The 236,109-nt window shown below is 38.0% G+C and overlaps 6 protein-coding genes and 4 long non-coding RNA genes across 14 annotated transcripts; 5 read left to right on the top strand and 5 right to left on the bottom strand.

The window, feature by feature from the left end:
• Positions 1-33,575: 33,575 nt before the first annotated feature.
• Positions 33,576-41,982, bottom strand: gata6 (GATA binding protein 6). 3 transcript variants are annotated; one of them, XM_082174023.1, is made up of 7 exons: positions 41,859-41,982; positions 40,152-41,061; positions 38,619-38,785; positions 38,037-38,162; positions 37,823-37,910; positions 37,631-37,731; positions 33,576-36,566 (listed from the first exon to the last, which is right to left on the bottom strand). In XM_082174023.1, exons 2-7 carry the CDS (start codon positions 41,005-41,007, stop codon positions 36,399-36,401), a joined length of 1,506 nt encoding a protein of 501 aa, XP_082030149.1. In that variant the 5' UTR covers positions 41,008-41,061; positions 41,859-41,982; the 3' UTR covers positions 33,576-36,398. The 3 variants fall into 3 exon arrangements, with proteins under 3 accessions (XP_082030149.1, XP_082030151.1, XP_082030150.1); XM_082174025.1 differs by lacking the exon at positions 41,859-41,982 and adding an exon at positions 41,479-41,634; XM_082174024.1 differs by lacking the exon at positions 41,859-41,982 and adding an exon at positions 41,350-41,490.
• A 12,639-nt stretch (positions 41,983-54,621) lies between these two features.
• Positions 54,622-56,318, bottom strand: LOC309501897. The gene is made up of 3 exons (XR_014207043.1): positions 56,002-56,318; positions 55,207-55,291; positions 54,622-54,877 (listed from the first exon to the last, which is right to left on the bottom strand). It is a non-coding gene; the product is annotated as an uncharacterized lncRNA (long non-coding RNA).
• A 16,965-nt stretch (positions 56,319-73,283) lies between these two features.
• LOC309501865 lies at positions 73,284-89,291 on the top strand. Its single transcript, XR_014207013.1, has 2 exons — positions 73,284-74,447; positions 86,614-89,291. It is a non-coding gene; the product is annotated as an uncharacterized lncRNA (long non-coding RNA).
• On the bottom strand, positions 76,559-151,309 carry mib1 (MIB E3 ubiquitin protein ligase 1). 3 transcript variants are annotated; one of them, XM_082173946.1, is made up of 22 exons: positions 150,017-151,309; positions 148,846-149,017; positions 140,694-140,823; positions 134,639-134,743; positions 134,003-134,069; positions 132,564-132,768; positions 130,641-130,824; positions 129,111-129,255; positions 127,890-128,023; positions 122,824-122,931; positions 116,680-116,877; positions 114,939-115,090; positions 93,865-93,997; positions 90,731-90,817; positions 90,026-90,184; positions 85,292-85,473; positions 84,932-85,121; positions 84,758-84,836; positions 83,448-83,567; positions 79,940-80,098; positions 79,442-79,542; positions 76,559-78,357 (listed from the first exon to the last, which is right to left on the bottom strand). In XM_082173946.1, exons 1-22 carry the CDS (start codon positions 150,243-150,245, stop codon positions 78,217-78,219), a joined length of 3,180 nt encoding a protein of 1,059 aa, XP_082030072.1. In that variant the 5' UTR covers positions 150,246-151,309; the 3' UTR covers positions 76,559-78,216. The 3 variants fall into 3 exon arrangements, with proteins under 3 accessions (XP_082030072.1, XP_082030073.1, XP_082030074.1); XM_082173947.1 differs by having other exon boundaries at positions 79,940-80,011; positions 150,017-151,308; XM_082173948.1 differs by lacking the exon at positions 79,940-80,098.
• On the top strand, positions 101,288-109,610 carry LOC309501869. The gene is made up of 2 exons (XR_014207017.1): positions 101,288-105,110; positions 105,309-109,610. It is a non-coding gene; the product is annotated as an uncharacterized lncRNA (long non-coding RNA).
• An 8,209-nt stretch (positions 151,310-159,518) lies between the features above and the next one.
• On the top strand, positions 159,519-170,980 carry yme1l1b (YME1-like 1b). Its single transcript, XM_082172574.1, has 18 exons — positions 159,519-159,686; positions 160,932-161,057; positions 161,284-161,464; positions 162,347-162,439; positions 162,547-162,656; positions 163,485-163,635; positions 163,763-163,846; positions 165,202-165,375; positions 165,623-165,775; positions 165,971-166,103; positions 166,189-166,251; positions 166,596-166,708; positions 166,839-166,994; positions 167,088-167,239; positions 167,348-167,474; positions 167,642-167,715; positions 169,445-169,531; positions 169,647-170,980. Exons 1-18 carry the CDS (start codon positions 159,654-159,656, stop codon positions 169,794-169,796), a joined length of 2,160 nt encoding a protein of 719 aa, XP_082028700.1. The 5' UTR covers positions 159,519-159,653; the 3' UTR covers positions 169,797-170,980.
• A 2,662-nt stretch (positions 170,981-173,642) lies between these two features.
• On the bottom strand, positions 173,643-180,252 carry ptchd3b (patched domain containing 3b; the record flags this gene model as incomplete). The annotated part of the gene is made up of 4 exons (XM_082174151.1): positions 173,643-175,252; positions 178,396-178,541; positions 178,647-178,768; positions 179,533-180,252. The coding sequence occupies 4 exons, from the start codon at positions 180,250-180,252 to the stop codon at positions 173,709-173,711; spliced, it is 2,532 nt and encodes an 843-aa protein (XP_082030277.1). The 3' UTR covers positions 173,643-173,708.
• Positions 176,345-177,323, top strand: LOC309501889. The gene is made up of 3 exons (XR_014207036.1): positions 176,345-176,422; positions 176,532-176,626; positions 176,940-177,323. It is a non-coding gene; the product is annotated as an uncharacterized lncRNA (long non-coding RNA).
• Positions 180,253-182,436: 2,184 nt separating the features above from the next.
• rab18b (RAB18B, member RAS oncogene family) lies at positions 182,437-191,561 on the top strand. The gene is made up of 7 exons (XM_082171838.1): positions 182,437-182,594; positions 183,349-183,404; positions 185,709-185,770; positions 185,993-186,065; positions 186,289-186,407; positions 186,674-186,740; positions 190,636-191,561. Exons 1-7 carry the CDS (start codon positions 182,527-182,529, stop codon positions 190,806-190,808), a joined length of 618 nt encoding a protein of 205 aa, XP_082027964.1. The 5' UTR covers positions 182,437-182,526; the 3' UTR covers positions 190,809-191,561.
• Positions 191,562-194,429: 2,868 nt separating this feature from the next.
• mkxb (mohawk homeobox b) lies at positions 194,430-210,537 on the bottom strand. Its single transcript, XM_082171756.1, has 7 exons — positions 210,383-210,537; positions 209,841-210,104; positions 207,859-208,006; positions 204,770-204,923; positions 204,222-204,545; positions 195,464-195,497; positions 194,430-195,376 (listed from the first exon to the last, which is right to left on the bottom strand). Exons 2-7 carry the CDS (start codon positions 210,011-210,013, stop codon positions 195,196-195,198), a joined length of 1,014 nt encoding a protein of 337 aa, XP_082027882.1. The 5' UTR covers positions 210,014-210,104; positions 210,383-210,537; the 3' UTR covers positions 194,430-195,195.
• Positions 210,538-236,109: the final 25,572 nt, after the last annotated feature.

The raw sequence follows: 236,109 nt of genomic DNA, 5'->3' as shown, positions 1-236,109 counted from the left end.
TTGACTACCTCTGGAAGTCGTCAAAAGTGGACAAGCTAAAAATCCCATTTACACCTTTAGTGTCGTCCACTTGTGATTGGATTGATGAAAACACATCTTAAAGGTCCCATTGCATGAACATTTCACTTTATGAGGTTTTTTAACCTTAATATGAGTTTCCCTAGCCTGCCTATGCAGTGGCTAGACGTTTTGATGGGTGTAAACCAAGCCCTGAGTATTTTTGAGAAAATGAAAGCTCAGACGGGCGAATATAGAAATCTTCCCTTTATGACATCATAAGGGGAAAGGTTACCTCCCCTTTCTCTTCTTTGCCCGCAAAGAGAATTTGGCCCGCCCATGAGAATATAAGAATATACGCGAGCACGATATTGTTTTTTCCCCGAGAGACATCATGGCTTGCAAACGAGTGAAGCATGGCAGTTGCTCAGTGTTTGGATGTACAAATTAACACAAAAGTATTTTTTTAGTTCCTTCATCCGAGCCTCCAAAGAACCAGTAGGTTATGTGAATTTCTGATGTGTAATTGTTCAAGTTCAGACAGATAATCTTTCACTCAAAATCATTCAATACTGTTTATGCATCAGTAAATCAAGCCAGTGAGTGACTAAACGTTCAACTTCACATCGTTTCTCTTAGTAGGATGAAAATAATCTTACTTAAACTGTGATTAATATATATACAGAAAGCGATCAAAGAACAACCCCTTTCCAATCGCCCAAGCTGTCAATCACACAGCGCGAGTTTATAGATCTGGACACTTGCCAAAACTCGTTATGAAATCAATGACGCTGTTACGCTGCACAACGAAGCTCTTACTGTACTTACCTCATGTTTGCATTGGTGAAATTATTAGTGAGAGTGCAGAAACTGCGTTGCAATAATAAGATCTTCATTCACGCGATCAACAGGCTGTCGTCTGCTCAATGCTCACCACTGCAACCTTTTATGTGATGGGAATAGATCTAAATACTTAAACTTCTCACGATTCGGTTAATCCCGATAGCTGTAATAGTAAAAACGTATAATAGCGGTAATAGTAAAAGTTTTAGAGATGTATATTTCATATGCAAGCATGTCAGCCAATCACAGCAGTGGGCGTTTACACTGAAGTCTAACAGCAGACACGCCCCTTCAAACAGAGCGTTCAAATCAGAGGCTAAACTTATAACAACTTTTGATCTAAAAAAAACATACTAACATTATAAGGGCACCCCAGGAAACATTCTAAAATAATAAAATCCACGCAATGGGACCTTTAATACCAGGTGTCAACAGGGCTGAAAACGTATTCGACCGGATTGCTTTCGTACTGTAGACGCTTATGTGGTCGAATGCGTTCGAACAGCCTCAAAAGACCGCCTGCTCTCTGCCAACTGACCTAATGCATAACCATTATGGGATTTAAACTTTGTCAGCTGAAGGTCTAAGTTTGGTTTGAAGACAAAAAACATACCAAGCACAATGTTCTCTCACCATTCCTGATTTCTAACACGCACTCACAGCGTTCGCTGTGATCTTGCAGCAGAAATGAAAGCTGATGCTTCCATACGTTTTTCCGTCGTCTTCGGGCGGGTTCATATGTTATTTACACAAGCTTACTTCGTCCATTAGATCGAAATATCGGAAAAAAACAAACATACATTTAACCCGCTCATAGACCCTCCTCTCGAAGAAATCAGGACAGAAGCGGTTGAAAGTAGACAAAAGAGATTAAAACACCGGATGTAAACGGGAATGTGTCTCTCTTGTCTACTTGTGATCCGATCGACCAAAACATATCTTAATACTAGGTGTGAACAGGGCCCTATATGCACTTTTCTCACTGCACAGTATAGCCAATACCTCAATTACTTGTCCATTCCTTCAACTTTTCATATGGTGTCATTTGCTAAAATCATTTATTATAATTTGATAAAAGTTTGGCTTGGTTAGCCTTTAACTCAATTTATCAAAGATCGTTCTTAGGACAGGATGAATATAACAAACTTTTATGAAGCCTATGTGATACTAAGACTTGCGGAGCCATTGAAAAAGCATGTTGTGGCCAATTGCTACACAATAGATGCATGACAGCTGCTTACCTCACTACTTATAATTCTTTCAGCATCCAAAATCCACACTTACTGTTGCCACGGGAGAAGGGAGGGTCTCAGAGCCAAGCTGGGTCTGGACTCTCTCCTCCATCACAGGCTGTACACCACATTTTTACTTCCTTCTCCTCTTTGTGCTAATTATTTAACCATAAAAACTAGCGAATGTGATATGTTTAGATACGGATAATAGATCTGGATAATATGCTGCGCCCCTTTACCGCCCCCACCTCATGGTAATGGTAACGCAGTGTTGCTTCAGCAACATTCTCCAAACATTTGACAAATGACACACAACCCTAAAGTGTTTAGAGTCCACAAGAGTAAACCTACCATTGTTGTTTAACACCATCAACACAGTCATTTATCCTGGGTTACCTTCTCGAAACAGGCAGTGAAAATGTATCTGTAATGAGCAAGAACTCAATGTAATCTGCCCCCAGAGAAGAGAGCAAATCTGCAAAATACAAACATGGGAGGCTAAACAAGCATTGTTGGAAATGTACAGAAGTAACTATACATTTCATTGAGATTCTAATGCAATTATAAGATGATTTTTAAATTGTATATTTATTATGGCTGTCAATCATTCAAAAATGTGAACTAAATTATATGCGAATTAATTCATAAAATGTATCAATCTTATTAATTTATCAAAATTAGCTGGGAAAAGACACCAAATAAACATAGCTTCAGTGGCCCATGATTTCATAACTGCATCTATGATATTTAATCCCAGACAGAAACATGTCATGATTCTGCCTTCTTGTCTTTGATTTTCTCTTGTCTTGCGGCAGAATCATGACAGGCCCATGTTTCATGTGCAGCACATGGCCATTGGTTTGGCCATGTGCTTGCGTTCCCGCCCCCTTGTTACCCTTGTTTAGTCATTGTTTCACCTGTGTCCCTGGTTAGATTATTGCTTTACCTGTGTCACCTGTTCCTGATTAGTTTCTCCCTTTTTAATCCCCTCATGTTTTCTGTCCTGTGTCGGTTCATTGTGAATACTCCTGTGCTATTATTTCATGTGAGTCATTGCAATATAGTTCCTGTGAGTATCCTGTCTTCGTTACGAGTCCTGTGAAGATCCTGTTCGTGTATTTGCTGTTAGTTAGTGTCTAGTCTTCTGTCAAGTTTATAGTCTAGTTAGTATCCTCAGTCTTGTCTTGTTTTACCCCATTGTGGGCTTTATTTTCCCCTTTTTGCCTATAATAAATCGTGTTTAGTGTACTTTGTCTGTGCCTGGGTTCTCCTTCCTCATCATCATAACAAAACATAGTGTCGGCCCAGATCCGGCCCACATCTGGTATGTGTGGAATCCACATGTACCAGATGGCCGGATCTGGGCCGACACTATGTTGCTGTCTGGGATATATGTGACGTTATTGTCTTCTGCTATTTGTAAGCCATTGCTCATTTCACAATTCAAAAGTAGCTGAATTTCCAAAAAAAAAAAAGTATCGCTAAATAAATGCTTATTTTATGTACCTCTTATTTTGGGGGTTTTCCAATTTTTATTTTAGGGAGAGAGTGAAATATCACAGAAAAAAAAGAGAATGGGATACATGGAAGCATGTTCTGATTTTGCCGAGTTAGACGCGTTCCTGGGTCAACATATTTTGTTGATAGTGGAACAACATTCCTGTCTGAAGATTTAATTTATAACCATATCCCTAAACCTAACCCTATATATAACTTATCCATTAAATCAGAGGGAAATGAAGGATGCTGATGTAGAAGCACCTAACCCTGGTTGTAAGCCTAAACTTTACATAAACTTATGTAAACTTCAAATGTGATTGTTTGATTGAACTGTTGTTCCAGGATCAACAAAGATCTTTATCCAGGAACATGTTGGACTAAGTGAAATCAGGTTCTGCCCATGAACCACTCCAGACTCAAACCTGTCTTCCACAAATGCTACTAACCACGAGGCCATGAGTTCAAGTTTTTATAAAAAATAAAATAAAATAAAATATATATATAAATGTATTCAACATATGTAACAAGGACCAGAATAAAACATTTATAGAGCTCCTCTAATATACTTGATGCTTAAGCAGAAAAAGTGGCTGAAGGCTCTGTAATGGTACATATATTTTGTAATTGTGATCCTGGATCACAAAACCAGTCACAAGTCGCACGGCTATATTTGTGGCAATAGCCAACAAAATATTGTGGGGGAAAATTATCGATTTTACTTTTATGCCAAAAATCATTAGGATATTAAGTAAAGATCACTTTCCATGAAAACAGTTTGTAAATTTCCTACCGTAAATATATAAAACATTTATTTATGTGAGTGAATGCAGCACAATCGCGAACATAAATGGACAACTTTAAAGGCGATTTTCTCAATGTTTTGATTTTTTTGCACCATCAGATTCCAGATTTTGTCATATCCTAACAAACCATATATGAATGGAAAGCTTATTTATTCAGCTTTCATATGATGTATAAATCTCAATTTCAGAAAATTTACCCATGTGACTGGTTTTGTGGTCCAGGGTCACATTTGTTCTTTTTACTTTAATGTGACACAACTGCTTTGATTTTGTAATTGTCATTGTGATAAATGGATGCTCTTAAATGACTATTTTCAACAAATGAACCAACTCGTGTTTCATCTCCAGTTTTTATAATGAATTACACGGCTCCTGTGAGAGTGTTCTGTTGAAGTTTACACTACATTAGCAGCACACCAGAAACTCGATTCCCAAAATGTTATGGGAATTTTTCAACTTCTCTCTCTTGAATCTATCAACATGAACACTTTGAAACAAAATCGTTTGGAATAAAACTGACTTTACAATACTAGAGGCCATTATGAAGAGAAAAATTAAAATCAAGAAATGTGCCTCTTTTCCCAAGCCTGTTCAGAGTAGTAAGAAAAAAAAGAAGTACCATAACTTTCCCATAAGTACGCACTAAGGATACTCAACATGCCAAATAATTTACATTGTGCACCAAAGGTTTAAACCCCCAAAAGAAAGCCAAAACAAAATGTTGTAGGAGTCACAAGAAGTAAGAAACAATTGATAAATGGAGCTCTTTGGGTTGATGTGGTTTTCTAATGAAATCAGATAAAGTGGATTTACGTTTTAGGTCAGGACACTGTCATGTCTTACTACTAAATTAAGGTTATTTCTATGTCTTTAGTTTATTTGTGTTTTAGTTTGGTTCTCTTTAGTTCATTAAAAGTGTCTTCATCGTGCATTTTGCTCTTTTTTGGATTGTTTATATATGCTAACCCTTACAGATAGTAAGGTCAGTGTTGGACTGAATATCAACAAAACATACTTTTCCCCTCCCTCACGCTATTATTTAATTACATTAGCTGATATTTAGCTAACAGTGCTATAGCTGCACAAGATAAATCACGACTGATGAACACACTCTGAAATGTGCCTAGAGAAAATCCTGGTTACACTTTATTTTCCACTTTAGACATTCAGTTGACAATAATGACAGAATATAATACATGTCAACGATCTCTCATTAGAGTATTAGCTGAGTATTAGTAGACTTTTTGCGGTAGGATTAGGGTTAGTAGAATAAGTTGACATTTAGTTGCAAAGTTACCCAGACAGCAACATTGGCCCAGATCCGGCCCACATCTAGTACGCGTTGAATCCACATGTACCAGATGTTGCTGTCTGGGATTAAATAAGTTACTAATAGTAAGTAGAATGTCTGTTGGAGGACCATCACAATAAAGAGTTAGCAGAGATTAAGCAGACAGTCTACTAATACTCTAATGACTGGTAGTTGACACATAGTTGCAAAGTTACTTATAGTCAACAGAATGTCTAATGTCTCTCACTCACTCAGAATTAGCACTATTCTGATTTACAACCTTCCACCTCCTACCGTGCCCTGCTCCTGACACCATTATAGTGAGTCTGTCTGGCCTCACACTGCACTGGTTTCTTAGAAAAGGGCAAACATTCTATGCCAGGCTGAAAAAGGCCAGTGTTGACACTAATATCCGCAGCTTAGAAGTGTTCAAATATAGCCTGAACATATTTACCTCACACTTGCTGCACTTTAATGTTTAATCCCTGATTAAGAGTGAGACAACACAGGTAAATAGACTATTGTATTCAAGATTACGTCACATTGAAAGGTGTGAGGGCGTGAGCGTCTGTGAATGTGACCTCTACTGTACACACACAGTCTTGTTAGATGAAGGAGAGTGAGAGGGCATCTACAGGTAAGAGGTCAGCAACAGGTGAAACGCGAGATGTCCGTTTAGCTGCCATGGGAATGAAGGAAATGGAATGGAAAGGGAAGTAACCCTTATTAAGTGGTCATTTCAGCTTGGTATATGGCTTGAAGATGAAAATACTCAAACTTTTTCCTCAACTAAATCAAAGAGAGACTCTTGACTCATGATATACTGCTAAACAAACAAGAAAGCTGATCAAATGGCAACACAACCTAAGTGATACACTAAGGAGTTGTCCAGGCAAGATTCTCTTCCTGGATTTGTAGACACAGGCTTCAACCTGGTGCCATTAGGTATCAAATTCATCATCTTGCCATCAGCTTTTGGCACATATTGATTTAGACATAGTAAAGCTACACAATATCCAAACTGTGTCATGTTCTTTTATGAGAATGCTGAGAAATAATAAATGAGTCATTTTTTTTTTTTTTTTGTGTGTGTATTGCTTGTGTGAATGACTTAGCATTTCTCAGAAGCAAGATCATAGTATTTTGCATATTTTAATAGCAATTAGGCAGAGTTGTGATACTCTTCTAGACAATATTTCATATAAAGATGTACTGTATACTGGCTGTTGAGAATCAGAGCGATTTGGGAATGGATTCGTTTTTTGAATGTGTACTTTTCAAGGAATCATTCGAACCGATATGAATCACTGAGGTCATAATGTGCATCCCAATTCATATACTTGTGCACTACACCATGGTGTTTTGTAGTTTATATACAAAAAAATACATCTGAAAATAAAAAAATAAAAAAGTGCACTTTGCACTGATACACTTAGCTGGAAAAAAACTTGCAGCTTTCCTTATGTTGTGGAGGGGGAGGGGCTATCAGACGATGTTAAATAAAATAACCTTATAAAATTCACACACTTCATGTATGAGTACATGTACAGATAAGTACATATAAGTGCATAGTATATAGTGCGTCATATGGGACACAACTACTGTATAAGTTGAATTTATTGGAGCAGTTCCAGCGGAAATTACTCACTCACTGAATCGGTTGAGTAGTTTCTCCAGACGTCAGATAAGCAGTTCGAACGTTCAAGCAGTTGTGCCCTAACCCTCCCAGCTCTCCCACATTACCATGTCAGGACAGTGAGTCAGCCATGTCCATACTTTGCCAGTTGTATGAAATGAATAGACCTTAGTCAGGTTAGACACAATATTGAATTCAACACATTGAAAATGAAGCTATGAGGCACTTACAGTCTTTACCATAACACACACACTGTATATAGGTCAGCGATCACGTACACAGCCAAAACACCCAGTGTTAAATTTACTCTCCTTAGAGTTTATTTGGCTCCACACTCAAAAGTGTTAAAATGAACTCTAAGGGGCCGTTTACACCTGGCCACTTCATGCGTTTTCTCAGATCGGATAGCTATCTGATCGTGAAAAGACCAGGTGTAAATGCCCTCCGAAACGCATTCGAGACGGATTTGAATCCAATCGCTCAAACCACTTCAGGAGGAGATCTGAGACGCATTCCAGACGAAACTGGACAAGTGTAAACGCATCTGGGTGTTGAAACCACATATGTAAATTGTACTCCTCCCAAAAATGCTAAAAATAAACGTGTGCGAGCGTGTTATAGGCTATATGTAATGTTATAGCCAGATATGACGACGCAACCGGAACACGCATCACCGCAGATGAGAAGCTGAGCATCTATTCATTAAGCCGAGCATCTATTCATTAAGCCAACGTGCAAACTATCGCAAATCAAAGCGAAAGTAAGTCGCAGACGCTTAACACACAATCATCATCATTAAAAGTAAAGAAACGAAATGATCTTACCAGGGCTGTTACTGCTCTCTCTTATTGCGGTCTTTGATTTGAAATTTTAGCTGATGATCAATAAAATGCAGCTCATATCTGTTGCTTTCGGTGGCGTGCACTCCATTAAATCTGCATATAGCGCGGGAACTGAAGATCGGATTTAAATCCGTTTCGCAAAAACACATTTATGTGACCAGGTGTAAATGGAATCGTTTTGATAAATCAGATAGCTATCCGATCTGAGAAAACGCATGAAGTGGCCAGGTGTAAACAGCCCCTAAAGCAGTGTTAACGTTAATGAGATAATTAAGTGATTAATTGAATGATGATTGACCTTTAGTGAAGATATCTGATGCTAATAAACAGAATCACTATGCAACAAATTGGATGCAAGCTGCCATAAAACCCCAAACAAGAACAAGAACAAGAACAAGAACAAGAACAAGAACAAGAACCACAACCACTGAAGGAAAGAGTCATCATTTAGTGTTTGCTTTAGTTGGACTCTTGACCCTTAACTTTGTAGCATTAGATTTTGTCTGACTGCTGTAACCAAGTTATATCAGCCAGACAAGCCAAGAGAAAATGTGATCAGGTGTTGTTGCTTATGTTTTGCAATAATCATCATGTTGTGATCTGAATCAATAAACTCATTTAGAGCCTAATCTCTGAGTTAGATTTACCTTATTGATCACAGCAGGCTTGTGATTCTACAGCATAAGATCTGGGATTTTTAGTTGTTCTGATCAAAAAGGCTTGAATCTCTCTGTCATTTAGACATCAAGAATCAGCATATGAATCTCAACAACATTGACCATCAAAAAGCATGATGCAGTGTATTCTGGGTGCACCAATCAAAACTCATCCATGGCTCCCAGCATGCATTGCAGCATGAATAAATTGTGATCTGAATTGTCTAGTAATTTCTTTTATTCTTACCTTTTTTTTTTCTTTTTTTTATGTGACTTTTTAGTAGCTTGTTTTGTGATGTTCAGAGTTGATTCATTTATCTGAATTTGATGTTTGTCATCGTTGTTGAGATTCATTCTCTGATTCTTAATGTGTGTGTGTCTCTAAAAATAAAGTAGTTGCAAACTTTTGCAGAATTTTATGCTGTAACATCAGGCTGCTGTAATCAATGTAAAATCAACACATCACCCATTTAATCAGAGATTGGGCTCCGAATTATATAAATTAATCAGGTCACTACATGATGATTGTAACTATCAAGCATAATCAACACCTGAACACATTTTCTCTGTGTTTTCTGTGCCATAACAAACATGTTTTATAAACATACGGTTAAAGCAACCAGACAAAATCTAATATTATGAAGTGAAGGGTCAAGCGCCCAACTATAAAGCAAACACGGATCATCATAATGGTGACTCTTTCCTTCAGTGATTCCGCTTATTAATATCAGGTGTCTTCACTAATGATCAATCATCACTCAATTAATCACTTAATTATGTCATTTCCACTAACACTGCTTCAGAGTTCATTTGAACACTCTTGAGTGTGGAGTCAAACTATGAGGAGTGTAACGCCTGGTTCACACCGGAAATCACACGCGGTCCGGCGCCTGCCTGTTCACACCAGACGCGTATTCTTCGCGGAGGTCGACAAGCGCTTCTGCTCAGTTGTTGTTTATTCAGAGCTATTTTTTACATCATGGGTAAGTAAATAACCTCATAAAATGAATACACCATGTTTCTGTAACCAAGAAGTTTGCCAGTTGTATGAAATGAATAGTGCCGCGGCGCTCCGCGTCTGGTGTGAACGACACCATAGGTTAACATGGGCGCCGAAAGGAAGCGGCCTCCGTTCCGCGTCGCTTCTGCGTCCGGTGTGAACCAGGCCTAACCCCTCATTTACACTGCAAACGTCTGCGGTGCATTACGTCTGCGACAAGGTTTTATTCCGTCCTCCACGCGGTGCCAACTCACACCAGGAGCATTTCAGAAGCGGAGCGACTGGATGCGCGAGACCACGTGATTTGCCTGTCCGACGTGGTTTTTCTTGATTTTTTGGGTTTCTACCATACAGTCTATGGTTTCTACCAAGGATATTGGTGTGTAATACGTTTGGGAGTTTGCACAGGGTGTTTATTTTGAATTTGACAATGTTTTTTTTACTTTTATTTTGTATTTCCGGTGCGACTTGGACGCGCGTCCGTCAAAAATAGACTAGGCGCCTATATTTAGCGAAAAGGCGTGGAGAGCCGCTTCTGGGAAGCTTCTGAAACGCGCCGTGTCGCGGCCGGTGTAAACACTTGCATTCACTTGAATGGGCGCGATCAGCTCCGGTAGCCGTGTCGCAGCCGTAATGCGCTGCAGACGTGTGCAGTGTAAATGAGGGGTTAGGCCCCGTTTGCATGAAGGGAAGACGCAGATATTTCCCTGCGGTTTGGCCTCTCATTTACACGAAAAACCCAATTTTTATCACAGAAAACGATTATTTCTAAAAACTCCGGCCAAAGTGGAGATTTCTGATAACGCCGGTTATGTTGCCGTGCCAACTGGGAGAAACGGGGTTTTAGGTTCTCAAACATCACATTATGCGCCAGAAAATGCTTAACGTCATGTGAGCACCCTATGTTTACAGTTTTTTGGCTACTGAACACTGGGGATTTTGTTGCTATTTTTAAAACTGTTTCTATCTACTGAAATCTTTTTCACAAAGACGTTTCATCAACTGAGCAATCAGAAGCTTCTGTTGTTAAACATCAATTCATTAAACACAGTGTAATTCTATCCCTCACATTCTTGTTTTCACTCCTGAGAATAAAAAAAAAAAAATATATATATATATGGTTCTACCCTGAGTAAGGTCTATATTGTTGTCAGTCCTGTATTTCAGTTCGCAGTTTGCCAATTTATGAGAGTGACAACCACATTCTATAGCTGGAATCACACCCGTATATTTTCAGGACATAACCGCATTTCCGTCTAACCTGTTCTGTGTGAGCTAGTTGTTTGTCACATCATACAGTGCACTATACTGTGTTCAAGCCATGTTATAATGACTATAATTACTAGATTACAACTAGATCACATCCTACTCAGACCAGTTCACTTCTGTTGACCTTTGCTATTTTCTATGGCAAAACTATTAATTCCAAAATGAATCTATGTGATAATTTAACCACAGTACATCAAATAACAGTTATTTTTCAAATGCTTTATTGTTGTAGGTTTTTTTTTATATGTGGTTTTGGTATCATAAGTAGAAGATATGAGCTGAATCTTATCTGAAGATTTTAGATCCAGTCACTCGGGTATAAAAGCTGCTGTCGGTTAAGATTTTGTAAAACACGCTTCGACTGGACTCTTGTTGTGTCAGAAATGATAAGACTTTCTAGTTTTACTTTAGCCACATTGCTGTGTTTACAAGTGATAATCATGAATAGAATAGGAGGTTGACTTCCATTGCATGTGCATACAGACAGTAGTTGAGCTGCTATTGTAAGCTACTGTGTAAACAGGGCACTTCGACATTCCAACACTCACACCTGTAAGTAAATGTTGTCAGTCCTGAACATGAATAGTGAAAACAGTCCAATGGAGCGCTGCAGTAGGCCTAGTGACATATTTTTGTAGGCCAATCTGGAAGTTAGCATCATTCTGGTTCAAAACAATCTATTGGCTTTTGGATTATTGCTGAAAATAAGCTCTGTGACCAACAAAAGTTATTAGGCTTGTTTGACTTCATGCAGCTCTGCGCAGACCGATCGGCGGCTGACTTGAAGCAGTGCATGCCAGTTCGAAATTTTGTCCGACTTGATACAGCGCCGACGCCACGTGACTGTGACGTGTGCCATCAAAGTACCGCGAGAGCGATTCGAGAGTAGCCGGAGAGCTCAGCCAGCGCAGCTTCTCAAGAGCGGATGCACTGGGCTGCAGGAGGGCTGATGACGACACAGCTGTCCCACGATTGGCCGGATTCACCGCATGACAACAATCACGTGTGTTTCGTGTTTATTCGAACACCTTTAGTTCCTCTAAAGCTCACAAATCAGTTTTGTGTAACAGTAAATACTCTTTCATGTAGTTGCAATGGTATATTGTGTCATGTTTATCAAATTAAAACTGATTAAAAAACAAAGACTCCACTTCATTGATAGTAGCTTATGTTGAACTTTATTATTGTTCAAACAGACGCTTTATGAAGCAGTACATAAAGTACTGAATGAAAATGTCTCTGAAACATCTGTGTATTATTTGGCAAATACTGCATTTATTTCACTTAGCTGTGGTAAAGTATGCAAACACCACGTGAGCGGTCACTACGGGAACCAGAAAGTGTCCGACTTCACGTCTCCGTTTGCAGCTCCTCCCCGCCTGCACGCGGCTACTCTCGCCGATCGGTTACATCCAGCCGATGTCGAACACACCTATAATTATAACCTACATGTTTTGTTCATCATGATAATCTTTACAAATGAACAAGTCTTTAAAGCCTAAATACAATAGGCAGAAGTAATGATGTTTTATTAACAAAGTTAGTGAGAAGCACGTTCAGATAATCTATCCATTAAGCACAAGGGGAGGCAAGTTATATAGCTGACTCACCTCGGTTCCACGACAGTTTCCCAGCATCCATCCTCCACCCCAACTCCTCACTCTCGAATGTTCCTATCCACGCTCAGGCATACTAAGCTTCCGATGACTCTTTCAGTCTTTATAAAACGTGAAAATATCTTGAGCTTGAGTTAACCACAGACAAAAAAAAAACCACTGACTTCAGAACGTGGAGTGCTAAAATGCTAACTTGTATCTGGATTTTGCCAAAAAGAAATCATCCTTGCAGCACTCTATGATGAGTTCGAGCTCCATGCCAAAATACATGTTGAAGGGGTTCAAATGAGAAGCATTTTACATAATCTCATGTGCATGTGAAGATGTTATTACTGCTCATCGTACCCCAGCATCTTGGGCCACAGAAGAGGAAAGTCCATCGCAGGGGTCACACCAGACACAATCACATTCTGTCAGGGTTCTGTCACTTTGGTTGGTTTATTCTCAATTTGGTTAGGGTTAGGGTCTGACACTCCTTCTGTCTTGTCATGTTGATTGTGCAGGTTCAGAGTTCTCTCGGGCCGTAAGTTCTTCTGTCAACGTGAGTTATGTGTGGTCTAAGCGTGGTGTTCGGATCCCGACACTTCGGTCTAATTTGGTTTCGGTTCTGTGTCGAGGTTCGGGCATACATGCTCCGTGTTTGTGAGTGCATGGGAAGAGCATTCGCTCGTTCTCTGCACTCCAGTCTTGATGATTTTCATTCAATACTTTATGTAGGCCTACTGCTAAATACAGCGTCTGTTTCTACAAGAATAAAGTTCAACATAAGCCTATAGCCATGACACAATATAACATTGCGACTAAATGAAAAGAGATTTTACTGTTTACTGATTTAACTATACACAAATCCGGCGAAACACGGAAGTAAAGCAGCGCCGCCATTACTGCGTGCCTTGCTGCTAAGGAAGTAGCGTTGGTCCCGTAGGCGGCTGTAGCAGATGTAGCTGTACGAATGTACAGATTTACGAATAAATGTTATTTTTATCTATTCATCTTTAATTTTGTACAGTAGCCCTGCTGTATGGCTACAACACTTCCCTCGGTCGACCATGCAGTCACAAACTGAATTCGAGAACTTTGCAGTTTTCTCTGTGTATTGTTACTGACACATTATGGTACGAGTTCACTGCCTGTGAAAACCTCACGACAACTTTTAATGTGATGAGCTCATCTGCGAAGGTATGCAGTATCTGGCCAATCCATCCGGAGCTCATATAATTCTGACCTTCAATCAGTGCCCTGTAGTTTAGGTTCTGAAGCTCGCATGCCAGATGATTAATAAAATAATCTTGAATACCTGTAAGCTGCCAACTCTCACGCCTTCACCGTGAGACACACGCAACTTTTCAGCTTTTCACACGCTCTCACGCCACACATCCATTTTCTCACGCACAGAAAAATCGCGAGGCAGAAAGGACACGGAGACCGACAGACTTTCTGTGTCTATAGACAGCAGATTAGTTATGATATAAAAAAGCTCAGCTCTCAGATTCTGTCAATTTTATTACGAAATTCAAACAATAAATACCGTTTTGGTGTTTGTAAATGTGACGTGACGGATCCCTAGCGGCACGTGAACCGATCATCTCAACTTAATAGTAAATAAACACGAATGAACAATGATAAAATAAACAGTACAACTTACCGAAATGTTTATTCATCATACATAATATCGATCAATCAGTGTTTTTTTTTTTTTTAATTAATGCCCATCTTGTGTACCTAATATTTATCCAAATTAGTCAATATTAAATCAAATCACAAGAATTGAACTGAATTGAAATCCTGAAATTTGTTTCAAGCAATAATAAAAAAACGTAGCTTACCAGAAATTGTACCATATATTATAAACATTGCAACATGTTGTCACTAAACCTAATACAATTCAGTTTAGTTACTAAAATGTTTTGACAATCACAATATTTAAGGCCCAGGATCCGCTTTCATTGAAATGTCATTAGAGGGCACCGGCAAGTGTCACACCGCCGTCACTTCGCAGGCACACAGTAATGGCGGCAGGCAAGATGGCGGCGCCCATACGCTGATTTCACGCAGGCGCCATTTTGAAATCGAAAGTGAGGCTCCGGTGGGAAGAACCCCGGAAGTAAAGATAAACAACAATGCCTTGGATTACCAACCTGAAGCTGCTGCCGCGATTTACAGTTTGGATGTTAATATCCAATATAGGATATGTATATAGTTCATTCCTACTTCTTTTTTTACATTCTGAATTATATATATAAAAAAAAGATTATTTATAAATGAATTTCACTGTATATAGTCTAAAGTATGAAAGAAATGTTTGTACATTTTTAGAATTGACACAACATCATTAAACACAACAATACGCTATCACATTCACGACTCTCCTGTGATTAAAGGCGACACTTCCGGTTTTCTTCCCACCGGAGCCTCGCTTTCGATTTCAAAATATACGGCTGCGTGAAATCAGCGTATAGAGATCGCGGCGGATTTGTGTATAAAAACACTCGTGATCGTTGTCATGCGGTGAATCCGGCCAATCGTGGAACAGCTGTGTCGTCATCAGAGCTCGTGAGCCGCTCCTGAGACTTCTCCGGCTCCTGTCGAAACGCTCTCGCGGTATTTTGATGCCATACGTCACAATCATGTGGCGTCGGCACTGTCTCAAGTCGGACAGAATTTCTAACCGACAAGCACTACTTCAAGTTAGCCACCGATCGGTCTGCCAGGCGCTGCGTCGAGTCGAACAAGCCTCTCCTGTCTATTGTCTTCATCCTGCCCATCTGTTCTGATTATTGGTTAATTTGCCACACCTGTCCTCCCTTGTTACCTGCCTTGTTTGCTCCCTGTGTAATCTTGTGTTTTCAGTCCTGTGCCATTTTGCTGTCTAATGTAACCTGTTGTGTGTTGCCAGTGTGCCTTGCCTGTTCCAGTCCTGCCTTGCCCTGGCCAGCTGTTTTCCCCCATGGGGTAGTTTTTGTTTTTGTTTTATTTATATATATATATATATATATATATATATATATATATATATAAAAAGCCCATTAAGTCAGTCCTCACCTCATCCTTTGACAGATCCACACTCATACTTATGGGGAATTTTTGTCTCTCCAATTCCCTTACAGTAGCCTATCTTTCATGTGTTTGGGTTGTGTGAATAAAATATTATATTCCCCTGGTTTCACAGACAAGGTTTAAGCCTAGTCACAGACTAAAATGCATTATTGAGCTGTTTTAAATAAAAACAACTTGCAATGACTTATCTTCAAATATGTCAGTGCCATTGTTTTGTCTCAAGATACACACCAGTAATGTGTTTTTCTAAGGCACATTTATAAAAGCTACTTAAATGTCCTAATTGAACTAAGGTCTAATCCTGGCTTAATATAAGCATTGTCTTTGAAACCAGGCTATAATATAATGGTTTTTTTGTTGTGTGTTTTTTTTTATTTATTACAGGCATTTTAACAAATTACAGTTAACTACTTTTAATTTTGTCTGATCACAAATAACCATTAACAACAAGTAAAAAAAAACAAAAACAAAAAAAAACAGGAAACTATATTTTAAATACAGCTTTTATTGTAGCCATCTATATTCTATGGTACATTTCAGCTTATTTTAGCTCATTTTCTATGGAGCAGTTTGCAGCTTAGCTAGTTCCATTTTTTGAATAGTTTCATGTCTCCATGGCCTTCACTATGCAATATGACACAATTACAAAGTGAGCACTGTGTTGAGCTATGTAAATATCATATGATGTATTTAAAAGCATTTACCGTCTCAGGTGACGTCCTCCAAACATCATCCTGTTAAACGTCCCCAAATACTCAATGATTAATTGTCCAGAGGTGGGCTCATTTACAAAGCTGACGGGTTGTGTGTAATGTTCCCATGGATATTGTCCTTGCTGGAAAACAATCAGAGGAGGGTGCAAAGATGTACTTTACCCCATCAGCCATGTAAACTTCAGGGACCACACAAAGTGTATTTATACCTCACACATCTTGATATAAACAGCCGTGTTTATTAATTGAGCATCCAGCGAGCATAAACGTCGCTGACTGCCTGGCTTGGGCACCATGTTTCCCTTCAGGTCCTCTTCTCCTGCATACTAACTGAGTGACTGAATGCAGGGCCCAGTTAAGCAGCCCCCGAAGACTATCTCTACTAGGTTATTATCATTATCGCCCTGTCAGCTACGACTCCGGGCGGCTTGCGAGGAATGTGACCGACTGCGCCACAGCCCAAGACCTTCTCACTTGGGTCCTGCACAACCACCTTCAACCCATCCGTCAACCGACCCCCCTGGCCTTTTTGAAAAACAAGTACTCTCTAAGTAGCGAAGAGGTGCCAGGGCTAATTATAAACAAATCATTGATGTTTTAGGGACCTGGGCAGCCTGCAGTAAAAGACTGGAACTGAGCCATGAAGGATGGCTCTGCTGAAGTGTTCTGCTTGAGAGAGTGTTCAATAGACTGTGGAAGGGGACCTCACACGGGGACCGCAGTGCTACAGCAAGAGTGACAGGTGTTTAGGAGCAGAGCCAAACAAAGACAAGAGGATGCATAGTGGAAGGCATGAGAGGTGAGTGTCTTAGCCAGACACAGACACTGAGAAGACTGGTGGGGCTTGATTTCTGATAGAGAGCGAAAACTTTTGAGAGAGTTTAGGTCTACAATGAAAGAAGCAAAAATAGTGAAAATGTAAGAATTAGCTGTGCGTTTCAAAAACGTGATATTACTTGATGTATTTTTTTATGGAAACTGTCAGCTCGGGCTTATTTTTAGAGAGCATTTGATTGGATAACGATTTGTGTAGTGCAAGATGAGTCATCAATGTTAGTGGTCCGTTTTGCCATAAGAGAATTTTAAAGTTGCCATGAAATTAAAATTCACACTCTCCATTTTCTAAATGCATGTTATTGTGAATGATTCATTCGATATGGTTAATTTTTCCAAATTTGTAGTCAATAATTTTATCACTTAAAACTCATTTTGGATCACCAAAATGACAATGTAATTTTCGTTTTAACGAAGACATTTTAATAGCTTGAATGTAACACTACACCGTTGCTTTATTTAGTAAACATGGACTCATGAATATGCAAATTAGCCCCACCTCCACTCACTCAAACCAGTTCAGAGATCCACTCGGTCAACTTTACTGAGGTAAATGCTGCACAATGGTAAAACTCTTTATAATGTCGGACAGATAACAGTTATTAATATGATTAGCCCTTTGCTTGACTATGTTATCAAACCGCTAATAAATTGTTGCTAATGTTGCACCAACCATGTTCCCTTTCACCACCTAAAGTCAGACAGCTGCCTTCTGAAAATCAGTATCCTTAGAAACACTTTGAACAACTCAGATCGTCAGTGGAGAAAGGCATATTGTTCATCATAACATCGTAATATACATCATATACAGAATTCACCCATTGCTAAATGTACACAATTTTCATATCAACACAAAAATATATCGGGATAACCTGGCATCTCTTGAGACTCCTCTGCTTCAGAGCATAGTTATAATGATATGCTAAAGTCAAAAGTACGTTGACGTGATTGGTCAAACCGCGTTTTTGAGACTGTCTTTGGTTCACTGGAGTTTTAACAAGAAAATACTCAGCAATGGTGTTGACTTATGAATTTGCACATGGTTTCTTCATGGTCTTTAAAAAATCATAACGTGATCTTCTAGTAAAAAAACAAACTCCAGTCATTTAGTCAGCTGAAACCCTGCCTCTTTTTTACAATCGACTGCAAACTCGCATTCATATCTACCTCCATCCAATCAACAACCGATGGATTGAACCAAGGTCCCACCCTACATTTTTTCGACAATCTGTTTCACTTGAATGTAGGTCACGTTTCATTGCAACTTTAAATGTGTACCTGTACTAAAAGTTCATTTTGTGAAGACTTTCTTCTTCATATCTAATAGACTACTATAGTGCTTACAAGATGATCCAAGCACAATCTAGTAAAACCCGGAAGGCTATTTTGCATTTGCCATGGACTTCCTCTGTAATGGTGAAAACAACTGTACAATAATATAAAATAAAAAAAAGCAGCTATTCTACAGACCCATTTGAAATTCCAGAAGGAACCCATGGTTTGAATATGTGTGTCCTCCTCCGGGACTTTTTGGACTACAAACAACAGTTCTACAGAATACTTGAGTCACACCATGGACATAGATAATGGTCCTCATTTTTATCCATATAAGTATTTAAAAGTAATGAAATTATGTCTACTTAAAACACCCACTATTTATTTTGGTATCAACTTTATTTAAAAAAAATATTTATTTTTTTCCTTGTGAGTGATGAATCAGAGAAAGAAATGTCCCAGCTTGGGATATGTGGGAGTGGGGAGTTTTGCCGTTAATTCCAAAACAGGCCGACATAAATGCGCATGAGAATCCTTCACTGTGGCGAAATCATCCTCCTGTTTCATGTACGCTATGACTCCCAGTGGAGAGCGAGGAACTAAATGTGAAATGGCTGTTTAGGACAGGGCAGCAAAGCAATGTGTTCTTGTGTTCAAACAGATTTACAATAATGTTTATGTTATGTTGGGCTACTGCACATTTGTGAGTACATGTGTACACGTTTGGATTTTGCTCGTTCAAACATGAACCTGCTAGAGTGAGCTTCATTGTTAAGGGGCTTTATTAAATGGGACAGTTTTAGGAGGACTGTAGCGCCTAATGGTCAGGAAATATAGCAATGTCTATCAGAAGAGAAGCCAGCCCCGACGGCACCCTCCTCTTTAGCTCTCCACAGGAGAAAAAGGTTAAATAAATGTTAGTGGTGTGATAACCCGCCTGTTTTCTGTAGGGGGCAGGCAGCTTACATAGTTGTGATGCAGAGACGCAGTATAACAATGTCCCAGATTTTCCCCACAAGACTGCATACCCACCGCCATCACCGTTTACATTCTGACAGTCATTTTTGTTTTGTATTTCTGAGAATAGAATTTAGATTCATACCTCTGATGATGTAATCTAGAGTTAGATCCCCAATCATGGTGTTTCCAGAAGTACTGTAATTTTCTGCTACATTGAAAAAAATGATTCGTTGAATTTACTCAATTTTTTTATCGTAAGTGGTTGCACACAATTGATTTTAGCTACATTTAAACAAATGCATTAAGTTGAACTTAATACATTTTAGTTTAAATTAAAGGTATAGCGGAGGATGTTTTACTTCCTGGTGGGTAACCTATACTATTGGTCCTCCTAATTGTCAATCATTCTGGTGAATCAATCAAACTTTTCAAAAAGTGGAGAGGGCGGGTCTTATCTAAAATTTGGAAAGATCCTCCGCTATACCTTTAATGCATTTGTTTAAATGTAGCTAAAATCAATTGTGTGCAACCACTTACGATAAAAAAATGGAGTAAATTCAACGAATCATTTTTTTCAGTGTATACTTAAAAGGGTCATAAACTGATTTTTTTTTTCATTATTGTTTTATGTGCACTTATAATGTAAGTATGATTTTTACTCAAACCCTAACCCTAACCCTAATTTAGGAATAAAAAGCATTTTCCTAGCCTGATTTTTGCCCTCTGACTTGAACCAAGCAGCAACCTTCCTCTCTTGAATCCAACACGGAAGTGACTTAAACTGCAATTCATCGACTGGCCGCTAGAGACAGGCTCCAAAAGAGAGTCAATCCCATATACACCCCATGTTAAAATTCCCAACTTTACAGCAGAAAAAAAAACATGTTTACAGCCTGGTACAAAAAGTGGTTTTGGTCTATAGCTAATTTTGCCCTTCATGATAACTGTGAGGGGGGTGACATTTTTTATATCTTAAAATATATTAAGCTTTAAAGTTCTGCATAATTAAGGCCGTGGCCACTTGAGGGACAGGTGGATTGTCGCTGCTGTCACTTCTAGACGTTTGTCTGCTGTGTGTTAGCGCCGTGACGCGCTACCAAGATGGTGACGGCCGCCTCCGCCCACTTTGGGCTTCAAAAGTGCAATTCAGAAACCTACGGGTGATGTCACGGACACTACGTCCATTGTTTCATACAGTCTACGATTTGAATGCTCTGTTGGAAGGGGCGTGTCTGCTGCGAGACTTCACTGCTGTGATTGGCCAACATCTTTGCACACGAAGTATTACATGTGGAACTCTCTCATAAGCTTTTACTACGCTATTACTATTATAGCTATCGAGATTAACTAATTGTGAAAAGTGTAGCATTATATTTAGATCTTCTCCCGTCGCACGAAATGTTTCAGCGATGAGCTTGTAGCCAATGACAAATATGTTGGGTGAGCGCATGAATGCAGTGATCTCGTCCTAGCAACTCGATTTCATCATAACTAACAGTACAAACATAGTAAATAAGAGATTCATTGTGCAGTATAGACCGCTCGTCATTGATTATAGCAGGAGTTTTGTATGCTGTGTGATTGACAGCTCCAGTGATTATAAAGGAAGCGTTCTTTGATTGCTTTCTGTATATAATTTAATCACAATATTTAAATAACAGATTATTTTCACGCTACTAAGAGAAACAATGTGAAGTTGACCGTTTAGTCACTGGCTTGATTTACTGATGCATAACAGTAATAAACCATTTTGAGACAAAGAACATCTGACTGTACACGCAGCAGCTCGAGTTATTACCAGAAGGAAGTATGACCATATTAGCCCAGTTCTGTCAACACTGCATTGGCTCCCTATTTAACATCGTATCAATTTGATAATATTGCTGATTACTTACAAATCACTAAATGGTTTAGCTCCGCAGTACTTGAGCGAGCTCTTAACACATTATAGTCCTACACGTCTACTGTGATCTCAAAATTCCAGCCAGTTGATAACACCTAGAATATCAAAATCGACTGCTGGCGGTAGATCCTTTTCCTATTTAGCACCAAAACTTTGGAACAGTCTTCCTAACATTGTCTGGGAAGCAGACACACTCTGTCAGTTTAAAGCTATACTAAAAACACATCTCTTTGACCTAGCATACACATAACACATTATAGACTTCTATAATTCAATATTAGGCTGCATAGATTAGGTCAGCCGGAACCGGGAACACTTCCCATAAATCCTGATGTACTCGTTACATAATAAGAAGAATGGCGTCTACACTAATATTAGTCTCTCTGTTTATTCGAGGTTTACCGCACTATGCCGGATCCAGGCCGTATCCAGATCTGATGAAGGACCTGCGCCTGGACACGACGACAACGCAGTCCTGAAGTCCTGAAGTCCTGAACTAGTCTCTCCCCTGTGAAGGCCTCCTTCCCTTCCCTTTACCTCTGTACAGATAAAACGTTGTCAAATAATTCCAGTTCACATGGCTACGCGGAAGCGAGAAATAATTCTGTATTATAAATTTTTAAGGCCAGACATGTTGAGGTCAATTTTTAAAGAAAGACTTCATGCCTGCACACATATTCTGTATATTCAAAAGCGCATACTTATAGACTAGTGTTTTCACAGGTTTGCGTTTTTGAAGTCTGCGCAGAGATAACTTTTTTCTCTAAATATTTCAAGGCTTGAACCTTGGAATCTATTTCAAGGTTTGCGTTCTCGAGCCGCCAGGCACTGTTGTTGCGCGGATGAACAGGCCGGAGCGCGTTAAGGGTTTTCTGTTAGAACGGTGTCGTGTTAGCGACTTCATTACTAATGATCTTTGCAACAGAAGTGAATCAATCAATCAAAGCTAACTTTAGCTGAACAATAACTTTATTCTAGAGCTGCTGTAAAGCCAAAACAATCTTTGTTACTTTAATTTCCTATTATCACTGTAAAGCTGGTTTGAAACAATCTATATTGTTAAAAGTGCTATATAAATGAAGCTGACTTGACTGATTATAATGGGTTCTATTTGCTTTTGGCCGGTTTAGACAATTTTTTTTATTTTAAGTCTAGAGATTCTGCTCTCTTTTCACCTCATCTCTCTGACGTACCAGTGGGCGGGGCCAAAGACGTGATGATGTAGAAGTAGGTGTTGAGTCAAGCGGTCTTTTGTCGCACTATTACATCATAATGTGACAAAATCCAAATCTTTTTTTGAGCTTGGTTTTTAAAAAAGGACTAATTTGGAAGTTTTGCGTTTTGCGTTCTTTTAATAGTATAATGACCTCTTACATGTCAAAAGATCAAGGAAAATGTTATTTCTCAATTCATGACCCATTTAAAACCTTTCATATCACAGTTAGCAGTTTACAATTTATGTTACGTGGCTACCTCAAAATATTTTAGTTTGATGTCAATATTAAAGGCATACTGTATGTTATCTTGTGCTCTTTCATTGTTTTTGCAAAAGAATACTAATGCAAATTAATGTAGTTATGAATTTCTTTGCTGTCCTCAACAACAAAGCCTCATATGAATCAATTTGCCGTTATGTGTAACCGTTTTACTGCCACATTAAAAATATAAAAACTACAGTACTCAATCGGACAGGTGCTTTTGGGAGGAAATACTTGAGAAATAGTCTTTATGCCTTCCATGTCGGGGAAGCCAGAGTGTTTATTGAAAGAAGGAAGTCCCTCTTTTTCACTAGAAAGTCCCTCTTAAATCGTCACTCATCTCAAATGCTGAATTTTTATTGGAAGTGTGAGACATTGTGAAAAAGGGAGGAAAAGTAACAGGGAGCATAAGTCAACAATTCTTCTCTACGCTCAGTGAGTAAGTGCAAGTAATGATAATAAACACAACGGTCAGAGATTGATGGTGGATGGCCCTGACCTTGAGCACGTACAGCACGGGCACTGGCCATGCCCACAGCAGGCACGGTTCCCTCCGAAAAAATTCCCACATTACCCTTCATGGCAAAGGAAGAAATGACAGACATCATTTCCCCCACACGATCAAGCACTGTTGATCTCTGCGTTGACACGATTTGATGCAATCTGCTATACTCGGCACAAAGTAATTGAATGTGCTGAAAATTGGGAACTATTTCTAGGTATTTCCTCTCTTTAAAGTTCAGGGCAGATTAGCTTAATTAAGGAGGGGAAAACAGGAAATTTTAAAGTCCTGTGGGTAATTAATAGGCAGCCTTGGCCAAGAGGTCTGCATGGTCACTCTCTGTAAGGATCCAGGAAAAGGCTGTATTTTTGTCCGACATTGTACATTTTGTTGATAAAAAACGACATCTGCACATCTTCAAAACGGAAACATTGCTGAAATACAAAGCACTCTTAATATGCATGCTTGTGTCATAAAATCAAACATTTGAACAAAACAAAAAGAAGAAAAAGATTTGCTGTAAATGTGGGGGGTTACTCTATAGCACACAGGTTGTCTGTTGTCTGTATCTTACTCTAGTCCCTGAAGTGTCTCTCTGAGCTGTATCCTGTCTTACGTCATCCCTGATTTACTCTGGTTTCTTGTCTTGTTATCAGTTTATTATTGGCTCCCGGGGGACTGCTGATAGTTAAGAAGGGCAGTCCCAGAACAACTCACACACAGAGATCACTCTATCACTAGAGCCACAAATAAACCAAAGCTGCTCTTTGTGTAATTGGCAGTGTGATAAATGTGCCTTATGTGTTACAACTTCTTGTTATTCATTTATGTAGATGAGTTTACCATCTCATAAACCAGTTAGGAATAGGGTTGGGTATCGCTTGAATTTTAGCGATACCGATTCTGCTTATCGATTCCCAGTTTCAATTCCAATAAGGTAAAAAAAAAAAAAAGTCAACATTTAGAGATCAAACATATGTAACCTGTGTCTTTTTGCAAAACATTTCTTTGCAGCTGAATACCATTAGCAAAAATCCTCAAATCAAAGAACACAAGAGGAACATTTGCCTGGTTTTAACAAAAAATAGCACAGCAAAAACAACTAGACTAACTAGTATAAATTTCAAACATTATTAAAGACAAGTAAAGATTCATTCATATAAAAAAGAACAAATAAATATATTAGCAATAGCACAAATGCATGACAACTGAACAATTGAAATCAAATGTAAAATATCACTGCATAGATTTAAGTCAAGATCATTGAGTGATTTACTTTTTCTTTTGTACTTTAACATTAATGACACGGGCAGTAGCAGGAATATTAGGCTGCTGTCACTTTAAGAGCTGCACGGATCTAATATACTGTTACACATGCGTTTTCTTTCACAACTGTTTAGGTTCACTTAAGACAAAACCGACTGTTAGAAGTATATTTTGACATAATTTGTGTGTATTTGTCCGTTCAAGAGCAAGAAGATGCTAAAGAGGATGTGCTTTACTTTGGATGTGTGCACAGCACAGAAAACAGAGTGCGAGAGCCGATTTTACTCTTCGCGTCTTCTTGCTCTTGAATGGTTTAAAATCACATTAAAAAAGCACACACAGAAATGGATAAGTGAAATCGAAATGTGCATCTTATCGAATCCATGATTCTTGGACATTTGGAAGCAGTTCTAAAATTGAACTTATTCTCGATACCCAACACTACCCTTATGAAAATTAACTATGGTAAAAAAAAAAAAAAAAGGAAAACAAAAGTTAAACGATGGTAACCACAAATTAACCATGGTTTTGCATAGTTTAACCATGGTATTTGTGGTAAAACATGGTTATACAAATGGTAATCATCCACCAAAGTAAACATGATTACTACACTTTTACTATAATAAAACCATGGTTAATTTTTGAAAGGTTAGTTAGGAACAAGCAGTGATTCACCTAAAAATGAATATAAAAAATCCATAATGAAAGTGAAAGGAATCCAAAACAATATTGGACCCTACTAAAAGATTTAAAAAAAACTGACTGGTTAAAAAGATTCCATGGATTAGATGGAACGATGAATAATGACATATTTTTTTATTTTTGGGTGAACTAGCCCATAAATGCAGAGCAAAATTAAGATATATCTAGTTCATTCATGAAACTCTTGATGGCGTCAGCTGATGGGTCCTTTACATGCAAGCTTCTGGCAATCACATCATTTGCTACATGGCACAAGCTGATTGGCCTCTGCTTACTCTGCAGCCAATGAGATTGCTTGCTAAACATTCAAATAGTCTGGTTCAGTGCTCGCTGTTAGATGGTCGTGCAGCAGCTATCACAGTTCCTCATGAAACCCTCCACCTCCCCAGCTCCACCTGCCTAGATCTGCCACGAATCTGTATGTCTATTTATGCAGAAGCAGCAGATCTTCCATAGCCTGGGAAAACCCAGACAACTTCCGGCAAATTTAGATTTGCTCTGCAAGTAGTCTGGCAAAGAGCTCATTCAAGCCCATTTCTAATCCGTCGAAATCGCGGCACCAATCAGAAACGTTGGGGCGGGCTTTACACGATGATCCAATACACGTTGGGGCGGGCTATACACGTCTATCCAATTGCGCCCAGAGGCATTTGAGCGACGTCCGTTGGTGACGCCCCTTTGGAAATGAGTTATTAATGAAAGCTTTGCCAGACCATAACTCAGTTACTACTGAGAATGGTCTGGTTTTAACCAGGCTAGATCTTCCATCAACATGCTAAAACTATTCAGAGAGGCGAGAGTTGTCATGATTTAACAAACAAAAAATATCATCTTAAAAGGTATAAAGGTTCTTCACCTACACACCATTGATCACTAAAACTAACCTTCAGGTGCTGCTCTGTTTAGTGGAATTAGTTAGAGACTCTTTCATCTACAAAAACAGACAAGATCATATTGAAGAAAAGAAAAACTCACATTGAACATCATGACTGAATGCTATCATTAGTACAGTAGCCAGCATTTAATGATCACACATGAAAAGATGAAATAAATGCAAATTTCAATTGATGAATTCATCTCATTTTCTGCTGCTCTTTCATGGCTTGCATACGACAACAATCCCTTTCCCCTGTTAAGAATGATTAAAATTTGGTTTGTTGACACATAGGTAATTGATTCAAATGGGGCTCCAATGAGTTCAGTGATTGTGTTGTTTTTAAAAGGCTTGAGCTTTGACAGAAATACGCCGGGAAGTATTGCAATTGGCGGCGAGCACAGTTTCCCATAGACCAATGTGTTGAACTCAGCTCCAAGCCTCTTGGATGTGAGATGACTGTTGAGCTAGTGGGAGAGGAGAGAAAGCAGTGACCTCGCAGTGAACTCCTGCAAAAACTTGGATTATGTCTGGCGTATTCGGAGAAAATACTTAAATGAGCTTCATGATTTAGTGGGGCGGCTCACAGACACGGTTCTGAAATAGAGGGAAATAGGTGAAAAGGAAACTGGGAAAATAACAGAAGAGGACCACTATAAGAGAATGCTAACATAGCCGCTAGAATCTGACTGTCAAACTGCTGTACTTTGGCCTGTGTGTGCTTTTTGTAATCTAAAAGTGGTTAAAGACTTCAAAACAAGTCAAAAATTACCGTAATCTATGATTCATGATTCATGTTTACTCTCGGAAATAGATTGACTAGTTTGGCACAATGCAGAGGGGGAAAACGTACCCCTGTTTTCTTTGCAACAGGCAATCTTTAAAGAAACAAGTCAATAAAGTTCCTAAGAACATGATTTCTTTCTGAAGATACTAGAAGATTATTTTGATACCATTTTCAAGCTTAATATATTAATATATATATATATATATATATATATATATATATTGTGGAAATATATAGATTGTAAAATATTTTATATTTGGCAAGTTTTGACCATTTTTTTTTATATGTTTTCATTCAAATATATTTATATTGTCCAAAATAATAATAATAATAAACATTTTGCATTGATTTTACAAATTTAAATTGTGAATGTATTTTCTTGCTGCCTAAAGTATATATATATATATATATATATATATATATATATATATATATATATATATATATTGGGATTTGAAGGTTTAAACAAAATATTCCTGCTATTTGAAAATATATTTCCTTAAGCCATGTGGCTTATAACGTATATTAAGCATGCATTTGACAAATATTTTGGTATTAATTTTCCCATATTGGATGACAAAAGACTAACTGAAAAACCTTAAAGATTCCTAACATTGCTGCCAAATATCTCAATAAACTGTCCAAAATCTAACCATACATATTAAAAATATGAATGAAGCATGGGGGGACTGTGTCACCCTCCAATATTCTCAACAGTTCAGTTGTAAGATGAGCAGTAGTAGCAACTTATCATTTTTGCCTAGAATAAAAATGACCACGGCAGCAGTTTGGGTTTGTCAACAGCAGTTTTTTTTTAACCCCACCCTGCTGAGAAAAAAGAAAAGTACTACAAGAAAAGCTATGTTTTTATTAAAGGAGTGACTTTCTAAAATTAAGAGCTTTTCAGGAAGGTTAGCTGTCCCTCATGGGACAAATTCTATACGCAATTGCCCTCGCAAACAGAGCTTGTGGAAGTGCGAGTGTCATATCCTCCAGATCATTATTGGAGGCCATGCAGGAGTCAGTTGTCAGTTATGACTAATGCACACGTTTCCGCTCTTCAAGACTAAGGACCTGTACTTTTGCCCTTCCCTCATGTTTCACAGTAGTACCTAGCTCTTTCTATGCTAATCCGAATTCCCCTTCCCCTTGACTTCCTCATATTCCTCATTTGGAGAGGAGCAGCAAAAACAAAAACAGAACTAATGCCTCGGCTTCCTGCGCCTTCTTCAAACACTCACTCTTCTGCTTCCATAGTCATGTTTCATCAAGCTTTTTCATTACCAAGAAAATCAGATTTCGTAGGTATAACCAAGGACGTCCAAAGTACACGGAGAAATCTTTAATCTGTTAGCAACAACATTTTAATAGCAGTTGCTCGGCTGGTTTAGGAATCCCCCAGAAGTATGTGACCTGGAGGCCTCCATTTTTACTTCATAGGCACACATTTATGGAAATATGCCATGTGACTGATCATAAATAAAGAATAATATAAGAAATGATAAAATACAGAGAAATATTTTTTTATTGATTTATTGCTTGCAACTTTATTTCAACATCACATTCAAAAGGGGAACATTTGGCAAATACCTTGCACTCTAAAAAATGCTGGGTTGTTTTAACATAATTTTGGGTCAACATTAAAACATCTAAAACAACATTAGACCCCATTACAAAACATCGAGATAAAAATATATTATTTTGTGTAAAAAAGAAGCATCTACAGGTTTAAAATGAAATGAGGGTGAGTAAATGAATCCCTTGAGCCAAGTCAAGTCAAGTCTTTATTCATATAGCGCTTTATTCATTAAGTCTGTTTCAAAGCAGTTTTACAGTGTTAAATAATGATCAATGATTCAAACAGAATTCAATTCTGCTGTAAAGCAGCTCTAGAAAGACAATGTTGTCGTTGTTCAGTTTAAATCAGTTCAATGTTGATTCAGTTCAGTTCAATAACTGTGTAAAGTTCATCAATTATGGAATGAGTTCAATTAATCTATAAAGCAGCTCTGGAGAACAGTGATGTCATCAGTTCTCGTCCAATAGAGCCAGTGCAGTCGAATCAATAATATTGGTGAAAATTGAGTGGCTTAAAGAGGTTCTGTTATGAAATCCCTTTTCATGGCTTCATATGTCACCACATAGAAAATGCGCAACTTCTAATCTTCCAACAGATTCCACTATACTATCATTTCTTTGTAAAGTCAGAAATTTGTTACTCATATTCCTGAGGAAATATCCTCAGGATTTCCTTTTTCAGAATGTCAGGCCTGTTTGTTTAGGGAAAGATCAGTTAGAAATTGGGCTGAATTTAACAAGAAATCCTCAAGGGCTGCGTCAGTGATCCCATCTCTTCCGGAGGCCGTAGAGGCGCAGGCAGTGCCTCGCTGAGATCCGTTGGGTAACTCCCCCTTGGGGAAAACCATTCTTTACCCATTTTCAAACAGCCTCAGGCTCCCAGCTCTTAGTCCTGAGACCTCCTCCATGTTTACTCTGGCACAAGCTGGACTTTCAACTCCACCCCAGAGAGGAGAGGGTGACACTGACCCTTTTACTCACTGTCCAAATACAGAGTTCAGTGCTGGACATCACAGGCTGTGGAACTAAAGCCAAACTCACTGTTGATTTAGAGGGAAGCCTATCACATGTGTGTTTTAGAATGATATTTTGCATACCTGCAGTATAGTGCAATATAAAGTGTAATCGATCATGTCATTTTCAGGTTTGAATTAAATTCAAATTTGGTTCCCCGGGTAACATCTGAAAGGCTCTACAGAAAAAAGACCTATCATAAAACAATTGGACAAACCCATTTTTGCTTACAGCGGCATACACATACAAATATGCATATGTGGAACATATTTTTGGCATATTTATTATATCTCTTTTATTAAAGCTAGTGGATATATTTCTAGGAATTCAGTGGCTTGTCCCAAACGTCACAGACAAAGAAATATTCTGAGCATGTTTGGTATTGTGAAGACCGTGTCCTCAGCCGTGGGTTGAAGTAGAAATATTCTTTGGGATTGATTTATTGAAAGCATTACTGTCGTATTGAATGTACATTTTAGACCAATTTTAGGGTTATGGTTTAATTCAATAATGCACTTTAGACATTTTATTATAAGTAACTTTGCAACTACATGTTAACTTAACTTTCATTAATTTGGAACTAAAGGTACATGTAAGCTAACTTTCTGAATATTAGTAGACTGTTAGGGTTAGAGTTAGTAGAATAAGTTAAAAAGTAGTTGCCAAGTTACTTACAGTCAGTAGATTGTCTGTTGGGGAGCATCAAAATAAAGAGTTAGCAGATATTAAGCAGACAGTCTACTAATACTCTAATGACTGGTAGTTCACATGTTGTTGAAAATTAATGAGAGTTAGTTGACATGTAGTTGCAAAGTTAGTTATAGTTAGTAGAAGAATGTGTAATAGACTATCGAAATAAAGTGTTACCAAATTTATGGAGAAAAAAAAGTCAGCTTTGGTTTGCCAGAACTTTCAGTAAAATATGTGGTTGCAACATTTTAAGTTTTACAGATTAAAATGAAATGGACAGTAATATATGTTGTGGAATTCCTTTTCATGGCCTCATATGTCACCATATAGAAAATGTGCAACTTAGAGTCTGCCAACAGATTCCACTATATTATCATTCCTTCGTAATGTCATAGAAATGTGTTACACATATTCCTGACGATATATATATATATATATTTATTTATTTATTTATTTATATTGATATATTTCACTGAAATAATGAAAATGTACCAAATTACTAAACTCTCGTTTTTACCTTAACCTTTTACCTTTACCTTGGCATATAATATATTGACAACCACTTTAAAAACACAGGTGATGAAGAGAAAGCCACATGATAAATCAAGTTTATCATATGTAAATATTATTATATATATGGTGCACAATGTCATACACAAAAACACAACACACCATCATGGGAAAACACACTAAAATAATGTGATAAACATTAACCCTTAAAGGCATACCTCGGGTCTTAAGTGACCCGGGACATCATTGAAAGCATTACTGTCGTATTGAATGTAAATTTTAGACCACACAGTATTAAAACCTTCCTCCTCATTAATTTTTTTAAAGTTAGACAACAACATTCTTAGTATTCTTCAATCAATTCATTACAAACAATATAACAAAACAATTATACAATTATAAAAGAATGTCTGTTTTCCCATTCATTTTTTGCAAAAGTTGTATAGGGTCACTAATGACCCGAGGTGTGTAATAGTGTAAGTATATTTTATATAAATATAAGTGCAATTCACCTTTATTCCACAAGGAGGTGATGTCTGATACACAATGATGAAGTAACGTAACATAAAACTTTAATAAAAAAATAAACAAACTACAAAACAAAAGTAAAGCGGCAGCCCCTCATGGACGACTGACACACAAACAGAAACAAAACACAACACAACGTAAAGTCCAGGCCTGCATGGTCCTCTCTCATCCTTCACTGTTGTCACTCCTCCTTTTATCCTTCCAGAGCTCCTCCATGAGACTCGAGACCGGTGTGTTGCAGGTGTCGCTCATTGGCACTAACGCCACCGGCCTCGCTCTGTTCCCATGGCTCTCGGCCCCGCCCTGCTTGCCACAGTATGTTTTTACATATAGTTAAAGGCCCCCTTTTAGTATGAATATGTTAGCCTTAAGGTTATCAATAAGCTGATGTGCTCTAAAAAAAAAGACAAAATTCATATTTAGGAGATATAAGCATTCAAAATGTACAGTTCCTCATTTTCGCTTAAATGGATCACGTATTTTTATGACATCACTGCGGACTTCAGCTTCTCATCACATCTTCTGTCCAATCAAACGCTCTCTAGAATCTAAAGCTCCGCCCCTTATGCTATAAATACCACCTGGCCAAAGCGTCCGTTGACACGTCACGGAGCAGTGTGTGTTGGAGATGTGTGTTCGGTTGCTCAAACGCTCGAGTTTTATTCCGTTTTCCAACTGTACGTTGGTTAGGAATGAAATGGCTAGAATTTATTCACACCTCTACTACTGAATCCAACGTATCATCAGCGCTCGGATTCGCTGAAAAGGGGGAGGAGCCATTCAACATGTCCCGCCATAGCTTCCTGTTTCAGTGGAAATTACGTCAACGCATCAAACAAAGCTGCGCGTTCCAAGGCACTTCAGTGGGCCTTTAACATTCTGCCTCAACCAAATAAACAAAGTGTAACCAAATAACCCAGCAAAGTGTCCCAAGCATCATTCCATGAATAAAAAAGCTTTTAAAAATAATATAAATTGTAACACTTTTCACTGAACAATTTCAGTGGTGCACTGTAGACATTTTACTAACTATAAGTAACTTTGCAACTACATGTCAACTAACTCTCATTAGAGTATTAGTAGACTGTCTGCTTAATTAATATCTGCTAACTTTTTTTTTTGATGGTCCGCCAAAAGACAAGTTTCTGACTGTAACTTTGAAACTACATGTCAACTTACTAACCTGAATCCTAACACCTATCCCTAACCTAACAGTCTACTAAAGTCTACTAATACTCTAATGAGAGTCAGTTGACATGTAGTTGCAAAGTTGTGGACCATCGAAATAAAGTGTTACCAATAAACATTACAACAAAACTCTCTGACTTGCTTTCCAGTAAAAAATAATAATAATTAAAAATTCTTAAAACTACATAAATTTACTTAAGAAGTATCATTGCTTATTATATAAGGTTTTCATAGACGGCGCCTCAAATCTATGTTTATTTTGTCTATCTTTTCACTTTAACTTGTTTTACAACAAGTGAAAAAAATCTGCCAGTGCAGAATGATAGACAAAACATACTTGTAGGAGATCCTTGCAGGAGAAAGCGGTGTTGCTTTTTCAGTAAATGTATCTTTTTAGATATTTAAACTGGAAACTTTAGACAAAAACTTGGGGGGAAAGACTCATAAAGAATAGTTTTGTTTTGCAATGCAGTGTTCTGGCACTATGGGTCTCACCTCTGCTGTGACATTTTAAAAAAAACAGTCATATATGCAATTCCACCTTGTACCAACAGAACTGCGCTTGCGTGGAGCGTCTTGGCCAAGATCGCCACTCCCCGCCCTCAATCACAAAGAGAAGAATTTGCTGAAATCCTTCACAGATCCCAGCCCCCCAATAAACCTCATAGCACTATGTCATACACCCAGGGCAGATAACCAGAATGCATCAGGATAAATCTTAATCAACACTGTAACGGTAGGTGACAGGAGAGGGGAGCTGGAATGTAATGTGACGTTAGCGCAGTCTAAGTGAATTCTGTTGGGCTGTGCCAAAGCTGTTATTAATGGTGTGTGTTTCTGAGTTATTGAGCTTTATGTTGTGGCTGGTACTTCTCTCTGAAGCAAAGAGGGCAAACGTAGTTCAAAAGGGCAGCAGGGAGCAACTATTGCTCTGTGGAAATGCTAGTCTGGGCTGGTGTTATAGTGTAGCAATTGACAAACAGATAAAGGAAGAACAACACATGGGAAAAGGAACTCGTTCTAAAAAAACGTACAGTTCTAAAAGAGATTTTATGGGTTTAGACAAAACCAAAATGTGAACAATGCAAAGAAAGATTTCAAACAAATGAGAGGAACATTTATATTGAATGTACTACCAAAAAAAAAGAGACATTTATGACAAAGAAACAATACAACTGGTTCTGGGATTCCTTTCAATGCGTTCTAGCAAAAGAAGCGTTGTGTATCATATGCTAAAACATGCTGTCTGTTTGTTTCACCAGCATCACAAGGAATTACATCAGAGACCTCCAATCTATTGGGGCCGAGACGTCATCAATCGGTCGTAAATCAAAGTCCAACCTTGAGGCAAAGATCAGCACATTCAAATGTCAAAGTTCACATAAACCAATTCTTCATTCGGGCTCTGGTTTAAAGCAATTCTTCAAAATGTTAAACGCACAACTTTATCTGTGATGTTCATGTTGACCCAAATCCATTTTTGATAATGCTTATCATTTACCAATGCAATTAAGGTAATTGTAATGAAACAAAAACAAACGAAATAAATAAACATATTCGTGAAAAGTTACTATTGTTGAAATACAAACTTCAAGTTTTTAATTTGCTTCAGTGTACCAACAAACAAAACAAAAAAAGATCCGTGACCCATGAGCAAACATCTGGCCTATGAGTACAATTGAGTACATGACTCGAAAATCAATGCAAAATAAGCGTTGTTGTTTTTACAATATGGATTAATACTTCATTAAATTAAAACAATTCAAAGAAAAATAAGGGAAGGGAAATACAACCACTTTAGTCATGGCTATTATTTATTGTTCCAGTGTTAATGAACTAATCTGAGAAAAAAAAATTAACAATGACATCCTTCTCAATACTCTGTACACTGGAAAACAGAAGGGAGAGTCAGCCGGTTTAAGAACATTTGACTATTTGCTTTATGACTGGTGATGACAATAAAAAAAGGAAAATCATTTTGATTAAATTTATCAAAACTATGTGGTTCCAGTGGTTCATGTGAAAAACCATTTCAGAACAAATGGAAGGCCTGAACCTCAAAATCTATATATATATTAAAAAAAACAGATAAAACACACCTTTGCAATTTTATCATGCTTTGGATATTTTCAAGACAAAACCAAAACAATAAATCTGTGTTTAACAGACTAATCAGAATAATTTGGAATTAAAAAAAAAAAAAAAATACAACCATGTTAATTAAAATACAATAAACAAACACCTTTTACAAACACACTACATTACAGAAATAAATAATTGTAGAGGTTGTAAAGGTGGCGAATCACAACGATAGCGAAATGTTTCTTGTGTTGTTCACACAGCATCCCTAAAAGCTTGTCCAAAAAATGTCACGGATTCACTCATCATCATGTGAAGAAAGGCTCTTCTGGTTCCCCTTCAATCCCCAATTTCAAAGCCATAAGATGTTTACACGGGCAACTTGTAGTTGGGTAACTGTTTAACAGATCAGAGGCCGTAAATCAAAAGCACTTGAGACTGAACTCTTTCACGAGTGAATTAAACTCATTAATTACTGTCATTGCATTATGCTTGTGCTTCAGATGGAGACTTACAAGAAACCTTCACTACTGGATGATTCTGGCACACATTACTCTCTCTAAAACATTCAATAAATTGTGAAAGCAAGATCCAGATTGAACATTGTCCCTTCATCAGCTAAAGTCGTGACCACAGAGGTGAATCACACTGAAAGGAAAAATAAAATAAACAGAAATATGCCTTGATATTTCACATCAATGCCGTTAGGTAGTCTTATACATCCAAAATCACTGCAGCAAAACCTTATTTGCAGTCTTGTGTTGTAACAAAAAAAAAAAAAAAACACATCAGAAAAGATATCCCGAGTGCCGTTTGTTCAAACAGAGATATATAATGGTCATTTCATTTATGCTTTGCTGATGATTTACGTTCAGATTTCTCCACAGATTTCTTCACACTTCCAAAACAGTTTACACAGTTTGATTAGACCATATTCATTTGATAGCGATCTCTAGGAAAAATGTGTTATCGAACTAAGCAAGGTCTCGTGCGAGTTCCTGCGATCTTTGATACCCTGTGTTAAACCATCACAAATCAGTTCAATCTTATAAGAGCTTCTTTTTTTCTTTTTGTCTCATTTTCTTTTAAAATTCACATAGAAGGTGTGCAGATTTGTGAGCGACGTCCACTGCAACAAACAAAAAATATTTAAAAGGAAGGGCAAGGCTTCAGTCCTACTCTATTTGGCATTATCTTTATTGACAAATATATGCATTATTTGAACAACGGTAGCTTCATAAATATATTGGCATTTGTCAATAAGAACACCTTGACACTTAATCTTCAATTCCAGTTTCAGAAAGATCAACCTTTTCTCTCTCTATCTCTCTCTCTCTCTCTTTCATCAGATCACTACAGTCCAATCAACAACCTTGTCTTTCCAGATGGGTGAAGTATCCGTTGGCATTATGTACAAATCTACTTTTTTTTTTTTTTTTTATGATTTTTGATCCACTTACTCCTCCAAGCAACATTCATGGTGCAGGGTGTGCTCTGAAAGTACCAAAGGCATGTTAAAGACGACTCTCTCTTACTCTCTCTCTCTCTCAAGTGTTGTCCTCATAGATAATCTCCATCATGGACGTCCAGTATTCCACGGGGTGAATCAAAAACTGGAGTATTTGGAACAGATAAGGCCTCTGCTCAAGATCACGAACACAGACCGAAAACAGATGACAACCCCCACACCCTGCCAGATTTTAAGCACAACGCCGAAAGCGATGTTCTAGAGAGCTGAAGGACAGCAAATGGCTCCCGTCCCATAATGCCAGGGTTTAGGCCAAGGCCATGGGGCACCAAGTGTCCCCTCTCACGGAGGTTGCCACGTCAGCTGTGGACGTCAGGCCTACATTCGTGTACAGGCTCTCCTGGCCGGGGTACTTCACCATGGAGCCGGTCGTGCACTGAACATCCACTTGGCCCAGCAGCGTCGAAGAGTTGACCTGGATCAAACCAGTGAATGTTAGCGTGACAAATAAAAGGCAAACTATGTTGTTGCACTCAAATGGTCTATCTGAATAATGCCTTGAAAGCACAAAATGTTGCAAGTTCTATGAGTAATGCAGAGGAATCATTTATCAAACACCAGAATGATAGTCCACTTTAGACATTATGACTCTCATTTATTTGCAATTACATGTCAACTAACTCTCGTTGGAGTATTAGTAGACTGTTAGGTGTTAGGGTTAGTAGAATAAGTTAACATGTAGTTGCAAAGTTACTTATAGTCAGTCGAATGTCTGTTGGGGAGCATCAAAATAAAGTGTTAGCAGATATTAAAGGGTTAAGTCACCCAAAAATGAAAATCATCCCATTATTTACTACTCACCCTCAAGCCATCCTAGGTGTATATGAATTTCTTCTTTCAGCCAAACACAATCAGAGTTATATTAAGAAATATCCTGGCTCTTCCAAGCTTTATAATGGGACTGAATGGTAACTTGGATTTTGAATCCCAGAAAAGCGCATCCATCCATCATAAAAGTAATCCATACGGCTCCAGGGGTTAATAAAGGCCTTCTGAAACGAAGCGATGCATCACTCTTCCACTGGAACTAGACTTGCGTATGACCGTTACCGGAAGCCAGTGATTATAGTTATTAAAAAGTTATAAATATTGATATTTTTCTTACAAAAGCATATTACTTCGCTTCAGAAGGCCTTTACCAAGTTACTATTTACTCCCATTATAAAGCTTGGAAGAGCCAGGATATGTTTTAATATAACTCTGATTGTGTTTGGCTGAAAGAAGAAAATCATATGGCTTGAGGGCGAGTAAATTATGGAACCATTTTCATTTTTGGGTGAACTATCCCTTTAAGCAGAAAGTCTATTAACACTTTAATGACTGCTAGTTGACATGTGAGTTAGCTGAATGTCTAAAGTGGACTAACGAAATAAAGTGTTACCGCAACTTTTATCTGTAAGGTTTGTAACATTTTAATGCTGCATTTTTACAACATAAATGCAGCCTTTGAAAAGGAAAAATAAGGGTGCATGAACTTACGGATGTTACAGGCACCTGCGTCGATGAAGGACTGTTCTTTGTACACTCGTCTGAATTAGAAGACGATGAAGATGTTGGAGTCATTGGAACAGAACTACTTCCTGTGAATTATTTTAACAAGTCAGTTTCTCAGAATCACACATAAATGAAAGCTTTTTTTTTATTATTATTTTTTTTTATCACTTAACATACCAGATGATCCCTTTGTTTTGTTCAAGGTTTTTGGTTTTCTTTTCCTTGTCTGAATGCCTTCTTTCTTCATGGCAAGAGGTCTAGGCACCTAAAAAACACGTGAATCCAGATGGTAAAATACTGATAATAGGCACATGTATGTGGTATCGCGTTTATTTTAATTGTTCCAATTTGTTTTATTTCAATTGTATCCGGAATATCAAGTATAGCCTACCCCATGTAACTTTGTGTAAAGTCCGCATGCGTTGCACACGGGCTCGCCGTCCGCGTTTCTGCGCCACAGTGTCGTCGTGCTCGTCTGGCAGTTTGCGCACGACAGGCCGATCCGCCTTGAAGACGACTGAGACAAAAAGCAATTAACAATGTCATTAATTAATACTAATAAAGATCAAGCCACTCATAGCCTATTTTATTAATCTAAAATGGCAGAATGAAAATGTTGTTATTAATTTCTGCTGCTAATTTAATGTTTCAGAGATTCAATCTATGAGGAATATTTCAATTTTGTTTTTTACTTGTATAATGCAAAGTGAATTTCATTGTAAATGAAAAAGGGCTTCGATTAGACAAATATTAAATATATATGTGTGTATATCATTTAAAAAAACATTTGCACACTGTATTTTTGTAGCCTAAACAATTAACGTGTAATGCCTGCAAACTTGTCAAGCCAATAAAAATAGCGTTTATTATGGGAGTAGACCTGTGAAGATGTTCCCAGATAACCTCTGGCTATTGTTTGAAATAAATAGGCAGGAAATTGAGTGGTTAAGTAGCTCATCGAGACGACGCTCACCATACGCTTCTGAGGTTTAATTAATGGTCGGCTGAGTCCATTCATTTTGCTGTAGAGACCGCAGGCGTTGCAGAGAAAGTGACCCGTGCCGTCGCGTCTCCACAGCGGGGTGGAAATGGAGCCGCAGTTGACGCACTCGCGGCTCTCCATCATGTCGTCCAGCAAATCTAAACACACAGACAGTCGCCCGTCAGTCAACATCACTATTCACCATCAACTTCAATGTGCGCCAAATGAATTGCGCAGACTTGACACATTGCAACAGACTAATAGCATTAATGACATGTGTGACTATTGTTTTTTTCTGTAAGTCTTTTCGGTAACACTTTATTTTACAGTGTCCTTGTTGCATGTTACATGTACTTACCATAGCAAGAACAGTGAATTATGCATAATTATATACAACTAACCCTAAACCAAATCCTAATCCTAACCTAACCCTATAGTAAGTACGTGTAGTTAATTAATATTACTCAGTACTTAAATATATAATTACACTGTAACAATGAAACCTTAAAATAAAGTGTAACCCTATTTTCTCGTTTTAACTGATGTCCAAATGTACACATGCACGAAATCTGGAATAGCCTAAGCACTTTATTTTCAGAGCAGCTTGTTATTACCAGCATATTTTTAGTCTAATTACAATTAATTATATTAACATGTGCACACTTACGCACAGTTATATACGGAATATTAGAAGCTATGGGCTGCAAATTGAGAACTTCGTTAACCATTTTATTTAAAAAAACGTAAATTTCAATGACGTTCTCATTAAAGGTTTCATCAGACTACAGGCTACACAATTATCTACCACTGTTGTTGCATTACGTTGTTATTTGAAACGTTAGAATTAGTAAATTGGTCCATTCCTTTTTTTTCTTTCTTTCTTTTTTCTTTTTTTTTTATATAAATTAGTTATTACATATTTTTGACATGTTCATATCAATTATATATTGACCCTAATATAAATTATGGTCAATATTTAACCCTAAATTGTTTTTATGGTTACCCCTAAAACCCTAACCCTAAAACAAGCCTTATATAAATGATAAGGCTTGGAACTCCCACATAGGAAGTCAGAACAAAAGATTGGAAGGTCTTAATAAAAGTTATTATTTTTTACACACAAGCAGACAATAGCTAAAAGGTTCCACTGGTGTTTCAAACGTTTCTGTAATGATGCAAGTTAAATAAAAATAAAATAAAAAAAAGAGTCCGATTGCTCACCTGTCGCCAAACAAGCTACAGAACGAACTATAGTACTGGCATTATATAAAACAATATTATAGATTTAAATATCACAAATAGCCTATATCGTTAATGTTTTATAAAAAAAAAAAGATTAATAAATGACTGGCGCCATATTAGCTACAATGTGCCTTAACGTTTAAAATAATTAAATAAATAAAATAAAATAAAAATTATTGGATTATTCACAGACTGCCAGAAATGTTACGGAAACATGAATTTTTGAATTTCACAGCCAGAAAGGAATTTTGATATGAATATGAATGAATGGCCATAGCTTACCCCCGTTGGGCCCCCGGATGGACAGCGGCGCGCTTCTTGACTGCAGGGAGTGCAGCATGGAGTTCTCGAAGGGCCCCGCGGGCCACGCCGCCGGTAACTGTGAGAGTTGCGGGGCCACGTAAGGAGGGTACGGGCTTGTGTAAGATCCACTTATTGGTCGTGAAAGGTACTGCTCTCGAGCGTTTACATTCAGAGGGTTAGAGTAGTTGTTATCCCTCGATGTGCCGTTATTCATAGGCGGACTAGGGGAGTAGTGGAAACGGTTGGAGGTATGTGGGCTTCCAGTGCTGTAGGACGGGCTCTCCGGTGCGGACTGTGACCAAACCGAGTGACTGCTTACCGCATGGCTCGGCTGGGAAGAAACCCCTGGTTGTAGATAGGACAAACTCGGTATCATCGTTCCAACGCGAGACGTCGGCACATAAACGGGAGAATTAGGGTTGGAGTGCATGTAACTGGCCGATGGAGAGTCGTTATAACCGGCCTGACTCTGGGCCGCGGCGATGGCCAGTGTCTGATACATGTCGGTAGGGTCCACAATTAAGCCTCCCTTATGCGTCTCCCTTGTGTGTCCACCTGAGATGATGAGTTTGTTGCCCTGGTCTAAATCCGTGAAGAGTGTAACGTCGTCAGAATTGGGCAGGGCGTTGTTGGGATGCCCAAAGTGAACGTAGGAGTGTAGGGGCCTGGCCTCGGGGCGACGGGTTCCCACCGCGTCCAGGTGCGTCGGCGTCGGGGATCTCAGCCGGTCCCTCCGGTCAGTGTTCAGGTAGCTCTGCTCAGCCGGAGACCCTGGGCTGCTGCTGCTGGACACTTCGCGCTTGACCATGGACCAGCTGTTATCACCCAGGTCCATCCAGGATCCCTTTTATATCTCACAGTGTGTGGAAAATGGAGAGGCAAAAGTGCACTGAAAATGAGAACATAAAAACGTTGGATTATAGAACGTAATGGGAAATGGTCTCCAAAAGAAAAGAAAAAGTATATAGATGCTATATCATTGTAATGTCAGAGAATTTAAGAGGAGCTCAAAGCATAAAGTTAATAAACTTATCCAACTGTTAAAGTTCCTCTGAATGTTTATTGGGATTTAGCACTTAAAATATGAATTATGATAAAGGCTATGTTCACTTTTTTTCTTTTACCGCGGAGACAGTTTCACTTCAGAAAGCGCACACTGGTGCAGCTACAAACTTACTCAAATCATTCATGATTATTGTGACATCTTGTAGTATTCTAAAATTAAAAGTTGAGCTGCATGACATGAATGACCGAACACACAACTTCACTAAATTCCAGGAAAACAAACACGCGCGCGCATACACACCCCATACAGGGCTTTACACTGAAGATCTGAATCCATCCGTGTCGCAAATCAGTCCTCCCTCTTGATGAAGCCTCATCATAATTACAAAAAAAAAGAAAAAAAAGATAGGAAACAAAACGTAATATGTCTTTGCAGAAAAGAGATAACCACTTGATAAGACCCACAACAGATAAGAGAGAGAGAGAGAGAGAGAGAGAGAGAGAGAGAGAGAGAGAGAGAGAGAGAGAGAGAGAGAGAGAGAGAGAGAGAGGCAGGGTAAAAATAATCCCCAAAATGATTTAGACTCTCCTCGGCTGGCACCGAACTCAGCACCAAGGCAAGAGCTGGGAAGGAAATTTATAATCAAGACTCGGATAAGGGAAGAAAAAGACACCACTGACCTATTGGTGGTTTGCCATAAGTTGGTGTTCGCGGGATCCAGCGGTTCTGTGGTTGCAGGACTTGGAGAACTATTAGGAATGAAAGTTTTCTGTTCACTCGTGACGATGTTTAAGAGAGGAGGCGCCTCGTGCGCTCCGAGCCTCTGATTGGACTCCAGCTTGAGCAAACACATCTGCTCGATAGGGGTGCTGCGCTTCACTTTACACCTTACTTAGTGTGCATGTCCTTGATATCGAATGGAAAATGCGAGTCTTATAAATCTGACTACATTTTCACAAATGGAAGGGACGTGTTTAATTGCTTTAGCGGACAAGCAAACTATATATTTTTATTAAAAATTTCCCTGAAAGGGTTAGGGTTAGGGTTATTTAAATGTATTCAATTCATAAATTGGACATGAAATATCGGTGTAATTTAAAACAGTTCTTTAAAATACTACTAATAATAAAAAATAATAATAATAATAATTAGCGTAGGCCTATAGGTTACTTCCAAACATATAGCCTTATAATCGCAGTCAGCAGCCAAATGCCTTTTCGATCATTAAAATATTTATTTAAACTTGGTACCAGTTGAATAAAACTTATGTTTTTTTACAATAACTAGTTTGACCAACTAGCAGACGAGGTAATCAGTGTTAGTTTTCTGATTCGCATTAAACCGATTATGTACTGACTTTAATAAGTTAGGATAGCCTAAGTCTTTAAGAGAGAGAGAAAAATAAATAAAATTAAACGCAGTTAACAGACCTAATGAATACTATTTTATAGTTGTATATTTAATTGTGTTTAAATTATTTACTATATACTGTGAGGGAAATCACGCAAACAGAATGATGAAATCACTTTTATTTGTTTTGATGTTGAGCCTTTTCTATGCTATGCAAATTGGGCTCGTTGCTAATTAGTTCATCTAAGACGATGGGGCATCATTTAGGATTGTAAAGGATCCTACACAAACACCCAGCGGGCCATAGGCACTACTGAGTGCTTCACTTTGAACAGATGATAATTCATTCAGGCAGAATATACATTGTATTGTGACCTGATCAGGTATTGCAGGACGCCAATTGGATTAATCATTCTGAAGTCGAGAGGGTCTCTGACTCTTTTGTTGCCCAGTTTATTCGATAACAAACACTGAATTATTTTATTATTTGTAACAAAACTGAGTTAAATACTCATGAATGTATAGTAGCCATATAATTATTTAGGATAGCCTATATAGGCTATTGATATATTATTAACAATAGTTGATATAGTGATACATAATTTTTGAACAGTAATACGCTCAAAAACAAGAACCTGAAGCCATTTTATTGACTCTTCAACAATTAATTTATTTTTTATTTTTTATGTATTTCGGATAGTGTATGTCTTATACGCACAGGTATGATTAGCCTAGTCAATATTATTTAAATAGGCGAAATATTGCTCTCGTCTGCGTAGCCTATATGAAAAAACATGCGCCCGTTCTATAACAACATAAAAACATTTCTGCTTAGTCACTTGCGATTTTAGTGTTTGTCTATGGCTTCCAGACGCTCAGACAGATTCATAAGAGCACGTGTGAATAGATGATCTGCTGTCTGACATGATGTGTGTCTGTCTCCGAATAAACGAGGAATCATCAAAGCAATCGAATCGTCTGATCGACCAAAACGAATTCTTTTCAGGAGGAAAACGAATTTGCAGACATAGAATTGCATCTGTGATCTTTCTTAAGAACTAATCAAACAAATTCCTCTCCCTGCAGCGCTGACAACAAACGTTTTAAAATTGTAAAATAGTATGAACAAATCGCACTAACAAACATTAATAATAAAATTATGGGAATAATAATAATGCTTATTTTTATTAGCTATTAGCTCTTATTTTCAGAAGACACAAAGACGCAAAATCAGGCCTATATTTGCCCTAAATATGTCGGTTAAAATATCATGCACTAAAGTGAACTAAAGCGACAAATCTTTTGCATTTATATGCATGGAATATTGCGAGCATGGGAGAAATACTCTGTATTTCAGTATAGTGCGCGGTTGGCACAAACATTAGGCATATCACAGTTATTATCACTACACTGCTGTTTATTGAATGAAAGCAAATTCAACATCACCGTCAATCGAAATAAACAAGGAAAAAAATCGAAATCACAGCTTTACAATTATTTACGGGAATGAGTGCTTTCCTACAGGCGGCTGTTTATGAAATTTCATATACTAGCCAATTTATGACATTCTAGGCCACTACAAAGAGAGTCTTTATCAGGCTCTCCGCGTACTTTGACCCCACAATGTAAAACCAATTCAACGAACACAATAGAGACACGATGTCTGTGTCAATAGTCTCTATGCTATTAGCGACAATATTTTATTACATTATTTGATTATTATTATTATTATTAGGCATTTGTGTTTTTTTGTAGGTATTGCTTATAAACTTCTTATTTCTCGGGCAAAGCTTTGTATAATTTTCACAGTTGTCATATTTATTTGATAATTACACTTTATTTTAAGGTGTCATTGTTACAGTGTAATTATATATTTAAGTACTGAGTAATATTACATAGGGTTAGGGGTTGGTTGCATGTAATTATGCATAATTTATAGTTATTGTGACAGTGACATGTAACATGTGTGATAAGGTCACTGTAAAATAAAGTGTTACCATAATATACTAATTGAAGTAGTTTGCTTTCTATCTAAAAAACTCGTAATTCAACTGTGCCATCAGATTATCTCCATTTGATTAGACAGCTTTAACACAGTAAAAGAAGCATGTTTGCCATTGGTCAGAGTCATATTAGATATTTGCTCATGGTTCATCAGGTTGTTTCAAACAATGTTTCTAGACCAATCATTGCCAGATTCGTTTGCTTTGTGTTGTACATCACTGAAGTTGTTGCCGGATGAATGATGATGAAGCGATCAAATACTCATTACCAGGTGACATATTGTAAGGCAGGGTGTTGGCCTTTCCCTGCTAGAACACTCATTGTGGACATTAAATCACCACGAAAAGATCATACAAATCTATACCCTTACAGACTTTAAAATATCACCCTCCATTTTTATGTTCTTAAGTATGCTATTTATTAGCTATTAAAAGCGTTCAAGACTGTCAGGCTGACACAGACTAAGAATAAAACCATTTTCTACAGAACGTAACAGTTGTGTTACTTCCTACATTTTGAGTAATTCCCTCTCCTTCCCATTGCATTAAAATTTGACCTATTTGCTTATGGTTTATGACAGATGTTATGTTTTTATGCCTGGCACTGCCTTCTCCAGTTGAACTAAAAGTCAGAGACTCCGGACAGTTCGAGGCATATATGTTGCTGTTTGCAATAGTAGATGATTAAACAAGAAGGTGTAAAAGCAACCTTTGTGTGTGTGTGTGTGTGTGTGTGTGTGTGTGTGTGTGTGTGTGTGTGTGTGTGTGTGTGTGTGTGTGTGTGTGTGTGTGTGTGTGTGTGTGTGTGTGTGTGTGTGTGTGTGTGTGTGAGTTTATATATGGGGGCGTGTGGGAGAGGCCTTGGATAGTAAACGTGTTAACAACCTTCACACAGATCTCTGGTCACACCCTGCTGGAGTCATGCGATTCTCCACTGTGTGACAACTGCATTTCTCTCATTCAGTGGAAATACAGAAGCACTGCAGGGGAAGTTCAAATGAAGAACATTAGCCATCTTTTGACTCATTTGGTCAGTACAGTTGGTGTATAATAAAAGTGGATGTGTAAATAACGAAATAACTTTAAAGTATTATTTACAACACACACACACACACACACACACACACACACACACACACACACACACACACACACACACACACACACACACACACACACACACACACACACACACACACACACACACACACACACACACACACATACTATTTATTTGTTACATACAATACATACACACACACACACACACACACACACACACACACACACACACACACACACACACACACACACATATATATATATATATATCACTTTACAATAAGATTTCATTAATTAACAATTTCATTAATTAACTATTAATTTCAAGATTTACTAATACTTTATTTAAATCAAATGTTGTGTTTGTTAACATTAGTTAATGCACTGTGAACTAACATGAACAAACAATGAACAACTGTATTTTTAATAACTAACATTAACAAAGATTAATAAATACTGAAACAAATCTATTGCTCATTGTCAGTTCACATTAGTTAATACATTAACTAAAAAGGTTGCCACATTATTTTGAGGCCACATTGTATGGAAATATAGTTATTAACAAGGCAAATTTACAGCGCATGGACTCTGAGCTATTAGGCACTCTGTGAGATTCCTCACACTGTCATTTGTTCCTTCCTTTGAAATAGCGAACAAAAAACAAAAACAAAAAATATATATATAATGTTTACAGGCTTTATTGTTTTGTTTTTTCTCTGGCTGGAATCACAGGTAAGAGCTCAGTTATATATAGTGGATACAAACCTGTTTTGCAAATATATGTTAGTGTAGTTCCATCTGTAAGAACAGGACTGTTGGGTGTACACATTAAGACAATGACAATTAACATAAAAAAAATATATAAAAAAAAAATCAAATCCTAACCGTTTACCATGGGCTATTAAGCAGTGAAGAGCCAAGAGCAGTCAAGCACATTAGATGACCTATGAAAGATGAGCTAGGATTACAGATAAGAGTCCCATCATTAGTCATTTCATTCAAGTGTTTAAGAAACTATTAGTGCCGCACATGATAGTTCGAGTCTGTCTATTCTCTATATACACCAGATATAATGATAACTGTGTTCAGGGGTCTGTTCACAAATGAAATTAAAGTGAGAATAGTTATATAAGTTAATCTCTAAAATACTATTACTACTACTAACAATAATGTTAATATGAATAATAATAATGTTCATCAAATATTATTTAGAAAAGTATAGGCGTGATTTACCATAGTATAGTACCATCAAAGCACTAATATAATATAATATAATATAATATAATATAATATAATATAATATAATATAATATAATATAATGGTTTGAATTAGAATTGATGGATGCTAAAAATAATGATAATTTTAATAATAATGTTTATAATTATTATTATTATTATTGTTGTTATTGTTGACATTGTAGATGAATATATGAAGAGTTCAGATGCAAAAGCCTCTAAGTGCCATCTGAGATTTTCTTCTAGAATGATCATTTTTATCAAGCTCGTATATTTAAGTTCAGTAATTTCACTTAAATGACAATTAATAGGTAATCTTCATTGATATTGAAGTGAAATTACTGAACTTAAATATATGAGGTTGATAAAAAATGATCATTGTAGAAGAAAATTTCAGATTAGAGGCTTTTGCATCTGAACTCTTCATATGAATATCACATAATGACAAAAATACAAAGATAATTCATTTTTGATACTGGTTTATTTTGGGGGCATTTACATAAATATCCAAGCTAAGAACCATTACAAACATTGTATTGTATTCGATTTCTAGCTTGTCAAACCTGATCACTTGCCGTGGCTTGACATCAAACTGAGGGGTTCTGGTGCATCTTGCCCTCGTTGTATGAGCAGTACGAGTGAGATGTGATCACACTGTCCAACATTTCAGTGTGTGCTTCACCTTTGAACCCTTCATGAGTTCGGACCTCAGAGTGAAATCAATATTGTTTAGCCACTGTGTGTCTGAATCCACTACTACCACTGCCCTCCAAAAATAAAACGCGATGAAGCTAACGTTCTTTGGGCCATGTTGTTTTTTCCATACACCATCCAATCAGCCTCCATCCTGTCAGGCTGTGCCTGTGTTTTGTCTAGGGGGGAAGGTCAGACTGTGGCTTTCCCTGAATCAGCTGTTTCAGCGCCAGTGGACGCTATCTGCTGTCTATTCTGACTCGTGTTACATCACTCGGACCCCAGATTTGGGCGGCAGAGCATGTGTGTGTGTGTGACTGACTGATATCTCATGGATAGGCAAGGGATCATTGACATTATATTCTAAAATAGTTTCATACTCAGTACAGTTTTTCATGGTATCTCAAAGACAATGAGGTATGACCTCATTATCTTCTCAGACACATCACCTTTAAATTTAAAATAACAGTTAATCCGAGGAGAACATTTCTGGAATCCAAACCCATCCATTTATCTGCATATAATGCACCTACTGGTCTCTCTATTCTATGCAGTCCTGAAAAATGACCATAGAAGTATAATTTTAATGGTCCACCATATTTAAATTCTTCTGAAGCCAAATAATAGCTTGGCGTGATGGAAAGACCTAAATTGAAGTTGTTATGAAATAATCATTCAGAGCAATTTTGCAAACACAAATGTTCTGTTGCCAACATTTTTTTTTTTTTAACTTAAAATAACTATCAGTAGTCAGCCATTGAAATCTTATTATGAACCCACCAAGGAGAGCACACTCCTATTTTTTTTGTGAATAACTACTTCATTTTGTTTTTCATCTAGAGCTATCATAGATGAGCTTGAATAAAGACTTTTATGGTGTTTTTTTTTTTTTTTTGCTTTAAAGTTCTAGTCCCCATTCATTGTAAGTGCATAGAAAAGCACATGGAAGTAATTTAGGTTTGAAACAGTGTTATTATTATTTATATATTATAATACCATGGTCTGTCCGAATACTTGATTCTGATTGGCTGGAAGGTGTGCAATAAACCCGTTTAATGCACAGTTAGTTCCAGATCAGTTTAATCAACGTTCTATATTGATGTACTGTTTTTTTTTTTGAAAACACAAAAAACTGTGTTTTATTTTTATATTTTGAGTTTTCATTTTAAATTTAGTGTAATTTTCAGTAGTATTTTTATTTTATTTCCGGTTAGTAATTTTAGTGCTTCAACTTATTGAGCAAACTTATTTTAGTTAGTTTCCAGGGCAACATTTCTCATTTTTGTCTTTTTATATGGAGGAGTCCCCAGTTTCTAACCTTGGGTCCCTATAGGGGCGTGTTGCTGCCGCAAGATCATCGATGGACACCTCACTCATGGGTTGGGGTGCTGTAATGGACGGACACCCAGCCGAGGGTCTTTGGGAAGCCCCTTGAGGTAAGGAGGACGAGGCAGAGAGCTGTGAGAGAGGGGCGAGGAGCTCTCACGGAGGAGCTAGGGAAGCATAAAAGGAGGAGCGGCGACAGCGAAGGACGAGAGAGGACCAGGCCTGGACAGTTATGTTATGATTTGTTTATGTGTGCGGCAGTCGTCAGTGAGTCATCTTATATTTATATTTTATTTCAGCTTAATTTAAAAAAGATTTGGTTTTAGTTAACGATAATGGCTTTGAGTCCTTTCGCTTTTTGTACTGACAGTACTCTTCACCTCTACATGGAAAAATATGGTCATGCCTCAGACAGTTTTCTTTCCATTTCCATTTCTTTGTCTGGCAAACAAAGCTGTGCACTTTAGTTAAGATAAGATCTCAGTCTGCTCCAATGGAGTGAGGTCCCAAGAAACATAGCCACCATGATATGGCACTGTTTCCTCTTGTCCTTTATAACTGTACAAATTCATCTTGTCCTCATGACCTCCTTGTACACACACACACAACACAAAATCCTGGAATTGCCTACTTACCGTAAGAGCTATGAACTTAAACATGCTCCACTTGTTTGAAGACTCAATACACAGAATAGGGTTGTTGAGTCCAGTTTTTGTGGCATGACCAGGGTTTGTTTAGGCAGAAAATACATATGCATTCTACCTTCTCAATTATATTTTTTATCAGGACATCAAACAGTCAAATAGTGATAATTCTTTCAGAACCAATGCTGTACCAGGCACTCGCTGTTTGCTGATGGAGGGAAATGAGTGAATCTGGATCTGCTCCCTGCTTTGGAAAATGAAAGAGAGAATGAGAGATGTAATACTATCAAAAACCAACGTGTCACTCCCTCTCACTTCTCCCAGACTAATTGGTTTTAAATTTTTGTTCCTTCTGCTCAGTCATGTGCAGCGCTTTTTCAGTCGTATTTCAAAAGTGACCAGGCTGCCAAGCTATTGGGTTTTTGTTGTGTTTGTTTTTGCACAGGGATCCAAGGACTTGAAGAAGCGGAACTTCAGAAAGGGAGTCGTATCTGGCAGATCTGCTGTATGTATAATGCTAACATTGTGAAGTGGTTCTGAGAGGCGTGGGAGATCAGAGTTCTGTGCTGCATGCAGATATACAGCACTTCCATGTAATGTCTCTACAGCACGTATGCAGACTGTTAGAACTGTCATTCTTTTAAACAGGGTGTTTTTTTTAAAGAATCAATACCTTGATTCTAGCACGTACACAGCTTGAGAAAGGGGAGAATGTCAAAGTGAAAAAGAAAAACATTTAAAGGGATAGTTCACCCATGAAGGAAATCATTTACTCACTCTCATGTCTTTCTGAACTTATATGACTGTGGAACACAAAAGGAGAAGTTGAACAGAATGTTCACACTGTTCTTTTTCCACACAATGATCGTATACAGGTATGCTTGTTATATATTTTATAAGATGTCATCATTCAGTGAAAATCTGCCATAGCTCTCGGATCTCAATCATGCACATTTACAAAACTTGGTGCTTGAAGTTATAATGATGACAGAATTTTTGCACTTTCTTTTTAATGAAGAGGTCAAGTGCTCCAAATCACGTACTGCATATGTTAGGCATGCGTTTGGCTGTCTGTTGCTAAGCTTCTAGCCATTGCATTCAAACACAGCATCGTTTCACACTGTACATGTTTGGCACTGCAATGCAGGATTCCTTTACCTGGGATTAGAACAATGATAACCCAGTGTTAAGTGCAATGTATAAAGCCTTAAGGAGTCAGTATTTCTAAGTCAATCAAAACATGTAAACTCACAAAATTGAAGAATGGGTGTGATAAACATGGGAGGCATCAGAATGCAAATAGTATTGTGTTTCGATTCAGGTGTTTCAAAGTTCTGTTCTGTTTAAAGAACTTTGTTGAGAGTTTATTGTCCTTAGAATATTGGGGGAGAAGGGGGTATATAAAACAGTTATGTGTTTAACATATGTTTAGCTACTTTTCTAATCTTACCTCACACTATTTCACCGTTAAAATTGTCTCAGGGGGAATGAGACTATAGGAACGACAGTACCTATGATACCATACTGAGAGGATGTCTGCATCACTGGTTGTGAAAAGTTTGCACAAGCACAAAACTGTGAATACAGGAAGGACTCAACCCGAGAGGACCTGAGATCCTGAGGTTGAGCCCACATTCACACTATAAAACATGATGAATGTGTTCAGAGAGGACCAGCCTGCCCCAGGACAAACATCTCACAAAGACAACCCTCTTGCAAGTGCCTTTGAGGCAGCCACACTTCAAGTAGAATGGGCCCTGACACCTAGAGGCAAAGCGACACTGCAATCCTTATAGTCAATGGAAACCACATCCGCAACCCAGATTTTCATCAAAATCAGATTTATACCACTGGCCTGAGCGGTCTGTAGAAAGGCCTCAGCCATCTACCACTGCGCAAGAAATAGGACACCAGGACATGTTTTCCCACCAAAGCCCCTGCAATCTGGATGTGGAAAGCCAAGATAGTGGGCACATACACCATCAGGGTAGTGGGGTTCAGCCCAGCTGGAAGATGCTCTTGTAGAGACAGTCCTGAACCAGTTAACTGGGTTGAGACGGCGTTGTTCACACCATGATGAGAAATTACACTATTTAAGAGCATACAGCTTTCTTGTTGAGGGAGCCCTAGCAGTGTGAATGGTATCAGTAACTTCAGTTGAGAGACCAGAATCTATGAGCTGGTCCCCCTCAGGGGCCAGACCCACAGTTTCCAGATCTCTGGTCGGGGGTGAAAGACTGTCCCCAGAACCTGGGACAGTAGACGGTCCCTCCAGGTCAGAATCTCCAACGTACAGCCTTCCAGGAGAGATACCAAGTCTGCAAACCATACTCAGACAGGAAAAAACGGGGCTATTAATATCACCCATAACCCCTACTGATGGACCCTCGGCAGAACTCCCAGGAGCAGAATGATTGGGGGAAATGCGTACAGATGCAGCCTTCAGCCCCATCGGCCAAACCTCTCTACCATATGGACTTCACTATTTGAGAATGGAGTCACCAATCACCGGGCCTCAGCCCCTGCCTCAACATGATGTTTGCTCCCATATTAATGTGCCCTGGTGGCCCCTGAGATCTGTGAGAAACTGTCTTGGTGCTAAAAACAATGCCCTCATCTCTAGGCAGTTGATGTTCCAAGAGAAATAAGGGGTGTAACAAGGTATGTTGATAAGGGAAGAAGGAGGCGGGAGCCGGCAAATGTTTAACACTAATGATAAAACGAAAGTAAAAGAGGCAGCCCCTCACGGACGACTGCCGCACACACATAAACAAAACATAAGATAATGTCAAGGCCTGGTCCTCTCTCGTCCTTCACTGTCATCGCTCCTGCTTTTATGCTTCCGTAGCTCCCCCGTGAGATACGAGGCCTGTGCGCCACGCTCTCACGGCTCTCACCCTCATCCTGCTTGCTACATAATATACGATGGCTCCTCCACTACGACGGCCCAGCAGCAAGCTCCCAATTCCCGCGGTTTGCCTGCTCCACCCCATCATGGCGTACAGCAGCAGGCCTGGCCTCCAGAGAACGCTGGCAACTTCTCCGTCCCCTCATGGACGGCAGCCACCCCACCTCGCCCCAGGAGCAGGGCACAAGCTCTCTATCCCACCTGTTCTTCTAATGATCCAGTACCACCACCTCGGGCAGCCACTGGCGGTCACCACTCCTTCTTGCTGCCCGACCTCCTCAGCACCACGATCCCCCTCAGCAGCGAGGGCTCTCCGCCAGCGTGTCCCTCCTTCCTCCTGGGTTTCAGCACCAATGTAACATGGTATGTTGTTATTGGAAGGAACCGGCGAACATTCAAATATAATGACAATTGCCTCTGCATCAGTCTCAATTAATGCGTTTGATTACGCTGAGGCGAGCAGCGTCTATTGAGTTGAGTTTTTTACGTTTTGTTCATTTTATAATTGAAACTGTATTTTATAATATATTGTGTTGTTCATATTTGCCTGTTCAGGCGCAAATGTAGTGTTTTGGTGGCCTCCCCTGAAAGTCCTATAATTCTAATTATCATTAAAATATGAAAAATTAAATGACGGGTAATAATAAATTATGACAGAATTTTTACCAGAGGTCGGACCAAGTCATTGTTTTGCAAGTCACAAGTAAGTCTCGAGACTTTGGATTCAAGTCACGAGTCAAGACAGACAATACCAAGCCAATTGCAAGTCCTCAACTTTAAGCTTCAAGTCTTAAACAAGTCATTAGTGCTCTTGGCCCAAATTAGTGTCTCAGTATTAATTAGTATAGTAAATGTATACTAATATATATATATATATATATATATATATATATATATATATATATATATATATCAGTTCTATAAATATATCTAAATATATATATATATATATAGTACTGTATGTTTTTTAATACTGTAAATGCCTAATCATACCTCTTAAGCTTTCACTCATGACTGCATATCTGTAGGCCTGTATTGCCCTTGGCAGTTCATGAAACACTTTATGGCAATTTAACATTAGAAAATGTCATTTCTGTCATTAATAGCATATAGTAAGTATAATTATAAAGACATAATTAGTGTTTGGTTTAGGAATAAATCAGAGTTTGTAAATGAATCATAAGCTTAAGTGAATGTATTATTTAGTTCACATCCACTGTTTCTTTTGTAAACGATCCAGTGTTTTTAACGAATCAGGACTAATGAATATGCCAAATAATTCACACCAAAACTGTAGTTGATGTCCATTGTCCACAGTAACCAAGTAGCTAACCTGATAAGTTAAATACTGAACCATATAAATTTCAACTAACCTCTGTCTGTGGGGGTTATGCAAATATTCATAAACTTTTTAACTAGATTCACCTCAAAATATCACCTGACATCATCCTTGGCCAATGGCTTGGCTTACTACACCCGACTCAAACACCGGCTTACGCTGAATGTGTTCGAATAACGTCAACACCATGACGAGGCGTCTATGTCCCCTCGAAAGGGAACTAAAGTGGTATGCTGGAATTTGCACTCTGTTTCTGTGAACGGTAAAACTTGCCTTCTTTGATTTGATTGGCCATCTCAGTCATTTTGACATCGACGAACACTGTTAGACCGTTAAAGCAGACCAGCCTTAATTTTTGGCCATTTCTGGCAAATTCTAATTATTGGAGGGGACTTGTCCTCCTCAATGGTTATGGTGGTTACAGCCCTGGCATTTTGAGGTCTTTTCATACACTGAAAAAATATTTTCATTCATCCAATTAAAAAATTTTAGGGTAATGGTTCACATCTATATTTTATAACTTGAGCCAATGAAAAATAAATAACTTGCCCTTACCAATATTTTCTATGTCTATGAAAACTATTTTATATAACTTGGCACAAAGCATATTTTTCTTGTTGAAAAAAATAAATTAATTTAAATTCTATTTTTGATCTAAACAAAAATATATAGATTTAATCAAAACAAAAATTCTCATTTAATAAATATGTATTAGAAATTATTTGTTTTCTCCAATTAAATAGATATTGATTTAATAATACAATTATTTCTCATTTTTAAAAATACAAGTTAATAGAAATTATTTATTTTAAACAAACAAAAAGATATGGATTCAATAAAACATATTTCCCATTAAGAAACATTAATTAATCTTGTCCAAAATCAAATAAAAAAGACACATAATTTTCATTAAATCGATATTTATTAAATTATTATATACATTACTTCCACACATCCACAATTTCGTGTCAGATTTTCAACTTTTTCAACATTTGCGACAGACAGCAAGTCCCTCAGAACCTCTTGACCCTCAAGTATGATTCCAATGTTTGTGGGTATACAGCTTGTGCATCTCTGATGACAAAGATTTCCATGGTTTCTGCTGAAGAGTTTTTTCAGCCTCTTCCTTCTCCAACACCTGGAAAAGAATTTAGGAAGGAGAAAAGAAAAAGAAAAAAAGAATAAGGAATCAATACAGCTTGGGTTTCCCCCCAAAATAGTTTACATAATACTAATACTTCTAACTAATTATAAAATTTACTCCAATTTGTTGTTGACATATAAATATAAGTTGCACAAACTTTCCAGCACATGGGACTCTGATTTTAGCTGAAAGTAATTGTTTCTATATTTGAAATTAGCCTTCAGACTGTTATCAGACATATATCTGAACATAGTCTGATGGCTAATTTTGAAGTGGACAGCCATATCTAGCATTTTCACATCTCTAAAGTAATCTGGCCTTACCAGGAAATCTTTGATGAGGTCCTCCACTGTTTCTCCCATATAAAGGATGAGATATTTCAGTGCTCTTTGTATCGGTGTCAGTATCCTGCATCAAGATAGTACAAATTTGGCATGAGGGTACATTATGGTCAACAAACTTTAGCACAATATACGTTATCAGTTGATATAATAATCATTATAATATATGATTCAATAGTGTGTCAATCCTATTACTAACGCCACGAAAAAATGTCTCCCCCCCCCCCAGTGTCCTCTGGTGGCTGGTAGCTGCTACTACACTTTTTTGAAAACCAACCGACATCAACCGATTGGCGCCAATGCAGCAATACTTCTATGCATACAATCCATAAATAAATTACCATTGTGAGTGTCGACAGTCATACGTGTTAGATAACGTTACCATTAATCACAAGTGAACGTCAGTCCTTTAACATGTAAGTTAACTTTAGCTCCTTAGTTGTTGATCAGGTTTCTACGGTTTTAACCAGAGAACGTCGTTCTTATGACGCTGCATCGAGATAACGTTATGTTCAATGACTAAACGTTCACGTTAATTACCATTGTAAAATCAAAATAAGCCAGGGGTAAACGTATATGTTCCCTTTTGTAATCGGTCAGGAATTGATTAACGTCGACACATTAACGTTAACTTGCCAAGTGTAAACTAAGCTAGCATTTTTAAAACTAACTAAGTTACATAACGATATCTAACAGATAAATTCGGCAGAGCAACATGTCTTGTACAGGCTTCTAAATATACAGCAGCACATTTAAATGGTTGTTTGTTTCACTTACTTCAGTTTATCCGCGATGAAATCTGATTCTCTCTGGAGCAGCAAAGTGATCCACGGAACGTAGAAGAGCGGTTACAGCGGTCAGCTGACTGGTCGTTGTCGTCGAGAAGATTTGTGTTTACTGCCCATGCGCAGTCCTGTGTGTAACCTTGAAATTGTACATTCGTCGAAACAAATATTTCTTATTTGAGCTCTTAATGAAAAATATTTATATTTAACTATGTTTTGAACGAAAAAAATATTATTTGAAAAATAAAACAAATAATGGTAAACTGAATTGAAAGACAAATTATTAATTGGATGAAGTACTGCTTGAAAACCTTTTTACAGTGTATAGCAGTAAAAATATTAATCATTAAACTCCTCTTTAAATATTTTTGTATTGGACAGCAGTGGTGACTTCTTCTGTATGATCTGTATCATGATTGCTGTCAATCAAAGTCCCCTAAGTGCTGAAGAGTTAACAAGGAACCAGCATGATCTGCTCCACCCACCCCATCACTGACCCCCTAGTGCCCTAAACCTCTCTAGCCTCTAAACTCCCTCCATTACTCCCCCTTCTCAGCCTTTGAGGCCTAATTGTTTTGATAGGCTGATGCATAGCAGCAAGACATGGTCGCATTGGAGATTCATGTTTGGAGAGAACAAGAGCACAACAAGATGCAAACCGAATAAGGAGTCTGGAGAGAAGCAGGGGTTCTCTAAACCTCCGATAAAGAGATTTCAAAAACAAGATATGCATTGATAATATAGGAGACAAGGTGTCTCATCTACTTTGTTGTGACCTGCACTGGTCGCGATGATTCAAACTGAGATGCTAAAAAAAAAGATTATACGTCATCTTGGACACTAATCTAATCATGTTTGGATATGATTTAGACTTTTTAAAATAGGATACATTAAAGCACACTAGGCAAATGTCGGATAGGATGACTGTTACTTGTTCAAAAACGCTCAAGGTGTCTAGGCTACTGTCTATCATCATAATATGCTCATGTCAACTTTGTCAACAAGGTTATAAGTTAACATTTATTTGAAAGTGTAAGGACAAATGTAGGATTTTGCTGAGGTTTATTTGCTGAGGTTTATTTTACATAGTCCTGTGGTGATTAATGAATGTCAGTAGTAAAAGTAAATGTGCATGCATAGTAATTATTAATAGAAATGAAAGAAAAATGCTTTTTAAAATAGGTTTAGATGTATTAATTTAGGTCACACAGGACAGGTCAAGCTCTCAAAAGTATTATATTCCAACCCTTAAACTGATGAAAAGATGATGAAAATACTGTTTATACAGACAGTGAAAGAAGGACAAGAAATTATATGTATATGAGAGGGAAAACAGGATTAGGAAATCGAACTAGTCAGAATCGAACTTGCGTCGCCCGCATGAGCACCATAGCTGAATGTGCCAGAGCACGAACTGCTAACCCACAGCTCCAACGTTTAACCGTTCTGATTCTGCATGTGTTTTGGTATAAACCGTTATCTACTTTCATAGTCATGATATCATCTGAACCAAAATAGTCCATGAATAAGAACCCTAATGACCTCAGTGCTTCTCTTTTATCATCAAAGATGGATCACATAATCCTGTTCTCCCTTAGTTGATAGAGCTGAATTGTTCTAAACGGTTGACAAAGGAAAACAGCATTGACCAGCCGTTCTCACCTTGCTCACTTCAAACATCATCTCTATAGGAACAATTGGCCTGCTTGTAGCGAGCAGTAGTTCCGCGTACCTGTGTTTACCTTTGGTCTGCGAGCCAAGCCAACAGTGGAATTCAAAGGGCACGAGCGGTGGAGTGCTCACTCTCTCACTCTCCCTGTTACCATTGTGTAAAGCCCCCCTTTTACAAGACAAAGGGCTCACTGGATGAGCAGATGTAATGCTCACCCCAAGCAACCTGAGAAAACAATGTGTGTTACTGCCATAGTCTTTCAGTGCGTACGTTGAAACCGGTCATGTTTGAAGGACCCTCAAATCAAACACATTAATGAAAATGGAACCAAAAAGCTTAAGTTCTTCACAAAGTATCACCAATGCATCATACTTGGTGAGAGATTTGTACACTAAACTTAAATGTCCTTATGCTAAAATGCGGTCAAATGTATGTTTTTTGCAAGTTAAAACTACGAATTAGCATCAAATTTACAGTTAAAAGCAGAAATCCTAGCATGACACATTAAATATATTTATAATTTATATAATTTAGCTTTTTTTGTTATCAGTGATGCACGTTAGTGTGTTTTCTGTTACATTTAATGGTGTTTAGTTAATGTCTATTAATATTGTTTTGTCTAATTAATATTGTCTATTTCCACTTGTATTGTTATGGTGGTTATCAGTACATTTTAAGGCAAAAGCAGATTTTGCTATATTTAATATATGGTAATAAGTTGTAAAATACTCAGGCACCAATATGCCATCCCATAATACCTGCAATATTTGTCACTATGTGTGTTTTTTTACAGTCAATTTCTGCCAACTAAAGCTACTTTTTTTTATTTATTTTTTTTATAAATTGTATTTAATTTTGTTGCACTGTTATCTGTTGGATGTGAGTTACAGCTAATTATCAACCATAAAAATGTATATTCATTGAAATATGATGAATAAATAATAATTAAATGTATTCTAGTTCTATATAAATGATATCATGTAGTGTAAATAGTATGTTTAAATAATGAATATTCAGGAATGGTATTTAAGATTGTTGAAATTACACCAAGTTAAGGGCATGGACAATAATTATAGTTTAAATTGGCTGCTAAGAACTAAGTAATTTATAATGTTCAAATAAACAAGTTTAAATGTCAACATCACCTGTATGCTTCAGATAAAATGGATTTTAAAATACATACAATGGAGGAATGCATGCCATATCTAGAACCAGAATATTACAAATACTTGGAGGTGAGCTCTTTTGACTTATACCTAGAAACTATACAACACTAGCAATGCGCTGACAACCCATCAAAATTCCCTTTTGCATCTAATATCAAAATGAAATCCAATGGTACATGATATTTTGTAGGACGTGGAGGAAGACACACAGCTGTGAAGAGGCTGCGCCAAGTCAAGGGTTTAAAGGAGTCACAACGGATGCTCTCAAGACATTTGAAATATTCCCTACGGATAAGACAACACCTGTAGAGGACAAGGCCTGGGTCGCCATGCGTCTCTCAAGAACATGAGGTGTCAATCAGTAACGTGGTTATATGGGCTTGTTAATAGTTAACACAGACCCCAGATTTGCGGCCCCTTACAGAGTTAAACTCACACGGACCTGCTGGTGGTGATTGCCGACTGGTCCATCAGAAAACAGAAAATATATATATGCATAAAGGTAAACACATAAACGTCGAGTGAATCTGAGTTTGTTGAGGGCGGGGATGTTTGACGACAACGGATATGGAATTTTCCGACAGGGAGTGGAGATTTTATAGGCATAAATAAGGCTTTTACGAGAATTCGGCTTCAACTGCTGCTCGTTTAGCCAAAAGTTACGGCACTCCTGCAACTATTGTCATCTAAAACTCATTCGTTCGCTCAAAACTCACGCCTCCCTCCCTCGCCAGGGTCAGAGGAACATGATTAAGGACTATCTATCTCCCCCCCGCTCCCCCATAATGGCCTTGTGGCTCCAGGCAGAGGGTGAGGAGCGCCATCCTTGACAGACACCTTCAGTAAGCTCTTTCACCCCCCTACCAACAGCCTCGTGCCCCCCTGCCTGCCTGTCTGTGTGACTCCTGCCTCGGTGCTTTGATAAACACTGCCAGCGGGGCTCAAACATGGGTCAGGATAACCTCCTGATGACCCAAAGGCTCCGTCTCCTGTTGTGACACACACACACACACACACACACACACACACACCGCTGACCAGGTCATCTCTACCTGACGAGCCACTTCACTGTCCTTATCAACGTTCCCAATTCAACAGAGGAGCACTTTAAACATTCCTCTGCGGGGTTGCTAATTGGTGGACGATCCCATTTAACAAGCTTTGGATAGCATTCTGGCAAGGTTCTCTCAAAGTTACGAACACATTTTCTTTCGGTAACATTAAAAGAACTTTCGTTCAAAGTTATATGGTCTTTCATAAAAAAGTTTGTGTTTATGGAACAGTCCTCTGAAACGTTTTGGATAGTCTAATGTTTTTTAAACATTACAACTAGTTTCAGAATGTTCAGAGAACATTCAAACATGATGTTCCCGTAATGTTTTCTCTAACGTTCACATAGCCAATTTTGGCCTGGTTTCACAGACAGTGCTTAGACTAAGCCAAGACTTGGTCTTAGTTCAATTAGGACATTTAAGTAGCTTTTATAAACATGGCTTAGAAAAACATTACTGGTGTGCATCTTGAGACAAAACAACGGCACTGACATATTTTAAGATGCGTCAGTGCAAGTTGCTTTAAGTTCAAACAGTTCATGCAGTTAAGTCTGGGACTAAGCCTTGTCTGCGGAACTGGGCAAAAAAGTAGAAAAAAAGCAGACTCTTTGAACGTTCTTAGAACATACAGAAATAACATTTTTATAACTGTGATCCTCAGAAAAATATGCATAGAACTCATTTTTGTTAGCTGGGATGAATTTTGCTAGCAGTTTATTTGTGGGCTTGATTATAACTATGTATCATTTTAATTCGTTACAGTTTTTAAAGGGATAGTTCGCCAAAAACTGATCAGCTGACTTAACTTTAAAAAGTGAGGAAATCTTAAAATTATTAAGTAAATAAACCATGAGTAATTGAAAAAATTTAGTTACGTGGAAGTGTTAAGTTCACATAACTAAAAAAAAATTCAGTTATTCAACATTTTTTCAATGTGTGGTTCTTCTGTTTCGTCCATTCAACGAATTCCTTGGGGTCCAAAACAATCTTGAACTTAACTGACTTTTCATTGTATGAACGAACACATTTGAAAAAAAAAAAAATTTAAATACCTTTTTATTGTGTTGTATTGTGTGCAGAACAAAGAAAGGCAAGCCATTTTGGAGCGACATGAGTGTGAGGGTGAGGGTGAACTATCCCCCCCAAAAAAGTTGGATTCTGTAAATCTGTAAAATAGCGAGTCTGGATATAATGGCATCAGTATAGAAGTGTCACCTGAATGTAGTGGGACTCAGAACAGCCTATGAACAGAACCCTTAAACTGCAGGAGTGCATCTTGGGAGGGGGAGGGGGAGGGGGGGGGGGGGGGATCTGATGGAGTAACTGTCTTCAGCCATAAATGATTATTGATAACTTAGGCAGCTTTAAATCTCTTTAAACTTACACCGTTCCAAAGTTCATCTTAAAAAACTGAATATGTGTAAATTGACATTGGCAGAACAACGCAACAATTTTGTGAATTGCATAAAGGGGAGAGATAATATTCAAGCCAACAGCAGAACTGTTACAGATTAAACATTAAGCTCTGATTAAATCGTATATTGTGTCTGGAAAACTATGACAAAAGCCTATAAAGTAAAAGTACACAATACATAAACTGTAGAACAGAATCACAAAGCTGCACTCACTTGGACGTGTATCAAATACAGAGTCGGTTCAGTTCAAGCATGACGCACAAGAATGTGCTCAAATACACTTTGATAAAAATGACATAAAAGTGTTCATGAGATTTTGTGGTATATATATAATTAATTAGCTGTACATATTTAAATAATAACAATAAATAAAAAGCTACTAATTCAAGAAATACAGTTCATTTTGAAAGAAGTTGAGGAAAAGTTGAAAGCTGAGGTAAATGAACCTCAGCTCATGTCACACAAAATGCTTAAGAAATGAAATGTAGGCTTATAGATTCACAGCGCTGAAAGTTTCATTGTCTGATCTGAGATGCGGCTTTCCTCAACCTTCAGAAGGGACTGTCTTTATGTCACATTAGGTCCCTATTAGGTCGCATAATCTGCGACCTAATATTAATTATAGATAATCGCATTATCTGAGCAGCAGTTTCATTGTCTTCAGAGGCACACACACACACACACACACACACACACACACACACACACACACACACACACACACACACACACACACACACACACACACACACACACACACACACACACACACACACACACACACACACACACACACACACACAGCCAATGCAGTAGCTTCATTTCCTTATCAGCTATCATGAGCTCAAACACAGTAAGGTCAGGAATTACGGTTACAGTTTCAGCAGTTCGTTCAATTTACATATATCTGCTGTCAAACACATATAATCATTGTTCAACACTAACACGTCACAGCGTTAACACAAACTAGAAAGCAACGCAAGGCTAAATCAATCTAAATATGGTTTCTTTCCTTGTATGGAATAAATTGTGGGTTTCTGAAGGCCAGATTTTTTAAAGTAACAGAAAGGACTGAGCAACAGTGGTAGATGACAGCTGGATTCTCACCCATGTTCCAGTTTTACCAGCAGGCAACAGTGTAACCAGAAACTCTGAGACCAGGTGTTTCATTCCCAGGCTGGGCAATAACCTTGACGTTAGCACAGAGTTTCCTAACCTTCTCATGAATCACCAATGAACTACATTTACCACTACACTCTCCATTAGAAAGAAAGAAATGCTGACTGACAGCAAGAGAAACCAATATCTTGATTTTAAAATTGCATGCAAATTATGTGAAATGAATTACTGTGTAATTCCAGATATTTCATTTAAGTGAAGTCAAGACGCATTTATTTATGTGGCGCTTTATACAATTCACATTGTGTAAAAGCAGCTTCAACAACAGTGTTCATAATGCAAAATTAATCAATTATGAAACCAATTCAATTTCAGCCGTAAAGCAGCTCTACAGAAGACAATAGTGTGATATTATAACTCAAGTCAGTTTAGTGTTGGTTCAGTTCAGATGTTCATCAATGGACCCTTTTCACATTTCCAGGGTTCTCAGAAGCAGAAGTCGACATAATTTGGTAAACTTCTATAATGGGGAATGGAAAATACACTGTAAAAAAAAATTACATCCCCAAGTCAAAAATTTCAAGTGACCGATAACATCTACATTTTTCAATTACGTATTATTTCTCATTGAGCCAATGTTAACAGACTATTGCAACAAGAATTGCACTTGGGCCAATTGAAAAATTTGGATGTTATCGGTCACTTGAAATTTTTGATTTGGGAGGGTTCTAATTTTTTTACAGTGTACAACTAATATAATTTTCACGCTCCCATTTACTCCAACAGCAAAATAAAAGCAAATTGTGCTTTATGACTTTCCAAAAGATTAAAAAAATATTGGTCAAGAAAGATGTCAACTTTGCCATCACTCTGTTAAAAATTAGTTTTCATCCAATAATGTCAGTGCAGCTGGATTGATATTACAGAATATTAATTGTCTTTTAGCATATTTAATTGTTCACTAATAATAAGTAACTATGTATAATTAAAATAAAAAAAATACTTATTATTTATAATTAGTCACAGCTTATAATTTCAACTATGGTAATATAATTAATAAAAAATTAAGTATTAGTTCCTTTAGACTGAAGTGACACAGGCTAAATGTGTTGACCTCAGCTCTACATAATATTATCCCACTTGAAACATTAAGTTGTTAAACTTTTCGAAGATACTCTGTACAAGGTCTCTTTACACAAAAGAGGGTTCAAAAAGAAAACAAAGCGCCTTTAGACGAGAACAAAAACAAGACTGCATCTGTCAGGTGTTGCGCGCCAAACGCCAGCAACCTTGAAGGGAGTCGACCGGAATGCAGGGGCATTATCTCTCGCAGCACAAGTACAACTTAAAGCCAGCTTTTCTTATTTTCTTCTCTCCGAGGGTGAGAGAATGGGTAGAGTAGAAATCAATATTCCAGAGTCCATCCATTTTTTTTTTCCTCTTCTTTTTTGTGGACCTATGTGAAACTTGCAGAGTGACCCCTGACAGAAGTTAATGGCTAACTGCGTTATCTCTCTTTACAGCCCGGGGTTGAACCCCAAATCAATAGATGGTGCACAAATATTCCAGCGCTCAGCATTGTTCATGCTCTCACCACATTTTAGATCGTAGAATTTTGCTATGTTTTGTAATTCTGCAATGAAAATGCTGTAATAAAGTGGTGCAGGGATGACGTAGAAACCTGGGAGAATAATCCGCCTCTGGTTCCCTCGAGATTTTCCTCTTAAAAAATAAGGTCTGTGAAAAACATAATTTGACGATATTTGAACGTGTTGCTCGACAACGTAAATTACACACATTCACAAAATGTTCTTATCTAGTGTTTTCAACCAAAATTTTAACATTTTTATGCGTTTTGGCCATTCATTTACACGTCAACGGCGTTTTGGGGGCCTGAAAACGCAAACTTTTGAAAACGGGGGTTTCAAAATGCAAGCTTTGAAAACGATACGTTATCGTCTCTGTGTAAACTACAAAAATGTGAATTTGTGAAAACAGTGAAGTCATGCGCATGCGTATTACGTGTTCAGTCTATAGTGTTTCTTTACAAAGTGCCATCGCCACCTACTGGCCTGGCATGAATAATACAGTGTTTTAGTCGGTGTCGTGGATCCGTGTGAACGAGGATCATTTTGACAACATTGTCATCTTTACGTGAAAAACACGAAGGAAAAACTTTTTTAGTTTATAGTACATCGTTGTCGTGTAAACTTGCCCTTACTCATACATTGAAAAACCCAATTATAAAATCTCGAGAGAACCAGTAGCGAATTAGACTTCTGGGTTTTGATGTCATCCCTGTAAAACTCAATTAACATTTCACCTATACAAATTTTTTCACTAAATAAAATAACAGGGAAAAGATGATATCTTCGCGAATTAAATCTACGGTGACTGAAACGTGCAAAACAAATCACAATTATGAAAACAAAATAACAAATGCAAAAACAAAAATAACACATTATAAACACAATGGCAACTCTAAAAACGAAATACGTCAGAAAACACATCGACAAGTCAGAAAGGTGGGTATATTTTGCGAACGGAATACTTACCGCTGATTGGACGAGACATCTGTCAATCAAGACAAGCAGAAAGTACAGCAGGCTGCGGCAGTAGGAAGTCGAAAAATGTAGCCTAATTAACAATATTAACTTCTTGTTAATTGAAATGTATAAAATCAATATCACTCGAGCTGATATTCAGGGGGAAAAAGCACTCTTGCTTGTGTGCATACCATAGGCTATAAGATAAATAATAATTAGCATAACTGCATTCTAATAGGCTACATCATGAAGTGAGAGCGTCTCAAGGCGATTTTATTTTCTTCAAAGTGTGTCAAACTCAATAACGTCAGCTTGTACATCGTTAAAACAACAATTATTATCGTAGTAGACGATACATCTCTAATACTTTCACGTGCACATGAGAATCGACTTTCTCGCAGCCTGCTTTCTGCATGTCTTGATTGACAGATGTCTCGTCCAATCAACGCTAAGTATTCCATTCACAAAATATACCTTTTCCGTTTTGTCTGACTTGCTTTTTTTTTTTTTTTGCTATTTCGTTGTGTTTTCTGATTTTGCTATTTTGTTTTCAGGCTTGACATTGTGTTTATAATTTGTTGTTTTGTTTTTTGACTCGTTAGTTTGTTTTATAATTGTGGTTTGTTTTGCACTTCTCGACCATTGTAAAAATCCCTTAAAAATCAAATCATTATGGAAAGACCATCCCAACTAACCCCAAATCCATAAATACCCAAGTCTGCGAGATGCCACAATAGAGTGTTAAAGCATTCGCTACTGCACAGAGCATGTGATGGACGCTAAATATATCTTATTGAGTCACTACTATCAAAGCTTATCACTGACTAAAGTATCGTCTACGTGATTACAGTATGTGCAGGGAGCCAAAAAACGGAGGAGAGTTGAGAGGAAGTTTTGATGAATGACATGCTGTTCGGTGAACAAACAACTATCGTCTCCAATCTAGAAATCAAGTACTTCCACCAGTTTACTACCCAGTCAAAGGTTGAGCTCAAGGAGGTTTTATAGAATTATTAAGTAAGCAATTATGATAACCCAGCGTTTTAAAGATAATAGAACGATAAGATTCTGCAAGAGGAGCATTATCGCTCACCCCCTCGCGTCAGAAGCCAATATGTTGTTCTTTGTTTTGCTTTTGTTTTTCCTTTTTCTTCCATAGAATCAGCGAATGTTATGTCTGCCGGGGGAATTTTGTCTTTATTCATGGCGAGCATCAGAAGCTCATGGGGACCACAGTTGAACTGAGGAAGGGTTAGCATGACCCTGCTAAAGCTAGTGGTATTTTTTATCAAAGCTCATAAACCTTGAATGACTATATATTGATAAAGACTGTTTAAAGTGTCACTGGAACGATAACATTTGCACTGTAAATGTGGCCCGGAGGCTCCAGCCCCAGTCGAGGCCTATTGATAAGCAGACTGGCTCGATTCCGCACGGCATCCCCGGCGACAACACCCAATCCTCGTCCACTCAGTTCAATCTGGGATTCTGCCATTGCTCGGGATTGTGCAAAGGCAATTCCATGGCAAAAAAACAAAACAAAACACTAATACAGTGAAATGCTTTTTTGAGCTTGCACTGAATATTTGTTATAGTACGGTCAAACTAATTATTCAGACACCAGATATCATTTTTGATATTTTTTTACTAGTGGGTGCAGGACACTATAGTTCATTTATGTAAGTGAGGATAGCAAAATAAAGTAAACCGTGACATATTATACCCAAAAATTCTTCATAAAGTGGACTACCAGTAAAATGTATAAACATTTTGGGACCAAAAATTATTCAGAAACTTTGACCTGACCATGTTTTGCTTGTGTTTTTATGTTTAATTGCACAGACTGAACTAAATGAAGCATTGTTTGGTAATTGGTTGATCTATTTGTGTAGTTAAATTGAACAGCTGACATCTATTCCACCTAATTCATTTGAAAGTCTAACAGAAGGATGGCCAAAACCAGTGAAATATCAAATGATTTGATAACTCTGAGTTCTTGTCATATTTGATTACCATAAACTATAGCGAATAAACTGTGATAATGTGAGAAATGTTGAAGGTGTCTGAATACATTTTGGTTTGACTGTATATTGGCACCGATAATTAATAATAATGGTAATGCTTTTAAAGTGTTTGAAAAAATAATAAAATATTTTGTTTGCAGGCAGAGTCGGTTATGGGTGTTGGGAGTGACTCATTTTTGCAAACAAATACTTATGAAAGTCATTTGAAAAATATGCAAATGATTGCGTTGTGTTAATTTGTAAGCTTTTTCGGTCTAGTCATGTTCCATAGAAACAAAGAAGTATGTAACACACTCCCACTGATTTGTGAATGTGCTGGATGAATAAACACTACTTCACCTCGCCTCCCTCACCCACTCACTACTGAATCCAGCAGTTATCTGAGACGGCAAAAATGAAACCTTCAGATGAAATAGGAACAAAAAAGCTTTTACATGAGTTATACCAAATATTTTTACATTCCAGATTTTACTTGCTGAGTTTAACTAAAGCAAGCCTTCTCGAAATACTTTTTGGACAGGTTGATTCAAACTCCTGAAAAAATAAAGATGAGCTAAAAGGGTCATTGTTCCATGTGGTCCTTATCTAAATCATTTTGAACCAAATTCTTGAATACAGATCTTGAAAAAAAGGTAAATGTTATATTTATACAAATAATTATTTTAAAGTAGCGCTGGGCAACGATTAATAGCACCCAAAATAAAAGTTTGTGTTTACATTTGTGTGTGTGTACTGTGTATATATATATATATATATATATATATACACACACACACACACACATACACGCATGTATATATTTAAGAAAAACGTGTTATTTATATATAAAATATTTATATTTATATATAATACAAATATGTATACAGTATATAAATGCAAATATGTATTAAATATATTCATGCATATGTGTGTATTTATATATAGAAAATAATTATACACAGTTACACATTATGTAAACACAAACTTTTATTTTGGATGTGATTAATCGTTGCACAGCACTACTTTAAAGTTATTCATTTAATTACAGTATTACAAGTGAAAAAGAAACGGCACTATTCCTATTTACTAGTAAAATAAGCAAAAGATAAAATATTAACATTATGCTGATATTATTTGGGTCACGTTAGCAAGCACTACTACAGGAAAAATGTGTACAATTTAACAGCGGACATCTATTCCACCTAATTCATTTGACAGTCTAACAGAAGGATGGCCAAAACCAGTGAAATATCAACTGATTGTCATATTTTATTACCATTTTCTAAACTATAGTGAATAAACTGTGATAATGTGAGAAATATTGAAGTGTCTGAATAAATGTTGGTTTGACTGTATATTGTATTTAAATAAGTCATGCACTTTTCAAGTACCTCCTCGTAAATATGGCTGTTTTCAAGGGTTTTCAGGCCTTAAAATTCGAGTACTTAAAGTACTTTAAGCACCTTGTACGAACCCTGTAGTTATTATTAAGATAATACAGCAAGCATTGTATAAAAAAAAAAATATATCAAAATACAATCTCAATGATATACTTCCGTTTGCCTTTTTACCTACAAAACAAAAGACTTGTTTGAGTCTTTTGTTTGGTAGGCCTACGTACTAAAATATGAACAAAACGAGATGTACACCTTCAAAGGAATGTTTAAATTCAAGAGAGCCGTCCTTCCTGGAACTTTGGCACGAGCGCATCTGTCAAAGGTGTTTGTTGTGCATGAGGGTGAACGCGAGGTGCTTGCGAAATGCAGTGAATGAGGAACGCTGGCCAGTTGCACAAACTGCTTAGACTAGTCTTAATACAAGTTTGTTTGGTCAGATTAGTTCTTCAGTTACGCAACTGGCCCTGCAGAGCTACTATAGCTTGTTTATCAGACTATCGTTTAAGTGAGGCCGACGCTTTTGGCCGACCTGTGCATCTACACAACAAATGGCAGAGTCATAGAGCTGAGATGGCGAAGGGAGGAGAAAACATGGCCTCTTTATGACTTTGTGTGGCGTCTGTAGGGTCCGAACTCCAGAGCCCTGTGTCCTACACGCTCTCAGCACTCCCAGAAGAGCCTGTCCAGACCGAGCGGCCTTTGCCCGTGCCTGTCATTAACGCCAGGCCGTAAATATCCCCCGCTGCCATGAGCGAGGTGACGTGTGAGGACCTTCAGACACAAGGATCAATGTCTTCCAGCAGCAGGTGCGGCATCTGAAACGTGTGCTTGACGTAGGTGGATGAGTTTATTGAATGCTGATGTATTCCAAATAAGGATCGTTTTATAAACTTTGGTTTCTCTGTCAGGAATTCAACGCTTTTAAGTGTGCTAAAAAAAAATACATTGTCCTGGATAGTTTGTACATCTTTAGAAAAAAAAATAAACTTTGTCATATTGCTATGGACCTATATTATACATTATTCTAATTTCTATAATATTACAATTTTTACAATGTATAGGCCCGGTTTCACAGACAGGGCTTAGTCTAAGCCAGGATTAGGCCTTAGTTTAATTAGGGCATTTAAGGAGCTTTTATAAACGTACACTGTAAAACAATTCCATTAAATTTACGGTAAAAAAACGTCAGCTGTGGTTGTCAGAAATGAACCGTAAAAAAATACAGTAGCAGCATTTTAGGTTTTACAGACTTGACTTAAATTTACAGTAAAAAACAAACAATCTTAAAATAAACAACCTAGTCCTATATAAGTATTAATATCTGTTTTGTACCATTGTAATACACTGACAGCCACCAATCACAGTGGTGATGAGAGTCACATGATGAATCAAAGCTTATCACAAGCAGCTTTTCCACAAGCTGAGAAAGATAATATTAATATATAGAAGCTACACAAGTGTCATTCACACAAACACTAAACACCATCATGGTAACACACATGAAATTTTTAAAAATGCAATAAACATTCATTTAACAACATTAAATGTAACATAAAACCTTAATGTACATACCTGATTAGAAAAATATTATTGAAGAACATGAAGCCATGAAGTTATTTCAACAAAAATACATCAAATGTTCCCACAGGGAATTGTGAGAATGTAAATTTATGGTTTTTCACTGTAAATTATACAATGACGTTGTTTTGTTCTTTTTTACTTCCAAAACCTGTCAATTTAAATTTAAAGTTAAACGTAAGGTTAGATCTATCACAGTTATTCACCGTATATAGTACAGAAACCTTCTGTTAACCAATTAACAGTTTTCACCGTAGCATTTTACAGTCTTTTACCGTTAAAATCATGATATTGTTTTAGAAAAACACAATACTGGTGGTCATCTTGAGACACTGTCATATTTAAGAAGTTGCTTTCAGTTAAAACAGCTCAAACATGCATTTTAGCCAAAGACCAGCTTAAGCCTTGTCTGTGAAACCGGGGGATAGACTCTTAAAAGTAAAGGTTCCAAAAAGGGGATGCCATAAAAATAAAATAAAAAAATTGGTCTGCCAAAAGAACTTTTCAGTGTTATTTCTTTGGTGTGAAGTAGCCTATATTTTAATAATCTAAAGAACCTTTTGTCGAATGGAAAGGCTTTTATGTTAAAGGTTCTCCAACGATTAATGCTGATAAAGAATGTTTATATTAAAGAGTTTGGGTTCAGTACGTTTTTCTTAAATTAATAAATGATATAAATATTTTTACTCAGCAACGCACATTAAATTGATCAAAAGTAACATTAAATACATTTATAATGTTACAAAACATTTTTATTTCATCAAAAAACTAAATCCTGAAAAAAAGTATCTCCGTTTCCACAAAAATATTTAGCAGCACAACAGTTTTCAACATTGATAATAAGAAATGTTTGTTTTTTTAGCACCAAAATCATATTAGGCAGCTGAAATAAAGATTGAAGTTGTATCAAACTATGGCTGCATCCGAAATCACATAGGCCTACTATAGCCTAGTAGGCGAAATACAGTATGTGACAAAAGAAGTATGTCAGAATTCACAGTACTCATAAAAGAGTATGCAAAAAAAAATACCCAGATGATCTACTTCTTCCAGTGAGATTCTGAAGTGTGCATATGATGAACTCTTTACTATCCCATGAGGCAACGGGAGAGGATTTGTAAATGAAGATGAAGCGACGCAACTGACGCTGAAAGGTCACATGATAATGACAACATGGCGGATGTAGTGCGTCCAGATTACATTCATACTACACACACTCATAATAACATCCTATTTTAGCAGTCTCGTATGAATTACCTGTTCAAAATAAGTAACTCGAGAGTATTTCGGATTCATCCAAAATGTTCCACAGTGCCAATCTCCTCAGGCACTGCTCTGATGTGTGTCGAGAGCAGGCACTGCCCCCTGGTGGGGGTTTCTCATACTTTCACTTTGGGATCACAATCAATCACAGCAACACCTCTCTCTGTACTAGCTGTCTCTAGCTGAGGTGTGATCTCTGTAAAGATAAAGCAGTCATCTATCTGGCTCTCGTACCCCACAGTCTGGTGTCAGTCACTCTCAGCGGGAGACTCCGTCTGTGTCTGATACCCAGCGTTCACTCCGTCTCCCTCTCTCCCTCTTTCACAAACTGAAGGCCTGTGACCGCTGAGAAGATAATTGCTTCCTAAATCTCCTAATCTACACTGTCTCTGCTAACACACAACACTGAGATGTAGGGAAGAGTGGAGAAATATGTGCAGCCGATGTAATCTGAGGAAGCTTTACACAATATCCATGTTTTCAGAATAGGGATTTCATATACACTGGCCTGTGATTGAGAGACGCTCATGAGAAAATTGGGAAATACTGTTTTTTAAAAGTTTATCGAAGTCTAAGACATGTTGGTGGACTCGTGATGTACAATATAGTCACAAGTTTTTTGAAAGAGGTCTCTTATACTCAATTATTTGATCTAAATATACCAAAAGACTAATAATAAAATAACTGTTTTCTTGTTGAATATACACTATCCGACCAAAAAAAGTCGCTGTTTGGATTTAAATTGGCAAAAACTTAAAGTCCCCGTGTTTTTAATGTTGTTTATGTGGTGTTTTTAATATGATTTAAGTCAAACCATGTGCAAATTCATAAGTCAAACACCATTGTTGAGTATTTTCTTCTTAAAACTGCAGTGAAAAAAGAGAGTCTCAAAAATCGCTGGTGTTTCTGACGTCACAAACTACCTTGTAACCAATCAGATCAACGTGCGGGCGGGCTTTAGCATATCATTAACTGCGATTATTCCGGTTTATTTTTCTATTGATATGAAAAATCGGGTATATCTAGCAATATAGCGGCGGGTGTATGATGAATATTACGATGTTATGATGAACTATATGCCTTTCTCCACTGACGTTCTTGTTCAAAGCGTTTCTGATGATTGTTTGAAGGCAGACTGAGATGTGAATGTGAACATGGTTTGTGTAACATTAGCAACACATTATTAGCTGTTTGATAACGTAGTCAAGCAAAAGGCTAATCATATGAATTATCGTTATGTGTCCGACGTTGTAAAGAGCGACACCATTGGGCAGCGTTTACTACATAAAGTTGACCGAGTGAATCTGTGAGCTTGAGTGAGTGGAGGCGGGGCTAATTAGCATATTCATGAGTCCACATATATTAAATGAAGCAAGGGTGTAGAGTTACATTCAAGCTACAGTATTTTAAGGCATGAAGAATTTTTCACAGCAAAAAAAAAAAAGGTTTAAATATGTCATTTTGGTGATCAAAGATGAGTTTTAAAGGATAAAATTATTGACTGCAGGGGGACTTTAAGAGTCTACGATTGGATCATTATTTCAGTGATTATTATGTTTCTAGCATATGTTTGACATCAGTTCTTCTAACCCTAAATGACAGTGTGTAGCTTTTCATTTCTTTAACATCCATGTAGGAAGACACATCACGGCCATATTCATCAGGCTGAAACTATGAAAAAATTATAGGGAGGAGCTTGAAGAATCATTTTTACAAATGAATTTGCTCCTTTGAGTCCAGAGCTTAAATTCACTGAAAGTCTTTGGGATGTGACTGAGGAGACTTTACAGAGTGCTGGACTCTTGCATTGGCAATACAAGATCTGGACCAAAAATGTATGCACCTCTTGATGGAAAATGTTGTGATTTTATTACCATCAAGAGGTGCATCCAGTTTCTGTTGCCAAACATATAACATGCTAGAAATATAACAATCACGGCGATAATAATCCAATCATTGACTCTTAAGTGTTTGCTTATTCAAATCTATACAGTCCATGGATGAATACAGCTTATTCATATCCATACATACAATCCAATTTTTTTTTGCTGTTCATTGAACTTTCCATTAATCAAAGACTCCTGAAAAAAAGCTATCATGGTTAACACAAAAATATTAAGCATCAGAAAACAATGTTTTTAACATTGATAAGAACCATTGTTATAACTTGAGCACAGACAATAACTGATTAACACCAAATCTGCATATTATAATAATTTCTGAAGATGCTCAAGACTGGAGTAATGATGCTGAAAATTCAGCTTTAATCACAGGAATATATTGCATTTGACAATATAGTTAAATAGAAAACAGTTATTTCAAATTTCATAATATTACTGTTTTTTTTGTTGTTGTTTTTACTGTATTTTGATCAAATAAATGCAGCCTTGGTGAGCATAAGAGGCTTCTTTCAGAAACATTAAAAAACCTTTTCGCACACTAATGACTTTTGTACATAGTGTATGATCAGATTAAATCAGAGGTGTCAATACAACATAACATATCCTAAACAAAACAGACACTACTCTGTGGTGCAATGGCCACAGTCAGGATGAAGGACGGCCAACTACATGTCAGCACATCCCACTGAGGCCCATTTCTATAATCAGCTCCATTAAGCTCTTTTCTCTATCCGAAACGCTCTGAAGACTTGTTCGCTGATGCAGCGCGGCTCAAAACACTTGTGCAGCACGTGGGATATTAACAAGATGTTATCACTAAATCACTATTAACGTACTATGCCAGAATCAAGGATCGGCGGGTTTTCAGAAGAAAGATCTTCGGGATCTTCCTCAGTAAGAGGTCGCTCAATGAATCGGTCGATAGGCAGGATGTAAAAGCTCTCAGTAACAACCAAGGCTCAAGAGATGTCATGCTGAGTTTTCCCATCACATCTTTCTCTATGGACACGAGTTAAGTTTAATCTTAAATGTTTTAATGCATGACCACACATGGATCGTTTTCTATTGGATTATTTTAAAGGCACAAGACCCCGGGTAACCTAGACTACCTGCCATTTTTCTACTCTATTGTGAAGGGTCGTCTCTGGGAATTGTAATGATCCAACATTAAATGAACACCATGTAACGTTTGGCCCTCTAGCGGTTAAAAAACAAAACTGCATGGGTTTTGCGAAAGAACATTGTTTTGGTTGTGCTTCGGCTCTGCGGATGAATATGGTTCACGACGAATGGATGGAAATCCCAAAAATGATGTCATCTGGGCATGTAAGTTAAAAAATTTGGTTTCACTTTATTTTGATGGTCCCTTTTAACACGTTCTGTTGACTATAAGTACGCTGCACCTACATGTCTACTAACTCTCATTAGTGTTAGTTAAGTATTAATAGACTGGTAGGGTTAGGGTTAGATTAAGTTGACATGTAGTTGCAAAATTACTTGTAGTCAGTAGAGTGTCTGTTGGAGGACCGTCACAATAAAGTGTTTGCAGATATTAAGCAGTCTACTTATACTCCAATGAAAGTTAGTTGACATATAGTTGCAAAGTTACTTATAGTCAAAAGGGACCATCAAAATAAAGTGTTACCAAAATTGTATGCTGTTGTTATGACCAAATGGAAACACTGATATTTTTTAATTGGTGTTACAAACGTTGGTTATCCTACTGCTCATAAAACATTCACTAGGTTAAGAGATATAACCAGTTTAGATGGAAAGGATCTCAAGCTGACTAGCTGAAGACTGAAGCTGTACCCAATAATAGACACGATACTTCTTTGAAAATAAATTCCAGTACAGCGCTAACAGCCATAATGAAATTACCTTTCACAATCGATACTGTTTACAATGAACCTCTTAGAGAGCTACATATTACAACTTATATCCACCTGCACTGGAAAACATTTATTTTTGCTGCTTGTTCAAATTACTTAATTAAAATGAGCTAAAGCAACACAATTGCTCATTTAATTTCATTGTGTTCAATACACTTAAATATATTTCAAATAGAAATTTACTCAATCCATTTGTGTTGGGATTACGTGAATGATTTTTGTTGCATTAACTGAACATGGGCGGGGGATTTTTAGTTCCCATATGGCTGGATCAGGAGAGTAGGTGTTAAAATGAATAATTAATTGTAAGTTTTTGAGTGAAGGGAAAGTCCTGTTAATGTTCAGTTATGTTTGACATTTAAAAGAATTTGAAGTTTTTATGGTTACCATTGTGCTGAAGAGTAGATCTTATGGTTAGGTTATGGATGGCTACATGTATTAAGACTGTGATGCGTGAGGCTATATGAGACCCTGGACCACAAAACCAGTCACAAGTCCCAAAGGTATATTTGTGGCAATAAATCAAATCGATCAATCCAATCGATCAAAATTATTGATTTGACTTTTATGCCAAAAATCATGTTCCATGAAGATTTTGTAAATTTCCTACCATAAATATATAAAACATTTATTTTTGTGAGTGAATGCAGCACAATCGCCAACATAAACGTAGAACTTTAAAAGCGATTTTCTCAATGTTTCGATTTTTTTTTGCACCCTCAGATTCCAGATTTTCAAATAGTTGTATCTCGGCCAAATATTGTCTTATCGTAACAAACCACACGTCAAGGGAAAGCTTATTTATTCAGCTTTCAGGTGACGTTAAGTCTCAATTTATAAAAATTGACCCATGTGACTGGTTTAGTGGTCCAGGGTCATATATGTCCAATGAGCAATAGCTGTGCTAAAGCCAGTGCAGTAACAAGTATCTTTCTACTTGTGCTGTGCTAGTTGCAGACAGTCTTTCAATTGTACAACATAACTGAATGTCAAATACAAACAGTTCATTTCCATTTACTCAAAATCCCTCAGTTCTCGCCATCTTCAAAAAACCAAGGCAATGATTCTTGTTTTATTAAGAGCTCTGTCATGTTCTCTTTTTGTTCATGTTCAGCGTTTTTTTTTAAACTGGTGATTCCCGGAGGTTCGAGATTTAGCTGCTCCATCTCAACCTTTCTCACTCGTTGTGACAACTAACCTATTCCACTCACATACTAAACACGTATCAAAGTAGCAACATTTCTCTATTTACGGATATGAAGAGACGCACAGGCAAGTGACATATGTACACAATTTCCCGCGAAAACCATCCCGACAGGTCTAAAATATCATCACTTATACGTACTATAGGTGAATCAGGGCAAGACAAAGATGTTTTGGAAGAAGGATTGATGCATTTCAATTTTGAAAGAAAAAAAAGTTATATTGTGTACCGTTCAATTCTGGGTTTTTTTCCATTATGATCATTTGATGGTGACAACTGAAGCGACATTTAGTCTTGCGGAAGTCAAAATTAAAGATGAAAGTGCAATATCTTTTGCAAAGTACTGTGCGCCATTTTGTTAGATCTTTATTCGGCAATGCATATTCAAAGCAAATTTCAATACAGGGCAAAAGGAATTTCTCCCATGATAAATGTTGTACATCATACATCAAACATTCATTCGTTCTTTCAAAAAAAAAAAAAAAGTATGTTTTGTTTAAACCAGGGCAGTTTTTTGTGTTCTGAAAATAAGGTGTAAAACAGACTGTTTTGAGTAACCATGACAAAACAATTCTACCATTAAGGTATATTAGTGCATCTACTTTTTAATGTTAAAATGACACAGAGAGACTGATACTGAAAAAGAAAGATCACAAAATCTGTGAAAAATGATACAACTCTTTAAAAGGTAAAGTATGAAACTACTTTTGCTTCCAGTAAAAATGAGTTGAGTCACTGTAATGAAACATGCCATCAAACAACTGTAGAAGTAACTTTAAACCTCCTCCTAGATGGGAACAGGAAACGTGGGAAAATACAGGTCTTCAAAATATATTTGGACAAGCACAGAAAGATGCCAAATTGTTAATGAAAGACTATTTTGAGGAACAGTCCACAGCTACAAATTCTTTTTGATCAGGCTTTCTTGTGGCCTAATTAAATTAAGGCCCCATTTAACATGTATAGCTTGCAGGTGATATTCTTTGTATATTCCAAGTCATCGAGATTCAGTGGAAAAAAGGTAAAAATACATAAATTAACTAGTATATCGTTAAACAGCATCTTATTCCCAAAAGGTAATGAAACGTCTTCATGTTTTTGGAACAATGGCACAAAACCAGCAGTTTCTTTTCAAATCCTTTTTGTATTAAATATCTAGCAAGACAATATGGTGCATAAAGCAAGACTGCCGGAGAACAATCCAATAATGATGCTTGTTAAGTAAATGAACATCCTTTTAAAGACAACAGGGATCAGTTGCATTGAAAGCATGCACTTTCCTGTATTGATCAGATGACGAGCCAATCACCACCATGGGTTTGACAATAATACTGTGTATATACTGTAGTACAGCAGCAATTCAAGAGAGGAACATGCAATGTTATACTAACAGTACTGCTAAAAGGCGAATGTTTTTTTTTTATTCCACTGTTTAGACAGGACAAGTAAATGCAGATGCTTTTACACGTTATTTGGAACTGAACGCTACGTCACACAAAATGAGATTTCAAAATGAATATCCAAAGCTTCAATAGGACTCTTAGAGTTCAGTCATGTCCTAAATTCACCATGCTGTATCATGACAGACACAGATACTGTAGATTCAACTGTTTGCATCAGGATATATAAGCATAATACACTGACATAATAAAAACATGAAACATTAGCAGACCCTGACAGTGTCAGTTCATGTCTTGTAGGTGGAGCTGAACTACTCGCGGCAGAAAAATGCGGGCACCTGCATGAATAAAATGGCAAGATGGAGTAGTTAAGCAAGTTTCTTCCTCCTTGTGGTGAACATAATCCAAGCAAACAGAAAACTGAAGTAAACCGGACAAATATTGAGGCTAAAAGATCAAATAAAGATGGATGGCGTAACACTGATGTCTCTTAGCTTAGCGTGAGACACGGAGAGCCTTGCGGATACAGGAAAGGTGCTTATGAGAGCAGCAGCGCAGACTGTGGCTGAAAAACAGGGAGGTTGCGATGGCCTGGCGCTCTAGTAAAGCAGGATGCGACGTTCGATGGCCTTGCGGCAGATGGGGCACTCGCTCATTCGGTCTCCGCAAAGCTGACAAGTGCCGTGACCGCACATGAAGATCATGTTTTTTAGGCGATCCAGACACACGGGACACATGGTCTAAGTGGAAGGCAAACATGTTAAATGAGTTTTTTTTTTTGCTGGAAAAAAGTTGATCAGAAAAGAATACGTTGTAACTTTAGATGCCAGTGAAATTTTACAATTGAAATTGAGTAATCAAATGCAAAATAAAAACCCTGCATAGTCCTCACTGTGTTAATTAAACTTACAGAAAGCTACAAAAGTTATTCAGTCAAGAGCAGTGATTCCGTTTTTCTTTTGTTGTTTGATTAACATTAAGACTACATACAGTAGCAGGTACATTAGGCTGCTGTCACTTTAAGACCTAACACACGTTTACGCTCACTTAAGACAGACTGTGGGAACGTGAAAACTTGTCAAGGCGGATTTTTTACAATTCTGTGCGTATTAGAGTCTCCATTAAGTATCTGTTAACTGGCATGTCTAACTAATGTAATGTTCATATATATATATATAAAAAAAAAACTGAATGATACAGGATTGCGATTCATTAAATGTTAGAATTTTAAACCGATTATTGACCGACAAACAATTCACGATTCAAAAGTAGAGTTGTCAAAAGTACCGACTTTGGTACCAAGTCTGTAATATTAAAAATGTGGCGATACCATTGTTTCCCTCTAGCATTTTGAGCACTGTTGAACGGATTCTTAAACACCCCTGATTGGCTATGGTGCTGACGTGTTCAACATATGTCTCTGATTGGCCATGGTGTTGACGCGCTCAACATATATGTCTCTGATTGGCCATGGTGTTGACGCGCTCAACATATATGTCTCTGATTGGCCATTGTGTTGACGCGCTCAACATATATGTCTGTGATTGGCCATTGTCAAGAGTGTCAAAGATGTCATTGATGATCATTGTAGCCAATCAGAGACATATATGTTGAGCGCGTGGATGCAATGGCCAATCAGAGATGTTTAAGAATCCGTTCAACAGCGCTCAAAATGCTAGAGGGAAATGCTGGTATCGTCACATTTAAAAAATGTCAGAACCGACTTGGTACTGAAGTCATTACTTTTTGACAACTAAATATCGGCAGGGTTTGTTGTCGATGCATCAAGGAAACGAGTGAATCGCTTCAAACTGCGACGCTCACCTGCTCTTTGATATCCTGCAGTTGCTGCTGTAACTTCTGTACATCTGCATTGACATTAGTGTTGTCTTTGTCCCTCTGCAAAGCTGGGATATTTCCACTGGCTGAAAAGCAAAGCATAGGCCATTGAGAAAAGTTTAAGCGGGTCAACAGTTCATCATGAAGTTGGTGAAAGTGGACCCCTGGGCCTCAGCATTTGCAGACCGCAGAGTCTTCTAACTTGGCAAATTTTACAGAGGAATAGCTTGATTCTAGAAGTTTTGTGCCTGTTCTGATACTTTACATGGCGTATATGGGGCACTGTGGTGTGAAATCAACCCATAGCACTGAATCGCAGCATGCCGCAAGCAGGCTTATGGTCCCACTTAACGGCTACTTTAATTCATAAAGTGTGGGCCAGTGAGAATGACGTATGTTGGGGTGGAGATAGGGACTTTGAGCCCAAAGGAGCAGGAAGAAGTTGAGGCAGGAAGAACTTGGGGTGATTAATAGAATACTTACACCAACTTAGTGCCAGATTGTTGGGCTGGAGAAGATCCTGCGACCCCCCTGCCAATGAGTTAGAGCTCCCTGCTGAGAAGCAACCAGCCACAGTGTTACGTATTGCACGTACCCCTGCTGTTGGCTCAGGAGCCAATTCAGCCTGGCCTGTGGTATACGCTAGTTATAAATATTCATTAGAGGGAGCAAAGGGAAGAGCAAGTTAACGCAAGTATTTGACACATGGGAGGGCTTGTTCATCAAGCTATCCAATTATGGGTGCAGGACTATCCTCCACAGCAATTCTGCAGAAGTGACGAAAATCACTATCATAAAAGAAAGCTTTTAAGTAGGGATGCACTGATATAAAAATTTGGCCTGATAGTCGATAATTACTTCCATGTTAAAAGGATACTACACAAAAATTAATCTGCTTATCCTCATGCTATCCCAGATGTATATGACGTTCATTACGCAGATGGATACAAAGATGTTTAGGAAAGTAATCCATCTCTGTGAGTTCTTATAATGCAAGTGGATGGGACAGTCAAAGTTGATGCTTTAAAAACACCAATATCGAACACGACCCTAGTGGATGAATCAATGCTTTCTAAAACAAAAAATTTGGTGTGTTGGAAAATTCTAATATTTTAAACTTTAAACAATCACTTCCGGCCAAGCTCGCAGGATAAGTGACGCAGAAGCGTAGAGGACAGTTGGCCAGAAGCGATGGTTTATGGTTTAAAACGTTTCAAATATTAATATTAGTATTTTTCTCACGCCCACCTGTCGTTTTGCTTCAGAAGACATTGATTCACCCACTGGGCTCCTATGGGTTACCATTGTGGGTTTTTTTTTAATCATTTTTGAAGCGTCAACATTGAGGGTCCCATCGACTTGCATTATATGGACTCAGAGATGGATTATTTTTCTAAAAACCTTTGGGTCACACTTTATATATGGTGTCTTTAACAACTATGTAACTAACATAAAAAAAGGTAACACTTTATTTGACATTGTCCTTGTTACATATGTTACATGTACTTACTGTATTATTAATAGTAAGTTATGCATAATTACAAGTAACAAACCTTCCCCTTTCGAAAAGTAAATGTAGTTAATGAATATTACTCAGTACTTAAATGTATAATTACATTAACAAGGACAAATTAAAATAAAGTGTAACCAAAATGTATTGCAAAACAAATGTGCTTCTATTGAGGTGGGATACGTGTACGGTGAGGGACAGTTCTGGTGGTATGGGTAGGTTTAAGGGTGGGTTAAGGTGTAGGGGTTAACATTGTAATTATAGATGTAATCACAGAAATGAATTACAGATGTAACTGCATGCAGGCATTTTAAGTACAATGTAAAAACATGTATTTACACAACAAGAATATTGGATAAAATCTGTAGTTACTCTTTATTTTAAGGTGTCATTGTTACAGTGTAATTATATATTTAAGTACAGAGAAATATTAAGCAACTACATGTACTTACTATAGGGTTAGGGTAGGATTAGGATTTGGTTGAGGGTTATATTATTATTGGTTGTAATTTACTGTTATTACTATGGTAAGTACATGTAACAAGGACACTGTAAAATAAAGTGTTTTTTTTATTTATTTAAATGTTAGTACGTTAGTAACCAATGATAGTAGTTAAGGACACTCAATCAAAAGTAGGACCAATCTTTTTGTTCCACAGAAGTCACATATATCTGGGACTGCAAGAGGGTGAGAGGATTGTCCTCAAGATCCAATAATAATCAATAAATGGAAAATTCTACACCAGAGGTTCAATCCTGGTCCTGGGGACCCACCGCTCTGCACAGTTCACATGTCTCTCTTATCTGACACACTCAGTTCAGTTCATGAAGCTCTCACCTAAAGAGCTGATGATCTGAATCGGGTAAATACTCAATTTAGAGATTTGCTGCAGATTAAGTTATTTTTAAGCGAGATTTATATGATGGCAAAGGTAATCTAAATGTAAAAATAGGGGGATATGAGCATGCACATATAAAACTCTAATATCGTCCGATATATATATATATATATATATATATATAGGATGATATTAGATATATATTGGAATTTAAACATTTCTAATAATAGTAATATGGTATCGTGCATCCCTAATTTTAAGGTTTTCATTCAGTGGAAAAACATTTATTGCAAAGGTTTTAGAGACCATGGGCGTTGAGAGGCTTGAAAGGGAGATTTTTATGATGGATTAGTGTGAAAGAAGACAGACTGGTTAATTTTGAGCCTGACAAGTTGGAAAAAATTAGATGGATATTCGCTAAATGGGAAATTAATGGTGGCATAGTGAGAAACATTTCTTGGCTTCAGGGGTCGGCTAACAACACTGGATCATTTCACAGTCCCCCCACTCTTACTTTCCAAAAATGATGTAGAATCTGTCTAGCAGCATGATTAGTGGATGTTTCCGGTGTTCATATTCAAGTTCCCTTCGGTGGAAATTAAAGTTCTAGGCATGCAATTGGCCACAGCCTTCAGATGGCAGTTTATCGCGTCCACTTTTAGAGCGAGGAGCCTCTTGTATGTGGGGATTGAAGTGCTTTAGTCTTCAGAGTGACTGAAGCAGGAGAGAATCCCATCTATGGTGGCATTTCTCTCTCATTGCTTCGTCTACATGGAGGGGGGGGGGCGGACTGTGTTAGGTCTATATGAGATGCTGCTTCGGTCTTGTGTGTGTGGAAAAGTGGCGCCTTACAACAAACAGAGCTCAGGCACTAAAGACAGACCCAGATAAGAGCTAAAGGCTACATTCCTCTGCTGACTGGACTGTGTGCGAGTGTGTGTGTGTGTGTGGTGTGTGTGTGTTTTTGTGGATCAGCATGTCTGAGGGTCAGCAGAGATGTCAGCGTGGATGAATGTGTTGGACATCTAAGCGAGGCTAACAAGAAACAGATCCTCCTCTCTATAAATAAACACTGTATTAAAAAAAAGTGAACTTACACCAGTATCCCTTTGAACTCAAACTAAACCAACATAAAAAACATGGGCAGTGTCATGATCACATACAAAGGAATGATGTTGTAACAAATAGTAGTGAATCACAACTTAAAAAAAAGAAGAAAAAAAGAGATGGGACTAAAATAAATCTCGCATAGCCCCTTTGGCGTGTCCAATTATAGAAATATTCTATGCTTTCTGTGAAAAATGAATGCATTTTCAGTCGTCTGCTTGGAGTGGCTTCCCAAAAATCCTTAGAACTTGCAGCGCATGTTACGAAGACATTCCAGAGCAGTTACGAAGCTCATTCCAGGGTGTTGATATTATGCATTAAGAGGAGGGGCTACACGTCTGATTGGAGTCATGAAAACACATTTGGGAAATAACAGATTAGTCATAACAATGGAGAGAGAAATGAGTGTGGGCAATAGAAACAGAGAAGCACCAACCAAAGCCAACGTAAATATCAAACATGAGAGACATGAGAACGTAGGAAGAGAGAGAGGAAAGAGAAATAAAAAAACGGGAACGTGTGGAAGTTCACTCACTAAGGTCCTCATCATCAGTGGCATCCTCCATACCTTTCCCTCCACAGCACGAAACGAAGGGAGTGCGGCGCTCCACCACGGCCCGACACTGTACACACTTTTTCATCAGGCTGGCGCAGTCTGCGGGAACACACACAGATGCGCAAACACACACAAAGTGGGTTAGCTTCTTAATCCTATAAAGCCTACTGGATCATTGATAGTTCATTCTTTTAGCATGTAGCAAGTAAGTCAAAATGAAGGTTTTGTTTTGTTCAATGCTAGCTGCATGCTCTTGAATCCTTTCATTATAACCAAAAAGTGTAAACACAAAGTAAATAAGAGATTTATTGTACAATAACAGTTTTTTTTTTTTTTTTTTTTAATCGCTAGGACACATTTCTTGATGCTTGGGACACTTTTTCACAGTGAACACAACAGCAGTTTATGAGTGCTAAACTGTGGATCATTTATCATTGCTTTAGCATAAAATGCTTCCAATGACTACTTTCAATTTACATGAATGTACTTCTTACACAGACACAAATTCCACCAAACTCTATGCACCTACAGGCCAATTTGCACGTTTACATACCTTTTCAAAAATGTTCAAAACTGAATAAGACAGCCATTTGCTACAATTCTACAGTAATACCATATTAAAAATATATAAAAAAATGTAAAACTATCAAAGCAATTAGTTGTAGCTGAACACCTACACAGATGTTAGCCTTTCAAATTCATTACCATCAATTAAAAAGGGGAAACTTGGACACTAATGGAAACATGTGCAGTGAAGTATAAACAATAGATCATTGTCATACTTGTTTTGTAAAGAAACTTTAAGCTTTATTGTGTGAATGCATTGTGACATTCATAAATGCATTTTGACCCCAAACTGCCATAACTGTAATGCAGACGTTTTACTTATAATATTACTGCATATATTTTATATAATATATAAAACATTTACTGAAATAATATATATTTTTATTTTTAAGTGATAAAACTGCATAACAATAATGGTAATTTTGGGTGGAACTGTGGTTAAATGCCATCAAATTTTATCACATTTAATAAAATGGTCCTAAAATGCTAATTTTCTTCTGATTATGCAGTGAAAAATGACTCCATATTCACCCATATCTTATGCTCATCCCGTGTGTGCACACCTAGATGCCTTTATCTGTATCATAGTCATGTTATGTGTGATGTGACGTTCTGACAAGTCAGATGACCGAACGAGCTTTTTAAGCTGGATGAGAGACAAATCACACGGGGTGATGAAAGACGAGGTGAGGTGTGGGAGGAGAGAGAGAAAGATGACTTACTATCACAAGCGCACATGTGACCGCAGGGCTGGAAGAGCACCGCTGCCTTTTTATCAGAGCAAACCACACACTCCTCAATCTGTGGGTGAAGTAAAAAAAACAAAAACATCTTCACTATGGCACATAAGGAACACATGCATGGACAAAAGAAATTAGTGAGGAGGGTTTCTATACCTTGGTTCTAGACTGGACCTGTTCTTTGCAAATGAGACACTTCTTGACGCGAGGCGAGCAGAGAGAGCAGGTGGCGATGTGACCGCAGGGGCCAAAAAGTGTGTCCCTTTTCATATCCGAGCACACCATGCATTCCTCAAGAGTCTCATTATTACTGTTTAGAGACGGGCTGCGGGAGCCAACCTGCCCACTGAGAGCAAGAGATTAAGTGGGAGGGAGAACAAAATATTGATTGAGATATACAAATATATAAAGTGCAGATGGAGAAAAGCCGTTATACATAGCAGGGAAACGCATCATGGAGCCGAATTCAACTAAGCTTCAATAGATCCCCTACTGGTTGATAACAGACGTTCATACCTGGTCTTCTCTTTGTGGCATTTAGCTAGAGCCTTGCAGAGGCTGGGGTCAGGGCACAGGTCCAGAGGAGACTGGCCCTTCTTGTTTCGGATGGTGAGGTCAGCTCCGTTGGCCGCCAAAAAACAAGCGATAGAAGCTGCGCTCTTCTTCTCAGCCCCCTGAGTGCCCAGTCCCATGATCAACTGTGAAGATGCAACCACAGTGTCAAATACTATAGCTTAATATAGGTTATCTGTAAAAGAAACTCACAATTTATCATGCTGAAGTTTGAATAATTACACCACGCTTTTAAAATGAGAACAGTGCAGAGACACCGTTTTCCTTTCCGAGACACCGAGATTTCTGTTCCTCCATTGCAAGCCCATGCAACCAAAACCTGGATGCTTCAAAAAGTTACTAGTAGCCATAATCTGTATGAATTGATTGGTGTAATCCAAGTCTTCTGAAGAAGCATATTCGCTTTATATGATGAACAGATCTAATTTACTTTTATTCACATATAAACATTGATCAACGCACACAGAATATGATAAACGGAAGCTAAATCATACTTGCTTGACGTGCAAGAACAACCTCAGACAAGCTTGCTAAACATGAGGAATTGGTCTTCGTGTGTGTTAATGTTTAAGCGTTCAAGCTCAAAAGCGATTGTGTCGCTTCAGAAGGCCTGGATTAAACAGTTCAATTCATACAGTAACATTTACAAAGTCTTAATTAAGTTTTGGTTGAATGGACTTTCAATAGAGTGACAGAAATTACTCAAAAATATCTTCATTTGTGTTTCAAAGATGAATAAAAGTCTTATGGGTTTGGAAAGAAATGAGGATGAGTAATTGAAGACAATTTCATTTTTGGGTAAGCTAACCCTTTAAGACAAACAAAGTTAGGTATTTGTCCTAATACCAGAGAAGAACACATCAGTAGACATTTAGTGCATTAAATATACGTTTTTTTTTAATGAAATGTTATGTTGTGGGTGGTTGCTAGGGTGTAGCAACAGAAAGCTGTTCTGGGTGGTGGTGTTTTTTAGAGATGTTGCTATACAATTGTTCGGAGTTTCTTTTTACTGGCCAAGTCAAGTGTCAAACACCCAAGTTTCTAGATATGGCTCGGGTTCCTTCTTCAATGCAAGATTTTGTCAATTTTATCATTCACCAGGTGAAAAAAATATAAAAATCACTTAACTGAAATCACTGTTAAGCAACATAAGCAAAACTCTCAGTGATGCTTGTCTTAACCGCAATAAAAGATCAGTAATTGACTTTTTCTTAAAGAAACACAAGAGCCCCACTCATGTCAATGATGTAATGTTGGTTTAACAGATTCAACTGAAGTGATGAAAAGCTATGGACCATATTGAGATGAAAGTGGGCAGACTTCGGCATACTGATGGCTTCAGTGGAGTGTTTTAAATGGATGGCTCGACTCTCCATCTGCTGCATGCGGTAAGTGTGATGGTTTGATAGGGAGAGAGATTTGTCACACTGTTTGTGTTAATAAATGGCAGACTGCTGGCCTGGAAGCAGCCTCCTGTCACACAACGCATGATTTACGACAGCCGTGGGGGTGGCGATGATGTGAACTGGCAGGGCTGGGGTCAGGCGTAAGAAGAACTACAAAGGCTGTAACAGATAGGGTGCACGGGACCGGCATCGTCAGTCTGTCTGGTGTCAGACGTTAAGGTGAGACAGTTTCTGACAGTTGATCCAGTGTGTATTGATAGCATAATGTGTTAATGAAGATAAAGAAACGCTGCGGGATGGGAGGTCACCGATAAGTGCTGCGGGATGCCTAAGAAACAATGGCACTCATGGGAGAATTAAAGCCTAACAGCAGCAGCACTCGAGAGAAAACATGCAGATCAGTTGAGATGTGATCTATCAGCTGTACCAAATAAGCCCCGCCCTCTTTTTTTTGTCTACCAAAATAAACAGCCTAAAACTAAACTCTCTTACTTTTCTTTTTTAAAACACAAAAGGGGATTGAATCCTGTGAGCTGGACATTTCAAGCTTCAAAAAGCAGCATAAAAGCATATTAAGGGCCCTATTTTACCGATCTAAGCGCACGGCGCAAGTGCACTTAGGGCGTGTCCGAATCCACTTTTGCTATTTTTACGACGGGAAAAATGGTCTGTGCGCCCGGCCCATGGTCTAAAAGGGTTGTCCCTATTCTCTTAATGAGTAATGGGTGTAACGTGGGTGTAACGTGCAATAAACCAATCAGAGTCTCATCTCCCATTCCCTTTAAAAGCCAGTTGCGCTCGCGCCATGGCGGATTCCCTATTTACATGGCGGAATTTGCAAGCAGAAAAACTGAACACTTCTCTAGCGAGGAAACAGATCTGTTCATGCGTGAGGTTAAAGTGCGCGAGCAGAACATCTACGGGACAAAGTGTACACGCGTTGTTGACCCTTTAAAAATAACAACAAAAATATTGCGCCATTGACATTAGATCAGTTGGTCAATGGCTCAGTCTATTTGAGTTGCCTCAAAATAGCAACGCGCCAACAATGCGCCTGAACACACCTCGTTTTCAGACCAGTACGCCCATGGACGCATATGCTTTTGCTATTTAAACAACGTGGCGCAGGATGTGAAAATGAAAACTGCGTCGGGCTGAAACTAGCAAAAAACACTTGCGTCGCGCGTGGCGCTGCATTGCGACGGGTGTATGACAGGGCCCTAATTGTTCACTATGTTGCTAGTCGTCTTAAGTCATACAATAGCTTTGTGTGAAGAATGGACAGAAATGTAAGTAATTATTCACTGAAACCTTTTAAAATATGTAGTATTTTCAAATAATTGGCAAGTAAATGACCATTTTCATTTACAGATGAACTACCCCATTTAAGGGCAGTGTATCAAAACCTGTAGACAGTAAACCATTAAATATAACTGTATGAGCAGGAACGCTGTAATGAGTTGTTAGCTGACAGTGTGACATCACGTCAAGACATGGTTGGTTTCGCTCACCGATGTTCTGTATGAAGTGCTTACTCTTTATACTGTCACATTTAGGACCATTTACCTGAGACCACAGTATTCATTGCATTTTAAATCGGCCCTGATAGAGCTCATAGGCTTGGTAATTTGATTGCCATCGTTGTGCCAATGCATTACGGAGAGTGCTGTCTCCTAAAGCTGTCTTCTTTCTGCTTCTTCTCCACCCACTCAATTTCACACAAATATATGCAATCCCACAGAAGGGGAGGGGATGATCAGGGGAGAATGTCTCACCTGAAGGATTGTGTAGTGAACAGGACGTCAGACTGCAGAGGAACTGTGGCTCATTGGGCCAGCAACTCATGTGACAGCAGGGAAATGGTTCTTATAGCAGAGTGCGATCTATCATTGTTAACACAGGGAAAAGCCTGAGTATCTACACCGTCTCAGTGTTTAGTACTGATCTTAGGGCTCTTTTTAGAGACCTGAGTCTTGATGTAAGCGTTCAGTTAGTTTGGATGGTATTTTTGATAAAAAATAAATTAAAAAAATTCATTTAAGTTTCACAAAAATTACATTTTTAGGGCCCTATGATGTGCAGAACATACAGACTTCATATTTAACCCTTTAGAACCGGCTGTGTCGTCGCCGACACATACCAGCAAGCTGTATTCATTTGACCATAACTCTTCAACCGTTTGCACTATCAAAACCATTCAAATTGCCCCTGACAGTAGACAACATGCGCTTTTTGGTTCAAGATACGGCTTATTACAGTCATTTCATGCTTTCCGTCTGCAAATGACAGCAGCGCAGGAAGGAAGGATTTGAACAGAGAGATACGACGCGCGGCAGGTTAGAGTGTTTTGGATTGCATAAAATAATAAAAGAAACAAACAAATACATGGCGAAAGAAGTGTTAGACAGCAGAAGAGGGGATTGGGATGATTTTTAATGAAACTTGGGAAGCGGATGGCCGTTACTCTCTCACGTATCTAAGCATGTAAGTGAGTGCATGTGTATGTGTGCGTGCCTATGAATGCGTGCATTTGTATGTGTGCGTGTATGAAAAGAAGTGTCCTAAATGAAAACTGTGCAACCCAATGTCACAAAAAAGACGATAATATATATGTATTATAGTTCGTTTTCAACTTTAAACTGTTAGTTTATTTCGTTCATGATTTTTTCTGTTTTTTCTAAATAAAAATCAGTAAATTTATTCTCTTTTTTTTATTTTTGTCTATTTAAATTCTATTTACAAACTCACCACACACAATAATGGTCAATAACTGTAATTTGTTGAAAGCTCATCTTTTTCTGAAAAAGATGACACCTTGCACATTAAGATAGCACATCTATTTGATAAGATAGAAACACCTATTTTAGCTTCAGGTTCTAAAGGGTTAAACAGCAGTTTTTCTTTTTACACTTTAATATTCATAGACTAGTCCATATCACGATTAGATTATGTATACAGCCCTACTTTTAATTTTTCAATTAATTCAACATGCTTTTTGATGACTAAAATAAAATTTTACCATTAAAATGGAAAATCCAGAAATGTTTTAATATTAATGGAATATTTAAACAGATTGTAAAAGGCCCAATATAAGTAATCTTTAATATGTGTATGATTTTTTAAATAAACAGAATTAATTTAAAATACCAATTATTTCTTGTGGATCAATTCAGAATTAAGAAAAACTGAAAATGTGTTCTACATCACGTTCTGTTAACCGAAAGCTTTTATTGAGAACACCTGTACAGTTTATATAGTTCTCTGTACATACTGTGTTTTTGGAGGGCTCCCAGGGTTCCACTTTGCTGACGTCCTGCATGTCCTGAAGTTGGCGCAGCTGGGACAGAGTGTGGTGACGCAGGGCCTCGTGCAGCGGCGTGTCTCCGTCCTTGTCTTGCACGTCTAACTTCGCCTCGGCTCGCACCAAGAGCTGGACACAAACACGGGGACTAAATGTAACCGATGTGTTCTCAGTAATGTTAGATTTAATTATGCTCATGTTAATCGATGCTGACGAACAAGATAACAATGACATCTGAAGCACAGGTGACAAATTTCATCATTCATGTATATGACAAAAATAAGGCTTCAAATAGAAAAAGTGTAATGTTTGAGACAAAAAAGCATTTTTGTTTGATCATTAAGTGAGAATATTTCTCAACAGACCATGCCATTACAGACGTTTTAAAAGAGGAGAGTTGCACTGCTCTTATATGACCACACGATGGCGCTTTTGAATCTACTGATTCCCCTTCACCACCCCCGCTCCCCGTACCTCTCCTGGCGTAGTCCAGATTGCTCAGGACTAAATGAATTCAATTGAATTTAAATCTTAAGCCGGGGCACTTAGCTACATTGCTTCATCAACATTGCTTCATCAATGCGTTTGTGTTGAGTAGGACGCCAGATCGCTGGGTGAGGGGTGCAGACATCAAACATTGAAGGGAAATGAAGAGAACAGAACACAGCCACTTACTCGCACTATCTGGGTGTGCTGACGCTCGACCGCAAGGTGCAATGCCGTCTGCTGGTTAACGTTCTGTACGTCCAAATTAGCATTTCCCTATGGAGAGAGAAAGAACAAATCAATCGGTTGACCTCTGAGAAATAAAAATGGTTTAAACATGAACAATTATGATATATGCATTTATATAGATACTATTAGATAAGATGCCTTACAAAGCAAAACAAAGTGATTGTGTGTATTTGTTCATTTCCATTCCACTTTTTTCCCCCACTGATGTTCAATAACAGTCAGTGTCCATTTCACTTCTCAACAACTGAAGACAAAACGCCGCTCATGAGCATGCCTTTGAGTCCCTTAGGTTGTGTTAAGAAATGTGAGCTAATGGTGATTTGTATTCAGATATTCCTGACTGAACCCCCATAGCAGCATCTCTCTGCATTACTGCAGTGCAGCTCTACTGTGGTTCGCAGGCTGAGGCTTAAGTCACTGGTGTGAACCTTTTCTTTGTCTCTCTCCCTCTCTTCCCTCATGGCAGGTAGTTGACAAAGGGCTGCACTGAGCCAGCACAGCAGTCTCATAACACTGCTGGAATGTTGCAATAACGTTGTTACTGTGCCGCGGCATAACGCTGAGCCACAGTGTCACGCTGTAACTGTGGCGTAGGAGGTAAGGAGCTATGGAGAATCCTGGAGAATCCTGCATTTTTAAGACACTTGATGCAAGTTTAGGGACAGGTCAACTGGAGACCAGTGTTCTTCAATTCAAGAATTTATTTAGAATTTAAAAGCATTACATTTTTTGTCATTAATAACTTCATAATTACATCTGATGATTTTGAGCTTGCGGAGATTTGAAAGGGTTTAAAGGGAAACCTGCCACTCGCATGAGATCATAGCTAATGCAAATGGCAACGATCCAACAATCCAATCAATTTCCGTTGGACAAAGTCCAAGCCTACATTTTTGTCTTGTTCGAGATGCTGTTTTACTCGGATATACTGTCAGAGAGTGAATTTACTTTATCATTGAGCAGGTATGTTTTATGTAGCATAATTACACAAAGCTAAAGTCAGACCATACTGTTTTTGCTTAAAAGTCCCCCTGTAGTCAATAATTGTATCCCTTAAAACTCATCTTTGATCACCAAAATGACATATTTAAAAAAAACAATTCCTGTGAAAAGAATTTCTTCATGCCTTAAAATAGCTACAAAGTAACCCTACACCCTTGCTTCGTAAACGCGGATCTCCAGTTCAGAGATTCACTCGACCAACTTCACTGTAGTAAATGCTGCCCAATGGTGTCGCTCTTTACAACGTCGGACACATAACGGTAATTAATATGATTAGCCTTTTGCTTGACTACGTTATCAAACAGCTAATAATGTGTTGCTAATTTTACACAAACCATGCTCCTGTTCGCTTTGAACAACTTAGAACGGCAGTGGAGAAAGGCATATAGTTCATCATAACATCGTAATATACATTATATACAAAATTCAGCCGCTATAATGCTAAATGTACACGATTTTTCATATCAACAGAAAAATATAGCGGAATATCCTCTCATCTCTCGAGACTCCCCTGCTTTGCAGTTAATGATATGCTAAAGCCCGCCTGCACATTGACCCGATTGGTTACAAGGTAGTTTGTGACGTCAGAAATACCAGCGATTTCAAACCGCGTTTTTGAGAATGTCTTTGGTTCACTGCAGTTTTAAAGGGTAACTAAACCCCTGGTCAGAGCCTGACTCCACCCACTGGCAATATTTGAAAAATGCCAGAAAAGTGGGCAGACCCCAGCGGAGATCGCAGGGTCGCAAGACGACGTAAAGTACATGCATCTGATGAGTTTTATCGAGTTCATGTCAATAGCGTGCGCTCTCTGTAGGCATATTCTTATTTTGCAAGCAAAAAATCCAGCAAAATTGCCCCGGCGCGTTTGTCGACCCCAGAGGATTAACTTTAGCCTAACCATAAATTGTGATTAAAATATATATGAACACTCACATCAAGACGCCACTGCGGTGGTGGAGTCCATGCAGGAGGAGCAGCGTTTGGGCACTGCGTCGCTTTTCAGCACGTGTTGTGTGGAGAAGCCCAATTCCACCTCTATTGCGTTGGAGAAGCAATCCCGCGTAAAATGCAGGTTTCACACTTGAGCTCAAGGCGGTAACTTACGGTCTTCCAGGCCAAGTGCATGCAACCACTGGCGCCTAATTTCCAAGTCTGCTGGAAAGCTATGCAGTCCAGCAGTGCTGTTGCAACCAGCAACACTACACCTACGTGCCCTCCTGACCACTGTACTAAATACAGATAAATCTACGCTAGCTCGTACCAAGGGCGTTGTGAGCTCGTACCAAGGGTGTGGTGAGCTGGAACCTGCTTACGTCACGTAGTACCGCTTACGTCACGCAGTACCGCAAACATCCAATAGGAAAATTCAACTGCAGTAGCCACCGTTCAACCTGAAGAGGGCAGCACTCAGACGTTTTTACACCATATATTGTAGAATTAAAACACTTTATACCCAAATGTCAAAAAAGTTACTCGAATCAATGAACAGCACTAATAAAGCCCCATTCTTACAGATCATTAACTAAAAAAAGTTGGTTTAGGGTTTAGTTACCCTTTAAGGAGAAAATATTTAGTAATGGTGTTGATGACTTATGACTTTGCACATGGTTTGTCTTAAAGCATATTTATAACACCACACAGACATATAAACAACTTTAAAAACTTGATTTTCACCACAGGGGGACTTTCGTGCAAATTATACAATCTAATTCAAATAAAAAACAACTGTATGTGTGTTTGGATCATGGTTAAAATGCAGTGGTCGCCTCTAATTTCAAATCTCTACAGATATTATTTTGTTTATGGCCAGTTTGGCCTGTGATAGAGCAAAAAAAAAAAAAAGCCAATCTGATTCGGCCATGAAAAATCATGATCGGTGCATCCCTAATTATGACTGACCTAGTTCAATGAGAGCTGGGTAACAACTGAACTTTCTCAGCTCTTCTGCACCCCTAATGACATTAACTGCATCAATTATCCACCTGAATCCTTATCTGCAGGATACAGTACAGGGTCTTCAGGGGGGGTCCTTTTGAATAGTGCAGTGTGTGCATGATAGAACTGCTGACCTGATGGACTAGAAGCTCTGCCACCTCCACGTGGTTGTTGAGGGCGGCCAGGTGAAGTGCAGTGTAACCATCATCCTTTTTCTCATCCACTATCCATGGCCGTGGCAGTTTGGACAGCAGCACGCGCATAGCACTGCAAAACAAAAGTGAGAATACAAATCTCAGCATTTGAAAAGATGAACTAATAAACATGTAATTAGTGCAGGGCTTCCGTGGATGTGGTTAGACTGAAGGGTACATAAAGGCAACTGAAGTCAGGAACATAACCCATAGCAATAAAAACTGAAAGCACACTGCAAATCAACAGGGAACGACAAACCGTTTTCTACCAGCTTTTCAGACCAGCAGGTAAGAGCACAGCATATATCCATAATGCAGAGGTGAAAACAGAAAGCTCAATCAATCAAGAATTGATGCAGCACCAGCAATAAGATAGTTGCCTGTCCTGGAGAAACTAGCGCTCAACTTAAAAAAAAAAAAGAGTAAACTAGAAAATGAGTGTAGAGAATTTGTGTAGAGAATCTATGACCACCACAGACTAGCTGAAATCAAGGCAGAATGATGACAAAGTAATGGGTTGCAGTAATAAACTACTAAAGGGTAATGAGGGGTAATAGTGCAATGATTATTATGAGGAAGAATTTATTTTTATTTTTTATTTGGTGATACTTAAATATGTAAATAGTAGAAACATACGTAATTGGAAGTTATAGTAATGATCCATCATGAAAACCAATGAGTGAGTGCTTTTTCAACTTAATAACATTTGGTCAAGGTAAGCTCTTTAAAAGTTGAACATCTTAAAAATGTCTAATAAAAATCAAAAAAATGCAGTACATTCAAGCACATTGATCAATGTGCCACATAATGTCTGATTTATCTGTCCAGTACTTTAATAGCTAAATAGCATCCCTAGTAAATGCATATGAATGTAAAATAAAAGGAAGTAAATAAGTAAAATAAATAAAACAGCCACTATAGAGGTCATGCCACCCATCCAACCCTATCAAACCTCTGAAAGACTGACAAATCAAGGAAATTGCCAGTCACTTTATGCATTGCTCATCTGGTTATTCACAGTACTCAAGAAGAAATGCGGGGTTAGTATTCTCAAATGTCTTTAAATGTTAAGATTGTTCTTAAGGTGTCATTGGTGGGATGTCATGAGCAGAAATAAGTGAAGAGGCTTCTAAAAGAGAAAGAAATTGATGAATGTAATTTTCAGAGATGAGGTGGATTTGCAGAAGCCTCTGGAGTGCAGATTTTTTGCTGCAGGGAGAATTCTGGTAAACCCAAAGCCGGTATCTAGTTTCTTAGGTAGTGCGGAGAGAGAGAGAGAGCATCAGCTCAGTACACATTTGGAGCGCTGTGCAGCAAAGCAGCTGTACTGCAGTGTACACAGCATGCACATACACGCAGCCCAGAAACATCTTTACACCTGCGATGCTCATGGGGGGGTTGGAGTCTGTGGACATGCTCCTTAAGTTACTGACTGCTGATCATCTGATGAATAAGTTCAAGTAAATCTGATTGTCAACACAGTGAGGAAAGAAAGGAAAACCAAGGTTTTGAGTGCATCAACCTCTTTTGAGTGCATCAAGTCTTACAACAATAGATACATCCTGAGGCAAGACAAGAATTGGTGATGGACTCCTACCTTCAGAAAGGTAGTAGCCGGTACAGGAAATGGCCTGGCACTGGTGCACTCCTGTGTTGGCAATAATAATAAGGATTGTTGCCAATAAGGTGCTGGCATTGTGAGTGGTGAGCAGATGCGGCATTAGATTGACAGGCTGCCTGCCACGGTGGTGGAAATGGGAAGGCATTAATATTAATGCAGCTTGCTGGCACTACTGCATTGCAGTCAACTTTTTTTTGAGGAGGAGTTCAAAGAACTCTAAACATATGCAGTCTATGGCACAAACCTCCTGTAATTCCTTCCTGGAAATGATTTGCTCTACTGTGAGCAAAGGAAAATGCAGATGATGAATGGCTTGTTATTGGTGGCAAACCTTTATAGGGATTTGATATCGACCTGAGGTAGGTAAACAGTTGCCATTTAAGAGGTAAAGAACAAGGCTCAGAGGACACAACGTGGCTGAAGTAACAGTCTGAACGGCTAAATGAACATGGGGGCAAATGTAGAACTGAAAGAGAGTGGAAAAAGCAAGATGAGAAGTAAGGTGAAGGAAAAGCACGATGGAACTGGGTCATCCTGTGAGATACGAAGATCCCTCAGGAGTACGCCAACGAGGCCTGTTTTCTCCGGTAGCCTCATGGTAATTTGTCATAGACCTGGAGCTTACTGTTACTAGGAAGGGAAATAGCTAACGCTACCTTACTGTAGTACAGTGGTTCCCAACCCTGGTTCTGGTACACCGCCCCCCACCCCAATTATATGTGGGCCTGGATACGGTTACACTGGAATAAGCACCAATTTGTTTGATTAAGACCTCAAGACTATAAAGTTATGATGGTTTGCTGGCACCATCTCTTGGCAAACACAGTGGGTGAGACACTAAGTTCATTCAAATGTGTGTGCTGTGCCATTGGAGTGGTAGCTTTTTTCTTCATGTTTTCGTAAGCCATGTCAAGCACCAGATCATAAATAACAGCCTAACACCTATACTAATGCCAAAAAATAAAGAAAGAAAAAGAACAATGGCTGAAATGAGAGTAATTGAAACAATTAAGAATAATCAAGAGGGAAAGTGGATCTGCATCTCAGAATTTCTGCTGAGTGAAGAGGAGTTTGTTATTAAGTGCAGCTTTCTTAATGCCTTCTTTAAAGTGACTCCCTGCCAACTTGGACATATGGCTGTGCAACTTACTGTAATAAAATCCATTAGCATTAAAAGTGTGGTCAATAACTGAATTTTTACACTGGTTGTTACTGAAGACTGATATAGTAAAACATTTAGTGAAAATGTTTGAAGAAGGTATTGCACAGCATTACAAAGCATCATTCGCTTACTTTTACAGATATGTCTGTCTCACGCAATGTCAACGAGGGACCCGACGGCACAGTAATATCCATGACCTAATTATCTATACTGTTACTTGAGACATACTGATTAAAAAATATATATTGTATTTAAAAGTTAAATCTATATTTCACTTACACTATGCATATATGCTTTTGCTACACATTAAGTGTCAAGAAACATTAAATTGAAAATACCTCAAATAAAGTCCTCCAGTGATCTTAAAAGCATAATAAATACAAATTAATGTAAGCACGATTGATTTAAAGTCCCCCTGTGGTGAAAATCCAGCTTCTAATGTGGTTTATGACGTTTTTAATATGCTTTAACACAAACCATTTGCAAATTCTTAAGTCAACACCATTGCTGAGTATTTCCTCTTTAAAACTGCTGTGAACCAAAGACAGTCTCAAAAATGCAGTTTGAAATCGCTGGTGTTTCTGACGTCACAAACGATCAAGTAACCAATCACGTCAACGTGTGATTATCAACAAGTGTATCTCTGAGCTGGTGTGAGTGAGTGGAGGCGGGGCTAATTTGCATATTCATAGAACCGTGTATAATAAATGAGGCAAGGGTGTAGAGTTACATTTAAGCTATTTTAAGGCATGAGGATTTTTTTTCAAGGAAAGAACAATTAAATATGTCATTTTGGTGATCAAAGATGAGTTTTAAGGCATATAATGATTCCAGTCTTTCTAGATTGGAGGGAAGATTTGTGAGATTTTGAAGATTTTATAGATTGGAGGAAAGTCATTTGACAATGAGTTAACACTAAGAATTATTTTCCTTGTGTAATGATGGAACATTCTTCGATTGGTGACTGACTCACTTATGGGAGGGGTAGACATCAGTGCTATAAATCTTAAGATTTAATTCACTCCAACCCCAAACTGTTTACTAGAGGTGGGAAAATTCAATCCAACAAAGTAGCTCAGCTGGTGTTCAAATTCTCAGACACAAGCAGCAAAGAAACACTAGACTAACAAGCCAGCAGACAGATGTCTAATAAGTTTCTATTAAGGATACAGTTGGGTGTACTTGAAGTCAGATGCCCATTAACAGCAGTATGATGCATTGCTGAAAGGTTGATTTAATGATCCGCATTGGGGTTCTATTTACAGCTTGCTCATGCATTACAGTCAGAAAATGCATTTATAATACATGTTTGGGTCTTGCCAAGGAAAGAGTATTAATAGTAAAAGCAAGGAGTCGACAGTATGACCAAAACCTTGTATAACAATATGAATGCTTTTATAATACCTGAACTGTTTTTAGCAAAATGGTTATTTTAATGGAAATGCAACCTCAAATGAATAATAAAAAATAATAAAAAATCTAATACATTTCTAATTATACATTTTTGTAGATCAATGCAAAAAAAAGTGTTATGTACAAGTAAGTCATCTTAAAAGTGGATGCTGGAAAACACCATGAAAATAAACTATTTCTTTTTGGACATAGAAAGAGGAGATAATGGCTGAATCATGAGGCCATCAATGCTCAACTTCACCATCATTCTCTTACCTGCCGGTTTGAGTTAAGTAGATACAGTGACCTCCAAGTGACCATATGGGTTTCTATAGCAACCATGTATGAATTATTCAACACTTGAGCATGGGTCAGTTATTAACATGGGTCAGTATGCAAACTGTAAATGTAAACATTACTGATGCAGTTCAGTTTGGATCACAGTCTAGGTGAAGTTTTTTAAATTTGTGCTTCAATAAATGTTGATTCATTAATGGGAGGGAATTTGAAGCAATTGAGCTGAATATCTAGTGATGCAATGATTATTTAGTCTACAAAAGGAGCATCGTAAAAAGATAAATCCTTGTTGAACTGGGCTATAAGCTACTTTTAGAAATACATTTGTTCTTGTTGCAATAGCATGTACAAAGCAAACAAAAACTACATTCATATTTAAATGTTCTAAAATGTCATACTTTTGTTTGATAAGCATGACTAAGTCAAATGAATTACTAATTATTCCAGTACTTGACTCGACTTACTGTACCCAACTCCCTCACTGCTACTCATGATATCATCCACAGTCATGTCTCTTACCATTACGACACCTACTACGACAACTATTGGCTCAGAATAACAACTTGGCCAACCCACACAACAAGAACAAGCAGTTTGATTGGGCAAAAGGCAGTTTGGCTTGTGTCAGTTTGTCCTTGGATAGTCTGGTTTGATTGATTACGGTCCTTTACCCCAGTGGAGGTGGACATATGCATTTGGGGGAAAGGTTGAAATGTGCATTGTCCAAATAGTTTTCCGTTCTTTGGTTGCAATGACACGGGTAGAACATCTTGTTGGTGATTTGTGGAAATGTGAAATATAAGATTTAGAAATGTTGAAACCCACCCAGACATTTTAAGTTATTAATATGGGACAGCTAGCGAGCCACCACTCTTGATTTATTAACATGAAAGAACACAAATGATGCAGTCATTGTTCCTTGTCTATATACCACTCCAAGCTTGTGATTGTTCTGGTGTACACAACTAAAAATCAAATCAAAGTCTTCTAAAGTCATTGAACAGCTTGTATAGTCAAACCAAAATGTATTCAGACACTTCAACATTTCTCACATTATCACAGTTTACTCGCTATAGTTTAGAAAATGGTGATAAAATATGACAAGAACTCAAGTTGATATTTCACTGGTTTTGGCCATCCTTCTGTTAGACTGTCAAATGAATTAGGTGGAATAGATGTCAGCTGTTAAATTTAACTACACAAATAGATAATACCAATTTAGGTCGACCAATTATCAAGCAATGCTTCATTTTGTTCAGTCTGTGGTGTTAAAAAGGTCGCATTAGCAATTAAAGAAAAAAACACAAGCAAAACATGGTCAGGTCAAAGTGTCTGAATAATTTTTGGTTCCAAATTTTTATAAATTTTACTGGTAGTCCACTTTATGAAGAATTTTTGGGTATAATATGTCAGTTTACTTTATTTTGCTATCCTCACTTAAATTAACTATAGTGTCCTGCACCCACTAGTAAAAAAATATATCTGGTGTCTGAATAATTTTTGGTTTGACTGTAGGTAGTTTCTGTTGTTTTCCGCTTTCTTCGACTTTCTCTTTGTTTACGGATGTGACGTAACCACGAATAAAAAAATAAATAAAAATAAAACCCAATGATGTGAAACTGACATTTCCTGCAAAATCCAACCCAACAGTTTAAATTATGAATCTTTATCATAAGCTTTCCGCCGTCTGGCTTTTTGCCTTTATTGGATAGGACATTCAGAGAGAGCAGAGAAAGCAAAGTGCGAGAGAAAGAGTGGGAAAGAAGCAGGATTCGAACTCTGTTCGCCCAAAGCAGTGCTAATGAGGCTATTAGATCCAACGATTTTCTTTTGTACTTGCTCAATTGATTCACCTTAAAAAAAAAAAGTACATTTAAGAGAAAATAAACTGGTAACTCTGTTTGCAATATTCTCAGACCAAATGTTGCTCATACTGTGCTGTTACTCTACTGTTGGGTCTTACAGTAAACGTGTAGGGGGGTTTGGAGCTGAGAGATCAGTGGTACAGCCGCAGTGGGGCTGAGTGGAACAATGGTGAGGAGCCGAGAGACCGGCTGCCACAGGCTTTCCCCCCAACAGCACTCAGGTCGGCCCTCCATAAATCACTTTTATGCCGTCTGCCGCTCAGCAGCTTTACCCACTCCATGATGGAATGCTTAAAGGACTGGAGGAACGAGGGAGAGAGAGAGAGAGAGAAAAAAAACAGGGTGGAGGATAGTGTTTTAAGTACACTGAATATGGAAGGCGTGTTTAGGCAGAAGATGATACAGCGAAGTGAGGGTGTCTTTGATCCTGAACGAATAAAACCAAATGTTTTGACTCATCCGCCTACCTTTTAGTTTCTTTACAATGCCAAATAAGAAATCAAACAGGTCTGTCGCATCAGTCGCATCTAGACTTAAAAGCTGTGCCAAAATTAATCCGACAAATAACATTAGAAAAGTAATTTGTCTTTTTGTGCAGACTCCAAGGCCCATAGTAATTAAAAGCCCTGCTCAACTCAATACTTATCACCATTCAACCTGTCAGGTAATAGTGTGATTGATGAGATCTCTTGCTACAGAGGTACCTGATCTCAGCACTTCCGGGGACAGCTTTCAAAACTACAGAGAATTACCCATGGGTGGTGCATCCGGTCAAAGCTCTGACTGTCAGAGTGAAGCTGAGTCAAAGTTCTCAGATCGTGGCTGGAAATCTTAGCTGTGCAGCATTTGAAGTGAACTATGGCAAATGTAAGCACACATCAAAAATTCCAGTATGGCTTTATACATTCGATTTTAATGGGTTAAACAAACAAAAAAATTCAAATTTCTCAATGTTCTCAATTATAAATGCAATTTTTAGAAAAACTTAAAATGAATACACTTTTTTTATACTGTACCTTACGTACACACCGGGACGAATATCGGCGCGCGTTATTCGCCAGCGTTTTTCAACGCATTTTTTGTTCACACCCAAGCGATTTTCGCTGACGATGAGCCGAGTGAACATGCAAATTCATTCCCTGACATTAGATGGCGCTTAATGTAAAACAGAAATACAATACCACTCCATAACAGTATATACTCTGCCACTCCATAACAGTTCTCTTTTAACAAGATTTTTGTAGTCGCTGTCGCGTTTGTCATATAGTTCTTGATTCCGACACCAACGAGACCAGCAGCTCTACATTCATCTTGCCTTTCATCTTCCTCGTCATTTCTTCCCGGCAGTGTCTATGGGCAGTGTAGACGCTACTTGGCGTATATCTTCTTCGCTGTTACGTATGTGTGCTCGGCAAGACCGTTTTGTGTTTGAGCGCCCCCAAGTTGTGTTTTACTGTAACTTCAGAAGCTCCAGACACGTGAGCAAAAGCGCCAATCTCATTGGTCGGATAGTTTTTGACGCGGCGCGTCAAACCAAAAAAAACGAACCCGAGGCGTTTTTAAAAAAAATTACGCTTTTACGCGTGGCGTTTTTCGCGTCGGTGTGCACACTCACATTGGCGCCCTTTGTTTAGTCACGAGGCGTTAAACGTCGGTCGAATATCGCGCGCGAAATTCGTCCCGGTGTGTACGGGCCTTTACAGTGTTGTGAAGTCTAAATTTAAATCTAGCATTTAAAATGACTGACTTTAGTTCAACAACTTATTTAGGCCACCTTTCCTAAATAAATAGGCTTAACTAGGGGAAAATATGAGCAAGAAATTTTATGAGATTCACTCAATTAATGAATCTACATTTTCACAACCACTTGAACTGTAATCCAGAAGGTTGAACCAGGATCTCTACAATGGACACAGGCACAGTAGTATTTCCGCCACTGTTCAATGTAGAACAATTTGTCTTAAACTGCAGATGAGAAATAGAATTCAAGAAGCCATCAATTAGTCGCCCTGCTTTCTCTGATCGATAACCTATTCAACAAAATTTTCACAATTTATGACTGAAAGGAGGAAACTAGATGGCACACATTTATACAGTATATGCATAGTATGCTTCCTGTATCCCAGAGTGAGTGGAATTTAACTCAAGAGACTATTGACTTGACTATTGACTAGGCAGTCCTAGGTTTTCATCCTTATGTTTGTCACCGCAAAGCTTGTCAACCTCTCACTATTGAAACTTAGGGTATGTTTACACAACAACAAAATGCTTAAACCTGAAGTTTTTTTCTTTGAGTTTTCCGTGTATAGACGATACCATTGTCAATTCCCCATTCACACGGATCCGCGAAAACGACTAAAAACGCCGTATTCTGCTGCCAGGCCATTAGATGGCGATGATACACTTAAGACAGATCATTTAAGACGCATGTGCATGACGTCATTGTTTTCACAGATTCACGTTTTTACTGTTTACACGGAGACCACTTTCAAAAACTTGCACTTTGAAAACCGCTTTGAAAAGTTTGTGATTTCATCCACACAAAATGCTCTTGTCATGTAAACAAACAGCCAAAAAACGCCTAAAAAGTTTTACGTTTACAGCTGAAAACGGTGTCGTGTAAACAGCCCCTTAAGCTAAACCTCCCGTGTTTTCTTTTGACATTTCAATGAGGGGTGACTTTCTTTGAAGATTGATTTTTTTGAGGTCCCAGATTTTGGGTGATGTTTTTAAATTTTCTTGAATTTGTGGTTCCCTTGCTGCAAGCAGTCCCATGAACTATAAATTTTGTCTTTTTCAATTGTGCTGTTTGGCTGAGGGTTCGGCCTCAAGCTGATGCATTACTCTGAGTGCATTACACCTGGCAAATAGTCAATTTCCATAACACCCATAAATACAGACAGCATTTGAATGCCAATACGTCAGACTGTGAATTAATTGAATAGTATTTCATAATTGAAAAAAAAGACTTGATTAAGAAAATGTTCTGCAAGCATTATACAATCTTGAGGATTGATGTGTTTTTTTTTTACTTTTTATATGTTTTTAGTGATTTACTGAAATGTTAAAAACTCTTATCCTCAAAGACTTGCCCAACACTGCTGTAAGCTATGGAAGGTGGGAGAGGAGAAGCCTCAGGACAATTTACAACTAAAGATTTAAATTATTTAACAGAGACATCACACTAAATAATGGGATAATCCTGGCATGTCCCAGAACCAAGATAAATCATATGCTCAATACAGGTTCAACAGCTGCAGATAAGCTAGGGTACTTTGAAACACTGTAACAGGTTTGATCCAAATTACACTCTAGTACTCTATAGACTTTTCATAAACGTAACGTATCTTATCTCACACCGAACTGCGTATGTTACTAAGTATAGTGTCGAGGAGAGGCAAGATCTACCATATGCAGCATGTTCCGGCACTATTTAAAAGAGAACCGAGAGTACGAAGTGTTTAGATGGAGAGAGTAAGGGGTGGAGAGGCTGGGTGTTAGAAAAGCAGGGGAGGGGAAAGGAGTGAGGGAAACATAAGTGGAACCATGAGAGACCACTTTATTTGGTGCTACTAAAAATAACACAGCGAATAGCAGGCCAGCAAACCAGTGCTGCGCTAACGCAGGCTAGCTACTTGCCTTGCTGAATGCACAATCGATAGGTGGAACGCTGGACGGGATACTTCCCAGAGCTTGTAGGGGGACAGCTGCCTCGGTGCAAGGAGGGGGGTTCTTTTTTGCACTGGTTGACTAAATATGGTCACAGGGAGATGAACAAGATACTAAAGAGGAGCTGGTTTTCAAACACTTCCCATGGTAAAAAGCGCTAATGATTTTGATCTTCAAGGTGCAACAGCTGGCTCCTTTTGTGACTAGCGGCTCTTCGTTCACCTTCAAGAACATCATGGAGAGTTTCTGAAAGCAACATAATCACCTCTAGTCACCTTAGATAAGGTTAACCAAGAAAAGGGTAAAATGGTTTAGAAAAAAAAAAAAAAAAGGTATCTGCAAGCTTCACAGAGGCAACAATCTGCGTACTTGGTGGATTGTTGATGTACATTTGTTTCCAAATTAGAACAGCTACTTTTCCACTTTATAAATTTGCTTATGGAAATGAAAAAAAGGAATTATAGAAGGCAGTGGCTTGAGTATAAAACTGCCGTTTCAAAATGTAGAGCAGAAATAAACTAGCCAAAACACTAAAGCGCTAGAGAGAGCTCCAGCAGTCATGCACATCTTCACAGAATTCATTGAGAATGCACATGCTAGAGATGGGAGGGAGGAGGGGGTGAAAGTGCTGCAGTTTTTTTCTGTCCGTTTTTAGAGCAGCAACGACAGCTCCTCGTGTCAGCATGATGTCTATTCCCTGCCTAAATGTAAGCCGTGAGTATGCTTTCTTCACCCGGCTCCACCCCTCCCGCTTTACCACTCTTGTTTCTTCTCCACAACACACGTTCAGTACCCCCCCCTTCCCTCCCTCCCCAACCCCCCGTCAGAGAAGCTGAATCAGCGAGTCAAGCATGCGATGGCTGCAGCAGCTGGAGAACTCCCGAGGTCATTATGGCTCTTCACACACAGAAGAGAAGAAAGAGGGAGGAGCAGAAAGCAGAGGAAACTGAGCTGACAGGTAATATATGCTCCATGTGCCTTCCTCCCTCCGGACGGGAGTTCGCCCCCCATGCCGGCTGGTCCGCACTGGCGTCTCTGCTTTTTCTTCTCCGTTTCGGATGCACTGGGGGTGAAGCGCGTGGCCGGTCAGCCGTGGTCGGTGAGAGGGAGTGGAATTTACAGCTCTGCAGCAGCATGAGGAAAAACTACTTCTCTGGGAACACCACACATAGCAGGAAACGTAAGTGCTACCCCCCCCTTCACAAGCAAAACGGCAGGGATGTGTGAAACAGCCCGACAGTCAGGTGTAGGTGGAACGGGGGGAAAGTTGCTGTCCTCTGCATGGATTTGCTTTGCTTGCTCGCTAGAATACTGTCACTTGCTCACTCGTTTGCTCTCGTGCCCTACCTCACTCTCTCCGTGTCTCTTGCTTTTCTAGTGCTGGTCAGGCTGCTGCAGCACAGCACTCTCTGGTTCATTACCTCCTCGTGGCTGCAGCACAGAAGACATCTAAAAGATGGACTCAGTAACTGAAACTCACTGCTCGTGAAACATGCAGCATTTATCTGGGATCTTTTCACTTTGAGGCACTTTCGTATGGAATACGACTGTCGGGATGGTTACACACTTCGCCAACACTCATTTTTCAACTGGTCAGCTCTAATAACTGGAACCATGTTTGGTGATTCAAGACTTCTGTAACTACAGGGGGACAGGCGTACGCCAGCCATGAAGGGACATTGGTGTCACGGTGAGATGCAAGTTTCAGGCCAGGTGGGGGGTGAATCGGTTTGATGAAAAAACAGATGTGCTGGCATATTAATTCTCTGGGGAGGGCTGCTGATATGTGTGTCAGTGAGTGAACCCACAACACCAAGGGTAGTAACCCAATTTCTCTCTGCATGCTTTCCAATCATTAGGCAGGGGCAGGGCTGTAATGCTGCAGTGCCATCTCCCCCTCTCAACACACTCATCCCTAAATCTTTACTAACACTGTGGCGCCACAAGAGTCCAGCCATACCTAGCCATCATATCTAACCCCGTCAAGCACCAAACTCACCCAGGATTTCCACCCGTGCTCAGAATAGCCCGTCTAAGTGTTCTGTTATATTTCCACCCATGCGCCTCTCCTTTTGGCCTGGTATTGGATAGGCTCCTGAGAGGAGGGGGATGAGACAGGGCGGTGTTGACTTGTGGAATGTGTGGAGCTAGAGCAAAGATTCATTAGAGAGCTACTGAACATTTCATGCTGCCATGCAAACAGTTATTGATCTCTAGCACATAGAATTAGAGCTCTAGAGAAGCTTCTAGAACAAATAGACCCAGGTCAACTCAGGGAAAAAAGGTATGGAGGGTGGGGGGTTGCAGGAAAGAAAAGAAAAGGTTAAAAAGAGAAGAAAAAAGAAAAAGGAAAGAAGAATCAGCACACTAGTTCCAAATCACTATTGCTGAGTGGGCATTAGCTCTTGCATGTGACCTCTGGCCTGGTCTGTGTGGCTAAAGCCCAAATCCTGCTCACAATAGCTTCCTGTTCCACTTGGATCAACCTCATTTTTGGACCTCAGCAACCAGTCTGACATACAACTGAGAATGTGGTTAAAGAACGGACAACCAGACAGAAAAAGGCAGAAAGGAGATACATACTGTGTTGAGGACAGTGTTACATTAGAAATGCAACTTTTTTCATTTATTTTTTTAATGTCTTTTGAACTTTCCTGGACAACAAAAAACATCCAGGCTACAAGGATGGAAGAGGACACTTTACCTTATTTTTCAACAAAACACTTTTACCAATTACAGAAAAAGAACTTTTTTTTCCAAAAGAAACCAATGGCACTGTTCTTTTCCAACTTCCCTACGGATACCCCACACTCTCAGAGGACAGCCAAGGTCAACAGAAGATACAATACTGTGTGAACCCCAATATGTGTAATGCATATTGGTAACACAGTATTGGGATGGGGCAAAAGAAAGCATGACTTAAAGAAACTGTGAAAGTGACCTTATGTATAATGCTAACCATTGCATTCTGCAGAATGGTTATCTACCGACGGTGATTAAACATGCGTTTGGTTTATATAAGGGCTGCGCTAACCAAACATCAAATCAGAGAAGGTAAGGAAACTCAGCTGTGTCGGGGGCTGCCTACTTGGTGTACATACTTCTTTATGTGCCCATATGAACATATAACAACTATGGAATGTAAAGAAGTATGTATTCTTGGTCAGGCACTGATCCTCAGTTTATAAACTCTGCCATGATTCTCTGCATCACTGAATTTTGGTACATGGAGACAGTGTGAGGAATTTTGTAACTGGGGTGCAGAAACTTACTACAGCAGTGGATTCTGAGAGAAGTCGCTGTTCTTTTAGTGACTTCACCAGCAATCCACACCACCCCTCCCCAATTCAGCAATTGACATGCTAGATCGTTTAGTCTGGAATGCTGCAGGTAGACAAATATTAAAATAATGGTTTGTAGGGCCCACTTTCTTGGTGACAGAATAGGTTCAATCACTGCAACCTAAAAGATCCAATGACGGCCTGAGACATCGCCATAGGAACAGGAGCTCCTTTCATTATTGGAGTTTGCGGCATTTAAGGCTATGAATTGTGGCCAGCTGCAACCAAGATCTTGTACTGCAGGAGCGGCATACGCCAGAACCATTAATACCTTAATCGTTTCAAACTTGTCTAGAAAGGGTAAGTTTGGGACAACTTCACTTTTTTTAATCTTGAAAATGTAATCTTGCTACAAGGAAGCTACTGAGGTAACAGTTCCATAAAGGTGAGCAGCGCTCAGCTATTAAAAGGAAGCTTCTCTTACATTGCGGGATAGTACAGTGGTCTGTTTCACCCTGCCACCCGTCCCTGCCCCCATTGTTCATGTTTGCTAGGCTTGCCAAATGCTTTGCTGGACCACAGAGTAGTCAGATTAGAGCATGGAAAAGTGACAATGCAGGATCAGAGGGGGTCTGCCTGTCAGCTGATTCCAATTGTCCTTTACAAAATGTAGACCGAGGCCTTCAGAAGAGGACATCCAAGCATGTTTTCTTTCATTTTTTGGTCTATTGGTGTGCAGCAGGTTACAATAGCAATCACTGTGAACAGAGTAGAATGAATGTCCGAGTAGAACAAAGGTATTACACAATGCTGAACTTTAAAGCTGATCAACAGGTGATGAAAACAGTTGTGTGAGGGAATAAGGTAATCAAGGACAGTTGTACTTAAGGGTTTGAATGCTTCTAACCTGCTCCAAGCATTTGGCTGTGCACCAGGTCATCTTTCTATTGAGGTAATATTTGGTTCGTGGTGATGACTAAGGTCAGAGCGCACCTGCAATTTCTTGTCCGATAAACCCTTCCGTCTTAAACCTCCCACTCATTCACGTTACAGGCCAAGAAAAATGTAATGGACGCATTGTGTGCAAAGATACAGTAAGGGTTTTTGGTCATGACTGAGAGCTTGTGGCCCATTTTTCTGAATGTCAGACACTCCCGTCTGTCCTCTGTAGGGCTGTGCTCTTTCCATTTTTGTGCACCGCTTGCTGTATGGTTCGCTCCTGTCAGTCGTATGGCTGTGTTCCCTCTTTCTCGCCCTCAACCCCAGCCTGAGTGACATGCACAGCAGATGCTGACATTATCAAATGTTCAGCTGCTATCCCTGGCTTTTGCCCTCTTATGGCCAGTGTATTTAGGGGCCGAACTTTGTCCAGAATGCCGCAAGCAAGTGTCTGTGTAATGCAGGGAGGGGGATCTGTGGAGTAAATAGCACTTTACTGACCCCGGTTTAATGAGCGCCATATTGAGCAGCAATGACCCCTTGCTTACACTCTCAGATGGCCACCTGCTAAGGAGCTAAAGGCTTTTTGGCCACCTCAAAGCTGATGGACAGTCAACTGCGTGTTATAAAACAACGCTTTGGCTTGTGCGTCACCGAATTGTCTGGTGGAGTTGCTTCTGCCTCGGATTGTGACTGACATGTGGTACAAATATCTGTGTTAGTCATTTCAGCATTACCACACGAGCAGTCTCAGAGGCGCTCCCACCACACTCCTTTATTGGATTAAGTAGGCAAATTAGCCCAGCAATGTAGCAGAGTATGACTGAATCTTTTCAAATTTTAGAAAGTGACAACTACAAAAAGCAGCACATGCTGACATCTTGATCGCCCAAGCGACACTCTGCCCTCGGCAGGCTTAATCCATCAGCAGCTGTTATTGCTACAAGACTCGCGGACACTCGATTTGAGTGCACCATGATGGATTATTATCTTTTTCACTGAGCACACTTCTCTCCTTTTTTTTTTTTTAATAATGAGAAAGAAAACCTCTGGAGTGCAGTGAAATGTATTATTCGATAAGTATAGAGAAACAGTCTGAAATGAGCCCATGCGACATTGCTTGTCATGTTTCACAAAGTTTAACTGCTTAAGGTCATAAAACAGGGTCACATAAGCTGATTCTTATCAGTCTCATTAACAGCAAACCACAATGCTTTGCTAAAGCTGGTAAAATGGAACCAAATCACCTCTTCAATGGATTTGGTCCCCTTCAACCAGCTGTAGCTATGCTTTGATGACAACATGAATTGTTTCTATCCTGCCTTTTTTTGCTTCCGCAGGAAACCAAGATGATATAGTTCATTAAATAATTTCAGTGAAAAAGTTTCTTTTAATAAACGTTAATACAATGTATTATGACTGCCTTTTCTACAAGCTGAACAATTCTTTCAATTTTTTTTTTTTTTTTTTAAGAATAAAATTTTACAAGCATTGGTTTTACAAGTTTGTGTTTTTAAAGAGTGGGTTAAAATATAACTGCGTCAGTCACCATTAGAGAGCAGGCAAAGACAAGTTATGAAAAGAAGGTACAGTGACGCAATTGGGTGTAAAGTTGGGCTAAGCAGAGGACTGACATCCACATAAGAAAAGAAAGTCAAGGGAGTGGGGAGGAGAGCAGTTGCAGCACATGCTCACTGCGACACATGCGGGAACGGTCGCCTGCGTGCTTCTCGGTAACCCTTCTCTGCCTGCAGACGGGAGTGGGGATGAAAACCAGATGATTCTAAGTGTGGGGGGTTGTACACACAAATCATACACAGAGAGAGTCCACCAATTATGGCCCCCTGGCACACTGACGCAGCGCAGGCATGCGGTGTGAACCTCCCTCTCCTCTGCATCAGAGCAGCATCCTTCCCTCAGTCACATGGATGGCAACGCTGCATCATAATTTCACCCATAATTACGCTGATCTGCCACCATGTCATGCTGAACCTGCTCTGCACCTCCATCCATAACCATTATATACAGAGGTAGTTAAGAAATAAAATAAAAAATTCTTTCAACATCATGATTTTAGGTCAAAATTTATATGTAATGATGTATGTTTTAAGTGCTGTAACTGGTCAGTATTTCTTGTAGGATTTTTTAAAATCACCTCTTGGCTTTTATTCTTGTATTAATCTTAAATCCTGAGTGAGACAAATGAAATGAGCTCATAAAAGGGTCAATGACAAAATAAATAAGTGGCCACAATAAATGGTGAATTCAATCTTCTTCTTTTTTAAATCTAGTGTAAAACTAATGTCAAGTTCATGTTGGTTTCCTGTTTTTAAAAACGATTCTACCATTTAAATGTAAAGATGCTAACAATGTGGTGTAGCTAAAAATAGGTTTTTAAATATATTTTTCAAAAGTATATGAATGATTAATTCACATCTATAAATGAGTCGCACTAGGGGTGGGTGATATGACCAAAATCTAATAATCACAATAGGAGTAATTTTATTTCACAACAACGATATATATTACGATAGTTATTTTTGCTTTAAATAAGGTTTTAATTATATAAAAAATATGATAGCATTGAAATATATTTCTTATCACCATTTTCAATATAATTAAAAAAAATAATACTAGCCTAAACAACCTCTCAAGCTTACTGAAGAAGACAAGTAAACAGTGATAAAGAAAAAGCTAAGAAAACAAACTACAACAGAGCAAAGACAAATTAAATAGACCTACTTAAACTTCAAGCATTAGAAATATTGCATAAAATGTATAATCAAACGTATAAAAATCAATGTATAGACTTTACAGTTTAAATTAAATATAGATCTATTCTTATTAAAGTGATTCCGTCAAGAGCAAAGAGAGATTTTCTCTATTTTGATGTTGTTTGATTAGCATTAATAAATGACAGCAGGTCAATTTGGATGCGACTGCACGGAGTAAGTACTCCAGCATTTACATTCACTTTCTGTTTACTTGCAAACACATGGTCACTTTGATAGGTATGTGTATTTAACTGTTCAGGCCCAATTAGGTGGCAAAAAGCACTCTGTTCAGTTCACAGCGCTGAGAAACAGTCTCTCAGAGAGCGTGCATATACATCTTTCACTGCTAAATGAGCATCAACGGTTTAAAAATCACCTGTTTTTAACCCGCAATGCTTAAAAACGCATGCAAACAATAAGCTTTCATGCAGCACAGCAACGTCACGTGAGCGTAAGCAAGAGACGATAGTCCAAAATCTCTACCGGTTGACAAATTTCTACTGGTATTATCAGCCACCCCTAAGACTTTGACCTTGCTATGTATTATTTTTTTTGTCAGTAATGATGAGTCAGTAAAAATGTCAGTAAGTAAAGCAGTTTTTCCCCCCCAAAATAATAATAATACAAGATTATGCCTTAAACTAATTATGGTTTTCTTTCTCAATAATTTTATTCTTAGGCATGTGGTCAAAAAAGGACAAAAATAGAAGGAAAACACAAACCTAATAATAATAATAATTAATAAAAAGTATTATTTTATTTAAAGAATAACAGTAAAATTACAATACTAATAAATTATGGCTGTCTTAATTTCTTTGCTTTCAAATGTTAAAGCACAGAGCTTTTATTGTGGAGGAAAACCACCGGGTAGGGCTGCTTAATTATGACAAAATATCATAATCAATTATTTTGGTCAATATTGTAATCATGATTATTTAACACAACTAGGGGTGGGCGATATGACCCAAATCGTATGAGTAACTATCACAATAGAGAGATAAGATACATATAAAGTCATTGTATGTATATATGGCATTTTTATGAATTTTTTTATAATAAAAATTAATAAAAAATAAAAAAAATTAATAAAAAAGCCCTGTCATTGACCCCAAAACTGCATGTATAATAAGTATTAGGAAAAATAAATGTGACTTTTAATTAAAAATTGCAGTCAGAAAAATAAATTACATTTTTTTGTTAACTACCGTAAGACGAAAAAGACAAACTATGACCCAGATCTCTATAAATAAATCCAATGATTGGCTCAAAACGAAGCAGAAAATGGAAAATGCACCTGACAATGTGGCAACAGCAGAAGCACAAACACCTATAATAATCTGTGCTGATCACTGGCTTTCATATTCTACATTTTCTCTACAGACATATAAAACGCCTCATTGATCAATCATTTTCATTAGTGCCAAATCCAGTTCCTATCACACCGGGCTCCACTGGCAGCATTAGATGGGACGATTGGCTAAGGCTCGAACTAAACAGCTGTAATAGAGGCAGCATTTGAGGGTGGGACTCCATGCGGCGGTGAACAACCAGGTTGGCCCATTTGTACAGTAGTAATAGGGGCTTATGCAGTGGCTGCCTCTGGATGGCCTGTTTGTGGACTGTGTTATGAGTCATGGGCTATTAACTGTACTGTTTACAGTGCTGGAGCACAACTGCCTTCCAGCAGCCATCCAGAGAGTCACTGAGAGGAACCAGTCCTGCTCTCAGCCTGGGACTGTCATAAACACACGAGGAGGAGGAAAAAACAAACTCATTTATGAACACTTACGACACCCCCAGGGTGCAAACTCACAATGTATAGAGATATGGGGATTGCTCAATGAATATTCAATAAGAATTTAAATAAAAAAAATACTACATTGAAAAAGCCTTGTGTCTTATAAAAAGAGTTATGTCTAATTAAGTATGAATTTAAATAATAAAGTGCACATAGCATGACAGTGTGTGACAGTCCAACAAGTTTGTGTCTGGGTGTTTAAAATTCCTATTTTTAAGGTTATGACTGTACTTTACCTTTCACCGAGGCTAAAACAATTGAGAAAGCAGCGATGGATGTACATCAGTGTGTTAAAGGCTTTAGGAGAACATGCACGGATGAAAAAGAGTTTTCCCTGCGTTGACAGGTTTCTGTGATTAAATTCAACAGCTGGTTAAAATGGTGCAAGAGGAGACAGGCTGCTACCTACTGGTTTTAAATATTTACTGGGTTACTTCAAATATTAACAGGAATATTATTAAAGAGTGGACAATACTGAATTGCAGGATAAATATAATAATATTGCATCTCATGTAAAAATTGTCTTTGAATTAATTAAAATAATGATGATTATTATTATTACTACTACATGCACAAATGTCTCCAGTTAGACAAGTCCTAAGAAATGCATGTGGATTAAATTAAGAAAATGTAATATTTTAAAGCAGAGTTTAACTAAAAGTCTTCAGACCTAGTAAATGCATGCATAGGTCTATTCTCCAGGGTTGGACTAGAAGTAGCTTTGGCACAAGAAAGAGTGCTGCTCAGAGAAGACCGCAGCGGTGGGAGATCATGCAAGAAATAGAAGTAAATGGTGAGCTGGAGGAGAGCTATATATCTCTAGGACTTTCTGATGGTGAAGGGACAGGTTCTGCTCCTAAGCAAGGCTCTACTGTACGAGCGAGCCATAAATACTAACCCGGGGCAGTTCTTCATCCGCACAGTCAATAAAAAAGGATCCCCATGTTGCCATTGGGAGATTGAAGTCAAGATTGATCATTTCACTGAGGGATCTGTAACTGAACTGTGCAACAATTTTGTACTGCACAAAGATGCACCAAATCAATCCTTAATTAATTACTATAATACTATATACACTGAGCTTATGTGCTACTTTTTCTCATTCTACTAAGTCTTATTACTAGATTAGACGCTTCACAATAATATTTTTTAAATGGTTATTTATATCATTTTCTTTAGTGTATCAATAGGAAATCTCACTTTTGGGTTAACCAACTTAAGTACATTACATATTATAACCAATGCTAGCAGAGGGCGCCAACGGTTTGTTGTTACACTTTACAGCATTATCAAATCCTTGTTTAATATTGGCCAAACAACATTTAATTCAAACATCCACTTCTTCATGACAGAAATGCTTTAGCCACTGTCATTTCTTAACCAAGAACATCAAAACATGCAAACTCAGAGGGAGGGTTTCAACTTTTTTGAAATATGCGAACTGTTGTTCATCGCGATTTGTGCCACTTCCGGTATTTTGCTGGTTAACTGATAAGGTTAAATTGCAATGGAGGAATTTTGTAATTTTTTTTATTTTTTTTATCGAGGAATTGTGACAGCCCTAATTGGAATATTTGCAGAAGGAATGTTTAAAAATCGAAATGTTTAGCACACTAAAGCATAAGATATAAATAACCATCTTAAAACTCTAACGTGCATTTTTTTGTTCTCAAATCAGGAATAGCCTATTATGTATATAAAAAAAGCTACATTTGCAGCTCAAAGACCTTCAACAAGTTTGAAATTCCACCCAGAAGGAATTACTCTACCATTCCATGAAAAAAGTAAGAAAAAAAGTGCAGAAGTTTGCCACTGATCCAGGAAACAACATGCATGAAAAGAGTTAAAACAACCATGAGGCATATTCTGACTGCTTGATCTGGACATTCAGGCTGATATCAAGAGAAATGTGTGTTAAAGAGGAGGAGGATGACAGTAGTGTCTTAAATCCAACACATTCTGCACAGAATCCTCTACAGCTTCTATGAAAATAGCGATCCTACTGTAGTTTGTATGTGAGTGGGCATCACCACTTGTGAAACTACAATGGTAAATGTGCTGCAGTAAAGATGAAATGATTTATTTTGCGTTCACACGTCTCAAATTAGACCAGTACAGGCCCCAGATATGAGCTGAAACCATTGAATAAATTCAGAGCAGTGTAATTCTCACAAACCAGAAGCCCAATTTCAGTTATGCAGCATCTGAAGCCATACCTGGGGTTCCCTCGCAGAGCCGCGTGGTGAAGCGCGTTGAAGCCGTTATTGTTGGTAATGGTGACGTCTGCACCTGCTTCCAGGAGCACAGAGAGCATGTCATCCCTCTTCTTGCTGATGGCATCATGCAACGGCGTGTCTCCCTCTGAGTCCTGTAGGAGGCAGCCTCAAGTTACACACGCTAATATAATGCCTAGCAGGTTCATTTCAGTCTCTTTACTGACAGACAGAGAATAAAAGAGGCTGTGATGCAGCGTGATGACCACAGAAATGCTAACATAATCATAAATGCTGGCATCCCATTGCAATGTTTAGTGTGACGGCATTTCCTAAGCTTTTGAAATGCAGGCAACGAAGCAGCGCTGAATCATGGTAAATCTGCAATATATTGTTTCACTGCTGAATAGAGGAAAAAAAATGTCTAAAGTGCCGCAGTGTTAATCACCTGGGAAAGCACCATCTATTTGTCTAGTCTGCAGTATAAACAGCATACTAATCAAATAACCGTCTTAAAATTTAGGCAATAGCTTATGGAAAAAAAAAAAAATATATATTTTACTGGGAGCTAAAACTGAAAAAGACTAATTTCTGAGACGACAATATTTACTGAACTTTCTACAAAATATAAAAGATATGAACCAATATAAATCAAGCCAAAATGTCATTGCTGCAATCAGTTATAGGCAAATATCAGCCTATAACTGGCTGATATTTTGAGATTTTCAGCATCGGCCAATAAGTATTACTGAACTATTGTCCAAAATCTGCCAATGGCCTTTATCAAATATAAATGATCAATCATATATTTTTTGTGTGTTTTTGAAAGTAGTCGCCTATCAAAATACAGTAAAAAAAAATATTGTGAAATAATACGACAATTTAAAAGTTTTCCATTTCAATGTATTTAAAAATGTAATTTATTTCTAAAATGGAATTGAATTTTCAGCATCATTACTCCAGTCTTCAGTGTCACTGTCACATGATCCCACGGAAATCAAATGTTGAATTTGGTGCTTAGTGCTTACAAAACATCTATTTTTATTATCCATTTTGAAACAGTCTTTGATGTTTAATATTTTTTGTGGAAACCATAATATACTACAATTTAAAAGTCTGGTGTACTGGCGTAAGATTAAAAAAAGTATATTTGAAGAGTTCAGATGCAAAAGCCTCTAAGTGCCATCTGAAATTTTCTTCTAGAACGATCATTTTTATCAAGCTCGTATATTGAAGTTCAATAATTTCACTTAAATGGCAATGCAAATTACCTATTAATTGTCATTTAAGTGAAATTACTTAACTTAAATATACAAGCTTTATAAAAATGATAATTCTTCAAGAAAATTTCAGATGGCACTTAGAGGCTTTTGCATCTGAACTCTTCATTTTCTTTTTATTGTCTTTACTGTGATCAATTTAATTTAATTCAATTTAATGTTACAAATCCAGATTTTTTTTTTTCCTACAAATATAAATATACAAGATTAAGATTTGTAAAAGATACAAATTCTGGATTTTTGTAACATAAACATTTTTCTACAATATTGGTCAAAAGTTGTATATTAAACTTTTGACCAATAGTGTACAAACACTACAAGAAGCTACTGACTAACTATCAGCTTTAGCTCAAATGATGAGACTGAAAGCGTCACAGAAAGACGAAGCAAGGAAGAGAGTTCACTCTCTAAACTGAGAGGTACTGAGACACCAGGGGCTAAAAATACTTGGACAGATAGTTCACCTGCAGACTGGGGTGGCAGCCGAAGTCAAGTAAAGTCTTCACCACCTGCAGGTGGCCCTTGTTGACAGCGATGTGCAGGGGTGTCTGTCTGCGTTTGTTTCTGGCGTTCAGGTCGGCCCCGCCTCGCTGCAGAACCTCAATGACCGAGCCCTCGTCCCCGAAGGATGCGTGATGGACAGCTCGGTCTCCATCCTTATCCTGAAAGAGTCACGCATCAATCACTGTCAGCATCCCCATTTAAACACCAGCGTCTGACTCTAAAGCCTTCACAACTAGAACTGGCCTAGAACAGGAAAAACGCTGAGGAACACACAATCATTACTGAAGCAACCGCCTTATAATGATGCAAATCTTCTGGCTAATTTATTTGAGGTTAAAAGTGATTTGCAGCCATAAATTACAACTAATAAACTTCTTTTCTACACTGGATGCAAGAATTCAAATGTGAAACTAACAGAAAAACAAACATCCTTTAAACCATAAAACATCCTATAAAGACTTTAGGATTTCTTAACATTCAGCCAGTAAAAGTTAACCTCAGTGTTGTTATTGTTATGTTTAACTAAAAATATGAATAATTCTAACTAATATTAGAAATGTTTCCTTTGCAACTGCCTTTAATAAATAAATTCAAGTTAAATAAGTTTAAGTTAAATGTGTAAACTAAAACTGAAATAAACATTAATTTTAATTTTAAAAATGACAAAAGCACAAAATTACTAAAAAGAACTAAATTAAAACAAAATAAATAAATAAATATAAGCTCATACAAAATAAAGTACATAAATAATACTAAAATAACACTGGTTTAAATGAGAGCACAACCCCCCAATGTTTAAATCATATAAGTGACATCATTGAATGACTTTACAGAATTTGAACAGGGTGCCTTGCTCGTGTATAGCTGTTAATCATATAAAATGTGTATATTAAAAAAAAAAAAAAAAAATATTTGGCAATATAAATATAATATTAATTTACACCTTCATGAGATTTAAAAAAATATATATAATTTGCTGCCACTCACAATTCATAACAGACAACCAAACAAAACCAGTGAAACGGGGGATAAAGTGATTTGTGGAAGTTTGCATCAAAGCTAACAGCATTCACAGCAGCATGTATGATCTTTTCTGCTCCTGAAACATCACCGGGAAATAAATATTGGGGCTTGATTGTGAGCGGAGAACCCTTCACGTGGCTTGAATAACAATGTTAGTGTGTCCCAGTGTCCTGTATTTTTCCCTCCCTGCACATAATCAAACAGTAGATGTGCTGACTGCATGCTAACGTTAACCGATCCTCATAACACGGGAATCGAGGTTCAGTAACTCTCTCAATATGCCTCTGAAGTAATTGTCTATTTAAATATAAACAGACTTATTTCACTTAGCATTCCTATTACAATAATGTGAGCCTGAAACTTAATTTCATCAGTGCAAGTTAATTGTAAAACGCGTCAACGGCTTTTTGCACTAAGTGACAATATTACCATTTTTCTTTGCGATATGCTAATTTACACTATATAAAAGTAGCAGTTCTTTGCAGTAAGTGCAAATAGTTGTTAGATGCTATATAAATAGTGGCAGATACTATTTGCACCTCAGTACTGTTGTACATTAACAGGATGCAATAATAACAGTGTAAATGATTATTCATGTAAATAATTAAATTATCGTCTTATTGGGATAATAAAACCTTCCCAACACCTACCCCTAACCCTACCCCATAAACCCTATTATTAAACACTTTTTAGGCACTTTATTACCACTTTTCAAAAAATTTTCTTAATTTCTATTGAAAATACATGCCTTTCTGATCTGATATGTGACGGGAAAAGGAAGAAGAGCGAGTTCGGCAAAAGGCGGATTTGAACTTGGGTCGATCGAGTCAAAAGCTACTTCCACATGCCATACACCCTACGCCACAGCAGACGTCGAGTGGTTGTGTGCCTTTGCCCAACCAGGCATTGGTGGGTGGAGTTAGTGTAAATAACATTTGCCAACAAGACAGGCTATTTACACTTAGTGCAAATAGACACTATTTATATTTATACTTAGTGTAAATAGACACTCAGTTAAAACGCTGCTCTCTGAATATCATCCTGTGTCTGTGTGTGTGTGTGTGTGTGTGTGTGTGTCTGTGTGTGTATGTGTGTTCTTTTTTTTTTTCCTACAGAGCAAGGTTCATCTGTAGAAGATATTAGCCTTTATATAACTATATACAGAAAAAGAAATATGAGAAACTGTTAAACAGCAGAATTGATTTCTATTATGATGCATGTTTGCGATACTTGCATGCGATGCAAAAAATAGTCATCTTTTAATAGAGACATAGTGTCTACACTTTCCAGGGGAATCAACCGACAAATGGCTTATTATAAAGCTGTCTCTATATTAACAGGGTGTCTACAGATATAAATTTAAGACTTTTTAATGCCACTTTGAATGAAATTTAAGACCAAACCTGTGATGGAAATACACATTATATTACATGCGTATATGTAATATTTAACCTAAGTAATTGAAATAATTTAATATTCACTCAGGGCCTGAATTTCATTTTGGAAAATGGGGGGGGATTTTTAATTTGAGGGGGGAGTTTAGACTTTTTTTTTTATTATTACATGTAGCCTATCTCGCCTAAATGTATGCTCACTCATTGCATTTTTACAATGGGGTAATTTTGGTCTTAAGAATTTACACAACTCAAGGAAGCTTGAATTAAACTTTGAATTAAATTGAAAAAAGTAGCACAAATAAATACAATAGAATAAAGATACCAATAAATAGAAATAAAGAGAAAAGTTTTTTGCTTAGGTCTAACACTAGTATTCAGAAATACTACAGAGACTGAATAAAGTAGGCTAATCAAATGTAAAATAACACTGGGTAGTATTTTAGTCCTGACTAAATTAAATACTTAGGCTATTAATCCTGATTCCTTAAAATTAAAGCTATGTTTTGTTGTTTTGACAACCAAATGAATGACAGACACATATGGCTGCTGTCCCTTTAAAGCCTGGAACACACCAAGCCGACGGTCGGCCGTCGGGCAGTTTCCGTGCGTCGGCCGACTAAATCTTCTCAGTGTGTTCCGCACCGTCGGCTGAAATTGGTCCTCGTCGGCTTTGTAACGGCCGATTCGACATGTTGAATCGGCGTCGGGCCGTCGGTGAAAGAGGGAACTCTGATTGGCTGTTCAGCTTAGTGACCGAGTCAGTGCACGAGAATAATAGCAAAAATGCGGGCAAAGTCAAAACGGTACAGATAGAAGGCTGTTCTAATGATATGTCATCTTATCTGAGTATTCCTTGGCGAATATTTCAATATTAACACGAGAGGAGTGGAATAAAGACAGTGTTTAGCAGGATTGATATTCAAAACGGTAAGCACGCACTGCTTTGTTTACGGTTTGTGTAACTGCAGCCGGCAGCGCCGGTTTCCCTTTTTGAATGACGAATATAGACGAATATATCTGCAGAAATAGACAGCTGTCTCATTTACACGCAGGCGCAGAACGCGCATTCTAGCTGACAGTCGGCTGTAGTTCTCTCGGTGTGTTCAAGTGCAGCTTTTTACCCCGACGCGAGGCGACAACACAGTCGGCTTTCATCAGCGCTAGTTCGTCTGCGTCGGCTTGGTGTGTTCCAGGCTTAAGAGCTAGTGCACGGATCCGGTTTTCATTATACGGTCACGTGCGATTTATGCTTATTTAAGACATAACCGACTGTGTTTAGAGGATATTCACCAAGACCGAAATTGACAATTTTCGCATGTTTTTGACTGTTACAGCGATAAAATCCACGAAAAATAACTTTTGTTACCCACGAGCTGTGTGTGAGGCGGCTTTACTCTATGTATGTGTGCAGAGAAAAAAAAAACATCTCTCAGAGTCAGACAGCGCGCAAGTACTGAATAGTTTCAAAATGGTAAACTTTAGTTACTCATGATGCAATGCTGGCCCGATTATGCAAGTGACAAATCCGTCTATAGAGACAGAGCGCAACGCGTCATAATCTGAAGACCACGCCCACCAAGGGGGAAAACAAACCAACTGTCTCCATTGACTTTGCATTGCGAGAGGCTGCCTCCTTGTCATTTCTTGCTTCTAACAAAATACAGAATAATGCCTAAAAGCTGCTATGTGACAAGGTGTACAGCAAACAAGCTAAGAAACCCAGAAATAATTTTTCATAAGCTGTCGACCCCAAAAAACGAGCGTTTGAGGACATAAAAGTGGATACAGGCTGGAACGAATGGGTAAATTGTGGGATCCTGACACTCAGTATGCACTAAAAATACACTACGTGTGCAGTAAGTTAAACATTTGGTCACTGGTGAGTCAAATATTTTATATATTATATTTCTGTAAGATAAACTATCCTGTGTTGCCGATTACAGTCTCCTCCGGCGGGCGTACGTTAGTTCTCAGAGTAATGAGACACGTGACGCTCTGTCTCAACTGCCTGTATCCACTTTTATGTACTAAACACTCGTTTTTTGAGGTCGAGAGCTAATAAAAATGTATTTCTGGGTTTTTTAGCTTGTTTGCTGTACACCTTGTCACACAGCAGTTTTTAGGCATTTGTCTGTCTTTTGTTAGAAGCAAGAAATGACAAGGAGGCAGCCTCTCGCAATGCAAAGTCAATGGAGACGGTTTGATTGTTTTCCCCCTGGGTGTGGGCGTGGCCTAAATACGCTCTTGTCTCTATCCCGACCGACTACCGAAACGCGAGAGTGTGTTATCGCCGCCTGCAGCGCTTAACGAGCTGATAGAAGACGCAGCACCGCTGAATCACTCACGCTGTTTGTGAAATTGCGTCTCGCAGACAGTTTTAAAATGACTGATTTGATTTTATAATCTGTGTGGATTAATTTACCAATACAACCTACAGGCTAAAGTGAATCAATGTTTGCGGGAATTTCCCACATTATAAGTGGGAGACCTGCGGGAATGATTAAAATTATGTGCAATCCCGCGCCGAAATTCGAGCCCTGTCACTATTTGTTTATTGAACTAAAATCAATGTAACATTTGCAATCGTGAGAATATTCAGCAAAATAGCTCCCGTCATGGTATGTTACTTAACTATATCACATGTTATAAATAAATAAAAAACTCAACATTTTGAATTTTTACCTCAGTATGTTTCTTCTGGGAGTTTTTTTATGTTTGCCGTTATGCTCATTTGTTTTGATTTCTTCCTATAAAATCTATCACAGAGACAAGCAGCGCGAGCCTCAACAGCGTTACCAGAAAAAGCTTACATTATCATTATCAATAGCTGTTTATGTAATCAAATCTGAATCATTCTCGCGATTCGATGCTTCACTGGTTATTTGACGGATATTAGGTCCGTCAGACTGGAGAAATTTTAGCGGTAACGTGACCAGAAATATTTAAGACCTATCGAATCTGAATTTAAGACATTTTAAGACTTTTTAAGGACCCGCGGCCACCCTGTATTAAGCAGGGATAGGTCAGTATTTTAACATTTATTTTGTGGCTATAATGCCGAAACAGTATTTAACATTTATCTTAGCACATTAAACAGACACACGAGGACACATTTCACTCAATCCAACAAGTCACACTGCCAGAAGAAGTGGTATTTCTATATGCTGGTTAAAGGTGCAGTAAGTGATTTCTGAGAAACGCTGTAAAAGTGGATTGTGGGAGGCCAAGTCAAGTCACGTTTATCTTTATCGCGTTTATACAATACAGATCGTTTCAAATCAGCTTTACAGTGACAACAGAAACAGTTCCACTCGACTGTAAAGCAGCTCTAAAAAGAAAATGGTATTAAATTAATTGGGGGCGGTTCTGCATTTTGGGGGCGGAGCAATGAAGAGAGGGGCGTGTCTGATTGGGTTGATCTCAAATCCCTAGAGTGTTTCTCAGTAATCTCTTACTGCACCTTCAACTAGCTCCATGAGGTCGACTTTTGACAAGAACTTCTGCTTAAAGGTGTTTGAACTATGAAAAGCAAGATCTAAGTGGGTTAATGTAAGCAGTCAAATGGCAGCATATTCGGCCTGTTGTTCTAAATGCAATCATCTTTAGAGAAAAAAAAAAAAAAATCAGGCAACAGAGAAGCAGAGGTGATTCAGGAGCCGGATAAAGGAAGAGGCAAGTACAAACCTCAGCCTCCAGGTCCACATTATGTTTCAGCAGCAGTTTGAGGACGTCCACATGTCCATTTTGGCTGGCTGCCTGCATGGCGGTGTGTCCTGCGCACTGACCGTTCACCTGGGAACAAAAGCGACACGTCTGATCACATCGTGCAATATGCATCTTTGTGTCATTCTTTAAAAAGGTGTATGTGGGCTCATGTGTGTGAGTGTTTACATGAGAGTCTAATTGTCATCTGCATTGCGGTAAGCAAAACAAGTGTGCAAAGGCATGCATATTAATACTGGAGCCCCTGGTGTATTTGCAGGACATGTCTTGTCCTGCCGAGCATATCATTTGGCCAGTCACCCAAGCCAATCTGACTTCCCTACCCATCCCTCCCTCTGCTCAAAGCAATTACTCGAGTGAGGGGCGGTAGAGGACAGAGCCAGCCGTGGCACCAACATAAACCAAACAATGTGAGAGGAAAGATTGATGTACACTGCCGTTCAAAAGTTTTTTTTAATGTTTTTAAAAGAAGTCTCTTCTGCTCACCAAGGCTGAGTTTATTTGATTAAAAATACCAACAACAAAAAAACAGTAATATTGTTAAATATGTCAATTTAAAATAAATGTTTTCTATTTAAATATATTTTAAAATGTAATTTATTCCTGTGATCAAAGCTGAATTTTCAGCATCATTACTCCAGTCTTCAGTGTCACATGATCCTTCAGAAATCATTCTAATATGATGATTTGATACTCAAAAAAACATTCATTACTATTATTATTATCATCAATGTTGAAAACAGTTGTGAACAATTTTTAATTTTTTTAGGATTCTTTGATGAATAGAAAGTTCAAAAGAACAGCATGTATTTTAAATAGAATATTTTCTAACATTTGAAATGTCTTTACTGTAACTTTTGATCAGTTTAACTCATCCTTGATGAATACAAGTATTGATTTCTTTTATTTATTTCCCCCAATTTTTTTATAAACATTCTTACTCAGCATTGATAATCAGAAATGTTTCTTGAGTATCAAATCATCATATTTGAATGATTTCTGAAGGATCATGTGACACTGAAGACTGGAGTAATGATGCTGAAAATTCAAATTCAAATAAATTACACTTTACTATATACATATATTCACACAGAAAACAGCTGTTTTAAATTGTAATAATATTTCACAATATTACTGTATTTATTTTATTTTTTTATCTAATAAATGCAGCCTTGGTGAGCAGAAGAGACTTCTTTTAAAAACATTAAAAATCTTAAAGATCCAAAACTTTTGACTGGTAATGTATACTCTGTGTGTATATAAATATATGTGACCCTGGACCACAAAACCAGTCATAAGTCGCACGGGTATATTTGTGGCAATAGCCAACAATACATTGTATGGGTCAAAATTATAGATTTTTCTTTTATGCCAAAAATCATTAGGATATTAAGTAAAGATCATGTTCCATGAAGATATTTAGTAAATTTCCTACCGTAAATATATAAAACATTTATTTTTGTGAGTGAATGCAGCACAATCGTGAACATAAATGGACAACTTTAAAGGAGATTTTCTCAATGTTTCGATTTTTTTTGTACTCTCAGATTCCAGATTTTCAAATAGTTGTATCTCAGCCAAATATTGTCCTATCCTAACAAACTATACATCAATTGAAAGCTTATTTATTCAGCTTTCGTGTGATGTATAAATCTCAATTTCATAAAATTGCTCCATGTGACTGGTTTTGTGGTCCATGGTCACATATAAATAATAAATAATATAATATATATTCCAAGACCTGGAAGTCACAATTTTAAAATTCCCTCACATTTCAAGTCTTCAAAGACCATGGGAATCCTGCTAAAACTACAAAACATTTCAAGGATCATTGCCTTCACACATGTTCATCGTGGACTGCAATCTAGTGTCTAGTCTCAGTTTTCCAAACCAAACTCAAATTAACATCCCCCTTATTTCCCTGTAATCAACATGCTGTGCAATCTTTGGCACAATCATATTATTATCGTGGTGATTAGACTTCCCCATTATTATTGTGGTGAGACCAAGTGCTTTGAGACATTTCAGGAAAGTGGTCAATTGATTTTCACTTTAAAATGCACACAAGCAACGCTCTTCAACAGTTCATGAACCATGAAACCATGGTTTTAGGAGTATGTACAGATGGCACAAGAGAAAGCACACACTTCCATTCAGAGTAAATTTGCTTGATTGTTATGTTCAGTCTCATTTAAAGCAATTAATGTGGTCCATGTCTTCATACAAACTGCTGTTGAATACTTTCAGCACGTTAGGTACTCGTTTAGTTTCAGGCTCATAGGAGTTCCCAAAAAGAGCAAAGGAAACCTCATACATATAAGAGCAGCCCTCATTCTTTGACTGTGCGTTTGATCTGATCTGTGAGATTTCAGTGAAAACTGAAGGTGCAGTGTTCAAAGAAAATGGTCCCACTACAAACGAGAAGTATGTTGCTCTCTCAAAAAACGACGTGCTGCATAGGTTTCTTAATTCTGACTTGCACTTCTAAAATGTAAAAATCGCTACCTATTTGATCAAGTCGAATAGAGTCTTGTCACAAGTATCACACTAAATATGGACTTTTTGTCTTTAACTCTCCTTGTAAATTCTATAATTTGCCACGGTGTGTTAAATGGAAATGATATCGCATATTGACACCACCCAAAATATTAAAGCTACACTGAGTAGGATTTTCTCCCATCTAGCGGTGAAATTGTTTATGACTACCAACTGTATATTACTTTCTAGCCCCTCCCATTCCGAGGGCGTTTTGAAAGTGAAGTGAAAGTGACACGTGACGGCCAAGTATGGTAACCCATACCCATACTTGGAAATTGACCTCTGCATTTAACCCATCCAAGTTAATGCACACACATTAGGAGCAGAGTAGTGAGCAGTTAACACACACACACTGCAAACATGGATACACACACCCAGAGCAGCGGGCAGCCTTTGTGTGACGCCCGGGGAGCGATTAGGGGTTAGGTGCCTTGCTCAAGGGCACCTCAGTCATTTCCCACCGGTTCTGGAATCGAACCAGCAATCTTTGGGTTACCAGTTCAACTCCCTAACCACTAGGCCATGACTGCTCCCACTGTTTTAACTCCTACAGTGGCCGTATTATTTCAAATTTGCCGGCAGTCACGAGTAATCTCCCCCTCGCATTCGTCACGGTGCCACTGTGTGGAAAAACGCACCTAATTTCCAGGTATGTCCCCCTTTGGCTAATGTATTTTCAAGATGGAGGCGCAACATTGCTTCCGCCATTCGAGCGACTCGCTCGTATGTATTCTAAATGGCAGATTCTACGTTTACGAGAATACTTGATTTGTTGGTAGAAGTAATTACACATTTATGCGCTCATATAATTTTGAAAGAACAAAGTGTTTTTTGCTAATAATCAACTTAGAATCAAGAATTAACTTCTTTCAAATTCTCGGGAAATCTGCTGAGCTTTTTGTGTGTGTGCAAACTCAGGCATAGTTATGACTAAATAGCAAATACAGTTAGGAAACCTGTAGAATATACAGTTGGGAAAAACAGAGAGCTATAATGTACAGTCAAACCAAAAAATATTCAGAGACCAGATATAATTTTTTATATTTTTTTTACTAGTGGGTGGTAGGGCTGTCACTTTCGAGAAAAATCAAATTCGAACGGATATCAAATATCAAGCAATGTATTAGAATATATTCGAATATCTACGAGTAAAATGAAGTTAACGAACAACCTCGATCCATCAGGAAACGCCACATAGGTCACTGAATTTCACTGCGCTTCATGAAGAATTTTTCTTTTGCGTGAAGAAGCTGTTCGCCGGAGATGTGTTAAAAGATTGTGGAGTGCATTCATGATTATTATTAGGCTACCGGTATAATAATCCTCTTGGCGCTGGGTCTGAGTGAGTCATTTACTCTCTTACCTTTGTTCTTTGATTAACATGAATGACACTTTAAGACCAGCCGCTGCTGACAGAGACGCGATCTGACACGCGTCCCATTTTCTCACAAATCTCTACGTTCATTTAAGACTTTATTTATATAATTTAAGACTGCTCTTATGAGGACACTCGACAAAACGGACATTTGGCATAATTTGTGTGTTATGGTTTGTTCAAGCCCGAAAGAGAACTAGATACTGACGCGCGTCTTTTCTGTGGGTTGTGTGTGTGTGTGTGTGTGTGTGTGTGTGTGTGTGTGTGTGTGTGTGTGTGTAATAGGCAGGAATTACAGCGTCTCTTTAGTCTTGTCGTTATCTTCCATTTTCAAAACAAGCGGGCTATTGGCTATTATTCGCTTGATTTGGTCACGGGCCTACGCTACAATACGTTTAGAGCGGCCGCTACTGGATGAGATGGCAAACAGTAAAATAAAAAACAAACGGTCTAATCATAGACTGTAAAAAATGCGCAAAACATGGTACTTTAAAAAAACTGGATAGTTTATTTATAGATCGATTTCGGATATTTCACGTCATGTTCGAATGCATATTCGAACATCGAATAAAAAGTGACAACCCTAGTGGGTGCAAGACACTATAGTTCATTTATGTAAGTGAGGATAGCAAAATAAAGTAAACCGTGACATATTATACCCAAAAATTCTTCATAAAGTGGACTACCAGTAAAATCTATACAAATTTGGGACCAAAAATTATTCAAACACTTTGACCTGACCATGTTTTGATTATGTGTTTTTTTTTTTCTTTAATTGCTAATGCGACCTTTTTAACACCACAGACTAAACAAAATGAAGCATTGCTTGGTAATTGGTTGAGCTAAATTGGTATTATCTAATTGTGCAGTTAAATTTAACAGCTGACATCTATTCCACCTAATTCATTTGTGAAAGTCTAACAGAAGGATGGCCAAAACCAGTGAAATCTCAAATGATTTGATAACTATGAGTTCTTGTCATATTTTATTACCATTTTCTAAACTATAGCGAGTAAACTGTGATAATGTGAGAAATGTTGAAGTGTCTGAATACATTTTGGTTTGACTGTATATAAATAAACAGTTTGTGCGTGTGTCATGGTAGAACTCTTACGTCTACATCAGGTCTCTTCAGGATGTCCTCTACTTTGGCCAGGTCTCCATTTGCGGCGGCCTTTACCAGCTCTTCATTAATGTCTCCAGACTCCTGAGTCTCAAAAAGTTTCTTGAGGAGCTGAGACAGGCGCTCTGAGGGCAGAGAAGGACTCTCTGTCAACACTGCTATAGTGTCATACACACTACACGATGACTGATGGATTGATGCCTGCTTGTGGCTGACTGAACGCCACTGAAATATACAACGCTTTCATCCTCTGGCAATTCAATTCATGTCACTATATATTGAAATTAGGGTTGCATGATACAGCAAAACTGTGATATGGCTAAGTGCAATTATCCACCAAAAAAAAAAGAAAGAAAAGAAAAGCTTGATTGTTTAACTTTTGAAAATAAAGAAATGGGTATGAGCATTGTAATTTTTCAGTTGTCCTATAAAAGTAAATTATTACTTTATTAAATACTCTATTTTACAGTAAAATTATTACAATGTTAATACATTTATTTAACATTTTAATATATTACTTTAATAATAAACAATACAAATCATAATTATTATTTTAAAATAGCCATACTGGGACACAAACTGGTAATGGCTTGTTTTTTTGTTTTTTTACCCAATATGACTATTTTATAGTATGATTTCAATTGTTTATTTTAAAATAATATTATTAAAATGTGTATAACACTTTCCAGCAAGCCATTACCAGCCACATTTAATCACATATTTCTCAAATAGTTTAAACAACGTCTTCAGAATACAAAATTTTATTTCTCAACCTTTGTTTTTATTATTTTTATTTTCTATGTACGATTCAGGAGCTTGACAGGCGACTTTATAAAATGTAGTTTAATCACTCTCTTCTCAGTTGTTGAAAAGATTAAATAAATTATCAAAGTTTGATCACATGTTTCATTTTCCAATAAAAGACAATACTTTTTACATGATTTTGTCACTTTTTTCTCTCACTATTGAGCAGCCCTAATTGAAATGTAATGATATCAAAAGACACCAGTAAAATACCCATGTGTACTACCACTCAGTTTGGACCACTACATTATTAAAATTTTCCATAATACTAGTAAAGTCATTAAATCTATGAAATAACACAAATGGAGCTCATGGGAATAAGTGACCATTTAAAAAAAAATATATACTACTATTTACTATCCTCTCCAGTATATTTATTTATTTAAAAAATGTGTGTGTGTGTGTTACCTCCAGAAGCATTAGTAACAGCAGATCCAGAAGGAGCCACTTTAGTGACAGCGGCCGGATTGTACGTCCAGGACGTCCCGCACACCTCGACTTTAAGGTCACTGTCAGAGTAGATCTGCTGCACTCTGCCCACTTTCCCAAGAGTCTGCTCAGAAGAAAACACAGGTGTGAGTGTGTGACTGTCCTAAACGAGATTTACTGCTTTTAACACACTTTATTTTCCCTCAAAGCTCAGAAATGTCTGGAATGCTAGACAACTTTGTGTTCAAACTGTTCGTTATGCACGGGTACAAACGCCCCTCTGAGAGCAACATCCTAAGTACTGTGGAGGGAGAGAGAGAAATGTGGTGGTCGGAGGAGAAAAAAAATCAATAAAGTGTAAGGTCTGGCTTTTAAAATTGAGATTGGCTCATTTAAAAAGAGAATACCCAAAGGCTCCTAAGCTTGCAGGACCCATTTCTCATCTATATGACTCATAACTGAAGCTATTGGAATTCTAAGCTTTGTCCATTGAGGACAACAAAAGGGAGGTGTTCCAAGAAATATAAGCCAAGCACGCAGGCCCAACGCCACACACAGCATCTCATCAACAGCTTCAGGAGGCAGAGCTGCTTGAAACAGCCTGTAGATAAAATAAAACAACTGTGCTATTGGTAGTGGATTGCCAGTGGCTGCAATTTAATGCCCATCAGCCTCAGACTGGGTCTTTATGACAATGATGAGCTCTCATCATCGCCTGCTTTTGCGGGTCATTATATTTGCGGCCAAAATAAAGAAATTTAAGATGCTTAGTAGTAGTAAACGTCTTTCTGAATTATGAACAATTGAATATTTTTGTGCAGACTTGAGTCAGATGTCTCAGTATGAAAAAAGGTCATTAGGTTCATTACTCAATACTATAAAAAAAAGTATAAAAAAAAAAAAGCCGTGGCCTAGTGCTTAGTGTCGCAATGGTGCCAAATTGCCAATACGGGTGACACGGGTTTAAATCCAGCAACATTTCCTGATCCTGTTAATTTTTTACATAATTTTTTTATGATCAATTATTTATTTATTTTCTTACAATCATTATATACACATTAGAGAGGAAACACCCTCACAAGAGAAAGAAAAACCTTAGGCTGATTACATCATCATTAAAAACATAACAGTGGCACAGTAAAGTGTTGCTTATTCTGGTACCTGTCTCTCTTCTCCTCCCCATATCCTACCCAGCCCATTTTTTGTCCTTTTTATATTTTATTTATATTTTTGTATATAATAAAAGAGCATAACTCAGCCAAGAAACAATGTCAAGTAATCTTTAAAGGGATAGTTCACCCAAAAACTAAAATTGTGTCATGTATTTACACACATGCTGTTCGAAACTACAAAATAGACATTATGAAAAAGACTTCCATTGTATGGACAAAAAATTATTAAATATATTTTGCGTTCCACAGAAGTCACACAGGCTTGAAATGACATGAGCGTGAGTAAATGATGACAGAATTGTAATTTCTGGGTGAGGATGAGGTAGGTGACGCTCACTGGCAGCATAGCTTCAGCCCACTCTCCGTGTCCTCTCTGGAGCAGTTTGATGCGGTCGATGTCATAGCAGATCTGGACCAAGTCTCCCACCAGGAACTGAGAGCTGCCTCCCTCCGCCCCAGCCGCCACCTCTCCGCTGCGTACGACGTTTGCCTTGGTGAGCACCGCTGGGTTGAACGTCCACCTAGAACACACACAAGGATCTGTGTTCATTAAAACTCAAAGGAAATTCATGGATCCTCAACGACAGTAGTTTACACAAAGCAGGGAAACAATTAAATGGAAAACATAATCAATCTACTATTGTTATATGGGTTTTGCAGGAGCTGGGCATTAATCATAGAAAAGTCCATTGAGCAATGCAATGACAATAGTGAATCAGACAGATTTATATTAGCTGAACTTCACAAAGTTCCTCGAAACTATTAAAAAAACACAAAAACACACACGCTAAGAGACAGCTTCTTAGTGCTGGGCAACGATTAATCGCATCCAAAATAAAAGTTTGTGCTTACATAATATATATGTGTGTACAGTGTAAAATTATTTTGTATATATGAATACACACACATGCATGTACATATTTAAGAAATATTTGAATGTATATACTGTACATATATTTATACATAATTTATATTATATATAAATAATACATATTTTACATATTAATAACACATTTTTTCTTAAATGTATACATGCATGTGTGTGTATTTATATATACAAAATCATTTTACACTGTACACACACATATATTATGTAAACACCAACTTTTATTTTGGATGTGATTAATCACGATTAATCGTTGACCAGCACTAAACATTGTTTTTATATTGTTACACTGCTTATATTGAGATTTTTTAGTTCAAAGAGCAGTTTCATGCTGCTAAGGCCTCGTTTACACTGCAGGTCTTGATGCCAAATTCTGATTTGTTGCCTTTATCCGATTTTTTTGACCGTCCGTTTACACGTTCTTTCAACTGTGACCCATATCCGATTCATGTGTTTACACTCGCCATACTATCTGAAACATTGCGCATGCTTAAAGGGTTAAATTCTCCTGCACAGATGGGCGGACGCGAAATATGCTTGATGCTAGCTCTGCGATATATGCGAAGTTCGCCAAACATCACCATGATTTTGAGGCGAAGGAGGACGAAAAGTGCCATCATTACACATATGCTTCAGTTATTGTGTGTGAGAGAGATCTCAGGACTGGTGGGAGCATATTATCCTGCAACGAGGAGCAGTGGGTCCGAAAATGTTGTTGTGTACGACAATATATTGTGTCAAAGTTTTTTTTCACACTCCTCTCCTACGACGACACAACGTTTCGTCAGGCCATCCGTCCCTTTGCAGATGCATGTCGGGGTTTCTCTCGTCATTACACTCAGCAGACGTTGCCTAATGCCTCAGAAAATCCGATCCGCCTGTTAACACGACAGTCACATTGGCACATATCCGATTTATTTCCACATATGAATGAGGCCTGAAACTGATCTCCAAATATCCGAATGCATGCGTTTTTTTTCCTGTTTACACTGTCATAGAACACATCCGATCTGTGTCACATATGAGCAAAAAATCTGAATTGGGTCACATTTCACTGACAGTGTAAACGAGGCCTAAGAGGACTAATGTGAAGTGTTTCTTGTAATGTAATGTTATGTAAATTATCTAATTACTTATTACTATTTATTTATTACCAATTATTTACTTGGATGTGTAGAATGTGTACATACAAATTTAAAATTGTAATGTATATTCTTATTAATCCACATTAATATTAATATGATTTGTCATAAATTTGAGGTTTGTGCCTGTCACGATGAAACAAAAGCAAAAGAAGAAGAAGAAAAGAAAACTGTGGTAATATATGGCCCATGATGATGTAAACAGTCTATTCAGAGGTGCCGTGTGACTGACCGGTTTCCACTAGGATATTGAACTACTATGTCATGGTCTTCATCGATGCCGCACACAGTGCCTGTGGTGGTGAGGGTTTCAAACATGCCATCAGTCCAGCCTCCGTGACCGTGCTGCAGCGACTGAACGATCTCCAGGTCCAAATCAATGTTGACCAAGTCTCCGATCTGCAGGCCTCCAGGGTTCCTGTTTCCATTCTGTTCTCCTACAGAAGGTCACAGAGGAAAGAGAGAGATGGTCGAGAGAGCAATAGAACAGCTAGGGACTTCTCATGGGACCAGTATTCATTACTCTATTGTTGACTAAGAAAATTCTGAAATGGCCTAGTCATGCTTAAGTGCATCTACACTACCATTCAAAAGTTTTAGATCAGTAAGATTGGTTACACTTTACTATTAGGTTCATTAGTTAACTACCTTAGTTAACATGATCTAAGAATGAACAACACTTCTACAGCATTTATTAATCTTAGATAATATATTCATTTCAACATTTACTAATACATTATTAAAATCAAAGTTTGTATTTTTTAACATTAGTCAATGTGAACTAACATGAACCGATGGATTTTTATTAACTAACATTAACAAAGATTAATAAATACTGTAACAAATGTTTTGTTCATTGTTAGTTCATATTAGTTAATACCTTAACTAATGTTAACTAATAAACCTTATTGTAAAGTGTTACCATTTTTTTTTTTAAGAAATTAAAGAAATTAGTTACACTTTACAATAAGATTTCATTTGTTAACATTAGTTGATGTATTATATAATGGGTATATATAATAAATAATTGGTCTGAATCAGGCTGAATAACATTCCTCTCTCCACCAATCCTGAATAAAAAAGGATTTGCACGAGAATGGCCTGTTTCAATGTCAGCATGGCAATTTTCCAGATTGTATTAATTCAATTCATAATATTAAATATTTTATATAAATACAAATGGAAGCATTACATATGCATCTACAAATATATCATACATCACACCGTAACTCCAATATGCTTGACTCATGTGTCTGCATCACAGTGCGTTTCAAATGAATGCATTTTAGTAAAGTGAATTGAACTTCAACTGTGAACACTGCATAGGCACCCTGTGAATTGGACCACAGCTTAAGACTTTGAGCTATGAGGGACCATGTCTTAAGGTTTCAAGAGAAATTAATTTAAGTTCAACCACTTTTGTTTAGAACCTTCTGTTATTGGCTTGGATAGCAAGGAGCCAATTATGGATTGGGGCCAAAAGAGCTTTTAAAACTGGAATGTGTCACTGTAGCTATTTGTGTGTTTGAAGATCTCAGCATCTAGTGCTGACACCTAGTGGAAGCATCTCATGCAATACACTGCAATGGAGGACTTCACTCAAACATATTCATCTTAAATGTGCCTACAAGTATGATATATTTGTATAATATTAGACATCTTAAAGCTTACCCAACACCGGACAGTGGTCTCTGTAAAAAGCGCCTCCTTTGGCATCTTGTACACATTTCAAATCAGACTAAAAAACAACAACAAGACAATTATGAGAGATTTGTTCAAACTGTTTTGTGTGCTTTACAAATTCCTAAAGTCTCAATGATACAGTAGTCTATGCTTCATCCTCTTTATCCAAATCTAATTAATAATTCCAGTGGCAGATGGCTGCGCACACCCTACGGATATATAGCAATAACAGACAAAAGCCGTAGCCCGACTGCAAAGAGATTGGCTGAAATTCAGACGTCGCAGAAAGTCGAACAGCCAATGAATGGGTAGCCTCTCACTTCAATAACTGAGGCACGCTTTACGCAGGCCACTCCCATTGCTCTCTTTGCCTTTGGTCTTCATGTTGATTCTCGCTCTCTTGTGAAGAGACAGAAAGGGGACAGATTTCTTTTATCATGCAGATAGCTCACCCAGCTGCCCCTCACAATGCCTGCCCCGCACATGGCTCTTATAAAGAAGCCCAGCTTATGGGATGCTGGTCTGTGTGTGGTGCATTGTGCGCGCGGGGGGGGGTGGGTAGCAACACAAAGGCCAGTTAACTGCAGTCTTTTGTGCATGTGTATAGCGATGGGGGTGGCTCACCATGCCCTCGAAGCCCACTCGGTAGAGGTTCTTGGCCCCGTTGTCCCAGAGGACGTAGGCTGCGCTGTGGGGGCTGGCAGCACTCCAGTCCTGGATCTCTGTCACCTGAAACAGAGGAGGATGGTAAAAAAAAGAGCAAAGAGAAGAGGAAGTCATGCAGACGACAAGAAATTCAAAGAGTTACTAAATATCCCTCACTCAAGTCACATGACTAAAGCTGTCTAAAGTCTGATTAATGCAACTAACAAACACATTATTCAAGGGAAAAAAAGGATGAAGTACCATGGGTATCCCAATATAGACATTGTGTGAAACTGAAATTACAAAAAAAAAAAATGGGACTGAATGGTGATTATATGCTTATTTTAAGCAGCTTGTCTTTGACTTGACTTTAAAGTCGCAATGAAATGGAAGTAGCAACAGATTTTTTCTTCCGCATTGTGATGGGAATAGTATAGGGTGAGGACTTATTTTGTTGATTGGATTTTGAGATGTGGCTGCCGTGTGCAAAAGTGGAGGCAGATGAACATGAGATTGAGCGGCAATCTAAGCAGACTAAATGAGTGGAGGAGTCCTGCAGGAATGGTGAGAGAACATTTGTGCTTGGTACGTTTTTCATCTTTAAACCATACTTGCTAGCCTGGAAATCCAGACCCAAATCTGAAAGATTAAAATCAGCCAGCTCGAGGGGCGGCACCAAGCATGCATTTGAAAATCTCACTGCACGCAATTGGATAACACTTCGACCAATCACAACAATAAGCCCCATTCGCTTAGCTACCAGCAGAGCTGACTTGTAGATTAGACTCTTGCCGTATCCGGTCGTCAAAACAGCAAAAACGCCCTTCTTGCAAAGGAAGGATTCGAACGCCGTTTTCTGTTCCTCCTTTAGATAAAAAGCCAAGTCTAACTCGTTCATTGTTCCCCTTTTACACCAGTATTTAGCATCATTCACTTGTGACCAAATTGAAGAAAATGCTTCTTAAAGGCCCGCTGAAGTGCCTTGGAACGCGCAGCTTTGAATGATGTGTTGACGTAATTTCCACTGAAACAGGAAGCTAAGGCGTCCCATATTGAATATTGAATGGCTCCTCCCCGTTTCAAATAGCCAATAGTATTTAGTTTACCTCACAGACTGCAAATCGTACTTGACAGCACCATTGAAGCGAATCCGAAGCGCTGATGATATGTTGGATTCAATAGTAGAGGTGTGAATAAATTAACCAACGTACAGTTGGAAAATGGAATAAAACACGAGCGTTTGAGCAACCGAACACGCATCTCCATCCACATTGCTCCGTGACGTGTCAACGGTCGCTTTGGCCAGGTGGTATTTATAGCACAGGGGGCGGAGCTTTAGATTCTAGAGATCGTTTGATTGGACAGAAGATGTGATAAGAAGCTGAAGTCCGTGGTGATGTCATAAAAATCCATGATCCATTTTAGCGGAAGTGAGAGACTACGTTTTGAATGCTTATATCTCCTAAAGGCGAATTTTGTCATTGTTTTGGAACACACCAGCTTATTCATTACCTTAAGGCTAACATATTCATGATACTAAAAGCAAAAATTTTATTTCAGGGGGCCTTTAATACAAGGTGTAAACAGGGCCTAAGATGATCCATAACACACATTTAGAAAATAGACTGTGAATTTTCATTTCATGCAGACTTTAAGCAGTGAGCTTAAAACAACAGCAACCACAACTTGCCTCAAATGCCAGTTGTGTTTAATTATCCAGTGTCAAACAAGCTAAGATTTCCTCCACAATAATGTACCATATGAAACTTCAGTCACAGAATCCAACAAATAAATAAAATAAAAACATAAGAATAGTCTGATTCGCAATTTGTCTTATGCAATTTGCAAGCCCTTCTTAACCATACAAAGCATTTCAACAGCTATGAGTTTGAAATATTATGTAATGGTAAAATGGCTAAAAATAACAAAAATACTAAACAAGCAGAGTTTCACCACCAGACATGCCATTCAGCGTGCCAATCGCAGTGACAGAAACGCTGCTCTAATTACAAATGGTGAAGTAGGCTTGAAGAAGGCTCTCGCTTTAAAGGAAGTGTTTTTGAGAGCACTCTTTAAATGCATTTAACTGGAGTGGCCTGAAATATCTGATAATCCAAAGACCAAACAAATAGTTGACTTGCACAGTACTCTTTTTTAAAGTGTCACTACTCTTGGTGGAAAATATGCCATTAAAAATATCAATGTTATGGGAAATATTACAGAGCAGCAAACGGCATTATGATCCTAAAAAAAAGTTAAGTACACTAAATTACACAAAAATGGTTTCCTACTGGGACAATGTGTACAACCCCTAATAGACCCCTTAGTCGACCACATTTTAATGTCGGTTAGTTGCAAAAAAAACAAAAAAACTCCACAGGCATTGGCAAAGTCATGCAGTCTGACAGAAAAAACATTAACACCTGGTCCATGTGGTAGTTTTGTTGGGCAGGAAATCCAAAACTTCGCCTTTCATTCATCGACATCAAACATGGCTTATCATTTGAAAAATGTTAGTAGCCTAACGTTAGCCATTTTAAAATGGCTGCTTGCTCTAACATTAATGTTAGCCTAGATAAAACAGCGCTATTATTAGGCGATATACATGAAAAATCTTCAGTCGGAGGCAGCCCTGGTACAAATACATTTTAAAAAGTGCTGCTCTCTAATTGGGCTTTGCAGGTTCGTCAATATAAGCAAAAGAGAGCAATAGAGCACTAAATTATTACAATGAAAACTCTAAACGCGCCTAACACTAGAATACAGCTAGGAAAGAGGTTACTGAAAAGACTTAAAGGGGTCATGAATTGAGAAATCAAATTTCCCCTGATATTTTGACATATAAGAGGTCATGTGCAATAAAATATCCTGCAAGTTTCAGAACTCAAAACTTGCTCGCTAGTCGAAAAACAGCTTTTATTGAAGCCAAGCTTGTACAACGATTCATTTTGGATTTTGTCACATTAAGTCATAGAGCGACAAAAGACTGCCTCAGCAGAAGAAGATCAATGCGTATGTCAGTAACACACTGTTCGTTTGTTTGCTTCATTTTACTGCAGATTGGTTTTTAAACAAGAGTTGACGCAGGCTTTTCAGAGAGACTGAAAAGAAAAGATGATGCAGAGCCAACAACATTGGATTTAACAGTAATGGCGCAACACACAAGTGCGATCAACAGTGTTTTTACCATGCGTCACTATTGCTTTGTCTGATACAGATTGTTTGATATGTATTGAGTATTTATACTGTAGCGCCGCAGTTAAACTGAATATTGTGATAGTTGTAATTTGCTGTTCATTCCTTTGCTTCGTCATTTCTGGGTTAATGCGTTGGATTTTCGGATACGGTAGAAAGCAATGTAGAGAATGCTGCTTTTGCTATTGTTTTGATCGAAGTCATTCGCTGAAATCCTGAATAAAAGCTTCAGTGAGCAACATCTGTTTTGTCATCAGTAAGACATTACAACATGTTTAATTTTATCATCTGGCGTCCAAAACTACCTTGTAACCAATCTCAACATCGTCAATGAGTGGATCTCTGAGCGGCTGTGAGTGAGTGGAGGCGGGGCTCATTTGCATATTCATAGAACCGTGTATACTAAATGAGGCAAGGGTGTAGTTACACTGAAGCGATTTTAAGGCATGATATTTTTTCAAAGAAAAAACATTTAAATATGTAATTTTGGTGATCAAAGATGAGTTTTAAGGGATAAAATGATTGACTACAGGAGGGCTTTAAAGGAACACTCCACCGTTTTTTGAAATAGGGCTTATTCACCTTCTTTCCCACATTTAGATAAGTGGGCAAATGCATTTTTGTCTCAGTGCATGCATTGTTTTAGTTTGACAGGGTCGGCGTGAGCTTAGCTTAGCATAATGAATGGAATCCTTTGTTGCCAGCTAGCATGTCCTGAATAAAAGTGATTTAAAAATAAAAAAAACCCTACCTAATTACTTCTTGTGGCCTGCGTATTCACAACAAGTACAAATAGTGATGCAGATTAACACTAGGCGATTTCCTAGGCAGATATTGACTTATATATTAAGGACTATATTAGGGGGAAGCACAGGCGAAGCACTGCTACTTGGGCGTGATATCTCTGCGCCCAAGTAGCAGTGCTTCGCCTGTGCTTCCCCCTAATATAGTCCCAAGTCAAAATCTGCATAGGAAATCGCCTAGTGTTAATCTGCATCGCTATTTGTACTTGTTGTGAATATGCAGGCCACAAGAAGTAATTAGGTTTTTTTATATTTTTTTTTATATCACTTTTACTCAGGACATGCTAGCTGGCAACAAAGGATTCCATTCATTATGCTAAGCTAAGCTAGCGTCAACCCTGTCAAACTAAAACAATGCATGCACTGAGACAAAAATGCATTTGCCCACTTATCTAAATGTGGGAAAGAAGGTGAATAAGCCCTATTTCAAAAAACGGTGGAGTGTTCCTTTAAAGCTAGTGTAGGCAATTTCGGAGTGGCTAGCTAGCTAGCTTTGAAAGCATAAGATCCCACCCTCCCTTCAGAGTCTCCAAAGCACATGAACGCAAACAGCAGATTCTGCAAAGCGTTACGAGACAAGAGAAGGCGTTAAATTCCCTCATGTCTCAAAGCACATTAACATTACAATAATCATGAACGTAAACCACTTACAGAGCTCTGACATGTCCACCTGACTGCTGCAGATTTTTCGGCGTTGATAGTGTTGACATAGAAACGCATAAGTCCAAGTGTGAGGACATGAACAGCTCCGGGTAGAAAAGTCACGGGTTGCCATCTCGGAATGACGGTTATGACATGGCGTGAACAGCATAATTGATGTTTTGGTTCATGAGGAACTATAAAAGACCGCCTATGTTTGTTTGTTATGTTTGCGCGAGCAGGTGCGCGGAGGTATGGAAATACATATGTTGACAGGCAGGTAGGACATCATATCACTGCCTTCAGACTGAATGCAATGACTGGACAAAACGTTTTTGGGTCCTGAGACTTCCATCGAAGATACAGTATATGTACAAGTTTTTTATATTTAGACCACTTCTATTATTGATTGCTATCAGGATGAGAAGAGAGTGTAAATTATTATAACAATATATAAAGAATATAAAGTTCTTTAAACTTTATTTGCCACAAACAAGACTTACAAAGCATATGCAACACGCATAAATGTTTCATATTGTTGGTAAATGTTTCAACTCTGTAACGAGATACATTTCAACATTGGGCATTTTCAAAACAATTCCACGCGTGCAACGGCAGGGACATTGATAATTATTTAATATGCAAAACTGTTACCCCATCATAGCAGTGGGCGTTTACTTCCAAGTCTTGAATGTGATGCCCATCAAAACGGAGTGTTAGAAAGAAAGGATCAAAAACAGGATAGAAAATAGCTTATTACTTCTAAAATTAGGATGTTTTTTGGTATAAAAATCTTGATAACATCATAACTGGACCTCAGAGATCATTATAAAATAAAAATAAATGCAGTTCCTGACCCCTTTAAAATCATGTGCCAATAAATGTAACATTTTAAAATGCTTTTAAAACACTTTTTAAACTGCAGAAAGTGTGTGTCAACTAGTTGAAATGACTTTCCATTGGTTTAAATGTCAGATATCAATGATTTCGTCCCCATGGAGAGGGATTTCAACAACTCTCCAATTCAACCCTATATTTGCACTTGTAGTATATTTTAAATCATTAGGCCAGATTTATCTTTTTATATATATCAATAGTTTAAGTAATGACTAGTGTGTGAAATTGAAAGAAAGAAAAAAAACAGTAACTTCTCATGTTACTGCTCATTTATGCTGAATATTTTATGCTGTATGGTTTAAGTTGCTTTGGATAATCACATCTGCTAAATAAATGTAGATTAATAATGTAACAGGCTTGTATTGGCACAATCTCATTTTGCTTCAATGAACATGCAAGAGCACAACACGCAGTGTCTATACTTGACAGAGGGAATGTTTTTAATCTAATAAATGATGAGTAAAGAAGGGTGAGCATAGCCAAACATGTTGAGGCATTACCTTCCCTCTTCTTCCATTCCCGCCATCCTGATCCTCCCACTGCCAATCCACTCCCCGCACCACCCGTCCTCCTGCGAAGATGCCCCGGGCCGTGATCTTCTTTGACTTGCGACGAGATTCCAAAAGAACTCTGTGCAAAAACATACAAGAATGTTATAAAGCAAATGGCAAAAGTACAGAAGTTATGCGCTGGAACATTAGAGCATAAGTTTTGCTCCTAGTTAAGAGGTGGAGAAGTAACTTCGGTAACACTTTCCATGAAGCCCATACTTATAATGAATTATAGCCCCATTGATACTCATTTATAAGTATTAATGAGTCTTTATAAATATATTTATAGAATAGTAAGACCCATACAGCATTATAAGAACAGTTATAGTTACATCTATATTATTTTTATAATTGTAAGTCATGCATTTGCTTTTTCAATGTGCATGCTCATAATCCATTATACACTGATTTATAAATGATCAAATATAAAACAGTTCTAGAGACACATGTTTGATGTACCAATTAGTTATCAATTATGTCTTTAATGGCTAATGTTTGCATTAGAGGTCATGAATGGTAATTTTGATTTGTTAAAATCTCTATCTCCTCTATCTCTTGCTAGTATGTAACATAAAAAAAATAAACTTTGTATTAATAGTTTTGGTGTTTTTTCCCATTATTTTATTACAGGAATCATTGTTCATTATTTTCAATAACAAGTAAACAACTTAATGTATAATGAGCACATCTTCATGATTTCTTAACATTAGCTTTAGGAAAACTGCATCCCATGTTTTCACTTTCCTTAAAGCCATCAATGATGCATTTATATAGGTTAGTAACTGTATTATCACTCACAATAAGTATTTATAAGAACACAACATGGCTATTAATAACAATGTATTCACTTATTTGACAGAAATAAATCTGAATTACTAAAAAGTCATTGTAACTAATATGATATAGCATTAAAGCAATGATGGTTGCAACTTTATAAAAACATTCATGAAATCATACAACTGACTAATTAATACTTATAAACCAGTGTATAATGGATTATGAGCATACGCACTGAAAAAAGCAAATGCATGACTTAATATAAAACAATATAAATGTAACTATAACTGTTCTTATAATGCAGTACAGGTCTGAATGAGTCTTTATAAATATATTTATAGAATAGTAATACTTGCTTATAAATAAGAACAAGAATTCATTATAAACATGGTCTTCATAGAAAGCGTTACCGTAACTTCTTGCTTCCACTGTTGGATTGTCATTATATTGTTCAACTCGATTTACTTTAAACCTCTGATGTCTCCTGAAAGCTGCAAAGCACCCAGAATGAAAAGTCCTGGATAATGTTTAACATCTCTTATTGTTTCTGTTTCTACAAGAGAACTTGTCTGCCATCTGGAAGTTGCCCCATGCTGAACCACAGCAGACCGTCTCAGGTTCTCCAGCTTTGCTGACGTTCATTTCTAAAATGCCAATATTGTTGGCGCCGATAGCCTTGTGGTTAGCGTGCCGACATATAGTGCAACTCTTTAACACATTTAAAAAGAACTTTATTAAAATTGTAGATGTTTACAAAGATCCTTCTATTAGCCTATCTATTGAATCCCACAATAATATTTAAATATCAGTAAGCTTAATATATATATATATATATATATATATATATATATATATATATATATATATATATATATATATATATATAAATATAAAATCATCATTTATTGGGTACTTTCAATTGGGAGGTGGCTGACCCGAACCCCTAAATTTCAACTTGTGAAAATGATATTGAAATGTTTTTTTTTTCATTGTTGTTTTTAAAAATATCTTTTTGATTTTTTTTTAAGTGAAGTAAAAAAAAAATATATATATATATTTTATGTTTAAATCATGAAACTTTATGTAAAAACAAAAAGTGTCCTGCATTTTCATATCACCACCGAAACAGTGTGTGTTTTAGTCCATTGGCTGAGACTGATTTTAACCACACCCCTAGTTTTTTTTAATCAGGAAATATTACTGTGTATATACTGTTTTATGTGGAATATTAAAGGGATAGTTCACCCAAAAATGAAAACTGTCATCTAATCACCCTCATATTGTTCAAAACCTGTATGAGTTTCTTTCTTCTGTTGAACACAAAAGAAGATATTTTGAAGAATGTTACCAGATAGTTGACCATAGCAATTGACTTCCATAGTAATTATTTTTCCTACTATGGAAGTCAAAGCTCCCATCAACTGTTTGATTATCAACACTCTTCAAAATACCTTCTTTTGTGTTTGTTCAACATAAGAAAATAACTCGGAACAACTTGAGGGCGAGCAAATGATGACAATAATTTTCATTTTGGGGTGAACTATCCCTTTATGATCATCTGCATCTTTAAAGCAGCTGGAAACCACAGCATGAGAGAGCAGCTGCCAAGGGAAACTCCCTGCAGAAAGGCCTGGCTTCACTACTGTCTTTGTGTGTTGTACTTAGCCATTCTCACGAGGGGAATAGAGGCACACTTAGTTGAAAGGAGACCAGCTGTTGAGCTGACCTATTGTTTCTTTGAGCTCATGTTGAGGGCAGTTATGGGCGGCCGACACGAGATACGTCTAAACAACTGCTAGGCTTCTTAATAGCCTTACCATATGGAGACACTGAAAGAGACTTTACTCAGGCCATTCAAAAGGAATAGATGGCAACTCTAGGAACAAAACAGCAGCTCAAATTTAAAAAAAACTAGGCTATTCCTGGCAGCCTGTAAATAAAGGCCCGGGTATACTTCATTTTCAGCGTTAAGCTTCGTCTTGTGCACAGTCGTGCCCACACAGGTTTTAAACTATAGGAGACTCAACCGCGGATGAGCGTGAATGGACGAGTTCGACACATGCGCAGTACAACTGCTCTTCTGTACTCTACAAATCATCAGAGGGCAGCACTGAGTCGTGTCATTTACTGGATAGGACATTCGCTTGGAAGGATAGAAGAAGAAAAGTACTAGGGGTGCGCCGATCCGATATTCGGTATCGGTATTAGTCCGATACTGGCCAAAATCACTGGATCGGATATTGCATGAATCGCGGGAGTATAACCCGATCCGATACGATCACGTCCCTTAGTCCTAAATTGTCATACAAATGCTTAACAACACCTGAGAGACATGCCGTAAAGAGAGATGAGCAACACGCGTCACGCAGCGTTGCCAGATTTTCACATACAAATCCCGTCCAATTGCTTCTTAAAAATAGCCAATCGCGTTTCGGGGTGGGAGAGACCGCGGACTTGGCAACACTGGCATCACGTGAACGGTAGCTAGAGGTGAGTGAGGTAAGCCCTCTCAGCAATTAAGTTATCATGTCAGCTGTGTGGAGTTATTTAAAATAAGACGCGATACGTTCATAATTAATAAACAGAACAGCGCCAGCAGGAAGCGGCGCGCCTCACGCGGGCACGGCTTATGCTCCGAGAACGGATTACTGCACTAGTGATATAAAACGCATCTTCCCCATGAACAACACAAAGTAAATACACTCGCACGTAACACACACACACACACACAGGTCTGTTAACTTAAGCAATACTTTTAATAAGGTAGTCTAATATTTTTCTGACTAACAAATTACTGACACAGTAAAGGGTAGATTTAAATAAATAAAAACGAAATTTAAATAAAGAAAAACGAAATTTAATTAAAGAAAAAAACGAATTTAAATAAAGAAAAACGAAATTAAGTTAAATTAAAAATGAGATTAATTTAGATTGATAATAAGGGGTAAAAAGCTTAATACATTTTGTTTCTATTGTTCTATTTTCCACAATGTCAAAGCAACGCAGCTTAACCCAAAATACAAGCTTGCAGGCATGCACTTCTGTCCTTACAAACTCCGCTGTTCTGCGCTCTAGCCAGAGAATACTACCGTTGCAGGAACACTTTAGTAGGCCAACTCAAGAAGCATCAAATAACGAGGTTGGGTTCCTTCAACTGTCCATCCTATTAAAAATGGCTAGGCCTTATAAGATAGTTGTAAAAAAGAGTTCTCGGAGCATATAAGCCCTGCCCGCGTGAGGCGCGCCGCTTCCCACTCGCGCTGTTCTGTAGTTTATTCAAAGTTTATTCATTCTGAACGTGTCTCGTCTCGTGTGTCTATCTATATTTCGTCAGATTTTATAGTGTTGAACATATTCAAGCGCGAATGAGAACCATTTCGAGGGGGATGCCAGGTGTAAAAAACAAACAAAAAAAAAACGAATATTCGAATGTCAAATTCTCAAATCGAATACCAACCCACCGAACGAATATTCGAATAGTCGGGTACAGCCCTATGACTAGGCTACATAAGAGTTTTGTGTTACATCCAGTTTTTGGCACTGGAATTATAATTTTTGTTTTATTTGCACAGTTGCACTTTAAATTTCATTAATTGAATGGTGCTGAATAATTAAAAATGCTGCTACAAGTTCTGTTTAAAAATTGTTTTAATCAAAATTAAGCAGCAGTATTGCACAACTGAGTCATGTTGTGGGCTACTTATATAGAACATTTATTGCACTGTTTGAGCATGATGCTTTTTAGATGGCTAGGTTAAGCAGTGCATCCTCCTGACAAATGTGTTATTAACAGCTTAATTAAGAAAAAAATATATGGTATTGTATCGGTATCGACAGATACTCAATTGTGTGTTATCGGTATCGGTATCGGACATGAAAAAGTGGTATCGAGCCACCCCTAAAAAGTACCACCATTGCAAGCAAAGTCTAGAAGAACCAAAACAAAAACAATGGAAAAGGATATGCTGTGTTACCTGTGGCTAAAAAAAAAAAGTTGTGTACTTTAGCCTAAGTGTTTTTGACTTGCTCTTGCTTGACTTATGCTCCTGTTTATGCCTTGCTCTTGAAGAAGGCTAGTTATTTTACCATACGTGACAGTATCGCTAACTGTTCCTCTAAGTTGTTGACAAATCTCTTCATCCGCCCGGACGAGGAGAAGAGCTTTAGTTTCGGTATCACTCCAATTTGAAGACAGTGTTAAAGGGATAGTTCACTTTGAAATTAATTTTTGGTATGTTTTAGCTTACCTCAAGGGCATCCAAGATGTAGGTGTCTTTTTTCCGCAGTTCGTTTTCTCACACAAACCGCTCGTTTCGTGTCTTAGGCCATCAATGTGTACTTACGATGGGGAATTGTTTAATTTGGACTCTGTGCATGCTCTTTGAGACAGTGACCATCGACCTGCATTATATGACTGACAGACAAGAACGGTTTGACCTAAAAATATCAAAATTGAAACTACTGCGGAAAAAAAGACACCTACATCTTGGATGCCCTTGAGGTAAGCTACAACATACCAAAAATTTATTTCAAAGTGAACTATCCCTTTAATGTCAATATTTATGACATGTTGACTGTCTGACTTCTTAACACTTTTAGATTCCCTCTTGTAATTTCACCAAGGAAAATGTGTAGCAGAAGAGTTAATAATGTGTTTTTCATATATCTTTCATAAATTAAAATTAATTTTGGCCATATTTATATAGTCTGGAAAAATATATATAATGGAAGTGCAAAATTATTATAAGCCAATGTCATAAAGAGTGATAAATGCTATTCAAACCAATTATTCGCATTTCTAAAAACATGCACCATACTGTATTCTACTATTTTCTACTACTGTATTCTACTACCACCTCGTGGAAAAGTAGAGATGATTTATTTTGGACATTTGTTTAAAATTTGCACGTTTACTTGTTCATACGGTCTACTAACGCAGTCTGATCCAACTTTTGCATTTTTTCGAGCTTACAGGTTGAATTTGGAAACGTGACAAACCAAACTTCATTCACTAGCCTCTCTGGATACCTCGTATCCCAGTTACATGCACCATAACAACGACTTTTTTACCATAATGTTGGGAATTTTGCCCCCCAAAAAAAGAGGTTTGTCACAGATAAACAAAATGGTGGATACAACAAGAATGATCTGTGAAGCCATTTGATTGGCTCGTAATTTTCCTGTCATAAGGTCAGATGTGAATTAAATTGCTTTTATACGCTGACAAGTAATTAATATAGAGTCGGCTAACTTTTGTATCACACAAAAACTGCAGTGAATGTCAAAGGAAAAGCATTTCATGTCATAACATGAAAATTCAATCGGCTGGAGCAAGAGGAAACATAAGAACTTGCTAAAAAATGACCAAACAAGCATGGAAGACACCAGGGATGTTTTGACTGGAGTTCGGTTATCCAATTGGATCAAATCTAGAAAATGTAGGGATTTCAAAAGAAAACAGGGATTCTGAAATTGTATTGGACCACAAAATCAAGTCTTGATCAAACAACCTTCAGTCGGTAGTAGGGATGTCAATTTTCACAAAATCCCATGATCGATCGTCGTTTAAATTAACGATCAATTAATCGATTAATCGTTAGCCTTAATACTGCGATATGCGTCTACTGCAGTGGCTATGACAGCATGACAGGGTCTGCAAATGCTGCTCAAAACGCTACGTTCCTCACCAAATCAATTAGAATGGTTTTAAATATAAATAAAGGGCTAGTAGGATTGTAAAATGTTTCGATGTGATTGATAATTAAATTAATTATTTAATAATCAAATATAACTACTAATACAACGTGTCACCAACGCCGCCTAATATGCGCTTAGAATGTGTGACTGTTGTGGACGCGCTCTTCCTGGAACAACTGCACGCGCTGAATGAATCTGCTACCGTTAAACTGGAGCACTTTGCTAGCACGTTATTTATCTAAAAGAAACGCATCCTATATGAGATTAATCAGGTATATTCAAAATAAACATAACATTACAAATTATATCTGCACAAAATGACGCAAATTCATGCACAAGTGAACTTGAACTAAGTTACGTGCCATTCATTCAGAACTACTCATGTTGTGGACGCGCTCTTCCTGGAGCAACGTGACACAGTAACTAAACCCAAATAATTCACAATGTTTTATTACAATATTGTTCTCTTTATAATGTTATGTGATATTACAGTCCCAATAGTCATTATTAGTCGTGCACTGCCGTTTGAGCTGCGCGCGCTGAAGCTGACGCTTTACTACAGAGTTAATTCTTAACCAAATGCATCCAATATGAGATAAATCAGATATAGATAGGCCTACAGAAAATAAACAGTATTACAACTTACATTTGCACAAAACAAAAGGCTGCGAATGCACACGCAAACTTATAGTCATGATGAAGGTGTAAAATGGTCCCAAACATAACTCCGGCGCGCTCGCTTTACATGTTATGCGGTTGAGCAGCGCGCACGCGCATGAAGACCTGCTTAATCGATGATCGATAAGTTGTATCGATTAAATGTATTATCGACAATTAATCGATCGTCGATTAATCGTTGACATCCCTAGTCGGTAGTAGAGATTTCAATGTGAAGTCAGACACTTTAGTATGTGTCGTTCAAATCTTTTTGGGAGGATATTAGGGATAGCATCATTGATTCAGGATGGACATTGGGAACAAAATGTAATAACACTTTAAAATATGGTGAAATAATACAACATTTGCATTTTCACTTGATTTGTTTAACTGTGACAGTGATAATGTACTGTAGATGAAGTTGGCCATCTATGAAGCCTTTCAGAACAGTAAAGAAAAAAAATGTTGTCCCCATAAAATGATACATGTATGTATCTGGACCAGGGTGATCCTATCTAATGTTGCTTAATAAAAATGCACAAAAGCAAGATGCGTTAGCTGATCCTGGATAGCAAACCTTGTGATTTCCGAATCTGGATTCTTCTTCTCCAGAGACTTTAATTACAACTGGGCGCAGGTCGACATGACAGTGCAATGTCCCTCAAGTCAAAACCAACAAAATCAAGACCAGTGGGCCGGCTTTAACGTCATGCACTATCCAACTGAGACCTAAGGTAGCTTGCATTTAGATTGTTGACACACACTCCGACCAATGATGCAAACTGGTCTGCGCCACCAATTAAACGTTGGTAGTCCCACTGAAATCCTGCCGTACCTGTCGCTGCGCAACACAGCCCATAACTGAAGAAAATGTTGCATGCTGGGTCTGAAACTGTCCAGAGAAGCGCCCTCATCCACAGAGGGAATAATGTCAATGAGTGAAGACCACAGGGAGGAAAGCCACACTCACCTCTCACTACCCGGGGTGGTGATGCGGTAGAACCTGTGGCGCAGATGGTGTTTGTCACCATGGTAACAGGTTGTGCAGAGGTCATAGTTGGTGCACTCTGCGCATTTCCACCGGATCCCGATGATGGGCTGCTGCCGACAGGTGTCACACATGGTGCCGTCGTGCTTGATTCCTGAAACATCGCAATTGCACGCATATGACAAGGGAGTCGACTTCCACCTGCATTTGTAATCTGGATTACCGGTACATTCTCCGATTCCAAAAATTACTTGTAGTCAGATTAGCCTATATTACTTTGTAAAATACTCATCAGATTACAATTACTTTATTAATTCAATGATTACATATTCACACAATGACAGTAAATTATTCATAACTTATTGATTCTCAGATGTTTTTAATGGTCACTTGACATGCAGGTATACAAATAAAATATAATTTTTTAAGTAATTATTAGCTTTTCATCACAAATCCCCTGCAGTTCCTCCAAAACCCCAGTTTCATGCACTTCATTCATGTTGTTGATACAGAATGGAATGTATTTTCTTTCTTAATATTTTTATATAAATTCTATTTTTGGTTACACTTTATTTTACAGTCTCCTTGTTACATATGTTACTTACCATAGTAATAACAGTAAATTATGCATAATTACATTGCAACTAACCCTCAACCAAACCCTAATCCTATAGTAAGTACATGTAGTTAATTAATATTACTCAGTACTCAAATATATAATTACACTGTAACAATGACACCTTAAAATAAAGTGTAACCCTTTATTCTAATGTATCCCTGTTACAGTGTAAATATACATTATACAGTAAGTACATGTACTTACTATAGGGTTAGGTTTAGGGTTAGTTGCATGTAATCATGCCTAATTTATAGTTATTCTTAATACAAGTAGCCTATTTGTAACGTGTCACAAGAACACGTTAAAATAAATAAATAAATTGTATAAAGAATATATTTTCTAGTCGTTTTATATATGAATACGGTACAAAATAATCCTTGATCAATGTGATGAACGAACCAGGTCAAAAGTAACCTAAAACATTTAAGACAAAGCTATTTTGCGTTTAACGTTCAAATCAATGTGGTGTTGTTGTCACGTGACAGACGCACCTGACCGGATCAGTCCTAGACTGGGGTAAGCAGTCTCACTCACCTGTGGGCGCACTGTCCAATATCCTCACATCATAGGCTCCGGAGCAGCGGTAATTGGCGGCGGTGCCGTTGTCCCAAACCACCACCACCTCCTCCGGACTCTCAAAACTCCTGACGGTGCCGACGTGCCCCTCTCCCCCGTCCTGTTTACCCCACTTCCAGTCAGGACCGCGGATAACTCGAGCCCCCACTCCTTCCATCATGACTCGGTTATTCCTCCCGGTGGTCATTTACGAGCAGACGTTACGATTATATGTAACTTAATTATGACTAGCCCTTAAGCCAGCTCAGAAAATATGGTTATAAATGAACTAATTCGTCCCGTCTTACATATGTGTCAATGGCCAGTGAAAGAGGACAATTTAGCGGTATGGACAAGAAAAGGTTTTTTTGCCCTTGTTTGCTTAATTCATAAAAAATTTATGTCTACTGATAAACTGACTAAACATTTATAGTTAACTATTAGTTACATAGGCGACATATAAATGTAACCTCTAAGTTGTTTGCGTGGTAGAGTAAGCAAATTTACTTGGTAATTCCCAATTATACTGACAGCAATGTTGTGGAAAATGTTGGCAAAACGGTCAATTTCAGTCTCTAACGCCCCGTTTTTTTTTTTTTAGCAAAGGCCAGTTAGCTAGTCCGGGCTAACCAGCTATAGCTAATACCTTCCTAAAGTTGTGAGCGGTTACTTGACGTTAGCAAAAACGCAACAAAAACTTTCGGTTTAGAAAAAAAGAATCGTTGTTTTATCGTGTAATGTACTAAATTGTTTTGCGAACTTTGCCGTGCGTTCGCAAACGTTCAACAGATGGTCCAACTTCGCGTGACGCGATCCCGAAGGTCTGCGCGAGCCGCTGTCCGTGAAAAGCGTCTGCAAACGGCAGAAGAGCTTCCAGTGCAGCTAATCCACCTTCACCAAAGCTTCCTGGTTTTTAATGGAAACAGGATTGCTAAACGAATGGCTGTAGGTGAAGTAATCGCATTTCTTCATGCCCGAAACAAATGCACGCACGGGTCTGTAAACAGCAGCCACATCGCCACGGATGAAGAGACCTTTGTTAGTGCTTTCCCAAAAAAAATTACACCAGCAGCAGAACTTAATATTTCCTGATCGAAAAGGATCCGGAGATGATTTCTGCAAGATATCCTTAAAAGCGATCTTTAAGCCCAGGTAATGACAAAGGATTGGTGAAATGCGCTCTTGAGAGATGTTTCATTGAGGTGCAACTCAAGACGATCGCGTCGCCATTATTGTCAATCAGATTCAGAGCTCGAGCCAGTGGAGGTGGGACTGTTTGGGATCCAAGCAGTTCCCGTGGCGTAAAATGACGTCACGTCAGGATTTAAAGTGAGCAGAGCCCAGACACAAAAGAATTTGTGGGGTCTGTCCCGTTCTTTCACTCTCAATGTGTGTCATTATCAAGCATCATTATTATATATTTATATTATATTGCAGTAGTGTATTTAAAAAAATTATTTCACATCACAATATATCATTCAAATGCTCTGTATGGAATGATTTTTTTCTGTTATTATTAAAACCTAAATCCTAGATGCTGGATGTAACTTCAGGGTCAAATACAAATCAAAGTCAGTTTCTCAGTAGCACTGATTTCGCTGAGCTCAGGCATGCATTTCTTCATTTAAGACCACATATTAAATGTATATTTCATATTAAGACAAATTTAACAATCATATATAAAACTATTGTAATCTGGATTGCATAATCAGATTCCAAAAATGAAGTACTTGTAATTAGAATACATTACATTTTAAAATACTTGCAATCAGACTACTTTTGACTGATTACATGATTACATATTATTCACACAATGGCAATAAATTATTAATAATTTAGACAAGGCAAGTTTATTTATAAAGCACATTTCATACACAATGAAAGCAAAGTGCTTCACATAGAAAATGTATTAGAATATTCATAAAATCACAACATATGCATAAGAAGTAAAAATATAATTTATAAGATATAAAATTAACAATAAAAGCAGAGAATTCTGAATAAATGTAAAAAAAAAAGAAAGCCTACTGCTTATACTGTATACGTTAGGGTTTGTGCAATTGCACAGACAGACTAGCCACTAGTTACTGAAAACTAAGACCCAAACAGCTTTTGAATACTGGATTTACAGAAACCATTCCACTTTTTAAAAGTTTTTTTTTTTTTTTTTTTTTTTTTTTTACCCATTAGAATCCAGGTTTTTGATAGGTTTGATTTCTGTTAGTTGTTAAAGTAGAACTCACACCCACATTAAAATTACTTTATTTATATATATATAATTTGTTGTTGTTGTTGTTTTTACTTGCTCATTCTTGCTCGTTAGATCTTTGCTTCACACATTCTAGCCCTATGGTTCTAGCACACTGTTACAATATTCCACTTGTAGCCTGTAGAGGGAGCAAGTTGTGAGAAAGTTAACAGACAACCAGCGGTTTAATTTCTTGTAGAGAGCTGCCTTTATATAGGCTATTCAAATAAACAATTGAAAAAAAATTAAAATGACAAAATTAGATTCAATATTCACGAAAAGTATCCTTGTTTTAAATACTTTATGGTCTTTTTTAACTTTTAAGATCTTCCTTGACTTGTCAGGGTACATATTAAGAGAGAACAGTAAGTATTACAAGTTTTATTATACTGAACCAATGAATGTTGTGATCCCACTTCTATTTTCATTTAACAGGTTTAAAGGGGTCCTATTATGCCCTTTTACAAAGTCTTGATTTTGTTTTTGGGGTGTACTAGAATATGTTTTCATACTTGATTGTAAAAAACCCCCACAAAAACCCCACATTATTTTTCACATATTTTACATTATTACAGCTCCTCTCTCCCCAGTCTGGTTGAACGCGAAGTTTTCGATGAAGCCCCTCCTTCTGAAATACGAAATGTGCTGTGATTGGCTAGCTGGCCCAGTGTGTTGTGATTGGCAGCACTTGGTGCATGTTTGGGAAATGTCCCATCCCTTCATAACTGCGAGCTCTACTCAGATGTAAATTTTAAAGATGGCGTCAATTTCAAACCATTTCGAGCCCGATTAAGACCCTGACAATATTAACGAACGAGAGGATTGTGCTGAACAGATTTCAAGCACGGACTTTGCAAGCACGGATTTGATAGGATGTTTCAGAGGGCGATTTGTGCAGTTCCCCTCTCCAAGCGGACAGGAGAAACGCACTTCCCCGTCATACAGTGAGCTATTAGTCATTGTTACTCACGCTGTAGATAAGCTGCGGCTAGAATGGGACAGCGCTCAAAATCAGACCCAGTCAAAGCTGGACGACCGATTTCTGACCAGCCACACCCCAGCCCAGCCCCGTAATCCTCTCTCCTTCTTCCAAGACCTCCACCCGGAGGTCCCTCCATTGGAAAGTTTGAACAAACCACTCAAGCATATTCATCTCTCATTGCAGCCTCCTGGTTCCGGTCTTAACTGTCCCGCCGCAGATTGCGTTTCGGGCGGTTTTAGGCCAAGCCTTCTCGACGAGCAATGCCTCAGACACTCTGTGCGTTCCTGGTTTCGGATTTCAGGGAAAAGCCCTAGGGTCATGTGCGCATGGCCTGTTTAAGACGGCGTTCAAAGCCCCCACGTTCAACGTGGTCGGTCAGCCCGATCGGGCGATGGGACAGTTTCCTGTTTCAGAGGTTCCCACCACTTATGTGCCTCGGGGCCCTATGCAGGGAAACCTGTTTATAACAAAAAGTTCAGCCGTGGTCACTCCACATGTGCTTCCTGTTTCTACAGACGCCAGAGGCTTTCTGGAATCAGTGAATGTACTGGCAGCGGCAGTTCGGCAGGTTCCAAAAATAGAACGGTTAACGCCCCTAGCAGAGTACTTGGCCTCTTGGTAGCACCTGCCCGAGATCTCACAATGGGTGTTACGGCTACACCATCCAATTCAGGAAAGGCCCACCTCCTTTCGGCGGGATCCTTCCCACAACGGTGCGTCCTTGGGAGGTCTCGGCTTTGAGTCAGGAGATTTTGTCACTCTTAGAGAAAGGGGCTATGAAAGAAATACTCCCCACTCAGATGGAGTCCAGCTTTTACAGCCGTTATTTTGTTGTGCCCAAAAAGAATGGTGGTTTGCGTCTGATTTTGAACTTACATCACATAAACCGTGTGCTCAGAGTGAGAAGATTCAAAATGCTGACGTTAAAGTCCATTTTGTCTCATATCCAAACCGGAGATTGGTTTGTGATCATCAATCTAAAGGATGCGTACTTCCACATCCAGATTGTCAAGAGACACAGGAAGTTCCTCAGGTTCGCTTTCGAGGACAAAGCTTATCAATACCACGTTCTTCCATTCGGACTGGCTCTGGCTCCTAGAACATTTACAAAGTTTATAGATGCGGTTCTGGCCCCGTTGTCCGGATCTTGAACTACCTGGATTATTGGCTGATATTAGCTCAATCTCAGGATTTGGCAATAGTTCACAGACACTTGGTACTCAGTCATTTGAGGAGCCTGGGTTTATGCATAAACCTTCAAAAGAGTGTGTTGCTACCATGTCAGCGAATGACTTTTCTGGGCGTGGATCTAGACTATCGCATGATGCGGGCACGGCTGTCTCCGGCATGTGTTCAGTCGTTACACTGCTGTCTGAGTCAGTGCAGGACAGGAAGTCTAGTCCACGTGGATTTATGCCACAGACTGATGGGTCTTATGGCAGCAGCGTCCCCTGTGGTTGAGTTGGGCCTGCTCCACATGAGACCATTTCAATAGTGGACCAAAAGCCAATGGATCTCACCTCTTTGCCAGTTATGATCACGTGCTGAGGCTTTCACGCTCTTGAGTCCGTGGACGAGAAACCCGCTCCTTCGCAGAGGAGTCCAGCTGGGGGCATGTTGTCGCAAACCGATTTTTGGAGTCTGGAAAGAGGTGTATCGTGGTTGACACATAAATCGTTTGGAGATACTGGCAGTGTTTCTGGCACTCAAACGATTCTTATCCTATCTGAAGGGTTATCACATATAGGTTAGGACGGACAACATGACTGTGGTCTCGTACCTGAATCGCCAAGGAGGGCTACGTTCTCGTCCCCTGTACAGGCTGGCGAAGCGTGTCCTTCTTTGGGTGCAGACCAAGTTTCAGTCAGTCATAGCAGTTCACATTCAAAGGCACCTGAACCTGGGAGCGGATCTACATCCAAGGCAGGACTTGGAACCCGGAGTGGAGTGGAGGCTGCACCCTCAAGTAGTGAGCCTCATATGGCAGAGGCTTGGCTGAGCGAGCCGAGGTGGATTTGTTTGCTTCGAGAATGACTACGCACTGCCCGCTCTGGTTCTTCCTTTCTCCTTCGTTGCCTCTGGGAATAGATGCTCTGGCTCAGGAGTGGCCCAGGACCAGACTTTATGCCTTCCCACTGATTTGATTACTCACAGCGGTTCTGCTCAGAGTTCCAGCGCACGAAGTGGGACATCTAGGCCCCGTTCTGGCCCACTCAGATATGGTTTTCAGACCTGGGGCCGTATGTATAAAGTTTAAAGTATAAAGTAATTTTTTTGGCTAACACTTTATTTGTGTCCTTGTTACATATGTTACATTTACTTACCATAGTAATAACAGTAAAATATGCATTTATTATATGCAACTAACCCTAAACCCAAATCCTAATCCATTAAAAGTAAGTACATGTTGTTAATTAATATTACTCAGTACTTACATGTACTGTTACTGTATAATTACACTGTAACAATGACACCTTAAAATAAAGTGTAACCAATTTTTGTCTTAAGTAGCCTATGTCAAAATTCTTTAAAATTCATTATTAAAAATGATTTGACAAAAAAGGCAAACTACAGCTACAGGTTTTAGAAAAACAAAAAAAGCTCAGGGAAAAGATTACACTGACAACAACATAATCAGTTATTAATATTTCACTGGCTCTCTCTTGTTTTTGCATGTTCATAATTTATTTGTGTGATTTGATATGTTTCATTGTGTTATCACAATTAAAACAACTGATTTAAAGCACAACTACAAAATGTGCTTACAAAATATTTAACATATTGTTAATAATATTTGGAAAAAGGGTGAATATGTCAATTTTCCAACACTTTTGGCCACTACTGAATGGCTGTTTATTATGACCGCCGCTAGCATAGCTAGCGAAAGCGGTCATATAGGGATTGTCAAAGTTTTTTTTTTTTTTTTTTTTTTCACCTTACTGAATTTTTCGTCAACGATACCAGGGACACCGAAGCACCGGGGAACATGAAATTTGGTGGGCATGTAGCCCCACTAGACTTCTAAGGAAAAATTTCGTTTGGTCCCCGGGGGCCACTCCCCCCCCGCGCTGGGCCCCCCCAAACCCCAAAAAATGCAGTTTTTCCTAAATAACTACCTGAACCGTGGCACCGAGGATGAAGAAATTTTTATGGTATGTTGGTCTACTAGACTTTTACGGAAAAATTTCGTTTGGTCCCCGGGGGCCACTTCCCCCCCCGCGCTGGGGCCCCCTTAAATTTTTCGTCAACGATACCAGGGACACCGAAACACCGGGGAACATGAAATTTGGTGGGCATGTAGCCCCACTAGACTTCTAAGGAAAAATTTCGTTTGGTCCCCGGGGGCCACTCCCCCCCCGCGCTGGGCCCCCCCAAACCCCCAAAAATGCAGTTTTTCCTAAATAACTACCTGAACCGTGGCACCGAGGATGAAGAAATTTTTATGGTATGTTGGTCTACTAGACTTTTACGGAAAAATTTCGTTTGGTCCCCGGGGGCCACTTCCCCCCCCGCGCTGGGGCCCCCTTAAATTTTTCGTCAACGATACCAGGGACACCAAAACACCGGGGAACATGAAATTTGGTGGGCATGTAGCCCCACTAGACTTCTAAGGAAAAATTTCGTTTGGTCCCCGGGGGCCACTCCCCCCCCGCGCTGGGCCCCCCCAAACCCCAAAAAATGCAGTTTTTCCTAAATAACTACCTGAACCGTGGCACCGAGGATGAAGAAATTTTTATGGTATGTTGGTCTACTAGACTTTTACGGAAAAATTTCGTTTGGTCCCCGGGGGCCACTTCCCCCCCCGCGCTGGGGCCCCCTTAAATTTTTCGTCAACGATACCAGGGACACCGAAACACCGGGGAACATGAAATTTGGTGGGCATGTAGCCCCACTAGACTTCTAAGGAAAAATTTCGTTTGGTCCCCGGGGGCCACTCCCCCCCCCGCGCTGGGCCCCCCCAAACCCCAAAAAATTCAGTTTTTCCTAAATAACTACCTGAACCGTGGCACCGAGGATGAAGAAATTTTTGTGGTATGTTGGTCTACTAGACTTTTACGGAAAAATTTCATTTGGTCCCCGGGGGCCACTTCCCCCCCCGCGCTGGGGCCCCCGTAAATTTTTCGTCAACCATACCAGGGACACCGAAACACCGGGGAACATGAAATTTGGTGGGCATGTAGCCCCACTAGACTTCTAAGGAAAAATTTTGTTTGGTCCCCGGGGGCCACTCCCCCCCCGCGCTGGGCCCCCCCAAACCCAAAAAAATGCAGTTTTTCCTAAATAACTACCTGAACCGTGGCACCGAGGATGAAGAAATTTTTATGGTATGTTCGTCTACTAGACTTTTACGAAAAAATTTCGTTTGGTCCCCGGGGGCCACTCCCCCCCCCCCGCGCTGGGGCCCCCGTAAATTTTTCGTCAACGATACCAGGGACACCGAAGCACCGGGGAACATGAAATTTGGTGGGCATGTAGCCCCACTAGACTTCTACGGAAAAATTTCGTTTGGTCCCCGGGGGCCACTCCCCCCCTGCGCTGGGCCCCCCCAAAACCAAAAAAATGCAGTTTTTCCTAAATAACTACCTGAACCGTGGCACCGAGGATGAAGAAATGTTTATGGTATGTTGGTCTACTAGACTTTTACGGAAAAATTTCGTTTGGTCCCCGGGGGCCACTTCCCCCCCCGCTCTGGGGCCCCCGTAAATTTTTCGTCAACGATACCAGGGACACCGAAGCACCGAAGAACATGAAATTTGGCACCGAGGATGAAGAAATTTTTATGGTATGTTGCTCTTAAGGGCCCACATCAACCTAGCCCATAATCACTCATTTGTGATTTGCGCCCCTCCCATAAAAAATGAAAATGCAATATTATTCTGCTTTAATCGCCCCTATCTTCAGTGGAGATGTTCAGAACTGCACCATATTTCATGTGTATGATTAACTTGACATCCTCTGGGGGTATCCTCTGCTAAGTTTTGTAGAATTTCATCCATGGGGGGGTATAAAATAAATTCATTTATGTGCACATTTAGTGACTGTACACTCATCGGCCTGTAGATGGTGCTGTTGAGCGAAGGGTTGCTGGTTTAGGATGATACTGTCACACACACACATGCAGGAATACAAACAAACGCAAGCATGCACACACACTGACATCCACACGCACAGACACACACCCATACACACACAAACAAATCCACATGCACAGACACACACACACAAACACACACGCGCACACATGTACGCACACATACATACACGCACAGACACACACACACACACACACACACACACACACACACACACACACACACACAGACACACACATACACAAACACACACACATATACACACACATATACACACACACACACACACACACACACACACACACACACACAGACAGACATGCACATACTATTACTTTTTTTAGGTATATACATAAACACGCAATACAGCCAGATTACTCCACGTCATTTATTTTTGTGGAAAGCCAGTGCAGGCCTGAGCGGCGGTCATATTTTGTACCGCGATGCGGTACATCTAGTTGACTTTCTAACTGATCTTCAAACCAAAAGCACGCTACTTTTATGAGGTTTGCAAGCTTCCATGGAGTTGTTGGAGGCGTTGATGGAACTCATGTACGCATCATTGCTCTAACTATAAACTATAATAAGGAAACATAGGCTATATCAATAGAAAAGGATTAGGCTATGTAGCATCAACACTAATTTGTAATAATTTTGCACAATGCCAAACCATTTAAAAAATAATAATAAATTAACAATTACTATTGCACACCTGCAGGTTATATAGGTGCGTAGGAGAGAAGACCAAACAAATAATAAAAATAAAAATAAATAAAAAAAGGAAATCCTGCACACTATTAATACTTGCAAAAAGGATCAATAAATATATATTAGCAACATTTCGGTCTCATGACCTTAATCAGGCATATACCTTATATGCATTTGTCATGATCAAAGGTAAAGGGATGGAATTATTGACATTTATTGTTAAGATAAAATGTATAAATGTGATGTATCATTAAGAATAAAGAATGAATAAACGTATAAATTAACATTAAAGTTAACTCCAAGATTAATTCTGCAGAAGAAGAAAAGCATAGATATTCGAAGATGAGTAAATTATGATGATAAGGCAACAGGATAGTAGGCATTGGGCAACGCAGCAGTTAAGACTTTTATTTTGTCATCCTCCATGCCGGATGTTGAATAATGTAATGCTGGTGAGTCTCCGCAGTCCGCAGTTTCAGCGAGGCTAGTTGAACGGAAGAGGGGACACCGGTGGAGGACATTACATGTAACTCCAAATCAATAAACTCACGTTGTCCAAAAGAGTTTGTCATCAGCTAATCGGAAATGTTTTCTCTTTCTACTTCACTACAGCCACAGGTATCAAATCACATTTGTTAAGGACAGCTCGTTTCATAACTTTCCATGTACGCAGGCTAGCTGGTTAGCTAGCACTTAACAGTTACATCAGAACTGTGTGTCTGTAATCTCAAGATCTGAGAAAATAGCTTTTAAACATCACGCTGAAAAGTCAACGTCATGTCTCATATTATTAGTTCAGTCATTATTGCTGCAGCTGACTTGATTAACGTTAACGTTACTGTGTTATTGATAGGTCGTGTTTATCATTGTTTGTATAATCATAACATTATAGCACAAGAGTATTTTTCCATGAAAAGTCATGAATATTTAATCCACCACAATGTCTCAGATGAGTTAAATAGTATATTATTATGTTTAATAGATTCAGTTGTGGAAATTATGTTTTCATAATCGACTTCAAAGTAAATAATATCTTGCTTAGAATAATTTCATAGCTAAAAGCACACAGTTAAATAATATTGTAAAAATAATACTACTAATATATATATATATATATATATATATATATTAATGCCGTTTTATATGAAAAGACTCACAATATTGTTCACAAATGATGTTCCCCCCACATTTCTCAAATGTGTTTTATATTTTACATTTCTATCTACTCAGATCTACTGATGCTGTTTCCTTGATAAACAAGTACACAAATTTTGGATAAAACTTTCATTAGGGGCAAAACTGAAGGTGAAATCAGGGTTATTATAAATATAAATGTTAGTTGAACAATTTAAACTAAATAAAAATGAGAAATGTTCATTTGGCAATAAACAGAAATACATTTAAGTTGAAGTACTAAAGTTATTAACTGGAAATAAATACAATTAAACTAAAACTGAAGTATAAATAAATTAAACCTAAATAGCAATACTTTCAATAAAATGACATTAGCACATAACAAAATTAAACTAAAATCAGCATAACTAAAAATATAAAACTAAAAGCTAATTCAAAATATTAATAAAATAATAATGATTAAATATTCATATTTTGTATGAATTTCATATTTTGAGATTGAAACTTTACCCTGGGACGAGTCAAGGGTAAATCTATCAAATCTAATCTTTTAAACGGCATTTGAAAAGCACAAAAAAAAAAAAAACGTATGTTGAAGGCCTGGTTAAAGGTGTGTAGGATAGTTTTGATGTTACCCTTACATGCATAAATAATAATAAAAAAATAAAAAAAAGTTATTTCCCAGGACATTAAAGAAGAAATGCTTTGGTTTTGTTGTGTTTTTGTCAGGTAACAGTCCAGCTGAGTCACCTCATCAACGCTCTGCATTCTCTGACGGGTTCAGTGAGCAGCAACACTTCAGTCAAGCACAAACACAGAGAGAACAGCCCAGAACAAGAGCTGAACAGCACAGAGGTGATTACATTTAACATCATATATATATATATATATATATATTAGTACACATGTAGGTTATTGGAGTTTTTTCCCCTCTGTTCCTTCCAATCATTAGCTTTTTTATGGAAGTGTGCTCCTAAAACGGATCAGTTGAATGTTATCAGCTTTTAAATGAAGTGTGCTGTTCTGAAGCTTAACAGTTCTTCCTCTTTAAATCCTGCATGTGTGGTGTTGCGCTGGGAAGCCGTCACTGACGCTCAGGGATTTAGGTCTGACAGATCTAGGAGTCGGTCAGCTAGATGAGCTGGTGGAGAAGCTTCTGCCCCGTGTTTCTCAGCAGGACTCGCCATCACAACCGAGGGCCGAGACAAACATCTGGAGGACTTCCCATCTCTCCGCAGATTCTTTCTTTCACAACAAACATGGTGAGACACTTCGCTTTCTTGAAACCTGAACCAAAGACGGAAATCAGAAGCTTTGTTGATTTTCTTTTATTTTGTAATCTTGTTTTTTTATTATCAATTTCACATAGTAGAACTTGCTGTATATTTCTTTTGTATTTTGATTCCATCACATTATAATTCGTTGACGTTCCTTGCGAAGGTTGTTGTTTCTTCAGTGCTTTTCCAGCATTTTCTGGTGCCAGTTTTCTATTTTCATAACGGGATTCACAATAGTTCATTGTCGGAGCTGTAATTGAAACCTTGAATATTTAGGCTATTTATTTGATTGTTCAGCTTTCTCATGATGAATCTCTTATCTATGGAAGCTTGTTTCCGTCACAGAATAAAACATTTTAAAAGATAATTGCGACTTTATTTATTAGAATTGCGAGAGTCAGAATTGTGATATAACTTTGCAATTGCGAGATAAAAAGTCAAATTCTAAGGGGAACAATAATTTATAACACGCAATGGCGTCTTTATATCATGCAATTCTGACTTTATATCTCCCAATTGAGTGTTATAAAGTCGGAATTGCGAGATATAAACATGTAATTCTGAGAATTTTTTATTTTATTTAATAAACTCCAAATTGCGAGTTTATTTCTCTAAATATAAAACATTATTCATATACTTTATAACACCCAATTCTGACTTTATAACACACAATTCTGACTTTATATCACGCAATTCTGACTTTGTAACACACAACTGTGACTTTATATCACACAATTCTGACTTTACGTGAAAAAGTCAGAATTGTGAGATAGTCACATTACCTTTTTAATGTTTTATTCCGTGGCGGAAACAAGCTTCCATATTTGTCTGATGAATTAACAGATTAATTTCTTCTCTCTTATTCAGGATTTTCCAGAATGGGTGGTGTTACTCCTGTCTTCTCCAGGCAAAACAAGTCTCCTCTCCAAACACTATGTACAGATCTCCAGTATTTGCCATGTAATGTGTACAGTTTATTATTCAGTTTTCACAACAGGCAGCATCATTTTAAAATTATAATCTGTGTTGGCCGCTCATGTTCATCAAATTGAAATTGTGTTTTTCAGTGTTGGTCCAAAATCGAGGCTTTAAAACTCTGAAGTCCAAAACACGGCGTCTACAGGGAGGCTTAGACAGTTCAGCCGAGCCTGAGGGATTTACACCATCGTTTATGAAGGTCACCCACACAGTGCTTCCTTTGGAATGATATAATTAGCCTGATGTGTTTATTTCCATGAAGAGATGCACCCAAAAAATTTAATTTTCATGATGTTCTCTCCCTCATATCCTTCCAAAAATGTATGACTTTTTCTTCTGTGGGTGACAATTCTTCAAAACATTTCAACTACATGACCACATGAGAGTCACTCCCTGCAGAAACCTAGATGTCGTAACTCCCTTAAAGGGACAGTTCACTCATTAATTACTGTCATTCCAAACCCGTAAGACACAAACACAAATGAAGATATTTTTGATGAAATCAAAAATAATGACCACCCATAGACTGCAACTTTCAAGGCCCAGAAAGGTAGTAAAGACTACCTAAAATAGTCCATGTGACTACAGTGGTTCAAATGTAATGTTATGAAGCAACGAGAAAACCTTTTGTGTGCAAACCTTAAGGGTTTGGAACGACATGAGGGTGAGTAATTAATAACAGAATTTTTATTTTTGGGTGAACTAACCCTTTAAACAGCGTAAAGAAAAACAACCTTCACATTTACAGGATGTTTCAGAACTGTGGTTTTTGCACAATCCCTGGAATAAGCCATTGTCTTAATGGCATGTAACCATATATAAAAGCCCTCCTTTTGATTTCCACCGAAGAAATTAAGACATAGGCAACAGGTTTTGGGACGGCATGAGGACGAGTAAATTATGACAATTTTGGTTGTATTGCTTGATTTCAAATATAATGCTTTAGTATGTTTTCACTACATTGTAAATGTATATTTGCTAAAGTTTATATTGGTGTTACAATGTTATTTATATTTTTGTCCGTTAGGGTTTCCTCACACGAGACAAAGGGCCAGATGTTGAAACTCTGGACAAGCTCCTTAAAAACAAAAATATTCCTGATGGGCAACATGATGCTTTTAAGACTGGTTTTGCTGAGGGCTTCCTTAAAGCTCAGGCCCTAACACAGAGAACACAAGGCACGTCGTCTTAGATAAATAACAAATGATGAATTTTGAATGAATGTTAGAAGGTTTTCAACTTGATATGAGTGTTTCCTTTCTCATTATTTATTGTATAAAAAACATATGTCATCATCTTCAATAGAGTCACTAAGGAGGATGCGACTGATACTATTGGTGCTTTTGCTGTTGGGCTTGTATGGACTCTCAAAAACACCTTTCTTATCAGGTAAATAATCCAAAGAAACTTCTGCATGTCTGATTTGCCTCTCTAACTAAAGGCTGAAATGCACTACACAAAAGATTTGTGATTTGACAGATTTCGCAGACAATCGAATAGTGTATGATAGGTAAAAACTGGTCAAAATAACAGAGTTTGTTGTTTTGGGAATGGATTGAAAGTCTACTATTGTTGGATCTTGAGTCATTTAGTACATGATGCCCAGTTTTTCTCTGTAACCATTTTGCAAAGTCAACAAGTGTATGACATAGTGTTCATTTTAAATCATGTTGTGTATTCCAGCCCTAAAGTTGAGTATCTGCTTGTTAAGTCTTACATCAATTCTGGGTCCAAATGCTCTATCAGATGCCAACATAAACAACAAATGCTGCCAATATACACTCAAGTGCGCTGTGCTGTAATACTACCAAAAAAAAAATCATGATCCTAACCTTTATCTCCATATCTAAATCTCCAATGGCCAGACAGTGATTCATCTTTTATGAATCGTTAAAATAGTGGTGTCCAGGACATCATGAGCCCGGAGACTGTAGAGTACAAGCTTAGCTTAAATGTTGCTTTAAATAAGTAAATAGTGCTCATTAACGACTCTTGAGATAGTGCTCTCTATTGAAATGCAGTGGAGGCTTGGACCCGGAAAACGCATTTGATATGTTGTGACTTAGCAAGCAGATAGTTCATGTCCTGTGTGCCAAGTTTGCCAATTGTTTGAATGTAAAATCTGAATCATTTGAGAGGTTTCAAGTAGAGCCGCACGATTAATTGCTAAAAGATTGCGATATTGATTCAAACACCCACGCGATCTCATTCCTAAACAACAACTATACGCCTGTGTCTATTAAACCTGTATCGAATTAATTACATTGTTACCAGTAGGTGGCGACAAGTGACTGTTAAAACATGTTTGTGTCATTGAATCATTCATTCAAGAGATGATTTATCCAGCAATGAAACAAGTGAAGTCTTTCTGAGTGAGTCATTGAATCATTCATTCAAGGGATTTGTTAAAAACACGATTCATCCAGTAATTAAACAATTTATGTCATTATGAGTGAGTTATTGAATCATTCATTCGAACCGATTTTTTTACATTTTTAAATAGACTGCAGCAATTGACATTTTGTCAGAACGTTATTTTGTTTAGTTGTCTATTCAGAATCGTGTGAGAATCGTAATCTCTGTTTGAAACAAGAAAATCGTGATTCTCAATTTATCCAGAATCGTGCTGCTTTTGGGCTTGGATTGAAAACCGTTAGCAATGGTTACTTAGCTGGCTTGCCCCTAGTGCTTGCTGTGTGTGTGTGTGTTTGGAGTGTGAACTATAATGTAACCATTCCGGACAGTGCGATTCCGAACCACATCAGGCCTGGACTCGGCAGTGGACCCTGTCCAGATGAAGAACGTCACCTTCGAGCATGTGAAGGGTGCGGAGGAGGCTAAGAACGAGCTGCAGGAGGTGGTGGAGTTTCTCCGGAACCCTCAGAAGTTCACCGTTTTGGGAGGAAAGCTTCCTAAAGGCAAGAGCTCGCATTTGACAAAAGGCTCCAAGCCAGAACCATTTAAATAAATAGTTATATTTAAATTGTACCATTGTTTACTCACCAAACCTGTATGACTTTGTTCTGTGGAATACATTTTTGACGAATTTTTACACAGTTCTCCACAAGTAAAATCAAAAGTTTAATTCTTAAACAAAATTCCACACTGCTTGTATTTGGCAGCTTTAGGTTTCTCCTACCACATTAACTTGTGTGTTTTTTCCAGGAATCTTGTTGGTTGGGCCTCCGGGTACAGGAAAGACCCTGTTGGCCCGTGCCGTGGCGGGCGAGGCAGATGTGCCATTCTACTACGCATCTGGCTCCGAGTTTGATGAGATGTTTGTTGGGGTTGGTGCCAGTCGTATCAGAAACCTTTTCAGTGAGTACATAGTGCCACTCTAAATCACAATTCCAGCATGATTGTTTATAGATCATGTAGGCCATACTATGTGCCTGATTCTGAGTCCTGTGAATGTGAAAGTAGCCAAAAGCACTCCCTTATGCCTAATTGGTGAATGAATGATTGTATGACTGCTACAGATGTTAAAGCAGTTCTCCTGCATTTGTCCTCTAGGGGAAGCTAAAGCTAACGCTCCTTGTGTTATCTTCATTGATGAGCTGGATAGTGTTGGAGGAAAGAGGATTGAGTCTCCCATGCACCCCTATTCTAGACAGACAATCAATCAGCTTCTAGCAGAGATGGATGGGTGAGCCATGCAACCTAACGAACTTGATGACTGCGTTCCAGTGGAAAGTTTGTGATCACTAACCTTTGGTGTTTAACATCTGCAGGTTTAAGCCAAATGAAGGCGTCATCATAATCGGAGCAACAAACTTCCCAGAAGCTTTGGATACGTATGTAGATTTCTTTTCAAACATCTAAATACTAAAGGGTTGGTTTACGATACATAATAAGATATGTATGTCTGAGTTTGTTGGGGTTATTTCTCATATAAAGTTGCTGATTGGTCAGAAGATCTGTTTGATACATTGTTGAAATTAATACATTATTAGCTAACTGTGTGATTTGTACTTGCACATTTCTGAAATTCATAACTTGACACAGTCACCTCTGATGACAGATCACTCTAAATTGTAATGTAGACATGCATTTTGCATTTGAAACGATGTGTATTGTGAAAAGCGCTATACAAATGAATGTGAAGTGAATTGAATCTGAATGCTGTCTTGTTCCCCAGTGCTCTGATCCGGCCAGGCCGTTTTGATATGCAGGTCACCGTCCCCAGACCGGATGTGAAGGGCCGCACTGAAATCCTCAAGTGGTACCTTAAAAAAATTAAAGTAGACTCTGGTGAGTGGCATGTTAAATACTCATTTCTTAAACTTACAAGATTCTAAACTGTTAATGTTGTACGGTAAAAAAAAAAAGAAGGTAATAATACAGCAAGTAAAGTAGGATTGTTGTCTTTTCTGGACATTAGCTGTGGAGGCAGAGGTCATTGCTAGAGGAACGGTGGGGTTCTCCGGGGCCGAGCTGGAGAATCTTGTGAATCAGGCTGCTCTTCGGGCCGCTGTGGACGGCAAAGACATGGTGACCATGAAGGAGCTGGAGTTTGCTAAGGACAAAATACTGATGGGTAAGAGCCTCTAACTCATTTTGCATGATAAAGTAAACTTTGCTCAGGATGAATGGATACCTTGAGTTTTCCATTCACTTGCTCCCTCCTCAGGCCCAGAACGCAAGAGTGCAGAGATTGATCAGAGGAATAAAGAAATTACAGCGTACCACGAGTCAGGCCATGCTATTATTGCATACTACACCAAAGGTGCCATGCCCATAAATAAAGCCACCATTATGCCGAGAGGCCCCACTTTGGGTCACGTGAGTACATGCTAATTCGTCATCAGAATCTAAAGCTTGAGAGGCCTTGTGTGTTCACCTATGGGTATGAGTTTTATTTAAGTTACCAGTCTTTCCTCTTCTCTGTAGGTGTCCATGCTTCCAGAGAGTGACCGCTGGAGTGAAACTCGTGCTCAGCTTCTGGCTCAGATGGACGTCAGCATGGGCGGCCGAGTGGCTGAGGAGCTCATTTTTGGCAGTGAAAATATCACTACTGGTAGGTTGCAGGACTGTTTTCTCTGGTATTGCGGTGTATTTCAATCATTAATTACATTTGAGTGACCCGGCCGTAAGTACATGGAATGTTTAGTGTTTTTCATATTATGCAAATACGTAAGAGGGCACCGAGTTTGATCTGTGTAATGTTTTGTTGTTTTCATATAGGAGCATCAAGTGATTTTGACAGCGCTACAAAAATTGCAAAAATGATGGTGACCAGATTTGGAATGAGTGAAAAGGTTTGTCATATTTATCTGATCATCTCTGGGTGCTGAAATATGGTTTCAGGCCTCAAGCCAGACTTTGCATGTATAGTAATAAATGATAAAAGGTGCAGACATTTTGTAAAACTAGTCGTACAGTCCAGAGTTCTTCTTTTTAATACCCGTTTCAAAATCTTCTATAAGGAAGTTTATGTTAGTGATAATGATGCTGCCTTCAAAGATTTGACACATACTCCAAGGCAGAATCACATGTAGCCTTCACGAATAACGCAGTTTCAATTTCCAGAATCCATCAAAAGGAAAATCAAAAAAACAGTTTACTGTATATTAGAGCTGCATGATTAATGGTTAAAAGATTGTGATCTCGATTCAAACACCTACGCGATCTTATTCCCAAATGACAGTGATTCGCCAGTTTCTATTAATCCTTTGACAAGTGCGATCACAGCGAACATTCAGATCTGCGTTGGCCCAGAGAGAGCAGTTGTCATGTTAATAGGTATGAAACAGCTTCACAAATAATATCATTATTTCTGGCTTACAATAATTCGTATTATCACAGAAATACTGGGATAAATGTTTATAGGTCGGATATAAACACTGATGTCTACGGAAGCTATCAAAATAAAAGAAAGATGCTTCAAATAAAGATTGTATCAATTACATCTGAAAACCAGTAGGTGGCGACCATAGTGACTGTTAGTATTTATCATTAAATCATTCATTCAATTTATGAGTGAACCGTTCGATCAAACAGATTTTTTTATAATTAATTCAAATTAATATATAATAATATAGTTTAAAAAAAACCATATATTATTTTAAATCGACTGTAGCAATTACTATTTTGTCAGAACCTCTAGTAAATTACGTTATATTGTTTAATTATCCGTTCACAATCGTGATCTCTATTTTAAACCCAAAAAATCCTCAATTTTTCCAGAATCATTCAGCTCTAGTGTATATTATAAACTGTAGTATTTCTATATAATCCTGTAACGGTTGAAAGCACCATAAAATTTTACCCATTTTTTGTGTATTTTGCTGGGTGCTTTATAATAAGTTGTATAATTAGCTTTTATATTGGCACTGTACTAAAACTAGTTAAAATAGAATCTGCAATTGCCTAAAATAGAATAAAATAGTTGTGATTAATCTTACGGATTCCCACCAGTCTTAGTAAAACAAAGTGAAATAGTAAAAATTGTTAAATAATAAATATTTCCACGGATACCCTAGCAACCAACACACCCCTAGGTCTTTCCGCTGGAACCCTAGTCTTAAAACTTGTGTATTTCATTAATAGCTTAGAAACATGTTAACTTACTCCTTGTTGGACTTCTCTTGTATGTATTCACCAGATGTCGTATAGGTCATACAAGTTTGACCCATGCTTTTTTGCTTAAAGCTGAAGACCCAACTTTATGCATGTTTTGTAAGATTCCCCTCTCTGTTCAACATATATCATTGGACTGTCCTGGGTTTAATACAAGTAGAATGCTCTTTTATGAACTTATTTCACTTAAGGACTTTAGTAAGATTTTGCCTGAAAAGGTATTGGATTTTTTATCATATGTTAATTAAAAATAAAAAAATATAATATGGCTTGTGTTGGTTTGCTTGGTTTTATTGTATTTATGAGGTTTGTATTTCTGTAATTTAATTTTTGCCATGAAAATAGCCTTAGATGCTGACATGGCATTAAATAAACCAATCTCTCTCTCTATCTTCTCTTGTATAATAGTTGGGTGTCATGACATACGCTGACCTCACCAAGCAGAGCCCAGAAACGCAGGCGGCCATTGAACAGGAAGTCAGGATACTTCTGAAGGTAAACTCTCTTCTGATCGAGCTCTGTCCTCTCTACTAACACATCAGTAATGAAACATTTGATTCACACTGACTACCGTCGTTTTTGACTCTTATATTTGTTTGCTTGCTTCTAGGATTCCTACGAGCGTGCTAAAGTGCTTTTAAAGTCCCGGGCTAAAGAGCACAAAAATCTGGCCGAGGCTTTACTGCGGTATGAGACCTTGGATGCCAAAGAGATCCAGTTGGTCTTGGAGGGAAAGGCATTAGACCCTCAAGGCAGATGAAGGTCACCAGGACCAAGAAACGGACAATGGAACCCTAAAAGACATAAATGTACATATGCAACCAAGAGCTTGGTAGGCCTACTCTCCCCATTGCTAAAATTGTATTTTTTTTTGTTTTTTTTGAGCCAGATCTCTGAATTGAAATTAGTTTCAATTTTACATGCTTATAAGGAAGGTGTAACACAAACACCTCCATGGACTTTTTATTTCCAAAGAAATTGATCTTGTGAGAATTCAACTCATTTAGTAAATTTCAGGTTTTTTCTGTACCGTTAACTGTAGGTTCTTCCTTATTGATAGTGAAGCAGAAACTCATTTTGAATAAATCCTTAAGCTGTAAGTGATAGTTCAGTTTACCGTAAAGTCAGGAACAATCACTGTCTACCTTTTGACCTAGTTGTCTGAGCCAGACTAAGTGTGTGTTTCATGGTGGCCTTTGAGAAATGTAAGGGAATGTATTTTCTCACGGAGGGACTGGAATGTTTCAAAGCCCTTTGGTACTGAAACATGTTTGTTTATGTGATGCATTTGATCATATCTGCTTGTGAACAATGCTGCTTCAGAACAGTTTTAGTCACTTTTTGTTTATACCTAGAACCCCAGTGTGTTATTAGATAACCTTTCTGACAATATGTTTCCTAGATCAACTTCACGGTGATCAATAAACTCCTGTAGTTCATGCTCGGTTTCTGCACTTTCATGAACTACACAAGACTATTTTTATACAATCTGGAATATCATCCATATTATAGGTTTAAATGCTTCCTGTCTTCCATCAGTTTGGTTATACACACCAATCATAAAACAAAAGGAAGACCAAAATGAAATATTCATTCATATTCGATGTTTGTTTCTCGGGTTCCAGTGGTTACATTGGGTTTATTCAGCTTTATTCTACATATTATTTATTCATGTACAGCATACTCCTCTATGAGTTTACCTTGCCTCCATGTATGTTTGCCTTTTATCCAAGCTCATTTTAGTTGTGTACATACAGTAAATATTTGTAATCAATAAAATTGAAAATGAAATCATTGTATATAAGTGTATAAATTGATTTTAGTCAGATTTTTTGCCTGCTTTGTCATTTAAAATTATTTTTCGGTTGATGCTATTGCACATTTAATAATGAACGGGAGCTGGACTGAATAAAGGAAACATAATAAAACTCTGCATAAATGTTATTTTCATGTATTATGAACATTATCATTTTACACAACCAAACAACTGCAAACTAGGTTTTCTATTTTCTGAAGAACGTGCGAGTGATGCAAAAGTTGGTGCCACAATATAGTATATGGCTAGGTAGTGTTTAGTATGTTGCTAACTGTTTGCCCACTCGCCCAAATTAAAAGAGCCTCTCCTTTAGAGTGCACGTGATTTAAGGAAGTACTTCTCAACCCTTTGGCTACAAGGCCCCTAAATTGTCCGAGACTATATTTTAAGGTCCTTTATTTCAGCCAAGAGATTTCTGGTACCTCCTCTGTAATAACGATCTGCTGTTGTTTTGTTTTATTTACATAAACTAGGAGGCAATGTATTAAAATAATTATAAAATATTTTAAAATCACAATGTTCTTCAAGGTTTACACTCTTAGTGATCAATGACTTTTCCAATCATTCGTGTGTAGGTAATGTATTGTAATGTATGATGTAATATTTTAGAGCCTGAAATAACGAAAAATCTTAATTAAAAATGTCCATGATTTTTATTTTATTTTATTTTTTTAAATAATTTGCATAGCTTTTCCAGGTCTACAAATCACACAGTTTTTCTAACAATTTGCCTGGGGCCTGTTTCAGAAAGGAGGTTAAGTGAAAACTCTGAGTATGTTAACCCTGAAATGAGGGAAACTCTTGAGTTTTCTGTTTCAGAATGGGAGGTATGTTACACCTGAGAAAGCAAAGTAAGTCAAGCCTGTTTCTGAAAGAGAGGTAACTTATACTCAGAGTCAGTTACCATGGTAACTTACTCTGTGAACCTAACCTGGTCGGGAGCAGGTTTTCTTCAGTAAACCTAGAGTTTCTATCGGTCTCCTCCCCTTTTTTAAAGAGGAAGTGATGTTTAAACACCTCACTCATTCTTTCAGTACATTTTTATTAATAAAATGAATCTTTTATTAATAAATAAAATATTGCTTTTTTTTTTTTTATAAGATGAAGTCTATATAACTCATTAACTGGCAACTGAAAACACAGTAGTAGAGTTACATAATGTAGTTCTAAACAAATTCTACAGAATTAAACTGTGGCATTTACTGGAAATCACTGAACTGTTCATCTGTGCACCAGAAGTTGATGGATCGTCCTCCTGCTGTTCTTCCACACTCTGAGGGCAGGAGGGGGAGAGATAAGAATACCTGTTTATACTTAGATTTAAACTTAGATTCTATAGGCTACTCCACATAAAAATGTGAAAAAATGTGAATGTGTAGACACATAATGTTAACATTACCTCTGTAGGCCTCTCTGTGGCAGCAGAAACTCTTTATCCCCATGTGATGAGCATTTGGTTGAGTACACTTTATAACACTATTTGTCATCATTTCTGGTGTATTGATAGGCGACTTACAACTGCCTGCAGGTTTTGTTGGGACAGGAGGCTCCAAAAGACAGATATTACCATCAGAATCTGTTGGGACCAACAAAAATCCTAACCCAAAGTAAAATAAATGGAAATATAAAAAATAGCCTATATAAAAAATAACACATATGTAAACCTCTTACATTTTATGAAGGCGCTTGGATCTTTGGGACTGGCTCTTAAGTCCGTCCAGGAATTCCCTCAGCAAAAAATGCTGCTGCACTGCTAGACACTGGATGCTTTAGTTATTTAATGTCACATGTTTGTAAAGTCAGGTAGCCTACACCCATACTATGCTCAAGCCTTACTTGACTGAATTATGTTTTTATATTTAATTTTCAGCTGCTGCCATGTTCTTTTAATACCTGCAGGATTGCACCTACATGAAAATTAAAATTAGATTAATGTAATAATGACTATCTTTAGAAATTATTGGTCTACTTATTACTAATTACTAAATCCCATATCAACCTCAACCACTTAAACAATACAAGGAGAGACAAGACACTGCACTTTTAATGCTTTCAAATAAACAATATACAATTGCATGAATTATTATTGAATTGACCAAAGTGTGTAGAGGGAGAAGGTTACATTAAAAATATAACTTTTAAAAATGTATGTTAAATAGCCTATACAGAATTGTTCTATAGTCTAATACAATTACATCAGATTTAACTTTAAATTACAGAAGAATTAAGAGTAATCCCTTCAATTAAATTACAGTATTTAGATTACTTGGTAATTAATTACACCCATCACTGTATAACAGTAACTAAAATGTGAAGAAATATGAAGATCTCTTTTTGTCTGGCGCTGTTGCCATGGTGACTCATAATATCTGCGCTCCATTGATAATGGCTTTTTATAGTTGTGGTGCACGCGCTTAACTCAGAGTCAGTCAACTCAGAGTTGATTGAACTAACTAATTTCAGCTGTTCTGAAACCAAAAACTCAGAGTTTCCCATCTCAGGGTAAGTCAACTCAGAGTTCAAGTTTTAACTCAGAGTTGGTTGAACCTCCTTATTGAAACAGGCCCCTGATCATTCATAACTGTAAGCGAAAAGTTATGTGTCTAAGCACAGGTTTTTAAATTATTGTAATCATACAGTTACTGACTTTAAATTACAGTTACAATCGTTTTTTTACAATGTGCACATATTTCTAAAGTAATATATACATGGAAAACATTTTAAAAAGTAAATCTGCTTACTGTTTACAGCACAAACACATAGTTTAAACATGCTTCCAAGGTCTTTAAAAAGTATTTTTTTATTCAGTAAAATGTTAATTTTACAATTATACTGAAAGATGGAGAGGAGAAAAATTCATTTAATATTTAAATTCAGTGCTGCCGTAACTTGGCAAAAACCAAAGAAAGTTAGAAAAACTGGAATAAAAGCAATGCCATGAAGCAGCCCGAAAGCAATGACTAGCATGACGATGGTGAAGAGCGTTCTGAATATGTAGCTACTGGAAGCTGAAAGTACCACCACACCCACAATTGTAGAAAGAGCCCCTTGAAGTATGGGGTAGCCCAGGTGCGTCAGTGCCTCCACAACTCTCTCGTTCACGTCGGGCTTTGTACTGGACACAAACGTGTAGGAGATATGAGCGGAGAAGTCCACGGAGAAACCGATGCTAATGACCAAGTTAATCATGGAGATTGAATCAAGGCTAATGTTTAACAGAGCCATGAAGCCGGTGACTCCCAGAATGACTGAAGCGATGGCAAAGGCCACCCACAAGGCGCAAAGAGGATTTGGAATCAACACAAGGGAGACAGCCAGCATTACTGCGGTTGCCATTGTGATGGTCTGAAGAGTGACATGCCCTATTACAGTATACTGATCGTGGTAAATGAAGGCCGGATGGTAGACCAACAACGGACACGGGCAGCTCTCTGCTGTCTTCCGTAGTGAGTTCAACATGTTCTTCTCTGTGGAGTTCTGAACAATCGTCTGAAGAAACAGACGTGAAGCGGCTATGCTGTTATTGGTTATGTTGACATCCTGTTTGAGCATTGGATGGTGGTCCAGAAACTGATACAGAAGTGTTTTAAATGTAGCTTCTGTGCTGATGTTACTTCCGTGTTGCTCTGCATACTTTTCATAGGAATGAAGCCAAGATGTCGACAAGTTCTTGACAGAATCCAGCTCCTGGAATTGCATAATACAGGACTCAAGTTGATTACGTTCATTCTCCTCCCAATATGGAAATGTGCCGTTGACGGCTAACATTACATTTGGACCATTATAACGAAAGTATGTCTTCTCAGCCTCATAGTATTGGACGATGTAGGACTTATCAAGTGCTAGGTTCTTGAGATCAATGCCTTCCTTAAGCTGCAGGCAGCCATATACACTAACAGCAATGTATACTAAGTAGAAAAAAACTACTATTGCTTTACTCCAAATTGTTGTCAAAAATGGTCCATAGTACTTCCTGAAGAACAATGTCATTGGGTGCTCTTTCTCGGTTCCTGTGTCATGGTTGTAAGATCCTCCGACACAGCAGACAGTGTACGCTTTGGACCGTCCCGGTGGGACCTCCTCTGGGACCTTCATGCAAGTCAACCAGTGTCTGTTCGCCCCCTCCCTTCTGCCATTCAGAGCCAGACAAGCTCCAAAGAAAGTGATGTTATAGAAGTAGCAGAACAAGATGGCCGTTCCCGCATACAGACAGAAAGACTGAACGGATCCAAAGGGGTTCCCGTAGCTGAGGTAGAAGGCTAGCACGTCAGTCAGGGTGGTGATGGTAATGGAAATGGCTGCCTCCCTGTAGGTTTCAGCCATGCGGTCTGGCACTGTGTCTTCAATGTTGGTTCGTTGCCAGCTGGAGATCATGATAAACATGTCATCGATACCGATTCCTAAAAAACAGTTTCACATCTTGAAATGAAAATGTGTCAGTTGTGGAGGATATGAAATGTGGTGCTACATTCGCATTTATGCATTTTGAACCGTTTTATACAATGTGACTTATAGTGAGTGAGGTAAGATGTGCCACTTAAAAGGATAGTTAAAATGAAAAAATGACCCAAAAATTTAAGTTCTGTGATTAATTGCTCACTCTCTATTTGTTCCAAACCTGTAAGACTTTCGTTGATCTTCGGAACACAAATGAAGATCTTTTTGATAAAATTTTAGACCTTTCTGTCCCTCCATTGACATCTATGCAACTACAACTTGGACGCTTTAAAAAGTTCATAGAGAGATTGTGAAACTAATCCATATTAATTAACTGGTTTAGCCCAAATTTTCTGAAGAGACTTTATTACTTTATATGATGAACAGATTCAATTTAGACTTTTATTCACATATAAACATTCATAAACTCACACATCAGTTGTGGTAAACGAAGCTCATGCATGTTCGCTTGAAGTGTGAGAACCAATGAGGTTCATTCTCGTGTTACGCAGCACGTTTGAGCTTCTGCAAGAACCAATGAGGTTCATTCTCATGTTACGCTGCACGTTTGAGCTTCAGCAAGAACCAATGAGATTCATTCTCGTGTTATGCTGCACGTTTGAGCTTCAGCAAGAACCAATGAGGTTCATTCTCATGTTACGCATCATGTTTGAGCTTCTGCAAGAACCAGTGAGGTTCATTCTCGTGTTACGCATCATGTTTGAACTTCTGCAAGAACCAATGAGGTTCATTCTCGTGTTACGCAGCACATTTGAGCTTCAGCAAGAACCAATGAGGTTCATTCTTGTGTTACGCTGCACGTTTGAGCTTCAGCAAGAACCAATGAGGTTCATTCTTGTGTTACGCATCATGTTTGAGCTTCTGCAAGAACCAGTGAGGTTCATTCTCGTGTTACGCATCATGTTTGAGCTTCATCAAGAACCAGTGAGGTTCATTCTCGTGTTACGCAGCACATTTGTGTTTCAGCAAGAACCAATGAGGTTCATTCTCGTGTTACGCATCATGTTTGAGCTTCATCAAGAACCAGTGAGGTTCATTCTCGTGTTACGCAGCACATTTGAGCTTCTGCAAGAACCAGTGAGGTTAATTCTCGTGTTACGCAGCACGTTTGTGTTTCAGCAAGAACCAATGAGGTTCATTCTCGTGTTACGCAGCACGTTTGTGTTTCAGCAAGAACCAATGAGGTTCATTCTTGTGTTACGCATCATGTTTGAGCTTCAGCAAGAACCAATGAGGTTCATTCTCGTGTTACGCAGCACATTTGAGCTTCTGCAAGAACCAGTGAGGTTAATTCTCGTGTTACGCAGCACGTTTGTGTTTCAGCAAGAACCAATGAGGTTCATTCTTGTGTTACGCATCATGTTTGAGCTTCAGCAAGAACCAGTGAGGTTCATTCTCGTGTTACGCAGCACATTTAAGCTTCTGCAAGAACCAGTGAGGTTCATTCTCGTGTTACGCAGCACGTTTGTGTTTCAGCAAGAACCAATGAGGTTCATTCTTGTGTTACGCATCATGTTTGAGCTTCAGCAAGAACCAATGAGGTTCATTCTCGTGTTACGCATCATGTTTGAGCTTCATCAAGAACCAGTGAGGTTCATTCTCGTGTTACGCAGCACGTTTGTGTTTCAGCAAGAACCAGTGAGGTTCATTCTCGTGTTACGCATCATTTTTGAGCTTCTGCAAGAACCAATGAGGTTCATTCTCGTGTTACGCAGCACGTTTGAGCTTCAGCAAGAACCAATGAGGTTCATTCTCGTGTTACGCAGCACATTTGAGCTTCTGCAAGAACCAGTGAGGTTCATTCTCGTGTTACGCAGCACGTTTGTGTTTCAGCAAGAACCAATGAGGTTCATTCTCGTGTTACGCATCATGTTTGAGCTTCTGCAAGAACCAATGAGGTTCATTCTCGTGTTACGCATCATGTTTGAGCTTCTGCAAAAACCAATGAGGTTCATTCTCGTGTTACACATCATGTTTGAGCTTCTGCAAGAACCAATGAGGTTCATTCTCGTGTGTCAAGCAGGTTCTGTTGAGCTTTTGTTTTTGTTTGCTGATCAATGGTTATATGTGAATAAAATGAAATCTGTTCATCATATAAAGTGATCAAGTCTCTTCAGAAAATTTAGACTAAATCAATTAAGATTAGTTTCACAATCTCTTTATGAACTTTTTAAAGCGTCAAATTTCCATAGCTGTCAACGGAGGGACAGAAAGGTCTCAAATTTCATCAAAAAGATCTTCATTTGTGTTCCGAAGATCAACAAAAGTCTTACGGGTTTGGAACGACATGAGAGTGAGTAATTAATGACAGAATTTTCATTTTTGGGTGAACTATCCCTTTAACCCATCACCTTTTTTTGTCACATTACTCAGTCTCATGTCGATCCCAACCTGTAAGACTTTCGTTCATCTTCGGAACACAAATGAAGATCTTTTTGATGAAATTTAAGACTTTCTGTCCCCTCCACTGACAGCTACGCAGCTAAAAAAAAAAACTATATATGTTCTTTATGGCATTTCAAATCCAGGTCTCAAAATATATATCTCAAAATGGAAGCCTTTGGGTAAAGTGTGCCAGGTGTTTTGGTAAAAGCTATACCAGTGGGTCGTCTAATAGTGATAGCGAGCTTCACCTCCAAATGCAGGACTATTACAAATATTCTAACAAAAGTTGTTTCACAGTCAAATATTCTGTTCCATTGTTTGAGTCCAATATACAATAGAACATAAAAAGCAAATAATGTGCACCAAAAATAAGACATGAAATGGATTACTAAATTGTTATTTCATGTTGTTGTTTTGTTTTGTTTTTTTACTGAGATGTAATTCATTTATTCACTTAATTAATTCCCCAATTGCTCAACTTCCCCACTGACATGACACAGCTTACCTCTAACATGGGCAAGTCATATTTATATGGCCTGATGTTATAGATGCTTGCACCGTGGCACAACTTACCCCAGTATGCCCTGATTTTATTACTTTATCAGTAGATCCATTACATGGGAATCAAACTTGCAGCCTTGCCATTGCTAACTCCAACTGCAAAGATAATAAACATTTCAGAGTTGATACATTATCTTACCAAGAATCAGGAATGGAGAAGATGCCACAGTAATAACAAATGGCACATTCATGAGTAACAGCAGCCCGAAGCTGGACAGCACTGCTTGTGCGGTGGAAAAAACTCCAAGAGAAGCCACCCACGCTTTATTCCTCACATTGTCAAACCTGTTGAGAAAAATTAAACAATGTATAGCTTTTTGCAATCAATATAAGACTTTCAATCTATGAAATATATTTCATAAAATAAAATGCACTGGGTACTATACAAACCTCAGGCAAGATATTATTGAAAATGAGATGGCAAGAAAGTAAGTAATTGCAAAAAGTTCAGTGACAGATAGGGTACTCTTCTCAAACTCCTGTTGTCTTGACATGGAGGTGAAATAGGAGATCTGAGAAGAAAAAATATAATTAAAACCTTTCATTTAAGTCATGTCAAGTCACCTTTATTTATATAGCACTTTATACAATACAGATTGTTTCAAAGCAGCTTTACAGTGATAACGGCAAAAAGATGCAATGAAGTCAGTTCAGTGTTCATTTAGTTTCGTTGTATAGATCATCAATTATTTAATTAGTTAATTTAATCTATAAAGCAGTTCTGCAAAAAATTATGCCATCGTCCAGTTCCGTACAGTCAGATCAGTAATATTGTTGAATATTAAAGTCAAATATACTGAAGAGTCCTTGATTATAAGAATCACAGTATGCGAACCCCCCAAAATACAAAATTAATGTGTGAATGCCCAAACCAATTGGCGATTATTAGGCCTATATTAAAGATATATCCTCATATCCCAAAAAATATTTCACAAAAACTTTATTGATGCCATTTGATTTAATATGATGCAACACAATTCAAGTGTGAAGTATCTTCTTTTTGGTGCCACTATATATTAAGCACTTTCATGTGTGATTATACAAAACATTTAATGTTCCATAATTGTTCAGTAGGTAATATTTTTATTTCAATTAAGTCCATGACTGTTTTTTGTTTGTTTGTTTTTTACCCATTAATCTTTCAGAAAGCCTGTTTATTTATTGAATGGGTATAGTTTGAATTGAAATTATTGGAAAATTAGAAACTGAAAAAAAAATGAATAACACATTGGTCACACAGACTCCACAAATCATTTAACACGGTAGGCCTACTTACTTCTGTTACAGAGGTCGTTACATTCGAGAGCAAGTCTATCAACTCTTGAAGCCAGGCATCTCCCAGTGTAGTATTGCTCTCTTTCAGGTAATAGAAAAGTCTCATTGCTTTGGCACTTCGAACAAATCCATTGTGATCCACCTCCACCTTACTGATGACATTTCCCATGTTGAGACATTTGGATTCTGACGGACAGTACTCAGGAAACGTTATGTTAACAAAATTAATGTTGCTGGCATTATAATGTAGAACATCAAGCATTACATTAGAGTTGCATGTTCCATTCACAGTTGCACAAATATCCGAGAACACAAATGTCTGTGCGTCGTGCGTTGCGGTGATTCCTCTAACTTGTCCATCGATGCGGATGACCTCCTCTAGTGCGGCAACACTGAGAATGTTAGTCTGACAGGAGAATATCAAAGATGCAAAAACCCCGTCAGTGTTTAATCGTATAATTGAAAACTGCGAGTCAATTTGTGGAAAGTTTTCTTGAAAGAAACGCCTCTCCGCTTTAGCGCGGCCGTTTTTCGGAGTAAACTGCTCCTCTATGTCGTTGGATTTCAGGTCGTTCAGAAAGTAAAATCCTCCTCCGAGACCTGCGGACACCAACAGCGGTAAAGTGACAAACCACCAAGGGTGAAGGCCTACGAACTTACCGAGACTTTCGAAACACATTCGGATGGGCTTTTCAATGCAGTCTGTGATGTAGGACACCATGACTTCTGAAGAGCTCATCTGCACATCTGGTGTTGAGGAGATACACTAGAACACATATAGGCCTAACATCAAAAGAGCAGGTCATATTTCTCCAGGGAACAGTATATGTAAGAACACAGTGTTCTCTTCAGGCTTTGTCTTTTGTTATCTTGATAACTATTTCCACTAGAATGACCTCTCAAACCTATAATCAATATAGGCTGAGCTTCTTCTGAAAGGGAACAATTTTCTGAAGCAGTGATCCAGGTATTCCTCCTGTAAATGTGGAGCAATTTGCTTCCAGTGAAACAATGGACCTCTGAAGTAGCCGACAATGAAAATGGGTAAAGATTCTGAGATCTTCTAAGATAAATTGCATCTTGAGAATGAGAAATTGTTTTCTTAAAAATAGATTTCCTTTGTGTTGGTTTCGACAAACCTCACAGTACATGGGCATCTTTTAGGACCTACACTCTTAAAAATAAAGGCTCCGAACGGGCATTTTTACAGCAAAGGCCCTGTTTACACCTGGTATTAAAATGGATCATAAGTGGACAACACTAAATACAGGTATAAACAGGGTCTAAAACTTTTCGAGTTTGTCCACTTTCGACCAGAGGAAGTCTAAAAAACGCATTCGACCATATGCTTTCTTAGGCCCTGTTTACACCTGGTATTAAGATGCGTTTTGGTCGAGTGGACGATGCTAAATAAAGGTGTAAACTGGCTCTAAAACGTTTTGAGTTTGTCCACTTTTGAGCACTTCCAGAGGAAGTTTAAAAAGCATTAGAACGGATTGCTTTCGTTGTGTAAACGCTCAAATGCATTCGAACAGCCACAAAAGACCATCTACTCTCCGCTTACTGACCTAATGAGTAAACATTATGGGAAGCGCACTATAGACAGGATTTAAACTCTTTCGGCTGAAGACCCAAGTTTGTTTTGAAGACGAAAAACGTACCAAGCACAATGTTCTCTCACCATTCCTGATTTCTAACACACACTCACAGCATTCAGCGTGGTCTTGCGTCTATGAGAACAGAAACGAACGCTGATAAATAAATGCAATTAGTTGAACTTAAGAGTGTTTTTTTGACATATTTATGTAGGATTTAAGTATCTTTATGTAATCTTTATATGAACATTCTTTGAAGGTGTACTAAACATTTATTGTAAACTAAAATGTTATTGTAATTTCTATTGAAACTTGTATATTTAAACATCTGATGAAGTTGCAATTTAATATACATTTACAATAATATATATTTATGTTAAGTACTTAGTTACTTTACTACTTTATTTCTTTAAAGCATGAAAAATATAATTAAAATGTACTTTACGCTTTAAAATGTACTTTAAAGTAAAGCGGTTAATTTTACATTATTACAAAGTGCATTTTTTTCAAAGTGTACTTAAGTGTGTTATGACAGTCATGAAAGTTTACTCTATATTTAAAAACACTTAAGTGGCCTTTAATTTCATTAATATTATATTATCTGCAAGTACAGTTTTTTTTAAACGTATACTTAAGATGGGAAGTGCACACACTATGCAATTTAGCACACTTATTTTTCACAAGGTTAAACACAGACACACACACACACACACACACACACACACACACACACACACACACACACACACACACACACACACACACACACACACACACACACACACACACACACACACACACACACACACACACACACATTCACAAAACATTTAGAAATCTATCATTAGAATCAGTATGAAACTTCTGAATTAATTAAACAATTTTCCAACGGGCTAACCTTGTGGCTCATGCACTGCTTTATTGGTAACAAGCCAGTATTGTTAAGAATTTTGGATTTATTTGTCAGTACATTACTCATGATAGTTATTCCATTTCCAGTCACATCTGGACTAAAGTATGAAATTGTGAATAAAAAAACAACAACTTTATAACAGGGTGCACATAACTATGTATGTTGTGCAATAGGCTACTTGTTTTAGTAGGCATGCATTTCAGTCAAAGACTGCCAATATGCTGTTATAAAGGATTTGGGATTCATTTTGTCAGTAAATTCCGCATTAGTTATTCCACTTCATATTTCTTATATAAACACCATTTATGATATCGGAATTAAAAGTAGCCCAGCCCCAGTCAGTGTCCTCAGTAAAATGTTATTTCAACAGTTTTGTTTGGACTTGTTACGCAACCTCAAACTCGATCCCCGTGACGTCACGGCCCAGTCGGAAGTTCCAGCGCATCAGTAGCAGAGTTAAACCAGCTTTTGTGTAAACAGCCACAACATGGACGACGACGTGTTAACGACTCTAAAGATTTTAATAATCGGAGAGAGTGGTGTCGGTAAATCAAGGTGAGGTCTGAATGTGTTGTTTATGTTTTGTCCGTCCAGTAGGATGAGTTGTTAAATAGCGTTAGCCTCGTCTGAACGAGCAACAAGCTTCGCTAAACTAGTGTTGACTGTCCGTCTACTGTGCCTAGACTCGCTAATTCAGTTCAGCCGTTAAACTTTACCCGTAAATGTTGTTTTTGACTCAAGAACAGAGGTAAAAGTGGCACCGTGTCCCACTCGTGGTATTTTGAGATGTGATGTTGTTTTCTTTCTAGGCTAAATTGCTAGCATTACAACAGTAAAGCATATGTATTTAATTATTTTGATGTTTTAAAACACGCTGGTAATGAATACTTCGTATACTGTTACTGTTGTTGTCGCATCCCTTTAAATATTTAATAAAAGCCGAGCAGCAGTGTTAGCTGGCAGCTGTTCCTGTAGCAGTCATGCTATATGCTCGTTTTGTGGCTGTTACCATTAGAAATACATAAAAGGCCTTAGACTGAGTTTAAATAGTGGGGTCAAACACTTGCTGTGTGAACAGATGGCACTTTAAAACATATGGTGACAAAGTGACTTGGCTAAATTGGTGACCAGAGTAAACGTATATGTCCAAAGGGAAAGTAAATGTCCTCTTCATTATTGTCATGTTTTCAAGAAAAGAAAATTAAGTTTTATAAGACACCAATAATATGAGACTCATATAATACTTAATTACAAGAATTATTTGTCATCTTAATGCTAATTTGCTTGTGTGTATCCGTTCTGTCCACAGTTTGCTCCTGCGCTTCACGGATGACACCTTCGACCCAGAATTAGCTGCAACCATTGGTGAGTCACACATGAGTGCTTGTGCATATTACAGATAATAACCACACATTGTTAACATGCCTGTAGTCAGTTAATGCTCAAAACTAATGAGCTTAAAAACGAAATCTTACTAAGTCTTGTAAGAATATTTAGTTTTACCTCCATAACTAATGTAATTTAATCCTTGTGAAAATAGAGCATACTTTAAAGTTAAAGGGATCGTGGTTGATCCGTACGGTCCAGGCCTCACGGTTCGGCATGCATGTGATTCGCGGATTACTGTAAAGTTTAAAGGCCCACTGAAGTGCCTTGAAACTCAAAGCATTATTCAATGTTGATGCAATTTCCACTGAAACAGAAAGTTAGGGCGGGGCATATAGAACAGCTCCTCCCCCTTTTTAAGATAAAGCCAATAGAGTTTAGTTTAGTTAGGCTATATCACAGTTCGGCCAGAGCAGTTGAGCTCGGTAAAGCCTCAGTTCCCTTCTAATCTTTAACCGTTTCTCCTCCTTATCTCCTCCTCCATATCATTTTAAAATAAAGCATCCTGTGCAGAATTCAAATGAGTCTGACATGTTTAGTTGTCTGCGCTGACTCGCTCATATGATCCGCTCTGTGCTCTCGTGTCTCTGGACCGGAGCAGACTTCATTCGCCCCAATGGAAAGCATATTTACACAGTCTGAATCTTTTCATATCCCCAATAGTGCACTATGTGCCGTTCACCATGTAGAAAATAGTAAATGTGTGAAAAAGTGACCGATTCCAGGGTCTATTTATAATGTAAGGGGCGGAGCTTCAGATTCTAGAGAGCATTTGATTGGACAGAAAATCTGATAAGAAGCTGAAGTGCAGAGTGATGTCATCAAACTTGTTGATCCATATTGGCGGAAGTGAGAGACTAACTTTTGAACACTTTTATCTCCTAAATGCGAATTTTGTCATTGTTTCGGAGCACACTAGCTTATAGATAACAGTAAGGCTAACATTTTCATATTAAAAGCCAAAAAACATCGATTTTGATTTCATGGGGACTTTAACCATCACAACGAAAATTTATTATTTGCGTTTTGTCTTGCCAATTTACACACATTCGCGGCAAAATAATGTCAAAATTCCAGTCTCGTCAAGTATTCTCATGAACTCAGTGGGTTAAGTTTTAAGAGAACGTAAAAACAGTTCGGATGTGCATCATTATATTGGATCCATGCATTCACTCTTAATGGGATACTCCACTTTTTTTTGAAATAGGCTCATTTTACAACTCCCCCAGAGTTAAACAGTTGAGTCTTACCGTTTTCGAATCCATTCAGCCGAACTCCGGGTCTGGCGGTACCACTTTTAGCATAGCTTAGCATAGATCATTGAATCGGACAAGACCATTAGCATCTCTCTCAAAAAAATTACCAAAGAGTTTCGATATTTTTCCTATTTAAAACTTGACTCTTCTGTAGTTACATCGTGTACTAATCAAGAAACTTTGCTGCCGTACCATGAGTGCAGCAGGCGTAATGATATGACGCAGCGCCTGAAAATAGTCCCCAGCTCGGTAATTTCCAACGTGACCGGGACTAAGTTTGTCTAACCTATTAGACCTATTTTCAGGCGCGTACGGCAGCAAAGTTTCTTGATTATTACGCAGGAATGAGAGTATAGTTCCTAGCCATATCAGCCTAGAAAATCGCAACTTTACATTTTCCGTCGGTCTTAGTACACGATGTAACTACAGAAGAGTCAAGTTTTAAATAGGAAAAATATCGAAACTCTTTGGTCATTTTTTTGAGAGAGATGCTAATGGTCCTGTCCGATTCAATGATCTATGCTAAGCTATGCTAAAAGTGGTACCGCCAGACTCGGAGTTCGGCTGAATGGATTCGAAAACGGTAAAACTCAACTGTTTAACTCTGGGGGAGTTTCATTTATACAGTGAACACTATAGTGTTATTTTACAATTAGGCCTAATTATTACATTTCTGAACCTGAATACTACAGTTCGAACTTACTTTTATTTGCACCTTTGTTGTGTGGTATTTATCTATGTTTGTAATTATTAGTGTATTTGTTCTTATTTTTATTACTGACTGTTCACTTGCTTTCAATGTTTGAAATGTATTAGTTAGGCTAGTAGTTTTTGCTGTGGTATCGACGTACTTAAAGTGTGCTTTAAGTAATATATTAAAGCAAAGTTATATTCACCCCCAATTTCTTTTCTTGCTGATCCGATCCAAGACACAAAATCCGTAATATGATCTGAGCCGTGAGTTTTGTGATCTGTTGAACCACTGTTTAAAATACACATTTGTCATTTTTTTCATTGATTGATTTAGGTGTGGACTTTAAAGTGAAAACCATTGCAATAGATGGCAACAGAGCAAAGCTGGCCATATGGGTGAGTGCTGGATGACTGTCTTAGAGGAGTTTTAGAAATGCTGTACATCTGGTCAACACTCAGTCAAGGGATGTAGTGGCTCAAATGTGTGTAATATTATATTACTGTTTGTCACTGTTACAATTTTACAATACTGTCTTTTTCCACTAGATGTCACTATCAGACCTAGTAGAATTAAGGGTTGAAGATCTGTTTAGAAATCCTCATGAACTTCTGTTTTAGGACACTGCGGGTCAGGAGAGGTTCAGAACTCTAACACCAAGCTACTACAGAGGAGCCCAGGGTGTCATTTTGGGTTAGTGTTTTTGCATAATTGATTCTATTATTTATTATATGACTTTGATTGGTCAGTCAAGAGTTCTGCAGGCCATCTTGTCTATTTATGTATTTATTTGGTTAGTAGCCATGTAATAAGTAGAAACCTCGTTATCGCAAAACCTCGTTATCCTTTAGATATTAACTCTCAAAACCACCCTAGCTGCTGAATGTGACATTGACACTGTTTTATCTTCTTTTAGTGTATGATGTTACTAGGCGGGACACGTTCACAAAGCTTGAGAACTGGCTCAACGAGCTGGAGACATATTGTACACGCAATGACCTGGTTAAAATGCTTGTGGGGAACAAAATTGACAAGGTTTGTTTATTTAATATTCTGAATGTAAACCTGCTTGATACAATGTTTTGATGTACGGCTGTAACGCTTGTTAACAGTGTCTTGAAGGGATCTAAAACACACCATCATGAATGACTTTCTTTTGTGCAAGACAGAAAAAGAAGTGGAATGTGAAGCTAAAGACAAGTGTTGAAGTGACATGTGCTTGAGATTGGGAGTTTTCTTTCTTTAGTTGCTTTGTCTTTGGGTGGATTCTAATTCTAATCAGGAAGCCCTCTCTGTTTCAGGACAACCGTGAAGTAGACCGGAACGAAGGCTTGAAGTTCGCACGGAAACACTCTATGCTCTTTATCGGTATGTTTCCTCTTTATTATCATTCGTTTTGTTTGCAGGTGGATTGAAAGTTTTGGATGAGTCTCTTTGAATCTTAATTTGCTTGTTTGGCACCGCAAATCCCCTTGTTAGCCATCAGAGGATGTGGATGAGCATCATGATCTGTCTTTGTCCAACCAATACTGTCTTGCCAGGAGTTTATTTATATTTTCCAGTCCCTTTGAAATAATAAAGTTGCAAACATCAAAATGGCTTTCAGTTATAAAAAGTGAATTTGTGTTGAACTGGTCCCTTGAAATAGTCATCGACTCTTTGTTCCTGGAGAGATCATGGAACATAAGAAGTATTTTATAGTTTAAATATAACTATAAATATAGTTTATATAGACTCTTTTGGTTTGGCAGATTGGCTGCGTCCGAAATCGCATACTTCCCTACTATATAGTAGGCAAAGAAGTATCTGACAAAAGAATCATGTCTGAATTCACAGTACTCATAAGTAGACAAAAAGTCCCTGGATGACATAGTTCTTCCGGCGAGATTCTGAAGTGTGCATACGATGGACACTTTACTATCCCATGAGGCCACAGGAGAGGATTTGTGAATGACAGTGATGCGACACAACTGACAATGGTAGGCCACGTGATAATGACAACATGGTGAATGTAGTACATCCAGATTACATTCGTAATACACACATTCAGATTTCTATGGAAGCTTGTTTCCGCTACAAAATAAAAAATTGTAAAAGATAATTGTGACTTTTGTCACAATTGCGAAAAATAGTCAGTCTTTTTCCTCATGGTGCGTTCACACCGGACGCGAATAGCGCGTCAGGCGCGAGTGATTTCAATGTTAAGTCAATGCAAAGACGCGTTACGCGCGTAAAAAATTCCTGCGGCGCGGTAGACGCGAATACGCCTCATTAGCGCGTCAAGTTCGCGAGAATGCCGCGAATTGAGCGTCGCGCGCGTTAAGCGCTAATGTTTTATGTGGTGCTTTTTGTGCATTCTCGCGTTTGACGCGAATTCGCGTCTGCCGCCCGAGTTTAAAAATCTGAGTTTCTGCGTCAATTCGCGCCGCGTTAACCAATCAGGAGCCTGCGTCATATCGTGGTGAACACACGTGGTGAAGTGACAGTTTATAATGTTATTTTATGTTTGGCCTCGATAAATTATTTTGTAATATGACTAAAATGCTTGGTGTGCAAAGCAAATCTTTCACATAAAAACTCGATTTCAATATATGAGAGATACTCATTTTGTATTGAATGCTATTTATTCCATATCTGTTCTAGATTATATGAAACATTATTATTCTAATGTAAAGACAAACACAATTTAGTGTATAAAAACTTTTTTTTTAAATCACAGGACAGGTTTAACTTTTGGAGGCTGGCTCCATTTATTATCAAAACAAAAATAAATGACAGATTAGGTGGGTGCAGGCGAGGGTGAACCTCGCGCCGGGCTGTAGAGCGCGGGCTCGACAGGCATAGACCACTCGAGGCCGAGGTCTTATACGGCCTACGCTGTCCTCGTCAGCGTCCTCACCGTTAGGTCCACCAAACCTAGCTCCTTGAGCAAATTGTGAAACTCCTGAAACCCTCTGGAGGGTCTGGTGGACCCGAGTACAGCGACGATGTCCCCTACGCAGCTGTTTCTGCTCTCCAGAGCATATACGATCGGTGACTCTCTCGATTAATGCTAATGCTCGATAAACATCTAAAAAAGATGGCCGCCAACGGGTTTCGAAACTTTCGCCTCCGGATTTTGCCTCTGAGTTCAAAGTTTTGTTTTTACACGTGTCAGACGCGCGAATTAACACAAAGTGGTCGAGCGTCAAACTAGATGCGGTAGACGCGAATTTGATGCGCTGAACTTTATATTTTGCAATAACAAGTTTCTGACTTCTTTTCTTAGAATTGTGAGATACAAACTCGTAATCGCGAGTTAAAGTCCAATTCTGAGGAAAAAATCTTTTTTTTTCTTCTCAGAATTGCAAGTGTATATCTCTCAATTCTGACTTTATAACTCGCAGTTGCAACTTTATATCACGCAATTCTGAGTTTTTAATCACATAATTCTGTGGTGGTGGTGGCGCAATGGATAAGACACATGCCTTTGGTGTGAGAGACCCGGGTTCGAATCCACTGTGAGACACCAATGTGTCCCTGAGCAAGACACTTAACCCCTAGTTGCTCCAGAGGCGTGCAACCTCTGACATATATAGCAATTGTAAGTCGCTTTGGATAAAAGCGTCAGCTAAATGAATAAATGTAAATGTAAACTCACAAGTGCGAGGAAAAGGAATCAGTTGTGAGATAAAAAGTGGCAATTACCTTTTTTATGTTTTATCCAGTGGCTGAAACAAGCATCCATACATTTCACACTATATAGAACATACTAGGGCTGTCAAAATAGCTCAAAAATGACGTTCGAATATTCCCTCTAAAAAACACACGAATATTCGAACTATTCGAACATCTGGTTGCGCATTTTGTCAATGACGCGCATTACATCAATAAGGACAAATTAATACAAAGAGATACATAACTACTTGTGTAGGTAGTTAATTTAAGTTTAAACAACACAAAACCAAGTAAATAAACTAATGGCCAAGACCGCAGACCTCAATCGCAGGCACTCTCTCCCTCTCTCGCCCTCGCGCTCTCTCTGCGCATAACAGTTTAAATTAACAACAACAATAAGCACATGTTGAGTGCTGATCAAGAGTTTTGTGCAAGCAATTTAAGGTCGCGACTCTTGTCCCAAATATAGCAGGCTTCATTCAGTGATTGAAACAAATTTATTAACATTAATTGAAGTTTTACAGTATAGAACCGAAATTGAAAGCTCCGAGCGGGCTGTGCTGTGGTAAACATGGAACATTTCCGTTTAGGTTCATAAAAAATAAAGTGCTATTAAAAAAACATTCTTGGTGCTTGTATAAAAAAAATAAAAAAATAATTGTCATTATGCCATGCTCATTTGGGTGCACATTTTCGAGATGTGACTTCATGTTGCTAGTGGTCGAATGGTATGCTAGCTGTATCTTACATAGCTTGCATACTACTTTATCTCGCGGCTCCACAATTTTACCTTCTACCGACCAAAATCCAAAGTACTTCCAGACATGGCTTTTTAGATTTTGGGGGGTTAAAATCACTTTCTCTGCTGCGGTCGAGTTGGGCTCTGCACTTTCTGCCATCTTCCATAAGTCAACTTTCAGCAGTGACGCTGTGCTAGACAGTGCGACTCGTGTGACCTGTCCCTGACGCCTCACGGCAGCGCACCCACTCGCAAAGCAGACAGCCGCGCGGCCCGCGCCTCTGCTTCCGCGGGCGTGTTTTTCCATATTCGAAATTCACATTCGAATATTAATTTTTACGTTCGAATTTCTGCTTTTTAAAACTATTCGAATATATATTCGACTTTAGAATATTCGTTGACAGCCCTAGAACATACTTAAGTGAACGTGAAGTAGTTACTTCGATTTCGGACGCAGCCAGTTTTTGATTTTGAATGTCAAAAGCTCACACATTCTTCACAGAAACGTTGTGCAAATGTTCTTTTCTGAGATAAATGGATGCCACTTGCAGGACTTGCTGAGGTTGCAGAGAAACAATACTATTTCACATACGTTTTTATTATTGTAGGCCGTATAGAGTATATACAGCACAGTATACTAGTATTTCATTCTGAATAGCATATGTCAGATTTTTGGGTATAATGGATTTTTCTGTTTATCAGCCAGTGACTTCTGATGTCATTCTTCTTTTACAATCTGATGTCATCATTTCACCTTTACACTCTTAAACTGTGACTGTCACATAATTCTCACTCTGATGAGTCACCTAAACACCTCTCTCAATCTCTCCCGTCCATCGCAACACATGTGTGGCGCCATTATCACAGAGGCCAGCGCAAAGACGCGGGACGGAGTCCAGTGTGCCTTTGAAGAACTGGTGGAGAAGATCCTGCAGACGCCGGGACTCTGGGAGAGCAGCCTCCAGAACCACGGGGTCGTGCTGTCCGATCACGAACAGCAGCGTCAGGGTGCCTGTGGGGGATACTGCTCTCTGGTTTAACACACACAACCACAAACTGAGATTCTTCTGAAGGAGAGCTTCCTCTGAGGGGGAACGGTCTGCTCCCTTAGGGCTGGTCAAAGGGACCTTTGCAGTTTGCACACTCTCTGTCTCACAGTTGTCGTTGAGTCCCAGTATTCCGTCATGTTATTTCTCAATTATTGCATCACAGAGCGACATTACCTGTAGCATATGTAAACCGTTTATGTAAAAGAAGTCCTGTTGAAGGTTACAACCTGAGCATGTTGAAATAGGCCAGATTTTGAGGACAGAGCTGACATGCTTCCCCCTCAATGGGAGCACCACCTTTGACCTGATGTGTGTTGGCCAATGGGATTACAGGAGGGGCGGGGCCGAGAAACGGCAGGATCTGATTCAACATGATAGTCATCAAATGTCCTTTGTACCTGTACTACATTTCATCGACTTATTGCTTAACATAATCTCTGCTGCTCACATTTTAATCCCTTGCTTTTTATTTAAATCCATATTCTTCATGCCGTATTTTTTTTTTTTTTTTATCATATTTGGCCTTAGTAATATTGCTTAACATGATTCTACCTTTTTGAAGAGTTTGACATTTTCTTTTGTAAATAATGCGTCTTTAGCAGCTGTTCTGAAGCGTAATTCACACGATTGTCAATGAAACGCTGTTTAGCTGCAGGTCTCATGAGTTGAGATACATTAAGCATGTTTAAATAATGTAAAATATGATGACTTTTGTCTGAATAACACATGGGATGATCCATTTTACTTCACTGTGTTTTACTCTGACTCTTTTTTTTTTTTTTTTTTAGTTTAATGTGAATGGATACCAAAAAGAACACAGTTCATGTTTTCTTTTAATCACAAATCCTTCCTGTGATTCGTTCTTGATTCGATTCGGATATGGACTCGACACCGGGAAGAATTGGTTATGCCTTAATATTTATTCGATCTGCATGTTTAACATGAACTCCACTACTGGCTTTCACTATGATTCTGTAGAGAGAGTGTTATTGTAGCCAGTCGAAATGGCCAGTGGCACATGGTCAAATTGGTCATTTAATTTAATTATAAACATATCTTGGTCAAAAGGCTTAAAATGTTTGACTTTCATTTCGCCTCTAATAGAGGTTTGTGTTCTGCTGCAGAGAGATTTATTCATTCATGGTAAGAATTGCTTATGACTTCCTGTCGCCACAAAACCAAACACTAACCAGCACCCTAATTAGGATCTCTTATAATTCATGGGTATTAAATTCACATACAGCAGTTCTGTCTTCATAAATTATTCATAAATCAGACCCCCGTCATGATTTCCGTCATGTAGTGGAAATTAGGAGAAATTATGTCTTGCAATTGTTTTTGCATCACAGTATCTAACTTGTAGAAGTGTTTATATCTTGTTTTGCCACAGCATAGTGTCTTTTGAAGTCTATGAATGTCTGTTCAAAACTCTAGTATCCTCATTATTAGTATGTAGCTTCTAGTAAATGAAGTCCAGATGCGCATGTGTGTCTGTGGCTCTCACATAGAGGCAGGAAATTGATACCTACAGCTCCATATTAGTTTAACAGGCCATATATGAAATGTTTCTATACTGTGCTCTACATACACAAACTCTGAAATATACAATGAACTTGCTAATCACAACAAATGTCAGAAGTTTTCACACTGATGTGTGGCAGTTCAGGTCACTCATCAGGATCATGGTCATCTTTCCTTTCATTCAACTGATTACATGGGACTCTGCATGTCAGAAAGAAAAGATCTGTCTTTATGCACCCCAAGTCAAATATATTTATGCAGTTCCAAATTTATGATCCATTTATGACCCAGTTATCCACATTTTTGATTTTTGTTTGTAAAAGGGTACTTGTCTTTAGATTGTCCTAACAATAGCAACACATTATTAGCTGTTTGATAACGTAGTCAAGCAAAAGGCTAATCATATGAATTACCGTTATGTGTCCGACGTTGTAAAGAGCGACACCATTGTGAAGCGTTTACTACAGTAAAGTTGGCCGATTGGATCTGTGAGCTGGTGTGAGTGAGTGGAGGCGGGGCTAATTAGCATATTCATGGTCCGCGTATATTAAATGAAGCAATTCGTGTACAGTTACATTCAAGCTATTTTAAGGCATGAATATTTTTCCCCACAGGAAAAAAATGTTTAAATATGTAATTTTTGTGATCAAAGATGAGTTTTAAGGGATACAATTATTGACTACAGGGGGACTTAAAAAAAAAAACTAAATCACAAAAGTGCAAATGAAAATGCCTTCAATGCAACTTCAACACCACACCACAATCTGTAAGCTTTTCAAATATCGATAAATCTCCATTTTACAAAGAATTAGCCTTAAATAATTTTGTAGATGTACAGTAAGTAATTTCTAATTGTGATTTTGATGTCATGTGTGTGGTAGGATCTTCCAAAGTTCACTCAATGCACTGGTAAAGAAACAATCAGACTCCATGCGCACTGAATTAAATTCTTAAATAAACATCTCTATGGCCCTCATGATGCCTGGAACTGAAACTACATCAAAATCAACAGATTTCCACCGATGTTACGCCGTCTCCTGGTCCCTCTCCGTTTCAGTTAGAGGTGTTTTACTATTTGTATTGGGCCCTTTGTGTTGATTCAGCAGGTGCGTTTGACCACTGAATGATTCTAGATGAGGGTAAGCCAGAAGAATGGTGACTATTATGATTAGTCTTCCTTGAAGCATGGGTGGGGAGAAATAAGACTGGAGAGCAAAACACAGAGCATGTGGTCAGGGGTCTGTACGGGGACTGTATATTCAACTCCACATTCTCACTGCTGGCTGAACCGTTTTAATGCACACAGCAAGACTCAAACATAGCGGACTGTTCAAACAGCCTATCTAGAAGAGCTATCAGGTACATAACTGAAATGCAAATGCTTATCCAACATGGCCTATGAACAGCAGAGCTCTTTGCAGACGTCAATGGTAACTGTTTCGGCATGGGCACTGCTATTTCTTTATCAGATTGGAGTGTTAGTTGCTTTTCTCAAAATGTGGCTCTGACCCTGTATATTCCACACTAGATTAGGTGAAAATTATGGCAGTCCATTTCTGCCATGCAGTAAAAAAATAAACAAATAAATTAATGACAACTTCATCTAAGTGTTGTATTGTTAACTATTTTTTTTTCCGTTATTTCAAATAAAGCTGAAATAAAATAAAATATAAGCATTAGATAAAAAGTTTATTTTAGTTAGTTGCATTTCTAATATTGCTTAAGCTTTTTAAGTTTATTTTAAAGTACAATATTTACTACAATTAAATCTAAAATTAAAAGTAAAAAAAAAAAAAAGCTAATTCGAAATATTAATAAATACGGTACTATAATAGTATATAAATAATACTAAAATAACATTGCTTCATCTCGAATGTGAGTGTGATATTATTACTATTTTTAATATTTTACTACAGTAATTTTGCTCCCCTAATTATAGTAGTCATGTTCACAACATTTTTGAACGAATCGGTCGAGTGTATGATTCAATGACTTTTTTCCCCCATAAAAACGTGGCATATCGATATGTTTACATGTCATGTACAGTATTTCTTGCAATTTCTTGTAATTGCAACTTCATATCTTGCAATTGCATGTTTATTTCTCATAATTTAACTATATAATACAGTTTGATCATTTATCCCACAATGTGACTTAATTTCTTATATAAAATTTTATCTCACAATTACCTTTTCTATTTTTTCACTCCACGGAAATGGGCTTCCATAGAAAACAAACAGAGATGAGAGGAGCAAATTTTATCAAAGCGCAACTGTATTTTATTGAGAAACTTTTATTTGCTCTCAACTGACTCTGTTTTGCATGATAAACTTCACAGGCAATGACACATGAATTTAAAAGCTATCCATAAAAAAAAAAAAAAAAGGAAATAAACTTCCTTTATATGTCATACCTGCCAAAACAAGAATCCACATTTATATGCCATTGCCATAGGATGACAATAATCCTGTGTCAATTAGAATTAAAATGAACATAACTTAGGAAAATGAATACATATATGATGAATATATTACATTTTAGCCACTGCATTTCAGAAATGATGACAGTATAAATCAGAAAGAGTCAGATTTTTGTGCTTCTGTGTTTAGTGGTAGTGACCGTCCACACATCAAACTCTCTTTTCTGCGTCATTTTTCAACAGACAGTGGTAAAAAAAAAAAAAAAAAAAAACATAGGCACACTGGTAAACATGTATTTTTCCTCTCAGAAAAGGCTGCTGTGGATCATTTTCAACTAAATTATTGCATGTAGTACATAGTCAAGTGTTCAGGTAGTCTTTTAGCAATTTTGACCAAGTACAGACCACTGTCCAGTTTGTTCGCCACTAATGTTGGGGTTATACGGGCACTTTGACAGTCTTAATCTCCGCTATATGGGAAGACTTCTGGATGATACAGCTGGTGGTGCTGGGCGCTGCGCTCTCCTTCCCTTGGGCCAGGTTGGTCAGGGCCATGGCGGCGTGGAGCTCTTTCCAGTAAGTCTCATTATTTCCTCCTCCGCCACCTTTACGAGCGCCGCTGTTGCCAAATTGAGAGGAAATGGTTAATGAGGAGTTTTAGCAGTACCTAAAAACCTTCTGGTTCATTAGTCAACAGCATTCTTACCTATCGCTCTGGCGCTTGCCACAGTCCAACGTCACTGAAAATACAGTTAGGTGAAATGAGTTATTAACTGGACTTTAAAAAAAGCCACTTTGCTAAAAGTTGGCACATCGTTTCTGCAGCTGATTAAACGTCCCTGAGCTCCTCTCTCCTCATATCGACGGAATGGACGTGTGAACGTGTTTTCACGTGTGCTTGTACATGGGTGAATAAGAGGGTGTTTGCCGAGCTCGGGGAGATTTAAGTGGAGCTCCGCAGTCTGTGCCTACAGCCACATTCATGCGCTCAGGCCAACACAAATGCAATTATGCTTCCCCTGCGCTCTCGAGATGGAAAAAGGATATCTGCTCTGTGTCAGAAACAGACACGTTGTTCCACCACTGTGCAACTGATTTGCATTTTAAAATTATTACACCCTTTCCTTTAGCTAATGACTATTTAAATGATTCTGAAGTTGCGATAATGTGCCCATATTATGCTTTTTTGAATATTACCTTTCATGCAGTGAGTATTATAGCTGTTTGTGAATGTAAAAGGTCTGCAAAGTTTTAAAGATCACAACAAATAAAGGTATTGTCTCACAAAAGAAAGAATCGATTCTGAACTGAAAATGAGTCATTAGTAATTCTATTCTTACTTCCTTTTACATTCCTGTACAACAATGTATCACATTTGCATAATGCCAGCCTATGGTCTTCATTGGCCCCCGTGAACAATGTCTACTTTGACCCGCCCTGTAGTTGTAGCTGAGACTGGAAGGTTTTGGTTTGTGATGTTTTCAGTGCTGCGAATCCACTTTGCATGCACATCAACTGAGTCCTCATCCTTTTGAAAAGTTAAAACCGACGCCATTGTTACGGTTTGTGTATCAAGTGCTGAGGAAGAGCTTAAAATTCAGATATGGTATGGTTACGTTTTCCGACGCACACTGTAGACCAATCACAACAGACTGAGCTATCTGACCAATCAGAGCAGAGTAGACCAATCACAACAGACTGAGCTGTCTGACCAATCAGAGCAGAGTAGACCAATCACAACAGACTGATCTATCTGACCAATCAGAGCAGAGTAGACCAATCACAACAGACTGAGCCATCTGACCAATCAGTGGAGAGTAGACCAATCACAACAGACTGAGCCATCTGACCAATCAGTGCAGAGTAGACCAATCAAAACAGACTGAGCTATCTGACCAATCAGAGCAGAGTAGACCAATCACAACAGACTGAGCCATCTCAGACCCCAACTTTTCAGACTCTTTGAGAAATAAGGTGATGTGGAATGTATATTATGAGAAAATGAGTGTTTTTTTTTTACCTTGGATGCATGTAAACCTATTGTAGGAGACCTCCAAAACAAAATTAGGAACCTAAAAAATAGCACGATAGGGGCACTTTAAAGGAACAGTTCACCCAACATGAAAACAAAGATGTCACTCTAGGTATATTTCCATCTAAAGTTGTGAATTTAACTTTTCCGCAAAATTTGCATTTTGCATAAAACATTTACAAATAAAGTAGCATTTCCTTCAGGTGAAGAGAACAAAACCACCACTTCCTGATAAACTGCCTCAAAATACTGAATCACTGAGAAAAACCTGCAATAGGAGAAGCCACTTTAAACCACTTTTGTTTTGGTGGAAGTTGTTGCAATAGGAGAAGCCACTTTATATAATAATTTTCGTATAGCCTATAATAAATTACTTGTGCCTCTTGAGCGCGCAGACGAAACGCAATAAAAACGGTCATGTTATCTTGCTTTGGGAGGTGGACGTCTGCTGTTTGGGAACGCAGTCGTGTCAGACAGACTTAGCTCAGGCATTTCAGAAGCTGGTTGGTCCAGTTTTGCCATCCCATCGCAAAGTCACATGAATTTTTTGATGCGCATCAAATGTGATTCCGTCGTTGTTTATGCGCATGTTTTCTTGTCAGATAAAAAAAATTCTGACTCAATTGAGCACATAGGTTTTTTTATGCGCATTTTTTTAAATTTATGTGGATCTTGCTGTTTCCATCCAGCATTTTTTTAATGCGATATCCCAAAATGTGCATAAAATGGATGAAAACATGGATGAAAACATAGCTGTCTCAAACTATTATTAAATCTTGTTATTGTCTCATCCGTTTATAGACTCAGAGCTAAGAGACTTATATACTTGGAAAGATGATCAAACTTGACCTGAAGGTATTATATTATTAAGATATTATATATTATTTTACCTGAAGCCGGAAGTGTGGCATTTTGGAAAAATATGTTGGATTGCTAGAACTAGAAAACTAGTATTTAATGTAAGAAAACTTACTGAAAATTGTATTTGCAAATTTTGCTTTCATTTCGTTCTACTCGTGTGACATTCTTTCTTCTGTGGAACACAAAAGGAGAATTCTTTTCTATGCAATTGCATTGGATTGGAGACTTCAAGCTTCAAAAAGAATGCAAAGCACTATAAAAATAGTTCATAAACCTGTGCTCTTCTATGTCTTCTGAAGGCACATTATGTTCGATTAATGTTCGATGTTCGTGAAGAAATCTTTTTTCTGAACCGGATCAACTGATTAATTGCAAAGATCTGACTTATTTATGACCCATCATGCAGAAGAGCCTCTTCTCTCGTGGACTTTCAGAACGACAAGGGTGGCGAAGTCAATTTTGATCTGTTCTTCAGATAAAGCTTCAAAAGACTTGGAATATAGAGCATGAGTGATATAGACAACCTTTATCACACTTTAATGGTTCTTTATGAAGCTTGAAAACTTCTTTGCAATTGCATGAGACAGAACGACCAGCACATTCTTTAAAATGTGAAATATGGAGGAAAGAAATATGGGTTTGGAACAACATGAGGATGATTAAATGATGACAGAATTTTCATTTTTGAGTTATGTTTTAGTAACTAACTGGAAGAAATGAAAGACTGAGAAATATTGACTAAGCAACAAACTAGACTTCAGCTTTTGTGAGATTTTCTTTGCAGATAAACTACATCGACATTCACAAGCTATTTAATGTAGCCGTCAATGCAAAATGAATGACAGGAAAGATCATATTTGGTTAGATGAGGGAGGACACCTCAAACAAATTGAGATCCATCATATACTTATTTTCCCAGTCATCCTTTGGAATCAGTTTAAATTAATATCGTTTTTTTGTTCTACATAAATCGGGTTGTGATAGTGAAGCTGTCTCTCTTTTCTGCTGAAAGCATCGAGGTTAGTAAAGACAAATCTTTCTTATGGGAGCTATGAGAGGGAAAATTGGACGACAGGCATGAGCACACAAAACGCTATTTTTAATTTTCTTTGCCTAAAACATCTCCAACTCGGATTTCTCAAGCAGTATTGGTGCCAAGAACTACTATAAACCATTAATAAATCATTTGGCTCTGGTTCCTGTGTGCTACTGAATGTCTGTCATCTTTTAACTTCACTTCTATTGTCCACAGATGCTTCGGATTGACTTAACCTAAGGAAAAACACCAGTTCCTCTGGCTAAAAACAGGAAAGCTCTATTAGCCAAAATCAAATTAGCTATAAACTGAGATCAAAATATAAAACAAATATAGAAAAAGGATGATAAAACTGTGCTGTGTTTTCTTAACAAATCTGTCTCTTAATTGAATTTTAACTGGAAAAAATCAATCTCCTTAAATTCCCAAAATATTTCAGATATGTGGCAGGGTAATATTTCCAGCTAGCATGTGCCACATGGTGGTTTTACTCTGGAAAATTCAACAAACTCGCATTTAAAGTCGACATGAAGAGTCGCAACCCATTTTACTTCTGTAATGTTATATATTTTCAAGTAAAACAGGATATTTGATGAAGGAAAAAGATTTTTATCAATCAGGAATTGATTGGATTGAATGCAAAAGCCTGAATGAATGTAGAAACAGTGCCTGAGTAGATTGTTTGCACTTAGTTAACATGATCCAGAAGCCAAAGTGACCTAAGTGACATCTGCTATTGTTTCAGAAGAAAAAGATCATGCTATTACCTTATTGGCCGGTTTCACAGACAAGGATTAAGCCCAGTCCCAGACTAAAATGCATTATTGAGCTGTTTTAACTGAAAGGAACTTGCACTGACGTATCTTAAAATATGTCACAATCATTGTTATGTCACACCATTAATGTGTTTTTCTTTATAATGCCCGTTTATAAAAGCTACTTAAATGTCCTAATTGAACAAAGGCCTAATCCTGACTTACTCTAAGCCTTGTCTGTGAAACTGGGCTTATTATCAAATATTACAAAGACAAATACATCCATAATAAGACAAACTACATACATAAAGAAAGTAAGTTCTCATTTCAATTTGAACTTTAATCACTCACCCCAGACAGCAACATAGTGTCGGCCCAGATCCGGCCCTCATCTGGTACGTGTGGATTCCACGAGCCGGATCCGGATCCGGGCCGACACTATGTTGCTGTCTGGGACTGAATCTCCAACTAATTGTAGTCTAAGACAAAAACAAGCCCAATGTTGCTTATTTTACCGTTTTTTATGTCATTGCAGAACTTATTTCCTCGTGGCGATACCTCTGTGTGACTTATAATGGCCAAAATACTTGTAAATGTTCCCTTGTCTCCTTTAAAATTTGATCACAAGCTTTTGAGCACCATTCTCACAGCTATCAGTAGCAGAGCATATGATCCGTTCCGAACTACAGAGTTATGATGTGAAAATATTGACCTTTTTGCTTTATGATATTTATGTGGAAAACCATTTGTTTTTAATCTAAGGGAACTGTCTGGAGGTCACGGGCACGCTTCACTGATACAATGACATTTCAGCACTGACGGATGTGTTGTGAATACAACGTGAAAAATCAATGAAGTAAGTCAAATGATTACAGCTAATCAAGCAAAAGTTTTAATGTCAATGATGGCATCAGAATGGTACAAATCTACAAGCGACAGAAACTGAACTGCTGCTTTCTTGGAATGAAGGAAACATTCCTGACAGCCTCTGGTTTTACAGTGGCTTCGAGGGAGCAGTTTTGTTGTTACTTTATACATTTATTATGGCAGATTAGGAGCAAGATGAAATACCAAAATAACTGCCAAGAAATGACTGAACTGTAATTTTTTTAAACTAAAATTAACTTTTTTTGTCCATTTAGGACATATAAGGAATGTCAGGCAGGATTGTCAGACTGAATGTGAGATAATATACACAAATTAAAGTTAGTGACCAGGGGCTGTAAGAAGAATCAGAGCAATAGTCCATATGAATGCAATGTAGTTCTCAAACCTCATTAGTGCATTACGAGCTAATTCAAATTAGGTTATGATTGGTTATGAGACACACGAGAATCAGTACTGTGTGTTTGGCATGAATATTGGTGATGACACATTTTTTAAGTTGCCATATGAGAATACACTCCAGGGCAGGGGAAGATTCTCAGTGAATAATGATTTTCATCTGTTCCTCACACTATGATGATTATTATTTTTATTTACCATTCATTTAATTCTATGGAAAAGCGCAGCTTGAACATTCTCCAGAATATCTGTTTTTTATTTTTCATGGAAGAACAAATCGAATATTGAAAATATATCGGTAACTGAATATTCCTTTTGGAATGAACTACTTCTTTAACATGGGATTTTGTGGTTTATTCATTAAGCAAATTTGCAATGCCAGTCTTTAAACGAGATGCTGCTCTTTGTACTGTATTTCACTGTCAATTTTAATGTCCTAATCATGTTTGGCAAAAGTCAGGACAAAGAGGCATTACAGAAAAGCTTTTCTGTTTTTGTTCTGAACAGGACACACTGTGATCAAAAGTCAATTTAACCCATGTCTCAATTTTGTTGGCAGCTTTTGTCAACAGCTAAACATTTTTGACACTTCCAACATTTTACTGAGCCTAATTTCCTGAACACACGCCTATTTGATCTAAAAGAAGAATTAAAAAACTTAATTTCCATATCAAAAACATATTTATCATCATAAAGCATGCTATGCTCTGTAGTAGTCCATAATGTTATAAATAAACTTATGTTGTTTGCAGTGCATTGCTAGAACGCTAATGTTCATAACAAACACCTGCATGTTTTTATGTACTCAAGAAATACTACATCATAAACAAAAAAAAGCAGAGCATTCCTAAATTTTCCCAAAACGGGACCATTCCAAAAGGGCACAGAGGCAAAATAAACAGAGCGGTAGAACATTTTGAAATGTTGCGGTGGAATTATGTTAATGATGAATTTGACTCAACTCCTCTGGCAACACTAAAGCATTTGCTTTCATGAGGCATCAGCAGGTGTTCCTACTACGACAGAACAGAGTCCAGGAATGTTCCACTCACCAATCAAACCATACCAAACCACAGCTTTACATTCAATTTGATTATTATTTCTAATGGGATTCACAAAATCTTTCAATGCATTTGCCTCCATTTCATTTTTTGGTTCCACTTTATTTTCGATAGTCCACTTTAGACATTCTACTTACTATAAGTAACTCTGCAACTACATGTCAACTAACTCTCATTAAGGTATTAGTAGACTATAATAGACTGTCAGTAGACTGTTAGGTTATGGTTAGGTGTTAGAAGAATAAGTTGACTTGTAGTTGCTAAGTTACTTATAGTCTGTTGGGGGAGCATCAAAATAAAGTGTTAGCAGATATTAAGCAGACAGTCTACTAATACTCTAATGTGATTTTGTAGTTACAAAGTTACTTATAGTTAGTAGAGTGTCTAAAGTGGACTATCGAAATAAAGTGTTAAGCATTTTTTTTTTATGTACTCAAATTCTGTCCATCTTAAGTTAACACATCAAGTACAGTAACTTGATATTTCAGCAATGTTCAACTATGTTGTTCAAAACCTTTGTGAATTTCTCGTTTTCGTGGAACACAAAAGGAGAAGTTTAGCATAGAGTTGATGCTGCAATTTCCCATACAATGGAATTGAATGGTGACCAGGGCTTGTCAACATCAGTTGACTATATATAGGCGCTTTTCCACTGCATGGTACGGTACGGCTCGGTTCGGTACGGCACACTTTGGCGCTTTTCCACTGCATGGTACGGTACGGTACGGCTCGCTTCGGCTCGCTTTAAATGGTACCACCTCTGTTGAGGTTCCAAGCGTACCGTACCGATACTAAAATGTGACGTGAAAACACTGCAGATCACTGATTGGTCAGACAGAATCATCACTACCAGCGTCATTGTATTTACGACACGAGACACTAAACCCGCTAGATTTAAATAATAATAATAATAATAATTTGTTACATTTATATAGCGCTTTTTCTGAGACCTCAAAGCGCTTTACATGGAAGGGGGAATCTCCTCAACCACCACCAATGTGCAGCATCCACTTGGATGATGCGACGGCAGCCATACTGCGCCAGAACGCTCACCACACACCAGCTTACTGGTGGAGAGGAGACAGTGATGAAGCCAATCAGTATATGAGGATGATTAGGAGGCCATGATAGACAGAGGCCAAGGGGCAAATTTGGCCAGGATGCCGAGGTTTACACCCCTACTCTTTTTCGAAGGACATCCTGGGATTTTTAATGACCACAGAGAGTCAACTAGTAAATAGCCAGTAGACAACAGCCAACGCTGTAGCGCCTGTTTTAAAAGTATTTGCTTCCAAAAAAAAAAAAAGAGTATAAACTTCAAAAAAGAAACGGCTGTATCGTGGTCAGTGGACGAGGTGCAGACGTTCCTCTCGTTGGTTGCCAAGGAGCGGATGGGGAAACACGGAATGAAAAATTCGCATTTAATATGATGATGTCATGGCAGTAGAGACGGCAACTTTAACGATCAGTCCCACCCACTTTGAAGCGGTACTAACTGCAGTGGAAAAGCAACCGAGCTAAAGCGAACCGAACCGTGCCGTACCGAGTCGTACCACGGAGTGGAAAAGCGAAGCGAGCCGAACCGTTCCGCGCCGAGTCGAACCGTACCGAGCCGTACCATGCAGTGGAAAAGCGCCATTTAAGTACTGTACAAGTTGTCTATATGACTGTAGTTTATCCCCTTAAGTCCTAAAATAGCTTTGTCAATGAAACAGGCCTTTACATTTCTAGTTCAGTCATAAAACAGAGGGCACAGGCTGATAGGTCTTTTACATGCAATCTGCAAGCAAATGTCATTATCGCATGACTCAAGCTGATTGGCCTCTGCTGATCCTGCAGCCAATGAGAATGCTTGCTAAACGTTAAAATATTCTGGTTCAGTGTTTGCTGTAGGATAGTCCTGCAGTGCTGCCAACTGAGTTCCTCTGCAACCCTCCACCTCCCCAGCTCCACCTGCCTAGATCTGTTACAGGATTCATGTATGTCTATTCAGATATCACATACTCACTGCAGCGTGTCTGTACCTATTAGCACAGTGCTTCTTAAACTTGTCCTGGGCACCCCGTATCACTGCATATTTTGTATGTCCCTCCCCCTTTAATAACATGCTAAAACTATTCCGAGAGTTGTCATTATTGAATATAGAGCATGAGTTTGATGGTGCTCTTTGCTTTAAATATGTAAAAGAACAGTGTGAATATGATGCCTAACATCATACAGGTTTGCAAAGACATGAAATTGATTAAATTATGATAATTACAATTTTTGGGAGAACTATTTCTTTAACCCTATACATACTACAAAAACAGCACAGTTTTGAAAACTTTTTGTTAAATGCACAGCTACTTGCATCCATTTTTTATTTATTTTTGCCTACCTATATTCTCTTTCCATTCTTACAATTTCGAAGCTTGAAAGTCTGTGACCGCTCTTACCTGTACGGTAGGTGAAGTTTGCCTCAGCTTCTGATGAGGGTGAGAGCAAATCGTCCTCATACTCGTTGGAGCTAAACGATCCGGAATGGTTCCTCTTCCGAGAGTCCATAACTTTTTCCGAGGCCATCACGTGCCGAAGGGAATCATTCAGATAGCGGTTTAGCAAGCTGTTCTTGTATTTTGGTGGAGACACGTAATCATCACAAACCGAGGGGTCTGTACTTCGCCCCACCACTTTGCCTCGGCTGTCCTGAATAACGCTCTTGTGCGTGGGTCTGTTATAGTCTGATTCACTAGCCTGCATCTGCAAAGGATTCTCCCCATCTGTGGAACAATAACACATCAAACTAAAACTTGACATAAAAATAAGGTTAAATTACTATATTGATGCTGTGAAGACAAAATGCAGTAACTTCACCTTTTGTCAAAACTGAGTTTGACTATGCTTAAATGGATGTACAAATCTTGTTTACAGTTTTAGTTATCACAGTTACCGCATTTTGTCAGAATACATCAAAATATGTCTGTAGAATAGGTCAATCTCACACCATCTGATGTTGCGTCATCACTGCTAATGCTGAGTCTCTCAGCGTTGCCTTGTACATATTTGTTGTACAGTTTTATACGTAAAGCCCAGCTCAAGTCAGGCTGTCGAACTGTGTTCTTGAGCCTACGCCTCGCATTCGCAAACCAATTTGAGACCTGAAAAACACGAATGCGTAACTGTTAAATCAGGAACACCTTTTGGTTTATCTTGCTTGCATTGTCATGTGTAATGTTTCAATGAATAGTTAAAAAATGATGCAATACACAGTCATATTGTTTTCAGTCAATCTAGCTGTTATTCATTTACTCTTCAGAGTCGGGCTACCGTTAAACTGTTGCGTTTGTTGTTTGTTTGCAGTTTTCTTATTTATATAACATTAATAATATTCACATACCAATGCATACAATGAAATAATTTATTCCTGCTTTTACAATGAAATATTTATATCCTTCCGATTTTACTAGGGATGCGCCGATACCGATAACTCTTTATATTTGAAAGCCGATTACCGATATGTTGGCCGATAAATATAAATAAATAAAATTATATAACTTTTGAGAGCCTGATTACAAAAACAAAAGTCTCACCATTAAAATCCATGTCCCAAGCATAGAATTATAACGATGTTCTCATTATAATTTTATGTAGCCTGTATGACAGACTTGCACTGCTCATGTGGCACTTATCCGTATTTTCCTTTTTGAAGTGATTCCAATCATATTTCAAGCAATTTAAAACCATCACAGCGAACAGTGAAGTTTCTCAGCTGAAGGAAATAATCCATTATTTATCAGCTTTAATATAGCGGCCAAATTTTCAACAAAAAAAATTTGGCCAATAATGAAAATATATCATCCGATACCGATATAGTGGTCGATATATCGTGCATCCCTAAAATGTACAGTTAAAACAGTGTCAGCAGCAGAAATAAGGTTGCGGGCAGTGAGTAGAAACCAGCAAGGCATTATATGCATTATTCAAGTAACCCATGCTTCAGTTGCAGAAATGTATTGCATGTAGTAACAATGTGCATAGTAATGGCTTTGTCAGGATATATTCATTGATTTCAAACCTGCCCTCCCTGAGCTGCTTTACTGTGCCATAAATACATTGGACCAATAGTTTAAACATTTCAGATCATCAATGAAAAACATATGTGACCCTGAAGAGTTAAAGAGGGAGGCATTTCAATGTATTTAGACCGACCTGCTCTGCAGTATCAAAAAACCCTGCTCTATACGAGAGGATTCTGTTTGTGTGTAATATAACTCAATCAAAAGAGATTTCAGTAGACCTCAGAAAGAGACCTGTAGAAGTTCACAAGACTGGAAGGGTTACATAAGAATTTCCAGACTTGGCCCTCTATCCATCCATAATCAGATGATGGTTTACAAATGGAAGAAATTCAGTATGATTGTTGCTCCTCTGAGTGGTGCTTCAGCAGACTACTAGTGCACTTGATAATGTGTGTGAATTTGCCATCAGCGAAACACTAAAGACGAGGGGAAACCACTAATGTGCCTGTCTTACAACTGTTCAAGATTATTCCACAGCACTACTGGAACACTGGTTCAGTAAAGATTTAAAAAATTGCCATAAGTTTGAGCATGCCAACATTAGAACTTCATCCCAGTTGTGAAATATAATGGTGGGAATATAACGTTGTGGGGGTTGTTTTGATGCCTCTGGGCTTGGACAGTTTACAATCAGAAAGGACTAATGAATTCCAAGTTGTACCAAGCAATTCTACAGCAGAACATCAGCACATCTGTCTGTTATGTTAAACTTGATGGTTCATGCAACACAACACTGACCCAAAACACAGAAGCGAACAACAATAGAGAAAGATCTATCCAAGTCAGAGTCATTGAAATTCAGTTCAAATTCTGGAGCGATTAAACAGATCCTTCAAATAAGACACTTTTAAAATACAAATGGTCTGAAAATGTTGAATACACTTGGGTAGGTGCAAATAAAGAATTTGGTTACATAACGTTGATATGGCCATGACTGCAAGACACTTATTATAGGGTTTATGTACTTTTTCCATTCATGCCACTGTTTAAGACCAGCTGTTTTTTGCCCAGATTTGACATTAAACATTGAGTGATGACTCAACGTAGTACCACAATTGTTTATCATATAAAATGAATGCATTTCTATTTTTCTAAATGAGCAAGAACTGCACAGGCCCAACAATCTGCATAATTGTTAGAATGACATGATCTCTGTTTAATAAATTTGTTATTATAAATTACAGTTAGAGTTATTTTTATAAATAACAGAAGAAGATCAGTAATACTTAGCATTATTTTATTAGTAGTATTATAAGTTAATACATGTATTAGTATTAAAAAGTAACAGATGAATTTGCACAAAAGAGTTTGGCTGTGTGGCCTTTAAAGTCACCAAGAAATCAAAATGGACAGTTCTTTGTTTGTTTTTTAATATTGCAGTATTTATTATAAATGATTTATCCGTGCTCGTCATAACGTTTTATTTATTTATTTATTTAATTCATGTGTCCTCATAAATTTTAATGAAAATAACGTCCCCTTCCTCTTGCAGCTCATCTCTTCACTTTTCTGATGACGTGTTTACTGGCGTGAGGGCGGGACAACCTGTCACTCACATGAGATTGACCAATAGCAAACCACAACCGTCCATTAAGTCCCACCCTACATTATTTCCTAGTTCGAGAAGCCGAATCTTTCGGATATACGTCACAAAAAGGAACTTCTGCTTCATGTTGACTTTAATGTCAAGTACAAAAGATATGGGAAGTGTTTTCTCATCCCTCATCCCATTGTATTTTTCAATTCTAACAATGCATTTTATTCTTATATTATACAGGCAGTTGCAAGTTATTTTTTGTATTAGCATTGTTTTATTCAGTTGCACCAGTAGCTTCAAATCACTGGCATTGTACATTTTTGTGTATGTTGTTTGTTCAAAATGTATTAATAAGACTATTAAGATCAGAAAATATTTCACATCTGTACTTCTACATTCTGTAAATCCCTGTTTTTGTCATAGCATATAGCAATCCTCCTGATCTGATCGGATCTGTGTGCTTGTTTTGACCCTCACCTGGACCAGGGTCATGTGGGAGCCCAGAGCCAGCAGTATCTTCTCAGTTTTGGTGGGGTAAGGGTTGTCCCGGTGCTTATAGAGCCACTGCTTCAGCGGTCGAGCCATATCCTGCAGGGCCTGACGTTTGTGTCGAACCTTCCCTCCGCTGCTCAGGAAAAACAAGAGGCAAAGATGCAATTTTAGATTCCAGATTGGCTGAGGTCAAATGTAAAAGTTTACGGCAATGTCAGTGGAGGAAACAATTCATTATACATTACACATATGTGACCCTGAACCACAAAACCAGTCATAAGTCGCACGGGTATTTGTCAACAAAACATTGTATGGGTCAAAATTATCGATTTTTATTTTATGGCAAAAATTAGGATATTAAGTAAAGATCATGATCCATGAAGATATTTTGTACATTTCCTACCTTAAATATATACAAAAGGTATTTTTGTGAGTGGATGCAGCAAAATCGGCAACAGAAATGTACATTTTTAAAGGCGATTTTCTCAGTATTTAGATTTTTTTGCACCCTTAGATTCCAGATTTTCAAATAGTTGTATCTCGGCCAAATATTGTCCTATCCTAACAAACCAATCAATGGAAAGCTTATTTATTCAGCTTCCAGATGATGTGTAAAACTCAATTAAACAAACAAAAAAAATGACCCATAAGACCAGGGTCACATATTTGTGGTCCAGGGTCACATATTGTTAATTTCTATTAAAAGCCAACATAGTTATTTGTAACCATCTGTTATGCAATTTCACAGCAAATTCAGGGAATATACATCATTAGTCATCTTTACCACAAGTCTCTTAAAGAGACGCAAGCTGACTTTTTAACTCAAATAATTTATCGCTTTACAAATAATTTCCCCCTAAATTACTTTGCTGATTTTATAATGATTCTTTGGAATCTCTTCATGCAAAACTAGCTAACAAAAATGACTTTTAATGGGAGATACAGTTGCTTTTAGAGCTTTTAGTTTTGACAAACCGTCAACAAAGCATCCATTCCACTCACCACACTATATTAACACAAATTATTGCACTGTCAGTGCATAATCCAAACATTTTACATGAGTGGTAAGAGACCAGTGATATTGTAAACAAAGTGCAGAGCATTGCTGCTCAAAGTAATGAAACATTTGAAAGAAAATAGTCGATGTCCAATTAGATGATGTAAATATCCAGAACCGAGACAATCAGCAGTAGATGTCACTGTGGACCAAGTATGTGTAACATTCCTATTTTTAGTATAGTATAGTATAGTATAGTATAGTATAGTATAGTATAGTATAGTATAGTAGTATAGTGATGCCTGACTGGTCATAATAGATATGTAACAGAATGAAAATGTATGAGTTTGAGGAGCACATCTCTGTTATTTTTCCATGATAGTATCCTTGTAAGAAGTACAAAGATAAGAAATATCTCACTTCCAGTGAGGATGTAAGCTATATTGTACTGCTTTCCTACACTGTAAAAAAATGATATGATCAATAAATTATGACAACATGTTTTTACATTGCTTTAACTAATCAAAATAAGTGAAGCAATTTTCAACTTTTTTTTAATAAGTTATACAAGATTCAACTCGTTTTTTAAGTCAGTTTAATGTAATTCAAGTTGATTGTACTTAAAAAATTTAAGCCAGCAACTTTTTTTTACAGTGTATAAAAAAATAAAATAAAATAAAAACATGTATACAAACCACCAACTCGTGCAAATATTCAATATCGTCATCAGTTTGCCTCGTTCTCATAATGACATTTACAACAGAGATAACACTTGCGTTTTTCCACAACGTCTTTTAAATATGAAAAGTAAACATTAATTGTTCACGAATATTTACTTATCCATATGGAGTGGGGGAAGTGTCCATTAGCTACGGTAACGCTACATTAATAGTGAATCACATTCAGATCAGTCACATTTTAGACTGTTTCATGCATGGTCATTTTGTGTAATAATGGAGCACATACATACCCATTTCGTCTGTGTTTGAGATCTTCGGTGTCATCCATCACTTTGTAGCTTGTCAGTAAATCTGAATGTTGTCCATCAATCACCTCTAAATAGCTCCTACTGGTCCTCTCCACATTCTGCTCGGTCTCCTCAAAACGCAACCGATCAAACTTACTGAAGACTGTCGTGTTCATCGCTGCTCGCCATGAAGTGCCATGTGCCAAATGACAATGTAGAGCTCTCCAAAAGTCTGTCCAGGAAAATGTCCTTATAGTTATAATGGCCCTGTGAACGCACCGGTTGTTATTTGAAAAGTTTCTCCTGATTTAAAACAGAAAATCCTATATTTAGGCTGTAGGCTAATTAACTGTTGCACATCCATATGGAGTGATTAAAATAATTAAAACATAATTAATCAATAATGCTTTTAACAATTAAGGATATTTAGTAAATAAATAAATGAAGACCAAATTATTTAAAGTGTAAAAAATAACTTAAACAGCCCACTTATTTATACGAGCACAATAACAACTGTAATTGCTTAAAAATATAAAAGCACTTACAAAGTTCTCTTGTTTGTCGCTAAACTAGAGCAACACTATAATTTGAGTGTCTTCCATCCCTTCTGCTGATATTCAACAGCACTGCGCTCAGCAACTGCGGCTCTCCACTATATCAGCCCAACACTAGAGGGTTTCATCACACCCCGGAACGTGAATACAGCGCGAATCTCGTCTTTCCCAAGAGTCCAGGGGCTCGATCGTGTCCGTGCTGCTACTGTGTCTGGCTGGAAGCGGGACTGGATCGTCTCCAGTTGAGTTCTCATGCAGCCTCCTCACTTTACGGATAACTCGATCTTTATAGGTACGTTGGTGAGGCTTAGCTCAACACCCTTGGGAACTTTGGGTTTAAAGCGAAAAGGCAAACGGGCGCTTTTTTATCTGAATGTTTCATGCTCATGGTGAAAAGTAGAACATGTAGTGTCCTTTACTAAACAGGCTATACAACAAATTCAAGAAAACAAATTGAAAAAATGAAACCCACCCATATAGCTTGCTAGTGTAAAAAATTGCATAAACTGGTTTAGTTTTTGAATGACTACTAGGCTACCATTCAGAGTTATCTTAATCTGTAGTCAATAATTGTATTCCTTTAAAATCACATAAATTACATATTTAAATGGGTTTTCCTTTAATTTTTATTTATTTATTCATGTCTTAAAAAAGCTTGAATGTAACTTTACACCCTTAATTGCCTCATTTAGTATGTGGTTCCATGAATATGCAAACTAGCCCCGCCTCCACTCACTCACACCAGCTCAGAGATCCACTCATTGATGATCACACGTTGACCTGATTGGTTACAAGGTAGTTTGTGACGTCAGAAACACCAGCGATTTCAACTGTCTTTGGTTCACTGCAGTTTTAAAGAGAAAATACTCAGCAATGGTTTTGACTTATGAATTTGCACATGGTTGGTTTGTCTTAAAGCACATTAAAAACACCACATAGACATATAAACAAAACTTGATTTTCACCACAGGGGGACTTTGAGTTTATTTTGGGTTTTTTTAGCGGTTATGGCCGAATAATTATATGGCTGATAGCTTTTAGCTGAATAGTATGGCAAGCCATTTTGACTTTTATTCATTTCCAGGATATGAATTCTTGATATCAGGAATTTAATTTGCACTAAATGTTTATTCTTGATATCAACAAGATATCACAAATACGAATTCTTGATATCAAGAACTGAATTTGAATGGCAGCCTATGGTGACTTTTAACAATGAAAAATACAATTACAGATATCAAGAATTATAGTTTTTACTTATTGAAATTTAATTCTTGATATATTGAATTCGTATTTCTGCGAGTTGACGTCATTGTTGATATAAAAAAAAAATACGTTTTTACTAGTGGTCATGTAATTCCTGATATCAAAAATCGCCATTGTCACTAGAAATCTAACTCCTGATATCAAGAATAAGCATTTTAACTAGTGAAAACTGAATTGTTGATATAAAGAATCCATATCTTGGGAATGAATAAAAGTCAAATGGCTTGCCATAGTATGGGCTTCACATCACATGAACAAGCATCACATGAACAAACATGAAAAACAGTTTTAGCAAGGTCCCAGGGCATGCACCCTCGTGAGGTTTATTTATTTGTTTACGTATTTACTTTTGTGGTATTATGCAAAGTTGGGTGATAACATAACTGCAATAAAGTTATAACCTAGTTAACAATTTCTTGCTTACTTCCCAGACAGCAACATAGTGTCGGCCCAGATCTGGCCTGCATCTGGTATACGCGTGGAATCCACATGTAACGGATGTGGCCCGGATCTGGGCCGACACTATGTTACTGTCTGGGATAGGACAGGCCTAGGATGTATTTTATATAATTTAAGCACTTGGAGAGGGGTTGCACCAGCCGTTCGTAAGTTCTTTCTTAAATTGGAACGTAAAGTCCACACTAGAGGCTTAGTAACTACTAGCTAGTTTGTAACTAACTCTGTACTTTATTCCGTTGCTCCATTTGTGTTTCAACCAAGTTAAGGTTGCTCCAATTTCAGTTTATCCTTCATTCTAACTTATTTTGCCTCACGTAACTAACGCTAAAAAATGTTTCCATTAAATACGATACTTAATCATGAATAACATAGGGTTTTTTTATATGTAAATAACATTCAGATACCGTATTTGAAATGAAATTAATAAGGATAAATAAATAAGTACTGATACAAAAAAAGAAAGGACATTTATTGATTATGACTGATTTTATTTGACCTGCACAACACGGACCGATGGGACAGATGCCGCTAACAAAGTAATCTATTCACATAATGTTCTCTCTCTTAAAATGTAAGTGAGTGTAAATGTCAGCATTATCATATATGTCTAAAAAATGTAAGTATGTCAGGTAAAACAAGAACTTACTGATCCAGTTCAATCTGTCTGCTGTTTTATTCCAATCATTACTCCTGATCGAAGGCTTTCTTAAATATTTAGTTTATATGTAGAGTTATGCTTCATAACTAACTTTAATGGTGCAACGGAAAAATATGTAGTAGAGCATGGGAAGTCAAACTACCTTGACTTAAAATGTTCTTATATTGAAACTGTTTATTTCCTACTCCTTAACGGCTATGTCATCTCTTGGAATATCTGAAGGCCAGGTCTTTTTCTGTCAGTCATCATAGAACACATTTTACTCATGGGGAAAAACTGATTGTTTGGCCAATAATTCAAGAAGGTCCAGACTTTAAAGCTCTCAATTCTAACTTGTACTTGCCCTTATGTACCATAGTTCTTGTAATTGTTTAGCATATAGCATTTGTTACAATAAGGCTATATTACAGGTAAGACCATTGATGGCTCCTCATTGCCATGCTTATAGGCCAATGTTGACTTTTTAAAAATCTTTTTTTATAAATCCAAAGCATTTATTATGAAAAATAGCAGCTTACACATTTAGAAACTATAGCTACAACATGCCACAGTTGTAATATAAATCTATAGTGAAAAATTTATTCCATTAACAGATTTTCTATGATAAATTCTACAAGTTAGTCAAAATGTATCACCAATAAATAGGCCTACAATAAAATGTGACAAATTCTAGTAAAGGTGGTTGTGAGTATAGTAAAAATATTTCTAATGTATGTTGGTGCAAGATATTTTCTCCTCTTTTCCTCAGTCGTTTTAGTTTATGTGGCTGTTTTAGATCATGTTTGACTTTCTCCATAGCATTTTAAAGCAGTAAATTCTCAATAGAATTCAAATAGCTCACACATTTTCTCATCAGCTTAACGACTGGAACGGCTTGCACAAATCTCATCACTCTTTTGGAGCGCGCTCAGGCCTAAAACCAACTTTTTGCCACACCTGCCAATGGCTGGTGACTTAAGAAAATGTATCAGCCATAAATATCTTATACCGGCCATGAAACTGTTTTTGGAAGAAAAGGCAGTAATGACACCAAAACTTTAGATACCAGTGAAAATTCACAATTCTCTATTCCAATTTCGATACCACAGCTAAAACTACTAGCCTAACTAATATAGTCAGTCAATATAGTTATAATTGACTAGTAAACAGTCAGTAATAAACAAATAATCAAATTACAAGCAAAAGCACAAATAAATACAATATAACAATGAAATGAAATAAGCAGTGCTTTTCAGATTTTTTGACAGTAGTTTTCAGGTACAGAAAATTAATAAAGTAAGCAAATGTAAAATAACACTTCACTGTATAAATTAAACATCCGTATTAATTCATCCTGTCAAGAGCAGTGTGTCAGGTAACTCAGATAAACGGAGGACTCAATAGCGGTGACAAACGTGAAAAGTTTATTAGTAAACTTTGTAAAAATGCAAAAATAAATGATTCTCAGTATGGTGGTTCCCGTGCGCTCCGCACACACAGAGGAGACCAGCGAGAGGAAATTAGCACAGGACGACCACAGAAAGACGAGTCCAGCGAGCGAGAAAACTCCTCGTCTTAGGTTCCTGAGCGCAAATAAAAAATAAATGTGCATTTACTTTTGCCTGTTCTTTTGCGTTTACTTTCTCAACTATTTATGTTCACTTAAGACATAACCGGCTATGTTTACTAGGATTCTCATTATTTTTTTCACGTCATTTTGTGTCAATTTGTCAGTTCCAGTGCAAGAAGATGTGAAAGAGCTCAGTTTAGTATTCGCACGCTGTCTGAAAAGCGGATTTCTGGGCACGCGCTTTGGATGTGTGAGCACGCATATTCCTATCAACGCTAGGAAGCTTAAAAACATGGCAGTTTTAACACGTAAACTACACGTTGTTTGCGTGTTGTTTACACTTTGTTGACGCGTAGTTTACGTGTTAAGATTCACGTGTTTTTGAGCTTCCTGGCTTTACACGCAAAACTTCCCACACAGCGTGAGTAATGAAATGCATCTTGAGGTTGAATACCTAAATTGTCAAGGCTCAGACTTTCGTGATGATGCAGCACTGGCCCGTCAACCGTTTCATATACTCGCCAACGGCAATTTTTACTTGCAATTGGTGTTTGGCGAGCGTTAATTTTAGTCCCTGAAGCGCTCTGCCGAAGCAGGCCCAGATTTTACTCAGGACTCCATTGATCAAATTTCTATTATGATGATTTGCAGCTATATTTGATACATTTAACACATTAGCCTTTATTGCCACCTCAAAATTAACTCTGAATAAAAACATTTTTATGACAACATATATTTTTTAAAGTGCATATAATTATGGTAATGGGTAATTTTTCACTCCCACTCAAATCTGAGCACAGATGTTCTCACATAGGGGTGTTTTAGTTCAAGCTTTTGTAATCACAAAGAGCATCCCCACATGACACCTTAAAGCAGACAGCACATTCCTCTCCAGTAGCCCTGGCACATAACACGGCAACACACGCCATAAATTCCTTTCCCTCAGAGATAGCCTCACTACCACATTTGTTGATACTAGCTACACGCAGCCCCCTTTTCACCGAGGAAAACACAAAAAAAGAAGGGACACGTTAAGGTCGAGTTGTTCACTTAAGTTGCACAACACTGCAAATGTTAAAAACTTCCCACATGAAAGGCACAGGTTGAATTCCCACATGTTTATCTGCTCTTTTTCGCATGAAGGAAGTATGCTTATGCTCAGAGCTTGTTTTTAAAGATGTTGTAGATTTTATGGAATTGCACAAAAATAGTTAAAACATAGAACTATAGGATGTACTGTTATATGTGCACTTCCTGATTCCTTTGCTCTAATAAGTGTATTTTTTGACATACTATTGAGTAATTCTAAGTTTTGCGTGTCGGTCAAAAATGACCACATTTTTATTTTATTTGTTTTTCAATGAAATGAATGTACTATATTTTAGTTTGATAATGTTTTTTATTTAATATTTTCTATTTTAAGGGGATTTTTTTATACTACATTATATTTACACTGTATTTATAATCCATTTATTCCCTTTTTGAGCATAGACCTGAAAATAAAATGTCCAACTTAAACTGTCGTAAATCTTGAATGCTTTAGGGCACATACTTAAGCTTTACTCTTTTCAAAGACGACACTTGGCAGATTATTGCTTGAGTGAAAAAAGTTTAAAAAAGTGAACTTACAAAAAGTAACAGAATTTTACGTGTATTGTTATGAAACATGCACAAAAATACTATTTTAAATTTTTATATAAAAAAATATTTACAAAATTACGTTTTACTCTAAAACTGCAAGAAAATCAAAGCCATAAAACTAAACAAGTTGTGTTCCAAATTTGAGCTTGATATCTCAAAAAATGAGCTCTCAATAAGATTTTCTGGCTGCAGTGCCAAAGGTTTTCACTAGATAAATTTAGTCTCCCATTCATTTCCAATGCGGTCATTTTTTCACGTCCATGATTTTTCTTTGTGTTCACAAAGCAATTGCCAAAACCTTTAGCAAGTTTTGTACCATTCCAAAGAAGTAAAAAATTAAAAGAAAACAAAACGTAAAAAATTTCGGTCAAAGAGGGTAATGTAGCCTTTCAATGAGAATATATGGTTATGAAGCTGTAAAATTCATTGCAAAAACAGCTGCAGTTTCTTCACAGGATCCAATGAAAAAGCATTGGGCAACTTGCGATTACTGCAATCCACTACCAATTAGAGCAAATCTGAAACCACAAACACCACAGCCACAAATGCTCTGCGACACACAATAAAATGAGCACGGCCCAGAGAGACGTACGGTATGTCTGTAAATGACAAAATCGCTTTTATATTCTCATGGAATGATCTGAATAAAAACAGTGTCAGTGAATGTATCCCTTCGAGTCATTCGGTTAACGGTCTCAGCGCCCTCTTGATCTGTTGTTTTGATTCCTGGATTTTGGTCACAGATACAGCATTGCATGTACTGGAAAAAAATATGACTGTGGTACATGGCACTGTCCCATGAAATGTGTGTGTAGTTACTGTTACAGGCCCGAGTTTATAATCCTAGAAGGAAAAAATCTCTGAAAGTGACAAGAAAAAAACAGCAATTATGTTTCTGGTTTAATCTATATCTATAGCAGTTCTTTGGTAACACTTTAGAATACTGTTCCTTCATTAATGAATAACTACACAGGAACAAATGAGTCACACAATATTAACAATCTAGTAACTACTATTAATAACAAGAAACTCAGATTAATGAATTAGTAAGTAATAGCGCTCAGTTGAATGTGGTAGTTCACTATAGGCTAATCAGTAACTATTTTTCATACCTCACTGAAGACTACTAAGAACAACTATATACAGGTTCATAATTAATATTAATAATGCATAATGTGTAGTAAAGGTAACGGTAACCCATTAGTAATGAATCAAGTACTACATCTTTCTAAAGGAACTACTAATTATTTGGATCAGTATTCTCAAGTGAAGATCATGGGAACACAATAGTAATGACTAAAGCGTTACCAAATCCTTCGGAAGGAATTACTATTCAAAATCTTACAAAAATCTCAAAAGCTTACAATGACTTCAGTCAATATTAGGTAGTTATCATGTTTTTCACTTTAGAATACTGATCCAAATAATTTGAAGTTCCTTTTTAGAAGGATGTAATAACTCTTGAGTCATTACTAGTGGGTTACCATAACCTTTTATTATAAATTATGCATTATTCATGTTAAAGGAGAACTTTTAAGTTAATCTTGATCGTTTTACCTTTGTGAGTACTGTCTATAGAAAAAAAAACGAACCGGATCGGTGCTTGCAACGCGGAGCTGTTACAGTTAATGCCCAGAGCTCCCATTCAGCTAAAACAGCAGTTTTGGGGGCATAAACCTAAAGAGTGTCTTTATGCTTAAAGCTTCAACTTCTGACATTTCCAAACAGCATAGCAGTAATTTATGAACTTCTTTAATTGTAAGATTGATAATATTAGGAAGAAAATTATAACTATGCAATCGTCTACTACAGTATCACAACAGACTGATGTGCATTGTAGTGTCCCTGAGGAAAAAATCCATTCATTCGTTGCTATAGCCTTATGCTCCAGAGAAACGAGGGCGCCGCCATCTTTAGAATATTGTCTTCGGACTTCCGTTTTTGCAGTCGCTCTGTATATTTCTATGGCATCGCTGTCCAGGAGTAATTAGCTTTTTAAGTGGATTTACTTAATGTAAAGTTAACGAAAGTTATCATGAGGATTGTATTGTTAAATGCAGATGTCTTAACAAATGTCAGTAGACCGGGAAGATTTTAAAACAAGCCGTTCATTCATAAATACACAAGATCGCTGTGAAAATACAGACCGGAAGTCAAAAGACAACGAGCGCAGCGCTGAAAAGGGCCGGGGCTACATAAGGTCTATATAATGCACTGGTTTTTCCTCATCGGCATAACCGAAGCAATTGGCTGATAGGACATTCTGTTCCCGTGGGATTGACTCTTTAGCTGCGATAGATTTAATTGGCTAGACGTAGCTTTAGCAATCACATCTATTTCTCTGATTGGGCAGCTGTTGTTCTAAGGCGGGAGCCGTGGATCTGAAAGGTCACGGTTTCCACGTGCTATCACTGACGGTCTGCAGAGAAGAGCATTAGTGCCGTCTCAGACTCTATAACCAACTCCACATGTCTTATCTAAATAAGCACTAGGCCAAGACAGATCGCATTTCCTTCTGGTGCTAGCCAGACGCACGGATTACCTTGTCACTGGCTTCGACATAAAAATCAGAATTGAATTGATACTGGCACATGAAGTTGTGGTACCAGTCATGTTAAAGAAATACTGTACTTTGACGTATTAAGTGATTCTTCACCCCTTTTACCATATAGTTATAGTACTTACTTTTTGCCATACAGGAAGACTCATCATGGGTACATTTACCGCACACGAAATTGTGTAGTTCAAGTAATTCATATCCCTACAATATTAGACCTTTGCCGTTACACTAATATAAATCCTTTGAAGAATTGCCCCCACGATTTGAGCCAAATGAAATGTTAATTCATACCACAATCACATAGTGAGTACAGTTAGTCAGACAAAAAGCAGCCTGAATGCCAAGGTGCAGTCTGGAAAAATTTAACAGGAGGCAAAATGTGGAACGTACTGTAAAATCATATTAGTAACGTGGGTAAAGAGATTGTAGTTGTTGGTCACTATGATGTATGAAGCACTGGGTTTACAGTCAACAATCATAACTGACACTATTTTTGTGCATTAATTGTGCATGTTATTTTAAAGGAAAACATTTATTGTTTGTAATCTTACATGTCTATAAAATAACTTATCTTTTCACCTGACATCACTGCACGGTCTATTCGTTGATGTTAACCCCTGAATTAAAACCTATTCAGAAAGAAATAAAAGATCAGGGCCCGTATTCATAAAGAATCTTAATGCAAAGAGTACCTCCTAGTGACAACATTCTAAGAAAATTCTTAGAAATGTGGGCGTTTACTCTTAAAATTAAAGAAAAAATCCTCGTAAAGAAAAAAGTAATTCAGAAAGCATCTTAACCCTTAAAAGAGGTCTTAAGGTCAAAATTGTTAGGAGCACGGACGAGGACTTTTAAAAGGCTTAAGAGTTTCTTTAGCAGAGGAGAAAATGGCAGAAAGACGAAGAGGGAGAAGAAATGTGTTGCAGACAATGAATAACAGTGAGTTAATAAGACGCTATAGATTAGATCGTTCAGGGATCATGTTTGTGACTGATCTTATTAGAGACGCGCTAACATCTCCGACACAGCACAGAAATGCCATAGCGCCAGAAATGAAAGTAATCACTACATTACGATATTTGGCAACTGGGAAAATTCCATGTTTGATACATTAAAACCAACATTCAAACCACCACTTAAATAGACATGCCAGCAATTAGTGTAATTGGAAAGAGTGGAACAATTTTTATCATTCTAAGCCAAGCAAATACCTTATAGGAAATTAACAGCATGGTAAATAAAAAAATGGATCTATATATATAATGTGTGTGTGTGTGTGTGTGTGTGTGTGTGTGTGTGTGTGTGTGTGTGTGTGTGTGTGTGTGTGTGTGTGTGTGTGTGTGTGTGTGAGAGAGAATGGTCAAATAGGAAAAATTACGCATGTAATTTCAACGTGAAGGCTTAGAAAAGACCCTAAACTTAAAATAAATTTTTTTCCCCTTCTTGGACAACCAACCAATCACAGTCTTCAAAAGATTGTGTCATACATAGCAACGGGGTCAACCCCGCCTCCTTACTAAGATGAAAGTTTTTGTCTTTTCCTTACTCAGAGTTGCTCTCAGATCGGTCCCGAATTGCTCTTAAGCTAAGACTCCTACGTAAAAGTTTTTAAGCTAAATTAAGAGTTTTCTGAGAGGATTCTTAGAATCTTTATGAATACGGGCCCAGGTAAGTTTGTTTTTCAGATGTACTTTGTGATTTTAAACATGTTCAGCATTGCGATGTAGTCCTCCTGTGGCATGGTTTCCCAATTGTGAGTTGATGAAAAGCTAATAAATAATTATATTGAATGTAAACAACTAAAATAAATAAATGGAACTTTTTGATAATCGTGAGCTGAGTGCGATCAAATCAAAGGCTGCAATGCAGTTAAATAACTTTATAGTTTGAGGCGCTGCTTGTTTCAGTGAAGCATTGCACTATGTTCAGTGCATACACACACGAGCAGCCTGTGATCCGGGGTTTTCAGCGCCTCAGAGTCATCATTATCATTATTATTATCATTATTAATTTGATTAGGTTCCAGTGTGACACTATACCATAGTGATTCAGAATAAGACAAAAACACGGTTTGGATTCATGGTGTTCTCGCTTATTATATAAATTTTGAACACAAAAAAAGTTACGGACTGCAGCTTTAACTATTTAACCCATAACATTGCTTAAAAGTAATTTAATAAAGGTTATAGCAATAATGGAATATAATGATTTGAGATACTCAAATTAGTTCTGGCTTCATTCTGGTTCGAAACGCTCACTTTTAAGATTCAAATAATAAAAATCAACCCCACCCTTTCGGAAATAAAATGGGTTACATTTGCCATTTCATTTTTACTTTAAAGACCCCCTGTGGTGAAAATCAAGTTTTTAATGTTGTTTATTCGTCTATGTGGTGTTTTTAATATGCTTAAAGACAAACCATGTGCAATAAGGGTTAGGGTTAGGGTGTACATAAGTCAACACCATTGCTGAGTATATTCTCTTTAAAACTGCAGTGAACCAAAGACAGTCTCAAAAACGCGGTTTGAAATCGCTGGTGTTTCTGACGTCACAAACTACCAAGTAACCAATCAGGTCAACGTGTGATCATCAATGAGTGGATCTCTGAGCTGGTGTGAGTGAGTGGAGGCGGGGCTAATTTGAATATTACTGGAACCGCATATACTAAATGAAGCAAAGGTGTAGAGTTACAGTCAAGCTATTTTAAAGCATAAAGAATTTGTTTTCAAGGAAAAAAACGTTTAAATATGTAATTTTGGTGATCAAAGATGAGTTTTAAGGGAAAAAAATCATTGACTACAGGGGGACTTTAAGACACAGAGAAACATAACTAAATCAGATTAATCCCTTGAGGTATCCCTTGACAAAAATTCTGTCATCATTACTCCCTCAAGTTGTTCTAAACCTGTATGAGTTTCTTTGTTCAGTTGAACACAAAAGAAGATATTTTGAAGAATACAGGCAATCAAACAGTTTCTGGTCCCCATTGACTTCTATAGTATATATATATATATATATATATATATATACACTTTATTTTTCATGCTATGGAAGTCAATGGGGACCAGCAACTGTTTGGTTTGGAACAACCTGAGGGTGGGTAAATAATGACAGATTTTTGGGTGAACTATCCCTTTAATAGTGTGCTGCAATAAAAGCTGTAATACCATTTTATATAATCCAGACTTTAAAAAAAAATGCATCGCTTTTCGCAGGCTTTCTGGTGTAATTTCATTTCCATATGCGTCCAGCCACCTTAACATCGTCCGCTCATAATTCCTTAAACATTCTCTAATCAACATATCCCCGTGTCTAACAAAATGTTAAATCCCAGTAGAGGCTATTTGCGTCATGTGTTTTTCTTTGCTAATAAATCTACCCAGGTTGAATTATATCCACAGAGCACAGTAAATTGAGTATGATGACATACCAATGTTAGCGTCTTCTCATACTTGCTGTTCTGCACATTAGCTATCTGGGGATTGGTCCAATAAAGAGATGTACCAGGTAGTTTAATATATTCTACAAGTCAATGAAAACTTCAGAATCAAATTTCTTTACATGTAAGAGGAGAGTTTAAATTATTTCTATAAATCTATTGGTGGTTTTAAAAGCCAACAGTCTTCATTTCATGCATCAAATTGATGCTAAACAGTGCATAACTATGGATCTTCAAGATTCAGAAGGCTTTGAGGTGATGAATTTAGGGGAACTCACATAGTGCATTTCCATCATTTGTATCCGAAGCTCCACGGGGTGCATCCTCTTGCACAGAAGTGATGTCGAAAATTGTTCTTTTAACCCATTTGAGAGCACCTAAATGTATTGAGGGCAAGGACAATAACTGGGACAGATATAATTCTGTCTGCTCTTCTGCAGGTGGCTCTCTTTAAGGGCTCACCCTATTTTAGCACCTTACATGACCACTAGGGTTTTGGACACTGTGCTTAGAAAAAAAAAGACTTTAACTTACAACCAAATGACGACACACAAGAGCTACGAAACAAGTCTCTCTCTCTTGCTCTCTTTCTTTTTTAAACATACTGCTGTGTGTGCAACTGTTACATTTAAGAACAGTTTTGTCACAAGACAGAAAAAGTAATTGTAATATTACAAAAAGACAACATCAGGATGTTTCCAAAATCCTGAAGAGCCATAGCTGTAATTTAAATTGTAGAGGTCAATAATGTGACGCTCCTTTTGTTGTCCGAATCTTTTAATTTATTCAAAAATCCATAAGAAATTAAATTCATGCATACAATAACTTGACTCAATTTGTTCTACGTTCTATGTCATTTTAATGTCTAAATTTAAACTCATTTTGATATTTGTGTCAGTAATTTTTTTTTTAATAAAAACTTTTGTTTGCCAAATCAAAGTAGTGTTGAACATGCTGAAACAGGCAAAAAAACTGACAACAAACATTGATCAAGTAAGTCCTGTAAGATATCAGATCATTTGACCTTTTAATGAAAAGGGAAGTTTAGTTTTAAATTTGGTAACTTTATTTTACAGTGTCCTTGTTACACGTAACATGCACTTGTTGTAGTAATAAGTAAATGATGCATAATTACATGTATTTAAACCCTAATTAATATTACTCAATACTTAAATGTGTAAGGGTTGCACTTTATTTTAAGGTGTCATTGTTACAATGTAATTATATATTTAAGTACCGAGTAATAGTAATTAACTACATGTACTTACTATAGGGTTAGGGCAGGATTAGGATTTGGTTGAGGGTTAGTTGCATGTAATTCTTCATAATTTACTGTTATTACTATGGTAAGTACATGTAACATGTAACAAGGACACTGTAAAATAAAGTGTTACCGAAAATAAAGTAACTATAGTGCATCTCCTCAAACAATGTAATGATATTTATGAATACATTTAAAATTCTGTTTAACGTCAATGATATTGTTATAGATTACGTCATGCAATTGATGAACACATGCCATTTTTACAGTTATTAAATGTAAACGTTTGCTTAATTTTTTTTAAGACAGTGTAATTATACATTTGAGTACTTATCAATATTAATTAAACTACATGTATCTTACTATATGGTTAGGTGCATGTAATTATGCATACAGGCACTACATGTAACATGTAAAAAGGACACTGTAAAATAAAGTGTTTTTATGTTGAGCACCTGTTTGTCATTGACCCAATATCCACTTTATTTCCAGTATTACAGCAGTTTATTTTATTTTACTTTTAGATAATTGTTGCAGTGGCTGTTGCAATTCTCCAATTGTCATTTACTGATTTCTGAAACAAGAGAGAGGAGATGAGAATACAGGTTTTCATTGCTTTTATTGCAATACAAACATAGCACATCAAGTTTTGCGTACTGTTCAGTTTGCTTCTATGAAGCGATTACACATCCAGTTCTTAAGCTTGCTTTATTACAAATAACCCTGGCTGAAGAGGCAATGCCCAGCGTGCCTTTCCCTTGATGAATTGCTTTGTGAATGTGTCGGCCTGTGCCACGTACACTCCCAGAAGTCCCTGGGTGTTTGAGCGCTGTAGTTACTATATCATATAATTATGACTTTGCCATCAATCACATTTTCATACTAATGCATCATTAACCCAACAAATAGCTCCCATATGTTCATCCGAACCCAGTCCTCTGGTCCAAATACTGTGTGCCTGCCACATGATTTTCCACAGAGTGGTGTGTGTATACAGTACCATGCGCCACATGGTTCCTCCACCTCATGGGCTACATCTTGTTTCACATCCCTAATGAGTCGGGTCATGAGTGCTAGTTAAGCAGTCATTGATAATTCAGTACGAATGTGTTCTTTTCGAGAGCCACGAGGATGTGTCAAGACTTCCCTCTGTTCTTGGGCTTTTAAAACTTACCGCATTGCTATTTCAAACAAAGCTTCATACGTCTCTGTTACCGGGGTCTGCAATCTACTCTGACAGCCGCCGACTCGCTAACCCCTTTCCAGTCGTGTTTCCAGTGTTTTCTTGGACGCTGACAATTTAACGTTTTTTTAGCTCGCTCGTAACTCCAGGTCTCAGCTTCAAGACAAAATCCCCTTGTAGCACATTAACCTCTTCTATATTAGCATCATGCTGGTTTCCGTAGACAAGCAATGGGCAATTTTATGCCTTTCACAGCCAATTGACTATATGAACCGGGGGCGAGGTGAGCCTCCGAAAACTTTTGTTATTTCACGTTTCTCATTAGACTCATCATGGGTCAGTGTTGAACATGGAGCTTTTGCTAATGACATGGAGGAAACTGCACCTGAAATTACTGCTCTCATTATTGTAATCATCGTTATTTATGACTCCCTGTTTAGAGTATATGGTTGAGCCCAAATGGAGCATAATGAGGTGTTGGGATGATAATGAGTTCGCCGTGAAGATGATGAAGATGATGACGGCATAATTCTCCAGAGCTAGTGACTTATTGTGGCGAAATGCTTTTGGCCCATGTGTGAGGCAGCTGGCACCTTATAGCATGGTAGAGAGCATGTGGTAAACATCATCCTACAGACGGCAACTGAAGAGTGAATGAACAGTTTTTTATTATGTTTTATTATTATTGACATATTAGTGAGATATTAGAGCTGATTTAGTTATATTAAAGGGATAGTTCACCCAAAAATGAAAATTAGCCCATTATTTACTTACCCTCAAGTCATCCTAGGTGTATATGACTTTCTTCTTTCAGACGAATACAATTGGAGTTATCCAAATATCATGGCTCTTCCTGTCACAATTTGTTTTCATTAGTCACATGTTTTCCTTTATTCAGTTTTCCCGCCACTCCTTTGTTGCCATGGTCACCATCATTATGAGTTAATTTGGTTCAACTGTGTTTCATTAGTCATTCTCATTTGTGTTTGCCATATAAGATGGTCCCTCACATCCATTCTCTGTCCGATCACCGCTGTAAATAGTGTGTGTTGCTGCCTGTTTTGTTGTCCTGTATTTTGATCATCATTAAACCTTTGTGTTGAAAAGATACCGTCATCTTGTTCTGTCTTCCTGCAACCAGCCGTGACAGATGATCAGACCACCCAATATGGACGAACGGGCAAAGTTTATCATCCTTGCTCAGGAGAGACATAATTTATTTAATTTTTTTCAAAGACTTTGTTTGGCTGTCACCAGCTCCCTGGACGACGAGACCTTAAAGAACCTGTTCTGGATCGGGGCGAACTTCCACAACACCATCAACGTTCCAGACACCACCGGACTGAGTTGGAGGGAAGCTGTCGTGAGGTGTCTGGAGAGCGTTGCGCCCCGATCCAGACCACAGCCAGACCCAGAGCCCGTTTCACCACCATCGACCACGGAGAAGTCACGTGAGCCCCCCGCAGACCGAGCGGCACCACCTGCGAAAAGTGAGCCAGAGCCAGAGCCAGAGGATAAGAGGACAGAGCTTGCCATCGCCCCGGAAGTAGTGCCCCAGCGTGGATCTGACCAGGGGTGTAATCCCGAGACACCAGTGGCCGAGGGAACTGAGACGGAGGACTGGCTGATAGACTTCGATGGGGTATTGTCAATTCCCACCCGCTAACTGAATCATCTATATTACTCAAAGAGAGTGTTTAGAACTGGGAGCTTTTTTTGCTCTATCCTGTGTGAAGTGTGTCATGATTACCTTTGTCATCTCAAGTCTCGTTTCATCACCACCACTACAGAGCTCAGCCAGTTCTCCAGTCCCATCGCTGCTGGATGCTTGCAGCCCTGTGCCATCTCTGGGGAGTCCCTGCATTGACGTCAAGCCGCAGGTCGAGTAACCACCACCAGCGCCTATCCAGGAGGATACTTCGGCTCTGCTTCTGGCCTCAGACCTCTTCGCTCCATCTCGGCCCATCGACCTGTCGGCTCCGTATTGGCTGCTCCCACCTTCGACTCCACCAGAGACCCTCAGTCTAGTGGCTCCTCCGGATTCCCTCGTCCCACCGTTTCCCCCTTGGTCAGTCGTCTCACCACTTCCGCCACGGACTTTCAGGCCATCCGCTGCGCTCCATTCCTTCAGCTGCAGCAGGTTCCTCCTTCCCGTTGGCATCGCCTCTGTCCTCGCTCACACCGTCACCGCCCCAGCCCTCTCCTGCAGCTGCGATGTCGCTCAGCTCCCTCAACCCCCTCAACCCTCGGTCTACGCCTGCGGATCCACCGGCTCTGTCTCCGTTGGTCGTCCCCCAGTTGCCGTCAGCCTCGTCACCATCTGGACTCCTCCCTCTCTCGACTCCGCCGTGGTCTGTTGGCACTGGGGAGCTCTGGGTGTGTGCTTGCAGACCATCTCCACCGTCATCGCCAGGGGATCGTCGTCCTGCCATCACCTGCCCTTCTCCTGCTCCTCGCCCGCCTCCAAAAGGAGGAGTTCTTCTTCTGGCGCGAGGTCGCGCCTACTCTCAGAGGGGGCGTTATGTCACAGTTTGTTATTAAAGGTTAATAAAGGCCTTCTGAAGCGAAGCGATGCGCTTGAGTACGAAAATATATTTAAAACTTTATAAAGTAAAATAACTAGCTTCCAGCCAAACAAAATTTACGGATTCCAATTAAGTCTAAGCACAACTCATGATAGTAATGCGACGTACTGCTGATATTTACACTATGCCATGGCGCACTATGCTACTTCCAATGTCACAAGTTGCGTAAGTTGCGCTTTAGGCGTAAGTAGACTGCGTATGTTCGTTTGGCCGGAAGCTAGAATTTTACTTTGTAACGTGTTAAATATGAATATTTTTCTTACACAAACACATCGCTTCGCTTCAGAAGGCCTTTATTAACTCCTCGGAGCCGTGTGGAGCACTTTTATGATGGATAGATGCACTTTTATGATGGATAGATGCACTTTTATGGACTTCAAAACAGAAACAGCAATTCACTGCCATTATAAATCCTTGGAAGCTTTTTAATTGGAAGCATATTTTTAAATATAACTCCGATTGTATTCGTCTGAAAGAAGAATGTCATATACACCTAGGATGACTTGAGGGTGAGTAAATCGTGGGCTAATTTAAATTTTTGGGTGAACTATCCCTTTAACTCTTTCTCCACCATTGACAGTAATTTCCATCATTTGTGAGACAACGCTTCCCCATCATTGCTCGCATTTATCAGCTAATTCGAAAAAGGAAAATTCTGGGATATAAGTAAACCTACCAACATCCATTGCCATTGCCAACATCCATTTGGAATTACTTATTGTGAGACGGAAAAATGATGTATTAGTCACATAACATCGGTTAATGGAAACGCAATCATTTCACAATATTTTTTTATCGACATTTAGAAAACATAGCAAAAGTTTTGCGCAAATCTGTAATGGAAACACGGCTTGTGAAGCTTTGGCGGTGTTGATGGACGCAATCTATTCCATCTATGTTTTGATCATAATTCTGAATCCGGTCTGGATGTAGTCTTTGACAAAAAAAGTGATTTTCTCAGCTTTTTGCTCAAACTGTTGCTTTTTTTTTTTAAATGAAAATTACCCACATTCAAGTGTTGATAAAAAAGAATGGATAAATCATTTTTTTTATGATTTTTTTTTCTGTTTAAAAGCAGGGGATCTTTTCTTTCTTTTGGTTTATTGCATGTTCAGATACAACAAAATATTCTGGGGGGGTCATACCAATTTTGTGCAAATGATCAAAAATGCTGGCGGGGAAAGAGTTAAGAGAGCTATAGAATATGTAACCCTTTAATTCCCATATTTTTCCCAAAAACTATCTTTTAGCAAGCAGTGTATTTTTCCAACAACTCCAATGGAAAGCTCTTCCTGAAGTTGGTCTATTTGTATGCCACGTGTCTTTAAAACATCTATAGCCACGAAAAAAAAAGAAAAAAAAACTCTACAAACTGTAAAAAGTCTAGTAGAGTCTTCAGCCACTTTAATGGCCCATGTGTTTAAATGGGTTAAATATCATCTTCATTTTTCAGGTTTAGAAAGACTTAAGAACACTCCCGATATTCTAAACCGAACCAAGACAAACAACCCAAGGCATAATCCTCCAAAAAGGCCATCCAAAAAGAAAGACCAGACACACAAATTAGGATATTTTGCAATGGAAAACGAATCTCCCATCACTGTGGAATAACATAAAATTTGGCTGCATGCGTAGGAATTTTGTAAGTTATTTTTCTAGTTGAAAGGACTAGCAATCCAACATATTCTTCCAAAATGCCACTCTTCCGGCTTTAGGTATATAATGGTCAAGTTTGATCAACTGTCCAATTATATGACAGACTCTTAATTCTGACTCTAACGTATGTTGACTTTTTGCTCAGGCTGATACTCCCTGATATAACCAATTCTTAACCAGAGCTGTTCATTCTGCGCCTATACATAGTTAGAGACGGATAGTGTGAAATCTTCTATATTCTGTGCCTAGAGTGAATTTCTCAAGGCATTCGTAAAGAAGACGTACAAGGTGTAAAAAAGAGAGATGCATAAACATTCGCCTCCACGTAAGTCTTCATTGGACAGATGACTTTGCCTCTCAGCCAGAACACTGGAACATGCATGGCTGAGCCTCTTCTCTGGCTTCTGATGCATGAGTTAAAGCCATACATTTCGTTAACAGGGCAGATTGAATTAATACCCATCCGAGGACCACTCCAGATGGCTGCTGCCTCTCTCACAGCCTCTCATTGTGTAGGAAAATAAACATCCGTAAATCACCATGATGGGAGTTCCTACAATCAGCGGCGCTGAAGTCATGGTCCGAATCACGCCTCCTCAGAGGACCTGCTGATTTTGTGTGGAATACTGTGTGCTGTAAAAAGTAATCACCTGACACAACATAACGTAGCTGTTTGAGACGGATGTGGTCTCATGTTCTTTTCTCAACTGATGTTTTTGGCTAAAAATGTTCGATTCTGCCAAGGCCACAAAGTAGCAACACCTCTACTCGCATACCTGCTTACAATGTCTATTTGTATCTCCGGGAACTATTACAGGCATGTTCTAACACTCCAGAGAGGAAGCGTCCTGCTTTCTGGAGTCTTGTCTCGCTTGGCCACTGTATTGCGACAGCCACATAAAGGAGTGTTTTTATTGGAAAATAGGTGCTGCCCGATGCTTCTTTATGCCAAACTAAATCCAAATGAATATGGCCTTAAGTAGAGGCTGGTTACGATTGCAGTAAATAGAGCTCTTTGTGGATATTTTACAAAAAACATTTATTACATTCATGTTTCTGCCATGTCAAATATGGAGAAGTGACTCATCATTGTTAATGGATGAGTTTGCCACAGCAATTCATGTATGGAAATTAATGGAGAATACATCCAGTGGACAATGAAACCACTAAAACTGAAAGCACTGCAGATTTTTCCAGTTCTAGTTTGTTTGGTATTTATGTTTTCTTTCTTTTTTTTTTTTTTTTTTTAAATGGAAAACTCTTTGAAAAATGTAGTTTACAAAACATGTGGCAAGTCATGTTGCTTTCATATCTTTTTGAAGAACTAGGATTTAAAAAAAGAGTTAAAATTGTATTACTGAAATGCACTGTGGAGTATCCATCAAGGAAAAAGTAATAGCATACTATCCTTTTACCTTAATATTTACAAATACCTATACCAGTTTAGGTGACCCAGACAGCAACATAGTGTTGGCCCAGATCCGGGCCACATCTGGTACATGTGGATTCCACACATACCAGATGTGGGCCGGATCTGGGCCGACACTATTGTTGTGTTGGAGTGTTTAAGTTCAATTTCACACCAGATCTTGAGAAGATAACCTCTTTACTTTTTTGCGTCACTCACTCTAACAACGCATGCGCACACAGAACCCCCATAACCTTGGTTACTCTGGAAACCTTGAGTTAGAATCCAACAACTGTGTTGCTGTCTGGGGAGTCACACCGCATGACATTTTCAACCTAAAATAACCATTCATTGTAATAAAAAAGTCAAATTATTTAGTGTTTTTAGATAATTATTGACCTTGTCATACAGTTATGAGGGCCTGCAGGGGTCCTTGTTATAATTTACTGTTTTATGTTTATGTCGTTCACATGTTGGTTGCTCCAGCTGACTTTGAATCAGTGGACAACAGTTTTTCAAATATATTTATTATCACTGAAGCATTTTGTAATAAATATTAAGCCAATCTACTTCTATTCATTCTTTTAAAGGCACACTATGCAGCTTTCCGTTTTTGTCAAACAGCGACCCCTAGAGTCGCTGTGGAGTACTTGTATTTAACATTACTGTCGTAAATACCACTCGCGGCGCCGCCTCTGCACTCACGGCCTGATCCCTTCCGCCCTCTATACCGGTACCTGTTCAGTAGGATGGAATGGTTATGAGTGGAAATAAGGTGTGGCCCCTTTAAGAGCTGCGTGCGCCCTGTTGAACTGTCGGCAGTCTGTATTGTATGTGCACCTCGAACACCCCATGTATGCGGGTTATTTCAGTTTGATGCTTATTCTTATCCTACTTTTGTTTATCAAGTAAAGCTATGGACGGTAGAACGGGTGACAGACAGTTACACGAGTTCGATTGGGGAATAAAGTGCAAGTTGTGAGATGCCAATCGCCTCCGTGAGTCTGTCTGGCCTCTGTAATAACTTCATCGGTGAGTTGAAATATACTATTGTGTATGTGCAGTGCCGTAAAGCAATTGTGAGACCCGATATCACGCGATACTTCCTGACGCTGAGGCCGGCGGCCCGCCGGCCCAAAGTTGCAAGGGTGGTTTTTCGGCTCACCGGCGCTTGGGGGGTGCGAGACGACCACCATTCAACCAGAAAAAAAGTCATATAACTATTCCAATGACTCCGAAGCTGTTCGGTTAAGGTAAAAAAGTTACTTAGTTCACCTTTAACACACACACACACACACACACACACACACACACACACACACACACACACACACACACACACACACACACACACACACACACACACACACACACACACACACACACACACACACACACACACACACACACACAGAGATATCTGACATATCCAACTGCCATTATTCAGCATTCCAATGGACATTCATTATACATGCTTTCAGTACACAACACAGGAGAGATATGTGAGGAAATTGCATTTTTGTACTCCCAGATCCAACTTAAATGGCCAAGTGAATGATGTGGTTAAAGATAAACAGGGGTTTTCTTTGGCTCTTTATGTGCTCACTGTTCATAGTCCATTAAACCCACAGGCCCTCGGCTCTGATCACATGCTACCCAAAGGTTTTACACTAACAAGAAGTGATTAGGCATCGCTATAAATCACATCTTATGGAAAAAATATCTCCGCTTTTCGTATACTGGAGTAAAAGGAGTTCCAGTATTCTATCATGAAATAAAAGGAGGGTCAAGAGGTAAGTTTAGCCCTCTGTCCGAATATGTGCACTCCCCAGCTGCACAGTATGTTATAAACATTATGTCCACTGTGTGCAAAGTCTGAATGCTAAGTATTCATGATACAGTAAGAGATGCTGTTGACTGTATCTGATGTAAAAGAGTAAACCCACACTTTGCTATTCTATGCATTCACAGGAGCTGAAAACATCAAATTAGAAAAGATGAGAAAAAAAAAGGCAGACAACATTGAGCTCCTTGAAGTGTATGAAGTGTCAGGGTTCTGTAACTTCAGCCTGTTTATTCTGATTTGGTGACAGAGCTCTGACACTGCTATTGTCATGGTGAGTGTGCGGTTCAAAGTTCTCTCGGGTCGTACGTTCTTCTGTCCATCTGATTATGTGAGCGTGGTGTTCGGATCCCAGCACTCATGTCTAGTTTGGTTTTGGTTCCGTGTCTGGATTCGGACATTCATGCTTTGTATGTTTGTCTTCTGTTGTGAGCGCACGGGATGAGCTTTCACTCGTTTGTGTCCGCGTGTGTTTTTGTCTTCTGTGTAGCATGCGGTTCGTGTTTTCATCAGCCGCCTGCTTTCTAGTTGTGTTGTGTCGTACGTAGCTTGTGTTTTTTTTTCCTCTATGCTGGACATGTATGGACATGCAGTCGGTGAGATCTCTCGATGGCTGTGTGTTCGTGTCATGTTTGGTGTGAGGACATGACTTGTCATGTTTGTTTCTATGTGCCATGGGCTCTCCTGTCTATTGTCTTAACCCTGCCCATCTTGTTATTTGATTTATTGGCTCAGTTGCCTTGTTTCCTGCCCTATTAATTGTCCTTGTGTGTTCAGTCCTGTGCCAGTTTTTCTTCTAATGTACTGTTTGTGTCTTAACCAGCCTCATCCATTTACATGTTCATAATCTGTAAATGTTTATTCAGACTAAACCCAACTGTGACCCCTTTTTTTTACTTTTTATACTATTTTTATTTTATTTTATTTTTTTATATATTTTATTCTTAGAATTTGTATTACTATGTTTCTTGTTGTATTTGTATTTGTATATGTGCACTGGAAGCTTCAGTACCAAGAAAAATTCCTTGTGGGTGCAAGCACACTTGGCAATAAAGCTCTTTCTGATTCTGATTCTGATTCTGATTCTGATCCTGTTAGAGTGTCCAGTCCTGCCTTGTCATGATGCCAGTCTTGTTTTCCCTTACGTGTTTTTTTTTTTGTCAAATAAAGCCCATTTTCTCTGAGTCCTCGCCTGATCCTTTCACCCAATCCTGACATGAAGTTGCTCATTGTGATTATACCTACATATCATCCTTTCTGACCTTTGTGACAGTGCAAGTGCTATACCCAGATCATAGACAGCTATGATTGACAACTATGATCATAGACAAGATTTCAAGTTTTGAAGCAGATCCAGCCTCCGCTGTCTTCTCAACGGTCTGGAAAGGCAAGTAATTACATAAAGTGAAGATCCAAGGTGCATTTCAATGTTTTTAATCAGTCTCGGGTTCTGTTGAAGGTAACAGTAGATGTTACTGGCAGTTGCACGTTCGTCTCTCGAAGATTTTGCATTGAATGTATGAGAGCTGTCAGTTAGACAGACAACCTTCCCAGCGGGAACTTGCTGGTTTCAGGGTCGTGTGCTCGCGAAGGAGGAGCCCAACAATACAACCACATGCTCTTTCATTTACTAGCAGGGGGCAAAATACCAAAAGGAGCGTTTGTGTTTTTAAATGAATGGACACAATGAATCACACAGGATGGTGGTTTGACGGTTATGATCGTGACCCAAGCGCTGTTTGGTGATTCAAGTTTAAGTGAAGTTCTCGTAAAAATTGAAGCATTGATGGCATATTTCCATCCCAAGCATATTTCGTTCTAAGAGGTGGTCTGTTTTATCCATCTTGATCCATATTGATCGCAGAATTGCTTACCATCTGATGGTGAGGTCAGATTCACCCAGTGTATAGTGGTTCATTAACTAATCAATCTCATGTGCTCCAGTCAGCTGTAAGAATGGTGCGTTCGGCTTGAATCTGTTGTGATTGGCTCTCGATATGTTTAGAATCCCTCTACTTCTCCAGTGTGTGTCTTGTATTCCTCAAGTCTCCATAAATAACGCTTAATTGAAACTGTCCAGCTGTCAGAATGATTACACGCTTTAGTTCGCCATTTGGCGGCAAGAGAAAGAAGTCTATGCGTGCTTGGTTATACAGTACAAGTTTGTGGGGAATTCTTCACTTTCTTAGCCAACATAATCATGCCACTGGAAAAAAGGGCGAGCCACTTACTGAAAACCTAGACGTACACCTGTGTATAGTGCACTAGAGCGATGTGTGCAGATGCTCTTATCAGCTTCGATAAACAAATACTGAAACATTTCTAAGGTCGGGGAGGAGTGGTGGTTTTTGACTAATCCACACTTGGAAAGAAAGAACGGCCAGCTAAAGGACTGCTAGCTCTAGCATGCAAAATCGCAAAGCCATTTTTGCATTGAGCCAACACAGTTGCGGTACAGTGGGACAACTTTATGAAAGACTAAATAAAACATTTTGCTGGTACAAAAGCATCCTGTTCCTGGAGCCTTTTTTTTTTGTTGGGAATTTGATCTGTGGACTGTTGAACCAAACAATTCCACTTTCTATGGTATTAGTTTATTGATTTATTGGTTCTAGGAAAACATTCAAATTGTGTGAATTTTGTCACAGAACAAGAGAACTTGCTGAACTGAAAATATTTAGATTAAATGTATTTTCTTTTTAATCTCAAAAGCAGTTTCAATTTCAGTGAATGCTATTTAGATTTAAATTAAGCATTCTCTCTCTCTTAAAAAAAAATTAGGTATATATATATATATATATATATATATATATATATATATATACACATATATATGAAGAGTTCAGATGCAAAAGCCTCTAAGTGCCATCTGAAATTTTCTTCTAGAATGATCATTTTTATCAAGCTTGTATATTTAAGTTCAGTAATTTCACTTAAATGACAATTAATAGGTAATTTTCATTGTCATTTAAGTGAAATTACTGAACTTAAATATACAAGCTTGATAAAAATTATCATTCTAGAAGAAAATTTCAGATGGCACTTAGAGGCTTTTGCATCTGAACTCTTCATATATACATATACACACACACACACACACACACACACACACACACACACACACACACACACACACACACACACACACACACACACACACACACACACACACACACACACACACACACACACACACACACACACACACACACACACACACACACACATATAAACACACACAGTTTTTTTATTTTTCAAGCTAGGTCTAAGACTTGATAGATAGATAGATAGATAGATAGATAGATAGATAGATAGATAGATAGATAGATAGATAGATAGATAGATAGATAGATAGATAGATAGATAGATAGATAGATACTGATATTGATATTTGTGGATATTGTTATTTGTGTATTGTAAGGGATATTTTACATTTAGATTAATTAAAATATGAAAATTCTCTTATCATTTACTCATCCTTGTGTGCATTTTTTTCTTCTGTGGAACGCAAAAGAATATATTTTGTAAAAATGTCCATATAAAAGACAATGTTGTCTGGATCCCAGTGTTCTTCAAAAGATCTTGTTTTGTGCAGAGAAGTTAAACAAGTTTGGAATGACTTGAGGTTGTAAATCATTTTTGGGTGAAAACTAAAAAAATAATAACAAAAAGTGTTAAATGATTCAAACAACTACGAAATACATAGAAGCCTTAATGAGCTACTTCTATACATTTTAAATAGTAGTAGTGATGATAGGGTTAGGATTATGATTGGGATTAGGAGTAGGTCAGATTAGCTCAATACAGCACCTACTAGGGTCACAGAATTTGGTGGGCACAACACCGATTCACACAGAAAAAAACCTTCAAGGCCTGGAGAGATGCGTTTTTTCAAAGTTAAACTTCTTTCAACTTGGGTGCTGTGTTTTTAGAATGCCGTGTCATGAGCGAGCGCAGCAAAAGACCCGAGACGCGTCATTTAAAGGGTTAAAGTGTGTTTAAAAAAAACATCCTCCTATCAAAAAACTTCATCCCTGCGTGATTAGATTTTGTAAACATGGAATGGTTAACTTGATTTCACAGCTGACCACAAATGGTCGTTTTGTTGCAGAGAGGAAGGCCTGAATGTGATGATGGCCAAAGCCTGGCTATAATTTGGGAAGCGTTTTGACATTGGGGAAAAAAGAGTGCTTTGTTTTATGAAGTTACA

This window comes from Leuciscus leuciscus, assembly GCF_965113295.1.
Source record: "Leuciscus leuciscus genome assembly, chromosome: 6".
NCBI classification, from domain to species: Eukaryota; Metazoa; Chordata; class Actinopteri; order Cypriniformes; family Leuciscidae; genus Leuciscus; species Leuciscus leuciscus.
The sequence above is the reverse complement of the archived record's forward strand: the minus strand, read 5'-3'. Positions and strand labels throughout refer to the sequence as shown.

Bases quoted from the DNA above. Each gene is read 5' to 3' on its own strand.
- gata6 (XM_082174023.1), bottom strand. From the start codon at position 41,007: ATGGACCTGGGTGATAACAGCTGGTCCATGGTCAAGCGCGAAGTGTCC. The intron at 38,786-40,151 runs GTAAGCTATGGC...CTGTGTGTTTAG, and splicing joins CATCCGGGGGCCCAACGGGG to ATTTGCTGGACGACATGATG. The intron at 37,911-38,036 runs GTAGGCTATACT...CGTGTTTTTTAG, and splicing joins TTTACACAAAGTTACATGGG to GTGCCTAGACCTCTTGCCAT.
- mib1 (XM_082173946.1), bottom strand. From the start codon at position 150,245: ATGACCACCGGGAGGAATAACCGAGTCATGATGGAAGGAGTGGGGGCT. The intron at 115,091-116,679 runs GTGAACTATCTG...TGCCTCCTACAG, and splicing joins GCTGCCACCCCAGTCTGCAG to GACTCAGAGGGAGACACGCC. The intron at 80,099-83,447 runs GTGAGTGAACTT...ATTTATAACTAG, and splicing joins CACTGATGATGAGGACCTTA to CGTATACCACAGGCCAGGCT.
- yme1l1b (XM_082172574.1), top strand. From the start codon at position 159,654: ATGTTTTCTCTTTCTACTTCACTACAGCCACAG. The intron at 166,104-166,188 runs GTGAGCCATGCA...TAACATCTGCAG, and splicing joins CTTCTAGCAGAGATGGATGG to GTTTAAGCCAAATGAAGGCG. The intron at 167,475-167,641 runs GTAGGTTGCAGG...GTTTTCATATAG, and splicing joins CAGTGAAAATATCACTACTG to GAGCATCAAGTGATTTTGAC.
- rab18b (XM_082171838.1), top strand. From the start codon at position 182,527: ATGGACGACGACGTGTTAACGACTCTAAAGATTTTAATAATCGGAGAG. The intron at 182,595-183,348 runs GTGAGGTCTGAA...TTCTGTCCACAG, and splicing joins AGTGGTGTCGGTAAATCAAG to TTTGCTCCTGCGCTTCACGG. The intron at 185,771-185,992 runs GTGAGTGCTGGA...CTTCTGTTTTAG, and splicing joins GAGCAAAGCTGGCCATATGG to GACACTGCGGGTCAGGAGAG.
- mkxb (XM_082171756.1), bottom strand. From the start codon at position 210,013: ATGAACACGACAGTCTTCAGTAAGTTTGATCGGTTGCGTTTTGAGGAG. The intron at 208,007-209,840 runs GTATGTATGTGC...TTTCCTGAGCAG, and splicing joins CTCAAACACAGACGAAATGG to CGGAGGGAAGGTTCGACACA. The intron at 204,546-204,769 runs GTGTGAGATTGA...ATTGTTCCACAG, and splicing joins TGATGACGCAACATCAGATG to ATGGGGAGAATCCTTTGCAG.